The sequence below is a fragment of the Xyrauchen texanus genome, chromosome 22, assembly GCF_025860055.1.
Source record: "Xyrauchen texanus isolate HMW12.3.18 chromosome 22, RBS_HiC_50CHRs, whole genome shotgun sequence".
Taxonomy (NCBI): Eukaryota; Metazoa; Chordata; class Actinopteri; order Cypriniformes; family Catostomidae; genus Xyrauchen; species Xyrauchen texanus.
The window spans coordinates 34,815,604-35,103,961 of record NC_068297.1 but is presented as its reverse complement, the minus strand read 5'-3'; the positions used below and the strand labels follow the sequence as shown (position 1 = coordinate 35,103,961).

Here is a 288,358-nt window from a genome sequence, read left to right as displayed (position 1 = left end):
AGCTCACCAGTAAGGGGAGAGCTACTGGTGAGCGCTACTACTATGGTCTCTCCTTCGAGGTCATGCACTACCCTTCCTGTCCATTTCCGTTGGTCCGACTTGTCCGCTACCTGCAGTGCGTTGATTGACTCTGGGGCAGAGGGCTGTTTTATGGACGAGACCTGGGCACGAGAACATGATATCCCTCTTCAGAGGTTAGATGAGCCTATGGCCTTGTTTGCCTTAGACGGTAGCTCCCTCCCCAGGGTTCAGCGTGAAAAGCTACCTTTAACCCTCACTGTTTCTGGTAATCATAAAGAGACTATTTATTTTTTTATTTTTCAGTCACCCTTCACTCCCATAGTCTTAGGCCATCCCTGGCTTGTTCAGCATAACCCCACTATTGACTGGTCTAAGAATACTATCCTTTCTTGGAATGTGTCTTGTCATGTGGAATGTTTAATGTCTGCTATTCCCCCCCTTTCTTCTGTCTTTTCTTCACAGGAGGAGCCTGGCGATTTGACTGGGGTTCCAGAGGAGTATCACGAGCTGCGGGCAGTGTTCTGTCGGTCCCGGGCCACTTCTCTTCCGCCGCACCGTTCGTATGACTGTAATATTGAGCTTTTTCCAGGTACCACTCCGCCTCGGGGTAGACTTTACTCGCTGTCGGCCCCCGAACGTTAGGCTCTCGAGGACTATTTATCTGTAGCTCTCACGGCCGGTACTATTGTCCCCTCCTCTTCGCCCGCCGGAGCGGGGTTTTTTTTTGTTAAAAAGAAGGACGGATCCTTACGCCCCTGCATTGATTATCGAGGGCTGAATGACATAACTGTTAAGAATCGTTACCCGCTTCCTCTTATGTCATCGGCCTTCGAGATCTTGCAGGAGCCAAGTTTTTACCAAGTTGGACCTTCGTAACGCTTACCATCTCGTACGCATTAGGGAGGGGACGAGTGGAAGACGGCGTTTAACACTCCGTTAGGACACTTTGAATATCGGGTTCTTCCGTTCGGCCTCAGTAACGCTCCCAGCTGTCTTTCAGGCACTGATTAATGACGTCCTGAGAGACATGCTGAACATTTTTGTTTTCGTTTACCTCGACGATATCCTGATTTTTTCGCCGTCACTTCAAGTTCATGTCCAGCATGTCCGTCGCGTTCTTCAGTGCCTGTTAGAGAACCGCCTTTACGTGAAGGCTGAGAAGTGCACTTTTCATGCCTCTGTTATTTTTCTCGGTTCTGTCATTTCTGCAGAGGGTATTAGAATGGATTCCACCAAGGTCCAAGGGGTTATTAATTGGCCCGTACCCAAGTCACGCGTCGAGCTGCAGCGCTTCCTCGGTTTCGCTAATTTCTATCGACGCTTCATCCGTAATTTCAGTCAAGTGGCTTCCCCCTTGACTGCCCTTACGTCTGTCAAGACACGTTTTGAATGGTCCATTTCCGCCCAGAGGGCTTTTGATCTCCTTAAGAACCGCTTTACGTCCGCGCCCATCCTCGTTAATCCCGATGTATCCAGACAGTTCATCGTCGAGCTTGACGCGTCTGAGGTAGGCGTGGGAGCCATCCTTTCTCAGCGCTCTCCCTCTGATGATAGGGTCCACCCTTGCGCGTACTTTTCTCATCGCTTGTCGCCGCCTGAACGTAACTATGATGTGGGAGACCGCGAGCTGCTCGCCATCCGCTTAGCTCTAGGCGAATGGCGACAATGGTTAGAGGGCGCTACCATTCCGTTTGTCGTTTGGACGGACCATAGAAACCTTGAGTATATTCGTTCCGCTAAGCGTCTCAACACGCGTCAGTCCCGTTGGGCTTTGTTTTTTACCCGTTTTGAATTTATTATTTCCTATCGCCCTGGCTCCAAGAACACTAAGCCTGATGCCTTATCGCGCCTCTTTAATTCTTCAGAAGCCCCCATGGACCCGAGGGATTCTCCCTGAGGGACGTGTCCTCGGATCGGCTGTCTGGGGAATTGAGAGGCAAGTTAAACAAGCGCCGCCCACGCCCCTGCACCGCGCCTGCCCTAGACACCTTCTTTTCGCTCCCGTCCCTACTCGCCTGGCCGTTCTTCAGTGGGCCCACTCAGCCAAGTTGGCTGGTCACCCCGGCGTTCGGGCACGCTTGCTTCCATCTGCCAGCGTTTTTGGTGGCCCACTCGGAAGCGTGACACGCGTCATTTCGTGGTTGCTTGCTCCGTCTGCGCGCGCAGACTAAGTCTGGGAACTCTCCTCCTGCCGGACTTCTCAGACCTCTTCCTATCCCCTCTCGACCATGGTCACACATCGCCTTAGACTTTATCACCGGTCTTCCTTCGTCGGCGGGCAAGACCGTTATTCTCACGGTCATCGACCTGTTCTCTAAGGCGGCCCATTTTATTCCCCTCGCCAAGCTTCCCTCCGCCAAGGAGACGGCACAAATTATCGTCGAGAATGTTTTCAGAATTCATGGCCTCCCATCCAACATCGTCTCGGACAGAGGTCCGCAGTTCACGTCTCAATTTTGGAGGAAATTTTGCCGTTTGATTGGTGCTTCCATCAGTCTCTCGTCCGGCTTCCACCCTCAGTCTAACGGTCAAACAGAACGGGCCAATCAGACTGTTGGTCGCATATTGCGCAGTCTTTCGTTCCGTAACCCTGTGTCCTGGGCCGAGCACCTCCCCTGGGCAGAGTACACCCACAACTCGTTGCCTTCGTCGGCCACCAGTCTGTCTCCTTTTCAGAGTAGCCTTGGGTACCAACCCCCGCTGTTCTCGTCTCAACTCGCCGGTTCCTGCGTTCCGTCCGCCCAGGCTTTTGTCCAACGTTGTGAGCGCACCTGGAGGGGCGTGCGGTCCGCTCTTTGCCGCTATAGGGACCAGACTGTCAGAGCTGCTAACAAGCGTAGAACTAAAAGGCCTAGATATTGCCGCGGCCAGAAGGTATGGCTCTCCACGCTCAACCTCCCCCTTAAATCTGCCTCTCGTAAATTGACCCCGCGCTTCATCAGTCCGTTCCGTATCTCTCAAATCATTAGCCCTGTTGCGGTGCGACTCCTTCCCCGCCACCTTCGGCGTGTCCACCCGGTCTTCCATGTCTCTTGTGTTAAACCCACCGTGCGCTCTTCCACTCGTCCTGTTTCCCCCCCTATTTTGGTTGAGGGCGCTCCTATCTACAGGGTCCGCAGGATCCTGGATATGCGTTCTCGGGGTCGTGGGCATCAGTTTCTGGTAGACTGGGAGGGATACGGGCCCGAGGAGAGAAGTTGGGTTCCCTCTCGGGACGTGCTGGACCGCTCGCTCATCGATGACTTCCTCCGGAGCCGCCAGGGTGCACCAGGAGGCGCTCGTTGGGGGGGGGGGTACTGTTATGTCTTATCTTTGTTTTGTCATGGTATGTCTTGTCCCTGTTCTTTCTCTTTTCTCTGTCGCCCTCTGCTGCCCTCTTTGGTCATTTCTTCTTTCCCTCTTTTCTCCTCCTCCAGCTGTTCCTTATCTCCCCTGAATACTTCGCTAATTCTCTTCCCACCTGTTCCCGTTTTCCTCTGATTAGCTCTCTACTTCTTTCTCTGTTCTTGCTGCTTCCTTTGTCGGATTCTCACTAGAGTTTCTCCCGCAAAGGAATACAAGCACTGTCTCCTTTGTCGCTGTCCAAATCCTGTCCTGTAGGCATCCGCCTGGCTTTACTACCTGTTCCCGTCTAAACTACCCATTATTTGTATTCTGTCCAGCTCACCAGACGCAGCGAGAGGAGCTGGATACAGCTAAGTGTTTTCTCTCGACCCTAGCCCTCCCTGGGGAGACCAGCAGCCAGTCGCCGCTCACTGCTACCCCTGGCCGCTACTTTGTGACGCCTACTGAAGTTCTCTAGGAAGTCTTCTGTTTGCATCGCCCTCTCTGCGGGTTGTTTATGTTCGCTGTCATTCTCTGAAGGAGAACATTTGTGTTTTTCATTATTACTTCCTGAACTGACATTAAAAGACTCTTTTGTTATATCGCTTTTGGGTCCTCACTTACCATTGCACCATAACGTGTTGCTATTGTAACACTATTTAAGATATACAATATCCCTTGACAATATTACAACAGCAGTGTCTTGACATTATTCTTAAGAATGTTTTAAGGAATTCATAAAAGTTCTATTTCAAAGTCTGTTAAAAGTGCTATACTGCCTGCTGCAAGCTGGTGCTATGACCATAAACCATACTCACCGCATCATTGTGATCAGCCCCCATTACCAAATATACAGCTGAATTTTCATTAAAATCATCAATGCACACAGAAGATATAAGGCACTCCCTGTTTCCCATTTTTCACCATAAATGTATTGCACCATTCAAAATATTAAAAATCAGTTTTTAGCATTTAGCATTTACAATGTCTTGACATGATGTTGCAAAAATTTTGTGCCAGTCACATGAATCCCTAGGAAGTATATTTAAAAGTTCAGAGCCTGGGAGAGCTAATGACTGTAATTATGAATGTTGTTCAGCTTAAAGAGAAAAATATACACAGGTGGCCAAATTGATGGAATAATACACAGATTTTGCTCTTATGGAAATAATTGTATACACCAAATGATCACAATGTATAGTCAGGACATAAATAACATGAAAAATATCTATTACAATTTGAAAATAATTTCAGAACTTCTTAAACTACTTCAAAGAGTTCTCATCAAAAAAATCCTCCATATGCAGCAATGACAGCTTTGCAGATCCTTGGCATTCTAGCAGTCAGTTTGACCAATTTAAGATCCATAACACTCTTTTCCATTTATCTGTTGTCCGATGTCTGTATTTCTTTGCCCACTCTAACCTTTTCTTTTTGTTTTTATGTTTCAAAAGTGGCTTTTTCTTTGCAATTCTTCCCATAAGGGCTGCACCCCAGAGTCTTTTCTTTACTGTTGTACTTTAAACTGTTGTTGAGCTGGTAAAATGCAATTAAGCTGTCAGCTGAGGACATGTGAGGCATCTATTTCTCAAACGAGAGACTCTGATGTACTTGTCCTCTTGATTAGTTGTACATCTGGCCTTCCACATCTCTTTTTGTCCTTGTTAGAGCCAGTTGTCCTTTGTCTTTGAAGACTGTAGTGTACACCTTTGTATGAAATCTTCAGTTTTTGGCAATTTCAGGCATTGTATAGCCCTTATTCCTCAAAACAATGATTGACTGAGAAGTTTCTTGAAAAAGCTGTTTCTTTTTTTTGTTGCAATTTTTACCTAATATTGACCTTAAGACATGCCAGTTTATTGCATACTGTGGCAACTAAAAAACAAACACAAAGAGCTTAATTTAAAATATCAAATAGCTTTCAGCAGTGTTTGGTATAATGGCAAGTGATTTTCTAGTACCAAATTAGCAATTTAGCATGATTACTCAAGGATGTGGTGTTGGAGTGATGGGTGCTGGAAATGAGGCCTGTCTAGATTTGATCAACAATTACTTTTTTGAAATAGTTATGGTGCTGTTTTGTACATCAGTAATGTCCTGACTATACTTTGTGATCAGTTGAATGTCACTTTGGTGAATTAAAGTACCAATTTCCTTCATAAACAGCAAAATCTCTACATTATTCAAAACTTTTGGCTGCCAGTGTATGTAAGCTTGGTTCTCTAGTTGAAAATGGGGGTGCTACAGAGACACGGTTACATGCCCTTTTTAAATTTGGCACTACAGAGCCCCCCAAACATGCCCATGTGTGAACTTTTTTCCACTCCTAATGGCTGACAACACTGACGTATGTGCAAAATTTCATGACATTTTAAGCATAACAAGTGCCTCAAAAACATCCAAATATAGGAAGAAAGGAATAATAACAATTAATGTGAAGCCATGGCAACAGTATTTAAGATTTCAAATATCCCTTGACAATTTTACATCAGCTGTGTCTTGATTATTGCAAAAGAATTTTAAAGCAATTCATATAAACATAAGAGGACAAATTCTGTTTACATTTCTATACTTCCTGCTGCCAGTTGGTGGTACTATGATCATGACCTGCAATGTTTTGAAAATCCAAAATGGCTGACTTCCTGTTGGACGGAGCTAATGACTGTATGAAAGTTGTTTGGATTGATGAGAACTATATACTGTATTTACCAATTTGTTGACTGTGGGTGAAAATGGGTGTGCTACAGAGCCCCCCTTGCATGCCCATTTTCAAGGGCATGCCACAAATATATATATATATATATATATATATATATATATATATATATATATATATATAAATAATAGATCAAACTTTATAGCATAAGGTTAAGGAAAACAAATCATGAAAAGAGCATGTTAGCTGTTACACTCGAGCCATGAGGGGAAAGCGGGCAATGCCGCCATAGGGGAAACAAGGGAGAGGGTGAGAGTGAGAGGGAGAGCCACCACTAACGCACTTGTGGCTTTTATTCTAAATTCCCCAGTGACGTCAGAGATCTTTTCAGGAATGGGGAGATCCCCTTCCTGCAACGCCACCTAAAGACTAAAAAAGAAAAAATAACTGACACTTACTGTACATACAGAAACAACACAAATATTTGCAAAAGCACGTAACACCCTCACCCTTAAGTGAATAAGTTGTGGGGAATTAATGAGAAGCGCTTTAACTTTCTCAAAACTCACTTGACGTTCTCTGACTATTTAAATGGAACCTTTGGATTAAGGAGATTAGCCAAAGGTGAGGCAACTGCAGAAAAGTTCTTAATTTCTGTAATATCCCACCATGCCCAGGACGTGAACTGGGTACAGGGAACTGAATTATGTATACTACCTTAGACCCCACGTGCCGAACTTGCCCACAACCCACAATTTTCCACAAATAGTTTACTGTGGTTTGACCAAATTTGCATTTGGTCAGGTTCACGGTAAGATTGGCTCTGAACAAACGATCAAACAGAATATCAATGTGCTCCAAATGTTCCGAACAGGAGCACAAGAACATCTAAATATGCCTCACAATTACGCAACTCCACCGATGACATGGTTAACCAACCTGCAAGGTTGCAGGTGTGCTTCGTAAACTCAAAAGCCATCATGGTGTATTGGAGGAAATCATCAGCTGTTACAAACACGGAAATCTCTTTTGCACGTGCAGACAAAAGTACCTGACAATACCCTTTTAAAAGATCAATCATGGAAACAAAACTAGTGTTTCCAACATGATCAACAGAATCTTCCATGTGGGGTAAAGGGTAACAATCAGGTTTTTTAATGGCATTAACACTGAAAATCTGCAAAAATAAAACTATTATCCGCCTTTTTTACAAGCAGAGAGGGTGAACTCCATACACGAGAGCTGGGCTCAGCGATCTTATTGTTGAGCATGAAGGCCACCTCTTTCTGCAGCTGAGTTCATTTCTTAGGACTTACCCTGTACTGTAGGCATGTTGTTTAATTGGTGAAGAATCACCGATATCAATATTGTTGTCTGCCAGTGATTCTGTCTTCTCGAGCCTCCCAGGGCTTCGCCTCTCGAGCCTCCCAGGGCTCCGCCTCCTGAGCCTTACACGGCTCCACCTCCTGAGCCTTCCACAGCTCCACCTTCCACGGCTCCATCATGAGAGCCGTCTACGACTCCACCTCCTGAGCCTTCCCTGGCTCCGCCTCCCATGGCTCTGCCTCCCATGGCTCTTCCTCCTGAGCCTTCCACGGCTCCACCTCCTGAGCCTTCCATGGCTCCGCCTCCTGAGCCTTCCAAGGCTCCGCCTTCAGAACCTCCCACGGCTCCGCCTTCCACGGCTCCGTCTCCAGAGCCTTCTACGGTTCCGCCTCCTAAGCCTTCCATGACTCCGCCTTCCACAGCTCTGCCCCCAGGATTCTCCATGGCTCCGCCTACCACGGCCCTGTCTCCGGAACCTTCTATGGCCCTGCCTCCTGAGCCTTCCATGGCTCTGACACCTGAGCCTTCCACGGCTCCGCCTCCTGAATCTTCCATGGCTCCGCCTTCCACAGCTCCGCCCTCGGAGTGCTCCATGGCTGTGGTCCTGTGGCCACCTCCCAGGCCTCCTGACCCAGTCCCTGTCCTGTGGCCACCTCCCAGGCCTCCTGACCCAGTCCCTGTCCTGTGGCAACCTCCCAGGCCTCCTGATCCAGTCCCTGTCCTGTGGCCACCTCCCAGGCCTCCTGACCCAGTCCCCGTCTTGTGGCCCCCTTGGACTGTCTGTTTGCCCTTTCTGCTCCCTTGGACTGCCTGTTTGCCCTTTGTGCCCCCCTTGGACTGCCTGTTTGCCCTTTGTGCCCCCTTGGACTGCCTGTTTGCCCTTTGTGCCCCCCTTGGACTGCCTGTTTGCCCTTTATGCCCCCTTGGACTGTCTGTTTGCCTCCCTTGGATGGCCTGCTTACCCTCTGTGCCCCCCTTGGACTGCCTGTTTGCCCTCTGTACCCCCCGTGGACTGCCTGTTTGCCCTCTGTGCCCCCCTTGGACTGCCTGCTTGCCCTCTGTGCCCCTCTTGGACTGCCTGTTTGCCCTCTGTGCCCCCCTTGGACTGCCTGTTTACCCTTTGTGCCCCCCTTGGAATGCCTGTTTGCCCCTTGTGCCCTCCTTGGTCTGCCTGCCCCCCCCTCACTCCTTGGATGATTTTGTTTTTGTTTTTGTGGGTTTTTTCATTTTTTAAGGAGCATCTCGAATCCGCTCCTTTGAGGGGGGTTATGTCACGATCCCCTGTTGTCTACCCTGTGTTTCTCACTTGTCATCCCGAACTACACTTCCCACAATTCCCTGCCCTCATCACTGCCAGTTTCATTGTCCTCACCTGTGTTTAATTTATCATTATCCCTGTGTATTTAAGCCCTGTTGTTTGTTCATTCGTTGTCGGTCATCAGATGTATGTTATGATTGTCCTTGATTGTGTTCCTGCCCGTGCCCTCCGTGGATGTTTCTCATGTTTATACTTTATTTTCCCCTCGTGGATGTTTTGTTTGTTCCCTGTATTATTTTGTTATTTTGTGTTATCCGGTTCACCTTTTTCATTAAAAAGCTGCATTTAGATACTCACTCCTTGTCTGCCCTCGTCTGAATCATAACAATATCCTTTGTTTTGTCTCAAACAATCATTTAAAGAAAATGTCCGAACATACATAGTAAATCACAGAGTCTTGAGGTTGCTTTTTAGACGACCAACGGCAAACAATAAACAGTTTAATCAAAAAACTAAATATTAAACTGTGATGAAGCAAAAAATAAATATGCCACCAATCATTACTGCACAACAACCTGTGAGTAGATAGAAAGAACCAAAGCAAAGCACCCTAACTACACCTGTTCTCCTAAAAAAAAATCTTACCTGGCTCCCGATGAGGGGGAAAAAAAACTGAGTCTTCATGGCCACTGCTTCCCTGTCCTGGTCTCAGCTAAATAAACAAATGTGTGCCAAAGAAAACAAACAAAACATTTATATAAACACCTACCTGCTCAACTGAAAAAACTTAAACTTTATAGCATAAAGTTAAAGAAAACAAATCATTAAAAGAGCATGTTAGCAGTTACGCTCCAGCCATGAGGGAAAAGCAGGCAATGCCACCATAGGGGAAATGAGGGAGATTGCAAGAGAGAGAGCCACCATTACGCACGCCCTCATGGCTTTTATTCAAAATCCCCCAGTGAGGTCAGAGATCTTTTCAGGAATGGGGAGATCCCCTTCCCACAATGCCAGCTAAAAACTAAAAAAGAAACAATAACAGACAGTAACATGCGTACCTGTACAAAAACAACACAAATACGTGCAAAAGCATGTAACACCTGACAACCAACATTCATACGTGCTTGTTATTTAAATTAAAAACCATAGGGAGTAATCCCACTCCTTGCAACTATAACATTTTCTACTCTTCTGGAAAAGCATTCCACTTGATGTATAGAGCTGCATGGATTTGCTACCCATTCAGACACAAGAGCAAGGTTAGACACAGATGTTGGGTGATTAACCCTCTGGGGTCAACAGACGCACCGGCGATGCTCTTAGATTTTTTCATCATTACAGCAGAAACAACATAAAATTCTCAGTCATTTTGGGGCATACAGATAAGTGTAAGACATCATTAGAGACTATAAGGGTCTACTTTTATTTGTGTAAACTCACAATAACAACAAAACGTTCACACAAACATGAAAAATGTCTAAAGAAAGCTTAAAATGTCTACTTTTAAATAAAACAATTCAAATTTAAAACAAAATAATAAGAAGAGCGGGACTCCGATGAACGGTTGTATTTTGAAGAGAGACTTGATCCAGCCGAGGATAAAATTTTGGACGAGTAAGTTGTAAGGCGGGTGGCAGCAAGTCTGGACTACCCCTCGAGAAAACAAAAGGCTCTCATGAGAATTAACATTTGAACTCTCTCTTGCAGTGGGGATTTCTTTAAGACTGCAAGGGAAGCTCAGCTTCCCCTATAATGTCAAAAAAATAATGGTCAAATATGTACTATTGTGTAAACAATTTATTGACTAAAAATGTGTTAGAACACGTTCATCTCGAAGACGAGTTCGTTCAGAATCAGCTACATTACATATAGCAGGTCGGCTCACTCGATTTACTTCTCATACATTCCCGTAGCGTCAGTGCATTTCCCTGTTGAAGCCGAGCGTCCATTGACTTCAATGGGGCTGCTCTGAACAGTTTTTTTCAGTGCTCCGAAAATAGACGGTCATTGGATAAATGCTGCAATTATGTCCCGCCCACGGACGCTCAGCGTCTCTGGGGGTGAATGAGGAGTGGGCTGGCCCGGACTCCGGGCTTCCGCGTGATGATTGGAGGATCTGTCGAAAGACTGCATCTCCTTTTGATTGACAGCGAATCTGTACTATAAGAAGTCACTGAAGCTATTTCGCGCTCAGTCCCATCGCGGATTTCTCAAGTGTAGTCGAAAGACAAACTGCTGCAACCTATTTCTTTATATTTGTTTGGCGAAATTGCTAGTCAATTTGCATAATACATTTCACACAATTATACACCACATTCCTTGTTTCAGTTTTACCAAGTTTAATATATTTTGTTTTAGAGCGTTCGTTCGTTCGTTCGTTCGTTCGTTCATTCATACAGTAGGCTAGGCTAGCGTCGTACGGGTGAAACTGCGCACGATGGCAGACGGTGCTAATATTGTCGACCTGATTTTGGCGAAGCCATTTGAAAGTCTTCCTTACGAGGAAAAAATTAGAATTAAACAGCAGGGCAGATCAACACCTAAGATTGATTTAGTGCAAAAAATAGGGTAAATAAGTTTATAATGTAGGCCGAAAATGAGCTTCCCCTCTTTGAAAAACCAGCAGCCGCCACTGCTCTCTTGCATATGTAACAGCAACATCCGAGACGCAGCACACAGTGCAGCTCACACCTCACTTCTACAGTCTCATCATCCCCCCTATCCCCCTTAAAGCTACTCCTCCTCACTTAAAGCTCACTAAAAACCTATGCAATGTTAAGTGTGTACAAAAAAGTAACTATACATGTTTGGTATCATTTAAAGTGTCTCAGTGTGCCTGGTAAACTGGTTTAATTCTCCCAGCCATCATGAAAAGCTAAAAGAAGTTATAAAATATGAGAAATGTGGTGTGCCCCTTAAAGGTGTGCCCTCCCCCAGATCCTCCATACAAACTACCTCCTGTATGTAAATCTACAGGAATCTAGAACCCATTCAATTACAAATTCTGATCCCACAGTTGTGATATAGGGGATCAAAATCTAATTATAATGACAGACACCACCATTTGGTAAGCATATTGAATTATCCGGGTTTATAAGGAAAATGGGCAAAAGCTTCGGGGAGTCTTTAGGTCCCACACCATCGCTGTGTGTAGTTTTCGTTGCCAGGTAAATATTTATATAAATTCCTCGATTTCCGAATTGTTGTTATTATATTTGATTGATCGATGATTTTACTCTATGAATTGGATTTTTAATTATTGTTCTATTTCTGGGTCAATAAATTGTAAACATTTTATTTTATTCTGACTGAATTCTGAAATTGTTTTCCCAAATAGATTAAACGATTCGTATGTTACCGCAAGTCTGCGTCAGATTAGTGACGACTAATATTTGGCATCAATTCAAGTGTAGAACAGCAAATGCTGCTTGACCAATCTAAATTCGGGTGTGTCTTACCTCTGTTTTAATTTAATGTTTCTCCAGATAATTGTACACGGCATGACCAATCCAAAGCTATTATAAGAGAAGTTATGTTGGTCAACTTATATCTGTAATAGTGGCCGTGACCTCTACTGAAGAAAACGTCAAGTTAAATTCAAGTGTATGCAATTCCATGGGGGCTATACTGATGTATCTTTGATTGTGTAAACGTGAATGTGACCGATCTTAGGTATATAGCAATTACCTCTGTTTGATGAACAAAGACTGATGAGCTTGTGATCGTGAGACCCGCGTAAAAGAGAAAAACACACGAGGACCTCAAAGCGACATAGTTTCCTAATCTGAATGGGTAAAATATAATTAAAGAGTTAAAAAGAATAATCAAACATTCGCTCACTTTTAATGATGCTCAGATATCATTAAAACCTTTTTCATTTATGTAGTCAGATGAAATAACGAGGTAATACATAAGAGAAAATGTAGTTCATTTCATCTTGTTGTGTTGCGTACTTCACCCATATTATTGGAGACCACCATTGGACTGATACTTACAAAGTCATTTAATTTTCATTAGTTGACATGCTATTTTATATAAACATGTACATATTTTACTAGTGGGACTGTTTCCAGACTTGCCAGCCAGGATTCAGAGTATTGAAATTTGAAATATGTCCTAATAAGCAAGTTTTATTTAAAGTTACATTTAAATGCTGTTTCTGCTAAAGCAGGTATTTAAATTGTATGCTGTATGATATAAATATGTAATATGAATGTTTAGATTATATTTTAACTAGTGTTTATGCTGCCTCATTATCATCAACAAAGCTTGTGCTTGCAAATATGTGTTCAGGTTAAATGAGTTAAATGCACTTTAAATATGCCCATATTAGAAACTCACCATCTTATAATGATTTCTGAAGGATCATGTGACAGTGAAGACTGCAGTAATGTTGATGAAAATTCAGCTTTGATCACAAATGCATTTTACAATATATTCAAATAAATTGTAAAAATAGTTAAAAATATCACTGTTTTTACTGTATTTTGGATCAAATAAATACAGCCTTGGTGAGCAGAAGAGACCTCTTTTAAACGGTAGTGTTGGTCTAAAAATGAGTAAAGTCTTTATGTAAAGAAAATGTATAGTTAGATTACTTTTTTTAAATTAAAACTTGATTTTTGTCTCCTCAGGTGTGAATTACAATCAATATTCATTTTAGTTCACGCTTCCTTTATATGACCTTTCTAACACTAAAAGTGTCTTACAAAAGTTCAATTACTATATTGTTTTGTATGAATGAGTGGTCAGGATGGTTTTCACATCATTTTGTAGCAAAAACTCTAGGCTACAAGATCCAGTTCTCAAAAGGCTTGTGGACAAATGTTTAGTATGTGTTATATGGCCTTATTTCAATTACTTAAAAATTTTGTTTTTTCAAAAACCATGCATAAAAGTTATTTTCTCAAAAATACAAATATGTACACACATGTTACTCACATATTATTTTAGCCCAGTTTGGGCTGAATACAGTGTTATCAGACTTTAGCCATTAATGTGTGTTTAAGCAACTGAAAAAAGCACAAATGTCATGGCATGTCAAGTTGTGTCGATGAAGTGACACTAGGGGTCCATCTTGAGAGCCAGAAACACAATCTGATCTTTGAGTCGATGAAGTGACACCTGGGGTTCCATCTTGAGAGCCCGAAACACATTCAGATCTTTGAGAAAAGGCCATTGAGAATTGGCGAGTTGAATTTGCATGCCACTCCCACGGACATACGGGTATAAAAGGGAGGCCAGCAGGCAAGTTCATTCAGATTTCTTCTTCGAAGCCGTCACTTTATCTGTACAAGGTCCTCCCCTTCGGCTTGTCCCTGTCCCCCAAAAGTGGGCATACGCATACTGAACTACCTCGATGACTGTCTAATTCTAGTAAACTCTCGAGAGTTACTATGTGCACGAAGGGACCTGGTGCTCTCGCACCTCAGCCATTTAGGGCTTTGAGTAAACTCGGAAAAGTGCAAGCTCTCCCCAGTTCAGAGCATCTGTTTTCTCGGCATGGAGTTAGAGTCAGTGTCAATGATTGCAACTGAAAAAAGCACAAATGTCAAGGCACGTCAAGTTGTGTCGATGAAGTGACACTAGGGGTCCATCTTGAGAGCCCGAAACACCTTCTGATCTTTGAGTCGATGAAGTGACACCTGGGGTTCCATCTTGAGAGCCCGAAACACCTTCAGATCTTTGAGAAAAGCCATTGAGAATTGGCGAGTTGAATTTGCATGCAACTCCCACCGACCTACGGGTATAAAAGGGAGGCCAGCAGGCAAGTTCATTCAGATTTCTTCTTCGGAGCCGAGTATTCACACTACAGCAAGCTGAAGTCATCTGCTCAGTCATTCACCTTTCTTCTCAGAGTGTTACTGTTGGATCTACAGCACTTTTTAGCGGTCTCTCACATTTTGTCGTGCATCCGGCATTAAGATTGGTACGCGTTGGTAGACCTGAAAGATGCGTACTTTCACATCTCGATTTTACCTCAATGCAGACCCTTCCTACGTTTTGCGTTCGACAGTCGGCCGTATCTGTACAAGGTCCTCCCCTTCGGCTTGTCCCTGTCCCCCGAAAGTGGGCATACGCATACTGAACTACCTCGATGACTGTCTAATTCTAGTAAACTCTCGAGAGTTACTGTGTGCACGAAGGGACCTGGTGCTCTTGCACCTCAGCCATTTAGGGCTTTGAGTAAACTCGGAAAAGTGCAAGCTCTCCCCGGTTCAGAGCATGTGTTTTCTCGGCATGGAGTTAGACTCAGTGTCAGTTATTGATGACAAGTGCATACTGTTGGTGCTGAACTGCCTCAACTTATCCAGGCAGCAAATGTTATTCCCACTGAAGTACGTTCAGAGGCTCCTGAGGCATATGGCATCCTCAGCGTCGGTCACACCGCTAGGGTTGATGCATATGAGACCACTACATTACTGGCTCCAGAATCGAGTCCCTCTAATGCCCGCGGCTCGCCGCCTTTTCAGCACTTGGATCGACCTTGCGTTCTTGCGGCCAGGAGACCCCATACAGCAAGTGTCCAGGCGCATCGTGGTCCGGACGGACAACACCTCGATGGTGGCCTACATAAAACGTCAAGGCGGTATACGCTCCTGTCTCATGTCACAACTCGCCCGTCGTCTCCTCTTCTGGAGTCAGTGGTGGCTCAGGACGCTGCGCGCCACTCACATTCCGGGCGACCTCAATGTCACAGCAGATGCTCTGTCACGGCATGTAATGATCAGAGGCTCCACCCTCAGGCAGTCCAGCTGATTTGGAGTCGATTCGTCAGGCCACTGGAAGACCTGTTTGCCTCCCAAGAATCCACCCACTGCCCGCTCTGGTATGCCTTGACGGGAACTCCCCTCAGCACAGATGCGCTGGCACACAGCTGGCCCCAAGGGCTGCGCAAATATGCGTTCCCCCCAGTGAGCCTACTTGCACTGGTTCTGTGCAAGGTCAGAGAAGTTGAGGAGTAGGTTACCCTCGTGGCTCCATACTGGCCCACTCAGACCTGGTTTTCAGACCTCAAACTCCTCGCTACAGCTCCTCCCTGGCGAATGCCCCTGAGGAAGGACCTTCTTTCTCAGGGACAGGGCACCCTCTGGCACCTACTCCCAGATCTCTGGAATCTCCATGTTTGGTCCCTGGATGGGATGTGGCATACCTAACTGGTCTACTGCCCGCTGTGGTTAACACGATCACTCAGGCCAGAGCTCCTCCTACAAGGCAGCTCTACTCCCTGAAGTGGCATATTTTTGCTAATTGGTGTTCTTCCCAGAATGAAGACCCCCAGAGCTGCACTGTCGGGTCAGTGCTTGCCTCCCTGCAAGAGAAGTTGGATGGGCAGCTGTCCTCCTCCACTCTCAAGGTCCACGTAGCTACTATAGCAGCATACCACAACGTGGTTCAAGGTAAGTCCCTCGGTAAGCATGACCTGATCATCAGGTTCTTGAGAGGCACCAGGAGGCTTTTCCCCATGAAAGAATAGGAACAGAAAATAATGCCTTCCCCGGTGTGTTTAGGACTATTTTTTAGGCCCCAGCTGAATCTATTTTTCTACGGAGAGAAGACTTAGAAAGAAAAGGGTTATGGGGAAGCACACGTATTGGGGCGTCTGGGGAGGCTCCGTGCAGTCCGAGTGCATCTGGTCCTATGCTCATAGTATCTTGCCTACACCTGCATTGGCAGTTCACGTGACCAGTTCAGTCATTGTGGCAATTCGTATTTGTGAACCCTAGTGTCACTTCATTGACACAACGTCAAGTGAGCGACAGAAGGGGAACGTCTCGGTTACTGTCGTAACCTCCATTCTCTGACATTGTGTCCCTCTTTCCACAGACAGAACTTTACCGCTGTAATGGCCAGGACCTTTTCTCGGTTCCTCAGTGCAAAACCAGAATGAACTTGCCTGCTGGGCTCCGTTTTATTTCTGTATGTCAGTTGGGGGCATTATGCAAATTCAACTCGCCAATTCTCATTGGCCTTTTCTCAAAGATCTGAAGGTGTTTCAGGCTCTCAAGATTGACCCCTAGTGTTACTTCATCGACACAATGTCTCGTTCCCTCCATCAGGGAATGGAGGTTATGACAGTAACCGAGATATTTTGTAGTTAATTTATATAATGGATAATACACATGTACAATATGCTTATACAAATGTATTCAGTACTTTCATCACCCATGAACAGAATGCTGCAATTCACATACAGAATACACATTCTCTTATGACAGAGCCATTTCGGACAGGATACATTCACGCCCTCATGACTACACCCTCTCCTTTACATTCATCACTTTTGGCTTCCTGCCTTTCCACCCCAGTCCACAGTAGAAGGAAACTGAGCTGATGGCTGTAAACAGCTCTCTTGTAGAGGGAGGAACCCTGCACCAAACCTTCGGGGCTGAAGCCTAGGGCTGGAGAACAATTTTCCTTAGTTTCCACATTGACCTTTGCTGAAATCCACACCTGACTGAACCTAAACTAATTATTTTAATACTGAAGTCAATGTATCAGCTGTCTGTGCTTATTCTCATTGTGTTTCTTTCTAGTCTTCAAATTAGCAATCACACGAACCGTGATTACATCACTGGAGGTCACCATGTCGAAAGCAGGAAATTAATTATTGGGTAACACTTTACAATAAGGTTTCATTTGTTAATATTAGTTAATCCATTAGGTATCATGAACAAAAAATTTACAATTTAGATTTTGACACCATTTATTAATTTTTGTTTATTAATCTAAAAAATTATTCTGTTTAGTGTTTTTGAGCTCAAAGCAAATTTGCTTTATCGGAAATGGGGAATCATAAGTCTGTCTTTCCTCTATTGCCTGCTCTGTGTATGAGTATTTTTTAAGAGTCTGCACACACTCAAACTTGATAATTTTTCAGGGGATTAATACACATAATAATTTGGCACACTTACTGAGGTGTTTTCCTGCCTCTTTACGTTGCGCTTTGGTAGACATTTATATTTGGTTCTATCAATTGAGAGCCAGCTAGATCACAAGCAGTGTTGGGCAAGCCACTCAACAATTTAGCTACTGTATCTAAGCTGCTAACTACTCAACAGAAAAATGTGTTAAGCTAAGATGAAAGCTACACTTCAGGAACATTTTATGACTACAAGCCAAAAGTAGTTTGCTAGTGAGCTACAATACCTTATACAAATTTTACTTTATATCATACAAACAATATGTTATAAAAATGTATTTGCATGTAAAAATTAATATGTAAATTTATGTTTATACATGCTACCTATGCAAAGCCATGTTTTCAATATGTAAACATTTTCATGTTTATTTTTCATATTTATACTACTACCTGTACAGACCCATTTTAACGTAATCCTGTGAAGCTGTTGTATTTCTGTAAAGTGTGTTGATACTTGGAATATGTCATTACCTGCAGTAGTTGTTCACAAGCTCCACATGTGTGAGCTCAATAAATACTTTCTTCCATTGATCATAGATAAATACCCAATGCAATCAGTGTTATCTTTATTTTCCGTTTTTTTAAAGTATTCCAGAAGTGGGCGAGTGAGAAAATGCTCCAAATGGAGTCATTCAGATTGAATTGCAAACTGAATCAGACCGCTTTGCAATCACAAGTGACCAATTCATTGTAAAGAACTGATTCAAATGAGGAATTCATTTGTGAATCATTCTGTCAGATTTTCAAGCATGAACCCGACCCGAAACCCACTTAAATTTACTATCTAATTTCTTCTCCTAGCAAGTACTGTGGGAATAGGCTGTATTTTATTTAAGCATATAGGCAATGTTCGTAACAGTACTGAAACAGTAAACATACACAGTTTAACAAGGCACAGCAGCCCCTTAATACACTAGAGCAGAAGGGAAAAAACCATTTACTTACCGTTTATTTGCCGAAACTTCACTTGGTGCAGAACAATCTGAAATAAAATGAAACAATGCAACAGTCCCCTCTTGGTAAAGATCAGTCTGGAATAATATGAAACAATGCAACAGTCCCCTCTATGCAGCCTGAACTTGTTCAGATTGTTGAATCTTTGTGACAACTGCTGCACAGCGCATAGAATGAAATGCAGGTGTCTAAACTTGCGTTTTTGAAAGCAGCATGTGTTTACATAGGAAAACAATGGGATAACAGATGCGCACAAAAACAGGTTTGGTGTGAACAGCCCCTAATTCATCCGTTTGCGCGTGTCTGTGAGTGAGAGCGTGTGCGCGAAACAAGCTCGGTAAGCCTGTTTATTGTTTCATTCATACAAACCCGAACCGGAAGTCCTACTTGAAAAACTGACCCCAACCCGGCCCGAAACCCGTCGGGTTCTGGGGTTACATTGCAGACTTCTAATATGGACCACTAACAACTTTTGTCTTTTTTAGAGTTTGATGTTTATTTATTTATTTAATTCCACTGTGTGGTTCATGAATAGCTTTGTGTGCCAGACGTGTGTGTTTGCACTCATACTTTTGTTGAATATGAATTCAAATATTATCTGCTCCACTTTGTATCATTTTGCAATAAACAGCTAATTTATCTTTGAATGTATGGAGCATGTAGGTCAAACTTCAAATAGTACATTCCAGTAGCTACAGAAACACCATTGTTTTAGAAACACGAAGCAACTGCTCACTCATAAGTTTCTTAAGGTCCAGGCAGAATACTCACCAAGACCTGGTGACACTTCTTAAACAGTCTTATGGGCAATTGTAAGCTCCGTTTTCTGGGTGAAATATCCACAGATGGGTATTAATTTGAAGGTGTAAAGGGAGTTGTTGTCAGCTGGACCGGATGGAATGCATATTTTATAAACTGTACCTCCCAACCCAAACCCCAAACTTAAAACTAACCATTAGTGGGCCAAAATGTAATGTTAGGGGTAAAATGCAACCTCTGAATTGCTTGTCACTGAGAGGGCTGAAACGATTAAGATTAAGATTCAACTTTATTGTCATTGTGCAGAGTACAGGTACAGAGCCAATGAAATGCAGTTGTTTTCGCATATAAGCAACTAAGCTGGGGTCAGAGCACGCAGGGTCAGCCATGAAACAGTGCCCCTGGAGCAGATAGAGTCAAGGGCCTTGCTCAAGGGCCCAACAGTGGTATCTTGGCTGTGCTGAGGCTTGAACCCCCGACCTTTCGATCAGTAACCCAGAGCCGTAACAGCTGAGCCACCACTGGCCCGATTAGTTGATTAGTCGACGTTATTGAAAACAATAAAAAATTGTCTACAAAAATGTTCATTGTCGAATAGTCGTTTGATCTCATTTAACATAACATGAGATCACATTAAACTCTAATGATGAAATGCGAGCGCAGCACTGCAGCTCGTGAAAGACTGTGAAGAGGAAGAATTACACAGATCACAGTCCAGATGCACTTTAAACTTTCCAAACAGCTTCAGCTTATGTAGATTGCAAAGTACAATGGTGTTGGAGCTCTTTAAAGGAAATACCCCTGTGTTACATCTTAAATGCAGTTATGTTTAATGTGTTATATCTTTATTAAAGACCAAATAATACAGAAGCAGGTCATATAATTAACTACAAACTCAAAACTGCCATTTTTCTGTGCAGTCAGCTCCTCTTCTATGAGTTGCGTGAATGTCTCGATCTAAGGGGGAGATATTGAAACTTAACCCGGCTGAGACACAGTTGTTGTGGGGACACTCTTCCCTCGAGCGTGCACACTTAATGCAGCTAGATTAGAGGGTTCAACTGACTAAACGGTTTTCTACTTCCGGTTGAAGTGTTTGTTTACATAGAATGCTAGCACTCGTGTAAAGGCTACGGTGATAGATTGTAGTTATTAAAGTATAAGATAATTGTTCTGTCAAGATGGGAAGTAGTACCAGGCTACACACCGCTGATGAAATCACAAAAGATCGTGAAGGCGACCGTATCAGAGTGCCACATCCCTCAAAATTGACAGATTGGGTGGATGACATGAAGCTATGGCCAGGAGTTAGCCATATTGACATTATTAATTATTTTATTTTTTCGGAGGGTGTAGATCGTGAGGAGATGCGAAATTACAAAAGCACCGAGGCCTTCAATTACTTCTTTAGTAATAAAGTTGGGCGCATTTCTTAGCTGAAGCACGGAGACTATGTATTTTTGAAAGCAGAGGTAGACAGGAGTCAAAGTGCTAACCAGCCTAAGATTATTGCTTGGGTTATGCTGCAGCAGTCGGGGGTGATAGAGACTGTCGGATGTTCATGTATTGCTGGATTAGGGAGATCGTGCAGATCAAAGAGCACATAGGCTACATGTTAAACCTCTGTCCATGTTTCTCACACTAACAACATTACAGTAAAAGCTTATGATAAATGGTGATGAAAGCTCTTCCTCGCTCAGGCTAACAACTACCTGGCCCACATTACGATAGCACTCATAGCATTAAATCTAGAGTAAAATTTAGTGGACAAAGGCATAAACCATTAATGGCCATTTTTTAAACATATTTACTCATAAATGGCATATTGTCTAAAAAAAAACTGTAGGTTAGACTGCCCACAGATAACACGAATATGTCAGGCTAGTGGAGCTCGTAAAAATGTAAACACATTTACTCATATTGGGCATATTATTCATATAAATATAGGTTAGGTGCCCACAGATAACATAAATATTTTTGTAGCAGGCCGGTAGAGCTCGTAAAAAGTAAACAACCGGAGGTAGCTAACGCAGCTAACCACTCTAAACGTCTACTCTCTGGCATTAAATGTAGCTGATACAGAACCGGACACGGGCATTCTCTCCTTCTAATCATATGATCGAAGCACTCAGTTTCTAAAAAGTTTTTTATCTTCTTTGAATTGTTAAAACAACCAACAACAGCACATGTGGAACCTGAACTCATTCTCTCGCTGCTAGTAACTTACTGGTCGATTGCTACGAACCGGAAGTTGACAACCGGCGTCGTCGTCATGGCAGCGCGCATTGTTTAGAGCAGAATAAGGTGGATACAAAATACACGTATATTTAAGATCTCTTAAAGCAAGTCTAAAAATCTTATATGTTGCTTCTCAATTAAATGTATCTTTTTTTAAGGATTTTTAGACTATTTTAAATGGAACAAGACAAAAACTCTTCATAACAATAGTTTTTTTTTTTGCAGTTCATTTCTGTACTGAATTAAATTTAATAAAAAGTATTTTTTTCCCATTAATTCAGTGAATGTCATTTAGAGGTATTGTCAGGTTACAAGCTGAATAATTGGTTAAGAGCTAATGATTAATTATTGCAATAATTGCAGAATATTTGAACAATAGTTCTAATAATCATTAGATTAATTGATTATCAAAATAATCGTTAATTGCAGCCCTAGTCACTGATAAAGGGAATGCAAATACTTTTAGTATGAGAACCTGGGTCTCCCACACAGATGATGCAACATGCTCTAGGTTGTGCCACAAAGACATTTAAACATGTAGGAGCAGGTGCAAACATTTCAGGTGAGAGATGGCTTTTGTCAGAGAGTCGACATAATATAGCGATAGGGTACTGGAGCTTTCGGAAACAACATGCTGACTTCCTGTGTGATGATGTTGTTGATAATGTAGATTTATTGTGTGCAACTGTTGTTGCAGTAGTGGTTGGGAGTGCTGGAATTTATTTCACCATTGACAAAGAATGGTGTCAAAAGAGTTGGGGTACATTGATGTGACACAACAGTTTAAAATAGTAAGGGTACAATCAATCTTTAGTAAATATGTACAAGTACCAAATGGAGTATAGAAACACCATGCCTGAAATGGTGGAACATTCTTTACTGACTTGTAGAATGTTACATTTAAAAGATTGCAGTAGAAGTATTGGTTTTAAAGATAGTTGTGCCATGACATTGGCAGAAGTTCTAGCATGAGATGGCAGTTACTACTGTACTTTTTGCCGTGGCTGATTTTGTCCCCCACTTTATGAAATAATGTGTGGAATGTATCTAATACATCTCAAATTTGAGCAGGAATTTTTATTTTGTGAGTGTGTTATAAGAAGTGGCAATCTGAAGCTGGAATTTGTTTTACTGCTTGTTCGTTTGAGTTAAGATTGATGAAGTTATCAAACAAAAAATGTCAAGATAATTTGAGAGCTTGAACTGGTCAGCTAGAAGGATTGCTTCCTCAAATCACGGTGTAACATCTAAATGGAAACTTATAAATCTATCAATCATTTTGACATTTCATGGGGGAAATAATATGGTTTAGATGATTTGGACATTTATTTATTGTTTATTGACTTTTTCACAAATTAGAACTCAAAAACAACATCCATTCGTTAAGAAAATAAAGACTATATATTTATATGTATATTTATATGTACATATGTATAAATAAATAAAAACAGCTCAAGTACAATCTTCCATTTCAGCATATTAGCTCGCAGAATGGATATACAAATTACTAATCTGTGAAAACCAAATAACATATTGTTTGCAACCCACGGGTAGAAGTAATTTACAAATGGCTCCCATATTTTGTAAAAACAGTCAGTCTTAGAGTGGATTAAACATGTGTATTCTAGTGGTATCAGTTCCATTAACACTTTTCACCATCCTTTCACAGAGGGGGGTTTATCAATGATCTACTGCAAAATAATATTTTTCCGTGCTGCGAAAGTCATAATATTGAAAAGTATTCTGTTAGCCACAGAAGTTAAAATATCGCTAGGCATGCCCAGTATCTGTCAAGGGGTCTAGTTCCAGGTTTATACTTTACATTTTTGTAATTTTTCTTTTTTAATTGAACAAAACACAAATTAACAAGACATAGCAGCTTATACAAGTAAGGGACCAGTTAAATACACACACACACACACACACACACACACACACATATATATATATATATTAATTATAGGTTTATAGATATAGTAGTGTCTAAATGTATTGTGATAATTTTAAGGGCTAGGATAATTTAATGTCATATAATAGTATTCATTATTATTAGTAAAACAAAATTCTGGTGATGTTGGTGAGATAGAGAAAGAGAAAGTTATAGATTTAAACTTAGATACGTAAATATGGAACAATCAGTTATAATAATAATATTAATAGTTGTAGTAGTAGTAGTATAATACTAGTAATAATAATAACAATAATAGTAGTGGTAGCAGTAATAATAATAAAAACAATAATAGCAGTATTAGTAGTGTTAACAATAATATAATCTCAGCTTTATGAAATTTTAGACTAGTCAATAAAATGATTGCCGATATACGAAACTCTCTAGGTCTGGGAGCTGCTCCGCCACCGCCCGGCCCCCCCTCCTCCGCCGCCGGCAATCCCGTACCAGCGGTTAAGCAGTATTCCTCCACAAAGGATACTGGGGCACCACGACAGGCACCTCCAAATCAAGCTCACCTGGTCTGGTTGTGACTTGGCAGATGACCAGAAATCATTGTTTGGTTGACCTTTTTTGGTTTACAATCTTTTGCTGGAATTGTGGTGTGCACCAATTGTGGTGTGCAATGCCTATGCCGACAAGATGTGCCAAACGCACCTACCGACAGTACTAGAGCAGCCCCCAGACCCAGACAGTTAATAAAGTATATAAGTTATGAGTGTAAAAAATAGAATGTTTTTGGAATTGGGTTTTATAAGGGAGGCAGGTGGGAGGGATGATAGATTGTTCTATACTAATATAACTATCAGTACTACCACCACTACTTCCCCATCAACAATAACAATAATAGCATTAACTATAACAATTACATGCACAATTTACATACAAAGACAAGAAATGAAATATATTAGAGCACATAAACCAATTTTTTTTCCCTGTCCCTTTATTAGAGCAAAGTATGGAAATACAACAAAATAAATATGAGATAAACAAACAATAAACCAAAAACAAACAAAAGAGATATTGCATGATATTATGTGAAGTGTAGGTGTGAGGTTGTGTTGTGTGTGTGTGTACATCTCTATTCATTATGTACTGAAGAAAAGAAAAGGGTTAATTTAAAAATATATCAATAAATAAATATAAATACAAATAAATAAATAAAAAATAATAAAAGGGGGGGGGGGGGGGAGTAAGTCTGTAGTTTTATAGATATATGTTTGTAATAAAAATAGGAAATAAACATTATTGTTATATATTAATAGTGTTACGATCCCCTGTTGTCTGCCCTGTGTTCTCTGTTTCCCTAGTCACGTTCATGTCACGTTTCCTTGTGGTCTGCCCCGTGTTTTCGGTTTCACCCTCGCTAGTCACGTTCCATGCCACTCTTCCTTGTTGTCCGTCCCGTGTTTTCTGTTTCACCGATCACGCTCCCTGTCATGTCTTCCTTGTTGTCCGCCTGTGTTCCACTGTCTCTGTGAAGACTACACTTCCCTTCTTCCTCACTCCTCATCACCGCTGTCACAGCGTTATTGTCCGCACCTGTCGCTTATTTTGTCATCACTGTGTCTGTCTATTTAAACCCTGTCATTTCCTCTCTCCGTGGTCGATCGTTGCCGTTTCATGTTCATGCCTATGCCTAGGTGTCTTCTCCATTCGTGTTTACTCCAGGTTTTCCAGCCCTTCGTGGATGTTCTGTCTCCAGCCCTTCGTGGATGTTCTGTCTACCCGTGTTCAGCGTTATGTTAGTTAGTGTCTGAGTTTACTTTTCCCCTCGTTTACTTTTTATTTGCTCCAGTGTTTGTTTGTTTCTGTATTATAATAAAGCCGCATTTGGATCTGCACACCCTTCTGCCTTTCCCTTATTTCTACGCATCATTACAGAACGATCGACCACCAATGGATCCAGCGGTCCAGCAGGCTAACTACCGGCTGCTCAGCCTAAAGCAAGAAGGCCGACCCATAGAGGACCACGTCCGCGACTTCATTGAACTGGTGAGTGTCGCGGACTTCCCTGACTCCTCCCTTGTGGCCTTCTTCAGGGGAAATCTGAACGGTTCGCTTAAGGAGCGGTTGCCACCGGCGACGCGCGGCTGGACTCTCCAGGCATTCGTGGAGGAGACCTTGCTGGTCTGCGGCTCCCCGTTCATTGTGGGTGTGGCTGGGGAGTACCCAACCTCTCCTCCCACTGTGGTGACTCCCCAGTCGTCCATGGCGCTTCCTGTCATGCCTGCCCCACCTGCCAGCGAGCCAACCCCCATGCCTGTCGTTCCCCATGAGGCTGCGCGGTCCACTTCGTCTGCCCGGAGGAGGAAGAGAAGACGGGCTTCCGCCTCCTGGCCCACGCCTGCCCCAGTCTGCGAGCCAGAGCCCACGCCTGCCCCGGTCTGCGAGCCAGAGCCCACGCCTGCCCCGGTCTGCGAGCCCGAGCCCACGCCTGCCCCGGTCTGCGAGCCCGAGCCCTTGTCAGCCACGGTCAGCGAGCCTGAGCCCTCATCAGCCACAGTCAGCGAGCCTGAGCCCTTGCCAGCCACGGCCAGCGAGCCTGAAGCCACGCCGACCAGGAACAGTGTACCAGCGCATACCACGGTCAACGAGCCAGTGCCTGTCACCTCAGAAGTCAGTGAGCCAGTGCCTGTCGCCCCAGAGGTCAGTGAGCCAGTGCCTGTCGCCTCGGTCGTCCCTGAGCCAGCGCCTGTAGCCTCGACTGTCCCTGAGCCAGCGCCTGTCGCCTCGACCGTCCTGGAGCCAGCGCCAGTAGCCGTGACCGTCCAAGAGCCAGCGCCAGTAGCCGCAACCGTTCAAGAGCCAGTGCCAGTAGCCAGGACCGCCCAAGAGCCAGCGCCAGTGGTCATGCCCGTCCTAGAGCCAGCGCCCCTCGAGTCTCCCAGGGCTCCGCCTCTCAAGCCTCTTGAGCCTTCCAGGGCTCCGCCTCTCAAGCCTCCCGAGCCTTCCAGGGCTCCGCCCCTCAAGCTTCTCGAGCCTTCCGATGCTCTGCCTCTCAAGCCTCTCGAGCCTTCCAGGGCTCTGCCTCTCAAGTCTCTCGAGCCTCCCAGGACTCCTCCTCCCGAGCCTTCCAGGGATCCGCCTCTCAAGCCTCTCGAGCCTTCCAGGGCTCCGCCTCTCAAGTCTCTCTAGCCTTCCAGGACTCCGCCTCTAAAGTCTCTCGAGCCTCCCGAGCCTCCTACGGCTCCGCCTCCGAAGCCTCCCTCGGCTCCGCCTCCGAAGACTCCCTCAGCCTCGCCTCCGACGCCTCCAAGTTCCTTCCCGGCTCCGCCTCTCCCGGCTCTGCCTCCGAAGCCTCCCTCGGCCCTGCCTCCGAAGCCTCCCTCGGCCCCGCCTCCGGCACCTTCCCCAGCTCCGCCTCCTGAGCCATCCACGGCGTCGCCCCCTGAGCACTCCTTGGCGCTGCCTCACAAGTCATCTACGGCTCCACCTTCGAAGTCCTCCTTGGCCCCGCCTACCACGGCTCCACCTCCTGAGCCTCCCTCAGCTCCGCCTCCTGAGCCTCCCTCGGCTCCACTTCCTGGGCCTTCTACGCAATCGCCTCCCTCGGCTCCGCCTCCTGAGCCCCCCACGGCCCTGCCTACGCCTCCTTCGGCGCCGCCTCCCACGTCTTCTACGGCTCCGCCTCCGAAGTCCTTCTTGGCTCTGCCTCACGTGGCTCCACCAGCCTCTGCCCTGCGTCCACCTCCCAGGTCTCCTGTACCAGCCTCTGCCCAGAGACCAGCTCCCAGGCCACCCAAACCAGCTCCTGCCCCATGGCCCGCTCCCAGACCTCCTAATCTGAATCTGGTGCTCACCTCGTGGCCAACTCCCAAGCCCCCCAGACCTATCCCCACATTGTGGCCGCCTTCCAGGCCTCCTGAACCTGCCCCTGCCCGGTTGACGTCCCCCAGGCCGCCGGACCCGGTCCCCTTCGCACACCCCCATAGACTGCTTGCCTGTCCTCTCGGCCTCCTTGGTTTGCCTGTCTGCCCTTTGTACCCCTGTGGTATGTCTCTGTGCCCTTTGTGCCTCCCCGGTCTCCCTGTCTGCCCTTGGTACCCCCGTGGTCTGTCTCAACGCCCCTTGTACCCCTGTGGTCTGTCTCTGTACACTTTGTGTTCCTATTTGTCTGCCCCTGGGTCTGCCCCCTCTCTCCTCGGTCCTCCTTTTGCTAATTTCTTGTCTGTTGGGACCGCCTGGAATCCGGTCCTTTGAGGGGGGGCTATGTTACGATCCCCTGTTGTCTGCCCTGTGTTCTCTGTTTCCCTAGTCACGTTCATGTCACGTTTCCTTGTGGTCTGCCCAGTGTTTTCGGTTTCAACTTCGCTAGTCACGTTCCATGCCACTCTTCCTTGTTGTCCGTCCCGTGTTTTCTGTTTCACCGATCACGCTCCCTGTCATGTCTTCCTTGTTGTCTGCCTGTGTTCCACTGTCTCTGTGAAGACTACACTTCCCTTCTTCCTCACTCCTCATCACCGCTGTCACAGCGTTATTGTCCGCACCTGTTGCTTATTTTGTCATCACTGTGTCTGTCTATTTAAACCCTGTCGTTTCCTCTCTCCGTGGTCGATCGTTGCCGTTTCATGTTCATGCCTATGCCTATGTGTCTTCTCCATTCGTGTTTACTCTAGGTTTTCCAGCCCTTCGTGGATGTTCTGTCTCCAGCCCTTCGTGGATGTTCTGTCTACCCGTGTTCAGCGTTATGTTAGTTAGTGTCTGAGTTTACTTTTCCCCTCGTGGACTTTTTATTTGCTCCAGTGTTTATTTGTTTTTGTATTATAATAAAGCCGCATTTGGATCTGCACACCCTTCTGCCTTTCCCTTATTTCTACGCATCATTACAAATAGGTTATAAATATAATTATGATATGATAATACTGTCATAGTAATTAGAAAATATGTATTAAATCAACAAAATTATTGACAAAATTATGGAAATATCTTTATACAATGACATTGATGATAATGCTGACTATAGTTATAATAATATTGATGGTAATGAAATAGTATTAACAATTATAGTGGTAATAATAGAGATGGTATTAATCATGATAGTGCTATAAATAATAATATGAACAATATATAATATCAACACGTGCATGCAAACACACACAAACACACACACACACACACACACACTCACACACACACACATATATATATATATATATATATATATATATATATATATATATATATGCATATACATGCCGATACCATACACTGATCACATATACGGATATATACGGATAAAACCACAAATATATAAATATGTCTTAAATATTTTTATCCTTTCCCCTTCTTTTTTTTTATTGGTTTGTAAATATATGATTGGAAGAGTGTGTGGGTCCGGTTCCAGGTGTTTGATTTAGATTCAAATAAATTAAAAATGGGTTCCAGATGTCATTAAATGTAAGTATATTCTTCTTGTGGGTGAATGTTATTTTTTTCTAATGTGATATATTCTGTAAGTAGATTGATCCAATGATTGATATGTATAGATGTTTTTGATTTCCAGTTTTACAGAATTATTTTCTTGGTGATGGTTAGAGAGATGAGGAATGGGTTTTTATATTTGGTTGGAAGATTATCAACTTCTATGGTGTTACCGAGTAAACAAAGTGATGGCGATGGAGGGATTCTACAGCCCATAATAGTGGAAAGTTTATCAGTCACTGCTATCCAATAGGAATAAACTGTAAAAGTAATCGTCAGTGCTACCCAAAGTGCATTGTGAGCAGGTGTCTGTGTTGCTTAAACCCATTTTAAACTTTCTTTTTTGGGTGACGTGGGTCCTATGAATAATCTTGTATTGTATGAGTTGTACGTTTGTATTGTTAGTCATAGAGAAAGTATTGTTACAAATTTCTTTCCAGAGTTCGAGGTTGGAGGAGAGCGCTAAATCATTTTCCCATTTGATTATTGGTAGTGTTATAGTTACATCAGTATGTGATATTAGTTTATAGTGTTTGGAGATAACTTTTTTAAATTAGTGATTGTCATTATTTCTTCCATTAACTGAGAAGGGTGTAATAGGTTATTGGTTATATTAATCTTTGATTTAATTATGGATTTTATTTGTTGATACTGGAGAAGCTATCCTCTCCCTAGACTGTATTTCTGGACTAGTGTATTAAATTATATGAAATGGTTGTTTTGGAATAAATGATGGAGGTGAGTGATTCCTTTGTGCTGCCATGATGGGAAGTGGACAGGAATATTGTATAGTTGAAAATCAGGATTGTGCCAGATCGGGGTGTATCTACATGGAGTTTGTGGTAATTTATTAATTCTGTTTACTTTCCACCAGGCTGTCAGATTTGAAGCGATTGTAATATTTTTAAAGTGTCTAATTTGTTTTTATTGAGTTTGGTAGGAAGGCAAGGTCTGCAACTGTGGAATTTATGCACTGATTTTCTTCTAATTCTATCCATGAGTTATTAAAATTGTTTTTATGAATCCATTTCACTAAATATTGGAGCTGGTTTGCTAAAAAGTAATTTTGAAAGTTTGGCGCATCTAGGCCACCTTGTGATTTTGTCTTTTGTAGTTTTGCTAGAGATATTTTAGGTGTCTTTTTTTCCATTAAAAGTAGAGGTTAATGAATCCAGTGATATAAACCATTTATCTGTAGGTGTTGTTGGAAGCATTGACAACATATAGTTAATTTGTGGTAAAGTTTTCATTTTAACTGTAGCAATGCGACCAATGAGTGAGAGTGGAAGATTAGTCCATCGTTTAAAATCATCTTCGAGGGGTATAATTGAGGTTAAACAACTCTGACAGCCTGGGGGAAATGTTGATAGCTAAATATGTAATGTTGCCAGTGCGGAGTGGGAGTGGAGAGTTATGAGCTGTAGAGTCCCATGCATCTTCAGAAAGGGGTAATATGGTCGATTTATTCCAGTTTATTGTGTAATCTGAAATTTTGGAGACCATATTAATAATTTTTAAGGTTTCCTGTAGTGAACTGTCGGGGTGCTGTAAACATAGTAATAAGTCGTCTGCATAAAGACACATTTTATGTTGTGTATTGTTATCTTTGATTTTATTATTTTGTCGTATTGCTGCTGCGAGTGGTTCTATAAAAATTGCAAATAAAGCAGGAGAGAGAGTGGGCATCCTTGTCTGGTCCCCCGGTGTAGTGTGAAATTTTGTGATGTGACCCCATTTGTGGTTATTGTGGCCCTGGGTGATGCATATCATATTTTTATCCAGTGGATGAATGACTCTCCAAAACCATATCTATGTAGGGTGCTGAATAGAAACGTCCAATTTACTTTATCAAATGCTTTTTCAGCGTCTAATGATGCAATTATAGTTCTGGTTTGTATTTGTTGGGCAAGACTAATTAAGTTGAATAATCTACAGACATTATCTGAAGCATTCCTGTTTTTAATAAAACCTGTTTGATCATGGTGAATTAACATCGCAATAACTGTTTGTATTCTAGTAGCTAGAGCTTTGGTAATGATTTTTAAATCTGTGTTTATCAATGAGAGAGGGCGGTAACTAGAAGGATGAATTGGATCTTTGTTTGGTTTTAGTAAGAGTGTCATTGCAGCTGTATTCACATGTGTTGGTATTGTGGATTAAGTTTTTATTTCTATCAATGCTTTCTGAAATAATGGGGATAAAATTGGCCAAAAGTGTTTGTAAAATTCGGCTGGTAGTCCATCAGGTCCAGCTGATTTGTTATTAGGGATTTTATCTAGTGCTTTGTAGAGTTCTTCAGGGGTGAAGGGTGCATCCAATGCATTGGCCTATTCTTTTGCTATAGTTGGTAATTTTACTTCTTTTAAAAAAGTTTATATTTCTGTTTGATTAGGTTTGTGATCTGGGGTGTATATTTTTTGATAAAATGTTTGGAATACATTATACATTTCTTGTGGATTCTGAACTATTTCTCCTGATTGATTGAGTATGGATGGGATTATTGCTGTGGAGCGGAGGGGAGCGGGGCCGGGCTAGAATGTCGCACGCCCAGTCCCCAATCGGCCTGATGGGGCACGCAAGGGATAAAGACAGCCAGTGACGACGGTTTGAGAGAGAGAGAATTACAGGCATGTCCGTCATGTGTGTGTTTATGTTTGTGTCCTTGTTTTAAGTTTACCAATTAAACTATTATTTATAATGTCAAGCCGGTTCTCGCCTCCTCCTTTCCATGGAATATGTTACACTGGTGCCAAAACCCAGGAAGGAGGAAGGATGTCCGTCGCAGAGACCTCGACACTGCCGTCCATTCAAGGGAGCGCCGCTCGCCCGGCTGCCCGGACACGGGGAACGGCCGCTGCCCGCGGGGCGAGTGGGGACTGGATTACCCGACCGCCTGGAGCGAGGGAGCCGCTTCCAGGGGCGGAGTAGTGCCCTGCCGTCCCCAGAGACGTGGAGGGGTCGAGAGAAGACCACCATCCACGAGGGGAGGAGGGAAGCAACTCCCCAACCAGCTGGAGCAGTAGGGCCGCTGCCAGGGTCGGAGGAGTGTCCCCACTTGCCGCCAGGAAAGCGGAGGGGCGTTCTGTCTGCTGGGGGTCGGAGGTTTGACTCCGGTTCGCCCGGAGAGGAGTGGCTGTCGTCCACCGGAAAGTGTGGCGCAGTGTTCAAGGACCACACGACGGTACATCAGAGAACCGGTGAGTGAGCTTTTTCTCTCTCTCCTCTCTCTCTCTTTCACACCGTGTTGGCCTTTTCCCTCGCCTATTTTGTTTTTTGTTTTCCCCTCCTGTCTCCTCCTAGGTCGAGGAAGGCCGGGAGGAGTGTGGAGCGGAGGGGGGCGGGGCCGGGCTAGAATGTCGCACGCCCAGTCCCCAATCAGCCTGATGGGGCGCGCAAGGGATAAAGGTGGCCGGTGACGACGGTTCGAGAGAGAATTACGGGCATGCCCGTCATGTGAGTGTTTGTTTGTGTCCTTGTTTTAAGTTTACCAATTAAACTATTATTTATATTGTCAAGCTGGTTCTCGCCTCCTCCTTTCCATTGAATACGTTACAATTTCTTTTCTTTTTTACGCTTTAATTGATTTGCTAGGTATTTACTTGTTTTGTTGCTATATTGATATTGTTGGTATTTAAGTTGTTGGATAATGATTTGTGTTTTTTGGTGTATGATGCTGTCAAGTTCTATTTTGAGATGGTTCAGTACGCTTTGTATTTGTTCGCTGGGGTTAGTGGAATTCATATTTGCGAGGTGTTTAATTCTTTGTTGTATGTTATTTTCCTGATGTTGTTTCTGCTTTTTCCTGTATGAGGAGTATGATATTATCTTTCTGTAATTACTGCTTTGCCTGTTTCCCATAATAGTGATGGTGAAACTTCTGTGGAGTCATTCATCTCCAGAAAGAATGCCCACTCTTTCTTAATGAAACTATCAAAGTCTGGGTCGTGAAGTAATGAAGTATTGAAGCACCATCTATTGTGGAGCTTAATATAAGATTGAGTGTTCAGTGTGAGAGAGATGGGAGCGTGATCGCTTTACATCTACTTTACATCTTTTACATTTCACAAAGTATGTTATTCCAATAATTCTGTATCAGACAACATACTTAAATGACATTTAAGACAAAAAGGGGAGAAGGAATTTTCAAAAGCATGTCTACGATTAGGGGATATATGTAATTTATGCAACATCTTCAGCTGAATTGCATTCAGACGATTACAGACAGATATTGTTCAAGTATTTTCCCATACTTCATCCCAAATACCTCATCAATTTAAACTAACAACCCATGATGTCCTAATCTTCTGTGTGTCTGTATCAGATAGATCCCATAAAGAATTATAAAAAAGACTAATCGATGTTCTCTTGGATATTTGAAAAAGAAATCTCTCAACTGGAGATATCTCAAGATTATCCTTTAAAGGGGTCATGACATGGTTTTTTTTATTGTATTATTATGTTCCCTTAGGTGCAATTATAGTATTAATATATTTTTTTTTAAGAAAAACTTTTAAAATCTAGTGATTTATGACCTTTTCCCACCCTGTTTCTCATCCTCTGATTCAAACAGTCTGTTTTGGGAGCGTTTTCCATTTAAGACTTCAGTGTTAACGCCCACTGTTATGATTGGCTAACGTCAGTGCCTATGTATCAATTATTGACGCCTCCAGCCAGAACAATATGCAAGTAAACTAAGTAAAAATACTGTGATTATTCATAATGAATGAAATTGCGCTTTAAAAAGTAGTTTAAAGTTTAAAATAGATTACTTACAGTTTGCGTCGTCGTTGTTCCCAGAATAGTCGGCACGGACTTATCTTTGAGCAACAGTTTTCTGGCAAAGCCAGCATCATATTGAGATTTGTTCTCAAAACAGTCATCCTTAAAATGTATAGAACAAACGCTTAAGTTAACACTGCCGTGACTGGGACATCCGCAAAAAATAAACTGCATCCATTTTTCCCTGACGTCTGGATCTTTCGGCAGCTTATTCAGAGGTTTTGTTTGACCGCAGCCAGGAACAGCACATCTGTGTGGCATCGTAATTTTCCTGTGCACAAGTAGTCTCTGTCAGAGCTCGCTGTCCATCGACTGAACACTTGTGAGGCGCACGGCGATACGAAATGAGCGTAGTTGTTTTGCGCTTAAAGCGTAGTTATCTTGTGCTGGAGGCGGTCATATGCAAACGCTGGTACGTCACTTCTAACCGTCACGTCACTTCTAACCATGAATCCAGAACGAGCTGTATTTTGAGCTTGATTAAATAAATGATTCGTTTAGAATGGGGAGGACGTCTTAAAATATTAAACTTGCAGGACGTTTTAATGATACAAAGACCTCTTATATACCAAAAGATCAAGGCAAATTTGGTTTCTCATGTCATGACCCCTTTAATGTTGACCTTTGAATAAATTGCCTGATTTGTAAAAATCAGAAAAAGTCTGACTTTAGAAGTTAATATTTATCCATAATTTGTTGAAATTACATTGAGTTACCATCAATAAACAAGTCTTGGAACCTTGTCACACCAGGACCTGAAATTTGCATCCATAATTTCTGGTTGAAAATCTGGATTATGTCAAATTGGGGAGAATACCGAGGTGACCTTAGACCAACCCTCCATATACCTAACTAACTGGCATGCGTGTGTTTAAATTAATAGGATTAACACAACTTTCTTTAATGACTTGTTTCAGTATCTAACCATACAGACTAGATATCTTTTGTTACCCAATAAACCTCAGACGGGTGCAGAGCTGATATATCCTAATATTAGGTAGGTCTAAACCCCCTGTCGACTCTGGCAACTGTAAGACTGACATCTTAAGCCTTGGTCTCCTCTTGTTCCGTATGAAAGAGCTCAACCATCCATTTATATCGTTCTGAACCCTTTTGGAGAAAACTTCTGGAATCAGCTGAATAGGATAAAGCAACCTAGGTAATCTTAATTATCAAAATTCGCCCCAACCATGAGACAGGAAGGGAGTTCCAATGATCAAGGTCCTGTTTTATTTTCTCAAATAGGGGTGTTAAGTTCAATTTGTATATTTGGTTAAAATTTAGAGGTCACAAAAATGTCCAGGTATCTAAATCCTGTTGGGGACCATTTGAAAGGGGAAAGAAGGTGTGGTATTTGGCATATCAATAAGGCTGCCAAGAGGCATGGCTTCAGACTTAGTGAAGTTCATTTTGTATCCAGAAAACGAGCTAAATAAAGTAATAACATTAATGAGAGAAGTTATTGAAGTCTCAGGTGAAGTAATAAATACTAAAAAAAATCATCTGCATAGAGAATTATTTTATGTTGTGTAGTAACTATTGCCAGACCTTGAATAGAAGTGGACACTCTGATGGCTTCCGCCAGTAGCTCTAATGCAATCGCAAAGAGGAGGGGTGACAGTGGACAGCCTTGCCTAGGATTTCGGCATTTGAAATTATAATGTTATTGTTTATATTTCAATTTTGTCTTAGAAATGATCAAATATCCTACACACCTCAAATCTGTCCCCAACCACTTTTTTGTCCATGCCCAACACCTTGTATAATAGTCTGAATATGATATAAAAACTTTGAATGGTTTATCTAGTACAGAATGGTTAAATATGGTTAAATTGTTTAATAATCTGGATGTACATAGAGCTGGGGCAGAGGAACATTCAGTCTGAATACAAGATGGCAAACATAGAGCAGGTCGTCCAAGGGCCAAGGCACATAGAGACACATTTGCAAAAACCGTAGATCCTGGCACAGCACAGCTGGTTCCAATTAGGTACCAAAAAAGCACAAAGAGCTCCTTCATCTCCATTTGCAGTCTCTCTATCTACTCGTATTCACTCTCTCTTTCTCCTCTCAGTCACCACTCATATCCCCCCTGAACTATTACTTCTGGCCATGAACGCCATCAGCTTTCCTTCCAGGTTCTTTTCTCCCTCTCCTCTGTCTTTGTCCTGAACTTTTTCCTTGCACTACTGAATCCCAAGTCATAAACCCTGTTGGAACTTTAATTGTTGAGTTTTACTGTTAGGTTAAATAAAATAAAGTTAATAAACTCCCAGGTTTAATTTAATAGAACTTTCATAATTTACTTTTGGTCTACACATGCATGTTAATGGCTCTTAACTTGAAATATTGAGTAAGCTAACTCATTTTGATTGCACTTACCTTTAAATTTCACACTTTGGCTGAACTTACAGTAATATTAACATAAATACTTCAATTAGAGGGAACCTAACTACCTACTAACTTGTACAGTAAATGCTAACATGCTGAATACATGCTAATTTAATACAATATAATACTTTGCATTCTTAATTTGTACCTGTCTTCAACCTAAACTCAAGTTCCACTATTCACCATGAAGGTATAACCCCCAAAACTCCAACAAAATGTCTAGGTTACGTATGTAACCTCCGTTCCCTGACTGAGGGAACGAGACGTTGTGTCGAAGAAGCGACACTAGGGGTCTCTCTTGATGGAGGCGAGCACGATCAGCAGGGCAGTCTTTAGAGAGAGGGCCCTGAGTCCAACAATCTAGCGGCTCGAAGGGGGGTCTCTGAAGGCCCGTGAGGACCACCGAGAGATCCCAGGAGGGGAATAGGCTTGGCCGGGAAGGATTTAACCTCAGGGTGCCTTTTAGGAACCTGATGATTAAGTCATGCTTACCCAAAGACTTGCCGTCTACTGCGTCATGGTGGGCCACGATAGCAGCAACATACACCTTCAAGGTGGAAGGGGACAGCCTCCCCTCCAACCTCTCCTGCAGGAATAGGAGCTCTGACCTAACCACGCACCTCTGCGGGTCTTCAGCCCGGGAAGAACACCAATTTGTGAACAAGCACCACTTCAGGGCGTAAAGTTGCCTGGTAGAAGGGGCTCTGGCTTGGCTGATCATGTCTACGACGGCAGGTGGTAGACCAGCTAGATCTTCCGCATCCCGTCAAGGGGCCAGACGTGGAGGTTCCAGAGGTCTGAGGGCAGATGACAGAGTGTGCCCCATCCCTGAGAAAGAAGGTCCTTCCTCAGGGGAATTCACCAGGGAGGGGCTGTCATGAGGAGTATGAGGTCCGAGAACCAGGCCCGGGTGGGCCAATAAGGAGCCACTAGGGTGACTTGCTCCTTGTCCTCCCTGACCTTGCACAGCACCTGTGCAAGAAGGCTCACTGGGGGAAATGCGTACTTGCGCAGCCCCGAGGGGAGCCTCTGTCCGGATACCAGAGCGGGCGGTGGGAGGTCTCTCAGGAGGCAAACAGGTCTACCTGGGCCTTGCCGAATCATTCCCAAATCAGCTGGACCGTCTGGGGGTGAAGCCTCCACTCTCCACCGGGCCAGCGTTGTCGTGACAGCGCGTTCGCTATCACATTGAGGTTGCTGGGGATGTGAGTGGCGCGCAGCGACTTGAGTCGCCACTGGCTCCAAAGGAGGAGACGATGGGTGAGTCGCGACATGTTGTGGGCGCGTACGCCGCCATGTCGATTTATGTACGCTACCGCGGTGGTGCTGTCTGACCTGACTAGGATATGTTTCTCTCGAACTAATGGGTGAAACTTCCGCAGGGCAAAGTAAACAGTCAACAACTCTAGGCAGTTGATGTGCCAGCACAGTGGGGCCCCTTTCCAACGGCCCACGGCTGCGTGCCCGTTGCATACGGCACCCCAACCCGATTTGTCACATCATCACCATGACGTGTCGGGACACCTGCTGCAGGGGCACTCCTGCCCATATAAAGCAGAGGTCTGTCCAGGGTTTGAATGTTTGGTGGCAGGCGGGGATAATTGTTACCCGGTGCGTGCCGTGGCGCCATGCTCGTCTCGGGACTCGAGTCTGAAGCCAGTGCTGAAGCGGTCTCATATGCATCAACCCCAGCGGTGCGACGCGGGAGGTGGAGCAGGTAGTATGGTGTCGGGAGGTGCGGACGTGTCCCGAGACTCTGGTGCAGAGAAAAGACTCGAAGCACTTACTTTACGCCGCACACCCGGCAGGGGGTGGGTTAGTGACCGAGGAGGAGGTCCTGTAGCGGCATCATCTGAACTGGCTGGCCGGGGAACTGTCGTGGGCCTGAGGGCAGACTGTTGAGGTGTGGCGGCAGAGTGCCGTGAGAACGGCATTTGTGGGCCACGTGACCCAGAGACAAAGGAAATAGCTCTTTTATTGAGAATGTGGGTACCGCAGCCCTGTGTAGGGGGTGCGGCAAATTATATAAATCCAACAAAAGATTCTCCTCCCAGCCCTCCACCTGGGGATGGAGTGATCTGCTGACCTGCTCTGGAGCTAAAGTCTTGGTCCCTGGTTTCCTCACCGTGGAGAACTGCTGGGTAAAGTCCGTTGAGGAAGCACACTTTGTTCGTCTCACACATCTCAACCAAGTTCAGCCAAAGGTGACGTTCCTGGACCATGAGTGTGGCCATCGCCTGCCCGAGTGACTGCGCTGTGACTTTCATGGCTCTGAGGGCGAGGTCGGTTGCTGAGCGCAGTTCCTGCAGCACCTCGGGATCAGGGCTACCCCTGTGCAGATAATAATAATAATAATAATTCCTTACATTTATATAGCGCTTTTTCTAGGCACTCAAAGCGCTTTACATAGTACAGGGGGAATCTCCTCAACCACCACCAGTGTGCAGCATCCACCTGGATCTTTGAGTGTCTTGGCCTGGTGGACTTGCAGGAGGGCCATAGCATGCAGGGCGGAAGAGGCCTGTCCGGCGGCGCTGTAGGCTTTGTCCGTCAGTGATGACGTTGTCCTACAGGCCTTGGAGGGTAGTACAGGGCGATCCCACCAGGTGGTAGGGTTTTCGGGACACAGGTGGAGCAACAGCCTTATCCACCTGAGGAATCGGCGTGTACCTGTGGGCCGCTCCGCCGTAGAGGGTAGCGAGAGCGGATGAGCGAATGGCTTTGTGATGTGTGGAGAGGGATGCCCTCCATGCAGATGTCAGCACATCATGCACTTCCAGGAAAAATGGGACCGGGGGGGTGGGGGACGTGGCTGTGAGTGGCCCCCAGGAACCTGTCGTCCAACCGTGATGGGAGGACGAAGGGTGGGGAGGACGAAGGGTTCCAGTCCAACCCCATGCTGGTGGCGGCCCAGGCAAGCACATCGGACATCTGCGCGTCAGCCTCGGCCTGGGCATGCAGGCCCGAAGGCGGCAGCCCAGGGGAGTCATCCGAATCAGACCCCACACTCTCCGATGCAGCGGCGAGCTCATCCACCTCGGGCTCTAGAGGATAGGCAGGCTGGCTGTAAGGCAAGCCGCTGTTGCCTCGAGCACGGACGGGAGTCAACGAGCGTGCCAGGGGGCGGGTGGTCCAAGGTCCCCACATCCCCAGATCGCCTCCATCGCCAACCGCACCGTCCTCAATCCCGTGGGAAGAAGGAGCAATGCGGGGGGCAGCTGGAGTGGCGTGCTTTCTGTTGAAATCCTCGGTGTGATAGCAACCCAGACACACGACACAACGCCTGTGGCCATCTGAAGCGGAGAGCACTCTACCGCATCCTGGAACTATGCAGGGGCGGAAGGGCATCTTTACAAAGATGCGTCCTGAATAGGACATTCAACACCAGCTGCGTATAGCTCTATTAGAGAAAATAACTCTTTCAGAGAAATTTGCTCTTTTAAAACTCTTTTAAGTTTGCGCTGTTGAAGCGCCCAGGGGCATACTGCATTGCCATGCAGAGAATGGAGAAAGCAGCTGAAGTGCACCGTAAATCCAACAGCAGACAAGCGTCAGAGGAAACAGGAACAGGTGTGTGACTCGCAGCTGACTGTAACACGACCACCAGCTCCGAAGAAAATTTCTGAATGAACTCAACGTATTTGCCCGCTTTTATACCCGTATGTCCGGGGCGGTGTATGCAAATACTGTCTGCCTAATTCCCATTGGCCTTTTTTCATAGATCAGAGGCATATTCGGCGCTCAAGAGAGACCCCTAGTGTCGCTTCTTCGACACAACGTCGAGAGAGCGACAGACGGGGAACAGAAAATTCTATATAACATTAGAATTTTTATTCTATAGAATTTTTATAAATTCTATAAAATCTTCTATATAACACAACAAAACATGAATCTCTAACAAGTCTCCCCATTTACATCTTTAACAAAGACACATTATATAACACTACATGTTTTACATTTACTCCCCCTGTCAAGTGTCACGCAAAGCATGGGGAAATAGAAATCCCCTGCCCAGTTTCAGAAAATGTAAGTTCCTGTAAATTTAAATAGACAAGTGAACATACTGGATACTTGTTTTGGCAAATAGAAACTACTACAAAAATCCATGAATTCCAAAGCCTGTGAGGAGCAAGAGACATGTAAAGCTGAATGAAATGTTGAAGGACTGTCTGAATTGAGGCCGCAGTGCTGGCAATGTAAAGACAATGCTTAGCTCTTGCTCTTTTGCGTTTTGCTTTAGGAGGTTCAGCACTAGACAGACAATTGTGCTGAGTGTGCTTTTTGTTTGTAAGTGTGGTATTTCAGATGTTTTCAGGCATGTTGAAAATATGTCTGGGTTATGAAATAAAGTGTGGTAGTACTTTATATAAGTATGGTAGTATAGTAATGTTGAGTTGTGTGAAATACATAGATCATATCATAATCAAAAGTTCAAACGTATCAGCTGGGTTATTATTGTAGATACTAAAAAGCATTTTTTGGAATTAGTTGAGTAAGGTCATAAACTGAACTTGGCTTGAATATCTAGGGACAGAGACACTTACCATGGAAAACAAAGGTTATCTAGTAGGATAAACAGGATGTGAGTGTTTGTTTCATTTTGAAGAAGGATGGTGCACAATCACATTGAAATAAATATTCCATGCAGTGTACATGTGCTTACAGATCCCACTGAGCTAATGATGACTGGCCTAAACAAAAAGGGACCCATAGATAATAGAGGGAAGACAAGAAGAAGACAAGAGTTTTGCTAATTGCATACTGGTAATCAGCAGATATTTGCCAATTTTTAAATTTTCTGGTTCTGATTACTGTGCCCAGTTGGCAGATTAACAAATCTAGTCACTCTGCTTAGAGTCAGTTCCAAAATCTATTGACAACCTTAAAAATTAATTATGCATATTTTATGTTCCCTTTACAAAAAGCTACACTAGGATGCTGCGCTGAAGAGCGCTTTGGGAACACGTCTCAGTTGTGACCAGCTGTGAATATGTATGCAACACGTCAAAGAACAATGACTGGAATTTATAGCCTCTGCCGATGTAATCATTGGACGCACCTGGCGCAGTGGCTATAAATAGATGCGTCACCGGTGCATCATCATACATTTCGTCTTCAGAGCCATTCTGTGCTTTGTGCTATCACAAACTTTCTTTCCTCTGTTAGGAGTTAGATTCTGTTAGGCAGTGTGCATTGAACCTTTTCTTCTTTCTATTTCCTCTGAAAAGAAAAAAAAATCTATATGTCGTTTTAAGAAAAAAATTACTGAAAATTAAGGCAAACAATGCCTTGTCTCCGCTCTATGACCGAGACGGACACGCATCAGTTTTGTTTTGTTTATTTGGGGGAAGAGCATGCTGCTCTTGCGTTGGGGCAAGGCAGGTGCGAGCATTGTGATCTGCTTTTGGACAAAATGCTTTGCGCTCGCCTCGCTCACTTCCCGGAGTCAGCGCCCACACTTCACTCGTGGGGCTCTCGCATGGATCTGGCTGAGGAGCGAGAGACGTGTTCGTCCCTTTCGCTCGCTCTCTTCCCAGATCCAGCTGGTCCTTCCCGTGATCTCGAAGCGTGCTATGGCGCCTCTTCGGTTCATGAGGAGGACCGTGACTCTTTTGGTTCAGTTGATATCGAGTTATCCACCTCCGAGCATTCCGGGTTTGATAATAAATCAACAGAGGAATTGCTCGACGTGGTTACTCGTGCTGTGGCCAGGCTTAAGATAGACTGGCCACGCAAACAAGAGACACCCAAACGCTCCAAACTGGAGGATAGATTTTTGTCTGGTGGCCGGGAGAAGGGAACGCCTCATCAGTCCTTTGTTCCCTTTCTATGTGGTTCAGACCCTGGTTTTCTACCTTGGTTCCCACTCTAGGTGTGTCTTGTTGTCGCAGTCTGCTAAGGACAGACGCCTCCCTGACTGGCTGGGTAGCGGCCTTAAGTGGTCATCCAGCTTAAGGGGATAGGAGGGTCGTCAGCTCGGTTGTCACAGTCACTGTCTCGAGTTGGTGGCTGTATTTCTGGCCCTGAAATACTTCCTCCTGAGGCTGCCATGTCTTGGTGCGTGTAGACAATACAACGGTAGCCTCTTACATAAAACATAAGGGAGATCCACGTTCTTGTCAGCTGTATTTCTGACGTGTCAGATTCTCCTTGGGGTCCAGGGCAGCTCCAGTTATTCAGGGTAGCTTATATCCCTGGATGCCCGTATGTGGGAGCAGTTTTACTGTCCAGATAGAAAATACCAACGGGGGAGTGGAAACTCCACCCTAAGGTAGTAGTTGACCAGAGTTCGCAGCAAGGGTCTTGACTCTTACTGATAGCGCTGCGCTGGCCGAACAGGGTTTGGTTCTCGGAGTTAATTTCTTTCCTCGGTGGTTCGCCTTGGGCAATTCCGAACAGGAAGGATCTTCTTTCTCAGGCACAGGGGACAATATTTCATCCCTGCCCCGAATTGTGGAACCTTTCATGCTTGGCCCCTAAGGGTACCAACTGAGGGACACATGGCTTTCTCCTGAGGTTATCGAGACCATTTTAAATGCTCAGGCTCCTTCCATTTGGAGCAAATTTGGGTGAGATTGAACAGGGCAGAAGAGGACCTTTTCGTCTCTATGAACAGCGCAATGTCTCCTCTACTTCTCCCTGAGTCGTCCAGCCCCCTTGGGTCTGGACTTATGACACATACATGACCCAGAATGCGTCTGTATGTGTTTCTTTCCCCGGTTTCTCTGCTCCCGGGAGTCTCGACCAATGTTCGCCAGCAAGGGTCTTGCCTCCTACTGATAGCTGGCCGAACAAGGTATTGTTCTCGGAGTTTATATCTCTCCTTGACAGTTCGCCTTGGGCGATTCCAAACAGGAAGGACCTTCTTTCTCAGGCTCAGGGGACAATATTCATCCCCGGCCCATATTGTGAAACCTTTCATGCTTGGCCCTTGTAGGGTACCAACTGAGGTACACAGGGCTTTCTCCTGAGATTATCGAGACCATTTTAAGTGCTAGGGCTCCCTCCACTTGGTACTGATCTGGGTAGATTTTACAGGGCAGAAGAGGATCTCTTCGCCTCTGTTAATAGCGCAATGTCTCCTCTACTTCTCCTCGAGTCACCCAGCCCCCCCCCCACACAAATGTGCCTGTATGCGTTTCCCTCTACTACGTTCATATTACAGAACCAGCTAACTGCCAGTTTGCTTCAGTTCTGGATTTTCTGTAGGAAGAACTGTCAGCGGGCACTTGCCTTGCCACTGCCAGGTTCTATGTGGCCTCCACTTCAGTTTGCCATGCCTTGGTGGACGGGGTGCCCTCTAAGAGGCATCCTCTACTCGCGTGCTTCATTCGTGAGCCATGCGACTGCAGCCTCCTGCTAAGACTAGGACCTCTTCATAGGACTGAGCAAGTAGTCCATGAGGGTCTGATTAAGACCCCCCTTTTAAACCTCAGTTAGCGTTTGGTACACTTCTGACTCTCAAGATGGTTTTTCTTATGGCAATTACGTCTCTAAGGAGACTTGGGTACCTACAGGCTCTGTCTCTTTTTGCCGGCCTGTTTAGAGTTTGCCCCAGGTATGACCAAAAGCATTCTTTGCACCCTCACCCTGACTACCTGCCCATGGTGCCTTTCGCGACCCTTGGCCGGTTACTCTCTAAGCCTTCTGCTCCCTGCCGTTTGTAATACTAGAGCAGCTAAGACTTCTCAGGCTTTGTCCAGTCTGTACCCTTCAGACTTATGTCCACCGCATTTGCCAGTGGCATAAAGTCAGGGCAGCAATTCTCCCATTGGAAGCCATGACCGGGTGGCGGTCACCTCCTGGCAGACTATGTCACTTTGGGTGAGGGACGTTACTACCCAGGCCTACGAGGTGCGTGGTCAAGCTTCGCCAGTAGGTTTTAGGGCGCACTCTACCAGAGGGCTCTCCTCCTCTAAAGCCTTGGCTAGAGGTCTCCCTCTGCAGCTAGTTTATGATGTGGCAGGTTGGTCCTCTCCGCACACATTCATTAGATTCTTATAAGTTTGAATGTTCCTGCCACTCCAGGCTCTTATGTCCTTGAGTCAACATCTCAAGCTCACGCTCTTGTGAGCATGCTACACAACCGTAGGGGGTCCGGACAACCACAGTGTGGCGGCGTGGGTATTCTAGTTCCCAAAGCGCTCTTCAGCGCAGCATCCTATTGTAGCTTTTAATAAAGGGAACGTCTCGGGTTACCTATGTATCCCTTGTTCCCTGAAAAAAGCGGAACGAGATGCTGTGCTTTTCTGCCGCACTGGGATGCCCCAGGACTGCTCTTCAGACTAAATATCTGATAATGCACCGGTGACGCATCTATTTATAGCCACTGCGCCAGGTGCGTCCAATGATTACATCGGCAGAGGCTATAAATTCCAGTCAATGTTCATTGACGTGTTGCATACATATTCACAGCTGGTCACAACTGAGACGTGTTCACAAAGCGCTCTTCAGTGCAGCATCTTGTTCCACTTTTTTCAGGGAACAAGGGTTACATACGTAACCCGAGACGTTTTCCCAATATGTTTTTAGTTAATAGCTCAGATGTGCACCTGTTCATGGGGGGCCCTAGTTATTAGACACCACATTATCATTTACAGGTGTGACTTATGGCAATGATCCCTCAGGTCATCTTTCATTTTACCCAGAGGGAATTTTATGAAAACACACACTCAGTGTAAGGGCACCAATTTTAAAGTATATTATTTGAAAGCCTGTTGCTACATAAGAAAAACCAATTGACAAAAAGGTTTTCAGAGAAACCTTGCTGTTCAAAGGATGAATGATGCAAGTCTGCAAGGATGAATGATGTCCAAAGGCATGTCTAGGTCATATTTCACCACAAAATCAAAAGAACAGAAAAAAGAAAAAATATTTTTGCTTTGTTTTGGAACATTAAGATTTTCTGCTTTTTGACATTATATTCGAAGACAATTAAGCAAATTCCGGTAATGCAAAATATAATAATAATAATAATATATTGCTGTGTGCTTAAATTGCTAAATGTAAACAATTAATGTGCTTAGGTGGGAACATAATGTTACAAAGCAAAGAATCTTAATGATACAATAAACAGGCCTCTTTATGCTATATATAATTTATTTATAGTTTGAAATATGAACCAGATTTTTCCTGTGATTTACCTTAAAATTTGTTTCATACCTTTATCTTATTAAATAAATTCCCATGTACATATCCCAGAATTTTAAGGAGAGGTAGGCTACAGTGTTTTTAGTGTTGTTTGAAATTTTTAAGGAATCTCTGCAAGCTTCTTTAGTAAGGCATGACAATATAGTCAGCTTGTGGACTGGTGAAGTGTATGTTTTTTTTAAATAACCCTTCCATTTTTCTGGAATACATGGTAAGAAATCATTACAATAAGTTCTTCTGTTGACTGTTCTGTTCTACCATTCTCATTATAAACTATGTACTGTGCTGTGAATGATATGTAATGTGATGTGATCTGATTATCATAACTTTTGCCAAAATATTTAATAAAAAAAGAGGGAGTTCTGCACCACAAATTTCGTTTGGGCTTGGTCAATAAATAGTGTTTTTTTTTAAGTTGCTGTAAAATAAAATGTATAATTGCCATAAAAACGTATAAACCTACTTGCATTGTCCGCTGAGGCTATACATTTTCATTTTAAAATCATTAAACGCATTGAACTCGTACAAGCCACATCAAAGGATTAACTTCTTAAATTTAAGCTATTTAATGTGTACACTCATTTCATTAATCGTATATAAAATTAAAGGTATAAATAAAAGTGTTGATGATAGTAAACAAAGCAGGTAAACATGTTTTATATACCTGTAACAATGCTGATGCTGTTAATGACAAAAACGATGATGAACCCAAGTGCGGTTTATTATAAATCGTGATAACCAGAAACCCTAACTATAAATGTGAATTAAAAAAAAACAAACAAGAACTAGACTAGACTTGACACGACTTGACTAAAACTTGACTTTGCTTGACTAGAGCAAAACAACAAAGTTACATTTATAATACCTGACCAGAGACAATAGAAAATATGAGGGCTTAAATGTGGTCTGGCATGACTAAGAGGCTCGAGGGGTGGAACCGATGTGGATGAGGACCAAGGCAGAGCCACAGGAGGTTCCCGGTGGAGCAGAGGTGGGCCTGGACCGTGGAGCAGATGTTTGCTTGTGACATGGCATGGAGCAGTCTGGGGCTTGGTTGTGACATGGCATGGAGCAGGCCAAAGCACGGCGGTGAAATGGTATGGAGCAGGCCGAGGCATGGCGTTGACATGGCCTGGAGCTGACTCTGGCGTTGCGGTGACATGGCCTGTAGCTGACTCCGGCATGGCGGTGACATGGCCTGGAGCTGGCGGAGCTGTGGGAGGCTCGAAACTAAGAGTCCTGGATGACTGGGAAAAGACCTCAGTGGTTGTGAACATGAGCAGAGTCTCAGGAGCAACCTCTACGGTCACGAACATAAGCAGAGACTTGGGAACTACCTCTGAGGTCATGGGCATAGACAGAGACTCGGAAATGACTTCTGTGGTCGGGGACAAGGACTGGGATTCGGGAACTACCTCTGTGGTTGTGTACAAGGGTGGAAACTTGGAAACGACATCTGTAGTTGTGCACATGGGCGGAGACTTGGAAACATCCTATGTGGTCATCTACATGAGCCGAGACTTGGAAACAACCTCCGTGGTTGTGTACATGGGCAGAGACTTGGGAACGACCTCAGTGGTCGTGTACATGGGCAGAGACTTGGAAACGACCTCCTTGACCTTGTACATGGGCAGAGACTCAGAAACGACCTCCGTGATCATGTACATGGGCAGAGACTCGGAGACAACCTCTGTGGTTGTGAACATGGGCAGAGACTTGGAAACAAAAGTCTTTCTCCTCCTCCTCCTCCTCTGGGAGGCCGAGGTTGGCAATGCAGTCTCTGGGAAGGATGAGGCTGCCAACGCAGGCTCTGGGATGGAGGAGGCTGGCAGCTTGTTGGCCATGGCATGCATAGCCATTGGCTCATTGGCCGTGGCAGGCGTGGGCACTGGCTCGTTGTTCGTGGCAGGTGTGGGCGCTGGCTCTTCGACCATGACGTGGGACGCTGGCTCGTCGAACATGACGTGGAACGCTGGCTCGGCATCCTCCTCCCCCACAGTTAATGTAGAACCACTGATCTGCAGGGCTAGCTCGATATACTGAGTGAGGCTGAGGGAGCTGCGACCACCAGGCATTAAATAGGAAATCGGCACATTCAGACCAAAATGGAAACAGTCTTTGAGGGCCACCTCATGAAAGTTCGCCTCACTTGCCAGACAGCAGAAGTCCCCCACATATTCCTCCAGGAATCAAATCCCCTGATGTACGTGAAGGAGTCAGACTGCTGGGTTCACGGTTGGTGGTGAGGTATTCTATAACTATACTGATAATGGTAATGACAAAGATGATGATGATGTGATGAACCCAAGTGCAGTTTATTATAAATCGTGATAACCAGAAACCCTAACTATTATATATTGTAAACAAAACATAAACAAGAACGACATGACTAGACTTGACTTGACTATAGACTTGACATAAACAAAACATGACTTTACCAAAATTTGACTTGGCATGACTAGAGCAAAACAACAAAGTTACATTTACAATACCTGACCAGAGGCAATGGCAAACATGAGGGCTTAAATACACAAACATGGGTAACAAGACAACTGTAACAGCCTGGAAATGCGAGATAGAAATGAATACTCAGACAACGATGTCTTCTCTCCGGTAGCTACACCGAGAATTGTTGTATTTAAAATAAATGCAAAAAGATATTTGAATGCACAATTACAACAATGACTCGCTTTCAAGTGAACATTAACAAAATAGTATAAACAAAAGCTTATGTACACCCTTAAATATGCTTTAAATAAACAAAACATTATTTAAACAATCTCTCTGTAAGGTCTTTCACTTACAATAAACAGTTTCCAAAAATAGCAACACAATATATGGTAGTTTTTACTACACACATCCATTTAAACTTTGAAGAGTATGCACATGCATACACCACGTGTACCTTTCATGTCCCACCCGTGCCAGTCTGTAAGGGCCGCTAGGAATCACATTAGACTGGTAATATTTAACTAAGCACTTAACATGAATATACAGCTCTGACACATTTAACACAAAAACCAAAATACACAAAGAAATTTGCTAACATATTTCTTACAGTTTAAGTACATAACCATTCATTTTCGTACCTGGAAATGCGAGATAGAAATTAATACTCAGACAACGATGTTTTCTCTCCGGTAGCTACACCGAGAATGAGGCATCGCGCTCCCCACCTTGCAGACATAACTAATCAATAACGGATCAGTTTTCTCAAAAAGACAAAAGTAACAGATCCGAAATCTATAACAGGTATAGCTTACATACAAATGTTAAACATTTTAGAAATGTTTTATACATTTTAACAAGTTTAACAAGCTTTTAATAGATGTTTTTACATTTACTTTTATGAATTTACTGTACTCATGAATTGAATTATGATCCCTCTGATCTTTGACTCAACAATTAAAAAAATGTATAACAAATTAAAAATATATAACAAATCACCCTATTACACACTCCCCTGCAAAATTAGATGTCGTCCCGACATCACAATCTCTATAAACTAACAGTTACTACCTAGAATCTCCTAGTTGTCAACTGTGTTTTGGTAGTCATAACCCTGAAGTACGTGTTCTGAGCTTAACAAAAACGTGGATGAACCACACATGATTCTACGTCTATTTTATGCCTAATATCCCTGCATACAGTAAGGTTGGAAAACTTGGTATGGATTTATACACACTGTCGCTGGCTGAACTTCTCTATATGGTAAGGGCTGATACTGGAAAGGCATTCTATTTGTCTGTGCTACACTATAGCATACAAGATGATCATAGGTGAGGATTTTAGGAGGTCGTCTCTCCTTGGTAAATCACGTCTTTCACAAGAATCCGAGAATGGGGACATTGAAACCTCATTCTGTGCTTCTTCCAGTGGTTCATCATCACACTGGTTTTCCGCTTCCAACAGTACATCCTCCTGCTGCATCTCAGCTTTGTTTGTATTGGATTCGGGCTCATCTGTGTCCAGTGATGGTGTCTCTTGGTACCTGTCCTTTTGTGTGTCATGTTCAGTAGTTCTGTCTGCAATGGGCACTTGATCCTCTACTACTGGCTTATAGAAGTAGACCCATTCCTCTTCATCATCGTCTTGATCTGCGTTTTCTGCAGGTGTCTCTCTCATCCTTTTCATTAGATGCTGCTTTTGGCTGAATTTCCAAAGGTAAGTGGTACCTTTGGAAATTTCCATGGCAATAACAAGTTCCGATGTAGGATTCTTCATCTTCCTCTGCCTTGTTCGGGTTTTGTTTCATAAACTGGGATGTTTTCTCCAACCTGTCGGATCACAATATGGATATTCTCTTCCCAGTGATTACGGAGCTTTCCAGTGCCTCCTCTTGGTGTCAGATTTCGAACAAGGACACAATCACCAGGATACAAGACTGATGTTCTCACTTTACCATCATAGTGTCTTTTGCCTCTCTCTGTGGACTTCTTTACATTCTCTCGTACTATGTCATTGGCTTCCGGCATTTCTCGTTTCCATTTCTCCTTGTATGTTCGGTGATCTGTTTTTCCTGTTTCTGAAGTGAAACCAAATAAGAGGTCAATAGGTAACCTTGGGTATCTTCCGAAAAGCAGGTAGAAAGGAGAGAAACCGGTTACATCACATCGTGTACAGTTATATGCATAGATCAACTTATTCAAGGATTCTTTCCAGTTTGTCTTCTGTCTCTCAGTGAGTGTTCTTAACATTTGTAACAATGTCCGGTTAAAGCGTTCAACTTGCCCATTACCTTGAGGGTGATATGGTGTCGTTCACGATCCAAGTACACCACAGTTCTTTTTCAGCTGGGCAAAGAGCTGGTTTTCAAACTCACCTCCTTGATCAGGGTGTATCCGTGCTGGTAGTCCAAACTTTAGGGCAAAATCATTGAATATTCGATCAGCTACTGTTTTGGCAGACTTGGAGGTGGTGGCCTGGGCAAAACGGGTGAAGTGGTCAACAATTACTAATATATATTCGTATCCGCCTACACATTTGTCCAAGTGGAGAAAATCAATCGACACAAGTTCAATGGGTTGTGTTGTGATGATACTGGTAATCTGGTACTCTGATACTGGTACTGGATAGTGGTGCCCGTGTTTCTTTACATGGTGTCTTTTGTTTCGGACAGGTACAAGTCCTTGCTACATAATGTTCAATTTCCTTTTGCATTTAAGGCCAGAAGAATCTATCTCTAATCAGTGATGTTGTTCGATCAATGCCTTGGTGTCCCATCTCATCATGTAACTCTTTTAGTACTGTGGTCTTGTACCGCTCAGGTAATACCAGCTGTGTTTTGTTTGCAGTTCTTCTACGGAGAATACCATCTTCATCAATTTGAAGTCTTTCCCACTCACATAGCAGAAACTTGCTATGCATACTGAAGGCTTTAAATTCTTGTCCCGATGGTTTTTTGTCTTCCAATTTGCACTGCAATACTGGGGCAATGTCTTTGTCATCTTGTTGTGCTTGTTTGATATCAGCAATTGACAATGTTTTTTGTGTGTCTGCATTAGCTTTTGAACATTGCAGAGAGGTAGGCACTGAACAAACCCACAGCGAGCTGGAGTTTTGAGTCTCAACAGCTTGGGTAGTCGCTGCTATGCAATCTGATGTAAGCTCTTCTACATACTGTTTCATCATCCCCTCAACTTCGATAGAATTCTTGACATCCACATTTTCTTTGCCAGGACGATACCTGATGGTAAAATGGAAGTCTGCTAGCTCTGCTACCCATCTACATCCAGTTGCATTGAGTTTAGCACTTGACAGGACGTATGTAAGTGGATTGTTATCGGTAAACACAGTGAAAGTTGGTGTGTAGTGTAGGGCCTCATGTATTCAGATACAAGACAAAGGCAGGCCTAACACAGTCGTAAAGCCTGACTGAGGCCCACAAAAACAAAGTCATAAATCTTACTGATAAAAACCGCACCAAAATCAAACAAAGGGAGTACAAAACAGACCACAACTCCTAAGAAGCCTTGCTCACTTTACAACTGTGTGAAATTCCAAAGGATCGAACTCGCAACTCCTATTGGATAAGGCACTCAAAAGAACGCACCTCAACTATGATGTCATCAGGAGTAGAAATACCGCGAAAATCGTTCTGTACCTCGCTTCCAGTGACTTCGCCCGCCGTGCATAGACGCAGTCATCACTGCTCTCAGGTGTTGCCTCGTTGCAAAAGGAAGTAACGTGCAACTTGAAACTGCGGCCATACAATCTCCATCTCGCTGGACGAGTTGAGATTACATTGTGTTCCACCGAACACTTTAACGGATCCGAAGGAAACCGCCGAGCAATCCGCACCTTCATCCGTTTGCCTGCAGATGTGAAGAAAGAAGGATCCCCTTCCTCTTCAGTCAAGTTAATGTCGCTGATTTCCCCGGCAGCCGTCGAGAATCAGCAGCCGCCCGCCGACAGAGCGAGAAAACGGCCTCCCATCTTCACCCGAGCCTCAAGAAACCGAGTCGGAGTCGAACAACGGATGAACACAAGTTCTACATGCGCCCTCAAGCGATTCAAGTAAGAGGTTGACGTCTGGGCAGATATAGGATATTTAGGTGTGTTATTCTTGTGGATCAAGTTTATTGTTTGTACAGTTTACGGACCGCGGATTCCACTTATTTGTTGCTAATAATAGTCAAGCGATTGATGTAACAAACTGTTATCACAAAAGAGAGTTTTCTGTGTTGTAATCCAACTACGTTGGACTGTTGTGTTTTTACGCCATCGCGGATGAGACCGGCAAACTGTTTATCCATAACAGTTGCCTTCTCTCCCACGATTGCGAAACCGGCTTCGGCGCCGCCACTTTCTCTCTCTCTCTCTGTCGTATTAACCACACACACACACACACACACACACACACACACACACACACACACACACACACACACAAGACGTACAAGTGAAAGACATGCTGCAGACACGGGCAGACGCCATTAACCGGCTTCACTCTGCCCACATTCGCGGCCATACTCTCTGGCCGAAAATCTCACGTGACGTACACTCCATGAGAGTCACGTCCGCCATTTTGTGTGCGTCACTCCTCTCATACACACACACACACACACACACACACACACACACACACACACACACACACACACACACACACACACATACTGTCCTCTCATGTGTTATAGGCTTATTTTGGTTACTATATCTAATCATCTCACTGTTTAATTTGTCGTTGAATGACGGAAGTGTATTGACTGCATTGTATTGATTATTAATTGATATTATATTTTCAATAAACTTTGTTATAATTAAAAGAGAAGTGTTTTGGTTTATTTATACACATGTGTCAAAGGCTGGCAGGGGATGCCAGTGCTCGAATTCACCCCTTCGTTGTTCCCTTTTTAATCTTGATGATCTACGGACATCAATTTTCCTAAGAGAACAATCTAACATTGAGACTGTTATACGGTCTGGTTATTAGTCCCTGATTCCAGGGTGGTGCCCCGTCTACATTAATCCTAATTAATATTCTATTAATTTTAATAATTAATAATTATTTGATAATAATTAACATTCTGTTAAATTTGATGATTGTTGATTTAAAGGATTAAAAAAGCTAACATTGATTCAAATCCATGTTCTATTGATTTTAATAATTAATGATTATCTATGATAATTATTAATTATTGCTAATAACAAAACCCGCTCCTAAACTGTGAGCCCTACAGTAGTACAGATAATTTCTGAACTTTTCTGTGATTGCCCATTTTAATGCAAGAAATTCCAACTTTCCTGCGTGGAGATGGTAATTTCGCTCAGCAGAAGTCAATGTACGGGAACCGTAGGCTATCACACAGAGTTTGCCATCTTGTTGCTGGTATAAGACTGCTCCGAGGCCTTGATTCGAGGCATCTGTGTGAAGGATGAATGGTTGCGAGAAGTCTGGGAACTCGAGGACTGGAGGCTCAACCAAACAGTCTATCAGCCGCTCCAAAATGTGTTGATGATCCTCAGTCCGCTCAATCTGCTTGGATGATGGTACTCCTTTCTCCTTACCGGTAAAACTTGTTGTTCCCTGTTGTCCCTTTCAGCAAGTCATACAGTGGCCCCGCTATCCGTGAGAAGTTTTGTATGTACTGCCTGTAATAGCTTAATAAGCCCATGATTGCTCGAAGCTCTCCTACATTGTTTGGTCTCTTATCTTTCAAAGCTCTCACAGCAATGGTGTCAGCTGGGTCAATTTGACTCCCTTCAGCTGAAACAATCCTTCCTAGATAGCGGACCTTATGTCTGAATAATTCACATTTGCTTGGCTTTAATTTGACTCCGTATTTCCTCAATAACTGGAGCACTTTTCTGATGTGACAGACATGGTTGTCGAATGATTGACTGTACACTAGCGTGTCATCCATGTAAGGGACGCAGATGTTGTCTCGCGCTTCCTCCAGACACTCCTCCATACAGCGTTGGAAGGCTGCTGGTGCATTCATTAGCCCGAACGGGATTCTTATCCATTCGTATAGGCCCCATGGAGTCACAAATGCAGTCAAAGGCCTGCTGTCTTGGTGGTAGGCCTTTCCTTGATCTAATAAGGAAAACCATGAGTGGCCACCAAGACTGTCAAGGATGCCCTGCACTCGAGGAATCGGTTGTCTATCAGGATGAGTCTTCTTGTTTAATTCCCTGTAATCGATGCAAAGACGTAGGCTTCCATCTTTTTTTTTTACACAGACAATTGGTGAAGCATAAGACGAGTTGGATTTCTTTACCCAACCTTGTGCAATGAGATTGTGTAGGTAATCTTTCATCTTTTTGTACAGGGGCTTCGGTACTGACAGGTAAGTGCGTGCTACTGGATCCATGTCTTTCAATGAGATGCTCAATCTCAATTTCTCTATTTGTCCGATATCATCTGACTTGGAAAAACAGGAGCACTCTTCTCGAAGCATGTTCTGCACCACTTCTCTCTCTGGTTCAGTCAGATGGCTTAGGTCGATTGGTGGATCCCATGAGCTCTCAGTAACTTGTCCGGTATCCGCATTCACTTGACAAACTGAGACTGGGGGGGAATGATCAGGTTTCTCCAACATGGTGTCTGGATAAACCACTTGGACTTGCTGTACTGTGCTCACAACAGTTTTTCCTGCTAACTCAATATCGTGATCAGTGGGATTTTGCACATCAAGAACAATGTAAGGTGAAACACCTCTTCTGATCATCACCAAAGTCTCACAAAATTCGAGGCCTTCAGCCCATTGTGGGTTAAGGCCAGGCTCAAAGAGAAGTGTAGTGTCTTTCTTAAATGGCCATGTTTGCACTTTGCAGTCAATCTGGACAGAGGTGTGTTTGGGCACAGTGACTCTCCCTTTTGTCGTTCTCACCATGTAGTCACACAGCTGTTCAGTAGTCACAAGACAGATGAAGGCTGGGACACTTCCTTCCTCAAGAGTGGGAAAAGCTGCCTTTAATGTCTCATGGAACTTCTCTTTTTTTGCAGCATCCAGTTGTTCTGCAGTACAGGTTTTTACTATTTTCTCAATGATTTTGTAGCCTAGGATGGGCTGCGAAAGTCTTCCACCTTTCATCACTAACATGGGGACAACGAGTTCTTTGGGGTTAGCGCCTTCTGCAGCTAATCCAAAAGTGACTTCAATGAAACCTATGTAAGGCATATTTTGTCCATTAGCAGCTGTTATTTTCAAATCATCAGGTGCATCAAGTAATTCAGAGACATCTTTTAATTTTTCTCTTGGAAAATGTCTCCTTTTCCACTTTTCATCAACAATACAGACTTGAGGATCTGTATCCCACAATGCACGAGTTTTATATCCTTGTATGTAGCACTCAACAATACATCGTTTACCTACAAGAGCTACAAGACGAGATTGGCTGTCCTTTTTCTTGGTGCAGGTGACATTTGCCTTTTGGTGATAATGCTGGTTACAATGTTTCTTGTGTTCTGGCCAATGTTTGGCTTGACAGATCTTTGAACAGTAAAAGTGTTTTTTACAGGATGCACATCTTCTGAGTCTTTGGTCTGTCTCGGCAATGCCACAATGAGAGCAATAATGTTGGGACATTACTCTGTTGTTGGCTACTCCCTGTCCCGTGGGGTAACCCTCTTTCGTTTAAAGGACTGTCCATGTTCTGCGTGGTTACTCTCACATTTTCTCCGGCGTGCACGACTTGGGATGGGATAGTAGCGCTGTGGGGCAAACATTTGTTGATATTGTGCTGTGTCTCTTCTTCGTCCCAGTCCTTGGGGAGGCCAGTGCAGTGGGTACTGAAACTGAGGAGGTGGGGCACATTCCTGCACTACAGGTGTGGTCAGATACTGTGTCTGTGAGTTAGGCTGTTGAATTGACTCTCTGATTTGTGCAACTTCAGCACTTCGATTTTTCAATGTGGCCATGTCAGAGCGCATTTCTTTCAGTTCGTGTAGCACATCTGACTGAATGTTGCTTGGACATTCATATTTTTACCTTTTTTATCGGCAGGTGTGTCATGGAACTGGACTGATTGCACAGTGGTTGATCGCTGTTGGGCAAGTAATTTCTTTTTGTTGTTGTTTGTTGCAGGTACGGCTGGAGATCGCTCCTAATGCTCTCACTTTGCAGGCCTGTTAAGACAGTATGGAGAAACATACTTTGCACAAGGACAGGATCATATCTTAGTCCAGATTCTGCTTCTTGTGATGCAAACAGGATTTTTTGCCTCAAGTCTAAAGCACATATCAGGAAATGTTGTGGAGTTTCCTTAGTAATTTGAACCTCCGATGTGAGCTTCTTGTACAGTTCTGTTGCACCTTTTTCCTGGTAGTGGGATCTGAGAATCCTCCTCAAGATAGGTAAGGTACGGTTGGTTTTGCCCTCCAGATAGCTACGCAGTTGTAAACCTGGTGCTATTGCCCTTATAACTGCATCAACTATTTCTATTTCAGGAAACCCCTTACTGATGCCTTGTTCGATCTGGTGTGCGAGACTAGAAAATGTAAGTTTATCCTTCTGCCCTGGCTCACCAATCTGGCCTGATATTTTGTATTCTCTACCCCACTGTAGTGAGATCCGGGGCTGAGTGTTCTGTTGAGCAGAGGCATTTTCATGGTTCGCATAATTACCCTCCCTATTGACTGACATTTTTGTTTCTCTGGTTTTATTTGCTTTCTCCTGCAGTGATAATGCTAACGCTAGATGTAATGATTCTATCTCTCTTTCTAAACGCTCTTCCTCTGAAGTCTGATAGACCTGCTCTTCTGCAGAATTTGTCTGTTTTATATTTAAGGTTACCTTGTCTTGTACTGTATTTTTAACAACCTGTTGCAGCTCGGTAATTTTATCCTTAAGTGTCAGTAACTCTGCCATGCCCTGATCCTCCAGTTTAGTTAACTCTTTTCTCTCTAAATACATTGTGATATATGAAATGAGAAAGGAACAACTTTTGCCGGACACCTTTTCAAATTCACACCCAGCAATCGTTAGAAAATCACAAACTTCAATCAAGTTGTCTTTCCTTAACATGTACAAAGCACCACCATCTTCAAGTTTCAAGTCATCGATCTCTGAAGACTCCATTTATATCTTGGACCCGTGGATAATATCGGTGTGGTGAAGTTACTTCTTTGCAGAATGGACAACGCAGCTCTCCTGGCAAACCGTGGTTATCCTCAGATTGCATGTAAGTTTCGGCAGGCGTTGAATCACCACACGCTATTGTCCACCCTGGCTGTAGATGTGTGAAAAGGTGAATGATGATTGGGGACGTCTATCAGAGACAGCTGGCCCTCTTCACATCCATCTCGGTGGGACCTCCAAATGTAACAGCCTGGAAATGCGAGATAGAAATGAATACTCAGACAACGATGTTTTCTCTCCAGTAGCTACTCCGAGAATGAGGCATCGCGTTGAGAGCTCCCGCTTCCCACCTTGCAGACATAACTAATCAATCACGGATCAGTTTTCTCAAAAAGACAAAACTAACAGATCCGAAATCTATAACAGGCATAGCTTACATACAAATGTTAAACATTTTAGAAACGTTTTATACCTTCTTGAAAAGTCCAACAGTTTAACAAGCTTTTAATAGATGTTTTTACATTTACTTTTATGAATTTACTGTACTCATGAATTGAATTATGATTCCTCTGATCTTTGACTCAACAATTTAAAAAATTTATAACAAATCAAAAATATATAACAAATCACCCTATTACACAACCAGTGAACAGACAGATCTATAAACAAGATAGCAAGACTATTAAAGTAAACCAATGACAAACTACAACTGATAACAAAGTAATCAAACAATGGACCAATGAAAACAAGACACATGAACAGGGGAAACACATGACAAGGTAACAAGAGGGAACAGGAAATCACATGACATGACAACAGGAACTAGATTTTCAAAATAAAATAAATTAAAACAAGAACAATACAGAATAAACATGACAATACCTGATGTAATCATCTGTCCTGAGGGCTGCTAAGAAACTGATGTGTGGCTCAAGATATTGCAACCACAGCTCTCTTCTTTTGGTTTAAATTTGTTGGCGTGCAAAGCTTTGGTGATTTTGGCTTTGTTTGAAGTGCAAAAAAACGACACAAACGCTTTTCATCATATTTTTCATCATTAAAATAGGCAAATCTATTGGACATTTATCCCTGTTATTCTCATAGCAATGAATAACTATTGAAACTTTGCTTCCCCTTCTGTCACTCTCTCCACGTTGTGTCGGAGAAGCGACACTAGGGGTCTCTCTTGAGCGCCGATATTCACCTCTGATCTTATTGAAAAGGGCCAATGGGAGTTGGCAGTCAGTATTTGCATACCCCGCCCCCGGACATACGGGTATTTAAGCGGGGCAAATACGGGAGTTCATTCAGAAAATGTCTTCGGAGCCGATGGTCTGTCTGCAGTTTGCTGCGAGTTACACGCCACTTAAACGTTCCTGTTTTCCTCTGACGATCTGCATGCTGTTGGATCTTGACGGCGCACAACAGCGGCTTTCTCCTTCTCAGTGCACGGCGTGCATTGTTGCCCCTGAGCGCTTCGACAGCGCAGACACGTACACACACACACTGTGTATTAAAAGAGTTTTTACTAAAAGAGCAAACAGAGCGGCGTTGAACGTCCTTTTAAGGACGCGTCTTTTTCAAGATGCCTTTCTGCCCCTGTGTCGTTCCTGGATGCGGTAGAGTGCTCTCTGCTTCAGACGGCCACAGGCGCTGTCTCGTGTGTTTGGGCCGCGATCACACCGAGGCAGCGTTTGTGGATGGTTCATGTTCTCACTGCGAGAACATGACCATGACCACGTTGCGGTCGCGGCTCGCTTTCAACAGAAAGCAAGCCACCCCAGCTGCACCCCGCATTGCTCCTTCTTCCCACGGGATTAAGGACGGTGCGGTTGGCGCTGGAGGCGATTTGGGGCGGCAGCGGTGCAGTTTCGCCGGGTAGCCCCCCGCGAACCTCCCGTTCCCTGACACGCTCGCTGGTCTCCGTCCACGCTCGCGGCGATAGCGGCTCGCCTCACGGCCCGGCTGTCTATCCTCCCGAGCCCGAAGCAGATGAGCTCGCTGCTGCATCGGAGAGTGCAGTGTCTGATGCCGAGGACTCCCCTGGACTGCCGCTTTCGGGCCAGCAGGCCCAGGCTGAGGCCGACGCTCAGATGTCCGACATGCTTGCCCGGGCCGCCTTGAGCGTGGGGTTGGACTGGAACCCTCCATCCTCCCCACAGCCTTCTCGGTTGGATGATTGGTTCCTGGGGGCAGCGCGCCGTTCGCGGCCTCGCATCCCCCGTCCCTTTCTTCCCGGAGGTGCATGATGAGCTTACGTCTACGTGGAGAGCCCCGTTCTCCACTCGTCTAGGTGCCACCCGCTTCACTCTCTCCACCCTCGATGGCGGAGAGCGCCACGGGTATGACGCGATTCCCCAGGTTGATAGGGCAGTTGCGCACCATCTATGCCCCGGTAGCCCTACCTCCTGGCGGGTCGCCTGCATCTCCCATCCAAGCCCTGTAGGACAACATCCTCGCAACGCGAAGGCCTACACTATGGCTGGACGCACTGCCTCCGCCCTGCATGCGATGGCCCTCCTGCAAGTCCACCAGGCCAAAGCTCTCAGAAACATGCACGGGGGTGGACCTGATCCTGATGTGCTGCAGGAACTGCGCTCAGCGACCGACCTCGCCCTGAGAGCGACGAAGGCCACAGCGCAGGCACTCGGACAGACGATGGCCACCCTAGTGGTCCAGGAACGCCATCTTTGGCTCAACCTGGTCGAGATGCGTGAGGCTGACAAAAACCGCTTCCTGGACGCACCTGTCTCCCAGATTGGCCTTTTCGGTGACACCGCCGAGGACTTCGCCCAACAGTTCTCCGCGAGTGAAGAAGCAGATGGAGGCCATTTCAGCACATCATGCCCCGCCGCAGACCTGCCGCTACAGGCCCTGCCCCGTCTGCCCGCCGAGGGCGTCCCCCTGCGAGGAAACCAGCTCCTGCTCCGCCTCAACCCGGGCCCAGCTCTCAGCCCCAGCATCGAGCACTCCGCAGGCGGCAAGACGCCCCTGTCTCACGAACCCCCTCCAGGACCCGGAAGGCTCCCAAGCGTTCCTGAGACAGCCGACCCTGAGTCGAAGACGTTAGCTCCGGAGGTGGTAAGACCGCTCCGTCCCACGGTGGAGGGCCGGGAGAAGAATCCTTTGTTTTTTCATTTGCCACACCCCCTGACGGGGGCTGTGGTACCCACATTCTCAATAAAAGAGCTATTTCCTTTGCCTCTGGGTCACCTGGCCCGCAAATGCCGTTTTCATGGCAATGTGCTTTCAGATCACAACAGTCCCGGTACACCGGACGCGGCGATCCCACCTTCCGCCTGCCCACGACTGTCCACCGGCTGGCCGGTTCAGACGAGTCCAGAGGACGCCAACATCAGACCTCCTCCTCAGTCAAGAACCCGCCCCCTGCCGGGCGCGCGGAGCAAGGTAAGTGCTTTGAGTCTATTCTCAGCACCTCAGCCTCAGGCCGCAACGAAGCCGCCCAACGCTGCATTACCTGTTCCGCCCCGCTGCGAGGCCCCTCCGGGGTACGTCCAAAATACTCGTCCCTTTGGTGCCCCTAGCGCAGAGCTGGGAAGCGTGGCTTTCACTTCCCAACGCATCACGCTGGCTGCACCAGACCATTCGACTCGGTTACGCAATTCAGTTTGCCCGGCTCCCGCCCCCCTTCAGGGGCGTCTGCTTTTCCGCAGTACACGGCGAGCACGCCAGTTCCCTGCGCACAGAAATCGCGACCTTCTTAGCCAAGGGCGCGGTAGAGCCCGTCCCTCCAACCGAAATGAGGAAAGGTTTCTACAGCCCTTACTTCATTGTACCCAAGAAAGGCGGCGGCTTACAGCCAATCCTGGACTTGCGAGTTTTCAATCGGGCCTTGTTAAAACTCCCGTTCAAAATGCTTATGCAGAGAAATATTCTGGCTGGCATTCAGCATCTAGATTGGTTCGCAGCGGTGGACCTGAAGGACGCGTACTTCCACGTCTCAATTCTGCCACGACACCGACCCTTCCTACGATTCGCGTTCGACGGCCAGGCGTTTCAGTACAAAGTCCTCCCCTTCGGCCTATCTCTGTCCCCTCGCGTCTTCACGAAAGTCGCAGAGGCAGCCCTTGCCCCGCTACGAGTAGCCGGCATCCGCATTCTCAACTACCTCGACGACTGGCTCATCCTAGCACACTCTCGAGAGTTACTATGCACACACAGAGACCAGGTGCTCCGGCACCTCAGCCGCTTGGGGCTTCAGGTCAACTGGGAAAAGAGCAAGCTCACTCCGGTTCAGAGCATCTCTTTTCTCGGGTTGGAGTTAGACTCAGTCTCAATGACAGCACGTCTCATGAGCGAGCGTGCTCAGTCGGTGCTGGACTGCCTCGCTTCCTTCAAGCCAGGCACAGTGGTCCCTCTAAAACTTTTCCAGAGGCTCCTGGGGCATATGGCATCCTTCGCGGCGGTCGCGCCACTGGGGTTGATGCATATGAGACCACTCCAGCACTGGCTCCAGACTCGAGTCCCGAGACAAGCATGGCACCACGGCACGCATCGGGTAAGGATCACCCCCGCCTGCCTCAAAACACTCCGACCCTGGACAGACCTCTGCTTTTTAAGGGCATGAGTGCCCCTGCAGCAGGTGTCCCGACGCGTCCTGGTCACAACCGACGCCTCCCGGTCCGGATGGGGTGCCGTGTGCAGCAGGCACGCAGCAGCGGGCCGTTGGAAAGGGGCCCCGCTGCGTTGGCACATCAATTGCCTGGAGTTCCTGACCATCCTTCTTGCTCTCAGGAAGTTCCTCCCGTTAGTTCGGGACAAACATGTCCTCGTGAGATCGGACAGCACCACGGTGGTGGCGTACATAAATCGCCAAGGCGGCGTACGCTCCCGCCACATGTCACAACTCGCCCGCCGTCTCCTCCTATGGAGCCAGCAGCGACTCAAGTCGCTGCGTGCCACTCACATCCCCGGCAAGCTCAACGTCGTAGCGGACATGCTATCACGACAACGCCTGCCCGGCGGGGAGTGGAGGCTTCACCCCCAGTCGGTCCAGCTGATTTGGGAACGGTTTGGCAAGGCCCAGGTAGACCTGTTCGCCGCCCAGGAAACCTCCCACTGCCCGCTCTGGTACGCCCTAACAGAGGCTCCCCTCGGGACAGATGCGCTGGCACACAGGTGGCCCTCGGGGCTGCGCAAGCACGCATTTCCCCAGTGAGCCTTCTTGCACCGGTGCTGTGCAAGGTCAGGGAGGACGAGGAGCAAGTCACGTTGGTGGCCCCCTACTGGCCCACTCGGACTTGGTTCTCGGAACTCAGGCTCCTCGCGACAGCTCCTCCCTGGCGAATTCCCCTGAGAAAGGACCTCTTCTCTCAGGGACGGGGCACGCTCTGGCACCCGCGCCCAGACCTCTGGAACCTCCACGTCTGGTCCCTGGACGGGACGCAGAAGAGCTAGCCGGCTTACCGGCGACCGTTGTGAATACCATCAACCAAGCCAGAGCTCCCTCTACCAGGCACCTTTACGCCCTAAAGTGGCGCTTGTTCACAGATTGGTGTTCTTCCCGAGCCGAAGACCCGCAGAGATGCGCGATTAGGTCAGTGCTTCTGTTCCTACAGGAGAGGCTGGACAGGAGGCTGTCCCCGTCCACCCTCAAGGTGTATGTTGCCGCTATCGCCGCCCACCACGATCCTGTAGACGGCAAGTCTTTTGGTAAGCACGACCTGATCCTCAGGTTCCTGAGAGGCGCCGGAGGTTGAATCCCTCCCGGCCAGGCCTAGTTCCCTCCTGGGATCTCTCGGTAGTCTTGGCAGGACTCCAGAGACCTCCCTTCGAGCCGCTCGAATCAGTTGGACTCAGGGCCCTCTCTCTTAAGACGGCCCTGCTGATCGCGCTCGCCTCCATTAAGAGGGTCGGGGACCTGCAAGCGTTCTCTGTCAGCGACACTTGCCTGGAGTTCGGTCCGGCAGATACGTCTGTGATCCTAAGACCGCGACCGGGCTATGTGCCCAAGGTTCCAACCACACCATTCCGAGATCAGGTAGTGAACCTGCAAGCGCTGCCCCGGGAGAAGGCAGACCCAGCCCTTTCGTTGCTATGTCCAGTGTGCGCCCTGCGCATTTACCTGGTCCGCACGCAGAGCACCAGACGCTCTGAGCAGCTCTTTGTCTGCTTTGGGGGACGGCAGAAAGGGAATGCCGTCTCCAAACAGAGGCTCGCCCACTGGGTTGTCGATTCCATCACACTGGCTTATCACACCCAGGCCGTGCCCCTACCCTTACGGGTCCGAGCTCACTCAACAAGGGGTGTTGCGTCCTCGTGGGCACTGGCCAAGGGCACCTCCCTAGCAGACATCTGTAGAGCCGGTTGTAAAACCTTCGCGAGGTTTTACAACCTCCGCGTTGAGTCGGTTGCGTCTCGTGTTTTCTCAGGTCCGAGCCCGTAGAACTCGGTAACACGTAGACCGACCGGCCGGGTGGATCGCTTGCGCCCAGCCCTTTTCCTGACGCCAAGGTAAAGTAGTGCGCCTTCTTCCCAGGGCGCTCCACTCCGAAGTCGGGCCCCTGGTCGATTCCTCCCCAGCCCTCCGGGTCCGCGGTTCAGCGGAGGAACTCGCCGACCCAAGCCACTGCGGGTACCCTGATGGCCACCCCGTACTGGTATAGGGGCTCCACAGGTAAAATAAGAAGGCCTCCTGTTCGGACTCCCCTGTGTGTAATTCCACGGTTCTGTCCCCTTACGAGCGGACCCCCGTGTCTCCCTTAGGCAGTTACAGCTGCCTCGGTCGCCGTGCTGTAGCAACTCCCCCCTTTCAAGGCTGGATCTACCACCGCACCATACTTTCCACACGAGCCCTAAGACGGCCATGTGACATGTCTACCACTTTTCCTCCCCAAGAAAAAGGGCAGGTGTGGTCTCCGCAGGGTCTGGGTAAGACCCCCTTCCCTATATGCGTGTAAGGGCCCCGGCCGTGATTGCTTTATGCGAGAAACATAGAGAGAAAAGAGGCCCAGCCAGGCTGGCCCGTTCCCATGTTGGCAAACATCGCCTTGTTCCCCTTCCAGGGTAACTAGAAGGACTCCGATGTTCTTATGGGGCATTGGGGAAGGGTACGTGCAGCCAGGTACAGACGATGCGTGGCACTGGATGAAATCCCTGCCCGCCTCTGTATCGGCGGTCCACGTACAAGGTTCAGCGCATGGCAAGATTGGAATGGGTCCCCTAGTGTCGCTTCTCCGACACAACGTGGAGAGAGCGACAGAAGGGGAACGTTTGGTTACGTATGTAACCTCCGTTCCCCGAGGGAGGGAACGACACGTTGTGTCTTTCCTCCGCCATGTCGCTGAACCGAGCCACTGTTGTGGCCGGACCATTTCCGGCTCCTCAGAAAAATCCTGAATGAACTCCCGTATTTTCCCCGCTTAAATACCCGTATGTCCGGGGGCGGGGTATGCAATTACTGACTGCCAACTCCCATTGGCCCTTTTCAATAAGATCAGAGGTGAATATCGGCGCTCAAGAGAGACCCCTAGTGTCGCTTCTCCGACACAACGTGTCGTTCCCTCCCTCGGGGAACGGAGGTTACATACGTAACCAAACGTTTCCCCCACGAGTGGGCGAGGCCTCCTTGCCAACTGTCTGTCTTAATGGAAAGACTCACTACTGATTAGAGAAGCAAAATAAGGAAAATGAGATCGGTCTATGAATGTCTGTGCTGCTGGCAGAATTTATCTGAATGATCACACTAAATATAAAACAAGAACATTTCTAATTTTCTCAAATGCGTTTTATTAAAAAAAAAAAAAAGTTTTTTTTCGTGTCTGTTTGCCAAGGTGATTTTTGGGGCACCTCTAGGGTAAACAATAATGATTAGCAGGTAATAACCATTTAACACAATAAAAGGGGAGACCTGGCTACTGTTTTCAGTGAAGAATGAACAAAAAATGCTTTTTCTGTAATAAAGTATCCAATCCTTAAACATATTGACATGCAGTGTGGACACACGTTTTCTTGTGCGTGACATTGTGGAATTGTTTGATTCTGTATTTTTGTTCCATCTTTTGCATTGTTTGAAATTTGTTTGCATTTATTGTGGCCTTGGAACACACTTGCCTATAAGCAGTTTCTTCTGACTAATTGCTGCATATTAGAGTACAGTAACATAACAGTAAGAGGAAGATGGAAAGGCAGTGTGAATGAGGCAGAAATGGCCTAGATTCACTGGGGGACCCAAGTGATTTATGCTCCCATGTTGCTTAAATCACACAATTTATCCCACAAAGTTGGCTTTGACTTTCTCTGTACTCTGGCCTTTGACTTGCTGAATGACAGTGTGGTGTTAAAAAAAGACTCACAGCCTTTCATTTACTTTAGTGGGAAAATCTTTCTGCAGTAATGAAGAGTCAAAACAAAACACACCCTTGACAGTATGTCCAAGGCTGTACACTGTAAAGTTTTCCTCACATTTGCAATTACAAATTAGATGCATTTATGCATTAACCCATTCACATGTGTGCAATAAGTGTCAATTTCAACTATTATGATGCCTCAAACTTAAGTGGGGTGTCAGCGCTACCAACATACAGCCCTGAATAGAATGGACCTAAAACAGGAAGTCATGGATACATTTTAATTAATACAACATTGTGAGTTTTTGACATTTAAATTACTGTCTTATAAACAAACGTGGTTAACAGGTTTCATGATTATGCAAATTTTCTTATTATGCAACAGCACTAAGGGAAAGAAGTTATGACAGCAACATTTTAGTGGGCACATTTCTTAAGGATATATGGACGCTAAGCACTGGGCTACAATAGGAAAACTGATAAATATAGAACAACTAAATAGGAAGAATTTAATAAGAGATGCTCCAACATATGGCACAACACCACTTTTGTGCATCTTGGGCACAAAATGATGCACTTCCATCAGGCTAATTACACTGCGACATTTGGGGGGGTCTCCCTTTTTTCTTTTGTGTGGTGGGATTGCGAGGGCTTGAAGTGCGAAATTACGGTGCTTGAAGCGCGGTCCAAGGCGTAGTTACAGCGAAAAGGAAAGGATCTGCTCAGATCTGTATAGGCTAAGATTCCCATCAGGTTATTCGCAAAATAGCTGTCGGGGTCGCCGTTTCTGTCTCAGACTCCCCGAGTCCCCCTTTAATGCACATCATGTGCACTTCAGTGTAACCAGAGTGTAACCAGAGTTGTAACAAAAGCAGGCCCGGCTCCACAGGCTCCAATCATGAACTAGGCCCATCTTGAGAACTACATCTACACCCACCCGTCCAACTGTTCGGCCCAGCCGAACAGATATGGAGAGGGAGATATTGTCTCCACTGATGCAGGGGGTGGATAGATCTGTTCCTTAGAATGTTCGAGAATGTGTCCTAAAATGATTGTGAATCTGGCTCATCAGGCTTATCCTTGTGGAGATGGTAAACCAAAAAATATGTGCCGTCAGCCACAATTAATATAATTATTTTAGACAAAAGCTATGATATTCACCACGTCGTTAGTCAACATGAAATAAAAATTACCCTATTACCCTATTTCATAATTTATGTTCCTGGTCATAATGAGCGTGATTTATCAGTCTGCATTATTCAAAAAAAGAATCAAAACAAATGTTGGTTTATTCAGATCATATTTAGGATTGAACTTATCAGTACAGGGCTGCGCTGTTCTTTTGACTTTGGGATAAAAGCCTAAATTACAGTGGTTGACATAACAAGAAAGGCCAACAATATTACTTGTTATCTGGTTCAGGCCCAAGGCTGATTTTAGGGAGGACATGTGAACCAGTGTCTGTAAACAGATTAAAAACTCTTACAGTAAACAGTAAACCTCTTGTGCAGCTTATTGATGTCAAACTAAACTTTTAAAGAAAGATGAGATTTCTGCTTGATTTATTGGACTTTTGAACTCTTTGGTCAGAGGTTGTGAAAAACAGATGTTTCCTTATTGGGGTTTATGTAGTCACGAGACCTTAAAATACATCTGGACATACCCTTGTGTTTCCTAACTAAATGTCAGATTTGCAATAACTCGCTATCCTGCATGGATCTACTGAAGAAAATATGGTACTGTTACATTTTACATTTGACTGAATTTAAACTTGAGTAGTCCCACCACCAACTTTGTCTGGAATTGTAAACAAAGACTATGATGCAACATGTTTTCTTACTTTATTTTTTTAGGCAATTTCATAGTAACATAACATTCTTAATATCAATGGAGAGTGAGCATGTTCTGAAAGAGGTTCGTAGATACCCCAAATGAGCACTGGCGTGGACACCCCCTTACAGGAATCGAGAGTTCTGGCAAACCTCTGAAGTCACAGAAGTGTTTGTCAGTACCAGCAAATTGTCCATTGTTGCCAAAGGTTTGCTGCAGGTTTACCACTAACAGTGAAGAGCTGCAAACTTCTGGCAAACAATTGCAGGAAATCGCAAGCTTATTTGCATGTGAAAGGGGCAAATTTGCAGCAAGTTTGCCAGAACTTTTATAATTTATGATTTCTATCATTTTTGTAGTTGTGGTTACATTCATTTATTAACATATATGCACAAAGAGAGTAATGATTTACTGACAAAACTCAAGAATCAAACCTCTCTCCTATCACAAGATCCACTGTGATATGGTGATGTGCATGGTTATATCTATATACTTAAAATGTAACAGCATGAACCCAACATTTTCAGAAGAGATTTGTTGGGCCATGTGCCCCATTTACATCTGTCTTAAAAAAAAAATCCCCAAACTGCTGCTTCTTATTAGAAACCAACATCCTGTCTGTGCAGTTAAGCACATGTGCAGGTGAGGACATACATGTACAGGAAAGGAGTTCCTATGGGTGTTCCCTGATCTCCAGCATTTTCCTCAGTCTGCTATGGGAATGTGAGGACTGGAAGGGTGCTGTGATGAGACGCACAGGCTGATGTGGGTAATTTCCTGTTATACTGCCCTCTCACTTTATTTCTCATGCAGCATTACAGATACCAATGCGAGCTGTCATATGCTAACCTTGGATTCCAGAGAAGGGTAGCAGGAGGGAAAGAGAGAGAGAGAGAGAGAGAGAGAGAGAGAGAGAGAGAGAGAGAGAGAGAGAGAGGGCAAGCGAGAGAGGGTGGGAGCAATGTCAACAGCTTTGGTTCCAGCACAGTCAGCTGAAATCCAGGCTCCGACTCAGTAGCATTCAGAACGCTCTTAGCTGAAAGAATCATTTTGCTCTGGTATACTCACCAACTCGGCTCTGAATAAAAAGGTGACGTGAGTCTGAGTGTAATTGGATGCTCAAAATTTAAATGTCGCTTGGAAACATTCTTGACAGTGAATATGGCAAGGATGATGTATCTTAATAGGCTGCTGTCTGGAGTGGGTGAGTACTTAACATCCTTTTGTCTGATCACTCTGTTGATGCCTGTTATTGGAAAAAGCATGCATACTTTTAAACGAGAATGTTTCACAGTTACTGTAGTTTTAGGGTTGTACTTTTTTCTTTTGAAATAAACATTTGAAAAGCTCTCATGGGGTTACTTGTCAGGGAACGTCAGCACATGTTTTGCAGCACATGGATTGTGTTGAAGACATTGCCTCATTTCTACTGTAGATTATAATCAGAAGAGTGTAAATGAGTAAGCAGATTCTGTCACTTTTTGTTCAGTGTCTACGCTGTGGATATCTGATGGTTGTGCATTTAACAGTTAATGACTCTTTCCAGATCTAATGCATATCTTTAGTGCATCAAAGGCATTTTACATATGGATTTGTATTAAAGAAGTTGTTTAATGTCACTGAGCTGTCAGTCAAGAGAGTTGGCTCTGTCCGGGATCAGTGACAGCACTATGACTGACATATCTGTCCCTGTGGGGAATTCTAGGATATGTATTTGGTTTAGGGAGGGTGGAATGTTGAGAATGAAGAGTGGGATGGACATAATTCTGGGAGTGAGTTTATTCTAGAATCATGGCAGGTGATGTGAGTTATTGCTCTTAAAAGAGTTTAAGCACCCCTTTTAGCCCATAAGTCCTCGGCATCTGACCATCTACTGTGAGACACATCACTGAGCAAAATAAACCTTCCTAATGAGAGATGCTGACCTCCTTCCCCAAAGGAGAATATGACATGGCCTAGAAACTAGCATCTTTAATACAACTGAAGAAGACCAAATGTTAGCATCTACTACCTTTTAATGTTTTTCTGCTTTTATAAAAGAGTAGCTGGACTCTGCTCAGAGTAACTTTATACTTCTGCTCCCTGGTTAGCGCATTTGGTTTGTCATAAATCTTTGAGCCATATGTTAAAGAAAGCTGAGAGCACACATCACAACTTTTTAATCAAATAAGCCGCACGATGCATTATTCTAGTGTTGTTTCCCAGGCGTCTGGACTGCTCTTGGTTGTCAGTGCCCTCCCTGGAAGAGCTGACCTTGGCTATGCTTCACAGCCTGTTCACTGTTCTTCTACCTTGCAAACAGCCTTACCTTGCAAAGCATGTTTGGCTAATCATGTGCACACTGAGTGGAGCCAAGTGACGTGGGACAGACTGTGTGTGTGAGGATATTAATGAAAGATGAGGAGGGGCAAAAGTCAAAGCCGTCACCTCCTACGCATGTTCTTCTTCTGTCTCATTTAATATTGATGCAAATGCACCAGTGCTCATCCTGGAATATACAGAGAGAGCTAACATAAAGCTAGAATTGAGTTTGGGAGTTCTGATACAACAACTCCCACCACCAACAACTGATATTAGCTGTTCTGTTCCAAGAGTCCTAATGTCACAGCACAGCAGCACTCAGATGTTTTAATGTTTTCTCCGCTGGTGTTCATGCCATTCTAAACTAAAGTCCAAGAGCAGTGCGGATGTATAAAAGCAGATGGATGTGTCTTTTTCTTTATCCCTGTGACATTAAAGATTTTAGCCTGCAGGTGGTGACAAAAGACCATTTTTAAGTGTTGTGAGCCAGTTGAGTTGAATCAGCACTGTTAGTCAGTGAGCTGTTTCTTTGATGTCATCATCATTGTCTCTCAGTCCATGAATGCTTGGATCACTACAACACTGCACCTGGGAAAGTGTTAAACTAACACCTTCAGCGTTCATGCTTATCCCAGCTGGGAGACACAACAGGCAGAGAAATCACACATACTTTTTATGTGTGATTGGGGGGTGATGTAAACATTCAACATGATGGAGGAGAACATGGTTTCTAAATTGAATGACTCTTGGGCACTGGCTACCTTGAAATACTCAGAGAGGATGGCTACACTGAGAAAATAGGATGTATTTGACCAAAATTCCATTATTGTCAGCAAGCTGACAAACACTACAGCTGAGGAATAGAGTTAAACAGCTTCAGATTTAATGTTCATTACTGCTTGGGTGATGTGACAGACTAACTAGGTAATCGCATCTCTCTCACGCGTACACACACACACACAATAACTTGTTAGAAACAGCCCAAGCCACTGTTATTAGTTCTAAAGTGATGTTTTCTAATTAGTAACAGAGGCTTGGTCACATCTTTTGAACTATCAAGGGTAATCCATATTTGTGGCGTTAGAAGGTAGTTCTGTGCACAAGTGCATCGAACTGTTGTATAAAAGCTATATCACACTTGCATTCTTGCTGTATGTCCTTAAATCAGCACTGCTATGATTACCTTTGGCCTTGTGACCGCGGTCAAATCACAACTGTGCTAACAAAGTGTCATAAAGCACTCTTGCTCCTATAATATTGATTTACTATATGAGTTTAACTACTTCACATGTTAAAGCAGTTTGGTTTCTTAACAGATAGCTTTTATGCATATTTACCTGTCATATCACCATGTTGTCCAAAGCAGCACTCCTAGTGATATATATATTTAATCTTTATTTAAATTATCGCTATTATTTTCCACCTCACAACTAGGGCAGCTAGCATTTGGGTGATTTTCATACAATATCACCATAGCATGGCATAGCATAGCATTATTTATTGGACAATCCCATTGTAAATACTTGGAGTTAAATACCATGCAGGCTTGCTCCTTGTTGGGACTAGACCAACTCCAGTTACCAGTGCTGAGCAGTAATATTTAAACTACAACACCCCTGTAATGGTATTACTAATAGTAACAGTGGTCCATAGAGTCTGATCATGGTTAGTTAATGTTATTGAATAGCACCCTTGAAAATCTATTATGGTTTCAGTAATGAATATTTCTGGAAGTATTGCTGGCACAGCTATTTTAAACTTTTTTTTATTCCATCTCGCATACTAGCTATAAAGGTCTGACCCCACATTCCATGAATATACATGATCTTAAGGACTTGTGTCCTCCTTTATGCAGCTGTTCACCTTTCACCTTGCTGAGATAGTTAGCATTCTGTTAGTTGTGTGCAGGACAGAGGATCCAAATTATACAATTCTCAATGGGTGCTACACAAGGTCAGACAACAGGGACAAGTAGTGGTGATCCTTCAGAGCCGGTCTGTTTCAAAATGTGACCACTTCACACAAGTCAAAATGAGACATGTTCTGATCACCTGCCTACACCAAAGTGTAGGGTTGCTGTAACTGTCAGCACCCTTGGATGTATATATAGATGACAATCAACTTTTGAGACAATGTTTGAGTTCCATTTCCAGAGCAAAGACTGGCCTGGTCTATGTACTGACCTTATCTTGGATTTTTCGTTCCAAAACGCTACAGTGCTTGATGTTAATGAACCAAGCCCAAAAATTCAAAGTAGGATTTTGACCAAATAGTAGTACAGTCCACACTAGGCATGTAATGATATACAGATTCCACGATATGATGTGATATGACACAGTAGCCTCACAATACTATGAGATTTTAAAAATCGTCCACAAATGTTTTGCTTAAACTTACTGAAGGATTCAACTTACATTAAAGCAATTTCAAATCTTAAATTACACAACAATGTCTAAAATTTGCCATGAAAAGCTCTAAAATAAGAGCTCTATAATAAAGTAACTTGAGAAATGCAGTGCTGTTGTTCAACAGATTGTGATGAGAAACACTCTATTTAAAAAAAAAAAAAAAACAGTTTGTCTATATTTTAATAATTTTTATTTGTATAGCATTTTTCACATCGTTTCAAAGCAGATTTATAAGGAATCATGACTTAATATCTTTAAGCCCCCCCAGTGAGCAAGCCAAAGGTGACAGTGGCAAGTAAGAAACTATCTTTCAGTTTTAGTTTGTGGAGAAAAGAAAATCTTGAGAGGAACAAAATTCAGCTTTGGAGCCAATCCTCCTCTAGATATATGATCAATTATACAGTGTACATTATGCCAATACTATTTAGCGGTTTAAGCAAAAATAAATCGTCATGACTTTTTCCCATTATCCCAATTTCATGTTGCATCCAAACACCTTTCTTCCATTCTTACCAGCTTATTATAATGTTGTCCTCATGCCTATTTACATTTTGATGTAAAAAGCAGAGAATAATAAGTCTAATGTAAATACGGGTCCCTTACGTTGCCCATTTTTGATTTAGCTGGGTTTTGATAGCTATCGGCATATTTCTGTGCATGTTAACACCCCCAGTGTCGGCTAGGAGAGTCTGTCTGTTATGCAGAAGTTAGGCTAACTTGCTGCTGGTGTGTTTTTGCCTTACGTTTTTTGCAAGTTCTACAAATTTGCACGGTGATGTGATAGTTGCATTGGGACATGACACTGTTATTTGGCAAACATAACTGTAATGCTTCAGTCTACTTCAAATCAGTGTTTGACTCTAGATCTCAACACAACCGTCTAGACTAGCTTTCTAGAGGGTAGATCTGGGTATCATTGCGAGCTGCTACTCCGTTCTCCTTTGTGAGTGTGAGATCTCAGTGCTGCCGCTCAGGGGAAGATTCTATTTTCACTCTTAATGATGCATTGCTTGGTTGTAAACACATATTAAGCAGTAGCCCTATTAGCACTACTAGTTGTGTAGTTATTTACTGTATACTTTATGTTGAAGAATACATCCATGCATTGAATGGAGAGCATCGTATTGTACGATACAATTCAATTGATTTTACATCCCTAGTCCAGACCACAGGATTTTCCAGGATTTGATGGAGGGCACAGTGGGCCAACAGATTTCTCTCACAGCCCCATTGAAGGTGACCAGATTTCTCTCACAGCCCCAGTGAGTAAATTTACACAGGCATTTATAATCGATCCACCACGGGTTTTTGCATTGTCAAGCTACAGTCATAATCTCTCTGTGACACCATGTAGAGTCGAATCGCTGAAGAATGTACATCAGCTGAGGAGGTGACGTAGATATTTTCTGGTTGACCTTTTGCGTCATAGTAGTGCATCGAAGAGGTCAGCTACAGCAAACCCACACAGCATTCACAACAACATGGAAAGATTTACATCCACTTGCATATCTTAAATTATTTACATGTTGATTTTGGTGGAGATCTGATATACGTTATCTTGTGTGTTTATGGTGATGTCTGAAGGAATACTGAATGATACTATTTGATCTTGGATTGTTCACTTGTACATTATCATTAACTCTTGTGTAAAGCTGGTTTGCTTATATTTTCCTTGCAATTGTTGGTATTTCTTGTGTGAATACTTAAACAGTTCTGTATCTGTACTTGCTTCAGACTGCATATTCAGTAAATACCATGCTTTCTGCTTCATTCTATAAATGAATCCACATGAGATCAGTAAAATAAGCTGTTATAACCCCTCAACGGTACTTGGAAGTAAGATATGTGCAGTAAATAATGTGTTATTTGTAATGTTTACGTCCTGAATTAATAGCGCTAATGCTAGCATGCTATCCTTGACCATAGGTTAAACCTTGTTTAAACATCTGTTAAACTTTGTTATTGTATGTTATGATGGGATGTGTGAAAATAGTCAACTTAAGATCATGAAAAAGTTTTTTATTAGGCTATACCTGTTTTATTAAAGAAACAGATATTGCTACTGCAAAGATCATTGTTGGGTGAAATTATTGTATCAATGGACAAAAGAATAGTAATTAGAGGCACATCAATGTCAGAGGTGTGAATGGTTTCCATCCAAAAACAAACATTTCTAGCATTCGGCATGTGTCTTCCATTATAAAAAAAAGTCCAGATTTTCCATTAAAAAATAATTAAAAGGTAAGTTCAGAATAAAACCCCCATACCATTTAGCCCTCCAAAGAGGATGTTTAAGACTTTAAAGGGTATAGGGCATAGGGACGATCTAGAGTTCTTGCAAACTAGCTGCAGACATGCCACAAATTTGCAGAAAATGTGCCACTCATTATTTTCACATGCAAGTAGCTAGTAGCTTGGTGGTGGTGAACCTGCAGCAAACCTTTGGCAATAATGGACAATTCAGCCTGATCTCATTAATATACTTAGCTTTTTGTACATTTTAGATGCTTTCAAATGTACAAGTTTGTACGTTCGGATAGACACTAAAATGTACAATATGGACGTTTGAAAGCATCTACGTCTTTACAGCTTTAGAAACGTAAAATATTGACAGATCCATTACAACTATATTTGAATACACAAGTCAATTATAATTTTGTAAATTTTTACTGTTTTATAGATATTTTAGCTCCCTTAACCCTACCCCAACATAACCACATTTCGACAATGCAGATGGAGACGGAGATCGGTCTGTTCTTCACAGAAAGCAGTCTGAAGATTTGGATTATGGCTAGCAAATGTATGGATTCAATTTGTTATTGTTTTATGGTGCTTTTTGTGTACCAATTTGTTTTGGTATATTCTGAAAACTTCTGTGTTCTTATTTTTTATGTTGAAAATTTACTTTGGATCATAATTTATTCTTTTCTTGCAAGACCTTTGATATTACAAAAATCGTATTCTTAATAATATTTTTTTGTATTGTTTTCCTGTAAAAATATCTAAAAATCCTTAAAACAAGATAAATTTGTTGTTTTAGAAACAACACTGCTAAGATATTTCAGTTTTTCAGAGAATGTATTTTTAATGTGTATTTTGTCTTAATGTACTTGGAATATGCACCACACAAACAAGTAATCTAATGGAATATGTTACAAATTACATTTTATATCATGTATACTGTAATATGTAGTGGGATACATTTCAAAAGTAACCCAACCCTGATTAAATGTAATAACTGATGAAATCTATAAATTATTCAATATTAATCAAGTCAAACAGTACACGTAAATGTGTATGTTTATATAGGTGTTAATACTTAAAATTATGATGTTCAGATGCCTTCAATATGTCAGTATTGTATGTTTAAGTGTCTATGCAAACGTAAGAGAATGTATATTTACTAGAACCAAACTTTATGTAAGAATTCAAATTAATTCTCATGAGATCACTTTGGACAATTATCTGCAAGTTTGCCATGAATTCTCAATTTTTATAAGTCTTCTGAATGAAACACACCCTTTAGTGTTGATGTTCTTGCTCTTCTTCTCTGCTTTGTGTTGCATTCAACTTCCGGGATAAAATGCATGACACCTCTGATTTTCGGAGGATTCGCAGAACGCTGAGGCCTATTGTGGACCGATTGAAGTGTATGCTAGACGGAACTGATCTACAATTGCATTATCTAGGTCTGTTAGTTTGATTTAGCAAAAACCGGACTGGTACGATTTTGGTCTAACTAACCCGTTTACATGAAATTTTAAAAAGACAAATTATTGCTTTAGTCCTACTGAAATCAGAATTTTAAAGTGCATGTAAATGCACTCAGTGACATGTAGGAATTGTGCCTTTTAATACTGTCTAACAGAATGTCAAACCTCTCACCAGTGACTGAGTATAAATAGTGTCCAGTTCATATCAGTCGGTAGGTCTATTTGTGGGACTCTCAGCATTGGTAATGTTTGCTTGGGCAAAAGTGGGTCAATAGTACTTCAAGCTTGAAAGTGTCCTCCTGAATTCCACCTCATACCCATGAATCCTGTAAACATTTCCACCATTCAACTGTTCCTGCTGAGCTGACTGTATAAACACCTTGTTTATTACAGATCTTTTAAGGGCAGGTACCTCTAGGAAACATGGAGCATAGAAAGCTGAGAATCTGTAAATACAGAATAGTTTTCTGGATAGGAGTGGAAGCCTTGAGGGAATGACTAATTCAAGATGACTAATTTACACAAGCTGTTTAATTTGGCAACTTTTCAACTCTGAATCTGTTGTGACTTCACAGGTTATCTTATAAAGATACCTGCATTATTGTCTCTTTCAACCAAGAGAATATTTGATTGATCACACAATAATAAAATATTGTTTGTGGTGCTTACCAAGGTAAGGATCTATTATTATATGTTCTTAACTCCTAAGCTTAATTTTTTTGGTACATCCTAGCATCCTGTTTATGCTACAGACATGAATCATACTGCCATTCATGTAGATTGTTGAGCAGAGGTGTGCTATTAATTTTCTAAGCAAAAATGTTGCATACACACCTGAAGCGAACATTCGCCCTGCAACATGTTTGTGTCAAGTCAAGTCAAGTCAATTTTATTTGTATAGCGCCTTTCACAACACACATCGTTTCAAAGCAGCTTTACAGAATGTCAGCATTAACAGACGATAAAACTGTAATGTCTATAAAGTCGATTAATCATCATTGTGTAATTTAGATGAAATATGATTTTTAATAGTGTTTAAAAATAATTACATGATAATTGTATTAATAACCCCAGTGAGCAAGCTGTAGGCGACTTGTGTGTGTTGATTTTAATTAGTTTTCTTCGCCTGCTGATAAAATGTTCTGACCAACAAATTATGACCGTTGGATCATGTGTCAGGAGCTGCTGCAGTTACCGAAACCAGCGAAACTGGTGCGGCTAGAGCACAGCTAGATGTTTTCCTGGACTGGCATTAAACACTAAAGTAACTTGAGGAAAAAATGAGGAGCCAGCAGTGAGGGCGTGTATTTTATTTGCAATAAATGCCTTAAAATCAACAACAACAAAAATGTCTAATATAGGTTAGCATAACATGTAAATTATATTGCTGGATCTCTGCCTATAAAATGTATCCCCTTTAAAACTTTCTGATGTCTTCACAATGTATTTCCTATTGCTGCATTTTTGCCTTTGCATTTAATTGTATGTGAGTTCTTCTCACAAAATAATATATGTTGCAGCATATTTGACTTTTTATCACTTTTTTAATAAACTTAAAAATTCTACAAATCTTATGAGTTTTTATCTTCTCCAAATATATTAATATTATTGCTGTGACAGTGTTCTCTGTATATTTCTTTATGTCAACGTGTGTTTGTATATCAAACAGCTGTTCTGTTGTTAACAGTTTAAAGTAACTAATAATGGGTCAGAGTGAACATGGTTTTTGTTAGTTGAGATCTGTGTATTATTGCTTGCATTATTATACAGACTTTTGTAGCATTTAGGTATAATTTTTAATTCGTACCATCCAGTGTTTTGAACAGATGTAAATAACACAAGTAGATGTACATGTTAATTACAAATAATCAGCATTGTTCAAATTGATACATTTTTTTTTATGTTACAAAAACTCGATCGTCTCGCAAGAGAACTCGCTTTCTTTTCTTTCGTATTGTGATAGACCTTTTTCACACTCCGGGTTTTGGAACTCGGAAGTAAACATTTGCAGGGTAAACTTTGACAATGGTGAATGGGAGATCTCAGCAAATATTATTTTCACTTACCCATTTGCATTAAGACCAAAAGAAAAACTCTTACATTTTAATGACTTTCCAGAAGAGGAAAAAAATGGAGAGTGGTGTATTGAGACAGTAAAATGGGAAAAGATGCCAAATTTACTGTAACTCTCTCAGCTGCGGTAATAGAACCCCCTCGCAACTGTGGTAATTTGTTTTTTAAAACTAACTCCAGGATAATATTACACAAAGCATAATGTTATACATCTACACTCAATATTAAAATAAAAATTATAATAAAATAAAATACAAATTTGTGATATTTACGCTGCTAAATAAAGTGGAAACGCATCATCACAGTCTGTGAAAAAGGTCTATTCCATGCTGTTTTGCAAGTTGTTCTTCTCATCCGTGACAGGCAGAGGGTTGACCAGCCTAAAGGTGCATTGCACCACCTACCTTACCGAGGTAAAATGGCTTGTCTATTAGCACCACCTATTGTAAAGATGTGAATGAGCTAACTGTGAAAATTCACCTAGATTTTAACTTGAAAGTGCGATTCGTCAGCAATTCGTTTTGCATTATGGTGTCACCTCTAGTCCGAAAAGCTCTTAACATTTTTCACCAGAGAGACAGTGATACAGGCTAAAATATTGAAGGAGGGACCTGAGCGATATCTAAAGACCATAATATAAGGGTGAACTCGTGGTGGGCTCATTTGACATGGACCAGTAAGCAAACACTTTGAAAAACTCACCACAATGCTATGGTGTTGTGGATGGTTACAGAGACAATGCATTTTCTTCTAAAATCTATTCTATTTTAGTGCAACAGACCAATCAGGCAAAAGAATGCAGACCAGCGTTACTCTGTGAGTCACTGTTTAATGAAGACCACCATGTCTGAAATTTTACTTCCTCAGACAGCTAAGCTTGAATGAATTTTCCACATGAATATATATCATTCACATCCTTGACCTCTGATCCCAAAAATGCTCTCTAAAATATTTGTTAAAGGAGAGAAACATGACAGCTTCATTGTAAACAGCTCCGCAAACCTGACTTATTGCAATTTGTTGTCTTCTATTTTAATTTAATAATGATTCTTGTTAAAGTGAACGAAGAACCAATGCTTCCTCAAATAGTCTGCTTGCAAAAGCAGATGTTGATATGGTTCTAATTTGTAAGAGAATGAATGAAATGGAGGTTTATCAACATCCCTTATGGATCCATTCTTTCCTGTGATTTAGCAGAAATGTTGAGCCTTTCAGAGAGGCACATTCATGGGGCCAAAAAGCCCTAAAAGCAAATGCCCAACTGTTTGTAAAGAACAATGCCTCAACCTGTGAATTCTGATCTCTGGCTCCAGTAGTGAGTGTGTGTGTCGGTCTGTCCGTCTGCTGGCCCACATTAAAGGAAAGCAGAATTGCTGTGCTGCCATATTAGATTTAACCTCAACTGATGGTCTAAACATGGACACCTGACATACCCAAATATTGCAAAAGCTGACACAAATTTACAGCCAAATTAGGGTTGATAGCTTTGTTCTAAAACCTAGCCTTTTGCCTACCTAGACTACCAATTCAAACTGATGAGCCAATTGGATTTTGAATGGTTTATTCAATGGTTAACTTCCAAAAAAGTATGTTCTTTCAGTAGTTAAGTTGAATGATTATTGTAAGTAATGAGTGTTTGGCTAAAACACTGTGGTACCTCTGAACTTGAGAAAAGGCCAATGTCAAGATGGCAGACAGAATTTGCATTGCCCGCCCCCGGACATAAGGGTATAAAGGGGGCGAATGTCAGACAGATTTTTTCTGTTTGGCTAAAACACTGTGGCAGAAATACTGCTATAGGCAGTGGCCCGTGGGGAACTTGACTCATGATCGAGCACCCAAGTACTCAAAGAACTGCACCAGGGTAGTCCCGATCCCAACGAACTGCAGGAACTGCCACCGACCTCCCTCTCAGGGCTACGAAGGTCACAGCGCAAGCACTTGGGCGGGCGATGGCTACCCTCGTGGTCCAGGAACGTCATCTGTGGCTGAACTTGGTCGAGATGCGCAACGTGACAAAGCCTGCTTTCTCAATGCCCCCGTCTCACAGTTCGTTCTCTTCGGCCAAATATATAATTTTCAATAAAAGAGCAATTCCCTCACTTCTGGGGTCATCAGAAAAGTGTGAGCCATTGTCACGGCACCCCGGCACCAAAACCTTGCAGTTCCAGCTCCCCGGACGTGGCCATCTTGCCTCCGGACCACGACTGCCCTGAGTTGTTGGCTATACTCCTTGCCCTGCGGAGGTTTCTCCCACTGATTCGGGGCAAGCACATCTTGATCCATTTAGACAGCACAGCCACGGTAGCGTAAATAAATCACCAGGGCGGCGTACGTTCCCGTCACATGTCACAACTCGCCCGCCATCTCCTCCTTTGGAGACAGCCTGGTCCAGGTCGCTGCTCGCCACTCATATCCCTGGCGACCGCAACCACGACGGCGGACGCGCTGTTGCGACAGGTCTCGTTCAGCGGAGAGTGGAGGCTTCACCCCCTGGTGGTTCAGCTGATTTGGGGCTGCTTTGGCAGGGTACAGATAGATCTCTTTGCCTCCCAAGTCAACTCCCACTGCCTGCTCTGGTACTCCCTAACGGAGGCCCCTCTCGGCACAGAGGTGCTGGCACACAGCTGCTGGCACACAGCTGTTCTCGGGGGCTGCGCAAATACGCATTTCCCCCAGTGAGCCTTCTTGCACTGGTGCTGTGCAAGGTCAGGGAGGACAAGGAACAGGTCACCTTGGTGGCTCCTTATTGGCCCACCCGGACCTGGTTCTCGGATCTCACACTCCTCGCAACAGCACCTCCCTGGCAAATTGGTAGGACCTTCTTTCTCAGGGACGGGGCACCCTCTGGTACTAAATCAGCTGAACAAATTCTTGAACTCAAATGGATACTTTGACAATTTTCAATCTGGTTTCCGATCGCATCACAGCACAGAGACAGCGCTCATAAAGATAATAAACGATATTCGCTTAAATACTGATACAGGCAAATTATCAGTACTGGTACTACTCGACCTCAGTGCTGCATTTGACACTGTTGATCACAACATACTTCTTGACAGGCTGGAAAACTGGGTGGGGCTTTCTGGGATGGTCCTAAAATGGTTCAGGTCATACTTAGAAGGGAGAGGTTATTATGTGAGTATAGGAGACCATAAGTCTGAGTGGACGTCCATGACATGTGGAGTCCCTCAAGGCTCAATTCTTGCGCCACTCCTGTTCAACCTGTATATGCTCCCAATGAGCCAAATAATGAGAAAGAACCAAATTGCTTACCACAGCTATGCAGACGACACACAGATCTACTTAGCCCTATCACCTAACGATTACAGCCCCATTGACTCCCTGTGCCAATGCATTGATGAAGTTAACAGTTAGATGTGCCAAAACTTTCTTCAGTTAAACAAAGACAAAACTGAAGTCATTGTGTTTGGAAACAAAGATGACGTTCTCAAGGTGAATGCATACCTTGACACTAGGGGTCAAACAACTAAAAATCAAGTCAGGAATCTTGGTGTGTCTCTACAGTCAGACCTTAGTTTCAGTAGTCATGTCAAAGCAATAACTAAATCAGCATACTATCATCTGAAAAATATTGCAATAATTAGATGCTTTGTTTCCAGTCAAGACCTAGAGAAACTTGTGCATGCTTTCATCACCAGCAGGGTGGATTATTGTAATGGACTCCTCACTGGCCTTCCCAAAAGACCATAAGACAGTTGCAGCTCATACAGAACGCTGCTGCCAGGATTCTGAGCAGAACCAGAAAATATGAACATATCACACCAGTCCTCAGGTCTTTACACTGGCTCCCAGTTACATTTAGGATTGATTTTAAAGTGTTATTACTGGTATATAAATCACTCAATGGGCTAGGACCTCAATATATTGCAGATATGCTCACTGAATATAAACCCAACAGATCACTCAGATCATTAGGATCACATCAGCTAGAAATACCAAGGGTTCACTCTAAGCAAGGAGAGTCTGCTTTTAGCTATATGCCAGCCGCAGCTGGAACCAGCTTCCAGAAGAGATCAGATGTGCTCCTACAGTAGTCACATTCAAATCCAGACTTAAAACACATCTGTTTAGCTGTGCATTTACTGAATGAGCACTGTGCCACTGTGTGTCCGACTGTTTGTACTGTATTTTATTTTATTTTATTCTAAACTGTTTCAATTATTCTTATTTTTTTATTCTTATTTTAATCTCTTCTTTGTAAAGCACTTTGAATTACCATTGTGTATGAAATGTGCTATATAAATAAACTTGCCTTGCCTTGCCTTGCCTCTGGAATCGCCACATCTGGCCCCTGGATGGGACGCGGAATACTTAAGTGGTCTACCACCTGCAGTCGTAGACGTAGAGGCGCCCGGAGGTTGAACCCTTCCCGGCCAAGCCTGTTCCCCTCCTGGGATCTCTCAGTGGTTCTCTCAGGCCTTCAGAGACCTCCCTTCGAGCCCCTTGATTCAGTCGAGCTCAAAGCCCTCTCCTTGAAGATGGCCCTCCTGATCACGCTCGCTTCCATCAAGAGGGTTGGGGACCTGCAAGCGTTCTCTGTCAGAGATACTTGCCTGGAGTTCGATCCGGGAGATGCTCAAATCATCCTAAAACTGCGACCGGGCTACATGCCAAGGTTCCTACGACCCCTTCAGGGACTGGGTCGTGAACCTGCAAGCGCTGCCCCGGGAGTAGGCAGACCCAGCCTCTCCGGTACATGCTTTGCATATCTACATGGACCGCACGCAGGGCTTTAGATGCTCTGAGCAGCTCTTTGTCTGCTTTGGCGGACGGCGGAAAGGGAACGCTGTCTCCAAACAGAGGTTAGCTCATTGGGTTGTTGACGCTATTTCCCTAGCCTATCACACCCAGGCCCTTGCGGTTTCGAGCACACTTTACGAGAAGTGTGGCATCCTTGTGGGCACTGGCCCACGGCACCTCCTTAGCAGACATCTGCAGAGCGGTGGGCTGGGCAACACCCAACACCTTTGCTAGGTTCTACTACCTCAAGGTTGAGTTGGTCTCCTCCCGTGTTTTGTCAGTTAGAACTCGGTAATACGGAACAGCCGACCAGGTGTTCTGCTTGCACCTTGCGCCCTTCACCAAGCTGATCCAGTGCGCCTTCTTGGATGCTCTTCCTCCTTCCACCCTCTGGCCGCGGATTCAGCAGAGGAATTCGCCACCAGACCCACCACAAGTCGAGTGCTCCATGTTGGGCTTGGGCTCCACAGGCATAGTTCCCGCTTCTGGCAACTCCCTGTGACATATTTTCCGCGGTACGGTCCCCCTGCTGGCAGGACCCACGTCTCCCTTGGGCAGTCTCTGCTGTCCCCCGGTCACCGTGACTGTAGCAACTCCTCCCTTGTCAGGCAGGATCTACCACCGCACCATGTCCACGGGTGTCTTGACAACCCCTGTGTGTATTGGCCATGTGTTACCATCCCACCGTCTGGGCAGGTCGTGGCCTCTGCAGGGCCTTTTCCCCCTGAAAGAATAGGAACGGGAAAGGACACCTTCCCCGATGCATCTATAGCATTAAGATAGAGTTAAAAAAATGGTTGGGGCTATCACGAGAAATGTAGAGAGAGAAAAGGCCATGGCTGGCCGGCTTGCTCCCATACAAGTCATGTCGCCTGTTCCCGTACGGGTACTGGGAACCTAAGAGCGGTATATGACACCTTTCATTGGGGGCATTGCGGAGGGTTAAGTGCAGCCAACCCAGCTGCTTCTGGCATGCAGCAGCCTGCTTGCCCTGGCATGGCGTTTTGAAGTGGGACCCCTTGTGTCACTACAATCGACACATCGTCGAGTGAGTGACAGAAGGGGAATGTCATAGTTACTGTTGTAACCTCCGTTCCCCGATGGAAGGAACGAGACGTTGTGTTCCACTTGCCACGTCACTATCCCTACCACTGTAATGCGCCGTAACCATTGTGGCAGCGGGGGCGTGGTAAGGGCACTTACACCTGAGCTAAATTATGTCTAACACCTGTGTCTAATTTCAGTAAGCATGGGGAGAGCGGCATATAAAGCAGCAGCGACAGAGCCTCGGGGAGAGAGAGAATGACAAGGGAACCCAGTGTTCCCACGAAAGACATTATTGTGTACCCTGTAAAAGAATAAAAACCCTGTTACCTGAAGAAGTTTTCTTGTGTTTTCCCTCTCTCAGAGCGAGAGCATTCCACAACCATATTCTTGGCTCCTCAGTGAAAACCTGCCTGACATTTGCTCCCCTGCTACCCTTTACACCCATATCCAGGGGCGGGGCATGCAAATTCTGTCTGTCAACTTGACACTGGCCTTTTCTCAAGTTCAGAGGTATGCAAGGCTTTCAGAAGAGACCCCTTGTGTCACTACAATCGGCACAATGTCTCGTTCTTTCCATTGGGGAACGGCGGTTACAACAGTAACCATGACATTTTACAGCTAAAGAACCAAGAGCAGTGTGTGCTTTCTTTTGTTTTACACCAATATTTGTTATTCAAGCAGGGGAACAGTTGATACCAGACCTTATTATCTTCAGTAGAATGTTCTTGCATGCACTCTCTAGAGGTAAACCCAGGTTTAATTCAATAAAAATAATTCAGTTACTTTAAGATGACATTTTGTCCCTCAACTTAAAATGAGTTTGATACCCTTGCCCCACATTGTTATTGTTAAATCGCTGTAGTTTTAGTTTGATTTTAGCCAGTTGAACAATTGATTATATTAAATATTTAGTTGGTTTTGAAGATATGTTCAAAAATCAAGGATACATTTATTGAAAAGACAATATTTTATATACAGGATTTGATTGTTATGTGATAATAATTGACTAATGTTATAGGTGGCAGGGAGCTGGGATAAATAAAAAAAATAGGGACAATAGAATCAAACATAATCAACAATGGTATCACTTTTCCCAAAATCCCAAAATGTGTTAAATTATTTTCAAGTAATATTAATTATTTTTGTTTGTTTGTTTTTTTGTTTGTTTTAGATGCATTACAGTAGGTATTCAGTGGTTTAAAATTTTGCTTTGAATTTATCAGGTGGCCTGCATGAGTGCAAGTCTTCTTGCCAAAAATGTTTCCCCAGTCTGGCCCTGGCTGCCTTTGTAGTACAATTTAGATCAGCTGTTTATGAGGTTCCATTTAAGTTAGGATGCTGCTTTGACTTGTTAAATAATTCTAAAATTCCAATAAGCATACTCACTGATCTGTTTTTTTAGTCAGACAATGTTGACTGTTACACGTGACGCTTGGCTTAGGTTTTCATGGTGAAAGTTGTAGATGGTCCTTCCCCAAAGGCGTAGTCTATCCTTCCATTATCAGATGAGAGAAGGGAGGGGAAGTGATATGGACTGATTGGAGAGATAGAGGGACGATTGGCTTTGCTTATTATCTCTGTTGCACGTAGGCATTTAAAGGAATAAATCATCCAAAAATTAAAATTCTGTCATCATTTACTCACTCTCATTACTTTTTCTTTTAAAAGACATATTTAGTAGAATGTCCAAGCTCGTCTTTCTATACACTAAAAAACACACAGTGACCAAAAAGCACTATAGGTCGATATAAGGAACAAACCAAATATTTAAGGGATTATTCCCTGAAAATCCTCATCTCCACCATAGCTTTTAGGTCTGACACTAAAGACAGATCAGTGATGTCAAACACCATTGGTTGTGATGTATCTCTCAATCTTGACATGCCATGTGCACAAACTCAAATTAAATTTGAAAGTCATGGAGGAGGGGAAGATCTTCAGAAAATATGAACTTTAATGGAGTTTATGAAGTAAGATTCATGGAGTTATTTGTTCCACAATCCCCCTCCATCTGGTGGAATTAAAACACACCTACTTTAGAATACAGGCAAAATCTGCACCAAATGAAATGTAGTCATGTGTGTGTGTGCATTTCTGTATACTCTAAACACACTTGTGACAAAGCAGATGGGATAGATCAAGCCATGTTTACATGCAGTCAGCCAGTTCTGTAGCCTTGTTTTTTATGTAATGCAATCTGTTCTTCCATATTAAGCTCCCTTCTCCACACGCACATGTACACACGCGCACACACAGACCCACACACCCACACATACACACACCACAGCAGACAATGACCTGGGTGCTTTCCAGGCAAACTAATGTCCTATTATGGTCAAAGATAAGGCTATCTTTCATGTCACACATACTTCAGCTAAAACTTCTTAATACATCTAAAAATGTAGTTTTACTGATGATTCTATTATGATGATACATTCTATTATGTAGCTTCCTTTCCTTTCCTTTCCTTTCCTTTATTTTAACCAGGAGAATCACATTGAGATATTACTATCTCTTCTTCCAGAGAGACCTGGTCAAGACGGCGGCACATAAAGTTTCACACACAAAAATCATAAGATAACAATGCCACATTTGACACAATTAAGAACTAAATAGATAAAAGCGGATCAAGAAAAACAGTTACAAGTATCCTTTAAAACATTGTGAAGGAGACGTTTAAAAGTGGCCAGGGTTGGAAGTGCATCTAGATTAAGTACATTTTGCAGTTCATTCCAAGCACAAGGAGCATAAAAAGAAAAAGCACCTTTACCAGATTCTGACAGTACCCTTGGGACATTTAGCCGAATGTGAGAGCCAGACCTAGTATGGTAACTGTTTGTGTAATTGTAACGGTTACCCTCTCTTGTCCCTCTGTTGCCCTCTTGTTTTCCATCTTGTCACTTTTGCACTTCTTAGTTTTCACTTTAGTCCCTTATTTAACTCCATAGTCCACCCTGTCTCGTTTCACTGTTGCCCTCTTGTTTACCATTGTTGTCACTTTTGCACTTCTTAGTTTTCACTTTAGTCCCTTATGTAATTCCATAGTCCTTGTTAGCGTTCGTGTTCACTGTTCATTGTTTACACCTGCCCTTGTTAATTTGCCTTTGGTTTCTGTTAATCACCTTGTTATCTTGTTTGAGTTCTGTTCTTTCATTGGCCACCTATCCCATGTTTGTGTATTTATACCCCGTGTCTTTGTTCTGTCTTTGTCGATCGTCGTTTGATGTTTAACCTGATGTTCCTTTCCTTCCCGAGTTCCCTGTTACGTGTCAACCTTGGTCAGCTCATTCAGTTTATGTTTCATTTCCCCATCGTGGGTTGTTGCTTTGTGTTTTGCCCTGTTTATTCAGTTAAATAAAGTTCAACTGCGTTTGGATCCGCATCTCCTCGTCAGCCTCATTACTCAAGCGTAACAGAACGATCGACCACACAATGGATCCAGCAGTTTTTCGAGCGAATTACGATCTGCTCAGCCTGAAGAAAGGGGACCGACCTATAGAAGACCACATCCACGACTTTCTGGCTCTGGCAAACGTTTCAGACTTTCCTAATTACTCCCTCGTGGTCTTCTTCCGAGGCAACCTGAATGACGGGCTGAAGGAGCGGCTGCCACCGGCAACGCGACTGGGCGCTTGACGCGTTCGTTGAGGAGACCCTACAGATCTGCGGTTCTCATTTAACAGTGGACATCATCGAGGAGAACCCGTAGCGCCTCCGCAGAATTGACCCTCCATTCAGCCCGTGGTTCGTCCTTCGCGCCGGTCAACGAGCCAGCGCGGTCCTCTTCGTCTGCCGGAGAAGGAGGAGAAGACAAGCTTCCGCCTCCGGCCCATGCCGGCCCCTGTCAGCGAGCCCGTCCCCACGCCAGTCGCCTTCCACGAGCCAGCGCGGCCCACTGCGTCTGCTCGGAGGAGGGAGAGAAGACGGGCTTCCGCTTCCCGGCCCGCGCCTGCCACGGTGAGTGAGCTAGAGCCCACGCATGCCACGGTGAGCGAGCTAGAGCCCACGCATGTCACGGTGAGCGAGCTAGAGCCCACGCATGCCACGGTGAGCGAGCTAGAGCCCACGCATGCCACGGTGAGCGAGCTAGAGCCCACGCATGTCACGGTGAGCGAGCTAGAGCCCACGCATGTCACGGTGAGCGAGCTAGAGCCCACGCATGTCACCGTGAGCGAGCCCGAATCCTCGTCAACCACGGTAACCCAGCCAGAGCCTGTAGCCTCAGACGTCAGTGAGCCAGTGCCGCAAGCCTCAAGCGTCAATGAGCCAGTGCCGCAAGCCTCAAGCGTCAATGAGCCAGCGCCTGTAGCCTCGACCGTCCCTGAGCCAGCGCCTGTGGCCTCGACCGTCCCTGAGCCAGCGCCTGTGGCCTCGACCGTCCCTGAGCCAGCGCCTGTGGCCTCGACCGTCCCTGAGCCAGCGCCTGTGGCCTCGACCGTCCCTGAGCCAGCGCCTGTGGCCTCGACCGTCCCTGAGCCAGCGCCTGTGGCCTCGACCGTCCCTGAGCCAGCGCCTGTGGCCTCGACCGTCCCTGAGCCAGCGCCAGTGGCCACGACCGTCCAAGAGCCAGTGCCCAAAGCCACGACCGTCCAAGAGCCAGTGCCCAAAGCCACGACCGTCCAGGAGCCAGTGCCAGTAGCCGTGACCGTCCAAGAGCCAGTGCCAGTAGCCGTGACCGTCCAAGAGCCAGTGCCAGTAGCCATGACCGTCCAAGAGCCAACGCCAGTGGTCGTGCCCATCCTAGAGCCAGCACCTCTCGAGCCTCCCAGGGCTCCTCCTCCCAAGTCTCTCAAGTCTCTTGAGTCTTCTAGGGCTCCTCCTCCCGAGCTTTCCAGAGCTCAGCCATCCGAGTTTCCCGAGCTTTCCAGAGCTCAGCCATCCGAGTTTCCCGAGCTTTCCAGAGCTCAGCCATCCGAGTTTCCCGAGCTTTCCAGAGCTCAGCCATCCGAGTTTCCCGCGCTTTCCAGAGCTCCGCCTCCCGAGCTTTCCAGAGCTCCGCCTCTCGAGCCTGCCAGGGCTCCGCCCCTCAAGCCTCTCGAGCCTGCCAGGGCTCCGCCCCTCAAGCCTCTCAAGTCTCTCGAGTCTTCTAGGGCTCCTCCTCCCGAGCTTTCCAGAGCTCAGCCATCCGAGTTTCCCGAGCTTTCCAGAGCTCAGCCATCCGAGTTTCCCGAGCTTTCCAGAGCTCAGCCATCCGAGTTTCAGCTTTCCAGAGCTCAGCCATCCGAGTTTCCGAGCTTTCCAGAGCTCAGCCATCCGAGTTTCCGTGCTTCCAGAGCTCCGCCTCCCGAGCTTCCAGAGCTCCGCCTCCCGAGCTTTCCAGAGCTCCGCCTCCCGAGCTTTCCAGAGCTCCGCCTCCCGAGCCTGCCAGGGCTCCGCCCCTCAAGCCTCTCGAGCCTGCCAGGGCTCCGCCTCTCGAGCCTGCCAGGGCTCCGCCCCTCAAGCCTCTCGAGCCTGCCAGGGCTCCGCCTCTCAAGCCTCTCGAGCCTCCCAGGGCTCCGCCTCTCGAGCCTACCATGGCTCCGCCCCTCAAGCCTCTCGAGCCTTCCAGGGCACCGCCTCTCGAGCCTTCCAGGGCACCGCCTCTCGAGCCTTCCAGGGCTCCGCCTCTCAAGCCTCTCGAGCCTTCCAGGGCTCCGCCTCTCAAGCCCCTCGAGCTTCCCAGGGCTCCACCCTTCAAGCCTCTCGAGCCATCCACGGCTCTGCCTTCCGAGCCTCCTCCCGAGCCTCCTGCGGCTCCGCCTCCCGAGCCTCCTGCGGCTCCGCCTCCCGAGCCTCCTGCGGCTCCGTCTCGTGAGCCTCCCTCTGCTCCGCCTCCTGAGCTTTCCAGGGCTTCGCCCCCGAACCTCCTACGGCTCCGCCTCCAGAGCCTCCTAGGGCTCCGCCTCTAGAGCACCCTACGGCGCCACCTCCCTCGGCTCCACCTCCAGAGCTCTCCAGGCCTCCGCCTCTAGAACCTCCTTCGGCTCCGCCTCCTGAGCCTCCCTCAGCTCCGCCTTCTGAGCCTTCTACGCCATCGCCTCCCCCGGCTCCACCTCCCGAGCCTCCCTCGGCTCCGTCTCCCGAGCCTTCTACGGCGCCGCCTCCCAAGCCTTCTACTGCTCCGCCCCCAGAGTCTCCTGCGGCCCTGCCTATACCTCCTGCGGCGCCGCCACCCAAGTCTTCGACTGCCCCGCCTCAGAGGTCCTCCTTGGCTCCGCCTCACGCGGCTCCCCCAGTGGCCACACCTCCCAGATTCCCTGAACCAGCCCTTGCCCTGCGGTCATCTCCCAGGTCCCCTGAACCGGCCACTGGCCCACGACCACCTCCCAGGCCACCGAAGCCGGCCTCTATCCTATGGCCTCCTCCCAGGCCTCCTGACCCGGTCCCTGTCTTGTGGCCTCCACCCAGGCCTCCTGCCCCTGTTCCCGTCCTGAGTCCTCTCTCCTGGCCTCCTGACCCAGTCCCTACCCAGTGGATGTCCACCAGGCCACCTGACCCTGGTCCCTTGACACACCCCCATAGACTGCTTGCCTGCCCTCTCGGCCTCCATGGTCTACCTGTCTACCCTCTCCACCTCCCTGGACTGCCTAATGGCCCCGTGGACTGTCGCAGTGCCCCTTGTACCCCGTGAACTGTCTCTGTGTGTTTGCCCCTGGTGCCCTCATTTTGTTTTTTCTTTGTGGGTCTTTTTGTCTTTTGTGTTTTTTTTTTTGTTGTTGTTTTGGATCGTCTGGTATCCGATCTTTAAAGGGGGGGCTATGTAACGGTTACCCTCTCTTGTCCCTCTGTTGCCCTCTTGTTTTCCATCTTGTCACTTTTGCACTTCTTAGTTTTCACTTTAGTCCCTTATGTAATTCCATAGTCCTTGTTAGCGTTCGTGTTCACTGTTCATTGTTTACACCTGCCCTTGTTAATTTGCCTTTGGTTTCTGTTAATCACCTTGTTATCTTGTTTGAGTTCTGTTCTTTCATTGGCCACCTATCCCATGTTTGTGTATTTATACCCCGTGTCTTTGTTCTGTCTTTGTCGATCGTCGTTTGATGTTTAACCTGATGTTCCTTTCCTTCCCGAGTTCCCTGTTCGTGTCAACCTTGGTCAGCTCATTCAGTTTATGTTTCATTTCCCCATCGTGGGTTGTTGCTTTTGTGTTTTGCCCTGTTTATTCAGTTAAATAAAGTTCAACTGCGTTTGGATCCGCATCTCCTCGTCAGCCTCATTACTCAAGCGTAACAGTAATAAGTTAAAAGATTTGATATATAGGAAGGTAATTCACCTAAAAGAGCTTTAGCAATAAATAAATACATATGTAGCTTTCTCCTTTGATGTAAGGATGACCAAGTTAGAGAATCATATAAAATACAATGATGCGTCCGTGACTCTACACCCGAAACAAAGCGTAAAGCAGCGTGATACACAGAATCTAATTTTCTAAGTAGAGAAGTAGCTGCGTGCATATATAAAAGATCACCATAATCAATAATAGATAAAAATGCACTCTCTACTATTTTCTTTCGGGCCTCATGTGGAAAACAATTTTTTAAACGATAAAGGAAACCTAATTTTGGCCTGAGCTTCTTCAGCAATCTATCAATATGTATGTCAAATGCTAATCTTTCATCCATCCATATACCTAAGTATTTATAAGAACTAACTCTTTCTAGATGTGTACCATTTAAAGTTGTAATTGACATATCAGTTACCTTAGAGCGACCACGACTGAAGATCATGTATTTTGTCTTTTTTGAGTTTAAAACCAATTTTAACTGCGACAGTGAATGCTGCAGTACTTGAAAAGCGTTCTGTAATTGCTTCAAGGCTTGATTTAAAGAAGATGCTGTTAATGCATTAGATGCATTGTCGAACTTAAGAATAGTTCCCTAAAAAAAGGGAAAATTCTGTCACCATCCACGCAACCTCTTTTTATTCCAAACATCTATGATTTTATGTTTTCTCTAGTACAAAAAGTTATGTTGCAAAATGTCCAGTCTGCCCTTTTTTATGCAATGAAAGTGAATGAAAATGATGGCTGGACTGTGACAGATGTAGAATGTTTGTTTCTCCCCTTAAAACGAGGCAAATATTGTAACAATTACATTTGTTTACATAATTTTTATGTAAAGCATTGATTCTCAAATTACTTACTGTTAACACTTATTTACACTCACGACATGTGTTAATTTGTATTTATTTATTTTAGTCAATTTTGTTTTTTGATAAAAATACGCTTTAGCATAATTTAGTCAGTATTTATTCAGGTCATATTTATAAATTTTTGTCAATTTTAGTAACTTTTTAAGTAAAATAGTGAAAAATCCCTAAAAATAATTACAATAATTATAAAATTTTCTTAATTACTTACTCCAATTCTACCTGCGGCTTTGTATAATAATAACCTTATCCACCTTATTTTGCAACACTGAATTAAGTGACTTCCTGTGAAGTGTGACAGAGTTCTGTTGTCATTGACCGAAATGTAAATAATTAGAAGGATAATAAGACCAGAAATGAGTGATATGTGCTTATAAACTATTACACGACCACAGGATATACATCAGAATAATATGCCATTGTCGAATAACATTATAGTAAAAGATTAAGTAGATTATTCACTTGTTCCTGTGTGTTGTATTGAAGAGACAATAATAAAATCTGCTTCTTACTTTACCGAGAGCGTGGCGATGCAGTTTTTTAATGTCTCCATGTAAACCTCCATTCATATTTATCTGCTAAACCTCAGATGTTGCCTTTATATATTAATTTTATAAAAGGCGATCAGCACCTTCTCTCTCATTCATTCTGCCTGCAACAGCATGTGAATAATAATAATAAAAATAATTAATTAATTTTATTTGTAATGCGCCATTCTAGCAAGGAGCTACAGTACATGACAATCACAATTTTACAACATAAAATACAATAACAACAATCACAAACAAATTAACAATTAAAAACCTATGGCAACTATGGCAAAATGTGATTAACGGTAAAACTATTTGAGCTGGGGATAGTTGTAAAATGACACAAAATCATCTGGGACTTCTCTTGTAAAACAGAAATGTACCGTAGTAAACTTCACACATAGATCGGGGGGGGGGGTTCTCTGTCTGTGACTAGTGGGACATCATACCATCCTCCACATTGGCCAGCATGTGAGAAGGCATCCATGAAATTGCCAGGCTACACACTGTCAATAACACTCAGGCTGGAGGCCAAAATCAATAGACATACAGCAGAAACACTGTACAATCACACAGTACCTAATGCATGGACATCAGTAAAGTATTAGTCCCTTGTGACTTTCAGATAGTCAGATATCACAAGCATCTTTTTAGCCGCTGATTGTTGTTTATTTTCTCTTTCTTCCTCAGCTTTGCCATAATAATACACTCATAACAAAACCTTAAACCAAAATTTTGCCTGCACCACTTTGTCTTTTTGGTGCTATATTAAACTTCTTTAGGAGGATTTTAATACTTTACCAAAGGTTCCATTTGAAAATTATATTAATTTAAAATTGGCATAATTTTTTCATTGTTTAGTTATTTAATAAACATATGAGAAAAGCACCTTTATCAAAAATTATTGTAAAAGTATTCCATGCTTAACAATCTTGTGCTTCATTCCGGTTCTTCAGAGATTGCTTGATGTCTTTGTGTGTGGAACAGATGCATATTTAAGTCTGCTTTCAATGATGACCATTCGCTCCATCCCAGAATTATTCAAACATTAGTAAATTGCCACCTCATCAACAGTTACAACAGCTTTGACATCATTGTAGTCAAATACAATGATGTCAAAGCTGTTGTAACATCATTGTAGTCAAATACAAATGGCTCTCGCATGTCTTGTGACAGAGTGCGATATTCTGTGTGGATGTATCTTTCTAAATGAGATACAGTATAACTGCCTTTTTCACTCTGTTCCTCATACAAAGCTATCATATCAGACAACTTGGAATTCAACTTCAGTGGTTTGGAAAACTATTTTAGGGCTTTTTTAAAATATAAAATAATAATACGTTTAATAAAACCTATTGCAGTTAAGCAATATTGTGGATACTAAATGATACAGTAACATCCAAAAATTGAATAGCCTATGATGGAATTCTCTGAACTGAGGAGGGATTGTTCTGTCTATGACATAGTGCAGGCAAAAAGTTGCTACAGGAATGTCTCCTTTGTGAGACTGCCCTGGCCACCACTTGCCAAAAGTTTGACTGTAGTGGAGAGCTGCAAACACTTTTATTTATAAATTAGTGGTACATTTGGTAACTATCCATCCTTGATAGTACATACATAATGTAGTGTGTCCCAAATTATAGTGTTAGTTACATAGCCCAGATATTTCTTGTTTTATTTTTTACAAATATTCCTCATTTGTTTTCTCCCATAATGAAATACATTGATTCTATTTGTGCTTTGTACGTCACTGACTTTTTATCCCCCACAGACATTGGTAAATATAATCTACGGTGACCTTGAACATCTAGGGGCCCTCAAGAAAGGATAACCTACAATATTAATGTAAAAAAGGGTAAGAGTGAGAGACAGAGGGAAAATGAAAAGATTCAATTCGGCCAATGTGAAAGAGGCAGTTTGTAATGCCAGAGATTCCATTAGTCCCCCAGGTCTTGTCTTGAGGACATGGTGGAATGAATTCTTTGGGAAACATGTGAGAAGAATGTGAAAGTAAGGGGGAGGGGAGGGGGATGGTTGGGGAGATGCAGAAAAGTGTATTTACATTAGAGAAAGCCCAAGCTGTGCAAAGATTAGATGTAGAGAAACACGCTTTTATGTATTACATCATTTAAAACTAAAACCAACTCTCTTTAAAACTCGCTTTAGGCACCCCTCTGTGGGCATTTTACCTGGAAATTGGAGACTCACTTCCCATTTTGGCCTCTGGGGGAAGTAGTTTGAATGTTGGTTAACACAGACTTTTCAAAACTTTCAATATTCTTTCCCCAATTTACAGTGATTTTTACAGATGTCGGTTAAAATCCCTAACTAAGTTTATTGCAGATATACAGGTTTCTCTTAATGCTGTGTTAGCTATAGGACATTTTTTTTATAAAAAAAGAGGGGTATGGAAGTGGCTGTTTGTACAGAAAATGTGATCGACGCCACTTCTCTTACAAGTGAGAGACAATAAAACAAGAGAAAGGAACCGTTTGAGGTTTGTTTGTGAGTCAGAAATGCTCCTCCTCTCCTCTCTACTGACCTACTTCCAGCATCTCACAGAATGATGCGATGTGGTCGTGGGCTGAATGAGAAATGGCAGCATCCCCCCTTCTCTCTCTCTCTCTCTCTCTCTCTCCACGCACACACTCACGCACGCGCACACGCACGCGCACACACACACATTATGCATTATTGTGTGCACAGTATTAGATTCGATTTTTGTTCATTTTTCAGAATTCACATTTACATCAATGGCTGTTTCATTGTCAATAATGCAACCTCTGTGCAATCATTAGGGTTCACAACAAAGGGAGTGTCTGCGTGAATTGACTGGTCCGTCCAATTTCTATCTCTATCCAGGGTAGATCCAGTTTGTTTTATTCTTTCAAGATAGTTCTGGATGTAGTAGCTTTATCCTTCAAAAGAAAAATAGACTGTTCAGTGTGACAGGGCGGAGGGCGGGGTGGTGCCGAAACCCGGAAGGCGAGAACTGGCCTGTCAGATTCTACAAAGATTTTTTACATTTTGGCCATTATAAAACAAAAATTTGACCTGCAAGGGTAAAGTGAATGGCAAGAAATGCAAGCATGCTCAATACTTACAGTACTACAGTAAAAAGACACTGTATTGCAAAGTCCATATTAAAGTAGATACAAATAGCACATCCGTTTTCAACTTTATGTTTCTTGAGTAACAGATTAGCAAATTAGAATAATTTCTTTGGGTTACATGACATTTTTTGTAGTAGACTTGTGTAATGACTGCTAAAAATGGAGCTTTGGCATCAATAGGTAAAATTTAGATTTTAAAATAATAAAACAGAATTTTCAAACAGTAATAGTTTGGAGTATTACTAATGTTTAAGGTAATGTTTTTGATCAATTTAGTTCATCCCAGGTGAAAAAACCCCCAACATAATTAGAATTTTCTTTTAAAAACAAAATTTTTCCAAACTTTTGAAGGGTAGTGTTTTTCTGAGTGAAACAGGACTTTCAAGAAAAATTATAGGGTGGTACTTGAACGTATCATTGGGAATTTATTAAATGTTTTGTTCCCCTTCTGTCACTCACTCGATGTTGTGTCGATGTAGTGACACTAGGGGTCGCTCTTGAGAGCCCTGAACACCTCCCATTCTTTGAGAAAAGGCCAATGAGAATTGGTGAGTGGAATTTGCATGCCACTCCCCCGGACATATGGGTATAAAAGGAGCTGGAATGCCCACTCCATTAAGATTTTTTCTTCGGAGCCGAGCGGTTGTACTATCAGCGAGCTGAATACTACTGCTGTTCCATTCTCAGCTTAAGAACCATATGCTGTTGGATATATAGCACATTTCCAGTGGCTTTCTCTCCTTCTGCACAATGAGTGCAGATTTCACCCCTGGGCGCTTCAACAGTGCTAAAAGGGTTAGCTATTAGAGCACACATTGATGTTGAATGTCTTTTTAAAGACACGCCTTTATAAAGATGCCTTTCCGTCTTTGTGTGATTCCTGGATACGGTCATTATCTCTCCGCTTTCGATGGCTACGGGCACTGCCTCATGTGTCTGCGGAGTGATCACACTGAGGCAATGTTTGTGGATAGTTCATTTTCTCATTGCGAGAATATGACCATGACAACGTTGCAGTCCCGACTTACCCCCCCGCGCTGCACCGTCTACCCACGAGTATGAGGCCGGCCCGGCTGGCACTGGAGACGATTTGGGGAGTTCAACGGATAATTCCTCGCGGACCTCCCATTCCCCAGTATGCTCGTTTGCTCCCGTCTGGTTCCGAAATGAGACCAGCCCACCTCATGTCCAGCATGACGTCTTTTTCGGAGCCTGCAAGCAGGATGAGTCTTCGATCGCTACATCGGAGAGCGCACTGGTGATGTCAGACGCCGATGACTCGACTGGACTGCCACCTTCGGGTCTACCCACCCAGTCTGAGGCTGACGCAGAGCTGACCGCCATGCTTGTCTGGGCCGCCGCGAGCATCGGGTTGGACTAGAATGCTCCACCCTCCCCTGAGCACTTGCAGTTTGATGATTGGTTCCTGGTTCAGAGCGCAGCACTCACCACACACCCCCAGGAGGAAGCAGACCTAGCCCTGTCGTTGCTGTGTCTGGTGCGTGCTTTGCACACCTACTTTGATTGCTCGCAGAGCTATAGACGCTCTGAGCAGCTCTTTGTCTGCTTTGGTGGACAGTGGAAAGGGAACGCATTCTCTAAACAGAGGCTTGCCTACTGGATCTTGGACGCCATTGCATTGGCCTACCAGACCCAGGCCGTGCCTGCCCCCTTGTGGGTTCAAGCACACTCTACAAGGAGTGTGGCATCCTCATGGGCACTGGCCAGTGGCACCTCTCTAGCAGACATCTGCAGAGCAGCGGGCTGGGCTACACCCAACACCTTTGCGAGATTTTACAATCTCTGGGTTGAGCCGGTTTAGTTTTTGCGATCCCATGTATCGTATTGCCACATGTTGACCTCCCCTTTTGGGCAGGATGTGGTCTCTGCTGGGTCTTTTCCCCCTGAAAGAATAGGAAAGGAAAAGAACACTTTCCCCAATGTGTATGATAGCGTTAGATGGCCCCAGCTGAAGCTAATACTCTGTGGAGAGAAAAATATATAGAGAAAAGGCAGCGGCTGGCACTGCCTGCTCCCATGCTAGTTACAACTCCCCCCCCCCCCCACCCCCTCAGGGATGTGGGGAACTACTTGATGTCTTTTGGGGAAGGTTACATGCAGACTGATGATCCTGCTATTACGCACACATCAGCTTGCTTGCACCTGCATCGGCATGTTGTGGTGTTTTTCTATAGGCACCCCTAGTGTCACTACATCGACACAACATCGAGTGAGTGACAGAAGGGGAATGACATGGTTACTGTCGTAACCTCCATTTCCTGATGGAGGGAACAAGACATTGTGTCCCTCTTGCCATGACTCTGAAATAGCCGGAACTTCTTGGCTCCTCAGCACAAAACCTGAATGGAGTGAGCATTCCAGCTCCTTTTATACCCGTATGTATAAAAGTGGCATGCAAAGTCTACTCGCCAATTCTCATTGGCCTTTTCTCAAAGAATGGGAGGTGTTCAGGGCTCTCAAGAGTGACCCCTAGTGTCACTGTATCGACACAACGTCTCGTTCCCTCCGTCAGGGAGGGAACGACAGTAACCATGAGGTTTTAATGAGTGGTGGTCGGTAAGAACAAGTCACCACTTTTTATTATTGTTATTTTTTATGGGCTTTTTGCTTTGTTACTCATCTGAAACTTTTGAGAGACAGGAAAGTGGATGAAGAGAAATTATGACATGACAGACAAGTTTCCTACTTGCCAACCATTTGTACAAGTGCTCTTATGTGTCGTGACCATGTGCACTACCCACTGCACCACAGCTCTGACCAAATTACCACAGTTTTATTGTAGTGACAATAACTTGTTATTGAAAATTTTATTAAATGTTATTTTAAAAACTATGGTTATCATGGTTACTTGGGGTGTTGCATTGCAGCTGATCAACAACACTGTGAATTTACTACAATCTCCTGATTTGTATCTTGGCAATAAACCGTGTTAAATTAAGCTGTTAAGATGCTTTAGGGGTAAGCGATTGGCTTGGATCCCCTGTGAGAAAGGAATTAATGGGCTCTTGGAGATCAACTAATCATGACAGGACAGAGAGTGGGGAAGAGGAAAGGAATCGTCTCACTCTTATCCCTTACAACCCTGGAGCGATTACAGCTCACTGACACGAAAGGGAGATGCAGGATCGAGAAAGAGAGAGCAATGAGACTCTGTTAGAGACACTCAAGCTAGCATCCTAAAATGCCAGGGTAAAAAATACAGGATAAGGAGAGTTGAAATTCAGAGACAGTAATTCCTAAGACTGAGAAAAGTTAATAAAGTAATTGCAAGCTCATTTCAGGTTTAATTTCAAAAGGGAGTAAAACAGTGTTTTAAATGAATCAAATCAAACCATTTCATGTGATGTTTAAGGCTGCGCTCCTGACAGGAAGACTGTTCCAGACAGTAGGCTGCAAAAGTATGCCGTCTTACAAGATACCTTAGGCACTTTTCCACACAATTGTGGAACTAGTACCTGGACTAAAATCAGTTTGTTGTGGAACTCTACCTGTCCAATTAAATTCCAAGCTCTGTCGTTTACCACCCAGAGACACAAAAGCAGGAACTTTACTTAAATAAGCTTTGACGTAAGCATGTGATGCTGTTGTGGCAGCGATTCCTGAACTTGATGCAACAACAGCCGAGACAATTCGCTACAAAACATAAACAATGGACGAGTCAGTTCATCGGCAGTCAATTTATTTAAGTCCTGGAGATTTATAGTTTAAAAAGGACTTAAATATTGATCTGTTTCTCACCAACACCTATCATATTTTTGAAGACATGGATTTAACTACTGGTGTCTGGATAATTTTATGCTGTTTTTATATGTTTTTTGGAACGTCAACATTCTTGTCACCATTCACTTGCATTAAAGGACCTACAGAGATGAAATATTCTGCTAAAAATCTTTATTTGTGTTCTGCAGAAGACAAAGTCATACACATCTGGGATAGCATGAGGGTGAGTAAAGATGAGAGAATTGAAATTGTTGTGTGAACTATCCCTATAAAACAGACAATTAATAGTCAATCATGAAAGCCATAAAACAGACAATTAATCTTTATAATCACATTTATTTTTAAGACAATAAACCGTCAGCCCAATTTCATAATCCTGACAGCCCTAGGCAAATACTGTAGATCTTGTTGATCTTGTCTTTGAACACACATTAGGCATACATTAAATCAATCTAACCAAACTTTACCTCTCAACACGCCGTTAAAGGATCTCGGTGCTAAACTTCTCAAACTCAATACTACTTTAATGGTGAGTGAAATCTGAAATTCTAACAGCCAGTGGCTAATCAAACATTTTTAGTCACATAGATCGAAAAATTTCACATATACAAGTGATTTACTTGCATTATAGAGGGTTACACCTTAGGTAAAAGATTGATCTTGGAATTTTAAGAGAGAGTGAGCCATAGTGTTTACAGTCTTCAGAAAATCAACCTATGCATGGCTTAAATATGGCTTTCTCTACACATAAAATTGGAACAGGATTTTATTAAAAACATTTGTATTTCAAAATAAAGAAAAATTATACTTCACCTAATGTGAAAAACACGTAAATATAAAATAAATGTTTAGTCTTTGGCTTTATGTTTCCTCTGGAGTGGAATGTTGACTTAATTGGCAATCAATGCATTTCCTTTTCCCCTCTCTTCTTCTTTCCTGTCTGTTAGTCTTCCTCACTAGTTTCCATTCATCCACCCTGGTCTGCCTGCTTCCTTTGCCCCCACAGCTGTGCACGTGTGTGTTAAAGAGAATGAAAGAGTGGCAGAACTCTTGGCCTACTTTTCCTGGCAGAGTTGAGTGAAAGTTGGTGTGGGTGATGAGAGAATGCTGGCCTTGTTTGTCCAGACTCAAGCTCCGCGTAAGCCTGTATGTCTGTACATATGTGCATGTATGGTTGTTGGCTAAGTGGGTGCATTCAGAGGTGGAATTAATGGGTATGTGATATCTCATTTGGTGGTCCTATGGACAGCCAGATCACCTTTCAGCTATTTTATAGGGGAAGTGCGAACAGACTCAGAACCCTGTAGCACATGTCTATAGACACTCATGAATATAAAAGTCAAGGGCAAATACAGAATGTTATCAAGACTTGTGATCTAATTGTGATCTATTACAAGGGAATTGAAAGAATTAAATAACTGGATTGTTATATTCTCTGAAAAAAATTTGAGTGGTTCTTGCCTTAGTAAAAGTTGGAGCCACAATGTTATGGTGTTTTGGTAGATTCCGGGGCATTGCTGTGTTTTTACAGTTATTAATTTGGCAGATGATTTGATCAAAAACAACATACAGTGCATTCAACTATACATTTTATCTGTAAGTTCATTCCCTGGTAAATGAGCCTGTGACCTTGGCATTGCTAACAACATGTTACCAGTTGAACGTGTGGCTGCTATGAGTTATGAGTTGCATTTATGAGTGGCGTTATGAAAATAGCTATGCGATAGTAGTGCACCCTTTTCACAAACTGTGATGACGTGTTTCCTCCTTATTAAGCAGCGTAAATCTAGTAAACTTTTTGTATTTACCATTTTTAATTCATATAAATCTATTTTTACATTTCACTTTGAAATATGTTACCCTGGAATTAAATCAAATGAGTTGCCACAGATGCAATGAGGTTTATAATACAGTTGTTGAGAGAGTGACAGTAAGTTTGCCATCTTCTCTTTGTTTTTCTTCATTTGGAAAGTTGTGAAAACATAAAAGTGGGGCTTTTCTTTTGATGTTAGAGCACATGGGTGAGCAAAAATCATTTTGCGTCTCCTCCAATTCACTCCCATTCATCACTATCAAAGTTTAGTCTGCAAATGTTTCCTTCTAATGTATGTTCCAAAACCCGGATGTGTGAAAAGGGTCCATTGTGATGCTTGCCTAAGCAACAGTGCTGGGTAGTAACAGATTACATGTAATCTGCATGACGGAATCTGAGTACAAAAACTGAGTGCTTGTAATTAGGGCTGCAACAACTAATCGATAAAATTGATAGTGATCGATAATGGAAATCATTGAAAACTAATTTAATTATCGATTAGTTGGATATTTGCAGTAAGCACGGAGAAATCCCTTCTGTGACGTCACTTCACAGCCAAGTGAAAAATGTGTTTCATTATGAAGCTCATTTGAAAAACAGACAAGATGAAGTGGGAAAAAAACATGACACAAGTTGTCCAGTGCATGAGAGAATTTTATAAACATTTCAAAGAAGACCATATGCCTACAATTTAATGTGGAAAGGTTGCTCAGGTGCGTTGACAAGAGTGCTTTTGCTGTTTGATGCGCGAGAGTGGTTTCTCTCCATGTCACTTACATTTTACTGCTATTTTATGTTTTATAGTGTAAACATGTTTTTAATTAAAAATCAGCCATGTTTTTCACAAAACTGTTTTGTTCTTTCCACAAGCAAGTCTCAAAAACAAAAACTAAAATAAGACATGACAAACTATGCCTCAAACAGGAACACGGTAATCCACAAGAGAAAGACATAACAGCAAAACAACACTCAACAAGGAACAAGAGAAAATGAAGAGAAACATACAACTAAACTAGTATCAAGATAACAAGACTTCTAAAAAATAAAAAACAATGAAAAAACAGCACTGATAACAAATCAACCATACAACCGGGGTGGACTGGCCATCTGGAGAACTGGGACTTTTCCTGGTGGGCCGGCCTTGAAACGGGATGAATTGGGCCACTGTGTTATGCAGAACACAAAATGGCGCCGCGATATGCCGAAGGGGGCAGTGATATGCAGAAAAGGACAGACATAATGTTACACTACCAAAAGTATTCACTGTGTTAAAAGTGCTTAATAAAATCCACAAATACACACACTTGACATTTGGTTCTTGTTTAAAATTAACTTTCTATATTAATGCACAAATAGATGCCAAACTGTTTATATTTGCATCCTGCATCGAAAATAATTTATTTAGATTTTAAGTTTACTAATATTAAGAGTGTTAATACTCTGTGTACTTAATATATTTAAAATTAATGATTAGATTTTCATAAATATGTGCAGTGAGTAATCCAAAAGTAAAAAGTGTAATCTTAAAGATTATGTTGCTGATTTCAATTTAAATAGTGTAATTTTTTATTTTTTTTTAATTACATTTCATAAGTAATCTACCTAGCTCTGCTTAGCAATTACAACTAATTATAAGATGGTGCTGTTTCATAAAGGGCTTCTGAGTTTAGGAGAAATATTATGCTTTGGTTCTGAAGATAAGAATTGGCATTACACTAATGCTGACGGTGTCACTCTGTGTAACCATGTCAGCTCAAGCATGTGTATCCATGGAGACTGACGGTGTCACTCTGTGTAACCATGTCAGCTCAAGCATGTGTATCCATGGAGACGTCGTTGAGGCAAAAATCGTATAAGTATCCACAGCAGTGTGGAATTTCTTTCTCTCAATCTCTCTCTCTCTCTCTCTCTCTCTCTCACACACACACACACGGGCACACGCACACCATCACACCTAGACATTTGTGCCTGTCTGTAATATTAATGTCGAAATTAGACCACACCACATACATTGTGCTCTCATTCAACATTCAACAATAATATGGGGAAAGCTATGTGAGAAAACACTCAGTATTTTAACCTTCATAAAGAATTTACCATAGCTCTATTCTTAGAGGCTGTTAAAAAAAAAAAAAAAAAAAAACATTTACTTCAAAGCTGTATGAGGACTATTTTTTTTATTACAATTTACATTATTAATGGGCGCAAGATGTTTATGGGATAATGGGAATCCGATTCCCATAATAAATTCCAATTCACCCAAAAATAATAATTCCCTCATTATTAACTCAAACTTATGCCATCTCAAACTTGAGATAAGTATGACTTTCTTTCTTCTGTGGAACACAAAAGATATTATGACGGATATTTTAAGTATTTTTGTCCATGCATTGCAAGTCAGCGGGGTTCAAAACTTGTAAGATCCAAAAAGAACAGAAATGCAGAATAAACGTAATCTATACGATTTGAGTGGTTTAATCAATTTCTTCTGAAGTGATACAGTTGGTAAGGTGAGAAACAGACACAAATTTTACTTTTTTTCCACTGTAAATCTAGACATCTGCAGTCTCCTTTGCACGTTCATGAGATTAGTGCGTTTACACTTCCTCACTCTTGACACATGCCAGAGCACGTGTACATAACATTCAGGATGTGTCCAAATGTTTGTGGACTCTATGGGACTGTTCAAAAACATAGTGAGTTGCCTTGCTGTCTCCTGCTTACATAGGGAACTGTCTTCTATGGCAATATCCTTTCTGAAATGATGCCTCGTAAGAGACAGATTTGGAACACTCTACAAAGGCGGTAGTTCCATGCATCCTTCAAATAGTGCTCCTAATGTGCAGCGCACAAGACTGAACTCACAACTGATTTCAACACAGGTGATGCAAGAGAAACTTCGTGATCCTCTAATGAGCATAAACACGCACAGCACACACACATTTTGGGTAAAATAGTCGATTTTTTGGTCATATTTAACTGTTATTCATCGATACTTTTCAGTAGTGATTGGATTACTAGTATACAGTATTTATAACATATTTCTCTCGCTTCCTCCGCCATCTTGGATTTATTTAAAATTGTTGCATCACCATTACTAGTAAATGTACCACACCTGCTATTCACACATGCAATGTCTTTCTGTCTCCTTTCGATTTTGCTGTCAGTACCAATAAACTCTAAGATGTATTTTTAGTTATTTATCCTGCAACTAATTTCTTAATCAATTTGGATGAAGAGAAGCCCATTAAGGCTGGATTACATTACACTGCTTTTCAAATCTCAACAGAATCTAAAAATACTAGGTATCACATATTTACAGACTTCACAAATGGCTACAGACTGGGTGTCACACACCAAACACCAAGGGATGATCCGGCTGTCAAGTCTATGAGATCTGATCACAAAAACACATGCCCACCTTCTAGGAGACGCATGACAGATGTAAACAAACATGTATGTATGGGAGCTGGCATTGTTATTGCTGCTACTTTGTTCCGTGTCGTAATTCTCACAAAAGAAATGGTCCAAGTGCATTTGGGTGTGTGTTTGTGTAAGACAAAAAGTAAGACAAGTCCAAAAGTATGAAATAAAAAGATTAATAAAAAATAGTTTAAAAGGTCAATATTGATTTTGAAAAGTTAAATTAATTTATTTGAAAAAAAAAAAATTGCCAAAAATATTGTGAAAAAAAAACTAAAAATAATACAATATAATCATAACAAATCAAAACATTTCACACTCTCCAACTTCTTCCACTGGCCCCTTTTGCAGTGACTTAAAAATCACAACATGTAGAAAATACCAATACAAATGATATAATAAATACAATTGTAAATATAAATATAACAACAATTATTGAAAAATAAACCATGACCCATAGATAGTTTAACACAAATCTCATATATTTTTGTTTATTGCAACGATTAATCATTAGCTCTAAACTGACTGTTCAGATTGTGCCCAGAGTTAAAAGGTTATGTATATACAGTAAATATCTTAAACTCTATTAAAACAATGTTTTAAAAAAAAAATCAGGATCTATACTGTAGAAGAAAAATTTGTTATTTGAGAATGTCTAATATAATATAAAATTATTCTAATATTATACAATATTTCAAAAAATTCCAAACATCCTCAGCCATCTCAGTAAGAAGAGGTTCTGGTGAGCCTTCTTCACAACGGCCTCAGTGTGGACGGACCGCGTGAGTTCTTCAGTAATGTGGACACCGAGGAACTTGAAGCTGCTGACTCTCTCCACCGGTGCTCATTTGATGGTGATGGGGCTGTGTTCTCGGTCTTTTCTCCTGAGGTCCACCACTATCTCCTTGGTCTTACTGACGTTGAGGGAGAGGTTGTGCTCTTGACACCAGCGTGTCAGAGTGTGCACTTCCTCTCTGTAGGCTGTTTCATCGTCAGTGATCAGACCTACCACTGTCATTTCATCAGCAAACTTAATGATGGCATTGGAGCTATGTGTTGACACACAGTCGTGTGTACAGGGAATATAGAAGTGGGCTGAGAACACAGCCCTGCGGGGCTCCAGTGTTGAGGGTCAGTGATGAGGAGATGTTGTTGCCCATTCTAACCACCTGGCGTCTGCTTGACTGGAAGTCCAGGATCCAGCTGCACAGAAAGCTGTTTAAGCCCAGAGCTTCAAATCAAGCTTGGAGGGCACTATGGTGTTGAATGCTTAGCTGTAGTCTACAAACAGCATTCTCACATATGTGTTCCTTTTTTCCAAGGGGAAAGAGAGCAGTTTGTAGTGTAGATGCAAGGGCATCATCAGTGGAGCAGTTGTTGCGGTAAGCAAACTGCAGTTATTCCAGTGAGGCAGGCAGCACAGAGCAGATGTAATCTCTGATTAGTCTCTCAAAGCATTTGCTGATGATGGGGGTCAGAGCAACAGGATTTCAGTCATTTAAGCAAGTGATTTTGGATTGCTTTGGTACAGGCACAATGGTGGATGATTTTAAGCATGTGGAGACCACAGACAAGGAGAGGGAAAGGTTGAAAATGTCCATAAAACCCAGCCAGTTGATTTGCGCACGCTCTGATGACGCAGCCCGGAATACCGTCTGGACCCGCGGCTTTATGGATATTCACCTGTCAGAAGGATCGGGTAACATCCGCTACAGAGAAGGAGAGTGAACTAACCTCTGTAGCTTCGGCCGTGGGAGCTCTCTCCGTGAGGGTGGTGTTATTTCCCTCGAAATTAGCACAAAAAGTATTAAGCTCATCCGGGCGAAAGGCAGCGGGGTTCATGGCAGAGTTTTTATTCTCTTTGAAGTCTGTGATGATATTAATTCCCTGCCACATGCTTCTAGAGTCAGTGGTGTTGAACTGTCCTTCAGTCTTGTCCCTGGACTGGGTATGGCTGCTCTGATAGTTTTGCGAAGTGCATAACTAGCTTATTTATGCTCCTCCGTGTTCCCGGAATTAAAAGAGGAGTTAAGTGCCACACGAACATCACTATTAATCCATTGTTTCTGGTTAGGGTAGATCCGTATTGTTTTTGTCGGCACTACATCTTCTATGCACTTCCTGATGAAAATGTATCAGTGTATATCTTGATGTTGTCATCAGAGGCTGACCAGAACATCTCCCAGTCCTCATGATCAAAACAGTCTTGTTGCGTAGAATCTGACTGGTCTGACCAGCTCTGGATCATTCTGAGGGCGGGTGCTTCCTGTTTCAGTTTTTGCCTATAAGTGGGCAGAAGCAGAATGGAAGAGTTACTAATCTAACCTTGAGGTGATGAATACATGAACAATTTTTTCACAACAGAAACAGAGAGCGTATTTCGTATCTTAGCTATATTTCTAAGCTGGAAGTATGCTGTTCTATAAATATTGGAAATGTGATTTTCAAAGGACACTTTTTGAATGTTTATACAGTAGATCAGCATTCTTCCGCCTTAGAAAAAAGAACTGGTTCATAAGAATCTACGGTGGATTACAGTGGTTGCGCTGTATATTTGTTAATGCATGCAATTAGTGAGGACATTGCAAAAAAGATAGTTAGACAGACTAGATTGATCAGCTCAATTACCAGTTTGTGGGCCTTGTTTTTCAACCTGGTAAATTATCTTGATCAAGGACTCTTAGGGTGGGTCGTACAGTTGAGACTAACTCTTTTCTTTTTTTTTTTCTTTTTTTTTTTTTAGATGGTTTCATGGCACATGTAATACAATTGTATTCTTTAAATCATCTTGGAGTACCATGTAAATATCATGCAACAGTACATTAATCATTCAATAGCTTGGTATCAGATATATTCAATTTAATTTCAGTTTAATGTATTGTTGTAAATTTAAAGGTTGGCAGCAATATTTATTTGCCATGATATTTATATAGTTCAGTATGGCAGAATGCATGTTATAGCTTGACCAATTTGCTGGCAGCATATCACCCTGCAGCTCTCATCTGGTTTAGCACTGAATATAAGCAGGGTTGAGCCTGGACAGTACCTGGATGGGAGATCTCCTGGGGAAAATTAAAGTTGCTGCTGGAAGAGGTGTTAGGGAGGCAAGTAGGGGGTGCTCACCCTGTGATCTGTGAAGGTGCTAATGCCCCAGCAGTTATGGAGACACTATACTGTAAAAAGGCACAGACTTTCAGATAAGACATTAAACAGAGTTCCAGATGCTCTGTGGTCATTAAAAATCCCATGTCACTGCTTGTAAAGAGTAGGAGTTTAACCCTGGTGTCCTGGCTAAATTCCCCCATTGGCCTCTATCCATCATGGCTTCCTAATGATCTCCTATATAAATTGGCTACATCACTGTACTCTCCTCTCCACCAGTGAGATTAGATTTACAAACTAAGTACACCAGAACCTGTGCAAAGTTCCCATTATGAATCCTAGTTAAAGAAATATTCTGCATACATGCATGTGATTTATTCTCCAAAATAACCATATATTGTGTTTTCAGTGCCTGCTTTTATGATGCTTTACTTCATCTGCATATAATTACCATACAGTGCATCCAGAAAGTATTCACAGTGCTGTTATGCTACAGCCTTATTCCAAAATGGATTAAATTAATTATTTTCCTCAAAATTCTACAAACAATAACCAAATATGACTACATGAAAAGGTTTGTTTGAAATCTTTGCAAAATTAGTAAAAAGAAAAAAAGAAAAAAATCATATGTACATAAGTATTCACAGCCTTTGCTCAATACTTTGTTGAAACACCTTTGGCACCAATTACTGCCTCAAGTCTTTTTGTGTATGATGCTACAAGCATGGCACACCTATTTTTGGGCAGTTTCTCCCTTTCTTCTTTTCAGGACCTCTCAAGCTCCATCAGGTTGGATGGGGAGCATCAGTGCTCAGCCATTTTCAGATCTCACCAGAGATTTCAAGTCTGGGTTCCGGCTGGGCCACTCAAGGACATTCACAGAGTTGTCCCGTAGTCACTCCTTTGTTATCTTGGCTGTGTGCTTAGGGTCGTTGTCCTGTTGGAAGATGAACCTTCGCCCCAGTCTGAGGTCCAGAGCGCTCTGAAGCAGGTTTTCATCAAGGATGTCTCTGTACATTGCGGCATTCATCTTTCCATCGATCCTGACTAGTCTCACAGTTCCTGCCACTGAAAAATATCCCCACAGCATGATGCTGCTACCACCATGCTTCACTGTAGGGATGGTATTGGCCAGGTTATGAGCAGTGTCTGGTTTCCTCAAGACATGACGCTTGCCATTCAGGCCAAAGAGTTGTCATGTGCCTTTTGCTGAGGAGTGGCTTCCATCTGGCCTCTCTACCATACAGGACTGATTGGTGGAGTGCTGCAGAGATGGTTGTTCTTCTGGAAGTTTCTCCTCTCTCCAAAGATAAATTCTAGAGTTCCGTCAGAGTGACCATCGGGTTCTTGGTCACCTCCCTGACTAAAGCCCTTCTCCCCCGATCGCTCAGTTTTGCTGGGCGGCCAGTTCTAGGAAGAGTCCTTGTGGTTCCAAACTTCTTCCATTTATGGATGATGGAGGCCACTGTGCTCATTGGGACCTTCAATGCTGCAGAAAGTTTTCTGTACCCTTCCCCAGATCTGTTCCTCGTTACAATACAGTCTCCAGACAATTCCTTGGACTTCGTGGCTTGGTTTGTGCTCTGACATACATTTACATTTACATTTATGCATTTGGCTGACGCTTTTATCCAAAGCGACTTACAGAGCCCTTATTACAGGGACAATCCCCCCCGGAGCAACCTGGAGTTAAGTGCCTTGCTCAAGGACACAATGGTGGTGGCCGTGGGGCTCAAACCAGCATCCTTCTGGCTTAGACCACTACACCACCACCACTCACATGCACTATTAACCGTGGGACCTTATATAGACAGGTGTGTGCCTTTCCAAATCATGTCCAATCAACTGAATTTACCACAGGTGGACTCCAATCAAGTTGTAGAAACATCTCAAGGCTGATCAGTGTAAACAGGATGCACCTGAGCTCAATTTTGAATGTCATGGCAAAGGCTGTGAATTCTTATGTAGGCCTACATGTGATTTTTATTTATTTATTTATTTTTTTATAAATTTGCAAAGATTTCAAACAAACTTCTTTCACGTTGTCATTATGGGGTATTGTTTGTTGAGTTTTGAGGAATATAATGAATTTAATCAATTTTGGAATAAGGCTGTAACATAACAAAATGTGGATATACACACTGAAGCCTACATGTTGCATGTGAATAGATGCTGCTGCAGATTTTCTTTTTCTATTTTATTATAAATTATTTCCCCCGTTCTCCCCAATTTGGAATGCCCAGTTCCCAATGCACTCGAAGTTATTGTGGTGGTGTAGTGGCTTGCCTCAATCCGGTTGGTGGAGGACGAATCTCAGTTGCCTCCACGTCTGAGACGTCAATCCATGCATTTTATCATGTGGCTTGTTGAGCACATTACTGCAGAGACGCTATTCTCCGTGGCATTCATGGTTAACCCAACATGACTCTACCCACCCTAGCAACCGGGCCAATTGGTTGCTTAGGAAGCCTCACTGGAGTCACTCAGCACTCCCTGGATTCCAAATTGTGACCCCAGGTGTGGTAATCAGCGGAAAATTCATTTTTTAATCTTTGTCCATTTTTAGTGTAAAAATATCTAAACATCCTTTAAACAAGATCAATTGACCTGAGAAACATAATTGTATATTAAGACTTGTATATAGAGAATAGGCTATATCTTCTAAGAAGAAACTTTATTATGAGACTAAATTATATACGTAAATGTCTTATTCTCACACCATTAAGAAATAATTTTTGATATGCACGTGGTAAATTGCATACGCAATTGATCTGCGATCATTATAACAGGAGCACCGCTACCTTACATTGCTCTCCATCAGTGTGTCTCACGCCACGGGTCGGATTAAACCTATTTGGAGTCTGTTTCAACAGGGTGGGCCAGATATGTGATTGGGTGGGCAAGGCCCTTTCTGGCCCCCACCTGATTGTTTTGCCATGACCTGGGGACAGATGTATAAATAGCCTCTTTTCCACCATCGGGCCAAACCTTTCTTGTTTTGAAACCGTTCTATTCTGCGCAGTCCAGGCCAGCTGTTACCTTGGTAACGGAAGTGTTTAAGGGCTGTGTGAGAAGTATGTTTTCTTTGCCAAAATAGTGTGCTTGGCCAGCTACAGAGAAAAAATGAGTAACATTTGCGAGTCACGATGTCACAATAGGCATTCCACCAGCACGGTTGTTGAGAATTCCGGGCTGAGAACAGTTTCAAATCGCGCCTTGCTGAATCGTGCCCAGGTGGAAAAGCTACTCTAACCATTCCTCACCGTGCTCAGAACCATTCGGCCCGATGGTGGAATAGAGACTATTATTGCATTCTCACAAAATGGAAGTTGTCACACTCTTGACTGTGTGTACGCACTCTTTTACTGATTTGTGTGAATTGGCCACAGGTGGACAAGTAATGAACTAAAAAGACTGATTCTAAATTCTTCTTTTCGTTTAATGCAAAACATTTAGAATAAAAAGTATAGTTATAATTAATTGTTATCCAGCCAATATTAAGTTGTATTAATTTTACATAACTAATTAAAAAGGCATTCAAATATAAATTGTAAAAAGGATATATTGGTGGTGATTTTTGAACTCTTTCCCGTGACATCATAGGGAGGAATGTATTTTTAATGACAGCGAGGATTTCTTGGCTTGAGATATTTTCAGGTCCTAAAGGTCGTTCACTTCAAATTGCATTGAACAATAGAGAAATCACATTTTGAGAACAGCATTTGAATAAAGATACATCTGTGATGCGCACTTGAACAAGGAATGACTTGACTAACGTGGAATGGCCTGGTAAAATAGACGACACTGGTATAATACAGGACACTGGTGTCGAACGGACCATTAGATAGACTGGTAATCGGGTGTCTGGATATGTCTAGATAGGTCAGAAACACATTACTGTACTGCCGCACAGAGCTGCACAATATGTGCATTAAACGTTTACCTGTAACACTTCATCCCGACCTAATGAAAATGGAGACTGTCCAGTAAAGCATATCTTACTTTTAAGGAGCTATAAAAACATTTGAATTTTTTTTTTAATGACCTGATTATCAAAATTGCTTGTTAGATTTAACTCATGTTAGATTTACAGGTATGTTTACAAAAATGCCAATGGTGTGAGAATAATACACTTCACCTATAGCCTATTCAAGATGTTTTCTTGGAAAACATGTCTTAATATCTTATAAAGTAATCTTTCTTGGGTAAATTGATCTTGTTTAAAGGATGTTTAGATAGTTTTATTATTAAACAAGACAAAGCTTAAGACATTTACATTCAATATTATCGTTAAACTGTTAAATGCTGTAGTATCACATATCTGGATGGCAACATTCATATGTAAATTACATGCAGATGCATAGTACTGTTGTATGCTCCATATATGGTTATTTTGGGGAGGAGCTGGGGTGGGGAATAAATCACATGCATGTACGCACAATCTTCCGCTAACTAGGCTTTATAAACGGTGCTTCTCAATCAGAAGGTTGCAGCCTAGTTAGGATCCTTCCTAACTACCAGAGGCGGCGGCAGCCGATTTTGCCGGGGCTTCAGCCCCGAATATTTTGAGTGTAGCCCCGAATGTATTTTGAAAAGTTGACTGACAAATATGAAACCGGACAATAGCCTATGTAAACCCCCAAAATCATAAGTTGCCTTATTTCATTGTGTTTTGGCTTTGCACATACTGCATACAGCCTGTAAAAATAGACATAGGCATAATCTAGCCTATAGAATAAGTTCCTTTGCTGTCGGTAGCCTATGGGCGACTCCGTTTCTTCCTCTCTGTTGAATATGCAGCAGGTAGGGGAGGAGCTTGCACAATCGTTGACATCAACTAACGTTACTTAGTGGCGAGTTAACAGCAGTTAGCAGGAAAGACAGTAAAAATGAAGCAAATGAAGCTTTGAAGCTTTGGGGATTTTTCCGAAAGAAGTCAGTGGGTAAGAATTCACATTTGTTTTTGTCCTTAAAGTCTGAAGATCATCATCTGGCTGGCTTTCACCCACAGTAGGCTAAACCTCAAGAGGTGCACTACCGATTGTCATTACATGATGTAGCCTCTAGCCTCCTTGTTAGCACATCTGCCTCTAACGCTGAAAACGCTGGTTCGAGTCCCGTTCGGAGTGTACTTTTCTTGTTTATCAGGTGTTGTTTTCTCTAAGGATAACCAATAAGCATTAGCATAAAATGTATGTGTGACTTGTTTTGTGATATTAGTTTGTAGTAAATATACACTTTGATTTGATTAAATGGTTTTGTAGAGTGTAGCAAAGATAAGCTACAGACTGAGGAGCCAGCAGCAGCAGCTGTGCCAGAATCAGGCATGGAAACTGGTAACAATTAATCAGTCACTTTACTTTAGAGATAGTTAAAAGTGAAACATTGTTTATCCCAATGATCGGATTTTGACAGATGAACATTGAGAATTATATACAGTTCGATGCCATGGTGTGTCAATGAACTTAGACTAAAGTCATTCATGTATTGCTTTAATTTAGGATCTTATACATCATTTTGACTATTTATGTCAAAAAAAAAATTATTTATATAAAAAAAATTTTACTTCACTTTACTCACTATAATATAACTCTTTTGCGATGACTTTATGGTAATGTACATGACAATTCAAGAATCATGACAGATCTTAGGGCAATCCCACTGATCTGCTCTTCCCAATACATTTTCTTCAATGGTATTGGTCTACAATTTGAAATATGTAGCACTTGATGTATTAGTTGTTTGAAGCTGATTTGCAATGCGTTATGTGCTGTATCTGTTCTTTTGCATCACAGATGATTCATGGAGGAGAGAGGATGAGTTAGTCGAGGATAGTACTAGAGTGGAAGATTTAGGAACTGTAGCAACAGGCCCAGCCAGAGCAAAACTCAAAGAATACCCTCTCACCAGCTTTGGACTACAGAGAAGTGGTTGCTAGTGTGAAAATAAAATTGTCTGGGCTAAGCCTTGGATGTCCTTCAGTGCTGGAAACGCCTCTGCTAACTACATGAGCCTGCATCCTTCATGGCCTTCAATCACCCACTGTTCTGGTTTCTTCTTCCATATCTACAATGAATTTGTAGAGGATCAGCACAATTTCAACATCTTTCACCTTTGATGCCACTTGTTCTCCTTGAAAGTGTTTGCACCGTCACTGTGGAGGAGGAAACCTTTATGATATAGCCATGCACACTTACTAGACCATCTCATTCTAGTGTTGAAAGCTGAGGAGTATCCTAGCCTACAGCGTCAGAAGGACTGTGTCTTATTCCCTGTTGTCTTCTGTGATGAGGCAGGCAAGGAATTTGGATCTAAATGCAGCTTTAATATAAAAAAAAAATGTAACTCGGAAGGAAGGAAGGACCACGACCACGACCACGACCACGACCACGACCGCGACCACGACCGCGACCACGACCACGACCACGACCGACACGACGAACCTGGCATCGAGTATAGGCCAAAAAAATAAATAATCTTCATACATACAAGATCTGACACAGGAAACAGGGAAACCAAGGGCTTAAATACACAAGGGACAAACAAGGGAATGAGGAACACCTGGGGAAACAATCAGGGAATGAGAAATAATCAGGTAGAACCAATCAAGGAATACAACTACAAAGGACTTTAAAACTAACACAGAAAACCAGAAACAAAACAATAATTTCAATATAAAAGTACAAAAAAGACTAAAGGGAATATGACAGAATATGCCTAACCAGGCTGCAGCCTTCCAATTGAGAAGCACCCAAAGTGAACTTTGCGCTGGTTCTGGCATACGTACTGTTATAATTCTGAAAACTTTTGTGCAAAATCAGTTTTTTGTGCGAACACACACTTTTAGGATAAAATCTACACCAAATTTTATACATGAGGTCCCTGGTTTTTCCAGCAGTTTGTGTACTTGAACTGCTAAGATTTGAGAAATATTCTGAAATCGACAAGAATTACACTGCTTTTTCCTTCCCACGGCTCTTTTGGTGGGCTTAATGGAAACCTCAAGCATCCTGATTATGGTGGACATATTTGTTTCCTTCACATGTATTCTCTGTTGTAGTGAGTGTGCTGGGTACAGCTGCCCCTTCTGTCCCATTACTCCTGCCGTCCCTAGTGCTCTCCTTCCCTCTTGCCCTTGGTGGGCATTGTTGCCCTGAAACAGAGAGGTCTTTGTAGTGCCCAAGGGTTATGCCAACCCATCAGAGAGGTGCCAGGCGGTTCCATTCTCCGTGCCCACACAGACAGAAGCAGCACTGGAGAGTGATGAGAGCAGATGCTTTTTAGAGGCCCAGCTCCTTCATTGCCTCTCCACAGAGCTAAAGGGTTTCAGCCTCGAAGGAAAAAGAGCTTCTATATTTCACTGGTATTCCCACTCTGATGTTGAGCAATTAAGGCTATGGGACTGCTGTGAAACTGCTTTTGAATTCAACATCATTGATGTACATCAATGCAGGAAAGACCATACAGAGCATTAGGGAGGGCCATTTATAAAAAATAAATAAAATAAATGTAAATCTCAACATGTTGCCTGAAAGAAAAGTTCCATCTTTCAGTTGAAAATAGAAAATTGCCTTAAAGGATTAGTGCACCTAAAAATGTAAATTCTGTCATCATTTACTGACCTTCATGTCATCCCATATGTGTATGACTTTCTTTCTCCAGCAGAACACAAATTATGATTTTTAGAAGAATATCTCAGCTCTATAGATCAAGACAATGCAAGTCAATGGGTGCCAAAAGTTTGGCATCAAAAAAGTAATCCATACGACTCCAGTGTTTTATCCATATTTTTAGAAGTGATATGATAGGTGGGGGCGAGAAAGAGTTCAATATTTAAGTCCTTATTGCTTAGCAACACGTAGCAGTGGAGTCTGACACCAAGCAGGAACGGAGCTGTATCTGGCCAGCTCTGTTAAACTCGGAATATGAATCCCGACATGCAAACAAATAGAATAATATTAGCGTAGATGCCGGTTACAACCCTCTAGAATTAAGCTGGAATATGTATTAAATAATATTTAATGAAACTCAAAACCAAAACACACAAACATATCCACACACATGACGGACATGCCCGTAATTCTCTCTCTCTCGAACCATCGTCACCGGCCTCCTTTATACCTCGCGCACCTCATCAGGCCGATTGGGGACCGGGCGCGCAATATTCCGTCCCGGCCCCACCCCCCTCCGCTCCACACCTGTCTAGAAATTAAAACAACACAGAAAAGAAAATAGGCTTCAGCACCTGTGGTCGCTCTATCTAAATTACACTAGCTTCTCAGAACAAAACCTACAAGAGCTCAAGACGAGTCACGCAGGAGTTCGGACCTGTGGAGCACCTATACCAGTATGGGTAGATTAAGTACCCATAGTGGATTGGGTCAGCGAATTCCTCTGTTGAATTGCGGACCCATAGGGCTAGGGAGGAATCGTCCAGGGATCTGAATATACGGAATATCCTGGGAGAGAATGCGCACAATTTTACCTCGACCGAGGGAAAGGGCGCTAGCTGCAAGCGATCCACCCGGTCAGTTCGTCAGCGTGTTACCGAGTTCTACCGGCTCGGACCTGAGAAGACACGAGACAATACTGACTCAACCCTGAGATTGTAAAATCTCGCAAAAGTATTAGGTGTTGCCCAACCCGCTGCTCTACATATATCTGCCAGGGAAGAACCCCTGGCCAGTGCCCATGAGGACGCAACACTCCTTGTTTAGTGAGCTCGGACCCGCAAGGGGGTGGGCACGGCCTGGGTGTGGTAGTCCAATGAACTGGCATCCACCACCCAGTGGGAGAGCCTCTGTTTGTAGACAGCGTTCCCTTTCCGCTGTCTGCCAAAGCAGACAAAGAGCTGCTCAGAACATCTAAAGCTCGGCGTGCGGTCCAAGTAGGTACGCAAAGCAGTTACCAGACACAGCTCCTCCCGGGGCTGAGTCCAACTGATTCTAGTGGCTCGAAGGGGGGCCTCTGAAGGCCCGTGAGGACCACTGAGAGGTCCCAGGAGGGAAACAGACTTGGCCAGGAAGGATTTAACCTCCGGGCGACTCTTAGGAACCTGATAATCAAGTTGTGCTTTCCAAAAGACTTGCCGTCTACTGAGTCGTGGTGGGCCACGATAGCTGCAACATACACCTTCAAGGTGGACGGGGACAACCTCCCCTCCAACCTCTCCTGCTGGAATAGGAGCACTGACCTAACTGCGCACCTCTGTGGGTCTTCAGCCCGGGAAAAACACCAATTCGTGAACAAGTGCCACTTCGGGGCATAAATTTACCTGGTAGAGGGGGTTCTGTCTTGGCTGATCGTGTCTACGACGGCAGGTGGTAGACCAGCTAGACCAGCTAGATCCAGCTAGAAACATAGCACTAGGGACGTAAAAGTGCCATTCAATTGTATGTAGAGTTATAGATTATGATAGCTATAGATCATGATAGATGTTTCTGGTTCAGACAGACCTAATTAAAGCAGTCTAATTGTGAGTTGATGGAAAAATTAGGCGTATGCCTGGCTAAATAGATGAGTATTTAGTCTAAACTGAAACTGAGTGAGTGTGTCTGTGTCCCGAACAATGTAAGGGAGACTATTCCATACTTTAGAAGCCAAATAGGAAAAGGATCTACCTCATTATGTGGATAATGATATTCTAGGAATTATTAACAAGCCAGAATTTTGTGATAGTAATCAACGTGATGGAATATAACGTGTCAGAAGATAACTTAAGTACTGTGGAGCTAGTCCATTCAAAGCTTTGTATATAGTTAACTAAATTTTAAAAATTAATACAAAATTTAACAGGTAGCCAATGTAATGACGATAAAATGGGGCTAATATGATCATATTTCTTGGTTCTAGTCAGCACTCTGTCAGCTGCATTTTGAACCAATTGAAGTTTATTTATTGAACTTGCTGGACATCCTCGCGGTAATGCATTACAATAATCCAGTCTTGAGGTCATGAATACATGAATTTGTTTTTCTGCATCAGCAACAGAAAGCATGTGTTGTAACGTAGCAATATTTCTGAAGTGGAAGAATGCTGTTCTACAAACATTGGAAATTAGATTTTCAAAGGACAGATTTGTATCAAATATAAACAAGACAACGTAACAGTACATCCATCAAGAGTCAAATTATATTTTAGCAGCTTATTTTTAGAGGTTTTAAGTTCAAAATTAGTACCTCTGTTTTGTCAGAAATAATTAGAAGGAAGTTTTTGGCCATCCAATCTTTGAATTCATTAATGCACTCTGCTAATTTGGAGAATTGTGAATTTTCTTTGGGTTTAGAAGAAATATAAAGTTGGGTATCATCTGCAAAACAGTGGAAACTTATTACATGATTCCTAATTATTTCACCCAGGGGAAGCATATTTAACGAGTAAAGCAGAAGCGCTAAAACTGATCCCTGTGGCACTCCATACTTAACTTTGTTTGATTTGACAATTCCTCATTTACACATACAAAGTGGTAGTGGACTGATAAATAGGACCTAAACCATGATAATGCAAGTCCACTAATGCCAGCATAATGCTCCTGCCTATTCAATGCCGTGATCTGTCGTGTCGAAGGTAGCATTAAGATCTAAACGCACTGGTAGAGAAATGCAGCCATGATCAGATGATAACAGCAAGTAATTTGCAACTCTGATAAGTGCAGTCTTTGTACTGTGATGGGTTCTAAATCCTGACTGAAATTGTTCATATATACCATTTCTCTGTAGAAATAAACATAGTTGGGAGGACACTACCTTTTCTAGAATTTTCAACATAAATGGTAGATTTCAAATTGTCTGTAGTTAGCCAATTCTCTAGTATCAAGCTGTGGCTTTGATGACTGCCATTTTAAAGTTTCTTGGGACATGTCCAAAGGAGAGCGAGGAGTTAATAATATTAAGAAGAGAATCTAAGATTACAGGGAATACCTCTTTTAAGTGCTTAGTTGGTATTGGTTCTAACATACATGTTGTGGGTTTTGATTTTTTGATAAAGTAACATCAATTTCTTTTAGACTTTTTGGCTTACTGAGTATGTGAGACAATTCTGGAAGATTATTAGTGAAGCTATCTTTAGTGGTTGAAAGAAATTTCTACATGAACAATAGCATGGTGTAGATTGAGTGACATTAGATTATCACAGCAAACAAGAGATAAGGTAATGAGATGTCATCGCTCTGCGGTAGAACTCCAACTCCATAAATCTACGTTTGGTTATGGCGATGATTTGATCCTGTCACATTTTGTCTGACTCCAAGAGAGTTGAGAATATTGATAAATGCTTATCCCAATATGTCATTTTCATTATCTATATGAATGTTGAAGTCACCAACAATTAAAGCTCTATCTACATTAACTACTAGATCAGAATTTGCAAATTCACCAAGGAAACCAGAGTAAGGTGGGTGATCTATACACTGTAGAAAGTGCAGAAGATGACAAAGGTTTTTTATCACATTAAGCATTATTAGTTCAAAAAACTTAAACTTATATCCTGTCCTCTGAGAAACACCAGAAACGTCACTGTACATTGTAACAACACCTCCTCCTTGACCCTTCAGATGAGGCTCATGTTTATAACAATAACCTGGGGGAGTAGATTCATTTAAACTAATAAATTAATCTGTTTAAGCCAGGTTTCAGTCAAACAGAGCACATCCAATCTATGATCTGCAATAATTTAATTTACAATTAGTGTTTTGGTAGAAAGAGATCTAATGTTTAGTAGCCCTTCCTTTATATGATGTTTATCTTCAATTGTATTTTTTTTTTTTTTCAAGTTTGTCCTTAATAAAAAAAAATCTAAATAATTACATTTTTGTGTTTGGTAGTTTGGGGAACAGACACAGTTTCTATATGAAACTAGGTGATACAGTCTCTATGTGCTGTAGTTCATGTGACTTGTGTGACATCTCAAGGCAGCTAGCAGATATTCAGATTAGCCAGTTTGTCTGCTTCTTGACCTGGGCCCCAGTTAGTCAAATACTATCACTATTAAGACTTTGAGCCAAATTAAATTGAGAGGAGAGCAGCACCTTCCCTGGAGGGATGGAGTCCGTCTCTCTTTAGCAGGTCAGGTCTGCCCCAAAACTCTTCCAATTGTCTTTTTTTCCAGACACCACTCAAACATCTAGCCATTAAGTAACATTAATCTACTATAAACCTCATCACCACGATGAGCAGGGAGGTGAGCAGAGCATATTACAGTGTCTCTTAATGCATGATTTTCTGTAAAGCTGCTTTGAAACGATGTGTGTTTAGAAAAGCACTATACAAATAAAAATTACTTGACTTGACTTTTTGTTTGAGATTCGTCTCCCTGCTAAGTAGTAGTTTTATGAAGAGTGCAAACCACCACCAAAAAAAAAATTACAAATAAACAAGAAGAAGATGGTGAAAGTGATCTGTTTACACCCACACCTCTCATATCAATTCTGAAGATATTGATTTAACCACTGTTGTTTTATGGATAACCTTTATACTGACTTATGTGATTTTTGGAGCTTAAAAATGTTGGCACCCATTCACTTACATTGTAAGTTGAACATGGACTGAAAGAGCTGAGATATTCTTCTAAAAATCTTCATTTGAGTTCAGCTGAGAAAGAAAGCCATACACATCTGGGTTGGCATAGGGTTGAGTAAATGAAGAGAGAATTTTCATTTTTGGGTGAACTGTTAATTTAATGGCAAAGGAGTTGCCTGGTCTTCATGACAGATCTTACTGTAGAATATTTATATGCATTATCTTAAATGTCACTGTATTTTCAGGTTGTGCCAAATAAAGAATTACAATTATTGATATAATTTCAAGACTAGTGAATAGGCGTTTTTATTGAAAAATAAGCTTGGTGAACAGTTTTGGAGATGTCAGTGTTACAAATTGATTTGACTCACTTCAACTTTTGAAGGCTGCTTTTGGGTACCATTGCTGCCATTCAACTGATTTGACATGCTTTGTCATTTGTGATTCCATTACAGGTATTTTATATCAGACAGGTTACTTTTGAACACACGGCCAGATGCTGTCATGCTAGCTACTGTGCAACACTCGTGTCAAAACAAAATAGTAAATAAACAGATATTTAGAAAGTAAGTCTTTACATAATTTTATTATAAAGATTCAATAACATGAAAATGCTTGTTTTTTTTTCCCATCAACATGGCAGCCAGTATGAATAATGAAGAATAACCACTGTCTTACCTAAAGCAGCAAAGTTCAACACTTGAACCTTCATCATACATGTCATCATATGCGGTGCCCATAGACAATGCCAGAGTTAACTTGAAATGTTCTTCAGAAGTCAGCAGAGGTGGGGTACTCGAGTTACATGACTTGACTTGTGTCTGACTCGAGTTGCAAATTTAAGGACTTGTGAATTGCTTGACTAAATGAAGAAAATTACTTGACTTGAGAACCAGTGACTCGAGACTTGACTTTGACTTGAAATGAATGACTCGAATGTTTTTATTATTATTATTAACTTATTATAAACAGTAATGAAATGTTTTTAAAAAACATCAATTAATTAATATACAAAAATGTAATCCCGCCAGCACCACTGATCTGCATCTGCGCTCACAATGTGCCAAAATGACAGATGATTGTCGAGTTCCCAAAATAATCTCCTTTGGATATAAATATTTTGAATTGGACCATGTGAATAAAAAAAGCATGAAAATATGCAATGCAAAATTATCCGAAACAAGCACGACAACCTCAAATTTCATCAGACATTTCAAAAACAACAAGGAAACGTAAGTAAATCATCTCATTATAATTTAATTATCCAGAAAGAATAATATGTAAAATTACTGTACAAATGTTTGAGGGTTGTCAGTAAATTAAAATGATTCACGATTAATCTCATGTTCCCTGTCTGACACTCACTTCAACGTTGTGTCAAAGAAGCGACACTAGGGGTCAACTCTTGAGAGCCTTGTGCTTTTCTGAAATTGAGAACAGCACTGTTGAAAGAGAATATTTGCATTTAAAAGAGTTTATTTCTCTAAAAGAGCAATACACAGCGGCGATGAACGTCCTTTTCAGGACGCATCTTTATAAAGATGCCCTTCCGCCCCTGTGTAGTTCCTGGATGGGTAGTCTGGTAGTCCTGACCGACCTCACCCTCAGGGCCACGAAGGTCACAGCGCGGACACTCGGGCTAGCGATGGCCACTCTCGTGGTTCAAGAATGACACCTATGGCTGAACCTGGTCGAGATGCGGGACGTGGATAAGACACGCTTCCTCATAGCGTCTCCCAGTTTGGCCTCTTCGGCGACACCGTAGAGGACTTCACCCATTAGTTCTCATTGGTGAAGAAACAGATGGAGGCCACAGTGCCACTAGCACGGGCCGTGCTCCGTCTGCTCACTGATGTCCTGCGGCTTCCAGAAAACGCGCAGCTCCGTCTCAACCTGGGCCCAGCTCTCAGCCCCAGCATCAAGCACCCCGCAGGAAGCACATGCCCCCCCGTCTCTCTAACATCCTCCAGGACCCAGAAGGCTCCCAAACGTTCCTGAGACAGATGACCCAGAGATCGAGATGTTTTCTCTGGAGATAGTAAGCAGACCACTCCGTCCTCCGGTGGAGGGCCACGAGAAGAATCCTCAGTTCAGTTTGTTTTCTTTGCCGAACCCCCTTCAGGCTGTGGTACCCACATACTCAATAAAAGAGCAATTTCCTCTTTCTCTGGGTCTCCTGGGCCACAAATACCATTCTCACGGCATCCCAGTGCCAAAACTCAACAATCCCCACACCTCAACAGTCCCGCGTCTCATGCATATGAGACCACTTCAGTGGCATGGGCTCCTGTCACATGTCACAACTCGCCCGCCATCTCCTCCTTTGGAGCCAGCAGTAACTCAGGTCTCTGCGCGCCACTCACATCCTGGGAAACCTCCACACGGCAGCGGACATGCTGTTGCGACAAGGTACGCTCAGCGGAGAGGGAATCTTCACCCCCAGTCCTTCCAGCTGGTTTGGGAATGGTTCAGCAAAGCACATGTGGACCTGTTCGCTTCCCAAGAGACCTCCCACTGCCCGCTCTGGTATTCCCTAACGGGGGCCCCCTCGGGACAGACGCACTGGCACAGAGCTGGCCCCAGGGGCTGCGCAATTACACATTTCCCCCAGTGAGCCTACTTGCACAGGTGCTGTGCAAGGTCAGGGAGGACGAGGAACAAGTCATTCTGGTGGCCCCCTACTGGCCCACTCAGACTTGGTTCTCGGATCTCGTGCTTATCGCGACAGCCCCTCCCTGGAAAATTCCCCTGAGAAAGGACCTTCTTTCTCAGGGACGGGGAACCTTCTGGCATCCACGCCCAGACCTCTGGAACCTCCACATCTGGCCCCTGTACGGGATGTGGAAGATCTGTTTTCTACCACCTGCCTTCGTAGACATGATCAACCAAGCCAGAGCTCCCTCTACCAGGCAAATTTACGCCCTGAATTGGCACTTGTTCGTGAATTGGTGCCGCAGATGTGCGCAGTCGGGTCAGTACTCTCATTTTTGCAGGAGAGGCTGGTGGGGAGGCTGTCCCCCTCCACCTTGACGGTGTATGTAGCCGCTATTGTGGCCCACCACGACGCAGTCCTGATTATCAGGTTCCTTAGAGGTGCCCGGAGGTTGAACCTTCCCAGGCCAAGCCTTTTCCCCTCCTGGGATCTCTCAGTGGCCGTGCTCCGAACCGCTAGAATCATTCGAGCTCAAGGCCCACTCCCTGAAGACAGCCCTCCTGATCGCACTCGCTTCCATCAAGAGGGTTGGGGACCTGTAAGTGTTCTCTGTCAGTGACACCTGCCTGTAGTTTGGTCCGGCAGACACTCATGTCATCCTAAGACCGTGACCAGGCTACGTGTCCAAGGTTCCTACGACTCCCTTCAGAGACCAGGTTGTGTACCTGCAAGTGCTGCCCCGGGAGGAGGCAGACCCAGCCCTTTCATTGCTGTATCCAGTACGTGACCTGCGTACTAATGTGGACCGCACACAGAGCTTTGACGTTCTGAGCAGCTCTTTGTCTGTTTTGGTGGACAGTGGAAAGGGAACACTATCTCCAAACAGAGGCTTTCCCACTGGGTTGTTGATACCATAACATTTGCCTATCACACCCAGGCTATGCCCGCCCCCTTGCGGGTTCAAGCACACTCGACGAGAAGTGTGGCATCCTCATGGGCACTGGCAAATGGCACCTCCCTAGCAGATATATGCAGAGCAGCGGGTTACAAAATTTTACAATCTCAGGGTTTCATCCCTTGTTCTCTCAGGTCCGAGCCAGTAGAACTCGGTAACGCGGAAACAACTGACCGGGTATACCGCTTGCATCTAGCACCTTTCCCCTCCACTGAGGCGATCATGTGCGCTCTTATCCCAGGAGACCCCACTAACTCGGCTCCCTGGATGACTCCTCCCTAGCCCTCCGGTCAGCAAATTCAGCAGAGGAATTCCCCGACCAGACCCACTACAAGTACTGAAACTACTCTGTACTGGATTAGTTGCTCCACAGGATGGGCCCTTGTGTGGATTAATCCCCCCCAGCGCAGCTGACGTTTTTATGGGGTGTTGGGGAAGGGTACGTGCAGTCTGACATGGCCTGTCACTTTGGCACGCAACTGCCTGCCCACATGTGCATCAGCAGCACACATACATGGTTCAGCTCATGGCGTGATTAAATATGGACCCCTGGTGTCGCTTCTTCAACTCAATGTCGAAGTGAGCGACAGATGAGGAACGTCTAAGTTACTATTGGAACCTCTGTTCCCTGATGGAGCCGCTGTTATGGCCGAACCTCATTCTCAGCTCCTCAGGGCAAAAACCTGAATGGACAGACTCATTTCCCTTCCTTTATACCCAGATGTCCAGGGGCATGACATGCAAATTCTGTCTGCCAATTTCTCATTGGCCTTTCCTCAAGTTTAGAGATGCGCATGGCTTTCAAGAGAGACCCCTAGTGTCACTTCTTCAACACAATGTCTCGTTCCCTCCATCAGGGAATGGAGGTTACAAAAATAGCCTAGACGCTTTGTAGCGCGACATGTTTGAAATGACCCAACATAGCCTCTAAATATGTGTCTTTTCTAAACCTTCTCAACAGTCAACAATATACCATAACCATTTGTTGGCAATATAAAAACATAACAGGCAGATTTGCACAACACTTTATTTAAAACATAACAAGTAGTATAAAATATACAGAATGATTCGTGACGAAAACCAAGTGCTCTCATGGTGATTATGACTTCTGAAGACTTTAACTAAAGCCCTTGAATGCAATACCTTTATTAATATTTTATATAAATGTATCTCTGAAGGGAACTGACTGTCTTCAGAAAAGTTCGTATGGCATTTTCTTTTCATCTTACCTCCGTATAATGCGGGGGTCGGGAACCTTTTTTCTCTAAGGAGCCATTTAGAACATTTTGGTTAATGCATTTTTCCGAAAGAGCCATAGCACAAACTAATAATTTACTATTTTTAAAAACAAAGTTTTTCAATAAATTAACATTTTTATATTTCCCATAGACTACTCAAAAACAAACAAATATGCAAACATTAATAGGTAACATGTTGCAATATGGAATTGAGTACACGCTTGTGTGGTTCTCCATGAAATTATTTAATTTTACAATTGTTCATGAAAAATGTTTGTAGTTCTTGGAACTATGTCAGGTTCTTGTTGTTTTTATACCACTAGTCCCATGTGGCAGTGAAACCTGAACAAAACCAGGAACCTTTTTAGTACCTGCTCCTGTGGTGGTACTTTCCTTGTTTTGGCATTATTATTGGAAGCTCACAGATACGATCATGCAAAGGTATGAAAAGCAACAAACAAAATAAAGTTGCCTGCCAATGAAGGTAACATTAAAGCTGTCTTGTTTTTGTTTTTGCTCTCCTGTTGTATTCCATCCTTTACTAATCAGAGTGCACCTTGTCCACATGAAGTTTAAAACAAAACAGAACAATAAAAATCAACACAAAATCTTTCAGATTTATACATGTTTATGTTTGAAGTGAGTCGGCACGACTGTTGTTGCATCAAGTTCAGGCGTCGCTGCCATAACAGTTTCACATGCTTACGTCAAACTTATTTACATAAAATACATGCTCGTGTCCTCAATGGAAAAAAAATTCACAAAAGTTCCACAACAAACTGATTTAGTTCAAATATTTGTTCCACATTTGTGTGTAAAAATCCCAAATATTTTGTTACATCCTCACTGTGAATTCTTGACTACATACAGATTTGCTTTTTTCATCTTCAGATCATGCCCCCTAGATAGCAGACTCCACATCTTCGCTTCGGGCTGTTGGCCACTCCTGTTTGGAGAGTATGCCTCCCCGGAAGCGCACACGGCCTGCCCTGGGCTTCCTGTGCTGCCTCAACAGCAGTGAGCCCCCTGAGATTAATCTGAAGGACAGTGTGCCACTACAGCTCTTGGAGTTCAGCGCTCCTATACCCTCTGAGGATGAACTACATGCCCGCTTCTCTGAATTAGTGGTGAGTATCTGCCAGTTAGTTTTGTGTTCTCGGGTTATGCCATAAAATCTGTACCATTTAATTCTACTTTAATTCAAGGAATCGATAATGTTACACATACATTGATTTTTCCACATTTAAGATGAAGGGCAACATGGGTGCAATCAGTGTCAAAATTACTTAGATTTGTATGATTTCCTATAGACTTTTCTTATAATCAACTATTGTACCACAAGTGATTCAAAACCCTCTTATGCTAGAAATTGAATGCTGGCCTGCAGACGGTACTAGTTTACTGTAGAAAACTCAATTGTGCTGTGGTTTGGAGCATATTGAATGATAAAGTCTGGTGCAAAGTAGGATATAATCTTCTAATTCAAATTATTTAAATGTCCAATTAAGAGAAAATTAAGTTATGAGAACAATTCTTTCTCTTTCTCTTTCTTTTTCAGTCTGGCTGGACTGTCACTCCACACACTTTTGTGGGGAAAAAAGAGGGAAAGAAAAAAATATATACAGTATAATAAAAAAGAAGCTCATCTTATGGAGTCAAAACATGGCCAGCATGTGGGAGCGGTTAGGTGAATCACAGCAACCTCGTGCTTGACAATGAAATGACACCTAGTTTATTTTTGGTAAATATTTTAATTTAACTGAAGGCAGACAGGAATGGCATAGTAAACAAAAAATATATTTGTTTCCAAAAAGAAAAATTGTAGATTGCTGGTACCACTCTATACCTTTGGATTAGCCCCATCCATTCAGATTTACCCCTAAAAATGGATACGGGCTGTCTGTGATATACAATATGAGAAGTGAAACTTGTGCATGTGCTGTGAAGACCAAACATATACCCACGTACCTGTGCTTTCTATGCATAAGGATTATGACAAAACTTTAATTTTTTCCATAATATGATAAATATTCTCTCACAGGAAGCCGAAATAGGCCTGACAGAACTGGGTTGACAGGATTAATGATGTTTAAATTTTGGTGTTTGAATTTGATGTGGAAACATACAGTACATACAAAGCCCACATTAACTCTGTTTAAACCTGGTATTAAGATGTGTTTCGGGTGATCTGATCACAAGTGGTCAGCGCTAAATACAAGTGTAAACAGGGTGTAAATGTTTTGTAACCATATACAAAGGTAGTCAAAAACGCATGTGACCAGGTCAAATTTGAGGTGTACTGAATACGTTTCGAACAGCGAAGCGCCACTCCTTACCTGTCAATCAGTAGCTGCGCGAAAACAAAAGATTAAAAGTCTAAAGTTTTAACTAATGGTGTGAGGAATAACCGGCCAATCGGCAAAATTTATAAGTGAACATGCACAGCAAAAAATAAATGTTTATATTTGGAATTTGGGAGAAATGTTGTCAGTACTTTATAGAACAAAACAAACATTTTTATTTTACTCAAAACATACTTATAAATAGTAAATCCAGAGAAACTTTTGCAGTTTTTTACTTTTTTCCAGAGCTGTATATAGACATCCAATTTTAGAACAGAAATTATATTCTCTAAATAGAATTCAGAAATGGATGCTTCCTTTCACCAAGGATGCATTAAATTAATAAAAAAAATACTGCCAAAACCATGAACTGCAAATTATTATGATTTGAAATCATTGTTTTAAGTGGTATTTATAATTTTTTTCTTTACCCGTGATGGCAAACATATACTGTCACTTATTCCTTACAAAAACATTCTAAAGTGCTAATTTGGTACTAAAGAACATTTTCTTCTTATTAGAATAATTGAAAATGGTTGTTCTACCATGCGGTAATCACAATACAGTGTTTTTTTTTTTTCCACATTTGCAGAAGTATTGAGTTCTTACAAGTTGCTTTACACTTTCAAGTCAAATTTTGGTTTTAAAAATAAGGCAAAAATAAATAAATTTCTCCTGAAATTCTATTTTCTCCTTAAGTCTATTGTTTTAGAGAGATGAAGGCTATTCCATGCATTACGTGGGGTGGCTGTGGCTCAGGTGGTAGAGCGGGTCGGCCGCTTATCGCAAGGTTGATGTTCCTGGCCCACATGACTCCACATGCCGAAGTGCCTTGGGCAAGACACTGAACACCAAGTTGCTCCCAATGGCAGGCTAGCACCTTATATTTTGCCATTGGTGTGTGAATGTGAGTGTGAATGTGTGTGTGAATGGGTGAATGGGACACAGTGTGTAAAGCGCTTTGGTAACCTCTAAGGTTAAAAAAGGCGCTATATAAGTGCAGACCATTTACCATTACTGTTTTGAAAAAATTATCTCTAACTAGGATGGAGAGAGAATTGGACGGCCGAGTTGCACAACAACAAGATATAAAATCAGTCTCTAGTTTGAGACAGGTCCTAAACTAGCAGCTTCTAAATATCAAAGATCTACATTGCTGCAAGAGGATTCTTGGACAAACAGAAAATATTAGAATACAACATTCATTTAAGTAGATATAGCCATTTTTAACATTCTAAATGTCTCTAAATGGTCTCTAAACTGCATAATTTACATTGTGACTGAAACACATTCCTATTTCAGGTTTATTCTCATTCACGTATGTCCAAGTATTTTGGCTATTAAATTAACATATTGTACAAAACCAATATAATGCAATATCATAGGGGAAATGTATCTTCTATTGAAGAAATTATCCAGATATAGAATGAGATTATTAAGCAAACTGTTATTAACTCCTACATGCCAACTGAATAAAATATGGCAAAAATAAACATTTCATACAGGGTTTAGTGTGATATATGATTGATTCATAAATTGTAGCATTTGGCTACATTATATTTTGTGATTTCTCATACATTCTTTGTATAACATCCATCCCTTGCACCCTTTTTTAAAGTGAAATGAAAAGTCAAAAGAAGATCACAATGTATGTAATTGTAATTATATCAGATATTATTAATAACACATGGGAACTCATTGCGTAGGTGTTTTTTGCCTGCATATTTAGAATTTCTGGGATATTTTGGTTTATTTCTGAGGCATTTTTGCCCTGATACAGTTAAAACACTGCTTACCTTAAAAACGTCTCGGGTTACTTGACTGTAACCCTTGAACAACTTTAGGTGTGACCAGCTGTGAATATGTGTGCAACATATCAATAGCCTCTGCCGGTGACATCATTGGATGCACCTGTAGCAGGGCTATAAATAGATTCGTCACAGGTGCATCGTCAGGTATTTTGTCTGAAGGGCATCCCAGTGCGGCAATGAAGCGCAGCATCTCATTCCGCTTTTATCAGGGAACAAGGGTAACAGTCAAGTAACCCGAGACGTTCCCTTTCAAAAAGTTACACTTATGATGCTGCGCTGAATTAGCGCTTTGGGAACGAGAATACCCACGCCACCGCACTGTGGATGTCCGGACCCCTTATGGTTGTGTAGTTTGCTCACAAGAGCACGAGAGGTCTCAGACATGAGCTTGTGATGTCGAATCAAGGACATAAGAGCCCGGAGTGGCATGAACATCCAAACTATAAAATCTAATGAATGCGTGCGGAGAGGACCAGCCTGCAGCATCACAAACATGCTGCAGAGGGACACCTCTTGCCAAGGCTTTAGAGGAGGCGACCCCTCTGGTAGAGTGAGCCCTGATACCTACTGGCGAAGCTTGACCGCATAGGCCAGGGCAATAGTGTCCCTCAGGAGGCCTCAGTCGTATAGCTCCACGAATGAAGAGAGCGAGTAGAGGATGTCTCCCTAACGGCACCCCATCCATAAAGGCGTGGCAAGACAAAATGGTGGCCGCATAGACCGTGAGAGTGGCGGGGCAAAATCCTGCTGACAATTGTTCCCTGCAGAAAGTCCAGAACTGAAGCAATCTGGCAGTTAACTGGATCTGCATTATGTGCACTGCACCATCTTTCAAAGACACCCCATTTATTGGCGTAGATTCTTCTGGGAGGGAGGGAGCCCTAGCACTTAAAATGGTCTCGATAACCTCAGGTGAAAACCCAGTGTCCCTCAGTTGGTACCCTTCAGGGGCCAAACATGAAGGTTCCACAGCTCGGGTTGTCCCCTGAGCCTGAGACAGAAGGTCCCTCCTGTCCGGAATCGCCCAAGGCGAGCCGTCGAGGAGAGACATTATCTCCGAGAACAATACCCTGTTCGGCCAATGTGACGCTATCATTAAGATGCTGGACCCTTGCTGGCGAACTCTGACCAAGACTCCCGGGAGCAGAGAAACCGGGGGTAACGCATACAGACACATTCTGGGCCATGTATGCGCCATCACGTCATGACCCAGGGGGGGATGGGTGACTCAGAGAGAAGTAGAGGAGATATTGCGCTGTCTGTTGAGAGGTGAAGAGGTCCACTTCTGCCCTGTAAAATCTCACCCAGATTTGTTCCACTACCTCGGGGGGGTTTCCACTCCCCCGTCGGTATTTTCCAGAGATACAAGCTGCTCTGATTAACAGGAGATTTCCTGGGCCCAAAGGAGAATTTGCCGTGCCAGTCTGTTCAGCTGGCTGGAACGTAGACCTCCTAGATGGTTTATGTAAGTTTATGTTGTCCACCTGCACCAAGACTTGGCAGCCTCTGGAGGAAGTATTTCAGGGACAGAAATACAGCCATCAGCTCCAGACAGTTAATGTGACAATCAAGCTGATGACCCTCCCATTCCCCTTGAGCTGGATGACCACCCAGCCCATCAGGGAGGCGTCTGTCCTTATCAACCTGCAATGGCAAGACGCACCTAGAGTGGGACCCAAAGTGAGGAACCAGGGTCTGAACCACATAGAAAGGGTATGTAGCATGCGGAGAGTAACCCTTATCGGCCTAGGGGATTGCCATGAGACCTAGTAGTCATTGATACTGACGAACAGTGCAAGGCCTAGCCTGACTTTGCTCAGGGTGTTCTGAATGGACTCGATTAGAGCGGGAGACAATTGTGCCCGCATTGTGATCGAATTCCATACGATCCCCAGATAGGTAGTTTTCTGAGTGGGTGAGAGGACGCTTATCTTGGCGTTGAGCCTCAACCCCAGAGAAACCAGATGAGCTAAGACGATATCCCTTAGCTCATCTGTGCTGTAATTCCAGTTCTTGTGACTGTGCTAGTATCAGCCAGTCGTCTGTGTAATTAAGAATGTGGATGCCCCGGAGTCGCAAAGGAGCCAGTGCTGCATCCATACATTCAGGTTCAAAATGGAGGACTAGATCAAAAAGGCGGAGCCAACGATTACTTGAATGTGTATGGAAAGGAGGAAAGAATGATGGCTGAATCAGATCCAGAGCAACGGAGCTAATACCACGTGTGGGTGGAAATGAGCAGGCACACAAAGGAACTGACGAAACAGGCAGGAGAATTTGAAACACCAGCCTGAGTCAGCCATAAACCGCAGTGCCCCTCACTCCGTGGATTTCAGTGAGAGAGAGGGAGAGCAAACAAATTGGGGTGCATGCAATCTAACTGAGGGTAACCGCTCGTAACAGCGTGATTGAATCGTTTTCAACATTTCACCCTAAATTGATGATCTCACAAATCAAACAGCAATTAGCGATCAGAGTTAAAAATGAATTGGTCCTTTGTCTTACACTCGTCAGCGAAAAGATGCGTGTCTGCATTATTTCTCGAGTCCGGTGATGGAGAGAAATGCAGGAGATTGTCAACGTTGATAGAAAATGAGGGAGAAGGGAAGCTGGTCGCCTTTCCGTTTTCTAAATAAATTAACTGTTCACTGTCTTGCAGCGAAAATGAATGAACTGGTTGTAATAAGTATACTACTAGACTGGAACAAAGCTAAGTTAATCTTACTCTACCATGGCCAAATGGTGAGGTTAGAAAAACGTGGTTCCTTTGTATCCACATGGAGGAAAAACCTCTTCAGTATCTGTGCATATACAGGTCTCTTTTTATCGCTGGCTTAGAAGCTTAGCCCAGAGAGAGCGAACTCACCTCTGTCCACTGGTTTTGTTGACAAGATGACGTCATTAGTCATAGGCCGCTTTTTGACCAATGGCGTTTGAGACTGGGTCCATGGGCAGGACTTCAAATCCAGCTGTGAAACTGTGAAGGACCCTGGGAAACTGAGTTCAATGTCTCACCTTTGATCATAGAACAAATGGCCATGCTGTCTCTGCTGCCATTTTGATTGGTGCAAGGCCCTACAGAGAACTCAGAATGTACTGCATGTTATCCTGTCATCAATTACATTTTGTGAAGTTAGGAAATATTTACCGGTAATAAAAACAATAAGCCAGCTGGTACATGATAGCCATGCAGTGTGTAAACCTCAATCTTCCGGCCTTAAGAGGTGCACTAGTGACCAAAGCTAGAGGCCACCATTACACTGCTTTGTTATAGACAAGTAATTTTTATTTGTATAGCACTTTTCACAATACACATTGTTTCAAAGCAGCTTTATAGAAAATCATGCATTAACAGAAAATTAAACTGTATTATTTGTAATTTCTATAAATCTTGGTGTCATAATTGTTTAGTTTAATTAAATATGATTGTAAATTGTGTATAAATATAAATAATTAAATAATAATTTAGATCCCCAGTGAGCAAGCCGAAGGCGACTGTGGCAAAGAACACAAATCTGCATAAGATGTTGGTTAAAGGAGAAAAATAACCTTGGGAGAAACTAGGCTCACTGTGGCGGCCGGTACCCCTCTGGCTAAACAGCATGAATATAATACCAATATTAGTTATTTATGTGCAGTGCAAATCATGGTTTAAAATGAGTAGACTAAGTAAGTGTTAAGGGCCAGTGTTTAAACAAAGATTTGGATGAACTGTAAGATTAACAAGTGTTATGAAGTGAGGACAAGGCAGACGGGAGGTGCGGATCCAACTGCGGTACTTTATTTACAAGCAATGATTATCAGACAAACACAGGAACAAAATAAAGATCCACGAGGGGAAAAAGGAACTAAAACACGAGATAACATCCAAAACATACACGAGAAACTAAAACACGAGATAACATCAAAACATACGCGAAGGGCAGGGGAACCTCGAACGAATAAACTGACATCCGGGAACATGAACCGTCAACATACATGTGCAGTGCAAACATGAACATTCAACAACCGACAAGGGAATGGAGGAATAAACAGGGTTTAAATACACAAGGACAATGAAGACTAAACGAGACACAGGTGAGAACAATGAAGAGTGCAGGCAGTGAGAGAGGCCAGGAATTGTGGGAATTGAAGTTTTACACACGGACAGTGAGACTCAGGGTGGACAACAGGGAAAACGTGACATGGAACAGGATCGGTGACGGGTGAAACGGAAAACACGGAGCAGACAACACGGAAACATGACATAAACGTGATGGGTGAAACAGAGAATGTAGGGCAGACAACACAGGAACGTGACATAGCCCCCCCTCAAAAGGACCGGATTCCAGACAGTCCTAAGAAAAGGAATAGAAAAAATAAACAAAGGTTCAAGGAGAGGGGGCCTGGACAAGGGGGAAAACAGACAGACCAAAGGGGCCACATGGGACACAAAGACAGACTAAGGAGGCACAAGGGACACAGAGACAGACCAAGGAGGCACAAGGAACAATTAGGCAGTCCATAGGGGAAAAAGGGGCAATTAGGCAGTCCACGGGGGCACAAGGGGCAATTAGGCAGTCCACAGGGGCACAAGGGGCAATTAGGCAGTCCACGGGGGCTCAAGGGGCAATTAGGCAGTCCACGGGGGCTCAAGGGGCAATTAGGCGGACCAGGGAGGCCCAGAGGGCAAGCAAGCAGTCTCTGGGGATGTGTGAAGGGAACCGGGTCAGGTGGCCTGGGGGGCGTCCACCGGGTAGGGACAGGTTTAGGAGGCCAGGGAGGTATCGACCGGGCAAGGACAGGTTTAGGTGGTCTGGGAGACGGCCACAATAGGGGGACAGGTTTGTATGGCCCAGGAGCTGGCCCCAAGGCAAGGGCCGGTTCTGGGGGCCTGGGAGGTGGCCACGGGACAGAGGCCAGTTTAGGTGGCCTGAGAGGTGACCACGCTATGGGGACAGGTTTGGGTGGCCCAGGAGCTGGCCTCAAGGCAAGGGCCGGTTCTGGGGGCCTGGGAGGTGGCCACGGGACAGAGGCCAGTTTAGGTGGCCTGAGAGGTGACCACGCTATGGGGACAGGTTTGGGTGGCCCAGGAGCTGGCCTCAAGGCGAGGGCCGGTTCCGGGGACCTGGGAGGTGGCCATAGGGCAGGGACAGGTCCCGGAGGTGGAGCTGAGAGGGGTTCTGGAGGCTCAGGAGGCGGAGCTGAGGGAGGCTCTGAAAGCTCAGGAGGCGGAGCCGAGGAAGGCCCAGGCGGCAGAGCCGAGGAAGGTGGCGCCGTAGGAGGCTCTAGAGGCGGAGACCTGGAAGGCTCTGGAGGCGGGGCCGAGGGAGGTGGTGCCGTAGGAGGCTCGGGAGGCGGAGCCGTAGGGCTCGGGAGGCGGAGCCCTAGAAGGCTCTGGAGTCACTGGGGGTAGAGCCGTAGGAGGCTCGGGTGGCGGAGCCGTGGAATGCTCTAGAGGCGGAGCTCTAGAAGGCTCTGGAGTCTCGACAACACAGGAACGTGACAAACAAGTAATGTCTTTAAAATGCATCCTGGATAATCTGCAAAGTTCACATAGATGCATTGTCCTTTGTTATTTGGCTGATGAAGGCTTTTGTTGGCAATTAATTGATAGACTATGTATTCCATTTTAAGAGTTTAGTCCATCATTAGATCAAGGGGATGCAGCCAGAGATCAGTTGAGTAGTGCAGTTCAACCTGCAGGTCATTTCGGTGAGGTCTATCCTAAGTCCAAGGTTCAGGCTGTGGCATATGAAGTATCTCAGGTCTTATGGTTGGAGCTGGCATCAGTTCATCCTCTGAAGTCCATTGTAATAGACTGCAGTGATGTCTAGCTGGCACTAGCTGCATTTAGTCATAGACACATAGCAGTGGAGTCTGACTTCAAGCAGGAACAGAGCTGGATCTGGCTGGCTGGCTGGCTATGAATCCCAAGGTTGAAACTGGGAAACAAATAGTATCATATTAGCATAGATACTATATAGTTATAGATCGTGATAAATGTTTCTGTTTCCAGCAGACCTAACTGAAGCTGCCTAATTATGAGTTGGTGTATAAATTAGGTGTATGCCTGGCTAAATAGATGTGTCTTTAGTCTAAACTTAAACTGAGTGTGTCTGTGTCCGAAGTGTTAGTGAGATTATTCCATAGTTAGGAGCCAAATAGGAAAAGGATCTACCGCATTTTGTGGATTTTGATATTCTAGGAACTATTAAGGCCAGAATTTTGTGATCATAATGAATGTGATGGAATATAGTGTTGTAGATACTGTGCTTTGTCGAAGTGCACAGAAAAATACATATTGTGTGTCAACAACATCTGATAACGAAAACAGTATCACACATAATGTGCGTGTTTGGATCTTCAAGGGCAGTACTTAAATGTAAATGTACTAGAAGGGAGATGCAGTCAGATGATAAAAGTTAATTATTTCTAACTCTGACAAATTCAGTCTCTGTACTGCGATGACCTTAACACCTGACTGAAAATCTTCATAAAAACAGTTTATATGCAAGAAAGAGCATTGTAGGGAGGAAACAACATTTTCTTATTTTAGACAGTTAAAGAATAGACAACAGTGAGTGAAGATATCTTTGGCACCAAAAATAACAATTGCAGTATGTCTCTCCTCTCAGCTCACAAGCCCTCCTGGATGGGAGAGGTCATAATTTTTTGTATTTCTCATTTCCTCAGCTGAGAGCTTTGGGTGTGGTGACACTGACCAGTCATCTTCCTGGCTTCCACTGCCATCTTAGTGTCCTCAGCCAACCCCACCTCTCTATGCCCATGACTCAGCTGATTGGAATTCGGCAAGGAGCGACTGGGCTAGTGGAGAAAATAATTACTGTGTTTCATTCCATCATCATGCCACTTGCCCTTTCACAGGACTGACTGGATTTGTGATGTTATTTTGTTTGGATCTGGATTAGGATTGATCTGTCACTGTGAATGAGATTGTTCCTGTAAATTTTGTCATGTCTGGTTTGCTTGGTTTGATGTGAAGGCTCATCCTTAACTAATATATTTAGATTTCAAATTGCATATTACTAAGAGTGTGTTTGTTGGTATTACACATTTTTAGAGCCCTTAAAGGGTAACTAAACCCTAAACCAACTTTTTTTAGTTAATGATCTGTAAGCATGGGGCTTTATTAGTACTGGTCATTGATTCAAGTAATTTTTTTGACATTTGTGTATAAAGTGTTTTAATTCTACAATATATGGTGTAAAAACGTCTGAGTGCTGCCCTCTTCAGGTTGAACGGTGGCTACTGCAGTTGAATTTTCCTATTGGCTGTTGCGGTACTTCGTGACGTAAGCGGTGACAGCTGACGTAAGCAGGTTCCAGCTCACCACGCCAGATTCATGTACATGTCGTCTTGCAACCGTGTGAGGAATAATAATAACATAGAGTCTGACAGCAGCTGTCAATTAATCCGTCACTACGAGTCTCAGGTGACCCCCCCCCCGCTCAGCCCCGCACTCGGTTCGTTCCCTCTATCCCCGCCGGGGTCTGCCCACTGTTCCAGCATTTTCAAATATTTCTAGTGGGTGGAGTCAGACTCTGAGCAGGTGTTTAGTTACCCTTTAAATGAATAGTTCACCCAAAAATGAAAACTCTGTCATCATGTAGGCTATTTGTTCTTGTGTCCATATGACTGTCTTCCAAAGTACACAAAAGGAGAAGTTCCATACAATGAAATCCCTTACCTACAATCTACAGTTCTGGCAAACTAGCCACAAATTTGCTGCAAATCTGCCACTCATTATTTTCACATGCAAATGAGCTTGTTATTCTCTGCAAATGTTTGCCAGACGTTTTCTGCTCTTCACTAGTAGTGGTGAACATGCAGCAAACCTTTAAAAATTTACTGCAAGTTTGCCACAAAGTTAATTTGCATGTGAAAATATTCAGTGGTGAAATTGTGGAAAGTTTCCAGCAAATTTGCCATGAACTTTGGATATTTGTAAGGGAGTCACATTTTGTTCTAAGACATGCAAGAAGCAATGGTTATATATCTATCGTATGGCTTTAGAAGACTTGGAATATATACTAAAGGTATGTTCACACTAAAAATGATATGTAAGGATCTCCCTTTTGGGATGCTATTCCCCTCCAGACCAGCAGAGGGCGCTCGTCCTTTACCTTCCGTGCCATGTTCCCCTCCCCTCCTGCAGATGGCACTAACACCCCTAACCCAGTTCAACCATCCACTCATTAACGCTCATTCCCTTTACCTGTGCTTAGCCCTATATACGCCTGCTTGTTTTTCACCAAGGTGTTCAGTATTGAGCCTTTGTACCCTGTTCCTCCTGTGACCAGCCCTCAGTTAAGTTTCTCTCTAGTTGCATTATTGATCCATGTTTCTCTTTATTTATCAGTTTTGTGGAAGCTCGGCTTTCCCAGTTTATTTGTACTTTGCAATTCTCTACAATTAAAAGATTATATTTTTTTGGAAGAAACACAAGTATCCAGACTCTTTGCTTTTCTGCTCTTGGGTTCAATTATTGGGGAATTAGCTCAGCGTTAGAACACCATACACTTGAGCACTACAGACCCGGGTTCGATCCCCACCTACGGCAGCCCCGCCACATGATAACTATAATGATAACTACGTTTGTGTCCACACCAACAGATTTTTCAGACACCAACATTGTTTATTCTAAGCCCATGCTGCAGTTACATTTACAGTCAAGAAAATGGATATAGATGACCTGCTACTGCTCAGTGTTTGTGTTTGCTTTTGTAAAGTGGCGATCCGGTGTTATGAAAAAATGTTATTTTGAAGATGAATGCAAGTTGCGGCTCGAGCCTTTTAAAGTTGGATGGGTTTTAATTGGCTGATAATTTATCAGCTCTGAAAGTGATCCCAACGATATAGTTTCTTGGTGTCAGTATCATTACAGTTGTGGTTTGGACTCTGCTGTTCTCTAAGAGATAGAAATAATTTTTAAAACTTTATGGTTATAATTAGCTCTAGATTTATCCTTCTATCAGAAAGACTCAAGATGCTTGCTGAACTGTCAGATCCTGCTGGGTTGATGACTGCAGGGGAGCGGAGCATACCCCTGTCCAGGATGGGATCTAAACTGGTTGGGATGGGGGGTGAAAACATTGAAGTATGTCAACAATGGGAGGTAACTGGTATGCTTATGAAGCGGAGGCTGCATTGTGATTGGATGAGATGCCTGATAGAATGAATCAAGAGATCTTCCTTCTTGAACTACCCTTACATGTCTTGGTGTGAACTGGCTTTAATAGTTGGATTGACTACTTTTAAGTTTTTATTTATTCATTTAGTTATTTTCAGGGCATGATAGCACCAATCCCAATTATGAAAAAGAGCACTTTGTGAATTTTGTAGAATTTCTCCTTTTTTTGTTCTATACAAGAGAGAAAGTAATGCAGGTTTTGAATGAAATAAGGTTGAGTAAATTATGACAATTTTCATTTTTGGGTGAACTATTCCTTTAAGTTGTCTTGTTTGTGTGAGTGTTTGCGTGTCTGTGCAAGAGGCTTTCTGCTCTGGTCACTACTGGCTCAAACAATTTCCTGTCTGTTCCCTGTAGGACACAAATGACTTCCTTCCATTCTGACCATCTCTTTGTCATTCCTGCACCTTCCTCCATCAACTTTCTTTTTCCTTTTCCCCTATCTCTCTTTTTATTGTATCCCACTTCAATATTACTTTTAGTTGTTGTTTTCTTTTTTCTCTCTCCGTCTTTTATTAAATGTAATAACTTTGGTATATTCAAGTCACTCCAGTCACAAAATTAAAAGAAAGAGGATCAATAAATTTATCATTCTAACCAGACAAGCCTTAACCCTGTTTATAAACAGAGTAAGTTTTTTTTACTCTTATTTCCTGGCAGTATCTCTTTGCTGAATATCTATTGCACTATTCCTGCAGTAAGTAAGCTTAAAGTTTTCATAAGTTTTCATAAAAGAATGGATTGTCTTCAAACAAGAAGAAATAACAGGGTGCCTTTGAAATCATATTTCTGAAGTTTCTAGTAAAACATTGCTAAGTTATGAATCATGCCCACACAGACACGTTATTTCTGTAAACCTTGCTCCACCTATGAAAATAATTTAGTTTTTAAGCAGATAACACTGTTATATTGCCGATCTAATCAGTTCCTGATGGATAAAATCAAGTCTTTTTTTAATATGCTGTTTCACTTAGAATTGCATGGAAGTGGGTTATGAATGTCATTTCATTCACCTAAGTTACATGAACAACTACCATCAAGTTTGTTATGTAAAGTGGTTACATAAATTCTCATAGCCAAAAAAATTCACCATTGTGCCTAGTGCTGCACCTGTTCATTTAATGATGATCAAATGTTTTGGACTTATTGTGCCATTGACGAGCCATACTTTTTGCAAATATTTGAAGTAAAATGAGTAGCTCAATTGGTGTATCCTTTCCTTTTTCTCAGGATGAATTAGATCTCACAGACAAGAACAGGGAAGCCATGTTTGCTTTGCCTGCTGAGAAGAAATGGCAGATCTACTGCAGCAAGAAGAAGGTGAGTCCTTTACAACATAATTAATGCTTTTGTTAATTTCTGATAACAGATGATTTGGGATTCTTGGATGCAATGAAATGCTGCAGTTTTTTCATAGACTCTGATTTGTAAACTCTGTGTGTGTGTGTGTGTGTGTGTGTGTGTGTGTGTGTGTGTGTGTGTGTGTGTGTGTGAGTGTGAGAGAGAGAGAAAGAGAGAGAGAAAATGCCTTTGAAATGGATTATGGTAACAATAACTCCTTTGGAACCACTTGCCAAGATGTCCACAACACTTATCACATACAGGCCCTCCCTTCTCCTCTGGACAGCATTCCTCTGAAAGCAGTGTCTGTGGTCAGCCACTTTCAGGATATTACTCCTTTTCGCCCTGATTACAGGGAGAGGGAGAAGACATAGATTGCCTTTGGAAGCCTCACCGGAATATAGATTTAAACAAAAAGGCTTTAGCCACTTCCAGGTCAAGTTTTATGGAAGTGCTGTTGTTTCGGAAGAGCCTGGGAGTGAACAGCAAACACTGCACATTAACTCTTGCATATCTGGTATGGCAACATTGTTTTTGTTCATCATTATGAGATTCCATATTGTATCTACAAAGCATTGTAGGAGGTTCCATTCAGTGGCACGGACATGCTTGCCCCTGCAGCTCTGGACACAAGGACACTAAGGTTGAAAGTAGAATTATACTGTAAGAGAAGTGGAGTTGTGTCTACATCAGATGTAGTTACTCAAACAGCTTCTGAAACAAAGTTCTCAGCAGTTGATTTTCTCTCAGTGCTGCTCCTCTCAAAAATTATTTCCTCTTTAAGAGTAGAAAGTTTGAAAAGAGGAGAAAAAAAAATCCCTCAAACCAAATCCAGGAAATGGGAACCAGAACCAAGCAACAGATGGCATGGAAAAAAAGTTATGGGACTTAACAAAAAGCTCATTCATGTCTGGCATATTGAAGAATTGCTCTAAATGCTTAAGATGGCCTATCTTGGCATGGACATCTTTAAAGGTTTGTGCTGAAGACCTAATAATGAATGGTGCCACTCTAATTAATTATGAATGACTTGATGATGATCTACTGACCTGTATCAACAGAGGCACACAGACAATCCTTATGCCATTATTGTTTTGCTGTTTGCCACATTAGCAGATTCCAAACAACTCAATTTTGGCGAGGGTGTCACATATGCAGACTGTTTTGCTGAGATCTCGCTCTCTTCAGTCGGCAGTATGACACACTTGCCGATAAAAAAAATATATCAGCTCACCTCAACTCTCTCTCTCTGATTCCCTGCCGTAATAACAACAGGAGTACCTTGTGGCAGAGTGGAGAACAGTGTTGAATGACTAATTGAGGCTTTAAATTAGAAAAGAGTTTGACACCACCCTGTTGTTCACAGGGAAATACGAACTCAATCAGAAATAGAAAGGGCACATCGGTTCATAATTTTAAAACAAAAGGGCAAGAGACGTTGATATAAATCTACAAAAACTTTTTTTATTATCACCAACAGATAAAATCAGAAAGGGACTGACCGCACACTCCATTTAAAAGTGTATTAAAATTATAATGAGCACAGGCAATCAGCTGCGTGGATTGTTATAGGCTTCACACACACTCAAAAGAATGGAACAACATATGCTTGCTGAACACTGAGGACTGAGGCTTAAGCCTTAATTATACTATTTTCATTTCCTAGGAGAATGGAGCCGGCATTTATAAAATTTAGTTATATTAAAATTTGTTAGTTTATGGTGATCCCTCAGGATCTAACTTACTGTTCCAGCCACAAGTAAAACCATTAATGCAGATTTTTCTCTCCGTGGATCACCACTTTTAGTGCTGTGACGCTTCTTTGCTTTATTAAACTCTTCACACATCTCTCTCTACTCGTTTGTCATGGCCTCATTGTCTTTGTAGAATTTTTGTTGCAAATCATGTAAAAAAGTATATTTTTGCACAATCTCTGAGAGACAGACTTTAAAGTTATTCATTTAAATGACATGTCTTCAGCTGTCCCGCACAACTGTAAATAAAAAACGTCACATCCAAACCACACCCACGTTATTTTTAACCAATCATCAATGCTCTTGACCAGCCAAGTTCTCCTAGGTCAAGAATTTCAGAGATGTGTGTGAACAGGAGAATATCACCAAACAAACACATTGGCAGAACAAAACAATCACTGGATTTCATCATCATTTGTAGGCGAACTAAACGAAGCCTGTATTTAATTAGCCTTTACCAGAAGCTGGTAGGCTAGCAGAGCGCAGCGATCCCTCTATAAAAAAAAACACTTCACCCACAGATGTACACAGGTGAATCAGTTGTGAATACACAGCATTCAGCACGTGACAGGGGCACCACCACCATTTAGCTGGGAATGTCTAGCCTCTAACACTGGGCCCTCAGCTCCTGTGAAAAGACAAAAGAGAAAATTAACTAATGATCAAATGATCATAATAGACCAACAAATCAAAAAGACAAAAACTCTGGCCACCATTAAGATGACACAGAACTAACATAAACTCAAAAAGGCTTTTAACCCGCAAAAAACTAAATATATAGTATGTGTGACGAGCAGGGGAGAGAGCTGATGACAAATCACTGTGCTAAGATCAACTTCACTCAAACAATAACAAAATAAAAGGGTTTCAATCGGAACAAAATAACATGGCTCATGTTAAACTCATGACAATCTGATTGGCTTAAGACATACACATACAGAGATAATGATCTCACTTATCACTGTGAGTCCCAAACAGCACTTTCAGAGCCAACGATAGTTTGAAATGGAAACAAAACAAAACAGAGCATAAACAAACAAAACAAAGATGAAACAAAACAAAAAAACAAAACAGCAGGGTCAGATATTCAGCCCTGTAGCTTCAATGCAGACATGTGAGCAGTTATTTAACATATAAAAAGTACAAACAATTATAAAAAGCTAAAAATATTAAACCTGCACGTTTTAATTGCCATCGTATTTAATGATTTCACGTACTGAAAATCTTGGAGCTACAGCCATAAATACGGCTGCTAATACACAGATGGCAAATGGAACAGGCAGACTGGAGGAAGGCAGCGGTTGGCCAGTGAAACTCGATACGAGCCTCACACAAAACAACCACTATCACATACAGAGAAACTAATATTAGCTCCAGGTGCCAGAGCGAAGCAGTAAGCCTACCATCCAAGTAACATGTACCTTTGGAGCAGAAGCGTCCGACACTGGAAAGGGGGCGGTCATTAGACTGTGAGGCTTGCTTAGGTGGCAGGTATACCCTAATATACAACACGAACAAACACTGATAGGTGGGGGCATGATACAATAAAACAGACAAAAGCACTTGTCTTGTCCACACTGTATGCAGGTCGCATTAGAGACCTGCATAAAAAGTAATCGTTATACTCAACAGACAGCAGTCTATCTCACTACATGAGCATAATTGTAATAGTGCGATTTAGGGCGTTTTCAGACATGTAGCTTGCATGATTTGTTCCAAAACATAGGCTAAAATAGTTAAATGTTGCATTTTCTTCATGGATCAGTTATATCTGGAAACGGACCAAAACTGTAAATGTGGAAATATAATATGTAAACTTCTTTGTTAAAGTCAGGTTTGCCTTCAGATGAGCTTTTTTGTTTTTTCAAAATGGATATTGCTTTTGAAGAGTATCATAATATTGAGACTGGAGAACCAGCTACCCTCTGAGTGTTCCATAATATCCCAAGTAATTTGACATATTCCAACTTTCTTGACTAGAAGTCTTAAGGTAGAATTTAACTTCAGAGAGATGTGGAAATAATTCACTGTAAAATCAAGAAGATAATTTTTTTGTACTGGAAATTGGAACTTTAAGTGATTGAATAGCAGGGTAATGGAGAGGACAACATGTTGAGATTTTGAATTCAGAAAAGATGTTTGTCTGGACTTAAAAACTGGGCCAGTTACTGCCCTGGCTTTTGGACAGGTAGCAATTTGTGAGCTAATGTGATTTTAGCCAGACAGATTCTGGAGAGGCAAGCTGTTATTGAAGACAGAGCCTTGTTTGGCCCACAAATACAACTTAGTCCTCATGTCATATAACATTCTGTTTATCTTGTGCAGATGGAATAAGTTTAAGGTTTCAGAATCAGATTTATTTCACAATTTAAACTTACAAGGAGTGTAAGCCCTTATAAATTTGCCCTTATAAATGCTGAATTTTGAAAATCCACAAGCAGAAGTTAGAAATGTAGACAAATGTAGACAAACTCTGTTCCAAAGCCTAGTGAACAATCTTCCTTCCAAGGTAGCATCACAACTGAGTGAAACCTCATAAATGACTGATTTGGAACATAGGCACACCACATAAATAGTCTGCACACCGCTCATAGTTCTCCATACAAAGTGGATGCAGTGATTTGACTGGTAGTTGATTACATGTCAAATGACCAATCAGCTTACACCATGCAAGCCAATTGGCTAAGCATGTCACATGTGAGTGAGCCGATTGGCTAACAGATAACAGGCTCAAAGAACCTATCAGCTTGTGCCACATGGAGTTTCATAGCTGAACTTTGGTCATGAATGTGACCTTTATCCATAACCCACAGTAGATGGTGGTAATGCTCTATTTTAGAATGTGAGCCGCCAATAAAAAATAAGTAGAAGAATGTGACCTTTGCTAATAGTCTATTACAAGGGTCCTTTGTGATTTATTTATAAAATTTAAAAAAAAAATTTCATTTGGAATCACCCATGGATTGTGGTCCACTTTTGTAGTGCCCTTCAAGGATGCAAAACGCATTGTAAAAATGTCCATAGTCACCGCTTTCGAGGACAATTAAGTTTGTTACACGTCACATTAGTCGTTTACGTGTAAGGTTAAACAATGCCTGCCCTTTTCAAATATATTTGGATCCCTGTATCATCACATTTAGAATTTGATAGTTGTGCCCTCAAAAAAATCGAGTTCAGCCAACAATCCTCCAAAACTCCATAAACACTCATGAGTACACTCAGAGAGATGAAACGATGTTTAAACAAAACCACAGAAATCGACGATATGGCGGAAACATTTTGCAAGCACACAAGCCCAGGTTCACCCTGGCCATGACAGAGATTGAATTTCTCTCCCCGAGAATGTGCTACTATATTGATGGTGGCCAAATCCCTCTGCAGTGCAGCTTGTGCTGAGACATGAAAGCAAAATTTGTTCTCCAGAATCCACAACACACTTCTTCTCAGACGGGGATACCCAGTATACGTGTATTAATATGTTTAGTGTGGGGCCATGGAAGGGACACTCATCATAACTGATATGCAACCATTGTCATAATTTGAATTGTCATAACTCTTTGAGAACCAAACTGTAAACGTTTGCCTTTATAACATTAGATGATGTTTTTGGAGGGAATATGACATTTATGAGAGAAACCAACTTATAAATTCATGAATCAGAATGAGCTTTATTGTAAAATGTTCTCACGTACCCAAGGAGGGGTCTTTTTTTGTGTGTTTGTGTGTGTGTGTGTGTGTGGGGGGGGGGGTGATAGGAGAAACAAGTGCGCCCGGAACATTACAGTGAGACACAGAATATAAAACAAGGTAAGAGTATAAATAGACATACAAATCATTGTACACATTACATAGATTAGCATACAATAAAATGTGCAATTGGCAATGTGCAAGATAGGGGTATGTACACTTATTGAATTAAATATGTTAATTTACATATGTACATGAGATATTTATTTACATTATTGCACTGTGTGGGAGTCCTGAAGGCAGTTTAATTGTTCATGTGTAAAATGGCCTGAGGGTCTCTTTTGAGGGAATGATGCTTTCTGTAAATGTTGTTTGCTGACAAAATCACATCCAGATAGAACCTTATAACCAAATGCATATTTTTTACTTTTGTTAACACCCACACCTTTTGCTCCTCTTTTTCATTTACAGGGTTGTTTACTGAATGTATGCTATTTTATTAGCTATTTAATATCCCGAAAAAAGAATGCTCTAAAAAAAAGATGTTTAAATCTCTGAGCTGGTACCCTGAATGTTGTAGGTTTGAACCCCTTGAGCAGAGCCCTTAACCTCAGGTTGCCCCGATAGGACTGTCCTTGAAGGAGCGTTCTTTGTTCAATAAGTTAAATTCTTTCAGCAGCCACTTGGCATAGCTATAATGACGTGCTGTCGATTAACACAGACAATAATTTCTCTTAGTTTGTAAAAACAAACAAAAATGTAATGTACTTACAGTTGAAGTCTATAAGTCAAGGTATTCCAGAGGATGTTAATTGCAGAAATTACTTATATTAGTACTTCTGTACAAAAAGTATTATTTAAGCTGTAACATCTAAATCACCATTGCAGCGGTGAGACTACTGTTCTAGATGAATGCTACTTAGCTTTTAGTTTTTTCATTTGTGTTAGTGAGTTTGCTGCATGTACTTTGGAGATGGCTACTTTTTCTGGTTTCTAGCAAGGATAGAGCAAAAGTTACAGAGATTAGCAAATGTACACGGTCATGACAGGAGTTACCAGAAAGAATAACACTGATGGTAAGTAATTTTATGTGAACACGTATAATGATTAAGCCTTGTGGCAATACGTTTGAAACAGTGTGTAATTTAACAAAATTAATTTAATTTATTCCACTGCATTGCATTGCCCTGTAGACTTCCAGTGCAGGCACATTACTGTATACATGTCTTTCTTGTTTTTAAAAACTAAGGGGCAAATCGACAATCGATAGCGCTTATATTGTATTGAACCCAGAACATTCCTTCTTGTCAGAAGTTCTGTTTTCTATGACAATATTGTTAGAAAGTCATGTAAGCAATTTGCACTGGCCCTGGTTGTTTGCAGATAATTAAAACGAAAGACTGAATGAAGTAATAGAAAATGAATCCATTTGTGTTTCACTTTTAAGGCCTTGTATCATTGTAGTTGTTCTACTCTAAACTGTATTTGACCCACACCTGGACTCTGCTGGCCAAAATCATGGGGCCATGTTTATTATTGTTACCTCCACTTTTGCTCCTTCAATAGCTTAAATGTTGACACACAGGAGGAACAGCTCTACTGTGCCGACTATTTCTTCTCGTTTGTAATAGTGAGGGAAATTTGAGTATTCTTATGACCTTTGTGAGTTGTCCTGGGTACATTTTTTGAGCAATGTGACATGTTTGAGACCACAAGTGATACAAGGGGAAGAACGTGAAAACTTATTAAATGGTTGTCTGGCTGCAAGGCCATATGGCATTGCTGTACAAATCGGAAAAACACATTGTAGAATGGAACCAGGGTTCAGGCCAAGCTCTTTGGTTCCAGCATTGTTCTGCTTTGGTGTTAAACATCTAAAACCACAAGCGGAAAGGAGCGGATTGCATTTGGATCTGTTTGCAAGTTATGCATCCTAGCCAGTTGTTTTGCCTGGCTTGACTCTGTTTTCGGGGGTTGTTGTGCACAAAGCTGCTCTGAAGATATCCAGATATTTATGATATTTTCCCATCTTAAACATTTCATGTTTGTTGTACATGGCAGCCCATTCAGTATGAAATTTACAAAGGTGAAAAGGTAAAAATAATTCAGCAAGATACAAACAAACAGCTGAGTTGTAGATACAAGTGAATTATAAAAGAATATAAAGAACTGTATTACATGAATTCAAAACAGAATACAAATCTAGACTTGGGAAAGGCTGCAGAGAAGTATAACTAACTGAATTACCTGATTCATATTGATCAATATAAGAAAAATAAAAAATTTAGATTTGTGACGGTTTAGACCATGTGTGTTAGCCATATACATGCTTTCTTTGAGAATGGAACAAATATTGTAATTATTAATTTTCCACGCATGGGCATGTAAAAGGGGCATGGCAAAAGCCAGTAGCAAAAGATGGTTCATAACTGTAATGTAAACAAAATCCTATTGGCTATTTTCAAACAGGGACAAGCCCTCTGATAAGTCCCGCTCTAGCCTTATATTTCAATAGGAAATCATCAACACAGGAAAGAAAACTGCTCATATAGCCATTCCATGGGGTCTTTAATAACAGATAAGCAACTGAACTGTATCGATTGACCTGTGGTGATAGAACAAAAAGATTTTAACTTAAAATACAACCATAAAATCATGCATGAGTAGTGAAGATAACAGAGGTATTTTGGCTTATCACAGACCTCAGGCTTTAAAGCACCATTCTATTTTTTTTACAGATTGTCAGTCTGTTCAATAAACCCTGATCTAGTCTCTTCACTTTGGGGATAAACAATTTCACTCGTCATGGCATGTCAGGATTTCACATGTGCCAAGCAATAGCCATCAGATCACTGAGCCTGAGGGACGGAAAAAATGGCTTAAAGGAATATTCCAGGGTCAAAACAAGTTAAGATTGCCAGCATTTGTGGCATAATAATAAGGATTTCCATAAAAAATAATTCTGACTTGCCCTTCCTTTTCTTTAAAAAAAGCAAACATCAGTGAGGCAGTTACAATGGAAGTGAATGGGGGCCAATTTTTTAACATTAAAATACTCACTTTTTCAAAGTATAGCCACAAGACATGAATAGCATGCATGTAAACATGAATTTACAGCGATATAATCATATACTAACCTTTTCTATGTATAGTTTTAGACAATTTTACAACTGCGTTGCCATGACAATGTTATGTCAAAACCCTAAAATTACTTTAAAAATGACTATTTAAACAACTTTGCATCTCAAGTAATACATGTGTTTTAACAGAAGAATTATACAGAAGAATGTGTTTCTATAAAAAAAAATTATAAATCTAAACTAAGCTTTACATTTCTGCATTTAAACTCTCCAAATAATTGGCCACATTCACTTCCAATGTGTGTCTCACTAACTACTTTTCCATCCAAGGTTTTTTTTCTAAAAAGTTTTATTGCATCAGAATATAGCTAATTGAAATGCAAATTATCTATAAAATTTCACAAGTGTCGACATATAATTTATGAGCTGAACTTAAACAGAAAAATATTATGTGATTTCTAGCCTGTAAGCCTTATTTTATGGTTGTTTAAGTTGTTTGAGTGTCTGAAGTGGATATGGCCAATGAGAAGATGCACCACTTTATTATTGTATTGCAATAATAGACATTAGTTTTCAGAACAGAAAAACAAAAAGAGAAATAAAATTCAGCACCAATGGATTAAACCAAACTGCCAAAATCTAATATTCAGATTAAAATAGACATAAGTGAAAAGGGATATGAAGGGAGTAATTAACTTAAAGGAAGAAAAAGAACAAGTGAAGAGATACAGATGAAGTTCCAAATAGCAGTGCTATATGGGGTCATATACCAAAAGTTATAAAAAGACACTGAAATTCATTCCAAGTTTGGATTTTTTTTTTTGGAAGAAGTGGACAGTTTAAATTCCAACATCTTGAAAAATGACTGCAGATAACACTGGCTGTTGTGTATGGACTTAATGCAGTGTTTCTCAAGCATTTCATGCTATCGAGTGTCTATTTACACATGTAAAAGAAAAATAAATGAGTGATTTGAGCAAATTGAAGAGGAGTGTTGAGGTATTTATGTGTCGTTCGTACGCCACAGCCCCACATTTCACTACATTTTTTCTGCAGGGACAAATTCAGTTAAATAATGTGAACAGATCGACCATATTTTAATTCTAGAGTGTAAAATAGGATTACAGGCTCACTAATGCCACCAGTTCTGTTCTATTTTGCCAGGTTTTCTAATAAATTTCTTATAATAATCCCAGATACAGATGACCTACTTCAACATTTTGACACCGTCTTCTGATATTTCCTACTTGTGCTATTATGTGAAATTAAACAAGTGACCAGTGAGCTGGTCAATTTCAATAAATTGTCCCAACACTTTCTCCATTTTACACATATGTGGTGACATCTGGGTCAAAAAAAAGTTACATAATTTGCGATATTCACACAATTCTGAATAGAAAATGCTCAAGGGCAGATTTCTTTTGTGTTTTAAGAATGACATCATGACACACACCATTTAATCAGTAAAAGGCCATTTGAATGGCAATGAGCAGGAGACAAAAAAAAAAATTTATAAATACATTTTATGCATTTTTGATTTTGTCTAACAGAACAGCACAAAAAGTGGATGAAAAATGAATTACTGTAACTTAGATTTTTTATTTTTATTTTTTAACGAAAAGTAGGGACGAGTTAAAATACTTTTTTGTGGTAATCAACATTATGCAATAAGTGCTGTCGATTGAGCTTGACTTGTGAACCTGGAATATTCCTTTAATTTGGTTTTAACTTTAAATTGAATATAGTTATTAATGAATTATCTTCATCTGCATCTGTACAGATATCATTGTAACATTACATATTGTTGGACTCTTTTGTAACTGTTAAAGTGCACATCCCTTAAATGGCAGATTAAAAAACCTGGTGGGTTGATTGAACGCCAATATTTTGCTCTGGTCTAGAGGATAATCAAGATGCCCACACACAGGAAATCTAATATTTCACAGCGCAGGCATTACGACTGATTTTTATGCATGATGCAAAATTTAAATAGAATCTCAATGATGTAGATTGTGTTCTCTTAGGAACAAGAGGATCCCAACAAGCTCGCTACCAGCTGGCCTGACTACTACATAGACCGCATCAACTCCATGGCAGCTGTAAGTATCTTGGTCTCTCAATCACAAACAATTTTAATGATAAGACTTAAGTTTGACTCAGTTGGAGGTGGAAAAACTCTAAATAGGGTCTTAAGGATATATGGTTCAAGTGGAGTGTCACAGAGATTATCTTCAGTAATCTATGACCCTTTCTACTTTGGAGACATTATGTCTGCACAGTTTGTAACATAAATAATAATGGCGTGTTTTGTTTGGACACAGTGCCGTCAAAGAACCATCTGATTTTATTGAGTTCTGAACTAGTTTAATGTATCCAGTGTTTCTGATCCGTTATGGTGCTGTTGTCTGGGTTGACATTTTTTTTTACGATTACCTAAGGCCAGCAGCCAAAATATTTTCATTTTATAATTATTTTTCATTCGGTTCATGCTGGTAAAATGTCATCAGACATATTTTCGGGGACAAATGGACAAACTGTAATCATTCAAATGTTCTTTACAGTGCAGCATTATTTTATTAAACTGGCTTGCAGATGTAAGCTGCCCCTGGCAACATACACTGTTTACAGGCTAACTGATTTTGCAGATGTTTGTGTTTATTGGCATAGTTGACGGGATAATCTCTTCTCAAAGAATATTCCCCTGCAGCTTTAGAGTTTGGTAGTACATCATGTACGCAAATTGTCTTCATTATTGTCAATTTAACTGCTTTAGCAGTCATTAATTGGCTTTGAAAGTAACTAAATGTAACCGTTCAAGGACAGGCAAGGAGGAGGCGGGAACCGGCTGAACAGTCAATGTAAAGTTTAATCAGAAACTTAACTTAAAACAAACATAAACATAGCCACACATGCAACGCGGCCGCATGCGTCTCTCTCTCTCTCTCTCTCTCTCTCTCTCTCTCTCTCTCTCTCTCGAACTGACGCATCCAGCTACTCTTTATTCCCCTCCCGACTGATTAGCCCAATTCCGGGTCGGCCGTGTGTCCTCACGTCCCAGCCCCGCCCTCCTCATGTCACACTCTTCCATTGCCCTTCTGGCTGTACCTGCCGTCAGGTCTTCCCCACCTTTCTTGAGCCCTGGGAGAGACGAGGGGAGGGAAAGGGCTGAGGGTAAAAGTGAGGCGAGGCGACAGAGAAAAACTTGCTCGCCGGATCCCGGATGCGCAGTCCTCAACCTCTCCTCCATCCTCTGGCGGATGCCAGCTGGCTCCTCCCCCAAAACTTATTTCATCTGCATTTTCCCATGGGCAGTATTACTTAATACAGTAATGTTTATCAGGTCAGGCAAATTGTGTTTCCAGACATTTATGAACCCGGTACATTCTGTAATGCACCTAATTTACATAGAAAGTGATGTGTATTATCAGAAAAGTGTGACGAACATGCAATTTAAATGGCGCTAATGGCATTTTGCTGAAATACTACATGCTAAATTTGTGCAACCATTTAGCTGATTTCAAGTATACATGCTTCCATACTATATAGTACTTCAAAAACAGTATGCTAATGGACTAGCCTGTCAGAATCCTCATTATTCATATAAGTGTAGGCTAGAAAAACCCAGATGACCTACTACATCCGGCAAGATTATGCACATCAACAGCACACTTTACTATACCATAATGCCATTGGATCTATGGAGACCTGAGATTCAAAAGGCTAGATAAAAATAATAACAAATAAAAACAGCAGAGAACCACAATGTAAAGCAGTCAATGGAAAGGAGGCGGTGAGATCCGGCTTGACAATATAAATAATAGTTTTAATGCTAAACTTAACAGACAAACACACACGACGGACATGTCGGTAAACTATCTCTCTCTCTCTCGCACAATCCTCCGCAGTCGGCCTTTAACCCTCTCGGAGGCTTTATTAGGCTGATAAGGGACCGGGTGTGTATGATCACGATCACCCTCCGCCCTGCCACATTCGTCCCTCGTTCTCTCTGGCAGGGGAGCCCCCGGCATGACGTACCCCCCCCCCACCCTCTTTCCCTGGGGAGGAGCGTGCCTCTTGCCCCGTCTGCCAGCAGGTCATCCCCTTCTACCTGGACGAGGGAGGGGACAAGGGGTGGGAAACCAAAATAATTTAATAGGGGGGGTACTTCCTGTAACAGTGTAGAACCCCTCCAAAAAAACACTGTAAAATTAAAATGAGAGGGAAAAGGCCAATGCAGAGAGAGAGAGAGAGAGAGAGAGAGAGAGAGATTAAAAAAAAAAAACACTTACTCGCCAGTTCTCCGATATGCCGTAGCTTGTTCCTTGGCCAGTCCTCTAACGGATGACAGCCGCGTCTCTTGGGGCGGATCGGAGGCAGACCTCCAGCCCCTGGCGGACAGAACGCCCCGCCGCGTTCTTGGGGAACAGAAGGGGTCTCCCCCACCCCTGGCAGCGGTTCTCCCGCTCCAGGTGGTCGGCAGTGAGCCCCTCCCTGCTCGCGGTCGGCGGTCTCAGACCCCGCTGCGTTTCAGCGGCTGGTAGGGGACTCCTCCACCCCTGGCAGCGGCCCTCACCACTCCAGGCGGTCGGTTAGGAGCCCCTTCTCCTCTCGCGGTTGGCAGCTGTCGTCCGCTTACAGGCGCCCGGGCACCTCGTCCCCCGGCAGATGGCCACGGCTGCTCCGTTGGGGTGGACGGTAGTGGCGAGAACTCTACTACATCGTATCCCTCCTCCTTCCTGGATTTCGGCACCAGTGTAGAGCAGTCAATGGAAAGGAGGAGGCGAGAACCGGCTTGACAATATAAATAATATTTTTAATGATAAACTTAATAGACAAACACACACGCATGACGGACATGTCCGTAAACTATCTCTCTCTCTCGCACAATCCTCCGCAGTCGGCCTTTATCCCTCTCGGAGGCTTAATTAGTTAGATGCCTTTTTTCAACTGTAAGTGCTGTGCTAAAATTGTGCTTGTTTAACAAGACTGCTACATCATATACAGTATGTGTGTCAAGAGACAATGCCCAAGTCTGGAATGTACTTATACTGCTTACCTGCATACCTAAATAATACACTTTTTTTTTAATGGCCTTGAAATGCATTCTTGAAGTGCAGTATATAGTCTGACTGTACACGATTTTAATTGCAGCTTTAGTGAACTAGCCCACCATACCCATACACAAGCAAATTCAGAGAGTTTTACTTTCTACAATTATTCTTAAAAGAGTCTGTGGTGACACCTGTAAGAATTATAAATTCCTAGCTCACACACTGACCCAGTATAATCCAAGAATAACGTACACAGTTCATATAATCCACTATGATAATACTTGGAGAAATCCCAGAGGTTTGGGATCCCATATTTTCAGGATTTTTTCATTGACATAAATAACAAATATTGACTGTTATGACTGTTATAGTATATGACTGCTATTTTTATAACGCTTTGTCTGTAATGTGTAGACATGTTGTGTTGATATATTAAGCGAAAGAGAAAAATAGAGCAGCTCAATGGTCTCTCTGTTTCTTTATACTGAAGTCTTGATGGATCCTGTCTGACTTTACAACATGACTTCATAGTAAAGGAGTGCATGAGTGCAACTGGATTGTGGAATAGATCTGGTAGCTAAATTATTAGATGAGCTCATTTTGGCAGTGCTGTGTCGACACACTGAGATTACGCTCACTCCCAGCAGCCATTCATAAAACACTGTTAAGACTTATGTGGTCACACGCATGAGGGAACCTGAGCTTTCCCTCGCCATTCAATTTGAAAATGTTACTTCCACAGATCAGATACATTAAAAATATTGCTACAAAGCTTTTCAATCTGAAACCTCTTAACTTAAGTCTTGGAAGAAGCAGCATTTGGAAGAAGACTTGGATGGCTTCTATACTTTATACAGTATAAGCTGCTATATTTAGTACATAGGACTAAAATTGTAAATTATTTACATTATAAATCATTGTTATGAGCACTACTATTTCCTTCATTCATATATTTCCAAAATTGCAGAAAGCTTGTGAATCAAAGGAGATTAACAACCTTAATTATATGGAAAGATTTACAAAGACCAGTTCAGTTGACACAATTTGACTTCCAGAACACCTCATCATAGCCTTAACGACCAATTTAGATTTGAAGACATTTTGCCTACATGACAGTACAGACCTGGCCTAACCTCCAGACTTCAACATCTAACTCCTCACTTCTAATATACAGCCAGCTCATATCTGATTGGCTGGAGGTACGCACATTTCAGTTGTCCTTATGCACAGGTATATAAGCTAGAATAAGGAGCAGTGTGGACTATACTTTATGTGACAATTAAAAGTTTGCGTGCAAAATTTTTACATTAAAAAGAAGTACACACATCAGCTTTAATAAAAAAGGAAGCATTTAAGCAGATGTTTTGAACGCATTTAATGATATGTTTTGTTTATGTTTTATGTTGTTCATAATTGGTAAACACATTTAAGGAAACCGAGACATGCATTATATTTTAGAGAACTGACAGGGCACCTCACAAAACTAGGACTGTGCCCTATGCCTGATCAGAAATCCTACAAAAGTGCTTGTTGAAGTTTGTAGTCTTGAAAATTACAATGAAAATAAAAAACAACATTAATGTGTAAAATTATATATCACATATTACAGGGTATAAGTGGTCATTATTATTGGTATTTATTAGCTTAATAAGTTAGCATAACCTGCACAAGTTATTAAATGTAAACATATTATTGTTTAATTATGACTGTATTTAGAGACGGCTACATCATGTGATCCAAAGGGGATAGGATTTAGTGGGGGGATAGGCTTTTGCATGGCTCCATAATGGTACAGATTTTGGAATGTGTTATTTTTAGCAAGGGAAGCCCCATTACCTAAAAATTATCCTGTAAAAAGACACCTGAGGCCTGATTTTTTACAGACAATGGCCTGCCATTCTTTAAAAGTTGCTCACAGGTTGCTTATTATAAGCAAATTAGGTCTCATTGGTATATTAATTATCTTGATGTTAAAACACTGAATGTAAATGTTTTACCAGTGGAAAACAAATCAGTCTGGTGAAATTTAATGTATTTTAAATAGTCCAAAAAACATGGCAGTGAAAATGTTTGTGGCTTGACTAAACTTATGGTATTTGACAACCTTAAGATATACGATATACGATGACAAAGCTACTAGTGATTGTCATTAGTCAAGTGTAGCTTGCAGTAAGTCTTGTTTTTTTTAAGCATGACTGATCTGCCATTTAGTGCATTTTATTAAAAGATTAATATTTAAAAAAAAAAATAGTTACATATAACATTTTTAAATTGTATTTTTATATCAGATGCAGACACTTTTTGCATTTGACGAAGAGGAAATGGAGATGCGCAACAAGGTGGTAGAGGATCTAAAAACAGCCCTCCGCACTCAGCCAATGAGGTAAGAGATCTCAGTGACCCTTTTTGTTTTCTTGATTCATAAATCTGGTTTCTAGTTTCAAGAGTCAGGATCAAATACTTTGAATTAAGAGCACCAACTCAACAGACAGTTTGAGACAACTGATTTAGACTTTTTGGGCTGGCTTTTTGGGAAGTCGGCCTACACTTCTTTCTTTAGGGATCTAGGGTTCCCCAAGTAGCATAGAAGGACAGGAGTGGGAGTGAACATTACTGCATCTGTCCTCACCCCATCCATAACTGTCTGGTGTGGGCTGATCATCACATGAACGCACTGAACTGAACTGCAGTGCATCATTCATTCAGCTAGAATAATCATTGGCTGCTTCCTACAGTTCCTCCTGTACCTTTTTTTTATTTATTTATTTTTTATTTAAAAACAGTCAGAATCTTTAAATGAGACTTCGATGTTGTTCTTTCTCCTTCAAGATTAATTTATTTGTCTTTGTGAGACATATTTCTTCTGAGTCCATGCTCTCATCAGAAGTTTCAGATTAAACTAGCAGTTCAGAGTCTCTTTCATCAAGCAGACTATAACAGCAAACAGATCTGCAGCTCTGAGTCACAAAGGGAGAGTCTGAGACACCAATCACACTGGCCCCAGCCGTCTAGACATGCAGTATGTCCTGAACAAGACTTTTTTTTTGTACAAAAAAAGATATTTATAGATCTTCAGAAAAAACAAATACTGCATACATTTGCAGAGACAGCATAGCTATTCATTAAATCCTTGAGAATTTTTCAAAATATTAAAAAGACTGTTCTTCTTGGATAAAACTGCTTTTATTAAGTTTAGTACCATTAAAAAAAATGTTAATTGAAATTCTTTTTACACTCACTTTTTGGTTTTCTTCAGAATTGTACCTCCATAAATTATATAAATCACCTGCAGCTTCATTCTTTCATTAACGGGCTAATAAAAGCCGTTCATTTTCACGTTTTTACATCCTCTGTTATATTAAGTTGGCACTATGTTCATGCTCTGCAGGCCCGGACTGGCCATCAGAACACCGGGGGAAATACTGGTGGTCTGGTGTCCTGATTTTTAACTATTTATATATTTATTTATTAATTTCTTATTATTTTATATTATTGACACCCAAGTAATTTTTTTATTTGGCATTCAATAATAAATAAATGAATGAAATCACAAATCCCCTAAAATGGGTCATATCATTTACATTGTTTGAGTGGTTCAAGTAAATGCATGGAAAACCAGCTAATTCAAGGATGTGCAGCTAACATAACTGTCTAAATGCTTGTGCACAGATCAGTTGAATGATTACGTTTACCCTCTTTAACTTAATGGTGTTAATGAAAAATAACCACAAAATTATCTGAAATGAGAGCGTGGGTTTTACCTTTCAATCAGACATTTATGGAAGTTGCGTTTATTGCTATAGCAACAGGGCATGTTTTCTCTCAGAATCATCATTGACGTTAGAAAGAAAAAGGTGGATGGCACTACAACACACAGAACAGACAAGGAAAAGAAACAAGTGTCCAAACAAACAGAAAACTAGGGTAAGGTCCAAGGTAGGACTGGCAGGACAGACAGGGTGGTGCCGGCAGGACAGAGTCTAGCTTCCAGGGAAATGAGTCCAGGTAAGGAGCAGGGTACTAAAAGACACAGAACAGGCAAGACAGAGCAAAAATCTGAAAACAAAGTTGGGCAAAGCTTACATGACAGCCCAAGGTGGTGCTGGAGGGATGGTCCAAGATGGGATCGGCAGGATAGACCATGGTGGAACACCTAGGCTAGGCTTAGTGGCTTGACTAAGGGATTTGACTTGGCTAGGCTTGGTAACTTGACTGGGCCAGCTGGTTTGACTTGACATGATATCTTGATTAGGTGTGAAGATTTGATTTGAAGTGGCTGCTTGATTTGACTGGACTGCTTGACTTGACTGGGCTGCTTGACTTGATGTGGTGTCTAGCCACGCAGGAGCTTGACTTGATGTAGTGTGGTAATGACTAGGTGTGATGGCTTGATTTGGTGAGCAGGCCCCAGGACGGTAGTGAGGACAGAAGGCTCCAGGACGGGAGCGAGGACAGACGGCTCCAGGATGGGAGCGAGGACAGACGGCTCTAGGATGGGAGCGAGGACAGATGGCTCCATGACAGGTGTGAGGAAAGACGGCTCCAGGATGGGAGCAGAGGCAGAGCAAGGACAGATGGTTCCAGGATTGGGAGTGAGGACATATTGCTCCAGTAAGGGAGCGAGCACAGACGGACCCAGGATGGGAGTGAAGACAGATGGCTACAGGACTGTAGCGGAATCAAGCAGGGAAACTGTAATGAGCACTGGCAGTGACGGAAATGACCTCATGGCTGTGAGCACTGGCAGAGACTGGGGAATGACCTCCGTGGCCTTGAGCACTGGCAGAGATTGGGGAACGGCCTCCATGGCCGTGAGCACTGGCAGAGACTGGGGAATGGCTTCCATGGCCATTAGCACTGGCAGAGACTGGGAAACAGCCTCCAGGTGCAGGCAATAATCACAAGCTGTGCGAACAGTGCTGTCATGACAACGCTGATTGCGCTACTGAGCAGCACCTATGGGAAACACAAGGGAAGGTGGAAAACAAAAGCACATTGACACAGGACAACCTGAGAGATGTGGAGGAAACAAACTTGCCACATTGCGTAAAACGAAACCAAAATGGCAGGATCATAACATACTGTGCTTTTTATCTACATGGGTCGCACAAGGCCCTTGAAGTGTTTAAAGTGCCTGAATTTAGTTCTTAGAAATTTAAGAACTGGAAAGTCTGAAAGATTGCCTTGATTTGTTGAAAAATACTTGAGATTAAAACTGACCTTTTCTTCTGTTTAATGTCCATCAAAAATGAGATCCCACACTCCACTTTCATTAATTAATGTGTCTTTTAACATCCTTTATGTTCTTTACAGTCAGATAATTTTTTTTTAAATAAATATACATTTTGATTACAAATAGCACAGATGTGCTAAAATACAGAGACTTCTCTCTCGTTTATAAATGAAACATCTATGCGAGTCTCTGGGATGTGCTTTAAACTGTTAAAGTGAAAGTACCATTATAGCGCTTGTTATACAATTGAATGTAAACTCAATGCTATAGCTTGTAAATTGTACACATTATTTCAAACATTGACAGCCCATATCATTATTATATGTCAATTTAAAAATTTTTTAGCTGCAAGCAGCGATGACAGGCCCAATCACCATGGGTCCATTTCCACCTGGTGGCTTTCGAAAAACAATGCAATGTGGACATATGCATTTAGTATTTGACATCATTATAAACCAATTTAGATGCAATTTGGGAAAAATGTATTAGCAACATTTTAAACTATTAAATTACTTTTTTTAAAGTTGTTGTAAGGGACACATTTCCCATTTTTTGCCATTAATTTAACGCCTCGCCGTGGTAACACCATTATATAAAAAAATCTGTCCTCAATTTAGCATCTTCAGTGTCTTGGCATGATGTTGCACAAATTTGGTGCCAGTCACATGAGTCCCCTAGGAGGAGTATTTAAAAGTTCAGTGCTTGCGATTTTCAAAAAATTTTAAATGGCGACTTCCTGTTGGGAGAACTAATGAATGTAAGTAGGGCTGGGACAATTCACCGACGTAATCATTGTCATCGATTACAGAAATACGTCGATTTTCATAACATGTGCCGGTGCGTTGCAATGGAATAATTAAAATGGCATCAACCGGTTTAAACATGGATTCCCCGAAGAACAAACTGTAGCTAAAAAAACTTGCCCATGTGATATAAAGCGTGGGAGTATTTTAGCCGGAGACCCAACGATGTGGTGCTGTGTAAGATATGCAAATTTGAAATGGCTTATCACAGCCGTACAACCACCATGAATTTTGATGAGCTAAATGTTCAGTTGTAATTCAAAGCCACGTGTGAGATGGTAAATGAAGCTTGCATTGTGCTTTATTTCAGGGCAGAAGACTTTTATGGTTGCATCAGCACAAAGTTTAACACACTCTTCGTACTGCAGTTTATGGTGCTGTTGTAAATGGTGGAAGAGATCTATAGTGCTTCCACTTTTGGATGCAGCCTGTTTATGGCATTCTCTACAGATGACATGCAGGCTCGACAAGCATTGTGATTTGCTTGTCGTTTGGACAAGCATATTGTTCATTCGCTTGTCTGCGTAAAAAGTTACTTGTCCATAGAGAAAAAAGGACATGCATTGGTTTCATGCTCAAGCAAAATGTCAGATGTATTCTAAAATTACGACATGACCAACCTAATATTATTATACCTATGCAATCAACTAGATTATATGGGACAGAAATGTAAACTGCTCTGGGTAGAGGGGGTTATTTTATGTTATATGTATGCATGGTAGTCAAATAAAGGACAGCCTCCAAGCTTAATAATTTACAGCAGGGGTGCTCAAACTTCTAAATAATGAGATCTACTTTCCATCATGTTATTGCAGCAAGATACCATACACAAAATATATACATTTATCAAAATACCAAAATTTCAGTAGTCTTTAGTGAAATGTGATGATTTTTTATACCAGCTTCAATACCACAAGTAAAGTTAAGTCATATTTTATTTGTATACCTCTTTTCACAACACATCTTTTGAAAGCGGATTTACAGGAAATCATGCATTAATAAAACGCACCAAAAATTCAAGTAATATCTATAATGTCTTAGAGTGATCAGTGATCATTGTGTAGTTTGATTAAATGCGATTATGATAAATATAAGTAATTGAATAATAATTGTATTTAGAAACCCAGTGAGCAAGCTGAAGGCGACTGTGGCAAGGAACACAAAACTCCATAAGATGTTGGTTAATGGAGAAAAATAACCTCGGGAGAAACCATGCTCACTGTTGGGGCCAGTTACTCTCTGGCTAACAGCATGAATATAACCAATATTACTTAAGTGGAGTTAAACTAAGTAAGTGTTAAGGGCCAGTGTTTAAACAAAGATTTGGTAAGAACTGTAAGTTTAATTACTAATGTCTTTAAAGTTCATCCTGGATAAACTGCAGAAGTTCACATATATGCATTGTCCTTTGTTAGTTGACTGATGAAAGCTTTTGTTGGCAATTTATTATGTATTCTATTTTAAGAGTGTTGTCCATCATTAGACCAAGGAGATGCAGGCCATGATCAGTGATAATTGAACCCATTGTTTTTCTTTTTACTAACCAGATCTTCTTCGGCAGTGTAATTTCAAACTGTTTGATATTTATTTTATTTTTTCATAAAAAATTTCCTTTTTCTCGCAGTCACTTGAATAAGAGTGCATATTCTATCCCTCTATCACATGCGCAACAAGTGCGGGGCAGTGGTGGCTCAGTGGTTGAGGCTCAGGGTTACTGACCAGAAGGTGGGGGGTTCAAGCCCCAGCACCACCAAGATGCCACTGTTGGGCCCTTGAGCAAGGCACTTAACTCCAGGTTGCTCCAGGGGGATTGTCCCTGTAATAAGTGCACTTTATGTCGCTTTGGATAAAAGAGTCTGCCAAATGCATCAATGTCTAAATGGCAAATTAACTTAAAAAATTGTAATAAAACCAACAGCAATATACAGATATGAACAGGTATTAATAGATAATTTATTTTGTGTACATACATAAGAATTATAATGAACATTTTTCAATGGCAAACACCCCTCCCACCCCTAAGCATAAACTTTCTCACAGTGGAAATTGTAAGCTGTCTCGAACTCAGCCTTTGATCTGTGTGTGTCTGTGTAAGTGTATGTGTGAGATCATGTTTTGTGTGTGCTAAGTATTTTTGTCTCACCCTTTCATTTGTGTGTGTGTTTGTGTGTGTGTGTGTGTTTGTGTGTGTGTGTGTGTGTGTGTGTGTGTGGGCGGGCAGGCAGGCAGGCAGGCTTGGGTGGTTACAAACTGGTAATTACAAGGGTATTACACTATAAATGTCATATATGAGGACATTTCTAGTGTCCCCATAATTCAAATCGCTTCACAAAAACACACTAAACAATGCTTTTTTGAACATGTAAAAATGCAGAATTTTTTTGTGAGGGTTAGGTTTAGGGGTAGGGGATAGAATCTATAGGTGTGTGTGTGTGTGTGTGTGTGTGTGTGTGTGTGTGTGTGTGTGTGTGTGTGTGTGTGTGTGTGTGTGTGTGTGTGCGCGGATATAAAATGTAGGAAAAGTCACCAAAACCTTATGCTGCTGAGATGAAGGAAACCATGTTTTCTTAAAGAAGCAAAGTTCAAAAGGGGCCATTTTTGACCCCAACACTATATGGGGGTTAAAGTCACTCTGTGGAAAGGATGCGTGGTCACCTAAAATAAGCAGATATTAGATCTTCTACTTACATTAAAACTGTGGACAGTTTGCCACTTCCTTTGGTGATTGATAGCCTGAACACATGGGCAGGTGAATGCTCTGACATCGCGATCCGCATATATTTTCTCCCTTTAATTTATCCAAATTAAACATTAAACATGATTGTCACTAGAGGGCGAGATGCGACTGTCGTATCCGGAGGTCGGAGCCGGTCATTTTCAACTGTCAGTCATTGATGCTCTATCAGTTTGGGCATACCAAGATGGCAGCTCAAACACATCCAGTGACTTCACCTGGCAGTTTACCGTCATGTCAGCGATCTAGTTATATAACATATACAACCTTAGTGTAAAGTGTATTGTTAAATCAATATCCTAAACATCAACTGTGGTTTTAAAATTTGTTGTGGGTTTATTGGGTGTCCAGGTGTAACGCTTGGACCGGATAACTCGAGAGAAATCGAGGGAAGAAAGAGCTTGAAGGCTGAAAGGCTGTATCACGCACATTTAATGATAAGTGCACAGGCAATGCAATCCTCTCATACATGAGAGCTACTCTTCCTTAGCGTCACAAAACTTATAAAATATACAGAAAAAAAGGGTAGAGCACGTCTAGCATCTACAATGTCCTCATCTCATCTCCAACTATGTCATCCCGCATAGTACACGTCATGAGTGACGTAACATCTCTCTTAAAGGGCACACTGCCCCATAATGTGACAAACATGAACACACAGCAACGATCGTTACAGTTTCCCCCTGCAAGAAAAGGCTGTCCCCAGCCGAACAACATAAGCACATAACTCATGTCAAGCTCATGTCAGCATGAGCAACACATTACACAGTATACCCTCCAAAAGCATGCTCATAGAAAACAAAAAAACCTGTGACAATATACCATATGTGCAAAATACAATTTTCCTTTTTCTTTTGAACATAACATGAACTTAGGAACCACCTTCAAATGTACATGTTTATATTTCCTCCTTGTACAAAACATTTCAGAAGATACATTTCAAACCATCAAACTCAATATTACTTAAAGTCCAATCTGTCAGTATGATAGTCATTAGTCCATCCACTGTTTGACCAACCAGAAGTAATTCTAGGGGCTAACCTAGGTCTGAGGTTGTAACAAGAATTCTCTGGAGCAAGGTTAAAGTCAGGGAGGTATGTAATACCTATAGACTCACTAACGTCATTGTCATGAACTGTGTCAGTGAAGTCGTCACAATCAAAGTTCTCATCGGGTAGAGCAGTGTATGACTCTTGAGATATGTCCCCATTCAAGTGAGTTGTTTGCTAACATTCATCAGATGCATCAAAGGGCGTTTCAGATGCAAACTGAGGCACATTCATCACGTTATTGTCACACAAGTTTCGAGTGTGTAAAGGCTGCATATTTACAACATGAAAGACTCCAGCATCCTCACCAGTGTTCAACTTTGTAAGCCTACAGTTCACGTCAGACAAAACTTTACTGACACGGTATGGACCAGAATACAAGGGTGCTAGTTTAGCGGTAAAGTTGGCTAAAGCGTCTGATTTGGGGTGAGTTCTCACTCTGACAAGGTCACCAACGTTTTAAGAAGCTGATCTGCGCCTCTTATCATAGTGCAGCTTTATTTTTTCGTGACCAGCGTCCAGAGCCAACTTGGCATGATCATGCGCTTCTTTCAGCGACAACCTCAAGCGTTCAGAGTATGGGATTTCAGTCTCCTCCATCCCAACCCAGGCTGGTTGAGTGACCAGATCTAGTGAAGTGTCCAACTCTCTCCCATATAACATCATGGCCGGAGTTTCACCCGTGCTTTCATGAGGTGCAGTCCTTAGTGCAAAGCAAATTTGTGGGATATATCTGTCCCAGGAGGTGTGTTTCTCATCCACGTACGCTCTAATTGCTGTTATGAGAGTACGGTTCACCCTCTCTGTTGCATTAGTCTGCGGGTGATATGCAGTAGTCAGTCGATGTTCAGTTCCCAAGGCAGTAAGCATCTGTCCAAACAGTTCACTCACAAAAGGGGAACCTCTATCCGAAATAAAGTAAGTGGGGGCCCCGTGACGGGAGAAAACTTCACTCAGTAGTTTGCTGGCAGCTACTTGAGCCGTGGCTTCTCGTACAGCAACTATCTCGACCCACTTTGAAAAGTAGTCAACAAACACCAAGATGTGAGCATTCCCTCTGGATGTACAAGGTAGAGGGCCAACAAAATCAACACCCACATACTCCCAAGGCTTCTGAGGCCGAATTGGAACCATCAGACCGGAAGGCTTTCTTTGGCTTGGTTTCGTCAGTTGGCAAACTGTACAGGATGTCACATATTTTTTTACTTCTGATGCCATTTTGGGCCAGAAGAATCTCATTCTCAGTCGGGCTAAAGTTTTAGTAATTCCCAGATGACCTGCGGTAGGATGATCATGATAATACTTTAGCAAGGTACCTTTGAGCGACTCTGGAGCGTACAACTTCAACTCTTTCAAAGGGTGGATACCGCAAGCATTTTTTTATCATTGAAGTATAACAGACCATCCTGAATGGAGTACTCGGAGCATATATCAGTGTCATCTTTTTCAAGCGCAGCCTCCATTTTACGGAGGATTTCACCTGTGACTGGATCATCCAGTTGGAGCTGTCTGATATGAGAATGATCTGTAAGAGTCACAGAAGAGAGTGTTCGGAGATCAAGACCACCAATCACAGCGTAATCAGGGAGTATATCCATCGGCGACTCCTCAACATCTAGTGGGTTTCTAGACAAGGCATCAGGCACTTTGTTTCGATCACCAGGCTTGTGAACAATGTCGAAATCGAAATCCTGAAGGCGGAGAGACCAACGAGCGAGACGTCCAGTGGGATTCGGACGGGACATTAACCACTGAAGTCCACTGTGGTCAGTGAAGATAGTGACGTGGAGGCCCTCAACATAAGGTCTAAAGTGCTCAAGGGCCCAAATAACAGCAAGGCACTCCTTTTCAGGTGTGGAATAAGGCTTCTCGGCTTTATGCAAGGCTCGACTCGCGTAGGCCACAGCAACATCTCTACCATTTTCATCTTTCTGCATCAACGCAGCTCCCAGGCCCGCATCACAGGCATCCGCATGGATGAAAAATGGGAGATTGAAATCGGGAAAACTTAACACAGGCGCTGAAGTTAACTTTCCTTTTAGAGTGTCCATAGCATCCTGACAAGCACTGTCCCAGACGAAAGGTACGTCGGCTTTTGTGAGGTTGAAGAGTGGTTAGGGCAAGGCGGGCGTAGTCTTGCATAAATCTGCGGTAGTAACCAGTCAAGCCTAGGAACTGTCTCACTTGCTTCACGTTTACAGGTGGTTTAAAATCTGTTACGGCCTTCACTTTGCCTTCTTCCAGTAAGATGCCACTCGGACAGACCCGATACCCCAAAAAGGTAAGTTCACTGCGACAGAACTGGCATTTGGCTAGTTTAATGGACAATCCGGCTGACTGGAGCCTCGAAAACACTTCCTTCAGATCCACAAGATGCTGCTTGAAAGAGGGCGACGCCACAACAATGTCGTCCAGGTAAACCGCACAGGACTTATAGATGAGTCCCGCCAAAACGCTGTTCATAAGCCTTTGAAAGGTCGCCGGTGCATTGCACAAACCAAATGGAAGCACTCGGAACTGAAACAGTCCACAGTGAGAAACAAAAGCAGTCTTCTGTCTCGAGTCTTCTGCCATGGAGACTTGCCAGTAACCCCGAGCGAGGTCAATTGTCGTCAAGAATTTCCCACGTGATAGGAAGTCAAGGGACTCGTCAACTCTTGGTAATGGGTAAGGGTCTTTAGTAGTGAGCTGGTTTAACCCACGATAATCCACACAAAACCGTGGTTCACCACATTGTTTTTGTACCAGCACCACAGGAGCAGCCCAAGGACCCGTAGCCGGTTCAATAATGCCTTCATGTAACATTTTCTTTATCTGGTCCTCGATCAATCGCTTTTTAGCTGGCGAAGTACGATAAGGAGGAAGGTGAACAGGTTTAGCATTTCCCGTGTCAATGGAGTGCTCAGCTAGAGTGGTGTGGCCCAGATGACCGTCGAAGAGATCTGGAAAGCTTCCAATTAGGTCAGCCAACTGTTTTTTTTCAGCAGTACACAGACACGCTTCCTCAATTTTATCATGAAGTGCTGACGAAGGAACTTCCATGAACATTAAACTGTCATCCGACTCATGGTCTGCTCCGCTATCCAAATTCTCCATGAACAAAGGATTATCGCCCATTACAACAGTTCTAGATGGGACGTGAATGGAAATGGAAGCACGCAACATGAAGTCCATCCCTAGGACCAATGTAGAGGAAAGGCGTGGCACAATAGCAAACCGATGATAAAACCGCTGACCCATGAAGCCAAAAGCCAACCATGTAAGCCCCACTGGCTGGCATGCTCCACCATCTGCCAGTTGTATAGGGGGAGAAGTCCATGGCTGAACTCTACCCTTCAATCCGCCATGATTCTGAATAATGTCTGCCTGCACTGCAGAAAGTGATGCGCCAGTGTCAATTGTAGCATCCAGCACCTGGCCACGTAGGTTAACTTTAACAGTAAATGGGGTGCTCCAATAGGAAGAGGATGTGGGATCCTCCACATGACAAAGAACAGGTTGTGCAGGAACAGCGCAGTAAGTCAATTGAGGCGAATTTATTTGCTGGAGGGAGGATTGCCTCCGCGAATCATCCTCCCCCCTTTGTAGTTTCCCTGATGCGTGACAAAGGGGGTATTTTCACCTGTATCACAGCTGTCAAATCGGTCTCTGTCTCTTGTATCGGGAAAAGGTCCTGAACGCACATCAGGAGACTCGCTTCGTTGTCGTGAGCTCTTTCCTGGAAGTAGGTTGCAGTCTGGACATGTGCGTGAAGTGAAGCCAGGACATGAGCACTTGTAACAGTAAGTGTCTTTAACAAGCTTAGCTTTACTCTGCGCTGAAGTTGGGGAACAACCATTTGGTCCAATGACTACATGGAGCTCATGAGCTCTCAGAAGGAGGTCCATGACTGAGGAGACAGAAGTTCCATAGAGTGCAACTCTGTATTTTTCAAGGGCATGTTTAGTAATGAGGTTAATTTGTTCTCGCTCTGGCGGGGGTGTTTTTAGCTTCTTGAACTCACTTAGCATGTGGGCAACAAAGGTAGGTAGGGGCTCTTCAGGGCTCTGTATGCGATCTAAGATGCCTCTTAATATCTGCTCCTGACTGTTGGAAGGAAGAAAGACTGTCCTGAAGAAATCAGAGAACTGTGACCACGTGACAACATGAGTCAAGGACAGTGAACCATTTCTTTGGTTCCTTCGACAAGAATCGTGGCAGCTCTAGAAGAATTTGGGCATCAGTTAAGTCAAGCGAGGTTCTGTAAACATTTACTGATTGGAGCCAGTCCTCTGGGCTTACATGTCCATCACCAGTGAATACAGGTGGCTCGAGCCTTGACTGGTGCAGTACAGATGCAAGGATTCTACTGGTATTACTCACATAATCAACAGTACAACCCGTAACATTCACAATGTAACCCAGAAAATGTAAATTAACATTAAAATACACAGCATCAGTAGAATCTCAAACAAAATTTAGCAAACTGTGTAGAGAGAAAAAAAAAATAATGTCACCAAAACCATACAGATTAACCTTTTTTCAGTTATTATATTGTCCTTCAGTGTATTCAGGGCAAGAACACGCTGCCTCAGAGTGAATAGAAAGTTCTCAAAGTCACTCGACCTCGCAATTGAGTTCAAAAAGTTAGAAATCAGCCTGTTCACATCATAAAGTTCAGTTCACGATGGATTTGGAGAAAATAGAAAAACAAGAAAACAGTTCAACAATTGTCCGTTTGTTCCTTGCTCACAAATACAGTTCAGATGAAAGCGAACAGGCCGCACTGTCCGTTTGTGCACGAAACATATTCAATGTCCCCACACCCAAAGCAAAAAGATGCAAAAAAAAAAAATTAATATATATATATATATTTCTACTGAAATTTCCACAAAAATTACGAGCAAAAATGTCAATCCGCGTTTGGGAACAGTTAGGAAGAGGAAAAAAAAACGTAGCACACGGTTATTTCGATGAGGGAAAAAAACAAATACAATCAGACTGAAGTGTAAAATTTTCCGCTCACACAGCATAGCACGCGATCCGTGCACCTGTCGTCCATCATTAGCGAGCTAATCTCACCAGTCTCTGTCGTACCAGACGGATCGTTCCAACGACCGGAGATGTAGAAATACCAGTGTAGTAACTTTCTCCAAAAGAGGACAGGAAAACAGGTCTCCGGCACAAGGTAAGCCTTTTTTTATTGTCTTTTATAACGTGTACACACACACACACACATCAACACAGAAACGCTGGGTTGCTGTAGGTCGGTCTTCCTCTGCTCTGTGGCTGCTGGCTTTTTATCCGCTCTCCTCGCTCTACTGCAATTAGAGACAGGTGTTAGACATAATTTAGCTCAGGTGTGAGCGCCCTTACCGCTTTTCTCTCCCGGACGGGCGCTTGACCATGCCCCCGCTGCCACAACCAGGTTCCACGTAGATGACGGATCCAGCTTCAAGTTGTTCGGGCGCCAATTGTAACGCTTGGACCGGATAACTCGAGAGTAATCGAGGGAAGAAAGAGCTTGAAGGCTGAATGTGTATCACGCACATTTAATGATAAGTGCACAGGCAATGCAATCCTCTCATACATGAGAGCTACTCTTCCTTAGCGTCACAAAACGTATAAAATATACAGAAAAAAAGGGTAGAGCACGTCTAGCATCTACAATGTCCTCATCTCATCTCCAACTATGTCATCCCGCATAGTACACGTCATGAGTGACGTAACATCTCTCTTAAAGGGCACACTGCCCCATAATGTGACAAACATGAACACACAGCAACGATCGTTACACAGGAAGAGTCAGAAATTACCAGCATGAAATTATGAGCCAGTCCGGTCCTGATGCCCTGTTTAATATTTTAAATGCAACTGCTCAATGATAATGTTGTCTTTACTTCACAATGGTGAATTTTAAAGGTACAGTATGTAAAAATAACTTTTTTTTTGCCAATGTTTGAATGGCTTGTAATGCAACTTTACACACAACTGATTTCCTGATAACTGGAAACATGCAGTTATCTCACCTATCTTCAAATCTGGAGACCACTATGAAGGAAGTAATTATAGACTGATAAGTATATTACCAGTACTGTCAAAGGTTATGGAGAAAACTATTATAGAGCAGCTGACAACACATTTAAATAACTGCAACCCTGCCTTAAATGACATGCAATTTGGCTTCAGGAAGAACTATTGCACAGAAACAGCCATTTTACACTTCACAGAAAAAGTAAGAACACAACTTGATAAGGGAGGAGCTGTTGCCGCTGTATTATTGGACTTGCGTAAAGCCTTTGATACAGTGAATCATAATGTCCTTATTTCCAGGCTTTCTTAATTAAATTTTTCAGCACAAACACTAGCATGGCTCTCATCTTACTTGTCAAAAAGGATGCAGTGTGTTAGAATTAAAGATCCACGCTCCAGTTATATTTCCTTTACTTTTTAGTCTTTATATTAATGATCTTCCACAACGCTGTCACAGAGTTGATATACAACTATATGCCGATGACATTGTTCTGTACACACATGCAAAAAATGCTCAGCTAGCAGCTAAGAAATTAACTCATGCCATGCAAGGTGTTGTTGAATGGCTTGAACAATCTTGTCTTACCTTGAATATTAACAAGACAAAAGGTATGTTCTTTTGTAAAACTAAGGGGCAGATTCAAACTGCCAACATCTTTATTAAAAATTAATCAATTGATATAGTTACTGAATATAAATATCTTGGCATAATTTTAGATTCGAATCTTAACTTCAAGAAGCACATCAAAAAAATGACAAAAAATATAACTTGGCAAACTTTAGACAGGTTAGATCGTCCCTCCCTATGGATGTAGCCAAAATATTTAAGCATGTTTAATTTTTTCACATATTTCATACTGCATTACCTGTTGGGGACAGGCCAGTGAATTTGCCATCAGACCTCTAAAATCATTATATAAGCAAGCTATAAAAATCCTTGATAAAAAGCCATTTCGGTACCACCATTGCAAGATCTTAGAGAAACAATTTATTGAGTTTTGAAAATGTTAGACTCTTTTCAAACTTTACTCTAGTGTATAAGATTCTACACGGCCTGGCCCCTGCATGTTTACTGGTTTTTGTTTGTAATCGCCTTGCAATTTCTGTAAAATCTACCAGAATAGCTTCTATTTTTGACTGTAACATACCTTTTTGCCATTCAACCTTTAGAAAATCTGCTTTTTCTTTTAAAGCCACTACACAGTGGAAAGCAATAACAGATGACATAAAGAGCTGCAGTTCCATTAAGAGTTTTAAATCACAACTGAAATCTTTTCTGAAGACCATTCAAATCTGTACCCATTGACACTGATGTTGTGCTGACAAAATGCGTTTTGTGTGTGTATGGGGTAGGGGTGTGTTATTTGTTTGTTTGTCTGCAAATGTAAATTAGCCTGTGGCAAACTCTGGTACAATGCATCAAATTGTAATATTTATTTTTAAAATTGTGCATAGTCCTTAATAAATAAAGAAAAAAAAAAGACAAGAGAACTTAAAAAAATGTGCCCTTCCCGGACTTCCTAGGTTGCCTGTAACTGATTTTCACACTAGATAATTTTATCTTAGAGATGGAATCCAGCAAAGTTCTCCCAGCACAACACCGACTCCTACATAAACTAACAAAAAACATTTATCTGCTGAATCCCATCTGGCTAAGCGGGAACATGATCGTGGTCGAGCAAAAACTAGAGTGAACATCTGCAGGGCATTTGATTCCTGAAGGGACCTTTGTTTCAGTTTTGGGGATCAAAACCGACCCTGAATTGGTGTTCTTCTTATTGGACAGGTAAGCTTACATAACTGTAGCATCTGGACCAATCAGACACACAATTATTAATTATTTAATGAATAAGCCAACAGATGTCTCAAGACTGTAACAATCAAAGGTCCAAGTAGGCCCAAGCAGACTCCGTTATGTCGGCTCCCCCACTGATCATTATCAAGCCTTTACACTGTCTTTGCTGACACTGGACCAGCAAAGAGTGGACCCCCAGTGACATTCCAAGTGGGGGGAGGTTAGCTGCATGCTAGAGCAGAAAGATTGATTCACTCCTTTCCCCCATAGAAAATGGACATAAAGCCCAGAACACAGACTTTTCTTCATTCATTTATTGTACCTTTCTCACTGGTCAAGCCAGACTCGAGTGGAGGGACCTCCAGCAGAAGTTAAAAGACACTTCCCGCCTCTTACTCAGTCTCTTTCCCCTGAAACCGTTAGTGTTGACCCAGATTACAAATCACTGGTGTTGGTTGCTATGGCATTGAAAGTTCATGGGAAGTCCTAAAGAGACTCTTCCGGGGCAACTAACCGCACATACCTGCCGACGCCATATTTTCAACAAAGTACAGCACCACTAAACTAACCAGTTACTGAATTTTCATTGAAACCCCTAAATATGCTACATGACTGCAAAGCATTTGAAATATAGTGCCATAAGGATTTATCTGTGCAATTTTAGCTAACTTGATATTGCCTGCAATATGTCAGCATTAGCAAGCTACCTTGCTTTGTAACTTTCAAATAAATTCAACGATATTCTCTTTATACTAAATGTCAGGCATACAGGATAAATGTAAGCAAATACGCTGGTTTCTTGACCGTAGTACAACATAGGGCATACAAAACATACAATAGTGCAACATGACAGTGCAGTGCAACAGTAAACTGTCTGGTATAGTTCGGTAGTATTTAGCTGTATGTGTTAATCATTATACTATGTTAGCTGATGAGTAGTTTTAGTTTAGTCTCACAGTTTGTAGTAAAACTATCATAAATGTGTAATTTTAATTACGCATCTGTCAGCATAATGCCGGTGAATCAAGTTCAGTTTTGGCCAATGCTCGCTCGCTCGCATCCCTGTGGAGTATGTGCACGAGAGTAAGCAGGAGCAACAGGTTGCTGGCTGCAGTTCACTTAATGGCCACAGGTGTCATTAATAACAAGGCTTTCTGAATCTTACATACTGCACATTTGAGGATTTAGTTTATATTTTAAATATTTAACATCCTAGTGCTTACTATATTGGTAATCTTATTTACAATAAGGTTGTATTTGATAACATGGGTAAATACATTAGGCATAATGAACAAATAATAAACAATGTTTACTGCATTTATATATATGTTGGTTAATGTTAATTAAGATAATACAATTGTTCATTGTTAGTTCATAGTGAATTTACTAATGTTAACATATTCAACTTTTAATTTGATAAATGTATTAGTAAATGTTGAAATTAACATTAACCAATATTGATAAATGCTTTAAAAGTATTGGTTATTGTTATTTCATGTTAACTAATGTAAACAAATACAACCTTTTGGTAAAGTGTTACCATGCTTGATGGTGCTTTATTGCATCTTTACTACTTGTGCACTCTCAGTAAATTCAGAAGTACCCTTCAAAATCAGTCATTTTTATCTGGAACCGGGCCTGGTCCCCCTTTTGTTTTATTGATGCATGCACTCTACTTGACATGAGGCCTGTACCATGAAGGTTGCTGAACGAAATTAGGGTTTCAGGATTGGTTTCAGGTTGACAAATTCAAACCAATCCAATCAGGTATAATTAGTACCATGATGCAACTCATCAACTTTCTCTGTCAACTCAGGCTTCGATTCTGACTTTAAGATTAGATTACCTGAGTGACATTTGCAGCACACAACCAATCGTGTGAGAGAACATGATTCACTTCTCGTGAGAGACTCAGTGGGATTTACCTCTCTACTGAAAGCTTTTATTCATTTAAATTCATTTAAACTGTACAAAAGACATAGTCTTAAAAGAAATGTAGAATTGATAAAATACACATGATTTACACAGTACATGGGATATCTTTAAAATTATGAAGCAATTAAAGACATTTAAACAAGAAAACAGTGGCTGGTAAGAGAGCTCAAGAGGACTGCTGCAAACAAATTCTTAATGTGATAAAAAAAAGTAAAACAGCTGGCATATAAGTGCGTAAGTGATTTAATCTAGGCCCACAACAAGAACACACAGTCTTATTAATTTTAAAATGTATTTAAAATATAAAAGCTTTTATATTTCATTGAATTGAAAACTTTATGTATAATTCAAACTATTACAAATAAATATAGGCTACTATTGATTACAAAATGAAAAGAGAGTATAAAGATGAGTATTTTCCCTAAGTTTATTTTCCTTTGTCAAAATCTACAAGTTGGTATATCAAAAAAGTGTTTTTAGACCATGGAATAGGGTACTTTATAAATATATATGGGATAATAGAAAACCTTAAAAAGTCTTAAATTCTTAAGTTGTCAAAAAGACTTTGAGGACTGGAATTCCCAAATTTAATCAATTATTATAAAGCTGCCCAAAATTCAACATATATTAATTTGGATGAACGTAAAATCTAAAGTGAAATGGCGGAAGATGGAAATTTATCAAATGGGGAACTTTTTAGTATATCCATGTTCCTACCCAAACAAAGCAACACATTTATATCAATAGATTATATTTGTATTAATAGCACTTTCATAAGTTGGTTAGAAATAAATAAAAATGGTAAAATTATGAAAGATATAGTTAATTTACAAGAAATTGCTAAAGATCCTGATTTCATGCCAAATAGATTAGATAATACATTTAAGTTTTGGGCAGACAGAGGTCGGAAAATATATCACCAACTGTTCAGTGATAAAGGAATGGATACCTTTTCAAATCAGCTTCCAAATTCACATTTATATTATTTACAGGTAAGAAGTTATTTATTAACAGAAGTTAAAGTAAAAGAAATAGATATATACAATACAAATAATACAATAAAATGTTGAGTGCATTTGAAAGAGATATACAGGACACTCTGAATTAAATTATATGTAGGTGGGAGGATGAATTAAAAATAAAAATAAAAATTAATCAACAAGAAATATTTTATAATACATTCCAGACTACTCAATCCAGCGTTTGGATGGAATATGCTTGGAAGATCAAATATAGATTTTTTTATAACCCCCCCTGTTATTCAAAGTAAGTATAATAGCATGGTAAAAGGGGATTGCTGGTGAAATTGTTGAGAAAAAAATTCTCATTACGGTCAAATTCTATATGAGTGCTCTAAATTGATAACTTATTTGAATGAAGTGATTAGACAGGTTAATTTATTATTTAACAGCACAATAGAAATACATCCAGAAAACCTTATTTTGGGTAAAATGTGATTGTTCTTAAGAAAAAAATTAAACGAACTATATTTAGGGTAATCATAATAGCAGCTTTGAAACAGACTGCAAAAAATTAAACCAGACTCCACAATTTCAAAGATGGAGAGAAACAATTTTGGAAACATACCAAATAACATTTACAATTAATAACTAGATAAAACTTTTTGTCAAGACAAACTTTATGTTGGCTTGAGAAAGAATAGCCTGAAAGTTTGAAGTAGTTACAAGTTTTTTTGTCAAGACAAACTTTATGTTGGCTTGAGAAAGAATAGCCTGAAAGTTTGAAGTAGTTACAAGTTTTAGTAGTTTTGAAAGTTCAAAGTTTAAAGATTATAAAACCAGATAGATAGATAGATAGATAGAAATATATGCTGTAGAAATTTTTTTATTTGTCATTTATATTATGAATTCATGACACTAATGTGCTAACATGCTACAGGTGGCCATAATATGCACTGGTTACACTCTGTTATTGTTATTTATGATGACCCTGAAACCAATGCAATGGTGAGTGCATAAAAGTGTTAATGTGCAGAATAAAGATTTACAAAATTATGATAGAAGCATGTCTTTCTTTAGATAAATGTGTGAATGGCGTTTGCTGCAGATGACATGAATGAATGGGCACTTGAGAGAATTTGAGAAGATTTGATACCTTTTGGGGCTACCATGGCTCCAGTGGTTTCCGAGCTACCTTCAGAGAAGACCACTTTCTTCCCAGCCTTGGTGGTCCTGGAGACTTCCATCCTCGAGCCTCCCATTCTCGAGCCTCCCATGGCTCCATCCCTCGAGATTTCATGGCTCCACCCCTTGAGCCTCCCATGGCTCTGCCTTCCTTCAACGAGCCTCCCACAGCTGTGCTAACGGCCGTCCGGAAGCAGAGGAGGAGAAGAAGGGCTCCTACTCCCCATTCATTGCCATTGTTCACAGCCAAGGAGTCCGTTCCTCTATCACTGCCGATGCTCACGACAACGGTGGTCATTCCCCAATCACTGCCAGTGTTCTCGACAAAATAGGTCATTCACAGAGTCTTCCACGACTCTGCCCGCTCCTCCAGAGACTCTGCCTGCCCTTCCAGTGACAACTCCTCCAGCGGTTCCATGCGTTCTCCCAGAGACGACGACTCCATTGGTTACATCCGCTCTCCCAGAGACTCCTCCTCCAGAGGTTCTGTCCTCTCTCCCAGAGACTCCTTTTACAGCGTCTCCGCCCTCTCCTCCTCCAGCTGCTCCACCTCAGAATCAGAATTCGAATTGACTTTATTGCCATGGAAGTTTTCACATACAAGAAATCTGCCTTGGTGTTTGATACATACAATAACAATAAACATGGTAAGATAAATTATAAACTATATTTAAGATGCAATATATATATATATATATATATATATATATATATATATATATATATATATACACTCACCTAAAGGATTATTAGGAACACCATACTAATACTGTTTTTGACCCTCTTTCGCCTTCAGAACTGCCTTAGTTCTACATGGCATTGATTCAACAAGGTGCTGAAAGCATTCTTTAGAAATGTTGGCCCATATTGATAGGATAGCATCTTGCAGTTGATGGAGATTTGTGGGATGCACATCCAGGGCACGAAGCTCCCGTTCCACCACATCCCAAAGATGCTCTATTGGGTTGAGATCTGGTGACTGTGGGGGCCATTTTAGTACAGTGAACTCATTGTCATGTTCAAGAAACCAATTTGAAATGATTCGAGCTTTGTGACATGGTGCATTATCCTGCTGGAAGTAGCCATCAGAGGATGGGTACATGGTGGCCATAAAGGGATGGACATGGTCAGAAACAATGCTCAGGTAGGCCGTGGCATTTAAACGATGTCCAATTGGCACTAAGGGGCCTAAAGTGTGCCAAGAAAACATTCCCCACACCATTACACCACCACCAGCCTGCACAGTGGTAACAAGGCATGATGGATCCATGTTCTCATTCTGTTTACGCCAAATTCTGACTCTACCATCTGAATGTCTCAACAGAAATCGAGACTCATCAGACCAGGCAACATTTTTCCAGTCTTCAACTGTCCAATTTTGGTGAGCTCTTGCAAATTGTAGCCTCTTTTTCCTATTTGTAGTGGAGATGAGTGGTACCCGGTGGGGTCTTCTGCTGTTGTAGCCCATCCGTCTCAAGGTTGTGCGTGTTGTGGCTTCACAAATGCTTTGCTGCATACCTCGGTTGTAAAGAGTGGTTATTTCAGGCAAAGTTGCTCTTCTATCAGCTTGAATCAGTCGGCCCATTCTCCTCTGACCTCTAGCATCAACAAGGCATTTTCGCCCACAGGACTGCCGCATACTGGATGTTTTTCCCTTTTCACACCATTCTTTGTAAACCCTAGAAATGGTTGTGCTTGAAAATCCCAGTAACTGAGCAGATTGTGAAATACTCAGACCGGCCCGTCTGACACCAACAGCCATGCCACGCTCAAAATTGCTTAAATCACCTTTCTTTCCCATTCTGACATTCAGTTTGAAGTTCAGGAGATTGTCTTGACCAGGACAACACCCCTAAATGCATTGAAGCAACTGCCATGTGATTGGTTGATTAGATAATTGCATTAATGAGAAATTGAACAGGTGTTCCTAATAATCCTTTAGGTGAGTGTATATATAGAATAAGTAAACTTACTGGTTTTAATAAAGGAGCGGTACAACATGTGCAGGGATGTGCAGAATATGAACCATAGAATGTGCAAATGTTCACAGTTGTTCACAGTTCACAGAAAAGTTCACAGTATTAGTATAATAAAAAGTGCAATAGACCAGATAAATATTCTTTAAGTTAGGAGGGGAGTGTCTCAAAGATATTTTTTCCTGGGTGGGAGGGGTCGTCCACAAACTTTTCTGCCCACCTCAGGGTCCTGGAGGCATACAGGTCCTGGAGGGATTGCAGATTGCAGCCAATCACCTTCTCAGCAGAACGAATGACACACTACATTCTGCTTTTGTCGTTGACAGTGGCAGCAACATACCAGATGGTGATGGAGGAGGTGATAATGGACTCAATGATGGAGAGTAGAAGTGCACCATCATTGTCTTCGGCAGCTGAAGAAGTTCAACAAATTGCTTTTTTAATTAGAGTTGATGTTCAGCTCCCACTTTGGAGTCATAGGAAAGGGAATTAGCTGCTAACCCACCAAGACAGATTTGGAATGCCTTTGGGAAAAGTTGGAAGACTTTTCCAAGTTTTGAGCTGGCAAAACAATGTCTGATTTGTTGGAATTCCTGAGAACGAAGAAGGCAGAGATATGGGGAAATTTCTAGACGAGCTCTTCCTCACCATAAGCTGGAAATCGAGCAAGCTCATAGGGTCCCGGCTCCGAGATCCATGGAGGGAGACAGGCCTCGATCAATTCTGGCCAAATTTCTGAGATCATCCAATAAAGATCTCATGTTGCGTGAGGCGAGGAGTAAAGAAAGGATTTTTTGAAGAATCACATCATTTTCTTGTTCCCAGACTTTCCAAATTTGACGAGAGAAACGTGATTGATTCAAGGAATGGAAGAAACTCATACATCAATGGAAGGTCGCTTTTGCACTGATGTTTCCGGCCAAACTGAGAATAGATAGTTAGGGTGGCTGCAAAGTATTTACATGCCCACAGTAAGCCATTTGGTGATTTTCATGGTGCTCCCAAGTGAGCGTGTCTCGCTGAACATACACTTGACCTTCCGAGGAAACTGGTTTTGTTTCTTTTTGTGCTGGGTCCGCCTATTGGCTGGAGTTTGTTTTGTGGAATAACCCTCCTTTGGGCTTATGGATGAATCTGAATGTTCCTTGTGTTTATGCCTCCTACTGGCTGCAGTTTGTTTTGGTTTAGGTCATCTGGTGCACTCATGAACAACTGAACATTTGTTTGACTGTCCGAGGAAACTGAACAGATTTCTTTTTTTCGTGTTGGTTCCACTAGAGGCTGGAGTTAGTTTTGTGGAGGAACACAACTTCTATACAGTTTTTTGGATGAATCTACATGTTCTTTGTGTTTATTCTGCCTATTGCCTGGAGTTTATTTTCTGTTATGTAATTCTGTCTCACAAAATTTGTATAGAAGCACCGGACTTGAGCAATCCGATGGCAAAGTTTACGGGGACTCTCGTAGGTGTTGAGTTAAGAGGGATGGACGCCGGTTGGTGCTGTCGTGTACATGGTTAATGCAGACATGTTTGTTTTGTTCTGGGGAAAGTTTGGGCGTTGGTTGTTGCACCAATGTGGAATGTAGTCTTAATAATTTTATTTTTGACACACAATCTATTTTTTCTAATACGTCAATATGTCAAATGTTAATATGAGTGGAATATCTCTCTCCATGTGGAATGTGAATAGGTTGGGGCACCCCATGAAAAGAAGGAAGGTTATTTATTTTCTTAAGTGCAAGAAATTTTATATAGTGTTTCTTCAAGAAATGCATCTTTCCCTGCAGGAAGCTGAACATTTTGGGAAGACACGGGGTGGAAATGTTTCCTTAAGTTCTGGGTCGAGTAAGAGCAGGGGAGTCATTACATTGATAAGTAAACATCTACAATTCAATGTCTCAAAAAGATTAAAGATAAATTAGGAAGAGTCACTGTTTTAGCAGAAATTCAGGGACAAAGGCTGATTTTGGCTAATATTTATGCACCTAACGCTGATGATCAGGGCTTTTTCATAGACCTTGAAGGGATGTTGCAAGCCGCTGGCACCCCTCATGATATAATATTGGAAGGAGACTTTAATCTTTTGATGGACTCAGTCCTTGATCATGGTGAAGCAAATGTGTGTAAGCCCCCTAGATCAACAGTGATGCTTCACAAGATGTGTAAAAATCTTGGTCTTACAGATACTTGGAGACTTTTGATTCCATCTGGTAGGGACTATAAAAAAAATGTGTAAGCCCATAAGATTTATTCTAGAATATATATTTTTTTATATATATCTAAGTCCCTCATTTCATATGTTGTTGATTGCTCAATTGGAAACATCTTAGTCTCAGTTCAAGCCCTGGAGAGTTTAGAGGTGTTGCCACATATGGAGAAAAATAAATCATATAGTTGGCGCTTTAATGTATACCTTATGCAAAATTCTGAATTCCAACAAATGTTAAAGGATGAAATCAATGTTTATATGGAGACCAACCAGTCATCAGTATCCTCTGTGGGCGTGGCTTGGGAGGAACTTAAATTGGTTCTTAGGTGTCGGATCATACAGTATACCTCATTCATAAAAAAATCCAAATGACGAGAACTCATTGAGTTGGAAGGGAATATTAAAAGTGCCGAGGCAGAGCTGAAGCGCCAAATGTCATCTGATGGCCTCAGAGAATTGACCCAATTGAAATACAGATATAGTACTATTTTGTTGCGGAAGGTGGAGTTTTGGTTATTCAGGGCAAGACCGTCATATTTTAAATCAGGGGACAAAGCAGGGAAGCATTTGGCTAGATATATAGAGAGAGTCTTTTTCTACAATTCCCTCAGTGCCATCTACTGGTGGTGAAATGTTTACCTATGCCATTGATATTAATACTGCTTTTAAAGAATTTCAAATTTTCATCTGATGATATTATACATTTTGTGGAACCATTACAACTCCCTAAACTGTTCTCTTAAATTCTCTTGATTCTGAGATAAACTTGGAGGAGCTTGGTGAGATAATTAGGGCCTTGCCTACTGGCAAAGCTCCCAGGCCAGATGGATTTTTTAGATCTTATGCTAAAGAACTTTTGGAGAACATTTGATACCTTTAGTAGACTAAAAAGAGAAATATCACGATGACATGGGGGCTACCATGGCTCCAGTGATCTCCGAGCTACCTTCAGCGAAGACCACTTTCTTCCCTGCCTCGGTGGTCCTGGAGACTTCCGTCCTTGAGCCTCCCATGGCTCCACCCCTCGAGCTTTCATGGAAACTTTTATGCGTTTCATGAAAGCTTATATGGAATTATTAAAGAATAGGAAGATTCCGCCAATTATGACACAGGCCAGAGTGAAAGAGTTACCGTCCAATTTCCCTGATCCAGCTAGACGTTAAAATATTGTAAAAAATGTTGCGTAACCGATTATGACATCTCTTATATATACAGATCAGGTGTGGTTTATTCTGTGCCACAGCTCATAACATCAGGCGTCTCATCATTATTATGTGGATAGAGGTGAATGTTTAGGCATTTGATATTGTAGAATGGGATTATCTTTTTAAGATTTTGGAAATGTATGGGTTTGGGAATACGTTTATTTTAAATTGCTTAAAATTAAGTTGCTATATACAACTTACCTAGTAGCGGCAGTGCAAACAAATGGATTAATATCAGATTATTTTACTCTGGACAGGGGCACCCAGCAGGGTTGCCCTCTTTCCCCATTATTGTTTGACTGACAAAAGTGGGCTAGGCCTACCCAAGATTTAGTTTTACTATTATGCATTCGGTCTCAGACATTTGGCTCAATGGTTGCTTCCACCCGAGGGAGACCCTCACTGGTTTTGTATTAAACAGGAAGTTCTTATCCCTATTTCACCATTACAAAGACTTTCTATTAAACTAACCAAAGTAGTTAAGTGTAGAGACTTACATATATAATTTAGAGATGTGGATGGGATCAGTTATTATGCCCGCATTCTCACATCATTATATGTAGTATAATTACATATATAATTTAGAAATGTGGACGGGGTCAGTTAAAATGGGTATTTTGCACGCATTTTACCACCATTATATGTAGGGTAATTTGCACGCATGCTTAATTTAGGAGGGAATTTAGGGTCTTGAAATATGTGAGGTATGAACTAAATTAAACTGTCCTTATTAGGTAATGAAACGTATAATGGAATTAGTCGAGTTCGACAACCATTACAAATTACATAAATAACAAATAACATGATTATTTGTCTTAATAGATTCTCCACAATTGAAATCATAATACAACTTCTAGTTGTATCAGCTCACAATTTCTACTGTAAGGATTTAGCTTATATTATGATTAATTCACTTATTGGAGTGATATTATTCTCAAAGCGAAATTTGTAGAAACAGGAATGAGATTATTTATCAAAATATACCACAGTCAAGTTGTCTTTGAACACAGACAAACTTTATTACTATTCTAAACATACATCTAATCTAACACATAAATAGATGAGACAGGTTGGTGAAAAGTGACAGAATGTGAAATAACTGAGCAGTACAGTGAAAATGAACTTTACGGAGTCTGTTGACAATACCTTAAGAACCATTTCATCCTCCTTGAGTCTACATCGATTTGCTATCGGATTACCCAAATTATTTGATTAATACACCAGAACTTTGAGCACAATGTTAGAGATGTACTTAGTTGTCTTTGTGGTGTTTCCTTGCATTCTTTGTGTGGCTTGGTTCTTGGTTGAAAGTTCGTTCCATCAATTTTTTTAACTTCTGTATGATCAAATTTATTGTCTGTATGAATTAGTTTAGCTGTGAAACAAGGCCTTCTCACTCCTTCTCGGGATGTCGAGTCCCGAGCTTCCATGGATCTCACATGGCATGGAACAGCAGAGCCGAAGATGAAGCAGAAGATGAAGCAGAAGAGAAGAGACCGGAGAAGAGCGTGAAGAGGCAAAGAGAATTCTTCCTGTTTGGAACTATTTGAACTGAAATTGGCCGCATCCTCCAAAGGTGTCCTGCGCCAATCAGAAGTGACTTTTCAGAGTCACATGGTCAACTGGGCTGTCTTTTCCGACAGTTGAGTTATGGTCCTTTGTTTCAGACTCTTAAAAATTTCCTGCATCAAAATAGTGCATATTTAATCATGAGCTTTTATATCTTGAGAATGGTACAAGAGACATGATATTCGTTTTCATCAGCTTTCTCTTCATACACCAGCGAACACTTACATACTAAACATTACATTTTTTCACGGATGTTATACGTGAGGTATCAAAACATGAAAATCTCTGGTTACAAAATCATATTGGTTTTACACATCATTGCATTTTATCAAATTAAGCCTTATAGTTACCAGTCTTAGTAGAATGAGATGAATCATACAAAATTAAAGATTATATTTAGCAATTAGTTCCATCAGTCTATAATCATTAATTTATCCAGTACAAATGTTACCACAGTTCAAAGTGATCAGCATTATCTAGCTAGGCTAGATTAAGATGAAATGTCTTAGAGTTAAGCAAATCTTATGGTCCTTGTGACCTTACACAGAACAGCCTGGTGTAACTGTGTGGGGGTTCTTGTAAAGGCCTGTTATTTACGCAGTGGAAACATTCCAAACTGAAAGTCTGGGTTTTTCCAGATATGGGATCCAGATATATGTTGTTTCAATTTTTCTGCATATATAATCTTACATAAGTCACACTGAATTTTATTTGTGATGTGTTGGGTGCTCGGGTTTAATTTTTCCCCAGGCTCTGTGTTCTAGGCGATGGGATGGTTATTGATGTAGGGGGTGGGGGATTTTCCGAGGGAAGGGTTTAGGTTCATGTAGTTTGATTCTGTGTTTCCTGTTATGTTTGTTTGATTTGTCATTGGAATCAATAAAAAATGTTAATAACAAAATGAATTCAACAAAGTGAAATTGGAGAGCTCACGCTCAATGGTCAATGGATGTAGAAAATAAGTCACACCTAATAGGTAAGAGCCAATCACCTTTTTGATACAGCCTGTCAATCAACTAAAGAATGTGCATGTGCATTAGCAATATGATCAGGGAAATTTGCATTTTTCAGCGTAAATTGAGGTAAAGCACATACCAGTTTTGTCAGATTTTACAGCTTATTTATAATATGCTCTTTGATCGTAATCTTGACCAACCGTTTTAGAGATTTTGTTGTTCCCCATTCAAGTAGATAAGAGCTGCTCTGTCATGACTGTAAATAGCGTTGGGAGTGTTCAAAAGATAGCCGACAGTGGACTGACTTGCTAGAAAGACTTTTACAAAGCACAACAGAATGCAGTGGTCTTGAGACGAGATTTTAAAAGTTTCTACTAATTTTTACATGACACAGGTGGCTTTTATAATGCTGAAAACCAGATGTTTCTAAAGCATCAGTCTGAAACATGTACATAGGCCGACTTAAAAATAATGCAGACAGAAAGCAAGTACATGTCCTGAGAACAGGACAGATTAACAAACTCTTGCAAAAAAATAGCAAAATACATTTTGGCTATAGTCTTCTGTTCAGTGATATGGGAATGAAACTGGCACTTTTTATGTAAACTATTTAATTCTTTACAAGTCTGCCTCAATTATGCAATATATTTCAGTCTGAATATTAAAAATATATAATTTTATTGGGGGGCTTTCTCAACAAATATTGATGTGATTAATTATAATTATTTTGTTGCCATGTTATTTAATTAATTAAATAAAAAAAATCGATTGCTAGCCCTACTAGTAATGTTATTTCACTTTAATCCACCAGAAACCTCCGTACACACACTAAAGACAGCTGTCACTGTCTTCACCAACCACCCATCTGATGTTTCTCGTCCTGACACTTGCATAAAGTGGAGCATTTCTCAACTTTTGATGCTCTCACTGCTTGCTCTGTGCTATTGTCAGCCCCATAATCCCTGAATCCCTCCTTAGTTCTCATAAAGTATGACCTCAAAATTCCCATTCATTTCCTCTCACTCCGCAACCGTGGACACGTACCATAAGGAATTAGGAGACAGGACCTCAAGCCTTTTTCCAAAAGTTTCACTCTCCAAAAGCTGGGATAAAATATTCAAGCACAAGAAAGAGCAGATCACACTTCTGAAGACTTGACACCCAAAACTTTTTATGTAAGCAGTCTTTTGCTTGCCACCACGGATGTATAATTCAAAACCTGTTCCGGAATGTGGCTTTCTTGGCTGAACAGGTCTGTCAGTTCAAAAGGGAATATTTTCCACATAGGAATAATATGAATAAAAGTTCATATGAAATTTAAGCCTTGTAAAGAGAAAGAGAGAGCAAAGAAACAACGCATTAACGAGACATGGTCTTCTAAAAATGTAAAAAAAAAATTTTTGTACAGATTGAATTTGTGTATGTGTGCTTAAGTGCAAAGAGAATCTTCCATGAGAGTAAGAATGGAGGAATGCCAACTTTATTTAAAAAAATATATATAAAATTCTTCTGAAAGTTAAAAATTTGTATTGACCCTTACAAAAAAGTACTTTGGCAGTACTATGATGTTATCAGCGGGTAATGCCATGGTATTGAATGAACCATTTTCATGAACCATGGTAATTACATGTTATGCCATGGTATGCAGATAAGATATTCCATGCAATAACATGCATTAAATAATCTATTTTTGACCAGTTCCAAGGTAAGCCAACGGATCACAACACCACTTAATCAGAAAATGGTTTTACTTTGAGTATCTGTACATTACAGCTATGTTAAAAATTGTGTGTAACTATACTAAGCTGTAAGCGCTTAGTGTAGATTTGATGTAGAAATTAGATAAGGGACTAATCCAGACAGTAGTGTTTGCAATTAGAAGAGAAGCTGAGCGACTGCGGGCCAGCAATGATCTCATGTGTACACTGCTCCCGGAGATTCCAAGCATTACATGTTGCCCAAAATTTGCTGAACCATGCCAGGTGAGCCACATCTGCTCTGGAAACAAGCGATTGATTGTGGCTGATAATAGCATACTGATTTACTCCCGTTAGAGGGAGATGAGATGCTTGTTTTCCTTTGGCAGCGAGTGCCAAGAAATCCATCTGATGGCTTGAATTTGGAACAATTTAATCGGCAAGGTCAAAACAGTGTATCTATTATGATTGCTGAAGATAAATCACTGCTGAACCCCCTTTGCCCCTTCTTGCTTTTTGCTGGTCTTTGGTTAAGTGTGTTGTACCCTGGTGTTTGGTTAAAGCTGCACAAAATGCAAATTTGTGCTCTCTAGCAACATCTGTGGTTGAAACTTATAATTACAGGCAATTTTCATAACACTTTACGTCAGTCGTGTTTTGGCACTGCTCTTCTGGCAGAGGAATCTCATGGTTTGAGCTTACCTGGATGTTTTCTGTGTGTGATCATGACAGGGAGATATTCAGAGCCAGAGTCATAACGTGCTATTTTCATGTTGATATTATGTTTTATGATTAAACTTTTAAAATTGAAATATTGCTTGCTTTGATGAAGATAAACAACACTTGTATTTACATATTTTGAATGAAATAATTTTATACTTATAACGCTATACACTTATGATACTACAATCAAAGCGGTTTAGGGAACTGGGGGCTCTCCTCAACCACCACCAGTTACCAGTATATTATAATAGGATTTTTCAAGTGTTTTGTTTTATCTAATATTAATGTTTGTATTGTACTACACTTATCAATTTAAGAGGTGAAACTCATGATATGGCTGATACAAGTTAAATATAATATAATTTGTATATTATATTGTACAGCCTCAGTTGAAAATGTAAGTGAACCTGTTGATGCTCATTGACCCCCACCCATGGGTTTGACTTTACTTTGCGCAAATTAGTTCACATTTACTATATAGTGTGCTGTTCATAATGTTGACAAATTATACATATGTAACTTAACTCTCTTTTGACTAGACTATATAGTAAATGTGAACTAATTTAGGTAAAGAGACATCAGTTTGGGGGGGGCATGCACATAAACAGGTACAATATTATGTCTATGCAAGGCTGAAATGACACTGTAAACAAAAAACATAAAACAAGGATTCAATAATGATGGGGATAAAATGTACTTTAAAAAAACATTAAAATAATATGCAATATATAAAATTACAAGAAGTGCATTAGTAAACATGTCATGCAATTTCCCCTGACAACGTAGATACATTGATTGCGATCATTTAACACAAGTAATGTTCTATTTATAAAAGCATGACAACCAATAAAAGCTTCAACATTCCTACCAGACAACATATCCAAGCATTATAGCAGGTTAACAACTTCGCCAAACAGATAACAGATATACATTCATCCTGTCTGCAGCGATGCTGTCCTTAACTGTGTGAGTGTGACTGACTGAACTGAACAACGTAGTTTCTCCAGCCGGAACATGCGACAGCCGGTACCTCTTTCATGTGTTTACAGACATGACGTAATAATGCAAGGATTAACGACATAAACCAGCGATTTCATGCCAAATCCGATCCGACAGCTCAAAATGCAAATAATTTTTATAAGCTTCCCGTTGTGAATCGGGGTAAGGGCATTGTTTTTGAACACCTATTGTATATGTACTCAATCAATAATGGAAATGTTTAATTTTAAACTAAAAAAATCTTACGTAGTGCAGCTTTAACATGAAATATGGGCCACAAAAAGTGCTGCCAAAGGTGATGTCATAGACCCTCTGTAAGTTTAAATGTTAGGTCACTTGATCACCACCCCTGAAGAGAAGTAAATTGCTTGATTGATCTTAGTTAGCCTGGTTAATGAGTACCGTGTTTAGCTCAATGTGATGAATGTGGGGTGAGATTCATGTTTGATTTGCCAAACATACAGTTTTATGTGTTATTTATTTATGCAGCTGAGTCTTAATTGAAGCCAACAGCACTTATTGTATCTGCTATGACTACTGCAGATCAGAAAGTTTTGGCAAGCAATGTTTTAAAGACCATTTTTGGCTATTACTGTACCAAGTACTGTAATCTGTTAAACAGAACTCAATAAAATAATTTAAATTCAACCAACACATTGTATGAGTTACAAGAGGCTTTTCAATATTAGAGTCAGGGTTGGGGAGTATCGGAATACATGTAACGGGATTACATATTTAAAATACAAAATATAAGTAACTTTATTCCACTATAGTTATAATTTAAATCATTGGTAATTAGAATACAGTTACATTCAAAAAGTATTATGATTTCTGATGAGATTACTTAGTATTTTATTGTCATTTGTTTCATTTAATATTTAGTCCTTTCAGATAAAAAACATTTATCCATATAAATGATGCGATCCAAAGTGCATTTGAAGAGCAGTGAAATGCTTTCTTATGATGTGTTACATTCATACGAGCATTTAGAGAAGTAAGTTTGAAGTAAGTTTGGAGCAGAAGAAAAAGAAATAAACCTTGTGTAAATTATCAGCTTTACGCTAAGCTAAAATGCTTTTTCTAGCCATTTACATGCACGTTACCAGACATGACCATATTTATTATCAGGAAAATTCATGTTAGATCATAATTTCTTTTTATCTGGCAAGACCTTTGATATTTGGTCAAAAAACATATTCTTGATAATGATTTTTGTATTGTTTTCCTGAAAAATATCTTAAAATCCTTAAAATAAGATCAATTTGATTGATCATGTTTTTGAAACACTGCATAAGATATTTAGGTTTTTCAGAGAATGTATTTTTAACATGTGTATTTTGTCTTACTGTTCTTGCAGAGGTTTTCTAGACAAAACAAGTGAAAAAATCTACCAGTGCTGAAGAAGTAATCCAAATTATTTAGAATATATTACTGATTTTGAGTAATCTAATGGAATACATTACAAATTACATTTTACAGCATGTATTCTGTAATATGTAGTGGAATACATTTCAAAAGTAACACTCCCAACCCTGATTACAGTATATTATAGTAATGCTAAAAGGCATTGTTGGACACAGTTTCATGATGTAGCACAGCATATAGTGCCTTATTGCTTTTATAAAACTATCCTTATATAATAAAAATATTATTGACACAAATTTTTGTTATTGTTATTTTTATTATTATAATTTTGTTTTTTTTTACTAAGCAAATTCTGAGTTGCGTTTTTGGGGGCCTATTTCCAGAATGTAGTTATGCTTCTGGGCTTGCTTGTGAATGGCCTCCAGAGCAAAGTATTGTGTATCACGTGTTTCTCACAGCTGGCAAATATCCCCACCACATCAGTGGTGTCAAACATAAGGCCATAGAGTCCAATCTGCCCAAATGGCACTCGGTACTTGCGGTCTCCTACATGCCTGAAAACGTATGTTTTTCATCTGAATCTGGATCAGTGAGTGACACTGTCACAGGGCAATCAAGTAAATGTTTGCCTATTTACGGCAATAATGACAACATGAACAGATGTAAACAAAAATATTGAAAGTAAAAAGTGATTGTTTTGAATAATTAAAATGATCTGAACATTTCTCTTTAGGTCTTACTTTGTTTAAATATTATGTTCATGCTGTTAAGCCGAAGGGAACTTGCTCCCCCTGCTGAGCCTGGTTTCTTTGGTTTTATTCTCCACTAACTAAACATCTTATGGAATAAGCCAGTGGCTTTCTCACTGTGGGCCTAAATCAAAACATTACATCATAATTTTCTGTAAAGCTGCTTTGAAACTATGTGTATTGTGAAAAATTCCATGTAAAATAAAAAGTTCTTGACTTGTATAGGGCCACTTGTTTGTTGTAATGATGATTTAAAATAATGATATAAAATATGCTTGTAAATTATATGCTCATTGATTTGGTTAAAACAATTATTTGGATATTTGGTATATCTGTGGTTTTAGCCTGCGGTTTAAGAATTTCCGATGGTCAATTCATTTAATTACACTGTCATCTGAATTTCTACATTAACATTTCGATTATGACATTCACATTCAAATTTTTAATTAATCACACCCTGGATAAAGCTGTTACTGCATAGTGAATTTCACACTGTTGGGAGCGCTTTGCATCATCCAGGACCAGAACTTAAATTTTCTTGTTTTAATAATATAATCTTTGGGAGTCAGTCATATATTGTCAGAGATTTCACCATGAATCTAAATGGAATTTTGTATTTTAGGCTGTCAAACTAACACATATGAGAAAATTGTCACAAATAAAGGTTACTAGCTCTTTGTGGTCCTCCTTTCAGGTTTGTGACATGTTTCATTGAGTTGGACGGCTTGACATGTCTTTTGAACTTCTTGAAAAGCATGGACTATGAGACCTCAGAGAGCCGCATCCACACTTCCATTATCGGCTGCATTAAAGCCTTGATGAACAACTCCCAGGGCCGTGCCCACGTGCTGGCCCACCCCCAAAGCATCAACACAATCTCCCAGAGCCTTCGTCAGGACAACATCAAGACCAAGGTGGCCGTACTGGAGATCCTGGGTGCAGTTTGCCTGGTGCCAGATGGCCATAAGAAAGTGCTACAGGCAATGGCTCACTACCAGAAGTATGCTGCTGAACGCACACGCTTCCAGGTAATGCTGCTTTTCCTGAAAGGTTTGTAACAGAAGGATAGAAAATGCATAAAATACAATCAGAGCATAAAATCCAGAAAATTTGTGATAGATAGTGGATCATGTTCTTTGTGTGATAGATAGTGTGATTCATGTTCTGCCTTTATGAAATGGATGCAACAGTAATATGACAAAATTGTTCAATATTTACAATTCATTATCTTAATATCAATTCTTCTGCCAAGTAATACAGTTCATTATCTTGACTGTAGGCTGTTTATGGTTGCCAAACAATGAAGGTGAATGAATATAGAATGTGCAAACTTATTTCAATGCAACAAACAGACAGTTATCTGTGAGAATATGTATCAGTACAGACTGAGTTCACAGCAAGGCACATAAAATTATAACAACACAAAAAAAAATTTAACATTTAAGAAACTGGAAGTTATACCAAATAAAAACATAGTGGAATAAGAAATAACAGAATGTCTTGGCTTGAGGCATATATATATAGAGTATCTCACAAAAGTGAGTACACCGCTCACATTTTTGTAAATATTTGATTATGTCTTTTCATGTGACAACACTGAAGAAATTTCAGTAAAAAAAACAAATACTTTGCTACAATGTAAAGAAGTGAGTGTACAGCTTGTATAACAGTGTAAATTTGCTGTCCACTCAAAATAGCACACAGCCATTAATGTCTAAACCTCTGGCAACAAAAGTGAGTACACCCCTAAGTGAAAATGTCCAAATTGGGCCCAAAGTGTCAATATTTTGTTTGGCCACCATTATTTTCCAGCACTGCTTTAACCCTCTTGGGCATGGAGTTCACCAGAGCTTCACAGGTTGACACTGGAGTCCTCTTCCACTCCTCCATGACAACATCACGGAGCTGGTGGATGTTAGAGACCTTGTGCTCCTCCACCTTCCGTTTGAGGATGCCCCACAGATGCTCAATAGGATTTAGGTCTGGAGACATGCTTGGCCAGTCCATCACCTTTAACCTCTGCAGCAATGCTGGCAGCACTCATACGTCTATTTCCCAAAGACAACCTCTGGACATGACGCTGAGCACGTGCACTCAACTTCTTTGGTCGAGCATGGCGAGGCCTGTTCTGAGTGGAACCTGTCCTGTTAAACCGCTGTATGGTCTTGGCCACCGTGCTGCAGCTCAGTGTCAGGGTCTTGGAAATCTTCTTATAGCCTAGGCCATCTTTATGTAGAGCAGCAATTATTTATTCAGATCCTCAGAGAGTTCTTTGCCATAAGGTGCCATGTTGAACTTCCTGTGACCAGTTTGAGGGAGTGTGAGAGCGATGACACCAAATTGAACACATCTGCTCCCCATTCACACCTGAGACCTTGTAACACTATCGAGTTACATGACACCAGGGAGGGAAAATGGCTAATTGGGCCCAATTTGGACATTTTCACTTAGGGGTGTACTCACTTTTGTTGCCAGAGGTTTAGACATTAATGGCTACAAATTTACACTGTTATACAAGCTGTACACACTACTTTACATTGTAGCAAAGTGTCATTTCTTCAGTGTTGTCACATGAAAAGATATAATGAAATATTTAAAAAAATATGAGGGGTGAGATACTGTATATATATATATATATATATATATATATATATATATATATATATATATATATATATATATTGTTTTTTTAATAAATTATTTAGTTTCTTAATAAAACATTTAGATAGATATTGATACAGTGTTACTGTAAACACACCTATGTCTGCACATCAGTTGAATTCTGTAATCCATTAATAAAATAATTTTTGATTGTTATGGTACTTGGCAGATGTAGATAACCTACAGTTTTTATTATTTTTTGAATGACCAATCATTATATTGCTGTATTCGGAATTTAATCAAAGCAATAAGCTACTTGAGAAATGACTGTAATGTACTGATAATAAATGTAATGCACAGCTTAAATGGCTTATTGCTATAATATGCTTTATGCAAGGCTTCTGTTTCTCTGGATTTTTACATCGCGCTCTATTGAAATAAGAATAAACGAAGGGAGAAAAATGTGTCACAATTCAGTGGGGTTTTGTAGAGTCTGCTGATATTTCAGCACTTGGGGTTGTCTGCATTTCAAAACCTTCCCTGCTGGAGACATGGAAACTTTAAACTCAAAGCACTCTAAGATGAAAAACTCCAACATTTGTGGAGGCCTTATCTAATGCAGCTACAGTATATAACATATGTTGAGCGATATGTCTAGTGTGTTTGTTCATTATATTTTTCATGCTTTGCAACAACTAATGTGAGTGTTTGAAACATTAACTGGTTAAGCGTGGCTGATTCCTAGTGACCCAGCAGCTCTCTGAACACACTTGACACAATGAGTGCAGATTTAAAACCCCTTTTCAGCAACATACCAGAGAACATTCTCACCAGTCTCCACTGAATGTTTAAATTAGGGCTATAGAGAGAATTTATTGTATTTAGCTGCCTTTTAGGTGAACTCATGAAATTGAAAAGCATACTGTAAACGGACAATATGTCAACTCCACAGCAAGTAATGCAATGAAACAAAAAGCTTATGCTTCACAACACTGTTCAACAGTAAACCTTTTCATTAGGGCTGTAAATCAATAAAAAAATTTAATCAAATTAATTACATGGTGTCCCGATTAATTAATCGCGATTAATCGCATATACAAATATTTGCTGAGAAAGCCCCTTATATATTCAATATATAATGATTATACATATTTATATCAATATATAATTATACATGTTATCTTTAAATATTAAAATTGACATTGTATTGTTTACTACCATATTATTGATCATAAGACAATCATTGGCATACAGTTCACAGCAATCCATTTCACAAGTGAGTTTGTCAATCAGTTGGAGATTTATTATGAGGGCTTGTTTAAGGACCCGTCAATTTACACTTGCGTCAGACATTTTTTATTAATTTTTTATTAATGCTTACAAAACTTTTGCATGTAGAGCCAAGAGGTATATTAAAACAAACAACAACAAAAAGGAAAATAAATAAACAGTTTAATAAAAATATCAAATTGTTTACATATTTCAATACACTTTACAGCTTTCTTGTTATTCAAATTGGAAATTGTTCTTAGGTATTGCTGAACCTCTGAATTAAAAATTAAAACTAATGGTTTATAACCACCATACTTACATTTATGAATATTAAACTTTGCCATAAATAATATTCCTTGTGAAGAGACATCTCATAGCTAAAAAAAAAAGAATAAAACATTTTCAAAACAAAGTTGAAAGCTGGGAATGATATGATCTCTAACAATCTTGCATAAATCAAACCAAAAACAAGTCGAGTAGGGACAACTCCCTACCTTACTCAAATAAATGAAAAAATGTTTCCTCCAAAATGTAAGTAATATAGCGACATCACAATTAAATCTCTCTACAAGAAAATAATTAGTGAGGTAATACTTATAAATAAGTTTGAAGGAAATTTCTTTGATTTTATTCGTGATTAAATATTTATGGGTAATTTCCAAATTTTGCACTGGATCTCAATCCAGCATCAGACATGCTTGTGTAGTGTCTCGGGTGCGCATCATAAACATAAAATGTTTAGGTCACTGTTTCAAGTTAAATATAGTTTAATACTCCATCTTTAAACACATCTTGAGATCCCTTAGTTGGCATTTGCGCTCCTTCAAGTGTTTTGAATGCAAGAACGTAACGCATGTTTGTGTTGTTCTGCCTATTAAAGATTTTTCTTCACTGTATAAACATACAGCTGGAATTTCACTTACTACCCTCTGGAGTAAACAGATGGTACTACAAGCTTGCATTTCTCAGGACTCTTCCTTATTATGGTCCTGGGGCATGCGATTAAACGCATTATTTTGGGTAAAATTAATCGCACAGAATTAACGCGTTAAATCGACAGCCCTACTTTTCATACAACATTTTGGACTGTCCCAACTCACAGGTCATGTAAGCGTAAGTATAGTTCTAGTGGGAGACTCACAGTTGTACATCGTCACGCCATTATCTAATTATCTCCTAGCAAATCATCCATCAGCCATTGCTTTTAAAGCTGGCTTTCAATCTACCTCTTTGCTGTTTCAGTGTGCCAACACAGCAACCTCCCCCTCCCCACCGCCACCAGAATTGTCCTTCAACAATTAAAATCATGCAATGTCATATTTTGATAATCTGGTGAAGACAAAAGTATATTAAGTATATTAAAAGTATCACCCATAGGGGCCTGGTTAGCTCAGCAAGTAAAAGATGCTGAACATTTTGCATACACTACCGGTCAAAACCTTTGAAACACTTGATTGAAATGTTTCTCATGATCTTAAAAATCTTTTGATCTGAAGGCGTATGCTTAAATGTTTGAAATTTGTTTTGTAGACAAAAATAGAATTATGTGACCATATTAATTTATTTCATTATAAAACTATTTTTTTTATTTATATTAATAATAAAACAGCCCAACATAGATGGGAACTCCTTCAATACTGTTTAAAAAGCATCCCAGGGTGATTCCTCAACAAATTGGTTGAGAAAATGTCAAGAGTACATGTCTGCAAATTCTAGGCAAATGATGACTACTAAAATATAACACCGTTTTGATTTATTTTGTTTAGTCACAACATAATTCCCATAGCTCCATTTATGTTATTCCATAGTTTTGATGACTTTACTATTACTCTAAAATGTGGGGAAAATAAATAAATAAATAATAATAAAGAATGAGTAAGTGTTTCCAAACTTTTGACCGGTAGTGTACTTCAATGAACTCGTTTTTAATGCTTCCATAATTAAATAAATACTTTTATTAAATATTCGTTTTAAAAATGTAAAATTATTTTAAAGAAATTAAGACATTTTCATGCATGCAGCGATGCAAGATTAATTTGGCTGCAGCCAAAGGTTTGGATTTAAGGTTGGGAAACTGATCCTAGATCAGCAGCTATGAGCAGAATGATCCTGAAGCAGGAATCAGAATTTCCTATTGATATGTATAAATACAGTATGTGCGACACGCTCCACATATGAGTATCCCACATTTTGCAAGCAAATATGTTGCATGATTACCTGCCTATAAATAAAATAAAACACAATAATTTAGACAATTGGACAGTAACATCATTTGGACCCTATCTACAGCATGGCAGGAAATAATCACATTCCATTTTCCCAATTTGTACACACATTTTTGTGTTGACTGTGTTTGGAAAGCTTAACTGTTTTATGTGTATTTTTTGTTATATGAAAATAGATGTTTAACTTTGATACCAAATTATTGAGCCTCTACTATTAAAACCAAGGTTTTCATTTATATGTTTATGTTTTATGTTTATTTACTTAAAATAACGAAATTACACATATCAGGGTTTTAAAGGATTAGTTCATGCTAAAATGTAAATTGTCTTATCATTCCAAGCTTGTATGACTTTCTTTCTTCTGTGGAACTCAGACAAAGATATTTTAAAGAATGTATAATGGGAGCCAATGGGGTCTAAAACTTTCAAGCTCCAAAAAAGAATAATCCCTATGACTCGAGTGATTTAAACATAGCTTTGGGAGAGAAACAGACAAAAATGTAAGTCCTAATCCTCTATAAATCTTGAAATTGTGATTCATATAAATAGATGTAATATAAATGAAATATTTAAAAAAATTGATTACTGTTACTTATTGCGATAAAAAGAAGAAAAACTGAATGCATTTTTTAAGAGATTTGAGCCGCATATTGTACCCTATTCATTGAAAGTGCCAAATAATCACATGGTGATTGGGATGATTTCTTAATATGTTTTCTTAAGGTTCTTGTATTCTACTGGTATGGCATAATGCTAGCAAAACTAAAAGTCATGGGTTTGACTTCCATGGGACACACAAACTGATAAAATATGTGCCTTGAATGCACTGTATGTTACTTTTGATAAAAGTGTGAAATACAGAAATGTAAACATCATGACTCTGTTTTGAAGTCTCTCCTCAACGAGTTGGACAGGAGCACAGGACGCTACAGAGACGAAGTCAATCTGAAGACGGCCATCATGTCTTTCATTAATGCTATGCTGAATGCTGGGGTTGGAGAGGTCAGTTGAAAATCAGAACCTCCTGACAACTTTCTCTGCTTGTGGTAAAACGTGAATCAGTGTTTTACAAAACATTTTGGTTATTAATGGAATAATTCCATCTGTTCACTCTTCAGGACAGTCTGGAGTTCCGTCTTCATCTTAGATATGAGTTTTTGATGTTGGGAATTCAGCCGGTCATCGACAAGCTGAGAGCTCATGATAATGCCACGCTTGACAGGTGAGAACACTTAAATGTGTGAAAATGGGGCTCAATCTATATATGTTTCATCCCATTCCTGATTATGTAAACTCACATGTGTGTTTTTCAGACATCTGGACTTCTTTGAGATGGTGCGGAATGAGGATGAGTCCGAACTGGCCAAACGCTTTGAAATGGTGAGACCTGCTAACCATCTACGCCTTCTGCCATTAAATTAGCCGATTACTTGTTATAAATAGAACACCATGCTAATATTCTAGTGGTTCACCCAAATCAATTACTCACCCTGCTGTTGTTTCAAATCTGTATGATGTTCTTTTTTTCTGTGGAGAACAAAAGAATATGTTAGGTAGAATGTTAGGGACTGGCAGCCTCGCTTTGTATAGGAAGATTGCATGGGAAAACTATTTTTGAAATTCTTTCTCTTGTGTTTCACGGAGGGAAGAAAGTCGTGCGGGTTTGGAACAACGCGTGGGTGTGTAAGTGATGGCAGAATTTATATTTTGGGTGAACAAACCCTTTAGGTGTGTTTGCAAGGCTCCTGATGTCATTTATATGTTAATTTGGGCAAATCAATGGTTTTCTCTTCAGACACATGTGGATACCAAGAGTGCCGGTCAGATGTTTGAGCTGATCAAGAAGAAATTAAGCCAAACAGATGCTTACCCCAACCTGCTATCTATCCTACAACATTGCCTCCAAATGCCATGTGAGAACTCCAACATAACCAACTCAAAATATCTCACCCAGTACACAGCAACCTGAAAATGTACATTTAACAAAAAAAAATATAAATAGTAATAGTTGTCTAAGGATTCCACTATTATCAGCCTTTGAACTTTCCTCTGTTCTAAACTTAGTGAGCTGCCTTGCTGTCTGCAAGACACCAATTAGCATAAATAAAATACATGGCAAACACAAATATTGCATGAAATCTTATAATTCTAATATTTATTATTGGCACTTTGCAGCATTGAATGTATAATTGACATTTCTTTACATTTCGTCCTGGATTAAATTTTCCCTCATCACAATACAATCTAGAATTGCCATATTTGTGATATATACCTTAGAATTTGGCCAAAATGGGTTATCTTATAAGGCAGTTTAATTGTGTTGCCTACGGTTTGGAACAATCTTCATGTCAGGAGTGTGCCTGTGATGCCTTAAAATTGAATCTAGAAAGGCATCCCACTAGGTTTTGCAACAAAGCTTACAGTAGATGTTTTTTTTTTTGTTTGTTTGTTTTAGCTTTGCTTTGGTTTGTTTTGATTGTTTTAGCTTTGCTTTGCTTTACTTTACTTTTCTTTTCTCTCTCCAACAGCATTGGTCAAAAAAATGCAATAACTAGGGTACCAAATAATTCCTCTTAATTCATGTTTCCATTTGAGCAGTTGTTTATGCTGAGCCATTATGTTCCATCACCAACTACAGTAATAATGTGAAACGGTTAAATAATATGTTAATCATCTCTTCTTCACTTGGATAAGTTACGTACTTACATATGCCAGGTGATAAATTAGCCACATACACTGCAATTAACTATGATTTTAGACAGTGATATGTAATCATATATTTTGGTAATACCATTATACGTCTTGGTTACTTTTTGATGGTGTGGTAAAAGCACTGCAGAATGGCTCTAGTCAAAAGTTTAGACACACCCAGTCTTTAGGAAAAATGTTATTCATCTAAACTATGAAATAACTCAAAAGGAAGACTGGTAATTATGTAGGGACCAAAAAAAAGATACAAATCTTATGTTTTAAAGTACTTTGAAAGTAAGTTGCTACTATTGCCTATAATACAGATCTGCACACTTTGGGCACTCTCCTAACCAACTTCATGACATATCCTCCTGGGATGGTTTTTAAACAGATTGTAGGAGTTCCCATGTATGCTGGTTGCTTTTCCTTCTCTAACCAGTCCAACTCCATTAAAAAAATAAGAAATTTAAAGAAACTTTTACGTAGGCACTATTTATATTTGTCTACTAAACAAATTCCAAACATTTAAGCATAAACCTTTAGGTTAAATGTTTAATGAACAATGTAAATTCAAATTCAAAAACTTTTTACTGGTAGTCAAAATATTATATCATAATTACATAATTAAACAATCCAAGGTTGTTTTTGAAGCTTGTAAAATGTGTCTACAGATAAACGTGGGACAGGTAGCTTACAGCAATGGCAACTTCTAGACCGTATTCTTCAGCAAATTGTTCTGCAGGATGACAAGGGAGAAGACCCAGATGTTTCACCTCTGGACAATTTCAATGTTAAGAACATTGTTAGAATGTAAGTGCTCAATTCAAAACACATGTTTTTTTCTCAGCATCCACAGAGCACACCTTTTTTTCTCTCTGCAAATATGACAGTAGGACACATGAGAAGTTAGTCATAACTTTGAGTTCACCAGCTGTTGCAGTATATCTGAAGCCAAGAGGCCTTGAAGTGGTGTTAGCTCCACTTTGGATCTTTTATAGTTCAAAGATTTTTTTCTGAATTCACTGGTGGGTGGAGGGAAACTCAAATGTTGCAGGCTCAATTAACCTCAAAGTGATGTTACATCGTGACACTACTTTGAACTGATACTGATAACAAGCTAGCAGATGCCTCATGTTGTGTTTGCTGAGGCTTCTTGTTACTTCCTTTAAGTTAAGGAAGAGTGGTTGAACTCTGAAAGAATAACTGGATTAGAATTGTGAAACTGTGTCCAGGGTGGAAGCTGAGATCAAAGAACTTGGCCTAAACTGAATGAACCCTCTGACTTGTGTTCTGACTCATTGACCAATTTATTTTTTACTGCATTTCAAATACTAAAGGAAACTTTGAGACGCCATAATAATCAACACTTCTATTACTGTCATTAATTTTGTAATTTATACATAAAACGTCCACGTCCAATGCACCCAAAAATGAAAAGTGTTATTATTTACACACCCTCATGTCTTTTCAAACCTGCATGCTGTTAGTTTTTTCTTTGGAACACAAAAGGAGACATTTTTAAGAATCTTCTCATATAGCTTTTCCATCTTTTTTGACAGCTCATGACTGTTAAGCTCTAAAAAGGACAAAAAGCAACCTAAAAGTTGTCTATACAACTTGTGTTCTATATTTGAAGTCTTCTGACGTCATATGATAACTTTTTGTGAGGGTCAAACTGATATTTCTTCCATTGAGCTGTTCGAGAATGGCTGTAACTGGTTATTTAAATCAGTTAGTCAAAAAGCAGACCCTTGTTTGTAGCACTGTCCAGTTGCAGAAATAAATGTAGGAAAAACAAAAATAATGGCTGTTTGTGCCAGTGTTGGCTTTAGCTAAAACATTATGATTCTACCACAACAATGTCAGTTTCTCCCTGCATGTTTTTCTTTTTTCTTTTATTTATTTATTTATTTCCATTAGGGTTTTTTTATGTAAAAAGTCTACAAAGTCTCAACACATAGAAACTAAAAAACACACTGTACTTTGTCATCTCTTCCTGAATTCATAATGTACAGTATCTTGTTTCATGTCCCTTCTTTCTGTAGCTATGGAAAGCAACGTTTGTCAAGGTCTTTTAGATTTTATCAAAGATTCTCCCATAAACCTCTTGTAACATCCATTACCTGAACTAAAATACCTGTGACTATTCTTCAGACTGAATTATCCCCTTTAATTAAAAGATGATAATTTGCTACTTATAAATTCATTAAAAAATCTGACACTACATCATAGCTTTGTTTTTAACAGTGGTCCTTAAAGATCCCATGAAATATTATTACGAAAAAATTTCAAACTTGTGATTATGTAAAGGCGGGGGGGGGTTATTGAAGGGTTAGGGTAAAACGGGGCTAAAGGCACACCTTAAGGATAATTCGCTTTTTTCTGATAACAGTGTATCAAGATTCAAGAAATTTATAAATTTTTATTGGATTTTGAAGGAGCAACATAATATGTGTTAATAATAACAGCAGAAGGTTTTATTGTTTTAAATAAATTCATTAAAAATAAAAAAGTGGATAGGGGACCTTTTACCACACACGTGGTCCACACGGGTAATATTGATATAAAGTAGTGTAGATACCAGGGCATTGGTTATAGGGCACAATTTGTCAACTTATGCAAATACTTTTGAGACAGCAAGATGCTTTTTTTGAGTGACAAAATTAAGATAATAAAAATAACCACTTCAGAAAAGGGTATGTCCTTTCTTGTTTATTTCGATCTCATTTGATATTTCAGTAGAATTCTAGTATTCTATAAACAAATGAATATCCACTGGGATTGGATCAGTCAATGTGAGCGCACTTTGAACATTCTTCATAATAAATCTATTCCACACTTAAGAACAGAAATGTGTTTTATTGGGACTTTTAGCCCCTGCAACAGGGTGGCTTTTAACCCAAATACTATCCTTTCACTTATTGGACAGTTGTTGAAAGTTTTTTTTATATAAACACCTTAAACTAATTTGGAAATTACATTTAAGTATGTTGTCTCAAAATAAATGTGATAATTTCCAGGATATTCATTAGCTACACTGGTGCCTAAACGTTTGGAATAATGTACAGATTTTGCTCTTATGGAAAGAAATTGGTACTTTTATTCACCAAAGTGGCATTCAACTGATCACAATCTATAGTCAGGACATAAATAAAGTGACAGTTTTTTCAGAACTTCTTAAACTACTTCAAAGAGTTCTCATAAAAAGAAATCGTACACATGCAGCAATTTATGATTACAAGGACAAGGTGTTGGAGTGATGGCTGCTGGAAATGGGGCCTGTCTAGATTTGATCAAAAATGACTTTTTTCAAAAAGTGATGGTGCTATTTTTTACATCAGTAATATCCTGACTGTATTTTGTGATCAGTTGAATGCCACTTTGGTGAATTAAAGTACCAATTTCCTTCTGAAACAGCAAACCTGTTATTATTCCAACTTTTGGCCACCAGTGTACATAAATTAGCATTATTTAAAAAATTATTAAATATTAGAACAGATTGCATTAAAATTTACCTTTAGACATTACACACAAAGATCTCATGGATCAGGAAAATTTTGCAGTGTATAGTGACAAACCAGCCACAAGTGTTTAGGAAAGTGCTATTGGAGTTCCCCTTCTGTCACTCACTCAAATCCGGGGGCGGGACATGCAAATTCTGTCTGCCAATTTCACATTGGCCTTTTCTCAAGTTCAGAGGTATGCGAGGCTCCCAAGGAAGACCCCTTGTGTCACTGCAATCGACAAAACGTCTCATTTCCTCCATCAGGGAACAGAGGTTACTACATTAACCATGACGTTTTTGTTTTTGGAGCAAAACATTTTTTTTTTGCCCCGTTGTACCCTACTTAAAAAAATTATAATTCCATCCACTTCCTTCGCATCAAATTGCTAGTCAGGGTTCATTGAACAGGAGGGGTCATTCTCATTAGCCTTTTAGAAGATGTACATACACCCCTGCATACAAGATTAGTCATATGTATTTGGTCTATTTCGCAGGAAGAGAATGTCTTAATGGGCCCTATTTTTAGAGTGTTATGTCTTAAGCGCGGTGCTATACAATATGTCATACGTGCAAAGTCAGTGGGCATGGCCCTGCAGTTTTGGTATTTTCGTGCCAGTATGCACCAAAAGGTTTGGTGAAATTGCGCAAGCGAAACGCTAATGGGCTGGGTCAAGTGCAATTTATTTCTGCGGTACTTCTCAGCTTTATATTTTTGCGCTTAGAATCAGCTCTCTCATGAAAATGGGATAAGACATAGCCCACATCATTGTGCGTTGGGCTGTGCTTAGCACAGTCCTAAAAACAGGGCCCTAGACTATTGTAAATGAGTCTGCATCTGCAGTCAGCTGCAAGTTAGTTTTGTCAACTTTAGGCGTGCACTAGTATGTAGATGGGCTTAAACCTGACAGACATGGACAAATAGCAACAAAACGTTAATTTCGTAAAATTTTCATGGGGTCTTAGACTTTTGATGTCAGTAACAGTTGACAAATAACAAACCAGCAGTTTAAACATATACATGGCCTAGGTAAGTGTGAAAAATATAAATAAATAATTTGTATACCCCTATTTACTGTATCTTAAGTAATACATAATGTAATGAGGCTTGGTTTCCCTCCATCCACAGGCTTGTCAATGAAAATGAAGTCAAACAGTGGCGAGACCAGGCAGAAAAGTTCAGAAAAGGTAACAGCGCACATAGACTTACAGAACTGAGAGTGCAAACTCTGCAATGAACTTGTGTAAAGTTAATGTGTGTCTATGGTTTTTTAGAGCATGTAGAGTTGATGGCTCGTCTGGAAAGGAAAGAGAGGGAGTGTGAGACCAAGACACAGGAGAAGGAGGATATGATGAAGACTCTCAACAAGATGAAGGACAAGTTACAGAGGGAAGGCGTGGAGTTGCGCTCAGCCAGGGAGCATGTTTTAGACCTCTCCTCCCGCATTAGTGACATTTCAGTGAGTTTACCACCTGCTTCTTCCTGCTTATAGCTGCTTGTATGCTGTAGTTATGATTGACTTTGAACTATTCACAAGTAGGGCAATTACACAAGAATGATATGTAAGGGATAATGTACAGTCAGCTGGTCATACCAAAAAATCGACCCAGACAGGGCAATCATGACCAATCCTGAGGGGTTATTTTGCAAATGTTCCACTTATTACGTGGCTGACAACAAAATAAATAAATAAATTAGAGCTGTCAATTGATTAATTTTTTTAATAAAATGAATTACATGATATGTTGATAAATTATCGCTATTAATTATTGTAATCACATATATAAATCAATCAATACAACACAAAATACCAAAAATACAATCAAGATCAACACAAAAAGTGGCTTTAGAAGGCAATGTATTGTTTATTTACATATTATTGAACATAAGCCTACCATTGGCCTACAGTCCACAGCAATCCATTTTGCAATTGCAATTGTCAAACTGTCTGATAAATTTACTTCGAAGGGTTTTTTTAACGAAGCGTCAGTGTACACATGCGTCAGATGCAGGGCTGGACTGGTAATCATTGGCCTACAGTCCACAGCAATCCATTTTGCAATTGAAATTGTCAAACTGTCTGATAAATTTACTTCGAAGGTTTTTTTTAACGAAGCGTCAGTGTACACATGCGTCAGATGCAGGGCTGGACTGGTAATCTGGCATACCAGCATTTTCCCGGTGGGCCGACGCACTTTGGGGCCAATCAGGGTCGGACTGGTCATCGGGAGAACTGAGTGGGCCAGTGGGTCAGCCGTGAAACGGGCCAAATGGGCCACACACACACACACACACACACATCTGTAAAGCAACAAATTGGTGTTTGCAATCAAAATTAAAGTACAAGTATTAGCCAAATTTGCTAGTCAGGGTTAATTGAACAGGAGGGGACATTCTTATAAGCATTTTAGAAGGAAAAAATTGACATACACCCCTGCATAAAATATTAGTCATCAGTATTTGGTCTATTTAGCATGAAGAGGAAGACTTAATTTTTATTCACTGTCTTTATACATATATTTTATGCTGGCACTATTTGGCAGTTTCTTTCAGAATAAAAGCACATGCTTATCATGTTCTACTAAAAAGAGGGCAGCCCCATTTTTGGGGGGCAACAGGAAGTGGTGTAATCCTTAAAATTTACTGTGATAAACTGTTTAGCCTTTTTATCATTAAAAAAATATTAATTAATTCAATTTAAAAGTTATTAACCACTTACAAGCATTTAAAAATAAAGTTTTCACTCTGGAACAATTGAAAGGGCCTTTGTTCCTGTTTTTGTACAAGTTCTTAAAAAAAACTTTTTTGGTTTTTGTTCCTTGAACAATTTTTAGTCCCTGATTCAGAATGTAAGTTTCTATATGTATGTGTATTCCCTTGGAAGCAAACCTGTGACCTTGACATCCTTGACTTTTAGGTGAACTGATTGAGCTACGGTTGAGCTACAAGAAAACTTTCAATTAACAGTCAGTTATAAAATTAATTGAAAGTTTTCTTGCATCTGTTGAGTAAAATATTTTTGATTAATGACCACTATACAGTCAGTTATACAGTTTAGTGGTCATTAATAACAAATATTTGACTCAACAGTAGTCATGAGAAACCTGTAATAAAAGGTCTCATTTTAATGATAAAATTAAAAGAGATAAACTTAAGGAGAAAGTGCTGTGGTGATGGTTTATACATTCTTGCAGCTATGTCTTCACACATTTTACTTAAATTATTTGATCTTTTTCATTTTTAGAGTGGTGGAGTCCCTTTACCCATTCCCCCTCCACTCACTGGGAGCCTGATGGCTCCACCCCCACCACCTATGATGATGGGTGGTTTCCCTCCTCCTCCACCTCCTCTCCCTTTCTCCAGCCCGCCACCTCCTCCTCCACCTCCCCCTGGAGGTCCTCCTCCCCCACCAGGAGCTCCGTCCATCTTCTCCGGGGTCCCGCCTCCCCCCGGACCTACTTCCATCAGTTCCACCTCCAGCCCGTGCACAAAGAGCATCCCACAACCTTCACAGCCACTAAAATCTTTTAACTGGTATAAACTGGGTGAGGTGAGTCTGTCATAAGTACCTCTGGAGTACAGATGTCCAAAACTACATATATTCAGAATCAACTAGTCAGTTAGTTATCTTTGTATTTTTGCTCTGGTATGGGGTATTTTTTACCAGACAAGATTATACCATTGAGGTAGTCTGCAGTGCTCTTGTCACCAGATGTCAGGCAGTTATTATCTTGAAGGCAGTGGACCTGTTACAATAGCTGCAATTTTGATGGAAATTTATGGTACTTTAAATAGGATGAATTTAGTGTTTTGTTAGTGTTTGCTCTAACTAGTCGGAAGAAAATTACTCTATCCACAAACTACGTCCTATGTATTTCCATGCAAACATATTGCAATTTTTTAATTTTTTGTCCAGATCTAATGTTTTCAAAAATACATTAGAAATGCGATTCCCACAAAACTATTTCTTGAATACACCTGATGACCACATGAACATGTTTTCAATTACTGAGTTCAAAGTAATTTATATATTTTTACAGATTTTCTTTTTATGAAAAGGCACATTTTGTTCAGGTCATATGGAGTAACCCTGAGAAAACTTTTATGTTGTATTCTTGCTTTAAAAAATTCATTATATTTGTTAAATATATATATTTTTATCCTTTAAAAAGTATGTTCGAAAACCTTTTTAAAAACCTTTTTAAAATGTATGATTAAGTTGTGGACACTTATGTATTCAAAGTGCAAGGAATCTATTTTTGTATCTCGACATATATAACATTTTGAAAATCGTTAATCTTTTTTGTATTTATTTTTTATAAACCTAATTATAGTTTTCAAACAATTTTGAAACCAACATGTACACAAAGTTTACATTTCTTCAAACTTGACATGTTTTAAACTAGATTTTCTAAATATTTCAAATTTTTATCACATTGGAAAACCTCATTTGGACAGTAAATTACCCATATGTAAATTCATTTGGAATGGTTAAAGTGTAAATAAAGTGAACACAGAGTGCTTTTCAATTACAAAGCATGAATGAGGGAACATCACGTTGCAGAAATTTAAAGTGATCATTTCTGCACACAAGCCAAAATTCTGGCAAAGCGCCTTGAAGCTAATTTTAAAAACTCTAGGGACATGACTGTTTTATTGTGTTTATGACAGCGTAAGTAATATAAATCTGTCAACGCATTCTTTCGTTTCTCACAGACATCATCTCAGTTGTGCAGAAATTCTCTTCACTTACACATCAACACAACTCTCTCTCTCTCTCTCTCTCTCTCTCTCTCATCTCTCTACATGGAGTTATACCTCAATGTTTTTAAAATGTACACAATAGCAGACAAGTTTAGGGTAATGCAACCTCTGAGTCGTTTACATAAATACACACTGACTATCCTAATAACCTACTCGGCTACTTTCCTGGGCAGTTAGTTTACTAGTAAAGTGAGTAGTTGTGAAAGCTCTACTAAATAGTCTACCTCAACTAGCAGACTAGTCTCAACTAGCAGACTAGTCCTGACACATTCAGAGATATTTTACATTTTGTACTAGGATTGTACTATTTAATTAATTGTATTATTAGCACTGATGCACATGTTAGATACTTAAAGGGCAGTTACAGTGTTACTGTGTGACCTTCTCACGGGCAAATTAACAACAAAAAGACCTACAGGGTACAGAGCATTTATCTAAGATTAACCCTTAATTGCAGCCTGTTTTTCCTGATTTTCTTCTTGTTTTCGCAGAACAAGATCACCGGTACCATCTGGCATGAGATTGATGACAGAAGGGCTTTTAAAGTTCTCGACCTGAAGGATATTGAGAAGATGTTTTCAGCTTATCAGAGGCAGCAAGTATGCAAGAGTTGCACACACAGCTGTATCTCAGCTGTGCTTCATGTTCAAACAAATCATTTTCAGTATCACAAATGCCTCGTCCAAATGCATAGATATTTCTGCAATAACATCTAGAATATCAGCTGTCCTAACTTGTGTATGTTTGTGAAATTTGTGTAGTATGAGATCTGTATTTGAAATCCTATACTGCTTTGCAGAAGTGAACAGCCTTTGCTAGAGCAGCTGTTCTTTGCTAAATGGCTTGTTGTTTTATAGTTGCCTTAGTGCTTTAAACATGCTGTAGTGTTTTAGTGCATTTTGAGCAGAAATCTAGCAGAAATGCTCTCAGGACCAAAATCAGCTACAACATATGGTTAATATCAGTGAAGAAAACGTCTTGGGTTACATGTGTAACCCTTGTTCCCTGAAAAATGCGGAACGAGATGTTGCGCTGCTAAGCGCTACGGGGAACAGCTTTCTCTGTGAGCCGAGCTGAAATAATGTGTGGAACACGTCAATAAACATTGACCGGAATTTATAGCCTCGGTTGATGTAATCATTAGATGCACCTGAGGCCAGGCTATAAATGGATACGTCACCAGGTGTCGTCAGATACTTCTTTTTGAAGAGCAGTCCTGGGACATCCCAGTGCGGCAAAGCAGCGCAACATCTCGTTCCGCCTTTTACAGGGAACAAGGTTTACACATGTAACCCGAGACGTTCCCTTTACAAAAGGCTTCACTTTGATGTTGCGCTGCTAAGCGCTACGGGGAACGCAATACCCACGCTGCCGCACTTGGGGCTGTCCGGACCCCTACGGTTGTGCAGTGTACTCACAAAAACGCGAGAGGTCTCAGACATGAGCTTGAGATGTCGACTCAAGGGCATAAGAGCCCGGAGTAGCATAAACATCTAAACCATTCAATTTTGATGAATGTGTGTGGAGAGGACCAGCCTGCCGCATCACAAACTTGTTCAGGCATGAACTGAGATGTAGACTCAAGGGCATGAGAGCCCGGAGTGCAGAACATCCAAACTAAAAAAGTCCAATGAATGTGTGCGGCGAGGACAACCTGCCGTATCACAAACTTGTTTAGGCATGGGCTGAGATGTCGACTCAAGGACATAAGAGTCCGGAGTAGCAAAGCATCTAGCCCATAAAGTTCGATGAATGTGTGCGAAGAGAACCCTATCGCAACACAAACTTGCCATAAAACTGATGAATATGAGTGGAGAGGACCAGCCTGCCGCATCACAAACTTGCTCAGGCATGAGCTGAGATGTCGACTCAAGGGCATAAGAGCCCGGAGTAGCAAAGCATCTAACCCATAAAGTTCGATGAATGTGTGCGAAGAGAACCCTATCGCAACACAAACTTGTCATAAAACTGATGAATGTGAGCGGAGAGGACCAGCCTGCCGCATCACAAACTTGCTCAGGCATGAGCTGAGATGTCAACTCAAGGGCATAAGAGCCCGGAGTAGCAAAGCATCTAACCCATAAAGTTCGATGAATGTGTGCGAAGGGAACCCTATCGCAACACAAACTTGTCATGAAAACTGATGAATGTGAGCGGAGAGGATCAGCCTGCCGCATCACAATCTTGTTCAGGTATGAGCTGAGATGTCGACTCAAGGGCATAAGAGCCCGGAGTGGCAAAACATCCAAACTAAAAAAGTCCAACGAATGTGTGCGGAGGGGACAACCTGCCGCATCACAAACTTGTTTAGGCATGGGCTGAGATGTCGACTCAAGGGCATAAGAGCCCGGAGTAGCAAAGCATCTAGCCCACAAAGTTCGATGAATGTGTGTGAAGAGAACCCTATCGCAACACAAACTTGTCATAAAGACTGATGAATGTGAGTGGAGAGGACCAGCCTGCCGCATCACAAACTTGTCCAGACATGAGCTTGAGATGTCGACTCAAGGGCATAAGAGCCCAGAGTGGCAAAACATCCAAACTATAAAAATCTAATGAATGTGTGCGGAGAGGACAACCTGCCGCATCACAAACTTGCTGCAGAGGGAGACCTCTAGCCAAGGTTTTAGAGGAGGAGTGCCCTCTGGTAGAGTGCGCCCTGAAACCTACTGGCGAAGCTTGACCACGCGCCTCGTAGGCCCGGGCAATAATGAGGATGCCTCTTTGAGGGCACCCCGCCCACCAAGCCGTGGCAAACCGCAGTGGCCAAATACAGCCTGGCAGTGGCGAGGCAAGTGCCCGCTGACAGTTCTTTCTACAGAAAATCCAGAACTGAAGCAAACTGGCAGTTAGCTTGTTCTGTAATAATAACTTTAGCAGAAGGCCCCTCCCGAGGGGGAGGGGGGGGGACTTGTTCAGCCCCTCCCGAGGGGGAGGGGGGAGACTGGGCGACTCGGGGAGAAGTAGAGGAGACATTGCGCTATCAACAGAGGCGAAGATGTCCTCTTCTGCCCTGTAAAATCTACCCAGATCAGTTCCAAGTGGAGGGAGCCCTAGCACTTGAAATGCTCTCGATGACCGCAAGGATGAGAAGGTCCTCCCTGTTCGGAATCGCCCAAGGCGAGCCGTCGAGGAGAGGAATTAACTCCGAGAAACATATCCTGTTCGGCCAGCGCAGCGCCATTATTAGGAGGCAAGACCCTTGCTGGCTGAACATTGCCAAGACTCCCGGAGCAGAGAAACCGGGAGAGAAACACATACAGACGCATTCTGGGTCATGTATGTGTCTTAACATCCAGACCCAAGGGGGCTGGGTGATTTCAGGGAGAAGTAGAGGAGACATTGCGCTATTCATAGAGGCTGAAGAGGTCCTCTTCTGCCCTAAGATCTCACCCAAACTTGTTCCAAGTGGAAAAAGCCCGGCATTTAAAAAGGTCTCGATAACCTCAGGAGAGAGCCCTGTGTCCCTCAGTTGGTACCCTTAGGGACCAAACATGAAAGATTCCACAATTTGGGGCAGGGATGAAATATTGCCCTGTGCCTGAGATAGAAGATCCTTCCTGTTCGAATCGCCCAAGGCGAGCCGTCGAGGGAAGAGATTAGCTCCGAGAACCAAGCCCTGTTTGGCCAGCTGGTGCTATCAGTAAGAGGCAAAAACCCTTGCTGGCTGAACTCTGGGCAACTACTACCTTAGGGTGGAGTTCTTAACTCCCCGTTGGTATTTCCTGTCTGGACCGTAAATCTGCTCCCATATACGGGCATCCAGGGATATAACTGACCTGAGTGACAGGAGCTTACCCTGGGCCCTAAGGAGAATCCGACGTGTCAGAAATACAGCTGACAAGAACGTGGGTCTCCTTGAAGATTTATGTAAGAGGCTACCGCTGTATTGTCCACCCGCACCAAGACATGGCAGCCTCAGGAGGAGGTATTTCAGGGCCAGAAATACAGCCATCAACCCGAGATAGAGACTGTGACAACCAAGCTGATGACCCTCCTATCCCCTTAAGCTGGACGACCACTTAAGGCCGCTACCCCGCCCATCAGGGAGGCGTCTGTCGTTAGCAGTCTGCGACAACAAGACGCACCTAGAGTGGGACCCAAGGCAGAAAACCGGGGTCTGAACCACATAGGAAGGGAACGAAGCCTGAGGCGCGTAACCCTATTTAGCCCAGGGGTTTTGGCCCTTGGAAGAAATCCCCTGGCTTTTGGCCACAATAAAAATGGTCTCATGAGCAGAAGGTCCAGAGGGATCACTGTGGACGCGTTCGCCCTGAGACCTGGAAATCGTTGGTACTGATAACAGTGCAACCTTGACCTAGCCTGACTTTGCTCAGGGTGATCTGAATGGACTCAATCCTAGCGGGAGACAGTTGTGCCTGCATTGAAATTGAACTCCATACGATGCCCCGATAGACATTGTTCTGAGTGGGAGAGGGGACGCTTTTCTTGGCGTTGAGCCTCAACCCCAGAGAAACAGATGAGCTAAGACGATGTCCCTGTGCTGAACTGCCAGTTCCTGGAACTGCGCTAGGATCAGCCAGTTGTCTACGTAATTCAGAATGCAGATGCCCCGGAGTCGCAAGGAGCCAGCGCTACATCATGCATTGTGAATGTGCGGGTAAAAAGGGCTAGGCTGAGTGAAAGAACCTGACCCTGGAAGACTTCGCCCCCGGAAGTGAACCTCAGGAACTTTCCATGTTGTGGCAGAACTTCTAAATGAAGTATAGAAGTGCATCATAAGATCGATGGTGATCAGCCAAACGAGTTGTAGGGGTTGAGACACGACCGTCTTGACAGGCATCATCTTGGACTTGAACACCCACGGGTAGTTCAAGCTTTAAGATCTAAGCCAGACGCCACCCCTCACCCTCCATGGGAAACGGGAAGTATTTAGTGTAATAACCTAACTCTCTCTCTGGAAGGGGAACACATACCATGGCCCCTTTAACCAGGAGATTGAGGTTTTTTTTTTGTTTTTACAAAAAGAAATCCGGTTTACGGTAGTGAGAACACGCCGTTGAAACACGGAAAAGCGGCGAGAGAATTCAATCCTGACGCCCTTATAAGACCCACAGAAAAGAATATATCCGGCAGAAGTTTCCACGCTGCCAGGATCTCTGAGATGGGTATTATATTTTAACACTTCCTGTTGAGGGGTTGTCGGGTGTTTCACGTCCTGAATAAAATGCAGGAACAGCGAAAACACCCGATTTTGACGGAAGCCTCTGCAACCCGAAACACCAAGAGGTGGCGGGAATGGAGGGGCTTCGAGGGGGTACCGGGAGGGGTGAAGTGAAGCACGCGCCCGTCCCGAGGGAGCTACCCCTAATCTAGGCGCAAGACCGTCAGGGTTTTCTCTTACTAGAATTTATAGTCCTGAGGTCTTGCTTCGGGGCTGGCGAGGGCGGCGAGACTGTCCCCAATCCCTGGGAGGAGGAGCACGACTCGCCACGCTTTGCTTTTGAGCCTCCCTTCAGTCAGGACCGAGGTGGGTCTGAGGCTTGCTTGTCAAGCGCAGAACCCACACTCAGGTCGTCCAGGAGGTCAGCCTGGTACGCCTGAAAAACAGCATAGTGTGCAGAGCAGCACCAGCCTGACCTGCTGCTTGATAAGCCCTTCCCACTAAAGTGGAGGTTGTCCTATAAGGCTTTGAGGGGAGAGAGGGCTTTTAAGTGACGATGCCGAGCCCGGCGAGAGATAGCCCTCAAGCATCTCTTCGACCGGGCGGCATCACTGAATACCCCGTGCCTCAGCACCCACGATAGTCGAATATAATGACGCCGAGGGTATGTGAACACGGGAAGAAAATATATATATATATATATATATATATATATATATATTTTTTTTTTAGGGGTTCTCCATGAGAGAAAAAGCTCTTCATGGAGGTTATCAAAGAAAGGAAGGGACCCATGAGGCGTTCCTTTCTTAGACTGGAAGATAAAATCTATCCCCTAATTTGGAGCGTTTGGGGTCTCTTTTCGCGTGGCCAGTCCAGTCTGGCAACCGCACGAGTAACAACATCGAGCAATTCCTCCGTATATTTTTTTATCGCGGACGGAAAGCTCGGAGGCGGGAAGAGAATTGCGATCCACCTCATGATCCGAAGAAGCGTCGGAACGATCATGTGAAGGACCAGCTGGGTTTGGGGAGAGAGTGAGAGAAAGGGATCAACCCGTCTCTTGCTCCTCAGCCAAATCCATGCACGAGCCCCACGAACGATCTTTTCGTGAGTGCTGACTCCCGAAGCAAGCGAGGCGAGCACGACGCACTCTGCCTGTTAAAGCAAATCGCAGTGCTCGCGCACCGCCCTGCTGCAACGCGAGAGCAGCGTGCTCTTACCCCCAAACAAACAGCAAAAACTGATGTGTGCCGTCTTCAGCTATAGAGCGAGAAGAGAGGAACATGCACCGCTTGCTTTCAGTCATTCTCTCTTTTTTTTTTAAATATATATATAATATTTTCTAAACAGAAGAGAAAAATAGAACAACATTCACTGCACACTGCCTAACTGATTCTATCTCCTAACAGAGGAAAGAAAGGTTTGACAGGGTGTGTGAAACACACAGAAACAGAATCGCTCTGAAAAAAGAGTTTCTGACGACACCTGGTGACGTATCCATTTATAGCCTGGCCTCAGGTGCATCTAATGATTACATCAACCGAGGCTATAAATTCCGGTCAATGTTCATTGACGCGTTCCACACATTATTTCAGCTCGGCTCACAGCGAAAGCTGTTCCCCCGTAGCGCTTAGCAGCGCAACATCAAAGTGAAGCCTTTTGTAAAGGGAACAATAAAAACACAATTGTCAGGGTTCCCACAATCATGGAAAACCTTGAAATATCAGATAATGTTAAATATATATATATATATATATATATATATATATATATATATATATATATATATATATATATATATATATATATATTTCCAGGCCTTATCTTAAAAAGCATGGACATTTTATATTTTCTAGTTATTCTCTTCTCTGAAATACAGTACATTTTATCTGCAATATATTGCTTTTTGAGCAAGTTCCCTGCTCATATGCATTTAAAACTTTGGACCTTTTTTATCTTAATGGAAACTTTTTAAGCTAAATGGAATAATGGTTTGAATTTCTGAAACAAATAGAAATCTGCACCTGCAGTATCTATATAAAAAAAAAAATGTTATGGCTTGTGTGGTTTTGTTTTGTTTTGCTTCATTGTTTTCACTTCATTGTGTTTTTTGTTTGTTTGTTTGTTCTTGAACTGAATAAGTGATTGTGGCAAATCATTTATATACTACACAAAGATGATGTTATATTGAGGTGGAAATTACATTATAAAAACTATTTATAATTATAAATTATATTAAGGATGATTTACAAAGCAAAGGGTGTGGGAACCCTGGCTAGCCACTGTTTACAATCCGGGGAGATGTTGTTTGTCTGTAGCATATGAAAATTAGGCTGGTGAGCATCTCTGCTGTATTCATCTTGGGCTGAGTCTTCTGCTGTAGTTCTGCTGCTTGAGATTTTAACTTCTGCATGTCTTCCAATATTTTTGTTCCTTCTCTGCTGCTGTACCTCTGCCTGGCCAGGAGCTGCTCACTAACCAATCCTTCAAGCAGGTGAGTGGATATTATGAGTAGTGCTACTACAGTTGAAGTCAGAAGTTTACATACACTTAGGTTGAAGCCATTAAAACTAATTTTGTAACCACTCCACAGATTTCATATTAGCAAATGATAGTTTTGGAAATTCGCTTAGGACATCTACTTTGTGCATGACACAAGTAACTTTTCCAACAATTGCTTACAGACAGGTTGTTTCTCTTTTTATTGACTATATCACAATTTCAGTGTGTCAGAAATTTACATACACAAAGATAACTGTGCCTTTAAGCATCTTGGAAAATTAAAGTATGTCAATCCTTTAGACTATTAGCCAATTAGCATCTGATAGGATGTGTACTGAATTGGAGGTGTACCTGTCGATGTATTTTAAGGCCTACAGTATCTTCAAAATCAGTGCCTCTTTGCTTGACATCATGGGGAAATCGAAAGGAATCAGCCTAGACCTCAGAAAAGAAATTGTGAACCTCCATTAATCTGGTTCATCCTTAGGAGCAATTTCCTGAAGGTACCACATTCATCTGTACAAACAATAGTACTTAAGTATGAACACCATTGGACCGAACTAAAGGCCCATAATACCACTCAGGAAGGAGATATTTCTGTCTCCTAGAGATGAACGTAGTTTAGTGCAAAAAGTGGAAATCAATCCCAGAACAACAGCAAAGAACCTTGTGAAGATGCTGGAGGAAACAGGTAGACAAGTATCTATATCCACAGTACAACGAGTCCTATATTGACATTCATTGAAAGGCAAGGAAGAAGCTCCAAAACCACCATAAAAAAGCCAGACTACAGTTTTCAAGTGCACATGGGGACAAAGGTCTTACTTTTTGGAGAAATGTCCTCTAGTCTGATGAAACAATTTATTTTTACTATTTGGCCATAATGACCATAGTTATGTTTGGAGGAAAAAGGGTGAGGCTTGCAAGCCGAAGAACACCATCCCAACCATGAAACATTTGCTGCAGGAGGCACTGGTGCACTTCACAAAATATATGGAATCATGAGAAAGGAAAATTATGTGGATATATTGAAGCAACATCTCAAGACATCAGCCAGGTAGTTAAAGCTCGGTCACAAATGGGTCTTCCAAATGGAAAATAACCCGAAGCATACCTCCAAAGTTGAGGCAAAATGGCTTAAAGTCTACAAAGTCAAGGTATTGGAGTGGCCATCACAAAGCCCTAACCTCAGTCCAATAGAGCATTTGTGGGAAGAACTGAAAAAGGATGTGCGAGCAAGGAGGCCTACAAACCTGACTTGTTTACACCAGTTCTGTCTGGAGGAATTGGCCAGAACTCCAGCAACTTATTGTGAGAAGCTTGTGGAAGGCTACCCAAAACATTTGACCCAAGTTTAACAATTTAATAGCAATGCTACCAAATACTGACAAAGTGTATGTAAACTTCTGACCCACTGGGAATTTTATGAAAGGTATAAATGCTGAAATAAATCATTCACTCTACTATTGTTCTGATATTTCACATTCTTAAATTAAAGTAGTGATCCTAACTGACCTAAGACAGGGAATGTTTTCTATGATTAAATGTCAGGAATTGTGAAAAACTGAGTTGAAATGTATTTGGTTAAGTTATATGTAAAGTTCTGACTTCAACTGTATATGCTAAGTCAAAATGTAAAACTTAAAGGTTTAGTTTGCCCAAAATTCTGTCATCTTTTATTTACTTTCATGCCATGACCAGGTTTGATGTCACTGATGGCAAGCCCCTTTAGTACTTGTATCCCTCTATGGTCTTTTAACCCAATGTGGCATGCCAGGTTTGAATAGGTGGACATAAGAATAAGATTTTAGATGGCCGATTGGAAGATTTTTAGTCTGTTCCTCATCATATGGCTTCAGAAGATATAGCAAGAAACAAATAGCACACAGGTTGTTTGGACTATTCTGTAATACTTCAGTGTGGCTTTTTGTTCTTTTTGAGCTTAAAGCCCCTGGTCACTATATCTTTTCAGTCTATGGAAAAGAGCAGCAAGAACATTCTGCTAAATGTATCTTTTTTCTACAGAAAAAAATAACATCATACAGGTCTGAAACGACTGTCTGAATAAATAAAGACAAGTTAGATTGTTGAGTGAAATATTTTACAGAGATTACATTGTCTCCTCTAGCCTCGTCTTGCATTGGTAAAATGACGTTGTGTCAATTTAGTGACACTAGGGGTCTCTTTTGAGAGCCTCGGTTACCTCTTATCTTTGAGAAAAGGCCAATGAGAATTGCAGAACAGAATTTGCATGCCCCTCTCCCAGACATACGGGTATAAAAGGTAGCATGCATCTGTTCAGACAGAGCTGAGGAGCCAAGAGTAAGGTCCCAGCCATTTCAGGGGCTAGTACAGTGTTGTGGCAAGAGGGACACAACGTCTTGTTCCCTCCATCAGGGAACGGAGGTTACGACCTCCGAGATGTTCCGCTTCTGTCACTCACTCGACGTTGTGTCGATGTAGTGACACTAGGGGTCCCTATCTACAAATACCACAATACTGAACTGTGCTACATGGACTGTTGATGCAGGTGCAAGCAAGCTGCTGCGTGCAAAAATAGCAGGTGCATCAGACTGCACGTAACCTTCCCCAATGCCCCAAAAGATGTTCCTACATCCCTGTGGGGGGGAAGCGACGTAATTAGCATGGGAGCAGGCCACGCTAGCCGTTATAGCCTATAACACGGATCGGGTTAGGCGTTCTTTCAACATCCAATTCTTTCAGGGGCAAAGACCCTGCGGAGACCACATCCTACACAGCAGGGGAGGTTAACATGTGGCAAAACATGTCATATGGGCTTACCAGCCACATATGGAGGTGGTGGGGTGGTAGGTCCTGCCGCAATGGGGAGGAGCTCTACAAACACATTGACCAGGGGGCAGAAGGAACTCTGCCCAAGGGTGACATGAGTTCACTGACAGGGGGACCTTACCGTGGAACATCACAGGAGATTATCGGAATAATCTGAACCTGTGGAGCCTGCGCATAGCACGCACTGGACACAGCAACACTAAGGCTGGGTCTGCCTCCTCCCGAGGCAGTACTTGCAGGTTCACTACCTGATCCCTGAAAGGGGTCCTAGGAACCTTGGGCACATAGCCTGGTCGGGGTCTGAGGATGATGTGAGAATCTGCCAGACCAAACTCCAGGCAAGTATCACTGACAGAGAACGCTTGCAGTTCCCCAATGCTCTTGATGGAAGTAAGCGCGATCAGGAGGGCCATCTTCAAGTAGAGGGCCTTTAGTTCGACTGACTCTAGTGGATAAAACAGGGCTCTCCAAAGGCATGAGAGGAACACTGAGAGATCCCATGAGGGGAACAGGCATGGCCTAGGAGGATTCAGGCTCCGGGCGCATCTAAGGAACCTGATGATCAGGTCGTGCTTTCCTAACCGACAAGCGGCACTTTAGGGCATAAAGCTGCCTGGTAGAGGGAGCTCTGGCTTGAGTGATCATGTCTAAGGAAGCTGGTGGTAGACTGCTTAGATCTTCCACATCCCATCCAAGGGCCAGACGTGGAGGTTCCAGAGGTCTGGGCACGGATGCCAGAGGGTGCCCCGCCCCTGAGAAAGAAGGTCCTTCCTCAGGGGAATTCGCCAGGGAGGTGCTGTCACGAGGAGCGTGAGATCCGAGAACCAAGTCCGAGTGGGCCAGTAAGGGGCCACGTGAGTGACTTGTTCCTAGTCACAGGACTTGTTCAAGTAGGCTCACTGGGGGATATGCGTACTTGTGCAGCCCCTGGGGCCAGCTGTGTGCCAGCACGTCTGTGCCGAGGGGGGCTTCCATCAGAGATTACCAGATTTGGCAGTGGGTGGATTCTCAGGAGGCAAACAGATCTATCTGAGCTCTGCCTAAACGACCCCAAATCAGCTGGACCACCTGAGTGTGGACTCTCCGCTGAGCGTTATCTGCCGTGACAGCGCATCCGCTGTGGTGTTGAAGTTTTCTGGGACATGAGTGGTGCGCAGCTACCTCAGCCGCTGCTGACTCCAAAGGAGAAGATGGCGGGCGAGTTGCGACATGCGACGAAAACAAAGGCCGCCTTGGTGATTTATATACGCTACTGTCGCTGTGTTGTATGAATGGATCAACATGTGCTTGTCGCAGATCAGTGGCAGGAATCTGCGCAGGGCAAAAAATACAGCCAGCAACTCTAGGCAATTGATGTGCCAACCCAGCCGTGGCCCTATCCAGGAGCCAGCGGCTGCATGCCCATTGCAGTAGTAACTAAGTCTGTATTAACTAAAACGCTTCTGATCACCTGCTGTAGGGGGACTCCTGTCCGTAGAATACAGAGGTCTGTCCAAGGGCTGAATAAGTGATGGCAGGAAGGGGTGAGGGTCACACAGTATGTGCCGTGGCACCATGCCCATCTCTACAGGAACAATTTGAGTGCTTTAATGAAAGTAAAAGCTTTATGATGCTGCTTTTACATAGGAGTCGGAGTGGTGGTGGCGTAGTGGGCTATAGCACATAACTGTTAATCAGAAGGTCGATGGTTCGATCCCCACATCCACCACCATTGTGTCCTTGAGCAAGGCACTTAACTCCAGGTTGCTCCAGGGGGGATTGTCCCTGTAATTAGTGCACTGTAAGTCGCTTTGGTCTGCCAAATGCATAAATGTAATGTAAATGTAAATTTTACATACAGTAAGTCCTTCCGAAATGGCTTCCCCTGTAGACTTCCATTGATTATGATGATTGGTTTACAACTGTGGTCTCGTAATTCAGGACCTACAAAACCAATTTAACTCTTACTTATACAAATACAAGTTAAACCTCAGTCTTAACTGGTGTCTTTATATAATTTTTTTTCAGAACAAAAGTTTAGCTGGTCTTTTCATACATTTTATTAATGTAAAGAGAGTGCTGTCAAACTGTTCTCCTGATGATATCATGGTCTTCTCCTCTTCTGCAGAAAGAGACAGGCTCTATGGATGACCTATACCTGAGCTCACGTAAAGTCAAAGAGCTGTCTGTCATCGACGGGCGGAGGGCCCAGAACTGTGTCATCCTTCTCTCCAAGTATGTGTACATTTAACTTTGTTAATGTCAACCAAACAAATTATCAGGCCACATAATTCAAAATCTAAAAGCTTTTATGTTGTTGATATTTTTGACTAATTGTTTCATAATAGGAGATAATGTACTGATAAGCATAAGCATTCACACCATGGATAAACCATTCACTTTTTTTTGTCAAACTTGGTGGAATCTTTAAATGTTATGAAAGGTCTAACTTTTCCTACTTTACTGTTGTGGTGCTGTGAAAAACCAACCAAAATGCCAGTGGCTGCAAGAGTTACATTTATTTATGTTTGATATGCAGTTTGTTATTTCTTGTGTTACCTGGTACACTTACTTTGGTCTCAATATTTCGCGAGAGATGAATTTATGTAGTGTATTTTGGTGTCATTACTAACAATGCACATGGATCCATTTTGCTGTGCTGTAAAATAGTTTAACGATCAAGAAAAAGCAAATGTCAACTCATAAAATTTTATACAGCTTTTTTCCAGTTCCAATTATTAGTTACAACATTTAACATTTAAACAGGGATGCAAACTACTCACCTTTCAGCTAAAGTCACCTTTTCTGAAGCTAATTTTCCCAATTTTTTGGAAATATTTTCTACATTCTTTTTTCTACAAAAAATTACCTGAAAGGTTTAATTTAAGCTTACACATAAAAAATCTTTTAAAAAACGACAAGTAAAACCAAATAAAAACTTTAAATAAAATAAAACTAATAAAACAAATAAAACTTTAAATAAAACCATCAATACAACATTCTAACCTTTCTCACCTCTCATAAGTTTAGCATCCCTGTTAAAAACATAGCATGTTTATGGTTTATAGAGCCAATACTAGACTCTGAGCCAACTCATTCGATTCCAGATGACCCAGGAGCCACATGATGATTTAATGAGGCCAGGAAGAGATTGATCATGCTTTTTGATGCAGCAAGATCCTTATTGATTAGATGCTAAAAGGAGGGAACATTGATTAACAGAAATACTAAAGATCACTAGAGGCCACATGTAACCTCTCATGGTACATGAAACAACAGAGCATCCTCCTGGTTATGCTCTGTAGTGTAACCCTTGTCCTTCAACTTACTAATTAATATGTTACATGTAAAAAATGAACCCTTCACATGAACACTTTTCTGTCCATGCAGGTTAAAAATGAGCAATGAGGAAATAAAGAGAGCCATTCTAGAGATGGACGAAAGAGAAGAACTTGCTAAAGATATGTTAGAACAGGTGAGTGCTGCAGTTTATTGAGAAATGAGACCAATTGCTACAGAATTGAAAAAAAAAAGAAAACAAATGTACTCAGTTATATTTTAGTATAAAACCTCCAGAATTGCATCTCAAAATCTGGGGTTTTCTTTGCCTATACATTAATATGTATTGACACTGCCATGTCAAATATTTATTAAAAATTGATCAAAATAAAAGCACCTTATCTCATTAGGAATGAAATGACAATACAGGTGGTTTCCCTCAGACTGTCAGAAAGGCTGATGGAGTTGAGAGCTGATAGGGTTGACAAAATACAACCTTTTTGTTTAAAAAAAAATGCATTATTTTTTAGTACTACCTACTATTGGGACCTACTTAAAATAAGGGACATACTCTAAAACTCACTGACAAATACTTTTGGATGACAGAGTTCACAAATTATTTATATTATTAAAAAAAGAAAAAGGAAAAAAAGAAAAGAAAAACAACATACATTTCATGTATTTCATTATTCATACATTTACAGCTGCTAAAGTTTGTTCCTGAGAAAGGTGATATTGACCTTCTGGAAGAACACAAGCATGAACTTGAGCGCATGGCCCGTGCTGATTGCTTCTTGTTCGAGATGAGCAGGTACAGCTGGATGATTGATGTTTAGATAAAATACATTTGATAAATAAGCAAAATGATATATGACTTTGAAAAAATGATTTGGATAAATAAAGAATAATGTATCCTTTATCAAAACTTTTCAAATTGAATTGCATGAATGACAAAGCATACAACAGCTTAAGGTAAGCAATGATTTATGGGCTATGTATTTCCTGCATATTTTAAGCCTAAAGAAGCAGAACTGTAAAGACTGTGCTCTCTATAATATATAATAGTATGTATATTTAATATAATAGTCTGTGCTATTCATATAGTGTTCCCCTGTATACATATAAACTGTATATCATTTTCTTTATATATATATATATATATATATATATATATATATATATGTGTGTGTGTGTGTATGTATACACAGAGAGAGAGAGAGAGAGAGAGAGAGAGAGAGAGAAAGAAAAAATAAAATATATATTGCTAAAAGAAAATGACACTTGCCATGAAGGCTGCACTCAAATGGTTGAACTTCAATCATTGTTTAACTACACTTCTTACTTGCCTTCAGAATTGACCACTATCAACAAAGGCTGCAGTCTCTTTTCTTCAAAAAGAAGTTTGCAGAGCGTCTGGCAGAGACTAAGCCCAAGGTTGAAGGTTAGTAGGTTTATTGGGGACTTCGTGTCGCTGTGGATATTTATTTGCATATTAGCGCAAACTTCCAATTAGCAGATGTACGCTGAAGTGATAGAGGCCTACAACTGTTGTATGATTGTATGAGAATTTGGTGAGAGAAGCGGATATTAGAGCATGAGTCAGGACTGGTATGTTTGTGAGTGTGTGGCTCTTTCACTTGAATTTCTCTCCAGTTAAAATAAAGAACAGTGTTTCCACAGAGGCTGTTTTGGAAAGCTGGCACATGTTGAGAGGGGAGAGTCATTTTTATAAACACTGCTTTCTTTTTTTTTTTTTTTTTTTTCAAAGAGTTTAAAATCTTTTCAAGAACAAGGGCATGGTGTGTGTATGTGTGCTTGCAAAGGATTGTGTTTGAACAGAAGCTGCCCTAAGAGCTGGGTTAAAGGGATAGTTCACCCAAAAATGAAAATTCTCTTCTGGTTCACTCACCCTCCTGGCACATGTATGACTTTCTTTCTTCTGCAAAACACAAGTGAAGATTTTTAAAAGAATATTTCAGCTCGGTAGGTCCTCATAATGGAAGCGAATGGGTGCCAAAATGCTGAAGCTCCAAAATCCACATAAAAGGATCATAAAAGTAATACATAAGACTACACCTATCAGATCACTTCTGAAGATACGTTTTTAACCACCAGAGTACTTTATTTTGAGTACTTTTATGTGGATTTTCACCACCACCACCCATTCACTTGCATTGTATGGACCTACAGAGATGAGAAATTCCTCTAAAAATCTTAATTTGTGTTCAGCAGATGAAAGACAGTCATGCACGTCTGGGATGTTATGAGGGTGAGTAAATTATAAGAAAATGTTCATTTTTGAGTGAACTATTCCTTTACGACCTCTCTCTGCACATTAAGTATGCTAATAATGAACCTTAAAGGGACTGTCATGTCATTCCAAAGCTGTATGATTTCATTCTTCCGTGAAAGACAAATAGAGATATTTTGAAGAATGTTCTTTTCCACACTATGAAAGCAGCATATAAAGACCAGGGGCTCCAAAAATAGCCACAACATAAATGTACCATAAAGTCCATATAACTTGTGTGCTATATTCCAGTTCTTCTAAAGCTGTTGTAACCCTTATTACGAGGTAGTAATAATGTACATAAGTGTAGTAGTCTAAAGTAGTCTTAGAGGTTATCATTAATGTGAACTTGGACCAGAATCAGAAGATGCTAAATTGTTAAGAGCCTGAGAATTGAATCTCAATAAAAAGAATACCACACCAGAATGACAGTTTGTAACAAGTGTATTAATTACATATGGCTGGTACATACATATAAGAAAACAATTATGAAAAATAACAAACTAAAATAATAAAGTGCGCACATAAATAAATCCCTTGTCTTTAAATTTCTTTGAGCTCAGTTCCACTTGCCTTCATTGACAAGAGTTCAGTAACCAACGTTGGGGCCCTTTTGAGTTTATGTCAGTGTTTGTCCTACCACCATAAGGATGAAGAAGGAGATCCTGACAATCCGTTTAAAGTCAGAATCAAACACAGTTGGCTCGCCACCCAGCCACCTGGACTGGGCATCTCTGGGAGATCATCTGGATCTGTATCACTCTGTGGAAAGGATCTCAGCTACAGGATGTTTCCAACTCTTTACCAAAACCTGACCTATAAATAAATCCAGATAATTTCTCTCAATTACCATTCAGTGATTAAATGGACTGCTACAGGCTACTATAAAATAAAATGAAATCATATTTCAGTACACCTATAATGCAATATCAAAATATCTCCCTCATTGTACAACAGCTCTTTTGTTTCTTCTCAGGTATCAAAAGTATATACATTTCTCTCAAATATCAAAAGTACATTTACATCAAAAATTACATCCTTCCTAAAAAGTCTGGGTATCGATATAGTTGTGGCTGTGCGCATTGGTGTCTGCGCTGATGCAGCTCAGTTCTCTGTTGAGCGCGCTGTAATTTGATCTGTTGGGCCCCCAGATCGCATGCAGAACTCCATGCCTGTCGGTTGGCAGCTGTTGTTTGTAGGACTCCAGGGTTGATGCCACAGATTTTCAGGGTCTCCTTGAGGTGATCCTTGTAGCGACGCTTCTGACCCCCAGGTCTCCTGTTGGCTGCCCATAGAGGACTTCCCGGGGTAGGCGGTGGGAGGGCATGCGGATAACATGTCCAACCCATCGCAGTTGCCGCCTAGCAAGGATTGCCTCCATGCTGCTGGAGTTGGTGTGCTGTAGGATGTCCGTGTGGGGGATTTTGTCTTTCCATGTGACTCCTAGTATGCGCTGGAGGCATCTGATGTGAAAACCCTCAAGACACCGAATATGCCTGCGGTAGGGAGTCCATGCTTCTGCACCAAACAGCAGGGTGGAAACGCAGACTGCCTGGTAGACGGCCACTTTGGTGAAGGTACGGAGAGCTTTATTAACAAAGACTCGAGATCGAAGTCTGCCGAAGGCAGAGGCGGCGAGATTTATGCGTTCCTGGATCTCGTTGTTTATGAGGCAGGTGGGTGTTAGAATGCTTCCAAGGTAGCAGAAATGAGCAGAAATACTTTGAGGAGAGCTGTGTCAAGAGACTCGTAAAAAGCGTCTTTGATGCTTTCTTCAGCATCCAGAGTTGGTGCATAAGCACTTACCAAGGTTGCATAGCGACCCTTCGCAAGAGGAATACGCCAAGTCATTAGCCGCTCACTGATTCCCACAGGAGATTCTGGAATGTTCTGGAGCAGTCTGCTTTTGATAGCAAAACCTACTCCATGTAGACGGTGGGAATCTTCTGGAAGACCCTTCCAGAAGGTGTATCCTTGCCCGACTTCTATTAGCGAGTCCTCTCCTGCGAGCCGGGTCTCACTCAAAGCTGCAATGTCAATGTTGTATTTGTTAAGCTCGCTCGCAACCAGGGCAGTGCATCTGCGGGGTCTGTCAGTTCCATTCTGCACATCAAGATGTGTGCGTACATTCCATGTAGCCAAGATTAATAGTTTAGACTTATATTTACATTTTCGACCGTGTAATGGGATGCCTTGGCGACAGCGGTGGGCCGCCCAAGAGTGTAGGGAACAGGCAGTGTTTGGGTCACCATTTCTAGGCCCTCCCCCGGCAGGGGGTGAGCAGTGCGGACCCTGAAGAGGGCTGCTCAGTCACACAAGAAGCTGCCGAAGGTGGACGCTGTTCCAACCCGTCCACACAACGACCATCATGCTTGTGCCACCTCCATGCAGGGCTCAGGCTAGAGGCTGCCAGTCTGATCCATGACCTGTCTCCGTCACATTTACCCTGTCGCCGAAGGACTTTACGGTGAAATGACAGCATACGCAAAGAGTGGATTTAATGTGAAGAGAGGGGTGCGCAGACCCTATCTCCACAGCTTCACTCCAGAATCCAGTTTCCAGTGGCAGGAGATGAAATCTAGACAACCGGATGGACGGTGGAATTGCAGGGGGCTGCCAGGTCTCTGTCTGTTGAGCCTGCCTCTCGTGTGTCCCCAACGCGGCCTTGTCTTGAGGAGACGAAATGCTCACGGAAGACGACCCACAGAGCAGTGGAGGCAGCAGTCTTAGTTGATGGTGGACTGCACTCGCCATGTCGAGGAGTATCATTGGCATAAATGGAGTTTTTGCAGCGGATCTAGTGATGCCACTCATCTAGTCCCTCCATACCTGATAGACCTCCGCGGCTACTTATTCGACTGGGGACCACCGCACGGAGCCCCCAGCTTATTTCGTAGCTTACCTTCATATCTGAAGGGATGTCCATTATCCGCCACCTATGGACGTGGTTGGTAGCAGTCAGCTCTGCCTCAACAATTATTATTTAACACTGAGCACAGTATGGAAAGGTACCATTTCTATTTATATCACACAACCAAAAACGTTAGTTCCTTTCACAGGTAGTAACTAGTATTCCGCTAGCCTATGGTGCCTAATTACCCTATTAGCATATGACTACAGCAGGCTCACATTAGCTTTACACAGTTAGCACCTTTGCATTGCTTTACCCATAGCGCCGATTAGCATAAATGCTAGCGAAATCACAGTTGGGTAACCAGGTAACCATCTCACCATTTTAGTGGAATTCACTGCTTTTATCTCCTTGACAACAGTGGATTCAGGCACAGCTCTCTTTTAATCTCTACTGTACAACAAGGTATAGGCAGTATATGTAATACACATTTTAGAATATGTTTAATTCACTCTGTCGTTTTTTTTCTGTCTTACCAAATGAATAACGCAGCCTCCTATGCTCAGGTGCAGCGCCAAAAAGAACGTCCAGAGACGCAAACCTAGAGGCATAACTGTAACGGAGCTTAGCTGACAGCTGATTGGTCAGCTCACTGCCTCATAGATTTCACCCATTTGCTCACTAACAAATCCATCAAAGATGAGAAAAATGTAATTAACCCATAGTGACTTTATCAGACTAAACAGCTAAATAGTGTTTTCCATTATTAAGCCTGGGCTACACTGTACAATAGCATTTTGTGAGTAACAGACCAATCCACATGTTGGCAGATGTTGCACCAGGTTTAAAATCAGCAATGTCAAACATCATTGGTTTTGTGTGCATTTTGGGACCAATCACAGTGTGACGCCTTCAACTATTTTGAATTTAAACACATACAGGATTTGAAGGCTGCAGTATATGGAAAGATTTAATCTAATAACCAACATTTCTGTTTGTTCCCCATTCAAGGCCATCATATGGCTTAAGAATGCTTTGAACATAGTTCCACAAAAAAATCATACTGGTTTCAAAAGAGGGTCAAGCTTTATTTTTAGGTGAACTATCCATTTTTAGGATCACTTGATTAATTAAGCCTCTCTCTCGCTCTGTCTCTCTCTTCTAAATGGCAGCAAAGACAGACACCATTACATCTTGGTTATCCACAATGTTTTCTGAATTTTAACATAAAATTTTCGGTACCCTGACCTCTAATATTGATAAAGAAATAATTGCAATGCAGATTATGTTATGCGTCTCCAACATTGACAAGAATCCAGGAATTCCCAAAAGCAAATTGCGAGCACTAAGGTGAAAAATATGGATGCTATAATATGACACTTTCCCTAACTTGATATTGTCATGCCCTATCTGAAGTTGTAAATACTAAACCACTTGCCACCCATGACACTAAATGGAAGAGTGCTGTCTATTCAAGCTTTATAGAGCAGGGAGAATGGGTACCATCCACACAGAGGAGCGAATACAGATTTTTTCTGACCTAGCCTTCCACATTAAATCATGTCAACAGGAAGGTATTTTGAATGTTTTAACATCCAAGCAAATAGAGTCTTACTTTGGCAGTGTTCCTCCGGGAGAATGCTTCTTGTGGGAAAGGGGTGGCGGGAAAATTGTGGACAGCCATCAAAGTTGTGTGCTATTTCTTGATCCTGCTGGAGCGGCTGCATTAAAGCAGACTTAATGGGAATTTCAATGAAAAGTTCACAACATTCACAGTGAGGTCAAAAATCAGCTATGTACCAGTATTTTTCAGTAATTAGGACTTTGTGGGAAATGGTGCTCTGAATGGATTCATTTGTGGAAAAATTAACTATGGAACTGAGAGAAAAGAAAAAGTGGGAAATTTCATCAGAGAAGGCTACTTTGTACACACTGACACTCTTAGATGCATTAATCTTGAATATTGATGTGTGTTGATTATAGTTGGTCCACAATTGGTCTTCTGTCCTTTATAAATATGTTAATGCATAATGATTTGTTTTCAATACAGGGTTTTACAAATTTGCAAGCTAATTGTTCTTACATCTTACAATATCTTACATATATCATCTTTCAGATGATAAAAATTGTGCTCATGACGAAAAGCAATAGTTTTTTTATCTGTGGAAAAACAAAAGAAAATATTTTACAGAATGCCAAGAGTGCTTTATTTTTACATGGGTTGTCAAGCTAAGTTTAAAGGTTATCCATAATCATTGGCTATTTTCCAATTGGCTATTTTCTTATGCAATAAAGTAGTTTTGTTTGAGGAAAAAGGAAAGGAATATAGGCACCCCCGGACATACGGGTATAAAAGGAGGGAATCTTGCATCTGTCCATTCAGATTTTTTCTTCAGAGCCGAGCGGTTGTGTGTTCAGCAAGCTGGTGTTCCATTACTGTTCCTCTCGCCTCTAAGAGCATTGCTGTTGGATCCTACAGTGCATTACCAGCGGCTTTCTCCCTTCTCTACACGCTAGTGCAGTCCACGCCTCTGAGCACTTCGACAGTGTTTCCTTAAAGAGCAAATAGACCTGTAAAAGAGTATATTTCCTCTAAAAGAATATACACATTGGCGTTGAATGTCTTTTTAAAGACGCGTCTTTTTAAAGATGTCTATCCGCTGTTGTGTAGTTTCTGTATGCGACAGACATCTCTCCGCTTCTGACGGTCATAAGAGCTGCCTCGCATGTCTGGGCTGCGAACACATGCAGGTAGCGTTTTATGAATGGTTCATGTTCTCATTGTAAGAACATAACCATGGCAACGTTGCGGTCACAGCTTTCTTTCCTCCAAGAGAAAGCCACTTCAGCCACACCCCACCACCCCCCCCCGCTGCTCCTCCTTCCTATGGGATTGGTGCTGGCGCAGCTGACGTTGAAGCCGATTTGGGGAGTGCAGTGGGCTCGGTTTTGCCGGGTAAATACCCACAAACCATCCGACCCCCAGCACGCTCGTTTGCTTCCATCCGAGTCCCCACGGCCAGTCTGATGTCTCCCTCGGACCCCACAAGCTAGATGATGATTTCGCCGCTGCATCAGAGTGCGTCGGATGCTGATGACTCGACTGGGCTGCCACCTTTGGGTTTGCTCGTCCAGTCTGAGCCTGATGCACAGATGCCTGCTATGCTTTCCCAGGCCGCCATGAGCATGGGCTGGACTGGAAGTTCTACGTGCTCGGACCTGAGAAAATACGGGACGAGACTGACTCAACCCTGAGATTGTAGAATCTCGTAAAGGTGTTGGGTGTTGCCCAGCCCGCCACTCTGCAGATGTCTGCTAGGGAGGTGCTCATGGCTAGACGTTTGGTTCCTCGGGTCAGGCCCAAAGACCCCCAGAGATGCACAGTCGGGTCAGTGCTCTCATGTCTGCAGGAGAGGCTGGAGGGGAGGCTGTCCCCCTCCACCTTGAAGGTCTATGTAGCCACCATGTCAGCTCACCACAATGCAGTGGATGGCAAGTCCTTAGGGAAGCACGACCTGATCATCAGGTTCCTTAGAGGCACCCGGAGGCTGAACCCTCCCAGGCCATGCCTATTCCCCTCATGGGATCTCTCCGTGGTCCTTTCGCACCTTCAGAAACCCCCTTCGAGTCAGTCGAGCTTGGAACCCTCTCCTTGAAGACGGCCCTCCTGATTGCTTGCTTCCATCAAGAGAGCTGGGGACCTGCGAGCATACTCTGTCAGCGACACTTGTCTGGAGTCTGGTCCGGCAGATGCTCACGTCATCCTAAGACCTCGACCGGGCTATGTGCCCAAGGTTCCTACAACTCCATCAGAGGTAGTGAACCTGCAAGCGAATCTGCCTCAGGACCCAGCCTTATCGTTGCTGTGTCCAATGCGTGCTTTGCGTACCTATGTGGACCGCACACAGAGCTTTAGATGTTCTGACCAGCTCTTTGTTTGCTGTGGCAGACAGCGGAAAGGGGTGCTGTCTCCAACAGAGGTTGCCCACTGGGTCGTCAATGCCATGGCTGGCCTATCAGACCCAGGCCGCGTCAGCCCCTTGCGGGTTCGAGCACACTCTACTAGCAGTGTGGCATTCTCGTGGGCACTGGCCAACGGCACCTCCCTAGCAGACATCTGCAGATTGGCGGGCTGGGCAACACCCAACACCTTAACGAGATTCTACAATCTCAGGGTTGAGTCGGTCTCATCCCATATTTTTTCAGGTCCGAGCACGTAGAACTCGGTAATGCGGAACGGCTGACCAGGTGTTCCGCTTGCACATAGTGCCCTTCCCCTCCACTGATGCAATCACGTGCATTCTTTCCCCCAGGAGAGTTCACAAGGAATTCCAGACCAGACCCACTATGGGTACTAACTACTCTGTACTGGAATAGGTGCTCCACTGGGTTTGGTGCATCGTGGATCCCCCTTTGTGTATTTTCCGTGGTAGTGTCCCCCTGCCGGCGGACACGCGTCTCCCTTGGGCAGTCCCCTCTGCCTCCCGGTCGCTGTGTTTATAGAAACTCCTCCCTCGCTAGGTAGGATCTACCACCACGCCACTTCCACAGGTGGCCAGAAAACCCATGTGACCTCCCCCAGCCTGGGCAGGATGTGGTCTCTGTGGGGTCTTTTCCCCTGAAAGAATAGGAGTTGGAAAATAATGCCTTCACCGATAAGTGTTATAGCGTTAAATGGCCAAGCGGGAAGAACTACTCTGGGGCTGAGAGCTTGGCCCAGGTTGAAGCAAGAGCTGCCTGTTGTTTAGAAGCCGCAGGGGGATGCCCTCGATGAGCAGACGGAACATGGCTTTCAATGGAATTAAGATCGCATCGGGATAAGGATTATTCATTTATATGCGAGATACATAGAGAGAGAAAAGGTGCGGCCTGCTCCCATGCATGGCATGCCGCTTGTTCCCCCCCTTCGGGGATGCTGGGAACCTAAAATGTTTATGAAATTTATTTTATGGGGTGTTGGGGAAGGGTATGTGCAATCTGACGCAGCCTGCTTTTTTGGCACACAAATGCCTGCCCGCACCTGCGTCAGCAGTTCACGTACACGGTTCAGCGTATGGTGTGATTGAATAGGGACCCTAGTGACGCTTCATTCGTCACAACGTCAAGTGAGTGACAGACGGGGAATGTCTAGTTATCTATTGTAACCCCTGTTCCCTGATGGAGGGAATGTGACATTGTGTCCCTCTGGCCACGACGCTGTACCAAGCCACTGTAACAGCCGAACTCATTCTTGGCTCCTCAGTGCAAAACCTGAATAGACAGATGCACGATTCCCTCCTTTTACACCCATATGTCCGGAGGAGGGACATGCAAATTCTATCTGCCAATTTCTCATTGGCCTTTTATCAAGTTCAGAGGTAACCGAGGCCTTCAAGAAAGACCCCTAGTGTCGCTTCAAAAAATCAGTGATAACATTCTGCCTAACAGCTCTTTTTGTGTTCCACAGAAGAAATTCACACAGGTTGGTGAGAGTAAATCATGACAGAACTTACATTTTTGTTGGGCTAACCCTTTATTCCATAACCTAAAAAAAACCAGACATAATACTGCAGAAAATAACTGCAAAGTGTGTGAGAGAAGTATAGAACTATAGATAAACATCATGGAGGATTCAGTAACATCTTTGTTGTCCTTCTTTTCATTTTCAGCTATTCTGTGCGCGTCACGTGAGGTGGTGAAAAGTAAACTTCTGACACAGGTTCTGGAAGTGGTTTTGGCTTTCGGGAACTTCATGAACAAAGGACAGAGGGGCAATGCCTACGGTTTCAAAGTGTCCAGCCTCAACAAGATCGTAGACACCAAGTCAAGTATAGACAGGTGAAAGGCCAATTTGTACAGATGATCTGCAAACATATCCATTCAACCAAATCATTACAAAGAACAAATTAAATAGAATGACTTAATGAATCAGATGTCACTGATTACTAGATCAACTGTGGTCTTTAAGCTCACACAGTCATTACATGAGGACTAATAACACTGGTACTTCTTCAACAGGAATATCACCATGTTGCACTACCTGATCATGATCTTTGAGAAGAACTTTTCTGACACCCTCAACATTCAACAGGACCTGATCAGCATACCAGAGGCTGCCAAAGTCAAGTAAGTCCCACCTTAGATTGTCATAAATCATAAACATTAGCATTTGCTCTTTATGGTGAATTTAGGCAGTTGATTGGTATATAATTTGCTTGACTGTTTTTTTTTTTGCTTCTGCTCTCTCAGTTTGTCTGAGCTGGAGAAGGAAGTGTTCAGCATTAAGAGTGGCCTGAAAGCTCTGGAGGTGGTGAGTCATCTATCAGCTTTCTCATCCAAAATGCCCAGGCATTTATTTTTATTTTCTTTATTGCACTGTTGCTGCTGTCTATTTGGCAGATGTTTAGATATTGACATTTCTCTACCATTTTTTACATTTGAAAAATATGACTCCAATCACTCTAGCACAACCTCTAACATTTGAATCTTATGTATTTTGTGTAAATAGGATATTATGTGTAGATAGGTGTAAATTTGCCCACACATTTCCTTCTTTTTGTGTTTGGACTAAGACAAAGTCCCATGAGCATTTTGATTGCTTCTTGGAAGAAAACAAGCTATGAATTGATTTGACAAGGGAAACATTTTTGGTCGTGACGCCATTCAAAACAAATTCAATAAAAATTCCCTTTTCCATGACTTTAGTGGTAGGCCGCAAATCTTCTCAAATAATCCTATTCGCCTGCATTCAACAACCTGACAATATATCAGAATAACTAAATTATCAATGTTTTAAACCATTGTGTATACAGTATTCATTAAGTAATTAAAGGAAAAACATTTAGCCAGTGGGCTGAGGTGCACATAAAGCTAGGATTTTGGGTGAATAGTTTATGTTAGCCTTAATTTTAGCAGCAGTAGGTGTTTGTGCAGTTCAGTATGAAGTGTTTATGTTGTGTTATCAGGGTATTCTAATTTTACTAGATTTGTATTGCCTGAAGGTAATAACAGTGCTTGCAAAGGATTGGAAAATAATATTTTGTTAAATGTTAAGGTTAGCTAAGGTATATATATTCAGGGTCAATATTGTTAATTGTTATTGTAATTAAGTTTAGGTTTACAGGGTTGCCAACTTTGGTGATTTGCCTGGAGTGAGATTTCTCCCCAAACATGCACATGCAGCGGCCTACTGGAAATTTTGGCTGGCGGCCACTGCTGCCACCACCACCACAAACCTCTTACCATCTAAACCTACACCGATTACATTAATTTCCCAATGTTTGATGTTTTTGTAAAAAAAAGGGGGAAAGTTTCTTGAAAACCTTCATTTATTTATATAGGTGCTCACAAAAAGTCTTTACAAGTGCCTTGTAAACTAGAACAAATAAACTGTTCCATGTAATAATCTGTAATATTAACTACTTGCAACATTGAGTGTTACGTACTTGGTCATGTAGTAGGTAGACGGAGGGGTCTTGACGTTGGAAGAGAAGGTTGAAGTGTGTAAAGATGATCAGCGTGGACTGATAAAAGAGCAGGTGAATTTCAGTCATTGGATCTTCAAACAGCACACGCAATCGGATGCACCTTGCTTGTTTCTCATCTGAAAGTAAAAATAAAATATTTCACATTGTGTATAATGAATCAATGCAACATTGAATTAAGTTATTGAATGAAAAATGAACTTTTACTCGAAAATTTAAATCATTGATCCCTACTTGTACATCTTGTAATGTTATACTTTACTCAGGATAGGGTTCCATAGCAAGTGATATTCAGCCAATAGGTTTATAAAGCATACACTAGGTCAATACTTACCGCAGCTTCCAAAATAACTCCTGAGTGCAGCATAGAGGCGTAGAATACGGGTCACAACCTGCTCCAGACTCAGCCACCGTGTGCTCACATGAAGCAGCGTCTCCATGTAAGTCGTGTCACAGAACACACAAAACTCTGAAATGATAAATCATTGATTAATGCAAATGAGCAGTTCAATGTTTCTTCCTTAAGTGTTTCACAAGCTCAGACAAAAGATAGGGACTGACTGCCCCATTAATGATGGCCGACGTTTTGGTTCTCGCTGAGGAATATTTCTTTGCAATTTTTGAGTCTGGAAAACACTCCCTGAAAAGAGGACTAAGATGATCAGCGAATGCTAAAGGAATATTATGGTTGACCATGGCCACCGCAACCTTGATCTCTGCCCTCCTAGTCTGCAAAATGAGAAACATAATAGAGTTACCTTTAGTACATAAAATACATAATACATAAAAAGATGTAATTTAACATCTGAAGTTGAACGTGAGCCTATGTGAGCACTTGCATGGATCTTAATTTACTAATCACCTGAGTCTCAAGATTCAGTTCATCAGTTCTTGAACAAAATAAACTGTGTATTTTCTGGGAGCTTTCAAGAGTTTTTTTTATGTGACCGTCACTGGTGATGTGCCTCTGCACATCCGCTCTCCCTTGATGGCCGCACTCCAGTTCGCGCCTGCAGATGTCACACCAGAAATGGTGCTGGGTGGTGCCAGGTTTTATAAAAGGCCACTCTGTACTCCAGGCACTACTGGATTTTGTACTGTACTTTGCAGCTCCTGTTCTGGCCCTTTTCTTGCTTGAATTTCGACTGGCATCCTCCTCCTCATCCTGACAATGTCCCTCTTCCACCACCCTTGCCTCTATCTAAAAGGCAGGGTTAAATCTACATAATCACATGGCATCCTTCTTTCCAATTACACAATTATTCACGATACAGTAGCCAATTATACACTCACTACTCTGCAGAATAGCTGCTACACAAATGCTGAAGCCTCGTCTCGCACCTACCCCCCCATCCACACCAGAGTCAGACCTCATATACCTGATATGTTAATATATTTATATTTTTATACACACACCCCTGGTCCCCTGGTCCCCAACCCCCATTTTTAGCCTACCAAAAAAGATAATAATAATAATACCTTGCATTTATATAGTGCTTTTCTAGGCACTCAAAGCGCTTTACATAGTATAGGGGGAATCTCCTCAACCGCCACCAGAGTGCAGCATCCACCTGGATGATGCGACGGCAGCCATACTGCGCCAGAACGCCCACCACACACCACCTATTGGTGGAGAGGAGAGAGTATAGTTATGTAGCCAATTCAGGGATGGAGATTAACACGATGCCATGGTAGATAGGGGCCAATGGGGGGTATTTGGCCAGGACACCAGGGTTACACCCCTACTCTTTACGAGAAGTGTCCTGGGATTTTTAATGACCACAGAGAGTCAGGACCTCGGTTTAACATCTCATCCAAAGGATAGTGCCTTTTTTACAGTATAGTGTCCCCGTCACTATACTGGGGCATTAGGACCCACACAGACCATAGGGTGAGCACCCCCTGCTGGCCTCCCTAATACCACTTCCAGCAGCAACCTTGGTTTTCCCCAGGAGGTCTCCCATCCAGGTACTGGCCAGGCTCAACCCTGCTTAGCTTTAGTGGGCAACCAGGAAAGAGATGCAGGGTGATATGGCTACTGTCTTTCTCGCTTAGTTAACGTTTACACATGTTTATCATCTAGCCAATTAGCTTACCTGCTGGTGAGATTCTGTTGTCTCCCCAATCTCCTCTCTACGTTTGTCCGTCCTCTTTCGACAATATGTCAGCAAACTCATGATCTAACAAGGAGTTATAATCGTTTGTGTTAATAATACCGTTGTGCTCATCCGTTTGCCACAGCAAAATTCAAATTCTAATTTAAAAGACAACGTTAGCTACATACTAGCTGACCTAAACTAGCTTTCATTAACGTTACACCTAAAACGTTAACGGTACCGTTTCTTTGCTTCGCTAAGAGTATAGTAATGCGACTTTCTGTCAGACAAAGTTGAATAATGACATACAGTTGAGCAAGTATATCCTTTTAATAAATTATATGTTTCTTACCTAGATAACCATTGCTGATTCTACACCAAACAGGCCACTAAATGTTTTCCTGGCGTTGAAGGTGAAGATGCTATGGAAGATGCCAATAAATAGACAGCAGACGTCACTAACGTACGACGACAAATGTTTCCAGCGAATCAACAATCAGAGAAAGGCATTAGACACAGTGGTCCAATCAGTAGTTAAGAGCCTGAACTTGTTTATAGTAATTCGGAAATATTAGTGCACATGAGTGAAAAATAATACAGCACAGAAGAATGTCTAATTTAGCGTGAGATTTCTTTGTTGAGCGTGAGACCGTGAGATTGAGGCTGAATGCGTGAGTGTCACGCCAGATGCGTGAGAGTTGGTAACCCTGGGTTTAGGATTTAGGCCTGTACCATGAAGCTGGTTTCATTGGTTAGTCAGGTAAGTTTTCGTTCAGTTTGCCCTGAAGCTTAGGTACCATGAAACTTAATAATTTTAAAAGCTTACATTTATTTAAAATATAAACGCTTTTGTATTTATTTGAATAGAAAATTGTATATATCATTAAAAACTACAACAAAAAATAAGTCTGTTACTATTGATTACATAACTATAACAGACTATAAAGATGAATATTCTCCCTAAGTTTATTTTCCTTTATCAAAATCTGCCAGTTAATAGTATATCAAAAAGTTGTATTTTTTTTTAGAAAATGGAATAAACTACTTTGTATATATACATGGGATAATAGGAAATCTAAAATTATTTAAAAAAATTCTTAAGTTGTCAAAAAGGCTCGGAGGACTAGAATTCCCATATGTAATAAATTATTATAAAGCTGCCCAAATTCAACCTCTATTGAAGAATCTAAAGTGAAATCGCAGAAGATGGAAATGTATCAAATGGGGTAACCTATTAGTATATCACTGTTCCTACCCAAACAAAGCAAAACATTTAAAGCAATAGATTATATTTGTATTAAAAGTACTTTTTGAATTTGGTTAGAACATTTTTTTTTGTAAAATTAAGAAAGATATGGTTCATTTACAAGAAATTGATAAAGATCCTGATGTCATGCCGAATAGATAATACATTTAAGTTTTGGGCAGAAAGAGGTATGAAAATATATCACCAACTTTTCATTGATGAAGTAATGGATACTTTTCAAACCTAGCAAAAAAGTATGAGCTTCCAAATTCACATTTATTTTATTTACAGGTAAGAAGATATTTATTAACAGAAGTTAAAATAAAAGAAATATAAAGGAAATGCATCCATTCATAAATTATAGAATTGATACATAAAATACAAATAATACAATAACATTTTTAGGAATTTTAAAGAGTGCACTTGAAAGAGATATACAGGACACTGTGAATAAAATTATATGTAGGTGGGAGGATGAATTAAAAATTAAAATGAATCAGCAAGACTAGGACTACTCAATCCAGCGTTTGGATGGAATATGCTTGGAACATCAAATACAGATTTTTTATAACACCTGTTATTCAAAGTAAATATAATAGCATGGTAAAAGGGGATTGTTGGATAAATTGTGGAGAAAAAATTCTCATTACAGTCAAATTCTACATGAGTGCTAAATTGACAACTTATTGGAATGAAGTGATTAGACAGGTTAATTTATTATTAAACAGCACAATAGAATCCATCTAGAAAACCTTATTTTGGGTGAAATGCCATTGTCCTTAAGAAATAAAACTAAACAAAATATATTTAGGGTTATCAAAATAGCAGCTTTGAAACAGATTACAAAAATTAAACCACACTTAATCCAGAACCCCCACAATTTCAAATATGGAGAGAAACAATTTTGGAAATATACCGAATAATATTTATAATTCATAATAAAAGTCTGGAATGTGAACATAAATGGGATTTGCTTAAAAATAAAATAAATTAATTTAGATAGATTGTTTCCTTCAGATTCTTGATTTTTGAAAAGAATGAGTTAAAATACGAGGTATGATGCCCTGTCTCGTATAATATTTAAAAAAAGGAGGTGATGCCTTAACTTTCTTTCCACTTTATTTGAAATAAAATATAACATGTAAATTAATGAATTACACATGTTATTTATCAAATAAGTTGTGAATGGTTATTTGATATGGTTATTCAAAATAACATTGTGTTTTTTTTTTTTTTTATGTACAATTTGTATATTGTCTATAGTAAAAAAATAAAAAGCATAAAAAAGCCTACTAATGATTAATTAAATAGTGAGCACTTGGAATACTGTATGCAAAAAAAAAAAAAAAAAAAAAATAAAAAAATGCAATAATAAGATGTATTTGTTCTTTTTATAAAATACTGTATGTTCATCTCGAGTCCATGAAATAAAGAAGGGTTGTATTCACTCCTTACCATAGTAATCTTGAGCTTTGTGTGTGACAATCTGTCTTTGCAGTGTAAAGGTGGCTATAGATGGGTAAATAGACACAAGAATGATAAGACCATTTGCAATTCATTATGCATATATTAAGATGACATCAGCACTGGTGGTTAGATTTTTAATACCGAACATTCAATAAGTCAATGGCAGATGTGAGTCAATGGGCGATTGAATATAAAATTTGATTGAAAATTGTAAACATTTATAAAAACCCAAAATAGATGGCACATCCAATATCATTATGTTAGGAAAGATTGAATTATAGGGTGTATTAGGAATGTCAATACAGTGCTGCATTGCAAGCACTAATAGGATTATTTCTAAAACAATTCCATTTAAATTAGATCTTTGTTTTTTTTACATCAGGAATTACGGTACCAGCAGAGCCGAGCACATGATCGGGGAGACAAATTTGTCCCGGTGGTCAGTGACTTTATCACAGTCGCTAGCTTCAGCTTCTCTGAACTCGAGGATCTACTTAATGAAGCCAAGGACAAGGTAACCCCTCTTAATTATAAAGTCAAAATCATTCCCTCACTTTTTAATCTCCATATTTAATTATCAAATCTAATAACAGTATCAGCACATTCATTTCTCATCTTGGTTACACTTTCATTAATGAGACTTCTAACTTAGCCAGATACAGTTGCACAAACGAGTTCCCAGGCAGAGAAAGAAAAATGCCCAGCTTCCTAAGGCTGAAAAAGTTTTCTCTGTAATGAGCTCAGAGTTATTTTTGAGTGTGGAGCAGGGGTCTTTGAGCAGGTCACAGTATTTTGTGGGTTGTGAACTGTGGAGTGGAGCTGGGCTTTTCCAGAGAACTCTGAAAGGATGGGCCCTCTCTGGAGGAATCCAGCAGGCCCGCCCCCCTTTCTCCAGCATTTACAGCCCTGCCAACCCTGCGCATGAACTGGACCCGACATCTTGGAAGGATGAAGGAAAAGGGAGTGAGAGAGAAAAGAGAAGGCTTTGTGTGTCCTTCCTGGCTCTGCATGATGACTTAAACATCCCGGGAAATCCCGGCAGCTGGCCCTAAATTGCTCTGGGGTTTGAAGAGATTTATTTCTTTTCAAACGTGGCTTGGTCTCACCCCCACCCCCGCTACGGTATGTCCACATCTTTCAAATACATGAAAGAGAAGAATTGTGAAAGACATTGGGAATACATTTTGTAAGTGTGTGTGTGTTGCCGTTTTTTATTTTGTGAAGGTGGAAATTGTCACAAAGCAGGATGACAGTCTTCACCCAGGGAGCCCCACGCTCCATTACATATCACAGAGCCACCACTGTATCCCCTGTCCACCGTAGTACTACATTTCTTTAGCTTAATCGTAGGAAAGAAAGGACTGTTCGGATGGACTTCATGGGAAATGCCTGGCCCTGAAGCTCTGTGAGCTATGGGAAAACAAAAGTATCCCTGTGCTCTCCTGACAGATCTACCTCTCGCTGCCATCCTCCAAGGGTCAGACAAATTTTCCTGTAAACACTTCTGTCCCCTGAAGTGAGCCAAAATTAAACTAAACACCAGTTGAGAAACAGGGACAAGTTTAGTGAACCCACCAGATGTCCAGGACACCATTAGGTCTTTGCATGGCTTGTGATTCGCCTACAGGAGGAGTATTCAAGTTCCAAGAGGTCCGGTCTCTACTTTTCCTCACCAGCAAATGTCTGGGCAAACATACATGGTGTGCACAGTAGACAGTATGGCTTATATACTTATGCCCTGAAATAAACAATTAGCATTTTCTGAAATACTTATTGTACCAAACTGGCAGCAATGGTACTTTGTAAAAGAATCATATAATATATCCTAAATAGTCAAAGTCTCTTTAAAATGGCTGCTTTGTCCCATATACATCATGAGGACATTTGGGGCCCAGAGACAAAGCCAAATTATTGGGCTCTGAGAGAACTTCTACCGTGTTACAGTCTACGGTCTATAAAATAAATGCATCAGCAATTCTCTTCTCCCATTAATGCATGGGAGCCCTGCAAGCCTAGCCATATCTAAGCCCCTAAGCGCTTGTTTTGTAAACTAAGGCTCTGTTGTTTTTGCACTGTACCACTGCATTCTAGTGTAGAAACAGAGGGGGCTCTCATCAGGGGCGGACTAGGACTAAAAAAGTGGCCCTTGACTTTCTGGCCAAGAGCGGTCCACCAAACCCAGCCTGCAACACACCACACCATAACACACCAGCTCATTTATATAATTTTCTGGCTTAATTTCACATTTTTGTGTTGAAAAGATTTCTATTGACTGCTAGTCATGACAAATGGGCCTCATCAGTGCAAAAATTGTCAACACTTATAAATATATGTACAAATAAATAAATAAATAAACAAACCTTTTAAAGTGTAGCTCTTTGCAGATATTTTGCACATAAATATTTTCACTCTGTGAATTTGTTGCATCTTTATATCTGTTTTAATTCCTTACCCAGATTATTCTTGAGAAAAAGTGAAAAGCCCAATGCTTTGATAAGCACTGTTTCTGCTAATCTTTAAACAAAGTAACCCTCAAAGACTCAAATAGCTACAAAGTAATATCTTTCATGACTTATTTATCAGGCGTGAGCATTATTCAGCCAGCCATGCTTCATATCCCAGAAATGCTTTGCGGTATGAATAAATTATGCAAATGACTATGTGCTGCTCATAGCTTTACTGTTTGCCAACTGAGTTCATCTTATACTTAAAATATGTATAAGATGCACTCATATTGATATGTGCGCCGATGTGTACGTAATTTAAAAATAAAAGCCATTGAATTGTCTTGTCTGGCAGAGTTTATGAAATTTTCCCTTTAAGAGGTCTGCACGAGCATACTGGAGCCTAGGGTGGCCGCCTATCTCGCCTGTAGGATGGGCCAGTACTTGCGCAGCAGAGGGCTGGCACAAATTACCCAGCGGACCACTGGGAAAACACCCGGTGCTCAATATGGCCAGTCTGCCTCTGGCTCTCGTTGTCATGTTTCATGGTCCTAATGGAACCAATCCGAGGTCCAGACCGAGGTTGGCTAATTGGTGATTGCTGATCTACAGCAACATGGTGTAGTGTGGCATAATGGCTAAAGCTCAGGGGCTGGTAATCAGAAAGGCATGGGCCGAAGGACATGGACCTAACCTTAAACTATCACCATTATGCCCTTACTTTGATAATCTGATTAGATCTTGTAGGTCATCTTGATTGAGCCCGTTAACCATGTTCCAAAAAAAGCTCAAACTAGTTGACCAGCTTGAGTTCTTTAACAAGTCATTTAACCCCAGATTGCTGTCCCTTTATTAAAGGAATAATTCACCCAAAAATGAAAATTCTCTCATCATTTACTCACCATTATGACACCCCATATGTGTATGACTTTCTTTCATCTGCTGAACTTAAATGAGGATTTTTAAAAGAATATCTCAGCTCCATAGGCCCATACAATGCAAGTGAATGGGTGCCAAAATTTTGTTTCTCACCGACACCTATCATATCGTATAACACATGGATTTAACCACTGGAGTCGTGTGTATTACTTTTAAGCTCCCTTTATGTGGATTTTGTAGCTTCAAAATTTGGCACCTATTCACTTCCACAGTGAGGACATACAGAGCTAAAATATTCTTTTAAAAATCTTAATTTGTGTTCTGCAGAAGAAAGTATTCACATCTGGGATGCCAGGAGGTTAAGTAAATCATGAGAGAATTTACATTTTTGGTTGAACTATCCCTTTAAGTGTACTGCAAGTTCATTAACACGCCTACGACACAACTACCTAAGTACTTACACTCACCTCTGAATATAATAGCAAGTCTTCAGAGTTTCAGATACACAGATAATTTTTTTTTCCTTCTCTTGGAATAGAATTGCTTCTTTTAAGATCCTTAGACCCTTCATTGAGCTGAGGACACAAAGAACAATGAACCTGGCCAAAATCACATTAAAAGAGATGCCAGGCAGGATCACTATAAATATTCTGACCCTAGCTATGGTACAGTTTATTTTGTCAATACTGACTCCTAGTGGCCACTCTAAGAATTCGACCACATTTATCAGTATAGTAGCCATTTTGTCTGTCAGACCACATTAAGGAAGTGCTCAGATGTGTATTCATGTTCATCTTGCTTGTTTTTGCCCTTGAGAAATCATACTCTGTTAGTTTAAATGCTTTATTCATATGATTATTTGAGAATATGTGAATTTTGACAAGTTATGTATTTGTTTTAAAACGGTTTCCAAGTTACATGTTTACATTTGAGGAATATAATCTTGATGCTAGATTATGGAGTTAGAATTGGAATGGAGTCAAATCAATTGAATGAGATCCACAAATAAATGTAAGGAGTTTCACAAAACTCTGTTCCCACGTCTATCTGTCAGTGCATTACCAGCTTTCTGACAGACATGCAGCAGCTTGTGAGACAGGGGAAATTCATTTCCAGCACCTGTACAATCAGCACCCCCAGTGATGTGTGCTCTCCCCACTACTCTTCTCCCAATACACAAATGCCTGCATTGCCAAGGACCCCTATGTCAAGCTCCTGAAGTTTGCAGATGACACCACTGTCATTGGCCTCATCCAAGATGACGATGAGTCTGCATACAGAAGGGAGGTTAAGCAGCTGGCTGTCTGATGCAGTCAAAACAACCTGGAGCTGAACACGCTCAAAACGGTGGAGATGAATGTGGGCTTTAGGAGGAACACCCAACATTGACCTCCCTCATCATTCTAAAAAGCACTGTAGCAGCAGTGGAGTCATTCAGGTTCCTGGGCACTACCATCTCACAGGACCTGACGTTGGAGACCCACATTGACTCCATTGTGAAAAAGGCCCAGCAGAGGTTGTACTTCCTTCGCCAGTTGAGGAAGTTCAACCTGCCACAGGCGCTGCTGATACAGTTCAACACAGCAGTCATTGAGTCTGTCCTCTGCACTTCAATAACTATCTGGTTTGGTTCAGCTATGAAATCGGATATCAGAAGACTACAAAGCACAGTTCGGACTGCTGAGAGAATTATTGGCTGCCCTCCCTTAAAGAACTGTACACTTCCAGAGTGAGGAAAAAGGCTGGAAAAATCACTCTGGCCCCACTCACCCTGCCCACTACCCTTTTGAACTGTTGCCTTCTGGCCAACGCTTCAGAGTTCTGAGCACCAGAACCATTAGGCACAGGAACAGTTTTTTCCCTCAGGATATCCATCTCATAAACAGTTAAAACTGCCCCACTGAGCAATAATTATGTGCAATTGACAGTTTAGTCATTTTATATTTATTAAACACATCCTACCTCTTCTGCCATTACATTCCCTTGCACTGTTTATAACCGATTTGTATTTAAATTTGCACTACCTATGTGCATCTGTGTATGTATGTGTGTGTATATATATATATATACACACACACACACACACATGTATATATATATATATATATATATATATATATACACTCACCTAAAGGATTATTAGGAACACCTGTTAAATTTCTCATTAATGCAATTATCTAATCAACCAATCACATGGCAGTTGCTTCAATGCATTTAGGGGTGTGGTCCTGGTCAAGACAATCTCCTGAACTCCAAACTGAATGTCAGAATGGGAAGAAAGGTGATTTAAGCAATTTTGAGCGTGGCATGGTTGTTGGTGCCAGACGGGCCGGTCTGAGTATTTCACAATCTGCTCAATTACTGGGATTTTCACGCACAACCATTTCTAGGGTTTACAAAGAATGGTGTGAAAAGGGAAAAACATCCAGTATGCGGCAGTCCTGTGGGCGAAAATGCCTTGTTGATGCTAGAGTCAAAGGTCAGAGGAGAATGGGCAGACTGATTCAAGCTGATAAAAGAGCAACTTTGCCTAAAATAACCACTCGTTACAACCGAGGTATGCAGCAAAGCATTTGTGAAGCCACAACACGCACAACCTTGAGGCGGATGGGCTACAACAGCAGAAGACCCCACCAGGTACCACTCATCTCCACTACAAATAGGAAAAAGAGGCTACAGTTTGCAAGAGCTCACCAAAATTGGACAGTTGAAGACTGCAAAAATGTTGCCTGGTCTGATGAGTCTCGATTTCTGTTGAGACATTCAGATGGTAGAGTCAGAATTTGGCGTAAACAGAATGAGAACATGGATCCATCATGCCTTGTTACCACTGTGCAGGCTGGTGGTGGTGGTGTAATGGTGTGGGGGATGTTTTCTTGGCACACTTTAGGCCCCTTAGTGCCAATTGGGCATCGTTTAAATGCCACGGCCTGCCTGAGCATTGTTTCTGACCATGTCCATCCCTTTATGGCCACCATGTACCCATCCTCTGATGGCTACTTCCAGCAGGATAATGCACCATGTCACAAAGCTCGAATCATTTCAAATTGGTTTCTTGAACATGACAATGAGTTCACTGTACTAAAATGGCCCCCACGGTCACCAGATCTCAACCCAATAGAGCATCTTTGGGATGTGGTGGAATGGGAGCTTCGTGCCCTGGATGTGCATCCTACAAATCTCCATCAACTGCAAGATGCTATCCTATCAATATGGGCCAACATTTCTAAAGAATGCTTTCAGCACCTTGTTGAATCAATGCCACGTAGAATTAAGGCAGTTCTGAAGGCGAAAGGGGGGTCAAACACAGTATTAGTATGGTGTTCCTAATAATCCTTTAGGTGAGTGTATATATATATATATATATATATATATATATATATATATATATATATATATATATATATACAGGTGAAACTCGAAAAATTAGAATATCGTGCAAAAGTTCATTAATTTCAGTAATTCAACTTAAAAGGTGAAACTAATATATTATATAGACTCATTACAAGCAAAGTAAGATATTTCAAGCCTTTATTTGATATAATTTTGATGATTATGGCTTACAGCTTATGAAAACCCCAAATTCAGAATCTCAGAAAATTAGAATATTGTGAAAAGGTTCAGTATTGTAGGCTCAAAGTGACACACTCTAATCAGCTAAACACCTGCAAAGGGTTCCTGAGCCTTTAAATGGTCTCTCAGTCTGGTTCAGTTGAATTCACAATCATGGGGAAGACTGCTGACCTGACAGTTGTGCAGAAAACCATCATTGACACCCTCCACAAGGAGGGAAAGCCTCAAAAGGTAATTGCAAAAGAAGTTGGATGTTCTCAAAGTGCTGTATCAAAGCACATTAATAGAAAGTTAAGTGGAAGGGAAAAGTGTGGAAGAAAAAGGTGCACAAGCAGCAGGGATGACCGTAGCCTGGAGAGGATTGTCAGGAAAAGGCCATTCAAATGTGTGGGGAGCTTCACAAGGAGTGGACTGAGGCTGGAGTTACTGCATCAAGAGCCACCACACACAGACGGGTCCTGGACATGGGCTTGAAATGTCAAACGTCTTACCTGGGCTAAAGAAAAAAAGAACTGGTCTGTTGCTCAGTGGTCCAAAGTCCTCTTTTCTGATGAGAGCAAATTTTACATCTCATTTGGAAACCAAGGTCCCAGAGTCTGGAGGAAGAATGGAGAGGCACACAATCCAAGATGCTTGAAGTCCAGTGTGAAGTTTCCACAGTCTGTGTTGGTTTGGGGAGCCATGTCATCGGCTGGTGTTGGTCCACTGTGCTTTATTAAGTCCAGAGTCAACGCAGCCATCTACCGGGACATTTTAGAGCACTTCATGCTTCCTTCAGCAGACAAGCTTTATGGAGATGCTGACTTCATTTTCCAGCAGGACTTGGCACCTGCCCACACTGCCAAAAGTACCAAAACCTGGTTCAATGACCATGGTATTACTGTGCTTGATTGGCCAGCAAACTCGCCTGACCTGAACCCCATAGAGAATCTATGGGGCATTGCTAAGAGAAAGATGAGAGACATGAGACCAAACAATGCAGAAGAGCTGAAGGCCGCTATTGAAGCATCTTGGTCTTCCATAACACCTCAGCAGTGCCACAGGCTGATAGCATCCATGCCACGCCGCATTGAGGCAGTAATTAATGCAAAAGGGGCCCAAACCAAGTACTGAGTACATATGCATGATTATACTTTTCAGAGGGCCGACATTTCTGTATTTAAAATCCTTTTTTTATTGATTTCATGTAATATTCTAATTTTCTGAGATTCTGAATTTGGGGTTTTCATAAGCTGTAAGTCATAATCATCAAAATTATATCAAATAAAGGCTTGAAATGAGTCTATATAATATATTAGTTTCACCTTTTAAGTTGAATTACTGAAATTAATGAACTTTTGCACGATATTCTAATTTTTCGAGTTTCACCTGTGTGATATATATATATATATATATATATATATATATATATATATATATATATGTGCTTATGTATATAGAGGGGCTACGCTCTGCAATACAGAGCTCTAATATATAACGACTACGCCACCCCAGCATTTAACCAGCTGGGGAAATACCCGTAAAAGGGCACACCAGTTCGTTCTCCTTCCCACAATCACAAAACACTGAGGCGTGGATACGTACCGGAACATTTCTCTTTATTCAATGATCATAAATAGTTTAAAATACCACAATGGTCAGTAACACAGCTGATATAGAAGGCAAGGCCACTGATTTATATTTGAGCTGATTTGTATGTGAGCAACTAGGTCCAACCAGGAAACAAATGCAGGCTCTCGCCACAGAGCGGGGGTGCACCATTGGCTGGGCAGGCTGAGCAGTGGACTTCGAATCAGCCCGCAATAAGTACACCGTGCCCAACACATCCAAAGCACACACAAACTCCAGTGAAATCCACTGCAAGAACCTACACCGCACTCTTAAAAGAAGTTTCCATTCACCATGCACAGGATGGCTAGCCTGCCCGCTTTTGGGTCACCCCGACTCCTAGAAAAGAACGAAAGCAAAATCAATTGATGCAGAAAATGTACAAAACCAACGGCATTAATTGTTAATGTTACCAGAAATAAAAAATGAACACACGAAAAGAATGTACTGTCACCAAAATAAAAGCAAAAGAACAAAACAACGAATAATCAAGGAAAGCAAAATCAATTGATGCAGAAATTTACAAAACCAACGGCATTAATTGTTAATGTTGCCAGCAATAAACAATTAACACAAAATAAACACACGAAAAGAATATACGGTCACCAAAACAAAAGCAAAAGAACAAAAAAACGAATAATCAATTACTCTCCAAATATAAACCAAATATTACAATAAGAAAAACAAACAGCAGCGAGCACAACAGACGTAATCAAAACAGCCATAAGCAAAACACCCCGAAGCAAAACCGCAGCATCAAAGCTAATCAAAGTTGCGATCAAACGGCCACTTTCACGGCCGATCAGCGGGACTTCCGTTCAAATATCCGGCAGACCATTCTCTCATACATTTACAAACAGAAGAGCAGCAGTCACTCACAGCACGCCGTGTTGTACGTGCGATCTAAACTGGAACTACAGCAGTGATGCAGATGAAACACCCTCTCGAGCGGTATGATCAGTACCTCTGAACAGACACCAGCTCACACACAGAGCTGTCGAGCACCGGCAACCATGACGCCCAGGTGACACAATGATGATGCAATATCCCGCAACTCTGGTGATGCCCTTTATATACTCTAAATAAGGTCCTGTGAATATACATGGGGCGGAGTCATGCTTAAAGCGCCACTTCACCACATATATATATATATATATATATATATATATATATATATATATATATATATATATATATATACATATATACATACATATATATAATGTATATTGATAGTAAAACGAAGTGTGATTGATTGAAGATAGAACGTGCTACGATTGGTGTGAGTAATGTTGCCATTATCTGATTGACTTAAGTAGACGATGGGTGGAAATGTTTCAGAAATGTTTCAGAATTCACAAATGTGAGCTGCCATCCACAAATGCAGAGCCACTAATAAATGTGCACGATTCACAAATGAAGGCTGGACAGAGTTGTTTGTGAGAACATTTTTATTTGTAAATAATTTTTTATTTGCAAATCTAATTTTATATATTTGTGAATTCACTTTGTTTTTGTGAAACTCCTGAAATATATTTGTAAATCTCATTCTTTTTATTTGTGAATTAATTTCATTTTTGTGAAACTCTTTGAATCTTTTTCCATTTGTCTCTGAATTAGAAACAATTCTAACTCAATTCTAGATTATCAAAGCTTTATGTATCTTAACATAGCCATATTCTAAATTGTGTAAAGGTCATTTAAATACATTGTTTCTTGTGCATCTTACACTTAACTGCATCTTTGCAGTTTGTGAGCTTTGTGTTGTGCGCTGATACTATAACAATGAAAGAGACAAGATCTTTACAATATATTTATTAATTAGTGGTGCTTGAAAAGCATCACTATTGTAATCTCACATACTTATTATTAGTGGTGCTTGCAAAGCATCACTATTGTAATCTCACATACTTATTTTTATTTTTATTTTTCTTCTTTTTATTATTAATCTATCTCCGTACAAAACTTCGGCACCTAACTCGTCCCGCACCGTTTGGCGTAGACCCACAAATGAGGTGTCAAATCGAACGGCCTATTGAGGACACGTGTGCTATGACTTTTATAAGCGATCGGAGTACGGTATTTGCCCCAGGGGCAAAAAAGCGGCCGAAAAATCCCATAGACTTAACATTGTGACAAACTTTGAGGCGTCACAGCTCCGAGCGAGGATTTCACAGAAACGTGTGATTTGCCACATTTGAAGAGGCTGGCAGGCTCTGTAAGAGCATACCTCAATATGGGGTAAAAGTTGCACCCCTGGGGGCAGGAGCTGCCCAAAAATGCCCCAATTGACTTATAATGGTGTAGGACGGCCCATGAAATGAAAAGGCATAGGGATTTGTATTGAACATAGCTCTGGATCACAGTGTCATAGAGACCAGGGGGTGGGCTCATTTTACTCAGACGACCAATCAGTCTCTCAGGATCATTGTGAAGCTATCAAGCCACGCCCTAGCAACCATTAAGAGCACCTTAGCAACAAGTCCCATAGACTTCTATTGAAACAGATCAAAGGGATATCTCCGGATAGAAGTGTCATAGAAACACAAGGGTGGTCTCGTTTGACTCGGGACAGCAAACAGCCAATCATGCATCAAATCAACACTTCCTAGCCCCTCCCTAGCAACCATTGTCGAGCACCTTAACAACCAAAATCCATAGAGGGATATCTTCCATTCTGAATGTCACAGAGGCATGGGAGTTGGTTTATATCATTCATACTGACAAGCAGCCTTTGGAGATTCATGATTGGCAGCTGCCAAGCCACTCCCTAGCAACTAAACAGAGTACCCTAGCAACCGTTTAGCAGTAACTATATCTCTGCACCACAAAATCAGAGAGACTTCTGGGTTGATTTATTTCAATCAGGATGGCAAGGAGACTTGATTAGTATCACTATGGTAACTGCCTAGCAACCAGATGGGGTTACCCTAGCAACCGAGTAACAAATCACATATCTCTGCATCAGAAAAACGTAGAGACTTCCGGGTTGACTTATTTCAATCAGGATGGAAAGGACACTTCATTAGTATCACTATGGTAACTGCCTAGCAACCAGATGGGCTTACCCTAGCAACCGAGTAACAAATCACATATCTCTGCATCACAAAAACATAGAGACTTCCGGGTTGACTTATTTCAATCAGGATGGCAAGGACACTTCATTAGTATCACTATGGTAACTGCCTAGCAACCAGATGAGCTTACCCTAGCAACCGAGTAACAAATCACATATCTCTGCATCAGAAAAGCGTAGAGACTTCCGGGTTGACTTATTTCAATCAGGATGGCAAGGACACTTGATTAGTATCACTATGGTATCTGCCTAGCAACCAGATGGGCTTACCCTAGCAACCGAGTAACAAATCACATATCTCTGCATCACAAAAACATAGAGACTTCCGGGTTGACTTATTTCAATCAGGATGGCAAGGAGACTTGATAAGTATCACTATGTTAACTGCCTAGCAACCAGATGGGGTTACCCTAGCAACCGAGAAACAAATCACATATCTCGGCACCAGAAAAGAGTACAGACTTCCGGGTTGATTTATTTCAATCAGGATGGCAAGGACACTTGATTACTATCACTATGGTAACTGCCTAGCAACCAGATGGGGTTACCCTAGCAACCGAGAAACAAATCACATATCTCGGCACCAGAAAAGAGTACAGACTTCCGGGTTGATTTATTTCAATCAGGATGGCAAGGACACTTGATTACTATCACTATGTTAACTGCCTAGCAACCAGATGGGGTTACCCTAGCAACCGAGAAACAAATCACATATCTCGGCACCAGAAAAGAGTACAGACTTCCGGGTTGATTTATTTCAATCAGGATGGCAAGGACACTTGATTACTATCACTATGGTAACTGCCTAGCAACCAGATGGGGTTACCCTAGCAACCGAGAAACAAATCACATATCTCGGCACCAGAAAACAGTACAGACTTCCGGGTTGATTTATTTCACTCAGCATCGCAAGGACACTTGATTACTATCACTATGGTAACTGCCTAGCAACCAGATGGGGTTACCCTAGCAACCGAGTAACAAATCACATATCTCTGCACCACAAAATAGTACTGACTTCCGGGTTGATTTATTTCACTCAGGATCGCAAGGACACTTGATTACTATCACTATGGTAACTGCCTAGCAACCAGATGGGGTTACCCTAGCAACCGAGAAACAAATCACATATCTCGGCACCAGAAAAGAGTACAGACTTCCGGGTTGATTTATTTCACTCAGCATCGCAAGGACACTTGATTACTATCACTATGGTAACTGCCTAGCAACCAGATGGGGTTACCCTAGCAACCGAGAAACAAATCACATATCTCGGCACCAGAAAACAGTACAGACTTCTGGGTTGATTTATTTCAACCAGGATGGCAAGGACACTTCATTAGTATCAATATGGTAACTGCCTAGCAACCAGATGGGGTTACCCTAGCAACCGAGTAACAAATCACATATCTCTGCACCAGAAAACACTACAGACTTCCGGGTTGACTTATTTCACTCAGGATGGAAAGGAGCCATGTATTGTATTACCTTGGTAACTGCATAGCAACCACATGGGCTTACCCTAGCAACCGAGTAAAAAATCACATATTTCTGCACCAGAAAATCGTACAGACTTCTGGGCTGATTTATTTATGACCATAATTTTTTTTCTTTTCCAGTTACAACATGCTGTTTGACGAGTTTTGCCACGGCAAGCACCACTCACATTTTCTTCAGGAAATGTACCCATCTAGTTATACTTTTTATTTTTATTTTTATTTTTATTTTTATATCTCTTAACAAAACTTCGGCACCTAACTCGTCCCGCACCGTTTGGCGTAGACCCACGAATGAGGTGTCAAATCGAACGGCCTATTGAGGACACATGTGCTATGACTTTTATAAGCGATCGGAGTACGGTATTTGCCCCAGGGGCAAAAAAGCGGCCGAAAAATCCCATAGACTTAACATTGAGACAAACTTTGACGCGTCACAGCTCCAAGCGAGGATTTCAGTAGAAACGTGTGATTTGCCACATTTGAAGAGGCTGGCAGGCTCTGTAAGAGCATACCTCAATATGGGGTAAAAGTTGCACCCCTGGGGGCAGGAGCTGCCCAAAAATGCCCCAATTGACTTATAATGGTGTAGGACGGCCCATGAAATGAAAAGGCATAGGGATTTGTATTGAACATAGCTCTGGATCACAGTGTCATAGAGACGAGGGGGTGGGCTCATTTTACTCAGACAACCAATCAGTCTCTCTGGATCATTGTGAAGCTATCAAGCCACGCCCTAGCAACCATTAAGAGCACCTTAGCAACAAGTCCCATACACTTCTATTGAAAAAGATCAAAGGGATATCTCCGGATAGAAGTGTCATAGAAACACAAGGGTGGTCTCGTTTGACTCGGGACAGCAAACAGCCAATCATGCATCACTTCAACACTTCCTAGCCCCTCCCTAGCAACCATTGTCGAGCACCTTAACAACCAAAATCCATAGAGGGATATCTTCCATTCTGAATGTCACAGAGGCATGGGAGTTGGTTTATATCATTCATACTGACAACCAGCCTTTGGAGATTCATGATTGGCAGCTGCCAAGCCACTCCCTAGCAACTACACAGAGTACCCTAGCAACCGTTTAGCAGTAACTATATCTCTGCACCAGAAAATCAGAGAGACTTCTGGGTTGATTTATTTCAATCAGGATGGCAAGGAGACTTGATAAGTATCACTATGTTAACTGCCTAGCAACCAGATGGGGTTACCCTAGCAACCGAGTAACAAATCACATATCTCTGCATCAGAAAAGCGTAGAGACTTCCGGGTTGACTTATTTCAATCAGGATGGCAAGGAGACTTCATTAGTATCACTATGGTAACTGCCTAGCAACCAGATGGGGTTACCCTAGCAACCGAGTAACAAATCACATATCTCTGCATCAGAAAAGCGTAGAGACTTCCGGGTTGACTTATTTCAATAAGGATGGCAAGGACACTTGATTAGTATCACTATGGTATCTGCCTAGCAACCAGATGGGGTTACCCTAGCAACCGAGTAACAAATCACATATCTCTGCATCAGAAAAACATAGAGACTTCCGGGTTGACTTATTTCAATCAGGATGGCAAGGAGACTTCATTAGTATCACTATGGTAACTGCCTAGCAACCAGATGGGGTTACCCTAGCAACCGAGTAACAAATCACATATCTCTGCATCAGAAAAACATAGAGACTTCCGGGTTGACTTATTTCAATCAGGATGGCAAGGACACTTCATTACTATCACTATGCTAACTGCCTAGCAACCAGATGGGGTTACCCTAGCAACCGAGTAACAAATCACATATCTCTGCACCAGAACACACTACAGACTTCCGGGTTGACTTATTTCACTCAGGATGGAAAGGAGCCATGTATTGTATTACCTTGGTAACTGCATAGCAACCACATGGGCTTCCCCTAGCAACTGAGTAACAAATCACATATTTCTGCACCAGAAAATCGTACAGACTTCTGGGTTGGTTTATTTATGACCATAATTTTTGTTCTTTTCCAGTTACAACATGCTGTTTGACGAGTTTTGCCACGGCAAGCACCACTCACATTTTCTTCAGGAAATGTACCTATCTACTTTATGTTACAGTTTCACAAAATATTCTTCAGTAAAGAGAGTTTGAACCCTGAATCTGGAGCCTTGTTGAGCTCTCTACCAAAGCAAAATGCAGGCTGAGGGGAGAAGAATAAATGAGCCATCCACAGCAAATCAACTAAGGGTATAGGCTTTGCATCTAGTATAGGCTTTCTTGGCAGCCAGGTCTTAAAATGGCTTTTTACTTTTGGAGCAGGGATCTTATCCAAATAGAATCCCTTACTTCAAGAGGTTTTGACACCTCATTACACCAAACCACACTTAAAGTGGATGGCCATTTTGAGCATATACGTACATTTAGTTCCCCACAAAAGTTCAGCTACAGCATCTGTCTACAATTTAATTACAGTATGTAGCTCAAGCAATCACTTGTTAAGTGAAGATTGAAACAAAATTGGAATATTTTCTCCAAACCACCAAGAAGAATCAATGCAAGCTTATGACTCAAGGGCGATTAGTTTAGTCCCTCACAGTACAGATAATTCATATTTGTCTCTCCGTATCCATGAACCAGGCAACACGATAAGAGAAGACACATGGTCATAAAGTAAAGTGTGACCTAATACATTATAGATTTGACATAGTGATTAACTAGTAACGGGGAGGGAAAAATTTAATGAAGATTATCATGGGTCTTTCCTTGCTGTTAAGTGTCATTATTCACACTAAGTTGCCATTGTCCTCTTCTTCCTTTTTTACTCCAGTTCTCAAAGTCTTTAAAACATTTTGGAGAAGAGGAGGGGTGCATGCAGCCGGACGAATTTTTGGAATCTTTGACACTTTCCTGCAGTCTTTCAGCGAGGCCAGACAGGACCTGGACAATATGCAGCGACGCAAGGAGGAGGAAGAGAGGAGAGTGCGCATGGAGGTCATGGTACGTCACACAAACACTTCAGCACAAATACCTAGATTACACTCATGCTCTTGGGATGTGCATATTTATGCACTTATTTGTTCACCAGTTGATGGTGAATTTTTACCAAAAGTGAATTCCAGAAAAGTAAGCTTGCAGGGATGCTTGCCATCTTTCAAAATATAACACCCTGCTAGGACATTAAAATACACAACTTATTTTCTATGCTGTGTCAGTGCTGCCACATGCATAGTTTCATTGGCTTACACAAACAAACTCATTCCCACGCATGCTGTTTCTTAAGCTGGGGTTTGAGGGAGCTTGAGGGAAACCATTCCATTCTTGATGACATTAGTGATGTAGTCAAAAAGTCTGAGAGTATCTGGTAGCAGGACCCCAGATGCACATTTGTTCACTGCAGTCACTCACAAGACCATGAATAACCTCAGAATGACTTTGCAAGGCCACTTCTGAGTTTTTCATATGAGATTGGATGATGTTCACTGATTAGGACTTGTAGTTTGTTCTAAAGCTACTTTGTTGGATTCTTCACATTCAGAAAAAGGGAGAATGAGAACATCATGTGTTTATACACACTAAAAATAGTATTACAGTGGAACAGTTTCTGGTTTGCTAATGGCTATTTATTCTACATTATATCTGCACATTTATCCATCTAGCTGAAGGAGCAGCGGGAACGAGAGAAACGAGCGAAGAAAAGCACAGGAGGAAGTGTGTCAGAGGAGGTGGGCGAGTTTGATGACCTTGTTTCAGCGCTTCGTTCTGGTGAAGTCTTCGACAAGGACTCTAAGCTAAAACGCAATCGTAAGCGCTCTGTTAACCAGCTGGTGGACGACGGGGGTCGTGAACGGCCAATCACCAAGGTCAACTATTGACCTCTGTGAATATGGTCACAAGAAGTCCAGACAGTCATATTCACAGACTTGTGCACCTAAGGCAAACTGTCTTGAAATGCCACACACTGCCCTCTTTTACCCAGACTAACTGACAAGCTTAAAGATGGAGAAGTCCACTGTAAGATCTTGTTTGGCCTGAATTTCCACAGAACCATTTGAAGGATATCCTGCAATCTACTTTCAGTCTTCCTCCATTACGTGTATTTGATTTAAATTTCAAAGAACCTGAGTTTCAACCTGGTCAGACAAACTACATATGTACAATAAGTACATGCAGTGATGAAGCAGATTTTCTGAGAAGTGCCAGAGGAAATCGTTCCGGGCAATAACAACACTTTAAATTTCAGATCCAATTGTGCTTTTCAATTTAAAGGAGGTAGTTGATGCTTCTTAAACATGGAGATGGAGACAAATGAGTTGTGAGAAGAAGAAAAAAAGAAAATAATATTTATAATAATAATAATATTCAACCCTGGATATTGCGATCTCTAGGAAGTACAATATGACACTGTGGATGCAGCCTCATAGGATGGGAAACTTCCCCAAGTGCCTCAACACATAAATGGCATTCCAAGAACTACCTCCTGGATGGAGATACAGAGAAAGAACAGCACTTTCATGAAGAGATCCATAGTTTTATGAAACGTCAAGTCTCAAAAATGCTAAATGATTACAGAAAATGGTGCTGCTTACAGAAAGTTAATTTGCATAAATGTTCTCGGAAAATTTATAAAATCGGTTGAAATTTCATGGCATTACTTCAGTGCAAAATTATAGTAAAACAAAAATAAATGCATAAATAGTGGAATTTATGTATTTAGAGGCAGACCCAAAATTCATGTTTTCTTGTTTATGCATTTTCTTTCATTTCTTATTAGCAATTAATTAGCAATGAGCAAGAATTACCATGTGTCTTAATCAAGTTTTCAGGTAACATAGAGGTTTTTTGGGCCTTGATTATATATGTTAAATACACAATGCCTCAAATGTTTTCAAATTTAATAGGTACATTATGCCGACTGCTATGTCCCTGGTCTGAAAAAAGCTGTCTCCTAAATGTCAGAGATATCTGGTGAGATCCAATGGATTTTTAACCAGTGAACTCAAGGTCAACATTACGTAACCCACTTTGGTTTCTTTTTATTATATTTTGTTCATAATTTTGAAATTACATGTATATTTAGTAGCTGTAGTCAAGACAAAGGTTGCAGATGTACATACAATGACCTTGTAGTTGGCATGGTGTGGCAGAGAAGAAAATATTGTAAGTGATGGGAAAGACAAGCCTGTAATATACAGCTCTGGAAAGAAATTTAATAATTAAGGCCACTGCAAAATTATCAGTTTCTCTGGATTTACTCTTTATAGGAATGTGTTTGAGAAAAATTTTAATTTTAATTTTATTCTATAAACACACTTATAAATAGTAAATCCAGATAAACTGATGATTTTGCAGTGGTATCTTAATTTTTTCCAGACCTGTAGATCTAAAGGCAATGCCAAAGTCAGAGTAAAGTGTATATGTCCGGAGAGGTAATGTTTTTTTTAAAGATTTTTCCCAAGCAAGTGAGTTTTACAGAGATGCATCAAACTACTTTGATTGCAACAGGCCTCTTCTGTCATTTGTCCATATGGGGTCACCATGAGAGTTCTGTGATAGGGGATTGTGTTTATCTTTTCAGTGACAGATGAATATGGATACTTGGTGCTAATCTTCCATTTGTGTAAGTACAGCTCTGCGGTCCCAAGGGTGTTCACATGAGCAGGGCCTTTGGAACGTACTGTACGTATAAAAAAATTTGATCCAGTGGGATAAATTATTCTGCCCAAACTACAAGCGTTTTTATAATGCTTATACAATCTTAAGGTGCCATAATAAAGGGCCAGTACAGTCATTCTCTACTTTCTCAATAGCACCAGCTCATATGTTCTTCTTTAGATGTAATGGTGTATATTTATGGTTATTTTCAAGGGTGTATATGTATACAAAAAGTATCAATTTGAGTCCCATTTTTGGTCATTAAGTTTTGTGACTGATGATTTGCTTGCAAGTTGTCAATTAGTCGATGTTTGTATAACAAACCGAGTTTGGGCTAACAAGTTAGTTCCAGGTTTTGGTCATTTAGAAAAAGACAATTACTGTCTATTTATAAAAAGGTTTGACCTGTTATCAGTTAGATTATACTTCCTAAAAGCTTTAATCTTCCTCTTATTAGAAGGGTAAATCTTATGGCAAAGTCCTAAATCTTTAGATTAAACTGAGATCCCAATTAGGAATATGGGTTTGCTATTTAGAATTACTGTTCAGTGTGCGCAGAACAACAATAAATATAATTCATAATGGCAATAAACTAATTAAACTTTTCCCCTGCCAAATTACAATTGGGGGCAATTTTCTTTAGCATTATTTTATTTGAGTCTGTATTGTTCTTGTCAAATATGCGAGAAGTTATATTGTTCCACAGAACAGCCTCTGTCTTTATTCCAGTTCCACAAGAGTATTATTCAAGCTTCATTATTATTATTACTTTTCTTTGTATTATTATTATTTTTTTTTTTTGTATGTATATTTGGTCATTGATTGGCCAAAACAGAAAAGATGTAGCTAGTTGCTTGATGCACTTTTTTGTAGGACAAACTTTTTCCTGCACCACAAATCTGATGAGCCAAAGGCTGATAACATAATGAGAAGTTTAGGTATATTTTTGTAGTTAATAAAGAATCAGTCCTTCATAAATGGGTATAAATGCTTTCAAGTCCCCAAATGATAACGCTGATATTTCAGGAGCATTGTGATTATTCTCAATTGATGGCTAGATTTCATATGAAGGGTAAAGCAAATGTTTACTTTGGTATATTGTTCAACAGCAGGTAGAGAAGATAAATATATAAAGATGTTGTCATTTTAACCAAACTGCATCTCAAAGCACCAAGTCAATTGCCTAAATCTATCACTTGCTTTTATATCTATTTTATAAAGAGAATGTTTAGCCTCCCACTTCTGCTTGGTCCGATAATGCACTTAAAAGTTTTCCCCAACGGTTTGAGTGGTGCATATATGTGGTTCTTTGATAATACAAATATAGGTGTATTATTGCCTGCAACATGAAACACAAGTCACAGTCTTTGTATGTTCATGGAATGCTGCACCCGTTATTTTAAAAGGTTGTATATTGATTGTGCCAAGCTGAGAGTTTTAAAGGCTGATTTGACAAAAGTCTCACTTATAAGATGTATAATTCTCTCTTTTTTTTTTACACCATGATAGTTGTTTAAGGAATAAAGAGAAAAGGTGAACTGAATAAAAAAAATGCTGAGGAATGTGGAAGAGGAATTTGTTTTCCTGTACATTGAAGCTCTATTTATTTACCTTAATTAGTTAAGATACATTATGTATACACAGCATTACATCAGAAATACTATAATTATTAATAACTAAATTGTGATTCATGTATGTCACATAGTTTTCAGGCCTGTATGAGAATAACACCTCCCACCAAATCTCTGAACCTTTACCATGAATCATAATACAAATAAACTTATTTCACTGACATTCATGTATCTAGGTCATTTGGGTTTATGGTGTTAAATATCTGCTCTGCTGGCTCAAATGTCTCTGCTATATCCCAGACACCAATTCATTCATCACTGTAGTGATGACAGTTCTCATGCTTGCATTAATGATCACAATTCAACACTGCCCTCATCTGGTCACAGGGTGTAGCTAGCAATTACACATTGACTAGCAGTGAAACATAGAAAGCAGTATGTAACATTTGCAAAATGTAGCCTAGGTACAGTAATGTTCATTCTATGAGACAAATTGAAACTGCCACATCAAATGGTTGCAACCACAGTTTTTTATTCTTGGCATGACTATGCTTTTAGCATCACCTAATACAAGACTATAGTTAATCATCTCTAGAATATGCCCAGATCAATGACCCAATACCAATAAGAAATTCTACTGGGGGGTTAACCCTTTCAGACCCAGTGCCCATTCCAATCACTTTGTTTTTATTTTTTTTATTTGGTGCCACACAAAGGATTATTAGATTTGATGCTTCAACGTTAGTGAAGCATCAAAGTATCACCTTTGACAAAAAGTTAAAACCAATCTTGTGCAATTAATCATTGCAGCCTCTGACTAAACTCAAAACTACATCTTTAAAAGTTTCAGATCTGTACGGTTTAAGCTTTGAGACAGATGCAGCAAACTCTTGCACATCTGGTGAATCTGACATTTAAATGTTTTATCCAAGCTTCTATTGTGGTTAAGGCATGGCAGAAATGACATATTACAAACTCAATCATCAAACAAAACTGAACATTGGCATAATTGTTCAAGGTGCTAATTGTATGGACTTTTCCATAATTATGTAACAAATTAAGGCATAATTAAAGGAATTGTTCAACCCAAAAATGAAAATTCTCATTATTTACTCACCTTCATGTCATCCCAGATGTGTATGACTTACTTTCTTCTGCAGAACACAAATTAAGATTTATTTCAGATTGATGAAGAATATTTCAGGTCTGTAGGTCCATACAATGCAAGTGAATGGGTGCAAAGATTGCGAAGCTCCACAAATCACAAAGGCAGTATAAATGACTACTCCAGTGGTTAAAACCATATTTTCTCAAGCAACATGAAAGGTGTGGGTGAGAAACAAATACATTTTCAAGCACATTTTCAATAGAAATTCTACTTCCTGCCCATAAGCAGGCAAAATGAATGAAGAATGTGAATCACCAAAAACACAAGAAGATGAATGTGAAAGTTAATGTGGTGGCTGACTGAGCAGGTAGTAGAATTTATAGGAAAATTGGAAATCTGTTTTTCACCCACACCTATCAAATCACTTCTGGAGACATTGATTTAACCACTGGAGTCATATCAATTACTTTTATGCTGATGTATGTGATTTCTGGGGCATACACATTTTGGCACCCATTCACTTGCATTGTATGGACCAAAAGTATGAATGTAAAATAGTGCCTAAATGATTTGCATGTGCAAAGTAAGATTTGTAAAAGCGTAAAGGAAGTTAAAAGCATGTTAGAAAATAAATTGCATGCACATGGAGCATTTTGTAAAGGTGTAAATCAAGTTGTAAGCATACGAAAAAAATATTATAAATACTTTAATGCTTTGCTTAAGTGTAATTCATGTGTTGTGAATCTGTAATTGTATATTAACACAACGTAAATGTATCCATTTAAATTAATAATTCAGTTTAATATTTAAGAGAGAGATACCCAGAGGAACAACGCCAAGCCATATTAAGAACAAGCGGTCTGTCACGTTATTAAACCAATCAAGTCAAAAGTAAACTGGTCAACGAAAACCTCATTTGATTGGTTACTAGAAGCAGGGAGACCCGCCTTCCCCCCCACGCTTGAAATACTCTTTTCAGTGAGAAATTCATGCCAAAATGTTTAGTGTAACAAAGGGTAGACAGTACAGTGTATATCGGATTAGTTCTGGAAAATATTTTTGCCATAAACAAGTTATTTAAATGCTTGCAGTAATTTATTCAATCAGTTTTGCTGTTCATGACACCCTTTCTTTGCTTGTATATCGCTGATTGCAGGTTTACAATATTTTTGGCTATGTTTAGGCACAAAAACAGTGCCAAGTGTAAGCATGAAAAAATGTGAGAATACGCACCAAATTTACTGTGTGTTAATACGCAAATACATATTCACAACACATGAATTACACTTATGCAAAGCATTTAAGTATTTATGTTTTTTCTTATGCTTGCAACTTGATTTACACCTTTACAAAACGTTCTGTGCTCATGCAATACATTTTTATGCTTGTATATGTATTTATGCTTTTACAAATCTTATTCTGCACATGTAAATCATTTAGGCGCCATTTTACCTTCTACTAAAGAGCTGAGATATTCTTCTAAAAATCTTAATTTGGGTTCTGCTGAAGACAAACATCTTGGATGGTATAAGGGTGAGCAAATGATAAGAGAATTAAAGTTTTTGGGTGAACTATTCCTTTAAATATTCTGTGTATCTTATCTTATTTACTTGATCTCTAGATTTTAGAAACCGTTTACTTAACTAGAGACTTAAGCTTTTCAAATGAGTAATAGTGCATCCATCTACAATTTCTGGTGTTAGCATTTTATTTCATTCAAGGTATAAACAACTTGACAAAAAACTGTGGGCCTCATTCATAAAACAAGAGCAAAAATAATTTCTATTCTCATACAACAATGAATTAAAGAATGGTTTTATGCATTTTACAAAGATATTTGTTGTACTTGTGCTTTGTGAATGACGCCCTACTTTATAAGTTTCCACTTTGATTTTCTTTTAGATATCATAATCTGTATTCTTTCAAATAACAACATATTGGCAGTAACACTTCATTACAAAATATTAAAGCATTTTCCCACAGAGTGGATGCTATAACATTTTGAGCCATTTTAAACTTTTTTTCAGAGCCTGACAAAAATTAGTATCACACTTGGTATAAATAAATACAGGCCTTCACGGCAATGTACTTTGAAACTCTTCTCAAGATTTGATTATCAAAATAACTGCACTAAAATACATTATTCTTTATATGTTTTAGGTTTATGCTTATCAATGACAAAAGGCTCACTGAATAAGTCAGATTTCAGGCTGTTCATGTTTGTAAGACATTTTGCTCACAGGAAGAACATTACTGACAACAACTGGGTGAGCTAAAGGCACACTTCTTTTACAGAATGCCGATGTCATGACCAAGTTAATAATGACCTAGCTACATTCAAACTTTCATAAACAGAATGAGATTTAGCCTGAAGCTTGTGTCTATAGGAGTCGGGTCAGCATTGGAAGTCGCCTCTCTGTCCGCCCGTCTTGCTGTGCAGCTTGATGTCAGTAATAATGATATCACGGCTGACTGATTTGCACATATCATAGAGCGCTAGCGCAGCCACCGTCACAGCAGTCAGAGCTTCCATCTCCACTCCAGTACGGCCAGTAGTTTGGCAGGTTGCCTTGACGACAGCAGTATGCCCCTCCTCCAGCAGCTCTATGGTAACACAGGCGTGGTCAAGTGGAAGTGGGTGGCAAAGTGGAATGAGAGATGCGGTCTGCTTGGCGCCCATGATGCCCGCTAGCTGTGCTACCGCTAGGGCATCCCCCTTGGCGAGTTGGTTGGCACGCACTAAATAAAAAGCCTTAGGACCCAAGAGGACCTTGCCAGAGGCTGTGGCTGTGCGACAAGTTACCGCCTTACTGCCCACATTGACCATAGAGGCTTTACCCTGTGCGTCAGTGTGGGTCAGCTTATCGGATGTTCCATCATGGCTGGGGGATTGTGGGTCTTCATATGTCATTTTCAAAATTTTAGAACCAGATTCATGGGTTTTGTTGTGGCAACACCGCATACTCTGCAGAACTGGGCCTCTGAGATTGAATGTTTGTGCACTAAGGTAGGGGTTAGGAATGAATATTTTGGACTGTAATTTTGCAGGGTGTGAGTCCAATTGTGCGATGTGCGTACGAAAGCTTTTAATTGTGCATTTTTCTGAAGCACCAGCATTAATTTGACAATAAGAATCTCTCATTGCGTCACTTTTAAGTGACTCTAAGGCTACTAACTTTGGCTTCACTTTGTGGCAAACATTATCAATCTGGTAAAAGTTTGATCGATTATCCTTCCTACAAGAACGGGTCAAAGCTATCGCTGCATTGCAGTCTTGATGGCCATTGCAACTCCAGTGTTGATTGTATTTTCTTGATAGCTGGGTAGTACTTGAGGCTGCTGAATCCATGTGGTGCATTAGAGGACGAGACTGCCTCGGATTGCCGCTAAACCAAGGCTCTGGCAGCAGCCAGCTGCAATATCTAACTGTAGAGCAGAATGTAAACAATGCATTTAACAATGCAATACCTTTCTAAATGGCTAGATGATTGGAAAATGGATGCATTTAAAAGGAATAGTTTCCCCCAAAAAATCATTTCCTCTCTCTCATGTTGTTTCAAACCCATAAGACCTACTTTCTTCCATGGAACACAAAATCAGACAGTAAATATCTAATCGGAAAAATTATTGATGAAAATTTCTATAGACGGGAGTTTTTTTTTTTTTATTTCGTTAGGGTTACATTTAAGGGTTAGGGTTTGGCTAGGGTTAGGTTTGAAAAGAAGATGAAAAAGTAGTGATTATGATAATCAAGTGATTTAATTAGAAATTTTGTTGACAAAAATATGATGAGAAAAATCATACTGCTAAATATTTAAAATGTGCTAACAATGTTTTCATTCTTTCTGTCTTTCTTTAAAGAAAATCTAGAAAGAATTAATTTGTATAAATCAATTAGTAGTATGTTGGGTATTGTCCTGCTTCAACACCGTAAACTAAACTGCTCCACAAATGGGTCAATTACCCCACTTAAATGCATCCTATGTAATATAACAACTTAAAGCTACACTATAACTTTTGGCCCTCTAGCGGTTAAAGCATAAAACTGCAAGTTACTTGCAGAGGGACATTGTTTTGGTAATTACGTGAGCTGGGGTCCTCCTCTGCTCTTTTGCGCAGATGAATCTGACGATTTGAGGAGTACCTCTGTAACCACGGTTTCAGATGATCATCTTATCAGAGCGAATGTCACTAACAACAAAACTCGGCCCGGCCCCTCCCCTCAAAAATAACATAAATAACGATAGGAAGAAAAAGACGGATATCAGAAAAATATGTCTTATGAGCAGGTAAGTAGCATATTTTCCACTGCAGTTTTGAATTATTGAAAAACATTTTTTTTTAAAATGAATAGCATTACAAAAGTTAGGCAATGATGACATTAGATATACCGATTGCTAGTCATATCAGATAAAGTCAAATGGTGAAAACTATTATAACTTAGCTAGCAGGCAAATAGACCAAGGTTGTAACTGGTTTAAAGAATGGAGTTTTTTTTTTTACTTTATGCTGGTAAAAATGCCATTGTCCTTCCTTTCTCGAAAATGAAATTGAAAGCACTGCAGTAGATGGCTAACGCTATCTAACGAACTACAATGCTAAGACAGCTTCCTGGCTAACTATCAGTCCAATAAAATATCTTCCCTGTCAAGCAAGGAAAACTTAATTTCTTGGTCAGTTTTAAATCCATTAAGATATCGGAGTCGTCACCACCTCTGAATAGTCAATCCAATGTTTGTTTTTTTTATTATAACAGGCTCTGTTATTTTCCCCTTTTGCTTGCAGACTCTTCTTTCTTCAAGGTTTCTTTATTTAAAAATCTTACATAATGTAGCCTTAAATCTGCACAGACAATTAAAATAAAGTTATGTGCTATTCAGAATGTATACCTTGCATTTCCGTAAAAACGTGCTACTCGTAACCCAATATCATAAACAATTGAAACACGTAAAAGTCTCTAAACCATGAAGAATTCACATCACAGTAACTTCTAAAAAGAAGCTAGTCCTTCAGTATACTATATATATATATATATATATTATTCATTATATGCTCAGGTTTTCTTATGTTTTTTTATTTCAATAAATCATGTGCTTGATGCAAAATAAAATAATTAAATGTTTATAAAATGTACATTTTTCAGAATGTTTGAATATTTAGTTCAAGTTTATCAAACATTATCAACTAAGCTAGATTAAAACAGTTTAAATTATGCATAAAAAAGTATGACTAAAATAAAAAAAGTGTGTAAAAATAAACACAGAGATGATGTTTGTCTTAACCTCACAAAGAAAGCATACAGTGACCAGGGGATGTCAAGCCTGAAAATGACAAATCAGCACCAATAAGTGACCATAAAAGAAGTCCATATGATTTTTGTACTATATTCCAAAACTTCATGAGTATACAGAGAGCTTTGGTGGAGGGTAAGATTTTCGATGAATAACAACATAGATTTTGGTTTGTTCCTTATCCAAAGCTATCAAATGGTTTATGAATACTTGGAATATAATGTACTTCTTTCATTGTGCTTTTTTGTTTGCTAGTTTGACAGCCCTGATCTGCTTTCATTGTATGGGAAAGATGCATTCTTCAAAATGTGGCCTTTTGTGTATCGTTAAGGAAAGAAAAATCATAAAGATTTGTAATTGCTGTTGAGTGTTGTAATGAAGATGAGTAAATGAAAACGGTTTTATTTGGGAGTGAACTATTCCTTTAATCTGAGTGAATAACCCAGAGAAGGACAGAAGGTGTGAGAAGAGAGGGATGCGGGATGTGTATTACGTACAGCTGCATCACCCACCAATGAGGATCATCGGCCTGTTCTTCATCTGAGATATATTGAACATCCCTGAAGAAAAAGAGAGGAATAGTTATCTTACACTCACTGAGCACTTCTGCTGTTATAGCCCATCCGCCTAACAGAGGTCCATCTGTTTACAATTGTACAGAGGAGATATGAGAGTTACCATAGCCTTTTTGTCAGCTCAAACCATCTAATACAGATTCTTAAAATCCCAAGAACGATCCTTTTTCTCTACGTTCTCTTTGCAATTCAGGTAAATCCCTTAAATTCAGGTAAATCCCTTACAAAATATTCTTTAAAAACAAATAATAAATACAAATTAGGTTACAGTGAGGCACTTACAATGGAAGTGAATGGCATATTTTTGGAAGGTATAAACATTTGAGGCTTATAATATTATAAAAGCACACACATTAATTCCTTATTAATAAAACACATGTAATATTTGAGCTTCAAAGTCGTTTAAATAGTCATTTTTACAGTAATTTTGGGGTTTTAGTGTTAGTTAACATTACATCATCATGGCAACAAAGTTGTCTAATTGGCTATACTTTGAAACAGTGAGTATTTTAACATTTACTGATAGGCCTCCATTAATTTCCATTGTAAGTGCCTCACTACAACCCAAACTTTGACTTCTTTTCTTTTTTTTTTTTTTTAAAAAGGAGGTGCGAACTTTTGTGGTAATCAACATTATGACACAAATGCTGTCAATTGAGCCTAACTTGTATTGATCACAGAATATTTCTCATAGTAAGGATGCGGTTAAGAAGCCATTCAACTCAGATGCTCAATGAACTGCTGCCATTTTTAAAGAGATAGTACCATTTCTGCACTTGTTCTACATAATGTAAATTCTTGAAAACAGTTGCAAACAATAAACATGTAACAATATAAGTATATATTTCAAGACATAATATTTAAAGATGGAATACATGGAATTTGTACAGTTTAAAAAGCTAAACTGACTAAAATTATAAATAACTAATGATAAAATGAAGTTCGTAAATCAATATTTTCGTAATGTACCATGTAAGAAGGTCCTTTGAGTAATTAATAGCATTTAAACAGAGCATAATCAAAATGAATCTGGAAATCTGTATCACCCCCCAGCCCTATTATTTAGTAGTAGGAAATCATTAGCTGGAGGTCAAAATGTGTTAATCAAATAGCCAGCAAACGTTTATGGCTCTGTTCCAAATCTTAAGTGAGTTGCCTCGCTGTCTACTGTCTAAATAGGCAGCTGCCTTTTAAGAAAGCGTCCTTTCTGAAATGGACCCTTGCCTGTCACCTTCATCTCTCTTGCACTCTATAAATAAGGTGAATATGACATGTTGATGTAATATATTGTGTGTGTACCTGCATGCCGTTTCTTCTTCCTCCCCACCGCAGACCCAATGATGTGTAGTAGTTCCTCCTCAGATGCACCAGAGCGTAAACAATCCCTCAAAGATACCTCAGAGTTCCCAAACAAACACACCTATAGTGTGCCAACACAGACACAAATATAAAACACAAGCCTAAGGTACACAGACAGCAATGTGAAAATCTTTAACAAACATCGTATATACACAAACTGCATGAACCTTAAGGTTGCCGTCGGCTGTGATGCGCAGGCGGTTGCAGGAGCCGCAGAAATGATCTGACATGGAGGTAATGAAGCCCAGCTGGCCCTGAAATCCCGGCACTCTAAAAGCCTGTGACCGTACAGTACAGAAAAGAAAATAAAATAAAAGCACACTGAAAGCTTACACACTTTATGATTCACAAAGAAATATATACACACACATACATATACATTATATATATATATATATATATACACATTCAAAAACACTTTTTAACTGTATCTGCAACTTGGAATAGTAAAAATATGAATGCTTCTGATCTAGTATGCAGCAGTATTTTTCCAGATTAAAAAGGTTTATGTAAAATATAGCACGCTTAACATAAATTGAACCAAGTAAAAATGTTATTTAAAAATTGTTTAAACAGTTACATAAAAAAACTTTTGCCATTGATTGTCAATGGTGTTACAGCTATATAAAAATACAAAAAGGACATTATTGAACATAATTAAGAAGTGCATGTCGTGTATTGGAAAGGCAATAGTCATTGACCAAACACAATGAAATTTCATGGTTCTGGTTACTTGTTCTATGACCTTTAATTAAAGGCATGCCAGTCAATAAAAAAAAACATTTGAATCCTCCAAATATTTAGTATGGCCTTGTCTGATTAGCTTCAAAAATGTTCTGATGGAAATGTCACCACAACCCAGTTGTTTATTAAAGGCAGTACAAATTTGGCTTTTTAATAACAAGAGCACAAAAAGATAAGAAAATGGCTTCAAACTTACATTTACAGACCAATAAATAACAATTGCACAGTAACAATGCTCATGGGAGACATACTGTTACTTAACGGTATAATCCTGATAACTAATTGACTCATAGCACTAAGCCAAAACAAACAATATTCTCAAATGAGAGCAAAACATTGAAAAGGATTCACGCCAAATAATTTATTTATCAGTCGAGTTGACCTTGGCTGTGTCCGTTTCTTCTCCAGGCACTGGCTCCAGATTGGGCCACTTCTGCTTTATACGGTCCAACATCTCCTGATAACTCACCATCTTCTTGAAGTTCCATCTGTTTCCTACAGAAAAAGCCCAATTTTCAAAGATCCTCAAAACAACATTCAACTGATTTATATTGTTGTTAAAATTAGGCGATTTCTAAAAATGGCAAATTATGTCCATTTGCAATAAAATAAAATATTTTAAAAAATCTATTTTAAACCTAGAATGCATGTGTAAAAAAACATTGCAAGTCCACCTTTTTGAGTGTCATCATCATTTTTACATGAAGTTGTCTTTGATCTCAAGGTATTTCTCATTTAAGGCATCTTTGACCATGTGAACTGACTTTAACATTTGTTGAATATTTTTGAATAGCTGAATATGTTGTTATTATAATTTTTATAAGAGCATATGTGGGTCCTATATGACTCATAAATGTTTACTATGATGTTCAATGCATTTAGCACTTACTCTTCTAATACGCTGATTGTTTTCGGTTTCCATTTGTTATGTAATTACACATAATCAAGGTGGTGGAATAGGCTGATAACAGATTTATCAGCAAACAGGTTTTAAAATAGATTTATAGAATAATAAACTATCGTTCTCTCATTACCATGACAGGCACAGACATACAAGAGAGTCTCAAATGAACAAAATCCCATATGCAGTTTATAGTTCAACCAACATCCCAATGATAACCAGAAAAAAAGACGATTTGGTGCATAACACAGGACTTTTTTTTTTTTTTTTTTTTTACTATAAACAAGCCCAAAACACAATTGCTAATTTTAAAATGATGGAGAATTGGCCCTGTTACAATGCTCTATGTTAAATATGATCCAAATTAAGCTTTTAATAGCCTTGATATTTTACTATACAGTATATAATATTTTACATTCACCAGGTGAGGTTTAACAAGGTTTATTTAACCACTACATTATATAACATTACATATTGAACCGCTATTATACTGTAGAACTAATTGCATATGCATTTGCGTCAATAAAAAAAAATTTCAAAGTTACTCAGAGGTCCTTCTAGGACAAAAATGTCCACATCAAAAAACAGCCATAATATTATATATTAATATTATTTTCCACTTTCAATCAGTAAATTTTTTTTAACCAACACTAGTCCTGACCACTATCAAATATTCATTCATTTTCAGGATTTTAACACTTTAAATGCCAGTTTGTTTATAGATTGCTAAAACCACTGTTGTTCTCTCGCTCTCACACACACACACACACTTTATTCAATTGGCCTGCAGTGCTCTATAATACAGCAATCAGAAAATAGGAAAAAAAAGCATATGGCTCCATAGGCTTAACATTGAGAAACATTGCGCCATCTGGTGGAAAATATTACAAATTAAAAATTAAGCCAGTGCTATGGAATGAATGCATAATATCATAGAATTCATGATTTTATGCTTTAATGGCACTGGAATCAAATATTGCAGTATTAATGGTTTTCAATGGGGACATTTTTGTCCTGAAGTTCCTGAGTGTAACTATTTTGTGTACACAGTGTATTATAGATATATTTTAGGAACTGAGGTTGAAATATCACAATTCCCCCAAAGATACACACCTTTGGCAACATTTATTCCATTAGCACTAACACAGCTAAAATGATCGAAACAACAATAATGAAAAAGACAAAAATGTCCTGAAGGTCAGACAAGGGTTAAATGATAAAGTCCAATTATTGTATTTTATTGACCGCTTGAGATGAAAGACCCCATGTAATAAAAATTGGAGGGGTGTTGCTTTTTGTCCATGTATGTCAGTTTTGAGTTTAGCTATATGCAAGTGTAAATAAAAATAAAACAAATAAAAATAAATTTCACTATTACACATTTCAAATAAAACTATTGTTCTTCAGGAGTATCTATTTTTGTAATTATTTCTAATTTTATTGGAGTTATTTATTGTTTCACCACATGTAAGGTGAGGTAAGGTTAATAAGTAATTGTTTGCACACCTTCGTCTGGCAAATGGCTCCACTAAAACAAAACTGATAAGATACTGTGGTCAGAGTCATTGCTGTAGATATTGACCCTCAGGTCAGGAATCTCTAACAATGACTTGCATATCAGATTCTGCTGTTGGCTCAAGAGAAACAATCTCTAAATCTGCCTCATTAGGGCAAATCTATTGAATTATTCAGCATCATTTTCAATGTCAACGAGAAAGCAGAGTTGAAACATGTTCGGCATATTGTGGTTGAATCAGTTTAGTTGTCAAGGCTTGTGACTGCCCCAGAACATTGAATGTGGATTGTGTTACATCACTTGTAAAATTTTACTGACTGTGAAAGGGAGTAATTTAATCCACTAATACCATTAGAAACCTTTTACAAACTGAAAAGGGGCTGACCGGTATACACTAGACATATTAGATTGATTGTTCTTCTTTTGTTTGTAAATTGTTTAGAAAATTGATAGCAATTCATTTTGGTTTGACATCACAATATGATATGATCTTACCATCAAAAGGCATGTACTCTATGAATCTCACATCCAAGTTTTTCCTCTCTGTTAGTGCCACAAAGTCCAGGAGCTCATCTTCATTGAGACCTCTCGTGACCACACAGTTCACCTGACAGCAGTAAGCACTTCATTTCAACCATACAATAAGCTTCATATAATGGAATAACACTCTAAAGTTTAAGATAAAAGAGTCTTGGCTGTGATGTAAATCAATCTGAATATATTACAGAAAACACAACACAACACTTTATAACTAGGCATGCATCAATACATTTAAGAGTATAAATATAGATACTTTCTTATTAGTATTTGCACTGTCATATCAGTAACATTTAGTAATACTGCAACTTTCAAGTCAACTACAGTGAGAATGAACATAAATTATTAATTTCTACAAATTTTTTCACATTCTCAAAAAAAAAAAAGAAAATTCTCTCATTTACTCACCCTCATGCCATTCCAGATGTGTGACTTTCTTAACACAAATTAAGATTTTTAGAAGAATATGTCAGCTCTGTAAATCCATACAATGCAAGTGAATGGTGACCAGAACTTTAAAGCTCCAAAAAGCATATAAAAGCCATCATAAAAAGACTCATGTGGTTAAATCCATGTGTTCAGAAGCAGAAGGTGTGGGTGAAAAACAGATCAAACTTTTTACTATAAATCTCCACTTTCATTTCCACACTCTTTTTGCAGATTAAATTATTTGTGCATATCGACACCTAATGGTCGGGGATGGTCAAAGGTGGAGATTGATAGAAAAAAAGGACTTAAATAATGTTCAGTTTTTGACACACTAATTATATCACTTCTGAAGACATAGATTTAACAGCTGGAGTCATATGGATTACTTTTATACTGCCTTTATGTGCTTTTTGCAGCTTCAAAATTCTGGTCACCATTCACATGCACTGAATGCATCTACAGATATTCTTCTAAAAATCTTAATTTAATAATTTTATATTTAAAGTGACCTGCAGAAGTCAGTCATACATCTGGGATGGCATGAGGGTGAGTATATGATGAGAGAATTTTCATTTTGGGTTGAACTCTTCCTTAAAATGTTATTTCTCAAAGCTTGTAACTAAAATTAAGGTGAATCAGAGTACAAGTACACGAGCACAATATCAGACTGAAACTATACCAGTATCGTAATCAATACTTTCATATTCACAACACAGTAACAGTTCCTTATAACTCTTGAGCTGATGCAGTGATAAACAAACATTTAGGGATGTAAACCCCCTTCTTAAACTGAAATGTAAACTGTATACAATCAAATATCAATTTACTTTGTAAATGAAAGGTTTAAGACAGGAATGCTACCTTGACTGGATTGTAGCCCATTTCTATGGCCTTTTCAATACTTTCCATCACTTTATGAAACCCTGCAAATGGCATACAGTACACATCATTAAAGTTTAGAAATACCTAAATGTCTGCAGCTGTATTACTTCAGCCTATTTTAGTTATTCCTTGTATCAGATCACAGACAAACCAGTTTAATCCAAATCACTGCCATAAGAAAGCTCTACAAATCACACTTTAATAGAATATAGAGATTTAAGCATGACAAAGTTTGACCAAATAACCTAATGAATAAATTAATGTTTCATTTTTATAGCGCTTCTCTAACACTACACTCAAAGCGCTTTACACAGTGAACAGGTGTATCTTCATAACCACCACCAGTGTGCAGAATCCACCAGCTGTTGGTGGAGAGGAAAGAGTACACTCCAAAAAACATTGGGTTATTTATTTTACCCAATAGCTTGTTTAAACATATTGGGTCGTTCTGTTGGGTTATTTCTAATGTTTATTGAGTTGTTTCTATAATAACGCACCCAGTTGGGTTAAAACTGGTCTCCCGAGGACATTTTAAATTTCAACGGTCGACCAGTGCCACTGCCAACAGAAGATACAGAAGTTAATAATATCACATTATATGTACACTTTTAGCTTTCTTTATCAACATACAATAATAGCTGATTAATTAAATAATTTCCCCTTAATTTTGGGTCTGCTGTATTGCTGCTCACTTGGCTACGAACATAAAACTTGCTATAAAGCCAGCCTATTTTAAACTGTGGTTTAGAAACTATTAATTGGGATGCTCCCCCTCACTTTCTGTGTTCGTCCCGACGATATGATTGGAAATCATAAATAATATTTCATATATTTGGCCGATGCACGAAGAAATTGTAAGACGCCTCGGCTTTAAGACTCATTATCCGGTGTTGCAGACACGGCAGTTTTTCATCAACTGAAAGAAAAGTATATTGTAATTTTTACAGTGTAACATTAAAATACTTCAAAGCGGAAATATGAAACATTTTATCTAGAAAGTTATATCTGCAAGGCACAAAATTCTATAATACACAAATTGGATTAAACAAGATATTACACCAGGGATCGGCAACCTTTTTGAAATGGGGTGTCATTTTTATTTTCCTAGTCAATGGCTGTGCCGATGAAGGATTAATAGTGGTGTTTTCCTTATTAAATGACATGTTCTGAAAGAAAAAAATAATCAAATGAAATGGAATGTAGGCGGTCATCCACGCAGTCTGACCGAAGCAAAAGGGTGCATTTACTCCCACGATTAATCGAAAGAGAAGTGCTGCTGGCTTGTGATGTGTTGTACGTGCAGCGCGAGTCATCACACTTTAATAGTGTTTCGCTTACCATTCAGCTCATGAAAACACGCTGCGTAATCATGAGGAAGGATTACTTCAAGATGTAGATTGGAATGCAGGTGCGGAATTTATATAAATATAGTCTACTCCTCTCTCTCTCGATGTTGCTGGCATGCCAATGCTGGCACGTGTGCCATAGGTTGCCAACCCCTGTATTACACAATAATAAAGTTTTTCTTGTACAAGAAATCTTGAACGCTGGCACCTGCTTTGATCTTGACTGATCAAGAACATCTCTTACCTTTGCGTCTAACGATGAACTCAAATTTGGCAGGTACTAGAGAGTCCAGGCTGATGTTGAGAAGATCCACTCCAGCTTTCTTAAGACCAGGCAACATTCGGGCTAAATTCATGCCATTAGTGGTCACTGCGATGGTCTTCAGACCTTCCAACTTCCTCAGTTCCGCTGAAGGAAAGTCAGAAGTGAAACGGTCAATCATAAAAACTATTTAAAGGGTTACTGTTTCTAACGATCACATTTTCTTCCGTTGTACATGTTTGCAGGAGATTTTTTTGATCTAAAAGCATAAAGCACTTGACAAAAATCACATGACAACAGCATGCCTATCAGTGCTGGTCTCACTGTGACACTGACTTAATGTGCGTTTACTGCACCGATTTACAAAATTAGTTCTGCATTTTTGCTCTCTCCTTAATCCTTATGCCTGTGACTGGACATGATGCAAGTTAGGCTCATATCCTGTGTGAATAATGCCCAGTGTATATTAAAATAATATAAAAATTATTTAAATAACTTAAACTTCAACTTACTAATTATATGTAGAACGTCTGGCCGAATGAGGGGTTCTCCTCCAGTCAGGCGTATCTTGTTCACCCCCTCTTGTACAAAGAGTCTGGCTAACGTCAGCACCTCTTCTGATGTTATGAGCTGGGAGCGAGGGGTGAGTTTTACCCCCTCCTCAGGCATACAGTATTGACCTGAGAAATAGAACATTTTAACTTTAAACATCTTTAACTCTGGGAAAAACAGTTATATTTGTAGCTCTGAGCACAGTCAGATAATGCTAGATTTCAATAAAGCATATGTGACAATGAGTGAAAGACTCACAGCGGAGGTTACATTTCTCTGTGAGGGAAATGCGGAGGTAATTATGCCTACGTCCAAAAGAGTCCGTCAGGAATGCTGAGAATGGCAGGACATCCTTCAGGACTTGCCTACGACCACCTGGATGCGCAAGCTCTCGGACCTCCAGAGAAAAAACAAAATTACGATAACAAATTGCCACACAATGATTTTTATTGGCAGTTACATTACATAATAAATATAGAACACCGAGCCAATAATTAGTCATTAAGTGTGGCAGGCATGAAATATCCAAGGCCAATAAAAAATGTTCAAGTCTTTTTGCTATTTAACAGACTGTCAACCACGTATACAGTGTTGGTAGGAATGAAACCCATTAAAATATTTTTTTATGGATACTTCATGTGAAAAAATAAATTTGCAAGACATTATGGAAAATGAACAAAAGCTTTCATTTTACTACCCCTACAAGAAGACCGTTTTCAACAGTTGACCAAAAAATAAAATAATAATACTTCAGGCAACTTTCAATATGAATGAATATCATTAAATTTAAAAATATTACAATATTTCTGCAAACAAGAAATCATTGCATTTCAGATGGTTTAAGCAGCTGTATGAAGCGAAGTTCTCACATTAACTGTGGACATGTTCCACTTAGTCTCATTTCCACTTACTTGACAACCAGAACTAATAAAACAATTGCTTTATTATTACTTTCAAACCATATAAACTTCTTAAAACCTAACAAACTACTTTTTGCATTTAGCTTGAAAATTGTGCTTTTCTCTTTATTTAAATTAATGTAACCACACATAGACACTTGGGGGTCTTTAAGACTTTAAAGCATGAAAGCTGCTTTGAAACTAAACATTTTTACAAACAAAACTGACATGGTTATCTAATGAAATGCAATATAGGCAACATATGAAAAACATACAGTATGCTATAATCACATTTCACTCATTTACATTTACGCATTTGGCAGACGCTTTTATCCAAAGCGACTTACAGTGCACTTATTACAGGGACAATCCCCCGGAGCTACCTGGAGTTAAGTGCCTTGCTCAAGGGCCCAACAGTGGCATCTTGGTGATGCTGGGGCTTGAACCCCTGACCTTCTTGTCAGTAACCCTGAGCCTCAACCACTGAGTCACCACTGCCCCACTGAGTCACCACTGCCACTGTCACCACGCACTTTGCAAAAGCATGTTGGACGTTTTTTTCAGTAGTTATGGTCTAAAGTTCATATTCTCATTTGTGTAGACTATTCACTAACTGGTGGAAAACACTTTGATGGTATGATAGTTCACGCATTAATGGTCCTATGGTGTGACAATCATGACAGAGAGGTTATGCTGTCTTGTTTGAAGCTTTAGTGATGGTCCCATGACTCTTGGGACATAAACATGACTATTTTAAGAGAAAGAACCCTTTATAGTTTGTTACGCTTTAAAACCATTATGTTCAGCACTAATTCTTGCCTGAAGCCTAAATAAGACTTAGGCTCTGAGTCTCTCAAAGTTTAAGTGCATATACACTACAAAGAATCCATGATTATAATAATAATAATACTACATTAAATATTTAAGGAATAAAAAGCATTAAACAGATTATCTGTGGTGCCCCTTTGAAATATAGTGACCACAAAAGGTATTTATATCCAACTTAAATGTATGAACTGTATAAGATCAGAAAATATAAAACAAAATGGCTTCTGCTAAACAAAAATAGGCAAGACCTTTTCTCAGAACTGATTAAACTTTTCTTGACAGTTTTTGCAATTACTTTAAACTGTTACTACAACTACTTCAAAGAATACCATGATATTACCATGGTATATGTAAAAGGAGAGAGAGACAAAAAAACAAAAAAACAGTTAACATAATACCATGGTACATTTCTGTTATTGTGAGGTGTAATACATGAACTAACTTGATGCGCTTGAACAATAAAGTTAGTAGAAAAGACCAAACTTACACATTAACAAAACAAACGATGTTCCATAAAAATCAGCCAAAATTTTTGGACATTCCAGGAACAGGAAATCAAAATGTTTGATGTTTATGCAATAGTTATAATCCCAGTTGCACAACCCACATTTTACACCACTACAAACCCACATTTTACACCACTACAAACCCACATGCACATTTGCTAGTGTCCGTAGACATGCATAATGCCTCACCCGTGCAGCTGTGCAGGTAGAGTCTGTCACACACACCTGCTCCAGTCTCTTCTCATCGTAAGTGACACCACAATACCACCGACGCACTTTATAACCACCACACGACTGTTGAACTGCCCGCCTTGAGCAGGCCTCAGTCGCGGTGTGTGCTCCTATGATAAGGCGGCCGAGTCTGCTGCAGTTTAAGTTCATCATAACAGCACCAATGTCAGGCTACGCTGAAATAAGAACATTATCTGCTCGTGTTGTGGTTGAGTTAAACTTGACCTGCAGCCTGGAAAGACCACGAGGAGGGCGTGTCTTTCAGCAGCCAATCACCATCGAGGAAGATCTGGAGTTATGGGTAGTGTTGTTCAATTTCTGTAAGCGTCACGATGAACTACAAATTACCAACGTGTGTGTGATTGATCGTGGGCTTGTGTTGGATTTAAGAAAAGGCAGATTGTTTTACAGCAAACATTCCTCAGCTGGCAATATGAATAAAACAACAATATGATACAATTATAAATGCAAAGGAACTCCAATGTGAACATGCTGAATTTGTGAAATGCTAAAATTCATTACCAGATAAAAATTATTTTCGTAAAAGAAACATTATATAAACAAACAAATAATATATATATATATATATATACACACACACACACACACACATTTTCTTAAATCCAACTAAAGGAAACCTTTATTGTATAAATGCCAAAAAAATAAAATAAATCGAAAAATATTTTCCTATTCGATTGTTAGAAGTGCACAAACAAATCTACGTGGATAATGTGCAGTAGGCCTACATCCTCCATTATACATTACCACATGCTTAGCGACAACTCTGTGTCATGAGTCTGATAAGCATTTGTCGTAAAATGATGTTAATGATTTCACAGTGCTCAAATAAATTATCTTTTTGTACGAGAGTGCAGCGAATCTGGAGTTTGAACTCACATGATTCAATTCAACGGACTATTGCCCCAGCTGTGCGTAAGTTCTCACATTGGGTTTAGTAACTTCTTGTTAGTTTGTAACTAAGTCAGTTAATTTGGTTGCACCACATGTTTTTAAGGCAAGACGTAACTAGGTTGTAAGCTTTCCGTTAAGTAATATGTAGTTGCATAATATGACGTTTACCTTTATTGATCCAATAAACAGCCTTGCAAATTTGACACAGAAGCGTTAAAAAGCATTGAACTTCAATTTGATCTTTATAGGTTGATGTTCAAACCTTGTTTGCTCACGTAACTGTCAGCTGTTATACATTATATCCCCATTAAAATACGATATGTAATATAGTATATTTGCCCTTTGTAAATAACAATATATATACATATCTAAAATAAATAACGGGGTGATAAATAAATACTAATACAACAGGCTGGACAAAAAAAAAAATATTTTTATTTATTTATAGGCCTACTTTTTACATTTTAGCCCTTTTCTCCCCAATTTTGGAATGCCAAATTCCACTACTACATTCTAGGTATTCGTGGTGACACAGTTACTCACCTCAATCCAGGCAACGGAGGAAAAGTCTCAGTTGCCTCCGCTTCTGAGACAGTCAATCCATGCATCTTATCACATGGCTCGCTGTGCATGATACCACAGACACTCACAGCATTTGGAGACTCATGCTACTCTCCACGATCCATGCACAATTTACCACGTGCCCCATTGAGAGCGAGAACCACTTAATCGCGAACAGGAGGAGGTTAACCCATAGGACTCTACTATACCCTCCCTAGCAACCGGGCCAATTTGGTTGCTTAGGAAACCTGGCCGGAGTCACTCAGCACACCCTGGATTTGAACTCGCTACTCCATGGGTGGTAACCTGCGTCAATACTCGCTGAGCTTTCCAGGCCCCTGGAAATATTGATATTTATTAATTGTAATATCCTAGATGTGTTGAAACTTGACACTGGGCGACACGCCCTGAAAACTGCACCATTAGATCGGTTTCATGCTAAAGAGCTGCTTTAATTTAAGGGTTTTGTTACTCCTGGTCGGAGGCTTCTGTAAATATTTAGTTCATACGTAGGGTTATGTCCTATCTAAGTTAAATGGTGCAACGCTCAAATATTTAGTAGTGCATAAATTGTGACTTGGTGCCCATTTACTCCACAAATAGGCTAAGTTGTAATATATGTATGTGTTGCTCACATGCAGTAAACAGATCATAGCCTAAATCAGAGAAATCTCTTTAACAGATGTGGACTGAGATTTTATTTTAGTTTAGTCACTACAAAAGCCAAACCAAATATGGCCTATAGTGGATCAAAATGAGCAGCAAATGAAAAGTTAAACTCAATCTTGTAAATACTGTAGATGATGTCCCATGTTATCTTAAACATTTGTTGTCATGTTTCGATGCAACGTTAAATATCCTTTTTTTCAAACACATTTGATTTAATCCTTAGTTCTTTAGAAAATCTTCAATTACAGAGAATACAGAGAAAGTGGCCCTGGGGTAATCTGTGATTAAATGTAGCTCAAAGACACAATGATAGTAGCTGCAGAGTTTGAACCTGCATCGTTGCAAATAACAGCACAAATCTTTAACCACTATGGTACTGTCCATTAGTTTCATTGCCAAAAACGCATACGTTTATGATTAATACCCAATGAGAAATGAACAGGTGGCCTATGAACTGGCAAAGCAAAGGATTTAAATGTAAATTTGCATTATACAACAATTTGTTCTTATTTGATTTGACGAGCGGGAGTACTGATTTTTAGGACAGTACTGGGATGTTTCAATGGCTATGTCCGAAAGCTAAAGTAGCCTTGCTACATCCTCTGCATAGTCATTACGTGACTATGACTTCATAGCAAGGCTGTCTCTGAGTATATGGAGGCCCTAGGTGAAATCTTACTTGGAGGACCCCCCACCCCCAGGATCCTGCCCCATCCAAGAATGACACTGTAATACAGTCTTCAACTATTTGGAATGTATTAACTTAAATCTGGAATATATTAACTACACAAAATGCAAAAAATTACCATAAATTAACAATAAATAACTATTCAAAAGAACAAAAAATGACTATGAATAACTAAACAACTATTTAGAAGGTACCTAAAACATACAACCAATAGAACAGCTTTTGTGCATTATTGCTCAGCAGAGTTTCTCCCTTCCCTCTTGTGCCATAGGGGGGCCTCCTATAACTGTCTAATTGAGCCATAACAGCTGCAGGAGTCTTACTTGCAGCTTTTAGGATATTTAAAAAATAATAATAATAAGACCTTACTTTGAGGGGTAGTCTGGTAAATCGGGAGCCCTAAGCATCCACTTAAACAGCATAAATCCTGCTTCATTGGTACCATTTTGCATAATTTGCATCACACTGTTCAGAGTATATCTTGGGGAAAAGTTGAAAATGATGTGTTTTGGATGAGGTGTTCTTCCACGGATGTTCTGAATTAAGTCAGCTCCTTGTGCTATTTCCTACATGTTTTTTTTATTGTGGTCAAAGTAAAGCCTGTCTAATTTGGAGTATTATAAAAGCCTTCTGATAGTTTCAAACAGCATTTTATGTTTGTGCTCATTCCAGCCTTATGTATAATATTCATTCAGCTGATGTTAGGAGTGAATGTGGTATAGAAGTATACTGCATAATAACAGTGACCCAAACAACTGAAAGGCTAGACCCAATACTGCCCCTTTTTGCTGTTGCTTTAAATAAAGTAAACACAGTTTACTGTAGTTACGGCAATGGTTGCTATTACCTAGCAATGAACAATAACTTAGCTAATATTTGTTAATGTTGATGTTCTACATTTATTAATACTTTTTATATAAAAAGTATATGAAAAGTTATGTTAAAATTAGTTAATGCATTATGAATTTATGAATACATACTGTAAAACCGCCATTTTGTCATGAGAGACATTTTTAGCACTGTTTAACCACTAGGTGGAAGTATTTGACACACAACTTTGAAACAGTTGTGTCGTGTGCATTTTTGAGTTTGGGGGTAAAATATGACCTGGACATGTTCTTAACAGGTTTCCTGAGATTCACCCACCATAATGATATGCATGGTTTTAAAATGGTTCTCCAAGGTACTTCAAAGAATACAATGGTCACGGTGTAACCATCATGTTATTGTCAAAAATGTTGTAAGGGACGGATACTTTCAACCTCTTCTGCTTAATTTGTCAAATAATACACTTTTTAGAATTTAATTATGATTTACATGGTTTTGAAACCAGACCTTAAAGGAATAGTTCACCCAAAAATGAAAATCCTTTCACCATTTACTCACCCTCATGTCATCCCAGATGTGTACGAATTGATTTCATCTGCAGAAGACAATTAAAGATTTGTAGAAGAGTATCTCAGATCTGCACGTCCATGCAAGTTAACAGTGTCTAGAACGCTGACGCTTCAAAAAGCACAAAAAGGCACAATAAAAGTAAACCATATGACTCCAGTGGTTAAATCCATATCTTCAGAAGCGATATGATTAGTGTGGGTGAGAAAGAGATGATTATTTAAGTCTTTTCTTTTACTATAAATCTCCACCTTTGACTAGCCCTGACCAGTAGATGGCAAAATGCCAAAACCAACTGGATTGCTTCAGAAGACATTGAATAACCACTGGAGTTTGATGGATTGTGTTTATGATGACTTGATCTGCTTTTTGGAGCTTTAAAGGCCTGACCTCCAGAGCGGAAATATTCTTCTAATAATCAATGTTTATGCTCTGCAGAAGGAAAAAAAAGTCATTCATATGTGGGATGGCATGAGGGTGAGTAAATGATGAGAGAATTTTCATTTTTAGGTAAACTAACCCTTTCAAGTGAACTCATGATGAATAGTGAACTCATGATGAATATATCATGGAGATCAGAGTGATGGATTTTCCTAGCACTGGCATTATATGTTTTAATGTGTGATGTCTAGTAAAATTCAGGTCTGGGGCAAAGGTTATTTGTCGGCCATTTTGCAACCTATTTTACAAGGCTCATTTTGTTTTACCACATAATTTCAGTCTTACCATGCAGCTACAGTAGCACTTTCGAAATTCTTGTTCCAACCAATCAGCATCCACTAATGGCAAGGAAACGCACGAAGAGGTTATTTCAGTGTTTGAATGAATAATTGAAATCATATAACATAAATCTATATGCAAAACATACAAATTCTACATCTTATAAATGCAAAGACTGTATTTTACTTTTGGTATTGATTAAACCACCCACTACAATTTAAAAAGGATGAAAGCAAACGAAATTTGACAAATGTTGCATTGTTACAGATGCTTCAGTATTTGCTAATAGCTACATGATGAAAAAGCATATGCCATTGACTGCCTCATCACATAAAAAAGTGCAGTCTCAATTTGTCTTATTTAGGTAAAAATAAAATCCCATCCCAATGTAATCGTTTTTAATATTATCATTATTATCATTCTATCACTATTTTGCACATAAACACTCAGCCATGGTGCTGAGAACCAATGTGACTATCATCTTTAAAGTCATTTGAGGCTACATCAATTCTGTGGATATGTCTGTGGGTTAAAAGATTAAGCATTTTTTTAGCTCATCATGTTGTGCCTCATTTGTGATGTGTAATAATACTGGATGTAGAATACACGTCTTAAAATTCAAAACTGAAATGTTTATTTAAATATAAAACATTTCCACACAGAAACATGAATTTGGTCAACAGCTCAATGTACAACTGCAAAAACAGCCATTTAATGTTTTCAAAATTGATTCAACTTTTATCAAAAGCTCAATCCGGTAAATGATTTTCAACCTAGTACATAATCAACACAACAAGTGATCAGCTAAGGTGAGACAGTGGACCAGTGGACTGAATGCACCTTTCACCAAAACATCAGATTTGACATTTGAAACGTTTAGAGTCATTGTTTAAGTAACAGTAAATCACTGAAACTGCGTGTTGACCATATAGTATCTTAGCATTTGCTTGACATCTCCCTTCAATATTTGTTTTCAAGTGTATCAAAACTGTAAGTAATTTAGTAGATTTAAAATTTACAATTTGATACTTTTTTTTTTCTCCACATAAAGTGCAGCTTGCCAGGTCTTGATAGTCTCAATTTGAGCAGAATTGCAGTTTGATGGGCACCGATTAACTTTTGTATGAATGATTTTACTGTTTCTGAAAACAAGCAACAGATTTTTTATTTATTTTTTGCTCAATGTTTCCTGATTTTTTTATCGGTCCGTTTATCATCCCCATTCATTAAACAATGATTTTATGTATTTTGATATCATCATTAACATCAGTTGTCAAGATGGATAAAGCAAGATCAACGTTAAATGGCAGATTTCAGGCTACAGTCCAACATAAGGATGAAATAATCTGCCTCTGATTAAATGCAGAAATTACACAGAAAGAATAACTGACATATACAGCGGTGTATTCAACCATGATGTGATTGAGTCAAATAAACACAGAAACACTACAATGTAACAATTCAACGTACCCAAACACTGCGCACAAGCAAAGTACAACTACCAGAAAATACCACTTTGGAAATGTTTTATTATTATTATTATTATTATTATTACGATAAACTTAAATCACCAAACACTGCCTTACATATTGCTGTTTTTGTTGGTCGTTTTCTGTCTTTCAAAAAAGAAAAAATACAGACAGATAAGCAGGACATGTGCAGAAAGCTGTACAGATGGCTTGCTTAAAATACACAGAGTTCAAAGACTGACAGAGAACAGTTTACAACACACAGTCCTCAATCATTTTATTTTTTTGGTATTAAATTGGTTTTTCGTGACTAGAATCTCTTTTAACAAACACAGAAATTGTCTTTCAGATCCTTGAAAATTCCTGACATGAAAAAGCAACAATGTCCTTCAAATAGAAGCCAGTCAAGCAGCATTTGTTTAGTTTCAATTTGCTGAATCCAGTACAACAAAATACTCCCATTCAACCTTAGTCATTTGCCAACTCTGGTAAAGATAACCTTGAGTTCTCTCTGAAGTTCCGTCTTCTTTCCCAATGATTGTTTTTAAAGCGCTTTTTCAGAAATATTGCAGTTAGTATATTTTCTTCGGTGGCCGATGCACAATGGACTCTTTTGCAAAACATATTAATATCGTTTTTGTAATCCGACTTTGTAAGGAATGGCGTTTTCTTAGTCTGTAAGGTTGCTAACAAAGTGCATCTGTTCCTAAGTGCGGCAATCAAAGCCAACCAGTGATTCAGGGACAAGTGCTCATATGGCTGGAATATATTTCAGTTTAAACTGCACCTGGCAAAAAGGGCAGATCAAGACATACAAGTATATATTATAAAAGTAAAACATAGTCATATGTTTTTTATTATTATTTGAAAACCACAGTGTGTGCCAATACAAAAGCGGTATTGCCATGTCAGGGTTAGAGGCAGTGCCTAATATGGCTAGAGTTTCCCCTCATGAACATATCTTATATTGTGATTTGATTTGTATTCTGTGTGCAACTGCTTCTTATAATGCTTGTATGGCTCAATTACACAGACAACAAAATCCCTGATAGTAGATTCACTGATGCTAAAAAGTTTTTTTTTTTTTACTTACATAGCAAAAGCTATGTAAATTTGGCAAATTATCTTAGTGCTTGTGCCACATGTACAAAATATCAACAAAGGTCAGCCTTTAATTATACAAGAGGTTGTTTCAACACTCATCTGGTTGTTTCAGGATCATCCAGTGAACCATAAATAGTTTAAACAGCAGGACACAAAATACAATGGGACAATATTTACACTTCACAAATGCAAATGTAATGATGTTTTGAGAGCAGTTATCTGCCTTAGTGTCCAATGTTGGATTCTGTACCTATCAGGAATTCAATCTTTCAAGCAAGACTTTTTCTAAGTCAGATCGGCACAGGAAATAGTAACCTGTCGTTCTTCCGAACTAGCGGCTGATGACTGTAATATCATGTTAAAGATGACAAATGCAATCTTTTCGCAAGACAAACGCTTCTGTTTGTTGACTATCAGTTCTCAAGTCTTCAGTTCAAATCCTCACCACTTTTCATAGTTGAAATAGTGGGTGGAATTCGCACAAACATTTAAACAACAACAAAAACTTGTTACAGAAACGTTTAAATAACACAAACAAATTAGCCCTTGAGGGTTCTCAGCTTTGGAGAGGTGAGGTCCTCGCTCAAATCCCAGTTGAGTGTGCTCCATCAAATAGCACCGTCAAATTTTTCTTCAAAGCGCAAGAAGGGTGGGAGAATTGAGGGAATCCGAGGACTGATCGCCACTACTACTGCTACGCCGGTGGGCTTTGGAGCAGGACTCTGACGAGGGTGAAGGGCTATCAGGCTCCAGCATGCTGGGGTAAGTGAAGATGAGGCTGGGGTTGCTGGGGGTGGACACCGGGGTGGAGGCAGCAACCACAGGTGTGTTTAGACTGTCTCCATCCGAGCAAAACATTCCGGCACCCAGGCAGATCGGCTTAATGACTGAATGCTGCAATTTTCCATCCTCCTCTTCGTCATCTTCCTCCAAAGGCTCCTGTTTCACCACCACTGGGTTGAGGGTGTTCATTGGGCCCCGGGACCCAAGGTTGGGGCGCATGGTCAGAGGAAGGGGTGCGTACTGCTGGGAGTGAGATCTCTGGTGGAGTTCTTCAGGAGGCAGCTTGCACACTGGATTGTGGGCCACCAAAATAAACTCCAACTTGTCCTTTTCCTTCTGCAGGGTATCGATTTCTTTCTGCAGGTCAGCCTTCTCCTCCTCTAACTTCTCTGTCTCCTGCATTAAAAAAAAAAACAAACAAACATCATTATCCATTAGTTTAATATCCTTCAATCATTTGGCAGGTGCAAGTGATGCAAGTAAAGCCAATAAATTAAATATACAAAATAAATATTCTGATACAGTAGTATTTATAAACTAGATTTTAACATTTTAAGAGGAAAATAGGAGCCATGCTTGTCAATGCTAAACTCACTGCCACAATGTTAGGTAGTTGTGGGTGGTTGCCAGGGCATTGCTGTGCTGATGCTAGGGTGTTCATTGTGGTTTTAGTGAGTTGCTATGTGGTTCCTAGGGTGTTCTGGGTAGTTGGTTGCTGGCTGAACTTTTTTTTTTTTAATCTCCAAACCTACGTATGAAAAAATAGTAATATTGATGCTTGCCTTATATCAAACAGCACTAAAGATGCTTTAGTGAGCATTTCTCCAAGCATGTGTGATTTGTTTACATCTCATGGGTAATTAACTAAATGAGAAATGACAGGGTTGGCTTATTAGAGGGATGGAATATTTGATTATCATTGGTCAATCATGTCATTCTGTGGTCAAACATTGTTTAATGACTGTTAAACTCTATAATTGACTTTTGCCCATGCCTTTTGTACAACTCTGTGATAAATAAATAATTTCAACTCAAATCAACATGTTGTGTCCATTTATTTAAATATGTTTTATTTGGTAAGCTGTGTAATAAGCTGAATAATTCCTCACCAAACAAGGATTTGCATCTGTGCAGTCATAATTGCCAAAATAAACCCTGGCAGGGGGATCAATACCTCTATGCAAAGAACATACATCATACCTTACATATCCCATAATAAACTAGGCTTATCATATATACTTCTACATATATATACATACACCTATCAGCCACAACATTAAAACAACCTGCCTAATATTGTGTAAATAAACCTTGTGCCGCCAAAATAGGATTGAGGTTATATTTTCTCACCACAATTGTACAGTGTGGTTATCTGAGTTACCGTAGACATTGTCAGTTCGAACCAGTCGGGCCATTCTCTGCTGATCTCTCATCAACAAATTATTTCTGTACAGAACTGCTGCTCACTGGATGTTTTTTGTTTTTGGCACCATTCTGTGTAAATTCTAGACATTCTGGACAGAAATGCATGTTGATGAGAGAGGTCAACAGAGAATGGCTCGAACTGACAAAGTCTACGGTAACTCAGATAATCACTTTGTACAATTGTAGTGAAAATAATAATATACACACAGTACAGAATATATGTATATAAACTTTATCTATCTATCTATCTATCTATCTATCTATCTATCTATCTATGTGTATATATATGTATAGTCTGTCTTCTTTAAGAATTTTGTTGAAATGCTTGTAGCAAATAATCATGAATACAGAATAATCATGAAGACACACCTGATGTTGCACCTAAAAGTTTCATCCACTCCCAAAACCTGTCCTGATTTCAACTCTCAGAGCAGTTTAGAACCATAAATGGCACACCCAGACAACAACCAGAGCAATTATTTCTTAATCTAACACGAGCTGTTGACATTCCTCTGTTAATAGGGGTGCATATGACGAAACACTGTGAGACAACTTAAACAAAAGCCTTTTTTAACAACTGCTGTTGCTTGCAATGGTATAATGTATCATTGAAAGTCAAAGCCCCCAGAGGGTTAAAACACTGAAACGGCAATGTGACTAGATAACCACAGATAAGCCTGTTTATTCTTTGACTCATTTATATGTCTATTAGGAAGAAGGAAACTCAATAAATCAAAACAAACACTGCAATTACAAAGAGGGAAACAGAAATAAAAAGTATGTTGGAAGAATGGGACTAAGTATTGTTGCACTAGATACAGTTCCTTATTTGGTGAGGAATGAAGCAGGAGGGGGAAGGGAATAGGGAAGACAGCAGCATTTCGGGTTTGATGGTTAGCTGCGGTTTCCTCAGTGAACATTATCAGACGTTTGCTTTCCTCTAACCCCCTGTAGCACATTCCTCCCTCATGTTTCAGGTCTGACAGCCTGACAGATGCCATTATAGAGTTAAGTAGTTCCATTACAGTCTGCATTGTCTGCAACTCGGGCATTCCTGCGTCTGCCAGACAACACTGTTTTTTTCTTTGGCTGTAAAAACTAAGCTTTTTGGGGTCCAGCTTTTAACTACTGGGAATTGCATGAGTCCTGAGATGATTGTGGACTTTTCAGCCCAATTCCAAAACATAGTGAGCTGCCAATGTAGGGCAACATAGGTGCACTATATATGTAGGAAACAGGATTATGCTGCATTCTAAGATACCTTTGTTTTGCCAACAAATATACATCCAAATTTGTGGAGCGAAATGATAGTTATAAATATAATGCATTCAATAATAAAAATAAATGACTTGACTTGAATAATAAAATGTATCGATAAAATGTTAAGTTAAATCAAAAGCATTTTACCCAATATTTGTGTGTTTGCTTTGTTAGACTATCAAATTGTTAGCTTAGCAACATGCTAACATCAAACCCTTTTGAAATCTATTGTGACGCAAGTTTTTCATGTGCTTCACTTAAAGAGTGCTACATATATGGCACAAACAGTTGTTGCCTATGAAGAATGTTCCAAATCGGACACTTGTGAGGTACAATTTTATTTAGGATTCTGCCTTTGAAGGCAGTAGACATCAAGGCATCTCACTAGGTTTTGGAACACAGTTTTCATGTTGTGGATTTGGTGGTTTAAGGAGATGCTCGGAGAAGAAAACTCACCCCTTGCAGCATCTCGGTCAGTTCTCTCCTGCGATTCCGGCATTTTGCTGCCGCAAGTTTGTTTCTTTCCCGCCTAACTCTCCGTTTCTCTTCTTCTTCTGGAGTGAGCTTCAGAAAAAATTAGCACAAAGTGAGATTATCCTACTGTTTGTTAGAGATCAATGTTATGTTCAAAAAAATTAGCCTGAAAGCAACATTGTTCAATGCATAATCGTTTAATGATATGCTTGTTTGTTCTATTAAGTGGCCCAAAAATTTATTTGAACACTTGTTTTATGTAAATTATGTAAAATGTAAATTTTTGTTTGAAAATGTATTTGTGCTATCTTTCTTTATAATTCATTTATATCTATGACATTCATATATTTATCTGTGGATTAAGTGTTCAAATACTTTCAGAGGCCACTGTATTGGTTAAAACTGGTTTTGTTGGTTTGATGTCATTTCCATGCCCCATAGGTGAATTGCACAACACTAACCTGCTCATCTCTCTTGCGTCGTCCACGGGCGTCACCGATGGACCGGATGACCCCTGGCCGTGAGAGGCCTGTGTGGCCAAGGAGGCCTGGGCCACTTGACAAGTGGTATGGGTGAGGCCGCGAATATGGGTTAGACATGGAGGTGATTACTGTGGGCTGAACCATCCACTGCAAGTCCTGACTGGTTGTTATGGCATTAATGGTTGGAATAAAGGCACTGCTAGAGCCAGGCATGTCTACTCTGTACTTCTGCAAAAAAAGAAAGGTGCGGGGATAAAAGGATGAACAAAAAGAAAGAGGAAGAGATGTGATGAAAACATTATTATGGAATAGAGATCACAACTGCATATGCGGTTGTTAGAGCAGTGGTTCCCAAGTGGTTTGTGTAAAGACACATATTTTGCATCAGACATCAAGCTGCGACATAAAAATAGTACCAAAATGGTTTATCGAACAAAAAAGTAAACAAAACTGTCCTTGTGTATTTGTATTCACTATTATTATATGTTAATATTGCCATAAAACTTTTGGAATGAACTGAACTGGCTTTTTGTTATAGTTTGATTTTTACATAACAATATTTCACTGTACAAAAATAAAGAAAGAAATGTTTTCAGCACAAACTGTGTTTATTCTTGTTACAAGTGAATCTTTGTAATCTGGGTCACATTTTCATTGCTCAATTTTGTATTCATTAGGTTTTAAATGATCATATTGGTATCGACCTAATTTGGCTTGCTTCTATTAAATGACAAATACATTTACACAGATAGTTTGATTGTACACAGCCTTAGACGTTAACAACAAAAGACATAGGAAGCATTTTCTCCTCCCCTTTAAAATGTGATAAGCCTAAGTATTTTGCATTCCTAACAACGCACAATTATGTGGTTAGTTACATTTCATTTGCATGTAAAATTCTTTTTTTCGTCAATCTTTAAGAACATACTTGCAACCATTTTTAGATTGTGATCCATCAGATAAAACACACAGGCCAAAATATGAATTAGTACCTGACCTGTACACATATTTAGACATTTAGGAACATGTTGTAAAGAGACATTTAGGACATAAGAAATTATTTATTGTTAGACTTGACTTTTACCATACATTAAACAGAATAATTAATTTTTGGTCTTTGTTACTTCAGTACCCTAGCCACCCACATTTTAGCCGTTTACAAATCTCGATCATTGCACACTAATGAATCATTCCATGTGCTACCTCGCACTGTGCCCTCTTGACTGCTTGACCCCCAAAGTGACAGGGTGACACAGTGAATCATGGGAAAGCCCACAACCCTCCCCAACAGAAGCCTTCCAGGGTAAAATAATAGCTGCTGTGATGAAATGGGCAAAGGAGTCACGTCTGTGTGGGAATACAACAGACTTTTGTTGTCGGCCTATGTCTTATCAAAAGTGCATGTCACTTATTACATGACCCATATAAACTGGAATGCACAATCCTCTTTTTAAAATAAGATTTAATATAGAAATATTGTATTAGGAAATAACATGGTGTAGGCTACTCAAAATGCACCCAATGATATAACTCAAAAACAACTTAAGCCATCTTAAATGTAATCCTAACTAACAATTGTTATGCTGGGTGAATTTATTTTCACCCAGCCATTCTTAGCATAGACTGTGATTTGTATCAGAGGCAAAAAATAATAAAAAATGAGCTGGGTAACTTTTCCAACTTTGTGACTATGTTGCAGTTTAGAATTTACCTGCTGAAACAAATTAGCCTTCATTACATATAATAACTTTTTACATTATCAACTCTGCTTCTAATTATTATCATTAATTAACAATAATCACGAGTTAGTGATCACTAGTGAGAGTGCATTTCAAGTAATGCACATTCAAGTATATCATCAAACCTTGTTCATATTCATATTTGAAAACACATTACCTCTTCATGATTATATGTTTGTTATTGACCTTATAACAAAATATCATCCACTGTTTAACTTCGTAGCATAGGCAACTTTACAGACATACGTAATGACTGGTCCGATTATTCTAGTCAGCAGGGAATCTTAACTGAGATTCTGTGCCAACACATTCCAGTCCATTCACGCATTCCTGGTGGGATTTTTACGGGAAACTGACTTGTGTGACAGACCGCGTTTCCCGAAAATTATTTGGAGGCGAAATCATTTTTGGGAAACCGTGTTGTTGAAAACAATTTCCGCATTAATTACAGGTGTTAAAACAATTATTATTTTATGAAAGAAAAAGTCGAATTTCAAAGTTTTTGTTTTATTTTTCAGACAAGGTT

At 40.9% G+C, this 288,358-nt stretch overlaps 3 protein-coding genes across 9 annotated transcripts in view; 1 reads left to right on the top strand and 2 right to left on the bottom strand.

Moving 5' to 3' along the window:
• The first annotated feature begins 67,818 nt into the window (after positions 1-67,818).
• daam2 (dishevelled associated activator of morphogenesis 2) lies at positions 67,819-257,929 on the top strand. The gene is given in 27 exon segments (XM_052153546.1): positions 67,819-68,019; positions 125,223-125,458; positions 138,908-138,997; positions 149,564-149,638; positions 154,879-154,973; positions 188,439-188,772; positions 194,734-194,844; positions 194,961-195,064; positions 195,156-195,222; positions 195,638-195,755; positions 197,205-197,343; positions 201,165-201,223; positions 201,311-201,495; positions 203,281-203,586; positions 205,292-205,399; positions 212,390-212,419; positions 217,346-217,452; positions 218,608-218,692; positions 219,201-219,307; positions 219,849-219,937; positions 229,286-229,454; positions 229,635-229,742; positions 229,866-229,926; positions 236,292-236,423; positions 251,790-251,844; positions 251,847-251,959; positions 252,619-257,929. Coding segments are annotated over 26 exon segments (3,231 nt in total). The 5' UTR covers positions 67,819-68,019; positions 125,223-125,290; the 3' UTR covers positions 252,835-257,929.
• mocs1 (molybdenum cofactor synthesis 1) lies at positions 229,382-274,380 on the bottom strand. 6 transcript variants are annotated; one of them, XM_052153552.1, is made up of 14 exons: positions 274,110-274,380; positions 271,946-272,084; positions 271,648-271,815; positions 271,118-271,282; positions 269,507-269,568; positions 268,175-268,286; positions 265,645-265,757; positions 264,686-264,796; positions 264,459-264,579; positions 263,097-263,144; positions 231,435-231,569; positions 231,062-231,219; positions 229,657-229,753; positions 229,382-229,480 (listed from the first exon to the last, which is right to left on the bottom strand). In XM_052153552.1, exons 1-13 carry the CDS (start codon positions 274,302-274,304, stop codon positions 229,739-229,741), a joined length of 1,542 nt encoding a protein of 513 aa, XP_052009512.1. In that variant the 5' UTR covers positions 274,305-274,380; the 3' UTR covers positions 229,382-229,480; positions 229,657-229,738. The 6 variants fall into 6 exon arrangements, with proteins under 6 accessions (XP_052009512.1, XP_052009516.1, XP_052009515.1 ...); XM_052153556.1 differs by lacking the exons at positions 229,382-229,480; positions 229,657-229,753; positions 231,062-231,219 and having other exon boundaries at positions 231,515-231,569; positions 263,082-263,144; XM_052153555.1 differs by lacking the exons at positions 229,382-229,480; positions 229,657-229,753; positions 231,062-231,219; positions 231,435-231,569 and adding an exon at positions 244,393-244,752 and having other exon boundaries at positions 263,082-263,144.
• A 5,374-nt stretch (positions 274,381-279,754) lies between these two features.
• fosl2 (FOS like 2, AP-1 transcription factor subunit) overlaps positions 279,755-288,358 on the bottom strand; it is an 11,146-nt gene continuing 2,542 nt past the window's right edge. For both annotated transcript variants that reach the window (XM_052153561.1, XM_052153562.1), the window contains exons 3-5: positions 286,073-286,321; positions 285,594-285,701; positions 279,755-282,848 (exon numbers count right to left, since the gene is read on the bottom strand). In XM_052153561.1, the coding sequence (XP_052009521.1) occupies positions 282,303-282,848; positions 285,594-285,701; positions 286,073-286,321 (903 nt within the window). In that variant the 3' untranslated portion in view covers positions 279,755-282,302. The remainder of the gene's footprint in view (positions 282,849-285,593; positions 285,702-286,072; positions 286,322-288,358) is intronic.

Bases quoted from the DNA above. Each gene is read 5' to 3' on its own strand.
- mocs1 (XM_052153551.1), bottom strand. From the start codon at position 274,304: ATGATGAACTTAAACTGCAGCAGACTCGGCCGCCTTATCATAGGAGCA. The intron at 271,816-271,945 runs GTGAGTCTTTCA...TCTATTTCTCAG, and splicing joins AGAGAAATGTAACCTCCGCT to GTCAATACTGTATGCCTGAG. The intron at 268,287-269,506 runs GTAGCATTCCTG...TACTGCTGTCAG, and splicing joins TGGGCTACAATCCAGTCAAG to GTGAACTGTGTGGTCACGAG.